Here is a 288358-nt window from a genome sequence, read left to right as displayed (position 1 = left end):
GATCGTGAGGTGGAATCATTATTTGATGGGTTGAGGTGGATGGCCTCTGGAAGCCCTGGATGAGTTTTGATTGATGTGTTCTATGAGATCCCACATTCATGCTTGGAATATGGCATGGGGGTGAATGGTTGAAGAGAGATTTGGCTCAGCCATTCTATGGTCAGGTGGAACGTGGTAGTCCCATCTCTGGTTGGTTCATTGCATTCATTAATGAGAAATCCATTCCCTTGATTTTCATGTGTAAAGGTACTGATGTATTTATGGATTTGATGGCTAATATGTTTATTGTATTTTTGTTCCTATTATGCTGGTTATATGCACATTTCATGATAGTAGCTATGTATGGCTCTTAGCATGTTTTTACTTGTATATGAATGGATAATGTGTTTATGAGTTAATGGAGGATAATGCAACAAATGGCATGAGGGAACAATGGTTCATAGCGATTCTCAGATAAGTATGAGATCCCTACACTTAATTATGTTATTTACACCTGTAGGTTACATGTTGATGATATGTTTGACGAAATGCCTGTCATGGCTAGTAGGGGTTTGGTGATGATCTTGTTCATATTATTGCTTTTGCATCATTGTTTCCTTGCATCCTTACTAATTCTAAGTGATCATTCCATTTTGGGTAGTGTCCTGGGCTCTGGGCCGAAAAAGGTGGCTCAAATCCCGGAATGCTAGCATTAGTGCTGAGACTAACTCGCCTGGGCAGTGTTTGGGAAGTGTTATAAAGCACCTGGGCAGTGTCTGGGGAGCGTTAGTCCTGAAACTAACTCGCCTGGGCAGTGTCTAGGGAGCGTTACCCTGCCCTTAAGTCTCTCAAACAACAGTGGGACCCAGGGATAGGCAGTCTGAGTGGCTGACTTGTCTCCTGAAGGTTATTTGGATGAAGTTGGATGACTGTATGTGATGTTTTGTCAATTCCATTTCCTTAAAGTCACCTAGGAGGTTCAATCTTTTCATAGTGGCCTCTTGTAGCATGTTTACCTCGGCTGGCTGGTTGCTTGGGTAGATGTGGGAGGAGGGTGTTACATGAAAATAGTTCAGGGCGACAATGTGGTGCTAAGGAAAGGTTGATCTTGCAAGGTGTTAGAGAATATTTTTAGTGGCCACTGATAAAACTAGGGTGTTGGAGCATCATTCCAGTTGGAGTTGGTAAATCAAGGTATAGAAGCATGCTTTTAGGAGTTGGATCTTCCTAATAAATTGAATTCTTTTCTAGAGTACAAGGAAGTTGGATTTTCCTCTTTAGTTGGAGTTGAAAATTTTTGTACTCATTAATTATTAAAACAGCATTTTGTGGTTTTTCTCCCAAAAGGGTTTCCATATAAAAATATGTTGTGTACTTCTCTTGTGATGTGTTGATGATTATTGTTCTATTGTTCATGCTCTAAATTTTATAATTAACTAATTGTAAGTGAAATATGATTCACCCCCCCCAGTATTTCCAACAACAAGGTATAAATTTACCTTCTCATTTAAATCATAATTATAATGCTTAATATCATCCTTTCTACCCTCTTAATCCTTCAACTTGGCCCATTCCCACTACTTGGTCATATCCTCCTCAACTTGTTGTTCCTCCCTTCCAGTCACATTCCAACCAACCTCCTCAATAGGGTAATCCATGACAAGGGTGGAGGCCTCAGGCGGCCCAAACAATTATTATGACGCCTCCTCAACAACAAAAAGTACCCCAAAATTTTCCTCCAAAACAACCCCAAATTCTTGCTCAACCAAGTTCCAATCCTAATAATAAGAAGACTCAACCTACTTTACAGTGGAGAGAATGCTTCTCAAACCTATTTTGTAAAGGTCCAAGAGATTAACCTTAGGTCAATGAAGGTTCTCCTTAATTTCCATACATCTTCTCTTAATGAATATCCCGAGAAATAGGAAGATCACGTACCTTAGATCATTCACCAAAAACCTCCCTAGTGTGAAAGGCTGGTAGCTCACAAAACACACACCCCAAAAGAGACTGAAATTTTGGGAGTACTAAAAAAGGATATGTGTAAAAATACCTCTCGTCCATGCCATCAAGCATGTTCCCATTTATAAAAAATTCATCAAATAACAATGTCTTATAAGGTATAAAAGGAAGAGAAAGGATTCTTTTATCATAAATGTTATAGGGAAGCTATCAGAGGTAATGCTTTGGTGATAATCATCCCTAATAATTTATATATTTGAACTCTAGAGGTAGATGTGAGCATAAATGATAACGTAGTTCCAAACAATTTCATTAATGTAAGAGCTATAATGAATGTCATGTCCAAGGAAACTATGTTTAAGTTGTTGAAAATGGCAATAAGAAATTCCTGATTTAATTTTCCCTTGAATTAAATTAGGAGAAAAGTGTAATTTCACATCACAAGACAACTTGTATGAGTTAAATAAGTTACTTTCACTTAGTTGGCTTAGTTAATTAAAGTTGAGGGCCTAACTTGAGTCATGTAGAGTGGTTCCTAAATTTTAGGAGCCTAGGTTGAGTTCAATTTGAGTTGTAATAGTTTAATTCAATTAAACTTAGTTAATGCCAGTTAAACAAGTTCCAACTTTTGGAGGAACTTGTTGAAAATGCAACAAGATGATGGAGCTTAGTGGAAAGGAGTCGCCTTCACTAAGTGGGCCTGTAGGCTATTTTTGTCCCAAAGTCTATTTTTAGACTATGTCTATTTTTAGACATATGGATCATGGTCTATGAGTTGCAGGATGATATTTGTGGATGATTGGTCATGTTGGTAAAAATATATGGACTTCTATTTTTAGACATATGAGCGGAGTCTATTTTTAGACTGCCAGTCTAAATATAGAACAGTCGAATATTATTAGCTCTTAATAATATTTGGACTATAAACATTATCTTATCCTCTTGGAGCACTTTAGTTCGAGCTACAGATGTGGCACATGTAGCTGTCAGAAGGAAATATGCTTTTCTTATGGGTCAGTTGAGCTATTGCATGATGGACTTCAGTTAGAACTCAGTTGATTGAGTTTGGTGGAGTTGATTGAGGAGTTGATGGAGTTGTGTTCAGTTTGACTTAGTTGAACTAGTTGTGTTTAGTCTAACTGCAGAATACACTAGTGATGAGTGATGTGAATTAATTATTAATTAATTTACTAATTATTAACTCATAAAGCAACTAAAGAATACATCAGTGAACTCAGTGCATGGACAGTTCAGTGGAGACAGGTGTTAGAGGTTGAGATTGCTATCAGTTGTGACTATAGTTGTGCATGAGATTTTGTACATGCATGGATTGAGTATTTCTAATGAGGATTGCATGGTTCAGCCAAGAAAAAGACGAGTTTTCTTTAGCCATTCATCATTATTCTCATGCAGGATTGCGCAGTGGAGGCAGGCAAGCAGCGGAGGAGATTTGAACCTGTGATTGATTCAGATCTGAGCTAGTTTTGTGTGTAACAGGTGGAGATAGTACTGAGTACTTGTGAGGAGTATTGTACTATGTATTGTTACATGTTCTCAATCATTATAATATACAGATAGTGTGGGGTTTTCAGCTGTATGCTTTCCCTGGGTTACATACTGTGTTAATGTGCGCATGCGATTGATGTTTCATTGTTTTTAATTCCGAAAAATTGATGATCAACGTAGAGGAGGTTATGTATTATGCATGCATTCCGCAATAGCGTATAATCAGGATAATATCTGTGAATAAGTGGTATATTATTCAAAATTTCTACATGGTATCGGAGCTGTTGATCATCAGATCTATTATTCAGAAATTGTTTACATTTTATTTCTTCAGGCAGAGTTTGTAATCAGGCCAGGTAGCCTCTGGATTCATCCTTCCTTTGGAAGGTGAGATATCTGGTAAAAGCCCATACAGTCCATCTCTATACGAGAAATACTTTATTCTCACGAATTTTAGATCAGAAGCGGTTGAGTTTTGAGCTGGTGGAATTCGAATTTGCAGTATTGTTTTCTTGGTGTCAAAGTTGAAATGTCTTTCAACGGATTGCGATTGGAGTATGCTCTTGAGGGTAGCTCAAATTATATTGCATGGAAAGACAAGATGGAGGCAGTGTTAGATGACAATGGGCTGAAGGAGTTCATAGAGGCTGAGGTCCCAAAGCCTACTGATACTGCTCAAGTTGAGGCTTGGAAAAAGAAGACAACAAAGTGTCGAAGGATTTTGTTGGAGGGCGTGAAGGATCACATTGTGTCCAGCCTGCATGGAAGGCTTCTCCATACTTGATGTGGAAAGCGTTGACATATATATTCCAAAGCAAGAGCGACCAGAGGAAGTTGGAACTCAAGGATAAACTCAGAAACATTAAGTGTGAGAAAGGAGATAGTATGCCCAAGTATCTCACAAAGTTCACTCAATGCCGGGATGAGCTGGGAAGTGTGGGGGTGACTGTCGATGATGAGGACTTGGTGAGCTTGGCTCTCCTTGGTCTTTCGAAGAGTTGGAATTCCTATCAAGACTCTGTCAATGGTCGGGAGAATTTGCTAGGATGGGAGAGACTTTGGTCAGATCTTGTGCAAGAGGAGATCAGGCAGAATACCAAGGACGGATCTTCATCAAAGGCATCTGATGAAGAAGATTGTGCTTTGGCTGCCAAAGCAAAGAAGGGGAAGGAGAAGGGTTCTCTTTCCAAATCCAGTTCTTCCAATGATGGGAAGAAGGTTGACAAATCGAAAGTGCGATGCTTTCCTTGTCATGAGGTGGGCCATTATGCTGCAAATTGTCCACAGAGGAAATCCAAGAAGGGACCCGGGGAAGGATCTGAAGGTGAGGCACTTGCTTCACAGTTTGAGTTTGATTTCACACTCTTCACATGCATGGTTTCATCCATGGTGGGAAGTGGTTGGTTTCTTGACAGTGGAGCTTCTTTCCACATGACCGGTGACAAAAGTTTGTTCAGTACTTTGGAGGAGAAAGATCTCTAGATACTCATAGCGATGGGTAATGATGAGAAGTATAGTGTCTCAGGTGTAGGCATGGTTATTTTTTAGAGGGAGCATGGAGCTCACATTACCTTGACCAATGTCAAGTATGTAGCAGGACTGAAGAGAAACTTGGTGTCGATTGCGATGCTGGAAGACAGAGGCTATGATGTAGTCTTCAGTAAGGGAAAGGTTTTCCTTTGACACATCATCACTAGACAGGTGAAGCAGATTGGTTCACGGGTCAAGAACCTGTATTCTCTTGAGGTTCAAGATGCATGCAAAGCCTTGAGCAGCGAGGCAACTGACGGAGACTTGGTGGTTGAGAGGGAGCGTATATTACCTCTCAACATGCAGAGCCAGAAGAAGTCTCAGACGATTGTGGAGGAGCCACGATTGGTGCAACAACTTCAGGAGGTTGTGGAGTAGCCACAACAAGGGAAGCTGAGAGGAGATCGAGTGGAGTCATCTACTCATGCAGAGACCTCCAGTAGGGGGAAACTTCGAGCCAGGTGCGCCGAGGGATCGCATGTAGCCATACCTCCAGGTAGGAGGTGGGGTGATGTGGATTGATCGTCCCAAGGAGGAGGGGTAGGATCCTTGAGGTACCCAACCTCTTGGATGAGACCTTGCTACAGGAGCCCCGCTGTGGAGTAGTAGGAATTGACTGATTGGGTAGAGATAGATGTGGATGGAGTGGCAGAGAGAGCGACAATGTAGGGAATCCCAGGACAGCGCATAGCTAGCAAGCTGCATCAATGTGAGAGGCACAAGTGTTTTGCACAGTGCTAGGTGGCACAGAGAAGTGTGCAATGGTGGGAGATGCATCAAGATGTTGCAGTAGCGCAGATGTCAGAGAGGGAGCACTTGTCAGCAGTAGGTAGAGCTTCAGCATTAGAGTATGTTCCTAGCCCAATGGAGTGGTCAGTTGGGAGTGTTTTTGTTCCAAGTGTTGTTGGAGCAAGTGGACCGAGCAAATGTGTTGCATGCAGAACATTCCAGAGTTGCAGGATAGGGGTTGCAGATAATCCATATCTTGTTGAGAGAGAGTGTTGAAAATGCAACAAGATGATGGAGCTTAGTGGAAAGGAGTTGCCTTCACTAAGTGGGCCCGCAGGCTATTTTTGGCGCAAAGTCTATTTTTAGACATATGGATCATGGTCTATGAGTTGCACGATGCTATTTGTGGATGATTGGTCATGTTGGTAAAAATATATGGACTTCTATTTTTAGAAATATGGGCGGAGTCTATTTTTAGACTGCCAGTCTAAATATAGAACAGTCGAATATTATTAGCTCTTAATAATATTTGGACTATAAACATTATCTTATCCTCTTGGAGCACTTCAGTTCGAGCTACGGATGTGGCACATGCAGCTGTCATAAGGAAATACACTTTTCTTATGGGTCAGTTGAGCTATTGCATGATGGACTTCAGTTAGAAATCAGTTGATTGAGTTTGGTGGAGTTGATTGAGGAGTTGATGGAGTTGTGTTCAGTTTGACTTAGTTGAACTAGTTGTATTTAGTCTAACTGCAGAATACACTAGTGATGAGTGATGTGAATTAATTATTAATTAATTCACTAATTATTAACTCATAAAGCAACTAAAGAATACATTAGTTAACTCAGTGCATGGACAGTTCAGTGGATACAGGTGTTAGAGATTTCTTTTAGTTGTGGCTATAGTTGTGCATGAGATTTTGCACATGCATGGATTGAGTATTGCCAATGAGGATTGCGTAGTTCAGCCAAGAAAAAGATGATTTTGCTTCAGCCATTCATCATTATTCTCATGCAGGATTGGCAGTGGAGGCAGACAAGCAACGAAGGAGATTTGAACCTGTGATTGATTCAGATCTGAGCTAGTTTTGTGTGTAACAGGTGGAGATAGTACTGAGTACTTGCGAGGAGTATTGTACTATGTATTGTTACATGTTCTCAATCATTATAATATACAGATAGTGTGGGGTTTTCAGCTGTATGCTTTCCCTGGGTTACATACTGTGTTAATGTGTGCATGCGATTGATGTTTCATTGTTTTTAATTCCGCAAAATTGATGATCAACGTAGAGGAGGTTATGTATTATGCATGCATTCCGCAATAGTGTATAATTAGGATAATCTTTGTGAATAAGTGTTATATTATTCAAAATTTATACAGAACTAGTAGGAGGTCTAGTAGTGGGGTGAAAATTCAGTGTTCAACCACTTAACTAATAAATCAGCCATAATTAACTCATGCATGCATGAAATTCGAGTTACCTAGTTGAGATTGGAGTTCAAGGGCAGTGTACTATTAGGTGTATAATTTTCCAAGTTTTACAGGTGGTGCATGAAGTCAGAGAAGGGCCTATAGGGATTGTGAAATTCTGGATGAGGAATTTCCTATTGAATAGGGGGGCTAATTCCTTGAGAAACACTGCAAGGAAATAGGAGCTTGGAAGGAAGTCGAATTGGCTAAGTATTGGCTAGAGTCAGCTTGTGAGGTAGTGAGATAGATTATACTTGTGAAAATATTGTTCAGGCTTGAACATACATTGCATTTCTTCTCTATTTTTATGATCTAATGCAATATACAAATAGGAAGGGGTTTTGAGAAATAATATTTCCCCTTAGATAAATCTCTAAGCATATGTGATTGAATCGTGTCTCATGTTTTGTGATTTCTCAATAGATTAATTGCTTATGCTGATAAGTAGAATACATTCAGTCCTTTTGTTTTAGCATATTATATAAGAAATTTGAATCTACAATGAATTTATGCATGGTATCATAGTAGGAATCATAATAGATAATATACTTCGAACTTGTTAGTTACATATTTTTATATTTTTAAAAAAGATATATATTTTTACTTTTTTGATTAGTTTTACTATAAGCATATTTAAAAGAATTTATAAACATACATATTTAAATAAATCCAAGAAACAACTTTATTAGTTAATTAATAATTATTTGTCCCTAAACTTTGGTCCTATCAATTGTAGTTGAAGCCCAGTCAAAGGTAGTCATTTCTCTTCGTCCAAAGTAGCAGTTTTTCTAGCCGTTTGAAGGGATTGGTCTCTCTATTTAACTTGCTTCCTTGATCTGATTCTTCATCTTGTCCTGACGATGAACCACACTTGATGGTTTGAAACGTGTCGAAAAATGAATTTTTATGTGATTATCGCCGAAAACTTGTCTCATAAACTTGATATGGATCACAGAAGCCTTAATTCAAGGATTGAACTTGCACGATCATTTCTTTAGAGCTAGCAAGATGGATTTTTATGGACTAAGAGTCGAGTATTCCCTTGAGGGTAGCTCAAATTATGTTGCTTGGAAGGACTACATGGAGGAAGTGCTAGAAGATAATGGGTTGAAGGAATTCATTGATAATGATATCTAGAAATCGACAACAACTGATGCTCAAAATCTAGTAGATTGGAAGAAGTGTGTAGCTAGAGATAAGAGGATCATCTTGGAGGGTGTGAGAGAGGACACAATATAGAAACTAAATGTAAAAGAGACTCCCTTTGCTATGTGAAAGACTCTCAATGAGCTATTCGAAAATAGAAGTGAATCCAAGAAACTTGAACTGATGAAGAAATTGAGGATTGAAGACAAAGGGTATGAGGTAGTCTTCAAAGATGGGAAGGCCTACCTCAAGCATCTTGCTTCATGTCAAATAAAGAAATTTGGTGTTAGGATCGAGAGCTTCTACACATTAGAGGAAGATGCATGCACAACCTTGAGGATCAAGGCAAGGATTAGAGATGTTGTGGTTGAGAGGGAGCATGATTTAACTCTCAAGAGGAAGCCTCAACCAGTTGGCAGTTGGGCTGACCAGATGGATGCTAATGAAGAGGACTAGCTAAATACCTCTAGTAAGAGGAGATTTTGAGAAAAGTGGGCAGAGGGAGCACATGCAACTATACCTCCAGGAGTGAGGTAGAGTCATGTAGATCATTAGTCCAAGAGTTGCAGAAATTTGAGCAGTGTCCATGGAGATGTGTTTGTCTCATGGATCATTACCCTTGCTATAGGGGCCCACAGTATTCAGTAGTAGGAGGATCAACTTTAGTTAGATACTGAGGAGTGTGGAGGACTGTTGACAGTAGAGTAGGAGGCTCAGTAGTAGATTCAATAGTAGCACAATTTTCCAAGTAGACAGTTGCATATTGATTCAATGATTATTTTTATTTATTTTTGGATGCTTTTTAGTTGCAGTAGAAATAGAAACACAGAGAAGTTTTGCATGAAATACATTCCAAAGGTGTTGGATTATGGTATATATGAATCCCTTTATTGCTGAGAGGGATCGTTGAAAATGGAACAAGAAAATCCTGATTTAATTTTCCCTTGAATTAAATTAGGAGAAAATTGTAATTCCACATCACAAGACAACTTGTACGAGTTAAATAAGTTAGTTTCACTTAGGTTGCTCAATTAATTCGAGTTGAGGGCCTATATTGAGTCATGTAGAGTGGTTCCTAAATTCTAGGAGCCTAGGTTGAGTTTAATTTGAGTTGTAAACGTTTAATTCAGTTAAACTGAGTTAATGTCAGTTAAACTAGTTCCAACTATTTGATGAACTAGTAGGAGGTCTAATAGTGGGATGCAGATTTAGTGTTCAATGAGTTCACTGATAAATCAGCCATAATCAACTCGTGAATGCATAAAACTCGAGTTACCCAGTTGAGATTGGAGTTACCTAGTTGAGATTGGAGTTCAAGGGTAATGTACTATTAGTTTTATAATTTTTCGAGTTGTACATGTTGTGCATATAGTCAGAGAAGGGCCTATAGGGATTGCACAATTCTAGATGGGGAATTTCTTATTTAATTGGGGGATAATTCCTTGAGAAACAACACAAGGAAATAAGACCTTGGAAGACAACCAAATTGGCTAAGAATTGGCTAGAGTCGGCTTGTGAGATAGACTATACTTGTGCAGAGATTGTTTAGGCTTGAACAAGCATTGTATTTATTCTCTATTTTTTCCTGATCTAATGCAATATAAAGATAGGAAGGAGTTTTGAGCAGCAAGATTTCCCCTTAGATAAATATATGAGCATATGTGATTGAATTTTGTCTCATGTTTTGTGATTTCTCGATCGATTAATTGTTTTCGTGAATGAGTAGAGTAGGTTCAAGTCTTTTGTTTTAGCATATTACATAAGAAGTTTGAATATACAAGGAGTTTCTACATAAGCTTAACCTCCAAACGTCCTTGAGAAATACTACTACTATCCTACAGTCTACCGACAAATCCACAATAGATTTGGAAGGCATAATAGAAGATGTAATGGTATCCATAGAATCCTAGGAATATCCCACAAAATTCATTGTCGTCCATCCTAAAACCAAGTTCAATGGTTATCCACTCATCCTAGGAATACCTTGGTTGGCTATCGTTGATGGATATATAAGTTCCAGGGCTAGAAACATGACAATTACTAATAGAAATTTGCAAAAATATCTTATACTATATCACCTAGCTCAACCTATCATTGAAGTTGATTTTCCTGCATGTGTAGAAGAAGAATAAGAGGATTCTAACCTTTCATCACCTTATCCTATGTGTACTATAGAAACCACCCTTAGCAGCAAGGAGGATGATGAATATGAGTTAATTAACAATTTTCTACAAAATCAATATCCTGTTACTATGAACATTGATGGGTTGAAAGATAAGTTATACCTAGGAAATCCCAACTATTCCGAGGACAATCCATGGAAAAAATTATTGGGTGATGATTATGATTGGAACAAGATAAAAATAGTAGAAATAAACCCCTCAAAACTATTAAAAATAAGATCCTTAGTTTCACTTGATCAAGAGGATCAATTGCACATTATCCTGAGGAAACACATTAGTGAATTTGCATGGGATTATAATGGTATGAAAATTATAATTTTTCCATATGCACCCATCAAATATACATAAAATAAGATCACAAGCTCGTTCACCAATCTCAAAGGTGAATTAATCTCACTTTAAAGGATATTGTGAAAGAATAATTACAAAAATTACTTGATGCAAGATTCATCTATCCAATTTTAGATAGTAAATGGGTGTCTCCTTTGGTTATTGTTCCCAAAAATAATTTCAAATGGAGAATTTTTTATTATTACAAGGAACTTAATAAAGCTATAAGGAAATACCATTTTCCCATTCCTTTTATCCAAGTCCTTGATGTGCTTGGTGAGATTTTGTTTTTCCTTCTTGGATGGGTTTAGTGGGTACAATAAAATCTAAATCAGTCTTCATGATCATGATAAGGCTACTTTCAGTTGTATTTGGAAGAATTTTGGTTATAAGGTCCTCCCATTTGGCTTATTTAATTCCCTGGCCACTTTCCAAAGGGTTGTGCTTAGCATATTTTCCGATCTTATACATGATTCAAAGGAAATTTATATGGATGCCTTCATACCTTATGGGAATGAATTTCAAGAAGATATCTCCAATATTAGAAAGGTCTTGTAAAGATGCGGGGAGATGAACCTCTCCTTAAGTTATGAAAAATTCTTGGTCCTAATGAATGAGGGATTTTTTCTAGGACATTTCCTCTCCTTTAAAGGGATTCAAGTAGATCCTAGTAAGGTGGTCATCATCAAATACCTTCTTGTACCTCAAATACAAAGAGATGTCAGAAGTTTCCTATGCCTTCTAGGATACTATTAGAGGTTTATAAAGGATTTTAGTAAAATTACACCTCCTTCATTTTCCTTGATAACCAAAGATGTTGAGTTTCATTGGAAAGATCCATTCCAAAATGCATTTGAGGGGATAAAGGAAAAATTAATGTTGGAACATGTACTTAGAGGTCCTAATTGGACCTTTCCCTTTCACATTCATACAGATGCATCAAATAGGGAAATTAGAGTAGCTTTAGGTTAATTCGAACGTAAACTTACTTATGCAATTTACTTCATTATTAAGAATATATGTAAGTTTGAATTGAATTACATTGTAACTAAAAAATAATTCCTCATTGTTGTGCACTCTATGAATAAGTTCAGACACTCTATTATTGGTTACTAAGTCTTTGTACATATTTAACTTACAACAATTAAGTATTTGATGAAAAAACCAGATGTAAATTCTAGGATAATCAAGTGGTTATTTCTTTTACAACAATTTGACTTAACCATTATTGACAAACCAAGGAAAGAAAATGTTGTTGCATATTTCTTTTCAATATTAATATTTTTTGCAAATGAAGGGTTGGTTGATGATCAACTTCGAGATAAGCATATTTTTTCCATCTCACTTCTCTCTTCATGGTTTGATGAAATTTCCAACTATCTATTCGCTGGCCAACTCCCTCCTCGCTTATCTTCAAGGGAGTAATGCAACATCATTAGACAAAGTGACTGCTATACTTGGATTAGGGGAAGCCTATTTAAGTTGGGATCGAATCAAGTTTTAAGAAGATGTGTGAGGGAGGATGAAATCTATAATATCCTCTCAACTTGTCATAATGGACCTTGTGGAGGTCATTTTTCTACAAGAAGGATATACTTGGAAAGATCCAGTAAGTGGGATACTTTTGGCCAACTCTTCATAAAGATGCCCAAAGGTACACTAGACAATGTGATGAGTGTTAAATAATAGGAAGCCTACAAGGAAGCATGAAATTATTGTTCATCCTAAAGTGTCTTTTGATCCATTTGGGAAATGGGGCATGGACTCCATTGGTCCCTTTGATACCCCATCTAGATAGAAAAAGCCCATCATTGTATGGATTTATTACCTAACTAAATGGGCCAAAGTGAAAGTAGTAAATGAAACCATAGAGAAAAAGGTAGTTGAGTTCTTAAGAGAGAATAGTTTCTAGAAGTTTGGCTTTGTAAGAGAGTTAGTGATGGATCAAGGCATAGATTTTACTTCCAACTTGATTGAGGGGATAATGAAGTAGCACCACATCCACCATTGGGATTCCACTCCATAATACCCCTAAACAAATGGGAAAGTAGAAGTCACTATTAGAGCATTAATAAAACTATTACTGAGGTAATTAGTGGTAGCAAGAAATATTGGGCATAGAGGCTTGTTGAAGTCACTTGGTACTACAACACTACTTGGAAAACCACCATTGGTTTCACCACCTATGAGTTAGTTTATGAAAAGAAGGCTTTGTTACTAGTTGAGTTTGAATACAACACTTTGAGGATGAAGTATCATCTAAGCATGGATTTGACCAATGCACAATTCGATAGGATACAACAACTAAATTCCTCGAATGAGTATATGATGCAAGCTTTGTTGCATACTAAGGTAGTCTAGCTACAAATGAAATTATGGCATGATAGATACATCAAAACCAAAGCCTTCCAAGAGGTTAATTTGGTTCTCTTATATGACTCCAGGTTCAAGTACTTCAAAGGAAAACTCATGACCATATGGTTGGGACCTTAGCTAGTGGAAAAATGCTATAATAATGGCTTTGTAAAAATCAAAACCAAATATGAGGAGTAGATACCACTGTTAGTAAATGGTTATAAGATGAAGGTTTATAGGAAGCCACTTTCTAGGGATAAGTTTACAATTTCAATAAAAAAAGGAATTTAATGTGATTGAGAGCAATAGATGTTCCAATCCATCCATCTCCTGATAAACAAAAAAAAATGAGAAAGCAAAAATAATAAAAGATATCAAGTGAAAAAATCCTTTGAGGTGCTTGAGACAGGCTCAATGGTTGAAAACCTCCATGAGGCAATCAATGAGTTTGAGAAAAAATAGAAAGAGAATAAATCGCCAGGTGAAAACCTCTTATGAGGTATCTAAAGTAGGTTTTCTAATTGAAAACCTTCATAAGGAAACCATTGAGCACCCCCCTCAAAAAAATAGGAACAAAAAAGAGAAAAAAGAAAAGAAAAGTGAAAGCTTATTAATCTCTCATATTGATTTTTGTGCAAGAACAATTTTCCATATAACAAAAGAAAAAAGAACAATTAGGTCAACCAAAAAGCAAATTCCAGCACCTATTTCAATTCATCATCATAAATTGCCTCAAGGTTGGACCAATTGCTTTCCTTGTACCATTTTCCATTCCCTTACACCATTCCCAACATCATCGATCCCATATATTCTACTTTCCATATGTTTTTTGTTACTTTCCTGAAACGCTGTAGGAAAGTCCAAAACTACTATAGGAAGGAATTGTCTCTAAAAAGGCTATAGATCCAAGTTATTTTTATTATGTGGTCCAAATAATAGCACCAACAGGGTCCTAATAATTTTCCTTTCTATGTTAAATCTTCACTAATGTGTTCCTCACACTTTCTTTTCCCTATTCCAACTTGTAGTAGCCAATTTCTTTCACTTTTTCATCACATTTAGAATCAAAACCTTCTCTATTCACATTTCCTCCATCCTTTTGAATTATCAAATCACATACATCACTTGAAGAGATTTTTTTACCATGTTTGAAAGGCATTTTTGCCAGTTACAAGAAACTACATAGTCCTGTAGCAACTACAAAGACCCTACAAACCCAAATTTTTCAGCACATAATGATCCCTATGAGGGGACCATATTCTCCAACAAAATCCATAGCTCTAGAAATACCCTCCAAGAATGATGAAGATGTCATAAGTATCTATAGGATCCCCTACATACTACTATAGGATGAACTGTATACATCAACCAACACCAACACAACCCTTAAAAAACACCTACAACCATGGAATTCATCAACACTAAGCATCCCAAAGGTAAACATGAGGTATGGAACCTCAAACTCTCTTTGAAGTCATTTAAATCATAGCAAAAATTGTCTTTTTATGCAAATATGGCTTTAAATAGATTAACAACTGAAATCTAATTGGCTAGCAACAAATATCTAACCGGTAGTTAGCACCCACTTTTCTAATGTTCTCTTCCCATGTGTGAGAGGAAATTAAGACAAATTGGTTTATCTCCTTGACTTATTTGAAAAATTGGTCATTGTATTTTATTATGTAATGGTCAAGATGTGAAGTAAGACCAAGGATTATGTCAGCAAGTGGAATGGTATATGGGACAACTAAGCATTGTGCATTAAGTCCCATCTCTACCACTCTGTCACTAAAGTATAATTCATGTTCAACATCATTAAGAGAGAAAAACAATGGTAATATCCCCATCGATAAAGTGCATGCAATAGATAGAAACATAGGTTGATACAAGAGTTATTTCACACAAAGTATAAGAACTATTGTAAACATCTATAGATCTGCAAGGGTTTGCTACAAGATCATAGAAACACTGCCATATTTCCATGATTGTGCTCTCTGCATGTGTTAGAAAGGTCAGTTCCCAAAAACAACCCATGGATTTCTTACCAAGTCCTCTTTCCAAAAAATTATTTAGTCCACATAACCCATTTTATGTTAAACTAGGCACACAACCTAAAGATAAATTATATTTTTGTGTTAAATTGAGTGGAAGGAGAGGAGGTCAACCATTTTCTCTTTTATATTTGATCCTTGATTTGTTGGAAGTATAAAATAGAGACTATGTTGTTATTTTAAATTTCTATCCATCCAAAAAGGAACATAGAGGTGTCACAATATGAAACCTCGTTTCCTATAGCAGCACAACACACTATCTCCTCTCAAAAATTTTAGAACCACAAAGAAAACTATTTATTTCGACTAAGCTTTTTGGAGTTATAAGAAGGAAATTTCTTAGTGTAGTTTGAAATTGATTTCCAAAAATTGATTGAGGGAACTATGAGGATATAATGTTTAATAAGAGAGAGCTCATTCACACCAACAAAATTTTCTGACACCATAGAGTTGTAACCATCTTTGAGAATTGCTTATGGTTAGGGTTCTTTGAGAGACTCAGGGGATTTGTTGATGAAGTGGAAATGGAAATTTCCATGAATATGTAGAACCCTGAGGGGCATGAGTTTATCACTACAGTAAAGGGATTACTAATTTACTTAAATGAGGAGTTAGTGAGTAGGAGGCCATTACTTCCAAGAAGGGGTTCTTCCTATAAGATGAAAAACTTGATGAGGATAAAAATGGAGCGACGAGAGAAATATTTCATTATCTTTGGGATGATGTAGCCTACCATATCCTCAAACACATCCCTTATGATGGAAGGTTGAACATAATCTACGCTTACTAATTCAAGCTGCTATATCAGCTAAGATTCCAATCCCACCTCCCAACCTATGAATTACTAAGCATCCCATTTTCTCTCCCATAATCTCTTAAGGAGATGAGAACTAAATTAAAGGAGGGAAAGCACATATACTTTTCCCATCATGGATTGATTAAATTTATTTTAAATAATGCACTAAAAGAATTGCATCATCTTATTTCTTGGTCCAACTTTATGGATATGGATAGACAAGAATTTTTAGAATCCTAAGCAGATCTCAACAAGCCTAAAATTATATAAATAAAAAGATAAAGGAGAAGGAAGTATCCAACCCCTTAAAACAAAATAATATATACACCTTGGAAGAGGAGGAAAAAGAGATAAGAAGCACTTTTGTAGGTTAGTACCCCCACCAAACCCAAAGTGATTAAGCACATCCAACAAAATGCCTATGTAAGGAGAAAGAGCACTAGAATTAGACTCAGTGGGAATCCTCAACCACCTTCTACTACTCCAATTGCAATAGAAGAGACACCTAGCCTTGAAGAGAAAGGGTGGCAAAGGGGAAAATTATGGGGCATGTTAAAGCTAGAGGAACTACAAATAAAGATGCAACAAGGAAAAATGATAGTATTTCCTGAAGAATTAGAGTAGCTACAGGAGTAGTATATCTGGATAAAAGAACAACATACAAAGCTACAGGAGGTAGAAAAATATACAAAATAGTTTTCACCAAGGAATCCACCTTCCTTCTTTTCCTTTCCATTAAGGGATAATCCTCTTGCTATAGGTACATTAGGCAAATTGATGTCTACACATATAGTGCCTCACCTGATGGTTTAGGTGGATAAGTGCAAAGTATAAACCCAAAGGTGGAAAGAAATTTCCCAAGATAAAGGGATGTCTGATCTTGATAGCATGGAGGAAAGAGTGAACAAAGTAAGGGATGAAATGACCTTCCTGAAAATATAAGATACCAACAGAAGAGGACACCTTGAGAAAGAAAATCAATACCTAAGGATTCAATTGTAGCAAGCACAAGAATTGTTAAAATAAAAATATGTTTAGATTGCAATAATGGTTACATCCTTAGGAAGCATGACACGTCTTTCCTTAGAGGCTTCCAACTATAGGTAGATCCATCCAAGGCTTATTCACTATTCCTAAAAGAAAAATGGTGTATATTCTATACTAATTAGATATTTCAAAGGGGAACCATATAATTGCAAAAGGAAAAACACTTCATAAACTTTTTCTTAGATTATAGCTATAACAACCTCCTCCCACATATACCCAAGTAACCGGTCAACTGGGGTAAACATGTGATGAAGAGTTACTATGATATGATTCAACTCCCTATGTAACAATTCAGGAAGTGGAACAGATGGAACACAGACAACCTAACCTTCTACAAATGCAACAAAACCCCCAAGAGACACCCAAATCATCCAAGCGACCAACAACTAAGACAAATTGACTCTTTGCTACATTAAATCCTTAGTCTCTCCCTTAACATGGGCATGCATGTGACTGGGGCCCTCTATCCGCTCCCGCAGCAAGGCATGCGTGTGACTGGGGAGTTTTTCAGGTAGTTTTGTGCCACTGACTCCATATTTTGTGCCACTTTTTTAGGGCCAAGAGTTAGGCCACTGCCCAGAACTCCATGAAACTTCCAAAAATGAAAGTTAACATCAAAACAATGATACAAATGCAAATACTTGAACAAGGAATTTATTGGACTGCTCTAGCCATGATAGTTATTTTGTCAAAAATGTCACAAATATACATTCTACATGTTTAAGCAACAAATATGAGCATAGGGGTCTCATACTTATCTGAGAATCACTAATAAACATTGATGCATCATCACAATAACTACATTACCATTTATTAAGCCATATATTCATTGTACATTCAATGATTAACCAAACCATGATGATAGACATACATTATTACTGCCATAAAAATCATTCATAACCAGCATATAACCAATAGAAATATCAAGGATATAACAACCATATAAGCCACATATAAAAAAGTATATTTACCCATAAAATACCAAGGAGAAAGAGAGCTCTTATTTATGAATGAAAAGGCTAACCAGGTTTGGGACTTCCACTTCCATCTGATCGTAGATTGGCTGAACCAAGTTCAAGACTTCCACTTCCATCCAACCATAGATTGGCTGAACCAAGTCTCTTCATCCAATCACCCTTGTGCCATATTCCAAGCATGAATGTGGGTTCTCATAGAACAAATCCATCAAAATAAAACCAGGGCTTCCAGAGGCCAAACCACCTCAACCCTCAACTAGTGATTCCACCTCACGGTCAAACATCACTAACCATCACCAGATTGGTCTCTACCCAAGTTTTCCAGGGCTTCAGAGCGTTTATTCCAACTAAGGCTCCAGGACTAGTAACTCAACCCACAATTTTTGTTGGGCTCCAGGGCATTTGTCCAACCAAGGCTCTAGGACTAGTAACTCAACCCACCAAGGGATCTCGATCCTTTTTCAACCAAGGCTACAGGACTAATAACTCAACCCAAGTTGTTACAAGGCTCCAGAACGTTTGTCCAACCAAGGCTTCAGGAACTAATAACTCAACCCACAACCAAAGGAACATGAGAACCAACTAGAAAGAAAAAGGGAAAGAATCCCACAACACCATGGCTATCCAGGAAATGGAAAGGCTAGGAAAAACCACTGTCAATCCAGGAAATCCTCCATGCCAATGACATATCATGACAAAGAAACCACATGCATGGGTCATGCATGCCAAAACTAGCAAGGAAATCATACATGCAACTCAATACCTCTAAGAAAAACCTGTTGTAGCTATTGATCTCGATGTCCTCTTATGATTTCATGCTCTTCCTTCACCTTCTTGCTCCAAATCCCAATTATGCCACACTCCTCCAAGGGTGATCCATGAAAACTCTAAGTATCCTAGAGTATGAGAGAGAGAGAGAGAGAGAGAGAGAGAGAGAGAGAATATAATGAGATCTCCAAAACTGAATTGATCAAAAAGCCATAAACTGATCCTCAGAAGCCTTTTTATTAAGGCCTCGATTTTCTTCATTTTCCATTATTTTCCTTCATTCTCCACCTCACATGCAACCTGTGACCTTTCACCTTCCTTTTCTCCTGATTTCCGTTATTCATAAACAAATGCCAATAAATGCCACTTTTCCTTTCCAAAGCCTTAGCCATTTCCTTTGCCAATTTCCATAGCCATAATAAACCAAATGAACACTCATACTAGGATGTTTTTCCCAACATTTAGCTTGGAATACATGTCCCATGACCATGGTTATTATTTTCCTTTATTAAATTTTATTACATGGATTTTTTACCAGGGCTATTACAAACCCCTCCCCCTTGGGGGAACACTGTCCTTGATGTTCAATGACACCTACAACCAACAAGATTAATGAAAGAAAAAAATATTGCCTATGGAGCTTTATAAATTAGCTCGTTTCAGTATTTACAATGATCAACCTACTCAGAAGAAAACCAACATGACATTATAAAAACATGACAACCATAATGAAATGACACCCATAATGCTTATTGGAGATTTATAACACAATTCATGGAGGTATTTACATCCATATACATATGTCAATTTACCAAAAAACATCATACCAAAACATATGCCAAAAAACATTTGCTCAATTAGAGAATAAGGAAGGATACATAACCTTCATCCGATCTACCATCTCCCATGTAGCTTCATCGGGCCCAAAGTGCTTCCATTGCACTTTAACCTACTCGATTTCTCAGTTCTAGAGAATGAGAATATTTCTCTTCAATATACACTGAGGTTCCAGTTGGAATTCTCCTTCTGGCTCCACCTGCAATATAGACCACTCAATCACATGATCAACATCTTTAACATACTTTTTAAGAGATGACACATGGAAAACATCATAGACTTTCACTGTCAGAGACAATGCAAGTCAATAGACTATTGCTCCAATCCTTTCAAGAATCTTGAAAGGTCAACAAAACTGAGGTGCCAACTTGGCACATGATCCAATCTACAAGGTGATCTTCTTGGGCTTGATGTGCAAGTACAATTATTCCCCAACTTGAAACTTTTTAAACAACTTGTTCCGATCTGCAGGGGTTTTATGCCTATCCTGTGTTGCTTTTTTATTCTTCTTGATTACCTACATTTCCTATTCCATTTATGCTAACATATATGGTCCTATCAATACCCCGTTAACTAGATCACTCCAACTACTATGAGTATTACAACTTTGCCCATAAAATGCCTCAAACAGACTCATCCTTAGTGACTCTTGATACCCATTGTTGTAAGAAAACTCTACTAGTGGAAGATATTCTTCCCACTTTCATTGTTGATGCATCACATACATCCTCAACATATCCTCTAATATATTGTTGACCCTCTTTGTCTATCCATCTATCTGTGGATCATAGGTTGTGCTGAAGGCCAACTCTGTACCTAAACATGCAAACAACTCCTTCCAAAACTTGGCAGTGAAATTTGCATCCTTGTCCTCCATAATCTTCTTCGGAAGACCATCCAATATCACCACATCTCTAATGAACGCCTGTACCACATCACTAGCCGAATAGGTAGATTTTACTCGAATGAAGTGTGCTACCTTATTCAGCTTGTCCACCACAACCATGATGGACTCATGCTATCTAGATGTTATTAGAAAACCTATGATGAAGTCCATGGAAATGACCTCTCATTTCCACTTTGGAATTGAGATCGATTGTATTAACCCACCTGGATTCTTACACTCTGTCTTTACTTGTTAATAATCTAAGCATCTCGTCACAAACTCTACCACGTATTTCTTTAAGTTCGGCCAATAATAGAACTTCTTCACCGCTATCAATGTCTTATGGTATCCCAGGTGACCTAAATACGATTTCATGAAACTCTCTCAAGATAAGATTATTGAGATCAATTTCATTTGACACATATATCCTGTCCCTAAATCTGATCAAGCCATCTATCATGAGACAATAGTCCACATGTTGTGCACCTATAACTGCACCTATACTTGTACCTGTACCTACACTTATACTTGTACTATGTTATAACTTGTGCCTAAGCTTCATGTACTTGTTATCCTGCTAGACTACCTATAAGATCCAAGCCTGTAAATCTATCCCATAAGAACTCATAGTTGCTATGTGGTTCACCTGTATCTGCCAACTAAGGGCATCTACAACCCTATTCTCTTTACCTTTAATATACCTGATCTCAAAGTCGAACTTGTTGATTGTGGCCAACCATCTAGATTTCTTGGAATTCAAATTCAACTGGGCAAACAAATATCTCAACCCACTGTGATCACTCATCAATACAAACCTTCTACCTAGAATATAGTGCCTCCACATATTCAACGCATAAATGATTGTTTCCAACTGAAGATCATGTGTTGGATAATTCTGCTCATGCTCATTCAATTTCTGTTACTCATAACATACCACCCGTCCCTCTTGCATAAGGAATCCAACAAGTCCTCTTTTGCAAGCATCTATGCATACCACAAATTCTTTGTCCGGATCTGCAATCTTTAGCAATGGAGCACATGTCAACAATTGTTTCAACCGGTCAAAACATGTTGCACATTCCTCTATCCATTCAAACTTCTTACCTTTTTGCTACAATGCTCTGATGAGATATAAAATCTGTGAGAAGTTCCCGATGAACTTCCCTTAATAACCTACTAGCCCCATCAATGATCTTACATCATCCACATTTATAGGAGCTTCCCACTCCATGATAGCCCTTATCTTCTCTAGTTCTGCTGCTATTCCTTCCTTGGAAACCACATGTCCCAAGCAATGTACCTCTGTCTGAAAGAAATTTCATTTTCTAAGATTAGCATACAATTGATGCTCTCTTAGCACTCTAAATACTGTTGCTAAATGTTAGCATGCTCTTCTTCATTATTAGAATATATCAATATATCATCAATGAATACAATAAAAAACTTGTCCGGATAAGGACACAACACACTTTTCATCAAGCACATAAAAGAAGTTGGAGCATTAGTCAAACAAAAAGGAACTACAACAAACTCATAATGTCTATACCTGGTCTGAAAAGTTGTCATGTAAATTTCATCTTCCTTAATGTGTACCTAATTATATCCATATTTCAAATCAATCTTCGAGAACATTGTTGCTCCCTTCAATTGTTTGAACAAATCATTAATCCTTGACAACGGATACCTGTTATTAATGGCCACTTTTTTCAACTTCCTGTAATCATTTCATAAACTAAGGGTACCATCCTTCTTCTTCACAAACAATACCGGTGCACTCCATGGTGATACACTTGGTCTAATGTATCCCTTGTCAAGCATTTCCTTCAACTACAAATTCAACTCCACCAACTCTGGAGTGCTCATCTTGTATGGTGCTTTTTATGTTGGTGTTTCCCTTGGTAACAACTCAATAGAAAAATTCACTTCCCTATGAGGTGGAAACCAGGTACCTACGCAAGGCATCCACTTCCTCAACTTCCTTACCTCTGTCACTAGAAATGTGTACTGCGAATAACACACACCCTTTTCTACGACTGCGCTTCACCTACATAGTTGTCACCATTCTAATTGATGTTTCTTTCTTCTAAACCTGTAAGATTCTCTATTCTCCATTATCATCCAAACACTCAATGTATTTATCATAATAGTCCACCTTGGTCCTATGAAGATACAACCAGTCCATACTGAAAATCATATTATATGATCCCAATGGCAAAAAATTCAAATGTGTTGATGTAGGTGATCTTCCTTCCTGTTATCCAATGCTACATAGATCCTAGGAACACTCTATCCAACATACCCAACTGTCTATGCCTCTTGGGCACTATAAATATGTGGTCTACTACCCTGATGTTGTGGAAAATCTCTTTGACAATGATCTTTGCCACAAATCCAACACCATACGGGCTTCCTATCATCATCCTTATTCTGCTCAAACCAAAATTCATGTCTCAGTCAGATGCGTTGAACTTCTTGTGTGGCGTTGCATCCTCTTTGTTACTTGTTTCCCGAGGCATTGCCTATTTCTTGTCCCATTTCCCTTTATTCTTATTATTATGTTTCCATTCTAGTTTAGTCTTAGATCTATGCTTTGATTTCTCGTAACAATGTTTTAGATTCAGGATGGCCTCCTCCAATGATATAGGCTAACCAAACTCAATCTTATCCTTAAATTCTATCAACAACCCATTGATGAATCTCTGAATCTTGGCCTTCTACTCCTTGAGGTAAGGTAGATACCTCAACAACTCCATAAATCTACTATTGTACTCCTCATCAGTCACATATACCATCTTTAGCTCATAAAGCTCTTTTTATTTGTCATTATAGTACCTACCCGATAGACGCTTCTTCTTGAATAGTCTCTCAAATTCACTCCAAGTCAACTCCTCCTCATAAATATCTCTGACGTTCTTTACATCTTCCCACCATATATATGCTTTACCTTTAAGACTGAATGTAGCTATTATGGCCTTCATGTTCTCTAAGTAATCATTTATCCTAAAGAACTTATTCATTCCAAGAAACCATGCTTCTGCATCTTGTGATTTCTTCATTTCCCCATCAAATGTAGGTGGATTTTCTTTCTTGAACTCATCCGGAAAATATCCCCTATCACTCCTCCTGTAAGGATGATAACGATGATGACCATGATACCTGTCAAAACCAGAACTATAATAATACCTATGTCCATTACCCCTCCTGTCCGTAGTATCTAAGAACCTACCATCCCTGATCATGTCATCACTATCTAACCTATGCCCACTGCGATATCTCCTACCATATGCCCCATTAGTACTATCCTCCTCTCTATAGATGATCTAAAGTGGTACTTGTCTCTACAATTCTGACAAACTCTAAATAATTATTGCATTGACTTTTACTTGTTTCTCCTACGTCTGCATGATCCTATCATTATCTGCTTTACAACTCCTTATTTATTCCTTCAATCTCCTCAATGTGTCTGCTAAGTCAGAAGAGTGCCCAACACCACGCTGCTCATCTAATTTGTAGGGACAATCTTTGTAATCTACCATCTTGCTAGTCATTTTTATCTCTTCTTATTGCAAGGTATATTATGTTAGCTAAACCAAATCATAAATAAAGCAACGTACCTTAGTATAGTTCAAGGAGGATATCTCTTCTGCAAGACCAACCAGATTAGTGCAATCTCTCTCTTTGTATATATATATATATATATATATATATATATATATATATATATATATATATATATATCTATCTATATATATATATATATATATATATATATATATATATATATATATATATATATATAGATATATATATAGATAAACATGTATTCATCATTTCAATCATTATCTAGTCATCAATGCATGACCATACCAACCACATGTTATGACCTCATTCATGACAACTACAACCACATGAATGTATGCATAACGATATACAAGCACTGACACACATAACCAATGCATGAGCGACCTACACTCACAACAAATATATTCAGCAACGACATCATCAAATTTTATAAGTCGACACCAATGCAATCATGACCAACAACATGCATACACAACAAGCACAAGGAATTATACGCAACCGACATGTATATATGACAAAAAATTCATCCAAGGGAATGGAAACCAGACATCACCCAAGAAGAACAGAACTATGCTCTGATACCACTCTGTAACACCCTCCTCCCACATCTACCCAAATAACCGGCCAACTCAGGTAAGTATGTGATGAAGAGTTACTATGATATGATTCAACTCCCTATGTAAAAATTATGAAAGTGGAACTGATGAAACACATACAACCTGACCTTCTACACATGCAACAAAACCACTAGGAACCATCCAACCCATCCATGTGGCAAATTCCTGAGACAAACTGACTTTTTTTCTGCATTAAAGCTTCAATCGCTCCCTTGACATGGACATGCATGTGACTGGGACCCTCCATTCACTCCCGCAGCAAGGCATGCATGTGACTACGGACTTTTCTAGGTAGTTCTGTGCCAATGACTCCAGATTTTGTGCCACATTTTTAGGGCTAGGACTCAGACCACTCCCCAAAACTCCATGAAACTTCCAGAAATGAAAGGTAACATCAAAAATATGATACAAATGAAAATTATTGAACAAGGACTTGACTTGAACCCTACTAGCCATGACAAGAATTTCATCAAACATGTCACAAATATGCATTCTATAGATTTAAACAACAAATATGAGCACATGGGTCTCATACTTATTTGATAATCACTAAGAAGCATTGATGCCTTATCACAATAACTACATTACCATCTATTAAGCCATATATTCATTGTACATTCAATGATTAACCAAAACATGATGAGAGCCATACATTATTATTGTCATAAAACTCATTCATAAGCAACATATAACCAACAGAAATATCAAGGATATAAAAACCATATAAACAAGTATATTTACCCATAAAATACCAAGGAGAAAGAGATCTCTTATTGATGAATGCAAAGGCCAACCAGGTTCAGGACTTCCATGTTCCACCTGACCATAGATTGGTTGAACCAAGTCTCTCTTCATCCAATCACCCCTGTGCCATATTCCAAGCATGAATGTGGGTTCTCATAGAACAAATCCATCAAAATCAAACCAAGTCTTCCAAAGCCAAAAACACCTCAACCCTCAAACAGTTATTACACCTCACGATCAGACATCACTAACCATCAACAAATTGGTCTCTACCCAATTTGTCCAAGGCTCCAGAGCATTTGTTCCAACCAAGGCTCCAGGACTAGTAACTCAACCCACAGTTGTTGTCGAGCTCCAGAGCGTTTGTCCAACCAAGGCTCCAATAATAGTAACTCAACCCACAAAGGGCTCTAGAGTGTTTATCCAGCCAAGGCTCTAGGATTAATAACTCAACCCAAGCTGTTACAGGGCTCCAGAGTGTTTGTCCAACCAAGGCTCTAGGAACTAATAACTCAACCCATAGCCAAACGAACATGAGAACCAACCAGAAAGAAAAAGGGAAATACTCCCACAAAACCATGGCTATCCACAAAATGGCAAGGATAGGTAAAACTGCTGTCAATCCAGGAAATCCTCCATGCCAATGATAGATCATGACCGAGAAACCACATTCCAAAACTAGTAAGGAAATCATACATCAAACTTGGTACCTGCAAGAAAAAACCATTGTAGTTGCTGATATCAATTTCCTCTTTCACCTCCATGCTCTTCCTTCACCTTCTTGCTCCAAATCCCAAGTATGCCACACTCCTCCAAGAGTGCTCCAATAAAACTCTAAGTATCCCAAAGTAAGAGAGAGAGAGAGAGAATAAAATGAGAGCTCCAAAACTGAATTGATAAAAAAGCCATGAACTGATCCTCAGAAGAATTTTTATTAATTAGGCCTCTATTTTCTTCATTTTCCATTATTTTCCTTCATTTTCCTCCTCACATGCAACCTGTGACCTTTCACCTTCCTTTTCTCCTAATTTCCATTATTTTCATAAATAAATGCCAATAAATGCCACTTTGCCTTTCCAAAGCCTTAGCCATTGCCTTTGCCAATTTCCATAGCCATAATAAACCAAATGAACACCCACACTAGGATGTTTTGTCCAACATTCAACTTGGAATACATGTCCCATGACCATGGTTATTATTTTTCCTTTATTAATTTTTATTACATGGATTTTTTACCAAGGCTATTAAAATAGCATGGAGGACAAAGAAAAAATAATTGAATTCTATATGCATCCTCTCTGATATGCCCATATGGGACCCAAATCCTTACTTGGGGGATGGAAAACTATTGGAATTAACATCTTGGTTAAGACATGAGGATTTTAGAGTAGAAGAGGTGAAAAGGAACTTGGAAGGGGAGTTGAAAGAGCCAATATGGATTGGACGAAAACACACATCTTTAGTTCTTGCTAAATCCTATGCCATTCTTACATAGGACCCTGAAGTAGAGACTATTTAAAAGAATAGGAAAGTAGAATTCATCATGGAATTTGAGGACACCTTCAAGTTGTTGGGAGAAGAAATTTCACATGCTTTCCAACGAGGATGGCAAGGCTTGTCTCACAACATGAAGATAAGGGAGTATCACTCTCCAAATATGCTCTAAGTAGCATTACCAAGAACTCTTATACATAAGAGGATCATATGGAGGCCTTGGATTCAATTGATATACCTAAAATTTAATCCATCTTTGTTGCAAGGCATACAAAAGCACCAAATCCAAGAATATGGAGCTTGAGATTGGAAGGACATAATGGAGAATGTAGGATTCTATCCAATAGGGGCAGCCATAACACTTTTGGCCTGGGACATTAAGTAAACAATCAGAGACCTAAATGAATATGAGTAGAGAATAAAGGAAGATTAAGTTGTTCAAGGATGAGGAACAATTCTAATACGGGGTATGATGGGCCTCCAAAATAGGTAAATTAAAAGGCTTGTCAGTCCACTCCTAGGAACATAGAACAATGTTTGACCCCATAATTTGCACTTAATGGGATATTTTCTAGATTAATGAATTCCTAGAGTATTTGATGTGGTTTTCATGCTTTATGTGCCTATTGATGGTGTTGGACCTGCCAACATATAGGGGATTTCCCCGATATGAGGTACCAATTAGACATCACATTGTTTGGTGTAGGAGTCCCATCCATAAATACGACCAGACTACGGTTAACTTATAGATTTTACTTGGATTAAGATATTAGCATGAGAGAGTAGTGTGCATGTGATTTTGAATGAGAAAGAGAGTGTGCCTTGTGAACTGTTCAATTGTAGATGTATCAAGGTTCTTTCACTGCAAGGGAGAGAAAGTGAGCCTCTAAAAGAAAAGTAATAGTACTAATCTAGTGGAGACACACGCACATATAAAAGAAAGAATCATTAGACATCAAGCGAAATAGTTCACATAGATGCTATGATCATTAAAATCATCACAACACATTTCCAACAAGTTCAACACCAAAGTCACCGAAATAGTTCAATTACTTTAGTACATAAGGAAGCCAACATAAACTGCAAACATTAAAAGAGTAGTCTCAAAACATCCACAATCTATGCATGAAAATGTGTTGGCCAAATGGCTTCAGGTATTAAGAAAAAGCTTCAAGATACATGAGTACAATGAAAATCACTAGCTCCAATAGTGGAGCATTAGAGCCACTAATTTCTCCCCAAAAGTATTATCTTTATCTCTCTAATGCCTTGTGGGAGAAGCCAAGGTTAAAATTCCTTTGCTTGAGTAATTAGGTTCATTTTATAACTTGAGACATGACTTTTCATATCCTCATGACTCTTGACTTTCCAACTTCTAATGAACTTTGAACTTCTATAACTCTTGAAATTCCAAAATACTTTTGGAATTACATATGAATCTTGGAATTACATGTATTTTGGACTTCTACACATGGCTCTTTTGTCCATACATGAATCTTGGAATTATACTTCTTAGTCTTTACAATAATTACATTATTACATCATAATTTCCACCTTATCATGTGGTGAGGGCATGAAAAGTCACTAACATTGAGGACTTGGACTCATAGTGACTGATGACATGGAATGTATTTGATGGATGACAAGGCTGCCATGTATGTCTTCGATCTTTCATGTAGCTTCCATTTTGTTGATTTATTCACCCTCCAAAGGGGCTTTGATCTCATGGAATCTTTTGGGTTGCTTCAATAATGAATATTCAATGTGTTCTTTGTTCTTGAATGCTTCCTTTGACTACCCTCTTTGCTCGATCTTCTTCATGAATCCTTGCCATGTTGTTCTTGAAATACCGACAACTGCAATTTCTCATGGAAATAAAACATTAGCCTAAAAAATATCATATTCTAACATGTTTCATGCATATTTTTTGTTCATGATGTAACGGTGTACTTGGAAATGACAAGGAAAATTCTGGGCGCAAGGGCACACTATGAAAGGATGAAGGGATGAAGCTTCAAGGCTTCACGATGTGCTCAATAGAAGAGTGAAAGCTCAAGGGAAGGCATAGGGTGTAGGTTTGAAGGAAGAAAATTCGAGCTTCCCAAGTGTTTTGTGCACTCAAGGGAGATAGGAAGGGTGCAGGGCACACTGTCGAAGGCTGAAGGGATGAAGCTTCAAGGCTTTAGGCTATGCTCATGCATTAAAGAAATCCAAGGAAGGAGAAAGGTACACTGTTGATGGATGAATGGATGAAGTTTTATGGCTTCAAGGTTCACTTATGCACTCGAGGAATGTGTAGTTATTTAAGTCGAAGGAGTGTTCTCAAAGGAAGACATGATTTTTTTGGGTGCAGTTTGGAAAAGGGAAGGGGAATGGTGCTTGGGAGCGAAATATTCACACTTGAAGGGTATAGGGAACACTCCAGAACAATGAATAATTTCCAATCAAGGCTTAAGAGTGCACTTTTTCGCTCCTAGCCTTAATAAGGTTAACTTTTGCAACCGAATAATTCGAAGTCTGGAAGATAGAACAAGGGGTGAACAATTAGAAATGAAATCAAGTGCGAAACATACCAAATCATTAGTAAAAAAGATTCATGTTTGAACAATGATAAATACACATCAAAACACGAGTTTAGAAACACTCCCCAAGTACAATGAACAAAGTGTGTGTGACTGCGACCAAAAGTGTCATTTTACGACAAAAAAGGGTGTTATGACCATGGAGTGCACTTAGATATGTTCTCAACACCGCGACGACACTTAGTAACAATCAAGAACACTTGAATCATGTAGAATGACTTGAACCGACACTTGACGACCAAAACAACATGATGTGGCATTTATGTAGGCTCTAATTTGAACGTGGTGAAAATTTGGGGAGTGTTGTAGCAGCAATAACACTTGGAGACACATTAGATGAACTTCAACTTATCTTCCTAGGAATAGTTTTCAGTTAAAGGGTTAGCCCTTCAGGAATTATTGATTTACTAATTAGATTGCCTTGACTTCGCCTTTCAACCTAGTTACATACATAGCTCCTTACTTTACTTTACTTGGTTCGAGCACACATTTCAATCTAGGAAAGGGTAATATGTGCTGTGATTTTAAGATATTTAGAGTATGAGTTTCACCTCTGGTGTTACTCTGGTTCTAGCAGGCCTATATAGTACACCAACAGAGTCACTACAGGAGCACAAGTGTTGCTTCATTTCCAGAGATCTTGAACAATACTCTGATGATGTCACTTGGTTCACCTCCTTGTGCAGGATCCTTTCTCTTATTTCACCCTTTATTTATTTATTTTGTAGGACTATGCTTTGGCACTTATTATTTTGAATAGGCAGAAGAGGGATCTCGACTTATTGAGAGTAGAGGATATTTCCCCTTCAAAGAAGTATTTATATAACCTCTGATATTGGTTTTCTCGATTTATGTTTTCCCCTTATCCCTTCTCTACCAGATTGGATAAGCGTGTGAAACACCAAGCAGATTTAACACTAAGTTTAGGAGTTTGGATACTATAATAGATGCATATCTAATAGGTTCCCTCAAGGTTTTCCTTTAAGATGTATCGTATTTTCTGTCCAAGCTTAGCTCAACCTATGGCATCTTCCCAAACAAAGAAGGAGAACTAACATAGAGCCAAGTGCTGTGGTTGTCACATTTTCTCTTTATTGCACCAAAAATCCCTTCTGAGCCTTGCACTCTTTCACACATGGTCTTATTTATGTACACTAAACAGGACACAAATCAAGATGGGACAAGACTTGGCACAACAATAATAAGACTAAAAAAATGACAAAGAAAAGAAAAAGAAGGAAATATTGTACAAGAAATGCAACTTAGAGATTCTATTGAAAATAGAGTTTCAAATCTCGACCATTGATGGGAAGAGGGCCAATCCTCCCATCTAAGGATTTCAGCTTGAAATCATTATGAACGAGTTTATCTTTCGTGGTGTACTAGCCTATCCACATGGATTTGAACTTCGTGTGGTTTCCTTTCTCTTCATGGGCATTATACCACCTTAATACTAAGTCACCCACATCAAAAATCTTAGTCCCTGCAAATTTTTTATCGAACCAAATTTTAATACAACTTTGGTGTACAACAAATCTTTCTTTAACTTTAAGCCTTTCTTTCTCAAGTTTAAGAAAAGTGGCAAACCTCCTTTGAAACAGAAAGCATGGTATGCCTTGGGATGCTTGGGAGAGTTGCAAGGCTGGGAGATACAGGTTTAGAGGAAAGATAACTTCTTTACCATAAACTAGAAAGTACGGTGAGGCTTTCAGGGAAGGCTTATGATAGTTGCATGATCAACCCATAATGCATTATCAAATAATTGTGCTAGTTCCTTTGCTCCGAGAAAATGGTTTTCTTGATTATGTGAATGGGATTTTCATTTCTCGATTTTGCTAAACCATTTCCTTATGGGTAATAGTTACATGCATGCTTTAATACAATACTATTTTCTAATTCAAGTTCATAAAGATTCAACGAAGAAAAATAAGTTGCATTATCAAAGACAAGAGATGTTGGAACCCCAAACTTGGCTATAATGTTCTACTTCTAGAATTGGATGACTTCCTAGTCGTTAACTTGTCTTAAAGGAACTTCTTTTGTGCACTAATTAAAATTATCTATTGTTGTCAAGATATATCATCATTGCTTTGATGAATGTGGGAATATTTCTCCAATAACATCTAGTCCCGAGTGTTGGAATTATTCCTCAACTGCTACTAGTAGTAGTGGGGTGGTTGCCTTCTATTCTTGACCATCACATCTCTGATAAGCTGGGAAATTACGGGCATAAGCATGAGAATCTTTGAATAATGTGGACCAATAATAACCAGCTCCTATTACTTTATGCATAGTTGTATCGCCTGCATAATATCCACCTGCCAGTCCGTCGTGCAAATATCTTAGTACCTTCTCCATGTCTTGAGGCTCAAGGCATCTTAGAAAGACACCATTGTGGTTCTTTCTAAAAAGCACTCCATGAACAAGTTGGTAGGATAGAGATTTAAGGCAAATTTCCCTCTTTTGTTTGTTCAATAAATGCATGGTCAAGGTACCATGCTTCAGTAATTGTTGTATATTAGAGTACCATGGTGTTGTTGAGCTTAACTGGGGAACTTGTTCAATGTTATACATCTCTATTTCCTGCTCCCATCCTGAAAGATATTCTCCAGAGCATCTCTTGCTTCTGTTGCAAGTTGACAGAGGCCATGACCCTTAATGGTATGAATTGGCTTAAACTTGAGATCATATTCTTGTAAGCATGCCATCCAATTTTCCCTATTCTCACCCAACTCCTGTTGCAAAAAGAGTGTTCTGACCACTAGATGAGGCGCATATACAATTGTATGATATTTAAGGAGGTAGAGCCTGAAATGTTTGACTGCCTTATATACAATGTAATTTTTTTTATTGATGGAAGGGTAGTTCAATTATGACCCTTGTAATCCCACACTCATGAAAGAAATAGGTCATTCATTTCCTTCAGTATCCTTTTGTGTCAGTACAGTCGTAATAGATGAATCTGAAGCAAAAGTAAAAAACATGAAATCCTTGCTAGAATCAGGATTAAACAATGCAGACGCATCAACAATAACTTGTTTAATATGAGAAAAAAAATCCTTCTCCCTTTTGTCCCATTTATATATTTCATCTTTCTTTATCTTCTCCTGTAATGGTTTAACTATCTGAGCATAGTCAAAGATGAAATTGTGCAGGAAATTAATCTTCCCCAAGAAAGACTTCATAACCTTATTATTTACTAAGAATGACATTTGAGTTATATCTTTAACCCTTTTAGGATCAACTTTGATTTTTTTCTTTGCAATGATGTGTTGTAAGAGTGTGCCTTCTAACACACCAAAGATGCTTTTCTTGGGATTGAGAGAGATCCCATATTTGCGACACCGGTCAAGTATTTATTTTAGATGACACACAAGGTTTGATCATCTTTTAGAGAACACAATAACATAATCTAGATAAACAACTACACTTTGGCCAATCACCATGGAAAGAAATTTCCATTTCTCTTTGAAATGTAGCACCAACATTGATAAGCCCGAATGGCATGCACTTAAAGGTGAATGTTCCCCACTTGGTCCTGAAAGTGGTTTTGAGGTGGTTTGGTTCTGCCACTAGCACTTGATTGTAGTCAAAAATACCATGTAGCAACTAGAGAATTTTAGAGCTAGACGTTGTTTGGAGGATCTATTCCATGGATGGCACCAGGTAATTGTGTTTTTTTGAGGCTCGGTTGAGATTAAGAAAGTTGACACATAACCTTATTTCACTAGAATTCTTTCTAACAAGGGAAAAATTCAAAACCCAAGTAGAATGTATGAATTTAAAAATGATCTAAGCATTAACTAGCTTCCTCAATTCCTTTTGGATTAGGGGTTCTAGCATTGGATGAACTTTCCTTAGTTTTTGCTAAAGAGGTTTGACCCCTGCTTTAATGGGAATGACATGCTAGATAATACAAGTTTTGTATGTCTTTAAATCACTGTAATTCCATGAAAATACATCTTGGTACTGTTTGAATAGGTGGATGAATGCTTATTGTTTTTGTGGAGAACATCACATACCAAGGTTTACATATTTTGGATCGTCATGAGTTCCCAAGTTGACTTCTTCAAATGACAACTTTGAGCTCTAAGTCTTAGTATTAATTGTACCTCTGAACTAGTTTTATAGGTCATAGAAATTTTCCAGGGATACTACACCTTTAGGCATAGTATTTCCTTTCATTACATCAGGTGCTTCCTGTAAAGCATTTTCGTGCTCATCCTCCTCAATGGCAACATCTTTAAACACTTCTTCATTGGCCATAAAATGAAGTATCTGTTGGTTTCCATTGAAAAAAGAAAAAATTAGTTACGTTATTAGGCACAAATGGTTTATATATAATCTCTATAGAAAAACCATTTTTCAAAGGTGACATTCTAGTGGTTTCCTTAGCTAATATGTCTGCTACAAAATTTCTAAGTCTAGGAAGAAAAATAATATTAAAAGATTTAAAATAAGTAATTAGTCGCCATACATCCTATTGGTAATTTTAAAGACTTGGTGAAACACAGTGGATAGTATACCGTATCTATCAGGTAACTACTTATGAGTCACCAATTACCTTGAGAAACTATACCTTCTATTAGGGTCCTATGTTATAGGAATCTTGGTCATGTTAGTCTTTCTATTTGTTTTAGGTCAACTTGTAAATATTAGTCATGATGACCTAACTATTATGGTTTAGAGAGGTCTAGATTTAGACTAAGTTTCATGTAAAGTTTCCCTATTTTGCTAAAAATCCAAATGTCTAAAGTCATGAGGTTTCATTATCAAAGGGGTAATTATAGGAATTTTTTGGTCACCATGGAAGAGTACAAAAGGGTCATGTCATCAAACTTTGGTTATCATAATTTAGTCATCTAAATATGGAGATTGAGTCTACATCAAAACAATCATGAAAAAAGATTGGGCATAGATTTGGAGGTTCTGTCAAGTCAGTCTAGATGTCATTTCAAGAGTGATTATGACCTCGGTAGGAGTACAATGATCATGAGGATAGTTAGTTGTCTTTCCTCAAGCATTGCGCTTTCTAGGAGATGTTGCGCATTCATCATTTTCACTTTCAAATTGCAATCATCACTATCATTTCTGCTCCATGCCATTTTGGAAGGTTATTTGAACTTCTGTCTTCATTCTATATCACTCAGTTATTATTCATTTCCATTGGAGTCCATGGTGTGATTGTGTTGGTTTGTTGCGCAAAGGAGAAAGGGGCATTGCATTTCCACACAACATTGCATTACTCACAAACCGTTGGTCAATTCTCCTTCACAGGTGCAAATCCAAGCTTATCCTTGTTCCTTAATGTTGGATGAATCTCCAAATTTCATGTATGAGCTAGGAAAAACCATAGAAAGCCTACAATATAGATGAATTTATCTTCGCTGCATTTTGAAATCATTGCGTTTCTGCTTATTTTTATATGCTTTCTCCTCGCTGTGTTTCCACACAATGTTATGTTTCTTCTCAATCTGAAGTCCAAACTCTTTTCTCAGGTGCAAAATCAACTCACTCTTTGTTCCTTGACTGTGAAATTATTTAATTTGCATGCATGAGCTGCTAAAGCCGTTTAAAACTAGTAAAGAGAGAAAATTCATAATCGTTGTGTTTTTCGTAATTTGCTACATTTTTTCCTAATTGATGCGATATCACCAGTCTTCATATTTTTAATTTCTTCCTTGCCAGGACCACATTCTTCTTCGCAAAGCTTCCATGTGCAGTTTCTCTAATGGTTTAAAATTGCATTGAAGCCCCTCACCCAATTGTTGTGCTTGTTTCAAACTCAATTGCCTTAAACACTAAATTTTTCATAAAGTTTTGCAATTGTACCTTTCAATTCTCTATTGGTTGTTGAAAATTTGCAAGTCTTTAGGGTTTTTCTGAGAAATTATGCATTCATTATTTTTTGTGTAAAGCTTGTTGTTTCTTAGTCATCATCAAATATTTAAATTATCATCACTCCTCCACTGTTACAAAAAACAAGTTGCTTCAAAACCATAGACTATTCATTGCTGCAAAAACAAAAACATGGAAAATCCAGAGGCAAAGAAGCACAAGGGACCTACTATTATTTGGTTTGAGCCACAAGATATCACAGTTATTAATGCAGACCCAACCATCATAGTGGATTTTGAGAAGGTGGGGTGTTTAAGTTTTTGTGAAAAAACTCAGGGGTACAATCTACAGTTAACTAAGGACTTTGCCAAGAGTTTTGATGGATTATAGGCAAAGGTTAGAGAACTTACTTTTCCAGTCACAATCCAATCAATAGTTGATGCCACTGAGATCCCTTTACATGGTGAGGAATGGTTTAAGGGTATGGAGTTATATTTGGTTCATTTCAAAGACTTTTTGAAACCACAATACCAGGAGGGGTATGGGTCTATTGTTCCAAGGAGCTATCTATAGGACCACCATAGTAAATTGTTGGAGGTGATTCAAAGGTATTTCACATGTGAAGGGAGGTTTAGTAAAGTTTATTAGTATCATATAAGACTCCTAATGCATTTTACAAGTAAAAAACCTTTGAATATTCCTTACTATTTATTTAGGAGTCTTAGCAAAATGGCTGATAGAGTTCAAGCCAAGGGGAGTCAGATTGAACCTAGTTTGTTTCATTTTTCATTGATTAAACTGTTGGTGATAAAGGAACTTGACAAGAAGGAGTAGTCATGGTAGGAATTTTTTATCTCTTCAGGGTGGATGACATAACCTTTTTACAGCCAAAGGAATAAGAGAGATACCCCATCAATTGCAATCGAAGAGGCCTCACCTGCAACAACTAGCTCGGTCAAAAAGCCTTTGACTAAGAAAAAATTAGTTGACAAAAGAAGTTCCAAAAAAATTCACTTCTCACTTGAGGTAGAAACAGTGGCTAGGGGACCGAGAACAAGAGCTTCAACCAAAATATTTCCTATAGACTCTTCACCTGTTCAAGCTGCTGAGATATCAGAAAGTGCACATGGAGAAGTGGAAGCTGATGAAAGGGATCAGAAAAATAGGGACCTGTAAGATTAGTTGGACAAAGTTCATCTAATAGTAGCCTATTTTCAACAAGAAAATAGAGAAATAAGGCATAAAGTATCACAATAAACTACCCATCCCAACGAAGGAGAATCATCAAGGAAATAATTGCACATGATGTTAAAGACAAAAGCAAGAAAATCATAGATGTTGAAAACGTGCAGGTGTCAATTTAGAAGTCAAGGAGACCTAGGACTAGGTCTACTACCAAAATGGAAATGCAAATGGAGGAGACTATTCAAAAAGAACAAAAAGTGGTATTTGATGAGCAGAAGGAGTTTGAAAAATTGTTGGAACAACTTGAAGGAGTTCAGCAGCAGGTAGATTAGATTTCATCAAAGGATTAGAGGGATAAGATGAATTTGTTTAAAAAATTACAATTTTTTGAACCTATCCTTGACAAGGCTAAATACAAGTTGAAGTGGACCTTGACTCTGTGTAGTAAAGTGAGAAGTTTTTATACCCAAAACTTGGTTCTGAGAGGAGATTGAGATTAGTGAAGTAGCAGCTTACAGAGGCCAATAAATATGGAAGAAAGAGGAAGAAGGGAAAGTTTGATATACTATCAGAGGCCAGCAAAAAGGTGGATCTTCATAAGGAGGCTGTGAATAAGGTTTAAATTTTGTCTTTTAGCTTAAGAAGTCAGAAATAGGTCAGTTTTGGTAGAGTTTGTAAAAATGCAACAAGGACTTGCTACATATTTTATATAGTCCTTTATGCTAATGAGATGGCCCAATTTTGAAGTTTTGATTGTCCTGTGGGGTGTTATAAGGATGTCATAATATTTACATGTTTCCTCCAACACTTTATATCAGAAACATCCATCATATTCTCAGAATTTTGAGTGTGTTATGAAAGTTGACTGTGTGTTGCGAAAGTTGATAGTTTGTTGCAAAAGTTTGCTACAAGTGATGAGGAGGTCTACAAGAAATGTGAAGCCTATCTCAGAAGTTAAGTACCATCACAAATATATTTCAAGAATATCCATTTGATCCATTTTATTAGAGGATGGATGCAACCATACATAACATGGAGTGCTACTTCGACTTGCTGCGAAATTGGATAGTCAACACCATTTCACTTGATATTTTGAATTGTCTTGGTTTCCAAGGTTGTTTAATCATGTTGTTAGGTGGAATAATGGCTTAGGGTGGTATGGTTAGTGGGTTTTTATAAGTATTTCTAAGTTTAATGATGTATTAAGTAAAAAATTGTGTTTGGTAATTAGTTCTGACTTTTATGTAGAGTAGGTGAACAATTCGATGTATCTAGTTGTTTGACTAGTTTCATTTTTGAAAATTCGACCTGGCTGGCTGAGAATGGAATATTTTTGATATATTTAATATGTAAAAATCTAAGAGAGGGTTCTATTGGTCAGATTGGAGAGAGAGACACCTTAAGTGCATTGTATTTTATGAATATTTTTGCCAGTGAATGAAAGACAAAAGGTGATTTGCAGGGATTCATGTGTCATATTTTGATGGTGTTGTGCTTCTTGTATATTGTAAGTTTTTCTTATGTTTCTACATCTCTTGAATGTATGCCTTAATGCTTGGAAGAAACATATGTTTAATTTAGAATTCATCTTAATGGTGCTCTTAAGTAGTTTTCCCAAGTAATATGCATTTTAGTCTTAAAGCAATAGTTAGAATTCTACAGTTTTGATGCTCTAAGTGTTTCTTTCACCTTTCTTACACTCACCCTCCTACACTGATTTAACTTGATTTCATCACCAAGATCACCTACCTTTCCCCTATGAAAAAACCATTTCTCTCTTCATCATATCACTAGACAAATAATAACTTGGACATGACTCCATGCCCAATGGATGTGTCTCCTTTCTTACCAGCAACCTTTTGAAAAAGTAGACCTTATTGAGCTCTATACCTAGCCTAATATCATATTATTTGAACACCTTAAGTGAGAGATCCCTCTCCAAGACTAGAAGGGCTAGATTCTATCCTAAAAGTGGTTTGTGGTTACCTATGGAATTTCTCTCCTCAGCCTAGGGAAATTTATGGAGTGCTAACACCTTCAGGTTGACTGCATTCTTTAAACCAAGAATGAGTGCTTCATATTCGACAATATTATTTTTACACTCAATCTCCAAATGACATGATAGGATGAATTTCTTATTATGTTGATCTATTAGAACGGAACCAGCCTGAGAGCCATCCTGTGTTTTTGATCCATCAAAGTATAAAGTCCAAATATTATCAACTGCTAAACTAGTTCCTATACTAATGTTACTATTATGTACATTTATGTTACAAGATTCATTAGCACCAGTTGGAGTATAAGGAAGGAACTCCAACTGTGTATATGGTGGGATGGGTGATGGTTGTTCTTGATAACACTCGTGATCAATTTCCAAGAAACAATTTCCAAAGATTAAGTCTACACAAGAAAAAGGCTTGTTATGACCCTTAAATTTCATGTATGGTTCACCCTTGACTCGAATATGGTTGTTTTTTCCCTGGTAGGAATCCATAAGTGTGACCAATCTATAACAATTACCCTTGTAATTTACTAGACTAGTCTTAACTCAAGAGTAAGCCATAGGCTTCAGGGATGTCCACAATTACAATGTTTATACTTTTGTCTACCTGATGATCAGATGAAAAATGGATTATAACATTCTTAAGTTCACCAATGGATTGGACAAGGGATCTCTCCAGCTGAATGATTTGTGAATCAGTTTTATCTCATTTAGCATTAATTTTCTTAGCAATAGATAATGGAAGTACATTCACATATGCACCTGAATTGGCCAAAACAATTATATACATTGTAATTAAATATTTCAAAAGTTAACAAAAATGGGGGTAGAGAGTATTAGCATCTAAAGTTACATCATTAACCAAAAATTTGAGAGTTCTAGAAGACTTACTAGACACCTTTTGAGAAGTAGAAGCTTTGTAACCTGATGAAGGCTGTCAGAAGACTTGGATAAGGCGTTCTTGTTGACCTGCTATCTTTACAAGCCCAAAGATAAAGGTGTTGGAAAGAGCTATATTCAAATGTTCACCTATATTATAATCAATAGCTTCAATCTTAGAAGGCAGTGTTGAAGTGTCTAGAGGTGTAGCTTTATTTGAAAATTTTGAGGTGATATACTTGTTTTTATTGCTGGTGGAAGTATTCTTAGAGGTAACAACATTTCTAGACTTTTTTTGTGTATTAAGAGCATAATTATTTAGTGGTACGAGCTTTCTTAATAATTTCTTCTTTAACTCTTGTCTCATCACTTCATATTCAGAAATGGGCCCTTTGCTCCTCAAATTATAATGACCAGTTTGTTTCTAAGGAGGGGCTTCACTTTGAGGTGGTGCTTCAACACTCTTCTTGTCAATATTGAGAATAAAATCAAAAGTGTTAATTGCATGTTCAATACATGTGCCTTCCTCTGCCACTGCAGGTTCATTCATTTCTTTTGTCTACTCATACTTCTCATATGCTAGTAAAGTATCAACAATATGTGCTACCAGAGCATTCATGTTATGGTTCCAATGTGGGATTTTTTTATTTTTATTTTTTATTTTTTTATGAATGCCATTCCTGATGGAAGGAACAATAGTTATCCATGCCTATACTTTCAATATTCAACACAACATTTGAACTCTAGGAAAATTTTGTTGGATGGTTGTTGTTGTTATTATTCCTTCTAAATAGGAAAGACTTGGGGGGCTTTCTATTGGTATATGCCTCGCTTGTATTTCTCTTTAACTCTCAGACTTTATTAGTGAGTGCCTTTAAATATCTCTTCAAGTTTTCAATATCAACATAATCCTTTTTAGCCTTACTTTAAGAAGGTTGAGACTTCTTACCAGTCTCCTTGGAGTCTTCAAAATCATCATCATCAGTAATAACTCCAATGGCATGCAAGTCTTTCTCTATGGTGATTTCTTCTACAAAGTTTAAATATAGTGTTTCCTTTGTATCTCTTTTAACAAAAGCATAAATTTTTATTGGAAAGGTAGCTGTATAATAATATATAGTGATATAATTATGAGGATGTGTTTTTTGGGAAAACTTTTTCAATATATGATTGAACTTTTGATTGAAATCTTTTAATATATCCTTTTCCCCCATCTTAATATTTCTGAGCTCTTTCAAAACCATGGTGGGAGTCTTATCATTGGTGAATTTATCCAAAAACAATTTCTTAAACTCCCTCCAATCATGGATTTAATTAACAAGAAGACTATGGTACCATGTTGTTGCTATACCTTGTAATGTGAAAGGAAAAATCCTACAAGCAACATCATCATACCATACTTCTAAAATTTGTAGATACATGTAGAAATAATTGATATGATCTTATGCCTTTGTTTTATTATCAAGATCAAACTTAAATAAAAACTTTGTTGGGTGTCTAGGCATCCTATGAAGGTTATCGAAAGAGAAAGTGGCCCTTGGGACATCTAATCCAGGACTTGATCAACAATGTCTTTGTCTCTTGCTCCTCCTCCTTTTCCAAGTCCGATGAGCCTTCTCCTTCACTGTTTAAACTATCATTAAAATCCAAATCGAATGTCGGATGTTCTCCATCAAAAATACCAATATATTCCTCGTAATCTTCATGAATGGGTGGAAGAGAATCTTGTTGAAATGTGTCTGCTAAAGACTCTGCTAATTCCTCATGAGTGGAAAAGACCAAATATTCCACTAATGCAACTAATACACTAGTACAATTTGTTTCTTTCTTCTTAGGATGATGAGGAATATTATGAGCAACAATGAGTAAACTTATAATTTTCACAAATTGATGGCTAATAGGTTGAATCACCCAAATTTTTTCATAGGTAACTTCCTAGGCCAACTCAGACCAAGTTGAGAAGACACTCCTACCCGAGGAATAGGAGTAGGGATGTTACTCAGGATATTACTACCTTGTGCAAAAGATGAATGATTGGGATGTGAAGAGTTATCAACCATAAAAAAATGGTTTCCCTCCTTCTAGCACTAGAATATTGATGGTTTTGGACCCACCAACATACAGGGGATCTCCCCGATATGAGGTCCTAATTAGACCTTACAATGTTTGGTGTAGGAGTCCCATCTGGAAATATGACCCAGCTAATGTTAACTTATATATTTTCCATGTCTTAAGCTATTAGCATGAGATAGTAGTGTGAATGTTCAGTTGAATGAGAAAGAGAGTGTGCCTTGTGAACTGTTTAATTGTAGATGTATCAAGGTTCTTTCATTGCAAGGAAGAGAAATTTTGCCTCTAAAAGAAAAGTAATAGTAGTAATCTAGTGGAGACATGCGCACATAGATAAGAAATAATAGTTAGACATCAAGAGAAATAGTTCACGTAGATTCTACGATCATTAAAATCATCACAACACATTTCCAACAAGTTGGGACTAAAGTCACCGAAATAATTCAATTAGTTTAGTACATAAGGAAGCCAGCATAAACCACAAATATTAAAAGAGTAGTATCAAAACATCCATGATCTATGTGTGAAAATGTGTTGGGAAAATGGTTTTAGGTATTAATAAAAATTTCCAAGATACATGAGTACAATGAACATCACTTTCTCCAATAGTGCAGCGTTAGAGCCACTACTTGCTCCCCAAAAGTACTATCTCTATATATCTAATTCCTTGTTGGAGAAGCCAAGGTTAAAAGTCCTTTGCTTGAGTAATGAGGCTCCTTTTATAACTTGAGACTTGAATTTTCATATCCTCATGATCCTTGACCTTCCAAATGACTTTTGGAATTACATATGACTCTTGGAATTACATGTCTTTTGGAATTCTACACATGGCTCTTTTTTCCATACATGACTCTTGGACTTATACTTCTTTGTATTTACAATAATTACATCATTACATCATAATTTCCACATCATCATGTGATGAGGACATGACAAGTCACTAACATTGATGACTTGGACTCATAGTGACTGATGACATGGACTTTCTTTGATAGGTGACAAGGTTGCCATGTATGTCTTTGATCTTGCATGAAAATTCCATGTTTTTGATGTCTTCACCCTCCAAAGGGTCTTTGATCTCATGGAGTCTTTTGGGTTGCTTTGATCATCAATATTTCAATGTGTTCTTTGTTCTTGAATGCTTCCTTTGACTTCCCTCTTTTCCTGATCTTCATGCATCCTTGCCATGTTGTTCTTGAAATACCTAAAACTACAATCACTCATGGAAAGCAAACATCAACCTAAAAAATATTCTATTCTAACATGTTTCATCCAAATTTTATGTTCATGATGTAACAGTGTGCTTGGAAATGACAAGGAAACTTTTGGGCACAAGGGTGCATTGTGAAAGTGTTGGAGGGAAAAGTTCCCTAAGGTAAGGGTTGACAACCTCAACATAGCAGAACAGGAAAATCAATAAGGAGCAGCCAAGAAATCATGCCAAACATGTGAATTATTAAATGTGGACTTGGAAAATCACCTAGAGGTCCTACATTTCATGATGTTCTTGTAGGGTCCAAACCCTCTACTTCCTCTCAAATCAAGCATGCCTGCAAATCAATTCATAGAAGCATATAAATGGTATATAATTCAATGTGAATACATATAAGATATGTTAGATCATCATATATAAACACACAAATTGACATTCATGAGACAATAAAATATCAAGAACAATACATGAGCTTCTTTATTGATAATCAACAATAGGTACAAGAAATGTACAACATGATCCAAGCCAAAGCACTAATGAAGCCTTCCTCCGGATCTGTGTAGCCCAAGCCATGAAGACAACCTCTCTAACAAATGCAAGGAGATGCCATAAATATGATGAAGATATCTGCAAAGGAAACAAGGGTTTCCATTGAGACTGGGAGTGCATAAGGCATGGATAATCAAACTTGATCTAGGAGAAAAACGGGTATAATGTCGATAACCCTTCTCTTATGTCTTTTAGGCTTACCCAAGGTATGTATATATACCACCTAAAATTAGTTAATTCAGTCATGCTACAGACTCCTGTAGGCAGGCTCTCGGTAAAACCCATGAACCTTGCCTGAAAAATAACATATTATTTTGTTTTTTCATATTTAAAAAGGTATACATAGGTATGCAGTTATAGAACCCATGTATGTATGCGCTTTTGAATGGGCAGAGTCATGTATGGAATTTGAAATATTGTTTTTTAATATAAGATCAAGTCTGCATGGGAAAAAGCTTCCCAAGGCCATACAAGAGCATCAAGTCTACAGGAGTGCTAAATGATGCTATAACAAAAAGGATGAACAAGTGGAGCTTCAAGGCTTTTGGATACGCTCAACAGGAGAGAGAAAATAAGGTGTAGGATTCAGGGTGAACTTTCAAAGGCTAAAGGTAGGAAGCTTCGAAGTTTCGAGGTGCACTCATGCACTCAAGAGAGCCAAGGAGGGCGCATGGCGCACTGTTGAAGGATGAAGGGATGAATCTTTAGGGCGTTGAGGTGCACTTATGACTCAAGGAGGGAATATTTATTTGATTCAAAGGAGTGCGCTCAAAGGAAGACTTGATTTTTCTCGGTGTCATTTAGAATAGGGAAGGGGAATGATGCTTGGTGTTAGAAAGTGTAGCGAGGGTCAATTTGACATTAGCCTTAGTCAAATTGAGTAAATCAAATTTTCACATCAGCAGGACAACTTGGAGGCAGTTAACTAGTGTGGCATGGCTATTTTCACTCAGTTAGCTCAGTAAATTCGAGTTAGTGGGCTTGGAGTTCAGTCATGCATGTGTTAATTGCTAAAATTTAGCAATATTGTTCAATTAGTTGTAGTTGTACTCAGTTAAATGCCCTCTAATAATTAATAGAGTCAGTTGATGGTTATTTGAGCAGTGAGACAACAATATAACTTAGAGATATATTAGTTCACTAATAAATCAACCCAAAATAGCCCAGACATGCATAGAATTCAAATTTCCTAGTTGGAGTGGAGGAAAAGGCACATTATCAATTGTATACTAGTTAAGTGTACAAGCTTGGTGTTGGCATTATGTTTCAGGAATGACTATATATGTTACAGATGTTGTACTTGATGGCAACTCCCATGACAAGGCTCTCTTTTTATTGAAAAAATAAGAAGGACGCAGGAAATCAGTTCAGAAGGTGCGTACCCGTAGGTACACCTTGCAGGGACCGCGTCCAGAGACGCAGGCCAGCCATTCAGGAGGTGCGTCCACCCAGTGCACACATTTCAAGGCAGAGAAAAGCTCACGTGGGGGTTTCTTGTGTTTTACTCTTGGTATCTAGCCGACGGTATTGTGTTATTATGGTGTCGGCTCGTGGTATTGTTCCATGTTTTGAGGAGGAGCTTGCCTATATAAAGCAAAGGAGATCATTTGGATTTGGTGTGTCTTTGGTTGAATATCTTATGAGGTGAGATCTGGTCTAGATCAAAAAGGCGAATCTACTGAAGGACTGAGATCTCTTTGGCGCAAGATCAGATCTGTAGATCTGACTGTTTGGGTTACACTTAAAGTCTTGAAATCATTCATACCCGAAAGGATGCAGGTACAGTGAAAGGAAAGTGCGCCGGGACACAGTGCAGTAGGAGGATACCTGCGTGGGGACGCAGGGTAGACAAAGTTCAGGTGCGTCCGGGACGCAGTTCAGTATCTGGAGATCTGCGTGGGGATGCAGGGCGACCAAGGTTCAGGTGCGTCCCTGCAGCAACAGGACGCGGCGTGATAGTGTCTTTGGGTGCATCCCTGCAGCAACAGGACGCGGCGCGATAGTGTTTTTGGGTGCGTCCCTGAAGCAACAGGTCGCAGAGCAGTTGAAGGAACAGTGCGTAGGCACGCAGCGCAGCAGAAGGATCTCTGCGGGTGGTCACAGGAAAGCAGAAGGTGAACTGCGTCTATACGCAGGTCACAGAAGGGAAAGTTGCGTCTCTATATTAAGATGTTCTGTTGATTGAATTTCTCTGTTGATAAGGTGTTCTGGGTTAGTTCAGTTATTGCTGATCTGATAACTGCAGTGGACTGTAACTGATATGTACTTGGTGACCATTTGATGCTTTATGAAAAGAAGTAGGGGGTTGTAGCTCCCTTCTAGGAGAGACTGGAAAACGAGAGAGAGTTGTAGCTCTCTGCAGGTTGCAGCCTGCGTATTGGTAAAGGACTGCTCCAGTACAAAATCATTGTAAAAGGAGTATCTAATTTGAAAGAAGATAGAGACATATTGCAGCAGGTGGTTTTCACCCACATTGGGTTTCCACCTTACATCTTGTGTTCTTTGGTGTGACTATCTGTTTTCTTTGTTCATGCTCATTATTTTATGGTACTGACATGCAAAAATAATTCAAAGATCAAATAAGGAAGATTTATTAATTGCTAAATAATACTGATTCACCCCCCCTCTCAGTATTATTTCCAACAATTGGTATCAGAGCAGGTCCTTCAGAGAAGCTTGATCGCTTGAAGGTAGATCGTTCATCATGAGCAACTACGAGAGAGAAGCATCAATCAGGCCACCGGTTTTTGATGGGACAAACTTCAATTATTGGAAGGTAAGAGTTACTGCATATCTTCAATCTCTTGGTACTAAAGTTTGGGACATTGTAGAAACAGGCTACGCTTTTCCTTCAGCTACTCCTACAGATGCAGCTGAGAAGAAGAAGTATGAAACAAATGCGAAAGCTGTCAGTACCCTATTAGGATGTATATCCCAAACGGAATTCATGAAGGTAATGCACTACAAATCCGCAAAAGAGATATGGGACAAAATTGTCACGAGCTATGAAGGAGATGAACAGGTAAAGCGTGCTAAACTTCAAACTCTCAGGATTCAGTATGAGACTCTCAAGATGTATAATGATGAAAGTGTGGCTAATTATTTTCTTCGGGTAGATGAGATTGTTAATTGTATGAAAAATTTGGGTGAAGAAATAAGAGAGGCTATAGTGGTTGAAAAGGTTCTAAGGTCATTATCCCCCAAGTTTGAATCTAAAGTATCTGCAATAGAAGAAAAGGAAAATTTATGAATTCTCACTATGTCTCAGCTACATGGAATTCTAACAGCTTATGAAATGAGAAAGGGAGGTCCATCAGACAGAAGAGAAGCTGCTTTCAAGGCATCAGGTAAAGAAGATTATTATGAAGCAAGCCACGTCCCAGAAGAAGAAGAATCAAATTTTGTCAGAAATCTTCAAAGGGGTTCTGGAAGATTCAGAGGTAAGTTACCTTTTAAATGCTTTGCTTGTGGAAGAGTAGGTCATTATGCTGCAAAATGCCCTTATAAGGATAAAGGAAAGGAACCTGCTAGATGGAACAAGAAACAGAACGCAAATAAGAAAAGCTACTACACTCATGAAGATAGTGATGGTCTATCAAACAGTGATGAAGATGAACAAGGTAATGAATATAAGTTGTTAATGGCATTTGAAGATGATGATTATATGGATGCTGTAGATGTGGATAACCTTTATGATGAAATTACTAGACTCAAGAGATGTATAGAAGAAAAGAACATGATCATTGATACTCTACAATTTCAAATTGATGAAAAGGAAAAACATCTTGAAAAATTAGAAGGTGAAATTGTTGGTCTTAGAAAAGAGATTGAGAAAACAAAAGCTATTAATCTCAAGTTTGTCAAAGGATCTGAAACTTTGGATGAGATTATCAATGTGCAGCGGTCTCCTCTAAACAAGACAGGTCTGGGCTATAATGGAGAAACCTCTCAAGCATCCACCTCAAAGAGTTATCTTGATGCGGCAAGAAGAAATGGGCAAAAGAACAATGAAGATCATCAGGTAAAGCAGGGACGAATTACAAACAGAAACTATCAGGGGCAATCCATCTTAAGGGTAAACAAAAGCTACAACCAGCCACAGGTAAAATCTTCTCAATTTGGTTCAAGAATAGATGAAAATAGAAATTACAATCAGTTGGCTGGTAGATTCAATAACCGCAGAAGTTTCTTCAATGGACAATGCTTTTCTTGCCATAACTTTGGTCACAAAGCAGCTCAATGTGTTGCATATAAAACGATCATGACTAGGGAAGCTCAAAAACAAATAAGTATGACAGGGATTACAAAAAGGACCTATAACAACTTTTCGGTTCTTGAAAATGAAGTTGAATGTTCTATTTGCAATAATTTTGGTCATGAAGACTCTGAATGCAGGAGCAGGTTTCAGCAGAAAAAGGAACAAGCCTCAAGCACCAAAACATGGAGAATAAAGGAACCTCAAATAGAAAGATGCGGGATAGCTTTTTATGCAGAGGGACAGGAAAATCTATGGTACATTGACAGTGGATGTTCGAAGCATATGACAGGTGATAAAGAAAAACTTAAATCTTATTCTGCTCTAGAAAAGGGAAAGAAAGTCTCTTTTGGAAATGATACTCCTGCAACTATAAAAGGAAAAGGCATTGCTCAGTTAAAAGAAAAGGTCAAGGCTGGAAATGTTTTGTATGTTGATGGATTCAAGCATAATCTTCTAAGTGTCAGCCAGATGTGTGATCAAAGAACCGAGGTTATATTCAGATCGAATGGATGTGTTGTTCATGATCTTGATACAGGTAAAACAGTGCTCAAAGGCAAAAGAACTCCAAATAATCTGTACATATTTGAATAAGGACAACAACAATGCTATCTGAGCAAGGATGAAGAGCACTGGTTATGACATCGAAGGTTGGGACATCTGAGCTTCTCACAAATAAGGAAAGCATGCAAATATTAGGCAGTTCGCGATCTTCCAGATATCAAAATTCCTGACAACACCATATGCAAATCATGTCAGTTTGGAAAACAAACCAGAACTAACTTTCCAGAAAAAGAAGGATCAGCTAGCATGCCTCTTGAGCTAGTAGATACAGATACATGCGGTCCCTTCAGAAAAAGAACACCTCGAGGAGAAGAATACTTGATATTATTCATTGACGATTTCTCCAGGTTTGTCTGGTTAGGACTTATGAAGCACAAAGATGAAGCATTCGAAAAATTCAAATCCTTCAAAGCCTTGGTGGAAAATGAATCAGGTCACAAAATTAAGTGCCTCAGATCCGACAGAGGTGGGGAATTTACTTCAAATGAATTTTTCGATTTCTGTGAAGAACATGGGATAAGAAGGGAATTCTCTACAGCAAGAACTCCCCAGCAAAATGGAGTTGTGGAAAGAATGAACAGAACAATCCAACAAATGGCTCGTGCTATGCTTGATGAATCAGGAACTCCCGCTACTTTCTGGGGTGAAGCTGCACATGCTGCAGTTGTTATTCTCAACAAAACGAATGTCCGAGTGAACAGCACTCAAACTCCTCATGAGCTTTGGAATGGTAGGACTCCTTCGGTAAAGCACTTCAAAATCTTTGGGAGCAAATGCTATATCAAGAATACTGATGAGAAGCTTGGAAAACTTGAACCTAGAGCAGATGAAGGCATTCTTCTTGGTTATTCTCCATATAGCAAAGCATACAAATGCTACAATAAAAGACTTGGCAGAATTGTTGACAACATTGATGTAGTGGTTGATGAGAAGGGATACATTCCTAGGCAAGTACATCGTGAAGACATAGAAGAAGATGAAGGCTACCCTCAAAGACAGAATGATGAAGAAGAAGAATCTCAAGAAGAACCTCAAGAAGAACCAGAGGAGCAAACAAGAATAGAAGAAAAGACTCCATCCAGATATGTTCAGAAGAACCATCCAGAATCTCAGATTATGGGACAGAAAGAAGCAGGTGTACAAACTCGAAGAACAATTGCAGAAGCTTCAAGCTATTTAGCATTACTCTCCTCAACTGAACCACAAAATCTGAAAGAGGCATGCAAAGATGAATGTTGGGTGAAAGCAATGGATGAAGAACTTGAGTAGATCGAAAAGAACAACACTTGGGAGCTGGTTCCTAGACCAAAAGATAAGAATGTTATCGGGGCAAAATGGGTCTTCAAAAACAAATTGAATGAAAATGGAGAAGTAATTAGAAATAAAGCCAGACTTGTTTGTAAAGGGTATGCGCAGCAAGAAGGAATAGACTTTGAAGAAACCTTTGCTCCTATTGCAAGACTTGAGGCCATCCGAATGTTTCTTGCTCTCTCAAGTTTTCAAAACTTCAAAGTATTTCAAATGGACGTGAAATCAGCCTTTCTAAATGGAGACTTGGAAGAAGAAGTATACATTGAACAGCCAGATGGGTTCATTCTTGGAAATGATCCAAACCTTGTATGCATATTGAAAAAGGCCCTCTATGGTCTCAAACAAGCTCCAAGGGCTTGGTACTACCGCTTGGACAAATATCTTCATCAACAAGGTTTTTCAAAAGGTTCAGCAGATAGCAATCTTTATATAAAAGTTGAAAATGACAAATTGCTAATACTTGTTGTGTATGTAGATGACATTATTTTTGGCAGCAATGAAGAAGCTATGAGTCAAAGCTTTGCCTCTGTCATGCAGAAAGAATTTGAAATGTCCTTGCTAGGAGAACTGACATATTTCCTTGGTTTGCAAATCCAACAAAAGGAAGGAGGAATCTTTTTATCTCAAACCAAGTATCTCAAACAGATTTTGAAGAAATATGGCATGGAAGATGCAAAACTAGTATGTACACCCATGGTCACAGGATGTAGTCTCAGTGCAAATGATGAATCTGCAGCAGTACATCAACCAACCTACAGATCTATGATTGGAAGTTTACTTTATTTGACAGGTACCCGACCGGACATCATGCATGCAGTTGGAATAGTTGGAAGATTTCAGGCAAATCCGAAGGAGACTTATCTTCAGGCAGTAAAGAGAATTTTCAAATATCTTCAAGGGACTCAAAATTATGGCTTATGGTATCCTAGAGATACAGATCTTACTCTTCATGCTTATACAGATGCAGATTGGGCCGGAAGCGTGGACGACAAGAAAATCACGAGTGGTGGTGCGTTCTTTATGGGTTCCAGACTGGTATCTTGGTTCAGCAAGAAACAGAGTTCGATTGCCTTGTCTACAGCTGAAGCGGAATATGTTGCTGCTGCATCTTGTTGCACCCAACTTCTTTGGATGATGCAGACTTTGCAGGATTTTCAAATCACTTGTACACCACCTATCCCCATCTTATGTGATAACACAAGTGCAATCATCATCTCAAAGAATCCGGTTATGCATTCAAAAACCAAGCACATACCAATCAAGTATCATTTTCTCCGGGAACAAGTGCTTGAACAGAAGGTCAAGTTGGAGTATGTTCCTTCTAAGGAACAAGTTGCTGATATTCTCACAAAACCATTGCCCAGGGACACCTTTGAATACCTCAGGCAAAAGCTGGGGGTTGTTGATGCATCATCTTATTGTTGAATCTTTTCTGATTGATGGTACAGGCTCAGGGGGAGCATATAATGCATTGTTGGCATTATGGAGGATGGTCAGAAGGAGATCTTGGAAATAGCTGCAATATGTCTCTATCTCTTTCATGGAGGATTATGGTTCTTTGTTGCAGATCTGGTTCAGGGGGAGCATGATCTTAGGGGGAGCATACCCTTTGCCCTTGATGTCAAAGGGGGAGAATGAAGCAAAGTTTGTGAGGTTGCCATCAAGTCCAAAGGGGGAGATTGTTGGCATTATGTTTCAGGAATGACTATATATGTTAAAGATGTTGTACTTGATGGCAACTCCCATGACAAGGCTCTCTTTTTATTGAAAAAATAAGAAGGACACAGGAAATCAGTTCAGAAGGTGCGTACCCGTAGGTACACCTTGCAGGGACCGCGTCCAGAGACGCAGGCCAGCCATTCAGGAGGTGCGTCCACCCAGTGCACACATTTCAAGGCAGAGAAAAGCTCACGTGGGGGTTTCTTGTGTTTTACTCTTGGTATCTAGCCGACGGTATTGTGTTATTATGGTGTCGGCTCGTGGTATTGTTCCATGTTTTGAGGAGGAGCTTGCCTATATAAAGCAAAGGAGATCATTTGGATTTGGTGTGTCTTTGGTTGAATATCTTATGAGGTGAGATCTGGTCTAGATCAAAAAGGCGAATCTACTGAAGGACTGAGATCTCTTTGGCGCAAGATCAGATCTGTAGATCTGACTGTTTGGGTTACACTTAAAGTCTTGAAATCATTCATACCCGAAAGGACGTAGGTACAGTGAAAGGAAAGTGCGCAGGGACGCAGTGCAGTAGGAGGATACCTGCGTGGGGACGCAGGGTAGACGAAGTTCAGGTGCGTCCGGGACGCAGTTCAGTATCTGGAGATCTGCGTGGGGATGCAGGGCGACCAAGGTTCAGGTGCGTCCCTGCAGCAACAGGACGCGGCGCGATAGTGTCTTTGGGTGCGTCCCTGCAGCAACAGGACGCGGCGCGATAGTGTTTTTGGGTGCGTCCTTGAAGCAACAGGTCGCAGAGCAGTTGAAGGAACAGTGCGTAGGCACGCAACGCAGCAGAAGGATCTCTGCGGGTGGTCACAGGAAAGCAGAAGGTGAACTGCGTCTATACGCAGGTCACAGAAGGGAAAGTTGCGTCTCTGTATTAAGATGTTCTGTTGATTGAATTTCTCTGTTGATAAGGTGTTCTGGGTTAGTTCAGTTATTGCTGATCTGAAAACTGCAGTGGACTGTAATTGATATGTACTTGGTGACCATTTGATGCTTTATGAAAAGAAGTAGGGGGTTGTAGCTCCCTTCCAGGAGAGACTAGAAAATGAGAGAGAGTTGTAGCTCTCTGTAGGTTGCAGCCTGCGTACTGGTAAAGGACTGCTCCAGTACAAAATCATTGTAAAAGGAGTATCTAATTTGAAAGAAGATAGAGACATATTGCAGCAGGTGGTTTTCACCCACATTGGGTTTCCACCTTACATCTTGTGTTCTTTGGTGTGACTATCTGTTTTCTTTGTTCATGCTCATTATTTTATGGTACTGACATGCAAAAATAATTCAAAGATCAAATAAGGAAGATTTATTAATTGCTAAATAATACTGATTCACCCCCCCTCTCAGTATTATTTCCAACACTTGGATATTAAGTAGGTGAATCATTCCTTGGGAATTGTACAAGTAAATAGGAGTAAATTCCTATCTTTTAAGAGCTAATTTCCTTAAGGATTGAGCAAGGAAACAAGAGGCTAGACGAGGCAGAAATTGGCTAAGTGTTGGCCAGAGTTTCTCATTTAGCAGAGGGAATTGTTTTTCTTTTGAAGGTGGTGCTTAGAGTTGGAGCATGCAATTGTAATAGTTTTTTAACTCAATTGATTAATGCAATTGAGGGGTTTTTCCTAGTTGGGTTCCCCTAGAAATCACTATGTATTTTTGGTTTTGCTTGTTGCATGTTTATGCATGTTGTTTTAAATTGTGATTACCATTCCGTAGATTAGTAGTGTAGAATTTGTGTCTCTTGATTTCAGTTCAATTTCTTGAGCAGTTTCAATTTCTATCAATTTATACATGGTATTAAAGCATCGAAAAACTACATAGAAACCAAGTTCCTGATCTTCTCTAAAAGAAATTTCGAATAGCAAATTTGTGGTGTAGGATTTTCTCTAATGTAGGAGAATGGTGTGAGTTTCTAGGAGGGAGTAGAGAGATTTCCCACATAGAGATCGAGACTCAAAGGGAGTCAAGTTTCATAGGGATCAAACCTATGGAAGCTAGTACTTCATGATCTAGGGAGATCAGACTCATTATTGTAGTAGTTGCAACATCAGTGTGAAAGCAACAATAAAGCAGTAGCAACAATAGTATGAGTAGATCAAAGTTCACTGTGTATGCAACTATACCTATAGGAGTGAGGCAAGGCGATGTCGAGATTTAAACCCAGAGTTGCAAAGAATTGGGCATGATCCATAGGAGAGAAATTATAGGTGTAGTATACTTTCCTCATGGATCATTACCTTGCTATAGGGGCACACATTGTTCAACAGTAGAAGGATCCGTGTTAGTTGGTGCAGTCATATGCTGAGGAGCATATAGGAGTGTTGATAGCAGTGCATGAGGCACAATGCAGAATCAACAACAATTTAGTTTTTCCAATAGAAAGTTGGAGAGACACAGGTGATTCAATATTTTGGATGCTTCTCAGTTGTTGTTGTTGCAGTATGCAAAACCTTCCTCCCACACTTACCCAAGCTAACCAGTCCATCAGGGTAAACATGTGATGAAGAGTTACTATGATATGAATAAACTCCCTATGAATAGTTAAGGAAGTGGAACTAACATGACAAGACCAAAATGACCCTCCTCAGAAGCTACATTACCTTGAAGAGCCAACCAACCCCTTCAGGTGTCCAACCCTTGAGAGAACTTGCTTTTTCACTACCCTAGAGCTTCATCCACTCCCAACACAAAGAATGCATCCCAATGGGACCCCCCAATTTCTCCCACAACAAGGCATCCATGCGATTGTGGCCTTTTTTAGGTAGTTCTGTGTCAGCGACCCCAGATTTTGTGTCACTTTTTCAGGCCAAGACTCAAGCCACTACCCAGAACTTCATGAAACTTCCAAAAATGATAAATAACATCGAAACAAGGGTACTAATGCAAACACTTGAACAAGGACTTGATATGACCCCTACTAGCCATCAAAAACATTTCGTTAAACATATCACAAACATGTAATCTACAAGTCACAACAACAAATCTGGGCGTAGGGGTCTCATACTCATCAGAGAATCTACAAAGAGGATTGATATCTCCTCACATTAGCTACATTACTATCTATTAGTTAATTCATTAACTAACATTTCACATACTAATCAAAACATGATACGAGCGATACATTATAAATGTCATAAAACATACTTATAACCAATAAATAACCATAGATATATCAATGAGGAAACAACTATTAAAGCCACATAATATCAAAAACATTTACTCATGAAAATACCAAGGAAAAGGAGCTATTATTAACATATGAAAATCCAACCAATTCAGTGACTTCCATGTACCACCCGACCATAGATTGCGTTAAACCAAATCTCTCTTTCAACCAATCACCCCCTTGCCATATTCTAAGCATGAATGTGGGATCTCATGAAACAAATCAAACAAAACTAAACTAGGGCTTCTAGAGGAAAAACCACCTCAAAACTCAACCAATGATTCCACCTCATGGTCAGACATGACTAACCATCACCAGATCAGTCTCTACCCAAGTTGTCCAAGGCTCCATAGCATTTATTACAACCAAGTATTCAAGGACTAGTAATATAACCCACACCTGTTGTCGGGTTCCAAAGTGTTTGTTTAACTAAAGCTTCCAAGACTAGTAACTCAACCCACCAAGGGCTCTAGGGAATTTTTCCAACCAAGCCTTCCAGGACTAGTAACTCAACCCAAGGTGTTACAAGGCTTCCAAAGCGTTTGTCCAACCAAGGATACAAGAACTAGTAACTCAACCCACAACCATGAGGAACATGAGAACCAACCAGAAAGCAAAAGGAAAGACACCCACAACACCACGCCTATCCAGAAAATGGTAAGGATAGGCAAAAGACACTATCAATTCAAGAAAATCTCTATGCCAATGAAAAATCATAACCATGCAACCACATGCATGTGACATGCATGCCAAAACTAGCAAGGAAAGCATACATGCAACTCAGTACCTGTAAGAAAAACCCATTGTAGTTGTTGATCCTCATGTCCTTTTGGGATTTCCTTCTCTTCTTTTTCCTACTTTATCCAAATCCCAAGTATGCCACACCCCTCTAAGATTGCTCCAAGAAAAATCTAAGTGTCCAAGAGTATGAGAGAGAGATTAGAAAACGAGAGCTACAAAACTGAACTGACAAAAAGCTACAAACTGATCCTCAGAAGGCTTTTTATCATTGAGGCCTCTATTCTATTCATTTTCCATTATTTTTCCTTCATTTTCCTCCTCACATGCAACATGTGACCTTTCACTTTCCTTTTCTCCTAATCCCCTTTATTTTCATAAATAAAATACCAATTAATGCCACTTCTCCTTTCCAAATCCTTTGCCATTTCCTTTTCCAATTTCCATAGTCATTAATTAATCACAAGTGATCCCCATCACTTATGTTTTTTCCCAACATTCAGCTTGGAATACGTGTCCCATGACCTTGGTTATTATTTGCATTTATTAAATTTATTACATGGACTTTTGACCAGGTTTGTTGCATAACCCTCCCCCTTGGGGGAACACCGTCCTCAGTGTTCAATGACACCTACAACTAGCAAGACTATTGAAAAACAAAACTTATTTCCCGTGGAGCTTTATAACTTATCTCATTGTAGTATTTACAATGATTATCCTGTTGAGAAGAAAACCAACATGTGAAACATAATAACATAAAAACCATAATGACATGACACCCATACCGCTTATTGGAGCTTTACAACACAACTCATGGTAGTATTTACATCCATATACATAAATACATATACCAAAACACCAGACCAAAACATATGCCAAAAACATTCACTCAACCAACAAATAGAGAAGGATACATAGCCCGCATATGATTCGCCATCTCCCATGTAGCTTCATCGGGCCCAAAGTGCTTCCATTGCACTTTAAATTTCACGATTTCTCGACTCCGGAGCTTGAGCATCTTTCATTGCAAAATGCACTGAGGTTCTGGCTGGAATTATCCTTCTAGATCAACCTGCAATACAGATTAGTCAATCACATGATCAACATCATTAACATACTTATTAAGCAATGACACATGGAAAACATCAGGGACTTTCACTGTTAGAGGAACTGCAAGTCAATAGGCTACTCGTAAAATCCTTTCAAGAATCCTGAAAGGTCCACAAAATCGAGGTGCCAACACTAGTAGAAAATGATGAAATTAGTGACTAGGTGACTAAAAACGTTAGTCACTATAATTATTTTAAGTGAATTGCTATTAAATTTAAGCAATTTTAAGTGACCAAACTAAAAATGACTAACTTAAATGACTAATTTAGTCTAGGGATAAAATATATGACCAGATAATGTGACTAAACTACAAGTGGCTAACTTAAATGACTAATGTAGTCTAAAATTAAAATATATGACTAGATAATAAGTGACAAAATTAATAATGATTAACGTAAATGACTATTATAGTACAAGAATAAAAATATGACTAAATAACAAGTACAACAAGGATATGAATTAGTCATTTATGTTAGTAATTTTTAGTTTTGTCACTCTAGAAATGGAAAGCTGTAATTTTGATACTGAATTGTTACATTTTACTATAGGGGTCTCTGAATCCATATACAATTTTAAAATTATGAATACCCTTTGGTCTCTAAATTTTAACGTTGCAGATGGATTCATAGACCCCCTTCTTTGAATCCATCTACAATGTTAAATTTAGAGACAAAGGGTCTCTGAGCCTATTTGCAGTGTTAAAATTTAGAGACCCTTGTCTGAAATGTTAAAATTTAGGTAGATGGATTCAACGACCCCCTTAAAGGGGTCCATGAATCCATTTATAATGCTAAAATTATAACACTTTTATACAATCACTACTAAACCAACATAGAAGTTGCTATTAAAATGATTAACCACAACACATATTAACATACTCAATATCCTTGTGATAAATAGAAAAAATAATATATAGTTTCACTCTAATTTAGTTTTTAACAATTCAATATATAAATATACATAGAATGAGAAAATGTGTGTATCAATGTGGAATAAACATTTGAACCTAGGAAATTGGTTCTTTTTTACTATTAACATATGGTGTTAATGAAACTATAACAAAACCCTCTTTGTTTCCTTCCCTCCATATTGTTTAGTGATCACAAGTTTATTTTCTTTTTCATTTTAAATTTCCCTCCACACATCTAAGGTCTAGGCTGATCACTGCCATTAAGTGTTTGGTGGGTTGTTCGGAAACTAAGGGATAGAAAAATATCTATACATACGCTCTGTGGTGCTTCAGTAACGTGGCATTGAGAAGGGGCACAAATACTAGCTGGGCTAGATAGGGAAAGAAAGTAAGCATAATAACTGGAGGATGACATAAATAATAGTAGACATCAAGGTAAGGAAGGATGCAATCTCTGGCCCAAGAATTTAAGGCAAGATCATATTTAAAAGTAGAACCAATTACATAGTGAACCAATTAGAGAGAAAAACAACAATGGAACTAACATACGGGTTGTGCACCAAAAAAAGAAGAAAAATGACACTATAATAGTCTTGATTTGGGAATGAACTGCTACGGGATCAAATGAATAAAACTTACATATCCAAAAGAGGTATTCCTTCCCAGGCCCTGATCTTCATGGATCCTACATTGATTCTATATATTCATTCATGGACTCGAAGTCATGCAAGGCTCCTCCTAGATCGAGCTAAGGGGATGGGGTTCTATCGGTATGATGGAAGTTGGGAGTTTGCGGAAGTGAAGGAATTCTCTGTACTCGATGGCATCGTGTGGGGCCAACCTTTTCCTAGGAATTAGGTGCAAAGACATTATTATGAAAAGTCTAACTAGAGCCTTCTTCAAGCTATTCCCTTGCGGCAGAAGTGCCCCTCCTCTTGTTGTGTCTCTTCCCTCTAGAGAGCTTCTGCTGGGAAGGTACTCCCCCTTCAAATTCACTTTTTTTCTACTCTCTATTTTTTTTTTCCATTTTACAATATCAAAATGGATTCTCAATGTGATTGGATGTATATTATTGCCTAAGAAATTAGGCGTACATATTCATCATAACTAAAAATTCCATAGCCACTTCCATGGCCCTATACCCACATCGAAAATTCATTGCCTCATGCATGTAGGCGTTTAGTATGAAAAGGAACTTCTCTACTCATGTCCAGAGCTCCCACCACTACCTTACACACTAGGACTTTTACTATTGTAGCTTCTTTGATAGAGGAAAATAATGGATTTAGACAACTATTTGCAGAGTTGTACATAATGATTTCCTTCCATAATTGGGGTTAACGGCTCTATCTACTAACCTAATACTAATTACAACTTTTAAGTTTTGATCCTTGAACACCATTGTATGCTAGTGCTTGTATTTAGTTGAATATAGAATGGGAGAACATATAAGGAACCCTGGCATGTACACTACATAAAATCAAGCCATCTTATATCATACATTTTCCAAAAGATCCTTTTTATTCACACTATGTTCCTAAGATGGTGTTGCAATGATCATTGGCCTATTAAATTCATTCAATGTTAGTCTGTTGTTGTTATGACCAAAGGGTGGAAGGAGACTATCCCGTAAACAACATGGCTCAACATTATAGACAAGTCTTTGTTGGCAAGTACTGTCACAAAAAAGAAACAAAAAAACACATTGTACTCCCTTTTTTCTCCCAGGAAATGGCCTTTCGTTCTATGCAGCGTTTGGCACAAGAATTTTCATTTTTTTTTATTCATCCTAAAATTGTGAATGCACTGGGAAAATGTACAGAGTGGTCATTTCCAATCTAGAACACATGTTTTCAAGGTTATATATATATATATATATATATATATATATATATATATATATATATATAATTAATTAATTAATTAATTCAATATCAAGCAAGTGGTTCTATGATTCTAGCTTGAAGGACTATTTTTATGTTAATCCTCTATATTTATGCTTGGTATTTGGTAGAGACATCAAGATTTTTGATGTCCCTTTTACTATGAGGTTAGAGGTAGGTTCATTTGCCTTTATTGGGAATTGAGGGGTTCCCTAACCTCTTAGTTCCTCCATCTAGACTAAAGATGCCTAGCTCTTGGAGGTGTTAGGGCATGAAATTAAGATATTATGAGGACTTCCTCTAACAAATTCCATCATGTATATCACTTCCTTCTTTCCTTCTGTCCCTTCTGCAGTTCTGTTGGTGGCAGTAGGTGACAGGCAGAGACCTGGTATACTTATGGCATTAGATCTGTGAAACCATGGACCTCCTCTCCCTCTTCAATTAGCAGACCGACCCCCATGACTCTTGAGGAATTTGAGTTCATGATCTCAATAGTGAGTAAAGGATAGTTTATCCTACCCCCCACCCCCCGGGTTTGTCATCATTAGGTTCTTTTTGGTGGCCTAGATTGTTAGGAGATTATCAACAGATCGTTCTATATTTCCTTGCAGGGTTTTATTGTTTGAACCTCTCAGACCTGGACTCCCTCTTGAGGAAATTCTCAGATAATGTATTGGCTCATTTTCCACTATCAATGATCCTACATGGACATTTCCATTCTCTTCCTCCTTGATGTCCACGTCTATCTCTGTTATGGGTGGAGGGCTTCCCCCTTCCCCCTCTCATTCCTCTCCTACTTTTGGTGATGTGTAACATTTTATCTTGTTATTTTTAGGGCCATTTTCAGTATTTTAGTTTATGTTATTTTATGTTTGACCTCTTAGAGATTAGCTTATAGGAGTTTCTTTGACACTCCTACAGTCTGTCACCACTAATTGTACCTTTGCATCCCATTGACCTACCCTTTTGGTCATTCATGGACATTAATAAAATTATCTTATATCATCTTTAATGCCAACAAATGATTTTCTATTTTTGTATTCCAACAGAATCCCAAAATACCCTGACAACTTCCTAAACTAAATTCCCAGGTATAACCTAATAACTTCTGAATGGAATTCCCAAGTATAACCTAACAACTTCCTAAAACCAAATTCTGAAGAATAACCTAACAAATTCTTGGAAATGCAAACTAACAACTGTTAGAATTAATAGATTATACTTTTAGCTGGTGAGTTGATATTGTGGGGACTATGTTTCCCTATAATCCGGGTGCCATGTGTCAACCTGACTGTTGTTTGGGAATTCCACCCTAGAATTGGCATGCTGTAGAATTAAGAAGAATTCTGCAGCTGCCCTAAGGAAGTGATTCTAGAGATTCTGCAACCATCTTTAATCATTCTCTGTAAGGAATTCTATGGTAGGTGTTAATTCTACACAAAATGTTGATGAACACTGGTAACCTTCAACATATCATAATTGGTGAGAACTAAGACATTTCATTCAAAATCTTCATAGAGACTGTCAAACACATTAATTTGCAATGAATTACTTATTTAAAGCCAAATTTCTATAATAAGGTGGTTAAGCAATCTAGAAAATTGGATGTGTTAGGTTTTTTATACTCATGAAAATGTCAGTGGAAGATGAGAAAACCAAGACATTTATGAGGTTCAACATCACCCCCAAACTGAAGGAATTGTACACCCTTGTGCAATAAAGTCGTCCATGTCATTCTTATCTAATTTCCCTAAAATCATAAATTTCAAATGGGTTTGTGCATTTTTTTTTTTTATGATAGCCCATGATTGATTCAATTTACTCCAATTGTTCACGTTCACTTTCTGCATTTATTGGACCAGTTCTCTTCTAGTTCAAAATTGGATAGCATAGAAAGGGAAATCTAAATCCAAGTCCTATCCAATGTATTTCAAGATGCATTACAAAGCTAGTGTAAAGGTGAGCCCTGAATATAGTTGGTTTGAGATTTGGAATTGAGTTGGGTTCCCTTCTCTTCAATTCTTATGTAAGTTCATTCCTTCTCATTTGGGAATTCATAGCATGGTCACTTCAAGTATCAAAAATGAAATTCTCTAATAATTGCTTCTATTCCATTACCCATTGGATCTGAGAATGTGAAGTGTTTCAATAATTCTCATAGATAGCCTCTGATGGGGCATGATCTCTGCTCAGACAAGCAACTCAACCTTGGATTTGTAATCGTTATAGGCCCACAATTCTTCAAACCTTTGAATTTCATTCTACATAGTAGAGATAAATTCCTTAAAATACCATCCTCCATACACCACCAAAAACATGTAAGAGCTAGTTGGTTTCTCAAATACAACTAAAATATTATATAAGTGAAAATAAAATATTTGTATCCATTATTTTTTACAAAGGAAAATTTAAGCATTTTTGAAAAATTTAAGCTTTAATTTTTCTTTACAAACCCCTCCCAACCAAAGATATCATAAACTTGCGAATTAGAGTTTTATCTGTAGCAAAATCGATATGGAATGCCACCATTGGATCTTCTGTTTTCTTCCACACACAGAGGAGTACACACACCTTAGGTCTCTGGTTCAAAATCCATTTTCTTTAAAGCCACCCTTGTATGTTTAGGCTTTAATCTTTGTGCTACATTCCATTACTATTTGTAGGGATGGCGTTGGCATTTGATGAGCTCAGGAGGCCATTTATCATAATAAAGGAGTAGGGGCAGAAGACCCGAATAAGAATCTTAGATGCTTAGAAGGCCAACATTGTGGTTGCCAGGGCGATTGCGAGAATCCTCCACACCTCACTCAGCCCCAAGGGAATGGACAAGATGCTCTAAAGCCCCGACCATAGCAAAAAAAATGTAAAAAAATCGAGAGGCAAGATGGATGTATGTTAAACATTTGAACTTTGGAGGGTTATCAATTGGAGGCAAAGCTAAGGCACAAGCCCAATGAAACTTAGACATGAAAAATTACAGAGCCTATAGTTCCTGGATATTTGAGGGTTTTAGCTATTAAGCATTTCTGCTAAAACATGCTCTGACATATTCTGTACAGTGATAGTTTCAACAACCTTTTAAATGAGGAAGAATTGAGGGAGTCTAGGTCATCAAAAGTGCAAATTTAGGCATTCTTCCACGCTTCCTCATATTCGAGAAGTTAATTATTAAATATTTTCTTTAATGGCTGCTACCTTCACCACCATTAACACTGCCACAAGTCCTCACAATCCCAACAAATCCTTCGAGGTATGCATTTCTTTTCCCCGTTATTTCCTCCTATAAATATGAAGTATGTCACAACCTCCAGAAATATGCCTAATGTACAATTCCATGGTTTTGAGCCTATTATAAATTGTCCCTATTACATTCAAAGTCTGCACCATGTTTTAGTGTAGTTGACTTAGGTTGGCTTTGCTTTCTCAAGGTCAATTGGTCCCTACCTCAAGGTGCCCTAAGGCCACTCTAAGGTGCTAGGTAAAGCCTTTGGGAATGGAACCTAGGTCAATGGTGTCAACCTCCCACTCCACAGGCCTTAAGGGGAACATTGAGGTGGGCTTGGGTATGTAATATGAAATCTGCGCCATAATTTTAACTCCTACCTCCATGTACCCTCATGATTGTCTGGTAAAGCATTCACGAATGGAACTTTGGCCAATGGTGTTGAGCTCTTTGCTTCACAAGCTTCAAGGAGAAGTTAAAATTAAGGAGTGGGATTGGGATTGTAATATATGCACTTGGTATTCATCTCCATGTGTCATAAGTTCAACATCTACCTCCAGGTGCCCCCATAGATGCCTGGTAAAGCCCTTGGGAATGGAACCTTGGCCAATGATTTAAAATCACTACTTCCTAGGCCTTAAGGAGAACATGAGTTGGGTTTGGTTTGTAAGATGAGCACTAAATATTCATCTATGGGAGCCACAAGTCCAACCCCTACCTCCATGTGCCCCATGGATATTTTGGGATAACAAGCAAGGGCCATCAACCCCAAGCCCATTGGGCTTCTTGGCATTCATATTTTATATAGCAGCCAATTTCATTATGTCCATGTAGATTTATTATAGGTAAGCATGAGTAAATGTCTTTGACCTCCTAAAGTCTATACATTGTATTTATTTTTGTTATTATATGTGGGTATTTTATGCATGGGTCATGTTATACCATTTTATTGGTAATCTATTGTAGAATAGTGTTACATCATCTTCATGAATCAGGTAACACAATAAGATGATTATCTTCGAAAATTATTTGTTTTTCAGATTGCGCAACCCCCAAATGATAGTATCTCAAGCCTCTCTTTCAGTCCAAAATCTAGTTATTTGGTGGCCACTTCTTGGGATAATCAAGTTTGTTCTCAACTATATCCATTTACCATTTACTGAAATGAGGCTAAGTTATTACAAATGTAATGATAAATTGTGGGACCAATAACAATATTGGATTTATATTTACCTCATGGTAAACATTTTAGACTATGTCACTATGGGGTCTTGGTTAGATGGTAAATAAGGGGTGTTTCATAGTCATCACTATGGTTCAAATCCCCTAGGGACACATTTTTCCCCTTTAGGGCCATCTTTCCTGTGCAAGTGGGTTTTCTTAAGTGGTTGGTGCTCAGTTCAAGTCTTAGTTGACTTTGGCACAACAAATAATCCTCAGCCATGACTTCTCAGCTGAAGGGATATTTCTAGAGTGTTCTAATCTGATTACATTTCATTGTGATATTCTCATATTGGGAAAGGGAATGCTTGCTGCATAGTGATAATGGGAAGTATCTTGACAAAATAATTTATTTGAGAAACATTATAGCTTGATTTGGTGTTGTGGCTATCATAAGTTCACCTACAAACTTAAAATAAGGTTTTATATGAAATGACTTAGGCCCTTTATATTGGAGATTAGTGGCCCTTGGGAAATATTTTTGGTGAATGGACTAATAAGTGGATAATATTGGATAATCCACCCTGCTTCACAAACCCAAATGATATTATATTTGTCAAGACGTTTTGAAATTTTCCCCTTTTCAATGTTACAAGCCCCCTTGCTATTGAAATTGAACATAACTCACACTAATTTAGGACAATATCTTACTGACATGAAAATAATCATTTTGAAATGCACTGCTGGGAGTATGGCTACACCTTTTCTTCATTGATCTCAAAGAAAGTTAATGATTCTAGCTCATGTGACTCCAAGTGTTGTTGTCATGCTAAAATTGAGTTTAAATTCTCATAAGCTTAGGATATGTAAAGAGTGATTGTTTGTTGAGTCATTTTTACCATTAGTGAAGATTGTGGTAAGTTGTTAACCTTGTACATATATGATTTGTTCACACTTTATGCCTTTCTTCCCATTATGGTAGACAAAGACGTTGAGTGGGTTATTAACTTATTTTTGATGTTTAAAAAATAGTGTACAACAATAACTCAGCAAGGATTTGAAAAATAAGTCAGGAAAAGAATGGGAAAAAATGACAAAATTCTGCAAAAACTAAGAAATGTTGTTTTTCTGAATCACCAATTCTGATAACACTAGTTATTATCAGGGCTTACTTTTTGTTGTATAGGGTAAAAATCCTTTGACTTGTCAGAATTTCATGTCTATGCAAAAAAATTTCTTTGTGAGAGAAAAATAGATTTTCTCCTCTCATTAAGAGTGGAGGATGAGGTCTTCACCATCACACCATGGATCCTTTTATTTCTTTGATGTGTCTAATGAAACATTGTTTGGAGCAAGCAAGTTGTTTGGGCTCCAAGAAAGTTGTTTGGAAAACTTCCTTGACTTGAGGCTACTTGGAGTTCTAGTTGTAATAGCCTTGAATAGTCATTAAGAAGTTGAAGGCCATTGTTAGGCCCCTATACTACTAGTGTAACCCCTTATTGTTATTAGTACAACCCACTTATTATATTGATGTACCCATGTAGTGCCCATATTATTACTATTGTGCCCCATAGAAGCCCACTATTGTTATTATTGTGCCCTTACATTATTATTGTTATGTCGGCTCTCATTATGTTATGACCCCTTCGACTCCTATATATAGAAAGGAAGTCTTTTCATTTGTATCATCCAAGAATTGTTCATTTATGTAATGTAAAGGAGGTTGCCCCCTCGAAGAGGCTGAATTCTAAGGCGTTGATCTTTCTTTTCTATCTTTTCTTGAGCTGGTTGCATAACATTTGGTATCAGAGCTTTGGATTCTAGGGTTTCCCTGCTCCAAACAGGTCATCGTGGCATTTTCGCTATAATTTTTTTTTCTGTGACGTTTCAGAAGTTGCCAAAAAAACCCATTTGAGAAAACATTGCGCTGAACCTTGGATCCGAATTTCAGAGAATTTCGCGCGATATTTTCGGAGATATGATCTGAGGAATTTGGTCTTTTTGGAGACTCCTGAATTACATTCAAAATAGGTGACCTGGGGAAATTAACTTTCTTTCTGAGCATCGAATTGAAATTTCGTAAGAAGGTACAGAAAGAGGACGGACTGTAGTTTTCTTGTATATATTTTTCAGAGTCAAAGGTTGGAACAGTGACACGTGGCACTTCATACAAGTTCGCTCTACTGAACTAGTCTACAATCAGGTCACTGCGGGAGATTGTGCATAACTCTTTCTTTGAGAATCCAATTTGGATCAGAATAGTGGCATTGGAAAGAGGACATAGAAGGCTACAACAAGTTTCAATTTTAGAACTTAAATATCGAAAAGTACAGAGTTACAATCATTTCAAGGTCGAGCTCCTAAAATCAAGAAAAAGCAAGATGAGGAAGTTTGATGGCAAGGATCCGGTAAATTGGATACTTCAGATGGAGAAATATTTTGATCTACATGGTGTACAACTGTTACAAAAGGTATGTATTGCATCTTCATATTTAGAACCAGATCCATTTTTATGGTACAAAGGGCTTTGTTCTCGTAAACAACTTGTTACGTGGTCAATTTTCAGAGAGGAAATGATAGCACATTATGAGGATACAAAGAGAAACACCTTCTTTAGAGCAACACCACAACAATTGGAAAGAGTAAAAGGGCTTTGTGACATAGTGGAAAGTAAAATTATGGAAACCAGGAAGCATACCCCTCACAACTATAAAGATGGAAGTGTTGTTTCTCCTAGCCTTCCACAACCTACAAGGGTTACACCACAACAACTGGAAGAAAAAAGAGAAAAAGGGCTTTGTTACAATTGTGATAGCAAATGCACTAAAGGTCATAAGTGTGTTGAGAAGAAATTATTTTACATAGAATATGAAGAGGAGGAAGAAAAGGATCAAGAAACATCAAGAGAAGAAGATATATGCCAGGACCCCACCCCAGAGAAAGAAGAAACGAATCAGACCATATCTTGTAAAGCATTGGCAAGAATTACCACTCCTCAAACTCTCAAGATAGAAGGACATATCAAGAAGAAAAAGGTGCAAGAAGCGAAAGATCACATCGAGAAAGAAGAAATGAATCCAACCATATCTTGTAATTCATTGTTCGAAATTACCACTCCTCAAACTATCAAGATAGAAGGACATATCAAGAAGAAAAATGTTCAAGAAGTGAAAGATCACATCGAGCATCAAGAAATGAATCTGACCATATCTTGTAAAGGATTGGAAGAAATTACCACTCCTCAACCTCTAGAGATAGAAGGACATATCAAGAAGAAAAAGGTTCAAGCAGTGAAAGATCACATTGAGCATCAACAACAAGTTCTCCAACTTTTAAAGGATAACGCCACTTCAGTGCAAAATCAAACGAAACAACGGGTAGATCAACATCGTAGTGAAAAATGTTTTGATGTAGGTGATTGGTTATCTTTACCGCTACATCTCAAGCAAGCTATTTATGAGAAGGAAATTTTGGCAATACTACATGCACTTAAAAAATGGCAACCTTACCGAATGGGAAGACTCTTCAGGGATGAGGAAGTGGAAGCATTGTTTTGTGCTATTTCTATTATCCAACCAGATTGGATAAACAAAGCAAGGGATGAATGGAAGAAAGACGAAGAAGTATGGCCACTTATTCAAAAGTTGCAAAAGATCCCAATTCAAACAATATTGCTGGAAATTGAAGAGGAAGGAAAAATCATATTGGAGCCTGGAGCAGTCATAGAAACAAGAACCCGACAGCTATGAAATCGATCAATTTCAGAGTATCTCATTAAGTGGAAGAACTTACCCGCTGAAGATTCCACATGGGAGGACAAGAATTTTATACAGAAGCATCAAGAACTACTCAAGCGTTGAGGACAACGCTTTTTGAAGGAGAGGGGCATGTTAGGCCCCTATACTACTAGTGTAACCCCTTATTGTTATTAGTACAACCCACTTATTATATTGATGTACCCATGTAGTGCCCATATTATTACTATTGTGCCCCATAGAAGCCCACTATTGTTATTATTGTGCCCTTACATTATTATTGTTATGTCGGCTCTCATTATGTTATGACCCCTTCGACTCCTATATATAGAAAGGAGGTCTTTTCATTTGTATCATCCAAGAATTGTTCATTTATGTAATGTAAAGGAGGTTGCCCCCTCGAAGAGGCTGAATTCTAAGGCGTTGATCTTTCTTTTCTATCTTTTCTTGAGCTGGTTTCATAACAGCCATGACCTTACTCTAGTACATTTTCTTAATATAGAGTCTAAAAGTCAATCTTAGGGAGAAGTGTTAATAGATATAGTTGTCTCCTTTCACTTTGTTGCATTAAAAAACAATTTTGTGATGTTGTGTTTGGTGTCCTGGTATCTAAGTCATGAACCCCAAGTTTTGGCATGAAACAACAAATTTCTGATAATATTTGGTCAATAATATTCTATGCCTTCACAAGATTATATATTCACAAGTCACTTTATTGAACATTGATGCCAAATAGCATTACAAATAGGGAGGTAACTTGTTGACAATTACAAATAGGGAGGCATCTTTTGTATATTATTGTCAATTTAGATGATCTTTTTTCCCTATGGTAGGCACAATGTTAACTACATAGTAAACATTCTGGGTTGGTATATGCAGATGCATCAATATTCTGAGGGTGATCTTGATGGGAACCCTCCTATGCTTGTTTGGGGGACTAACATTAATGTTCAAGATGTTAATCAAGTAGTTCAACATTTTCTTAAGAATTACATAGTATGATCCTTTAGATCCTGAGGGAAAATACATGCGGATTTTAGAGTATGTCATATTTGTTTGTTCTCTTATTTTTAATCATTCTCCACTTATTAACATGTTTTACATGTAGTATATTATTTGGTTGGATACCTTATATTTTGTGTTGATGACCCCTGCAGACAATGGAAGTAGAAGGCGATTCTTTGAACGTTGATGCAATGAACATCTTGGATTATGATGACGACCTTTATGGGAAGATGGTTAGATACCCCCTTGAAGTTCTTGCTATTTTTTATATAGTTTTGATGCATGTTGTTATTCTCCTTAAACCTTTGTGGGAGAAGCACATATAGGTAGGCAAACTACAATCCTCTCAAGTTTCATGTGTCAAGTCTATATCTCATTTTCAACTTATGGTTTCATTTGCATGGTGCTTTCAAATTGACCACCCCATAAAATTGTATAAAACATTTATTTTTATTTACATAACTTCTTTTGTATTCAGGAAAGAATATTCAATCTCAAAGATACAATTAACATGCAAGATTTGAATCCCTCAGGTAGGATTTGGTGACCAGTGCATTTTTTTTCTATGCTATCTAATCTCTTTAGACATTTTGTTCAATGCCCCTTTTTGGTAGAAACTAATCCTAACTTGTGTTTCCCTTGAAATATAGATATTGAGAAAATGGTTTCAGTGAGAGGGATGATTATATGATGCAACTCAATAATTCCAAAAATCAAAGAGGCATTTTTCAGATGCCTTGTTTGTGGCTATGCTCCACCACTAGTGCCCATTGATAGAGGTATCCGTCTGCTTGAAAACAACTATAATTTTGTTTTGTAGTTATATATTTTGACTGTAGCCTGCATTTCTTCATTATTATACAGTTTCTTACATAGAATAGAGTTTATACTGAAATAGTGATGCATCAATGTTCATGATTTATTCGTGCCATTGGAAACAATTCTCAACCTATCTTAGTGAATACTGCTCGTTGTCTATGAAAATGGTTGTCTCAAAAGAGGTTCAAAACTGTATTTGGAAACCCATGTCTTTACTATGGAAGACCATAATGTGCTGCTATGAACTCCATGACTTTGGTTCATAATAGATGCAGGTAATTGTCAATATAGTTGAGTTAAATAGTAATCTAGTTATTGAATACAACATTCTCCTTTTCATTTATTTTGGGGTCATGTTTGCTGATAAGTAGATCATAAGGCTACAAGAAACCCCCAATGCCATTCCAGAGGGGGAAACCCCACATACAATCAACTTGTTAATGCATGAAAATATAGTGGATGCTGCCAAACTTGGTGATAGAGTTGAGGTAGAGAGTGATTTCCAAAAATTGTTTTTCATAGAAAAAATATTGTTGTGAAAGGTGTTTTGATCATGACTTGTGAATCTTTTGCAAGTAACTGGAATCTTTGGGGCCATGAGTGTTAGAGTAGGACAAAACTAGAGGACAATAAAATCCCCTTTTAAGGTATAATCATGTCCCAAAGTTTCTTTGCATGTGCTTGGAGATTTGTTCTTCTTACTATGCATTATAAATGAAAGCTTTAAATGTTGTTTGTTTGTAGACTTACATTGACTTCCTTCACTTAAAGAAGGAAGACAAGACACAACTGCAAGCTAAAGATCCAATGGAGCATGATGCCACTAGTGATAGCTTTGCTTCTTTTCAACAGAGAGACATTGCAGTTGCTCAGCATGAAGCGAAGGTATACACACTACAAGAAAAAAGGGCACTGGTGAGGGTCATACTTGTGACGGACCTTTAAGGTCCGTCACCAATGTTGCATATGGTGACAGTCTTTAAAAAAGCATTGTTGTAAGTGTATATAGTGATGGTCCTTTAAGGTTTGTCACCAAAGTCATTTGCAATGACACTTTTGGTGAGGGTCGTTAAAGGCCCGTCACTAATTCTCTTTTTGGTGATACTTTTGGCGAGGGTCGTTAAAGGCCCATCACTAATTATCTCTTTGGTGACACTTCTAGTGATGATATTTTATTGACCCGCACCAATGCTCTTTTTGGTTACTTTTGGTGATGGTCAAAATTTTTTCGTCATCATTGATCATTCCAATGAGTTTTTTATGATGCTATGTACCTGTTACTATATTTTTTGTCAAAAGATAACGATTTAAGACCATCATTGTGGAGTCTTTTTCATTATGTGTCCAAGGTCATAGTGGTTATAGTCAGTCAATTTGTTAAGAAGTAATTAGTGTGTATCATTTCCCTCAAGTCATAAGAATATAGTTTTCCTATGAGTCAACACATGATTCATCTCTATTAGGTTTATTATCTAGCAAATTTTTCTTTAAATAACGTTCCACTAGTGTGTGTAGGAACTATATTATTTAATACATAATCAAGCTCTACCAATTCTATTAATGAGAGAGACCTAGCACTCCAAAACACTCATGGCACACCTTAACATTCTTTGGAACAATAAACTAACATTCCTTGGCACCTCACATGTCTTGGAACATATTTGTACTTGGAACATCTTTGTACCTAGAACATCGTGCCATGAGTAGGATGCCCAAGCACATGTTGGCATGCCCTAGCATAGTATAGCACTCCCCTAGCATGTGTTGGCATGCTCTGTAGTCCCTAGCATGCCTTGGAACACCTTGGCATAATATTGCATTGACAAACATTAGCACTTGGCACAATACATTGGCACTTGGCAAGTATCGGAACATATTATTAGTGTGCCTATCATGCCCCTTTTGAAAAAGATAAAGTCTCGAATTATTAACCCTCTTATCTGTTCATTTCCTTGCATTTTAGCTTGGTTATTATTTTGTTGCCTTGAAACTCCTTGACACATATTGGCATACTCTGGCACCTTGCACATCCTAGAATGTCTTAGCACTTGGCATGCCTTGGCACTATTTGGCACATGTTAGCACACCCTGAAACTACCTAGAACACTCTAGTACTTCTTGATATGCCTTGATATTCCCTGACATGACTGACCCGTGCTTAGCAATATACCTTTTCACTCGCTCCTTGGCATGATAACTAGCACTCATTGAGACTCCCTTACAGACCCTCATATTCATTCACTTCCAGGCATTTTGACCTAGTTCTCCCTTATGTTTCCCTAGTACTCCATAACACTCCTCAACATGCATTAGCACTCTCTAGCACACCTTAGCACTCTTCGACATGCTTTGCCACTTCATATCATGCATCACACTCCCTGACACACATTGACATTTGGCACGTGTTGGTACTTGGCAAGTATTAGCATGTTTGGCATATGTTGAGATGACTTGGTATGCTTTGGCATGGTTTAATATTAAAGTTGTTTGAGATCAATTATTGGAAAGTAGATGAGAAGAAACGGAGGAAGATTTGGCACTTAGAATTCATTGACACTTGGCACTTGGCACCTATTGGCACCTAGTGTTGGTGTGCCTAGCACGCCCCTCATGGAAAAGGTAGATTGATGACTTATTAACCCTATTATGTGTTCATTTCCTTGTAGTTTAACTTGTTCCTCCCTTTTTTTGGCTTGACAGTCTGTTGTGCTATTCAACAACCCCCCATTTATTAATAGTAGTAGTTAATATTACATTAATAAATAGGGACCCTTTAAAAAATGCTTCCAAAAATAAACTTAGCATTTAGGCATTTTTCTTATTTAATTTTGAAATAAAGCAATATATCAATCAAACCCCTTTTTCAAAAGAACTACTAAATGCTTGCCTTCCCGCGTATCGCATGATTAAGCATCATCAAAAACCTTGCTAACCCACCAAATCTAGTGAAAAATGATTAAAAGAGGACTCTACGCTTTATACCTCGAAACTATCATATTTTTTATATAAACTAGGTCCTAAAGCTTTTCCCATCAAAACCAAGTCTCGCATCGCATATTGCAATTTATGAAGAGCCCGCCTTAAAAGGTTATCCCAAAATAAGTGAAATGCAAAACTGTGATGGCATCATAACCTTTATCACATCGCATTTCAAGCATTTAAAAGAACATCACAAACTTACATCAGTTGATATTGCGAAATGCGATCAAGACCAGGAACCACACCTTCAATACATTACAAACAAATTTTTAGGTATGTCGCTTGTTAAAAAAAGGTTTTTAAAAAGAAAAAATTTGACAAGTAGCTATGTTTTGAGGCAATAAATGAGCGGCTCATTTCACATCTCGCATCTCGTGGAAACACAAGGGAGGGTAAGAAAAGCGAAAAGGCGTAATGTGATATTGCGATCTGCGATATTGCTTCACAAATCGCAAAATCGCCATTATCGCAATTCAAAGGCTCGCCACCCTAGAATCTTTCTTCCCGACTTACGATGCAGACATTTATGAGCATTAAAGCTAAGAGATAACAAAGCATTAGTGGGAATTTAGTAAGAGTTAACTGCATTTATGTGTGAAAATACATTTAATGTGATATGATATCTTCTTACGTGTGTTCAAATAAAACTCCTTTTATCACCTTTACAAGTTATCCACATTATTCCATTTCACGTTCATTTTCATCTTTGTGTATCCGATAGTTGTTGTTCTTCACTTTCAGGGAAAATCCACAGAGCAAATCATTGGGAGCAATGGTGAAGAAAGGCAAGGCAATTATCTCTAAGAAATCAGAAATGACTCCTCTATTTACAGATACTACATGTAGCAGAGAGGGAGGAACCTCCATGTGGGAAGCCATGTATAATATATTGGAAGAAGAGAAACCAAGGATTCTGGAAATGAAGGTTATAGTTGATGGACAGAATTCCTCAGACGCCTCCATGTTTGAGACAACATGCTCATTTTTGCATCTCATAGCTACACATCGAAAGATAATCCCTTATACACACATGGTTAAATGGGTTATTGATGAATCCAACATCTCAAACAGAGAATTCAAGACAAGAATCCAAGAGTTTATGGGATCTTTTACCCTACACAACCTGCGGCTTATGTACCACCTACCAGAGCCACAAGTCATCTACAACAAGAAATTCGTCAAGAATTTTTCCAAAGAGAACGAGGACCCAACAGATTGCATCCAGACCTGGTCAAATAATGAGGGAAAAATAAAAAAATACAAGAATGGTATGTACTCTACTGTGTCTATTTGTCCCCCTCATAGTTTTGCAGTGGCCATGCTATGTAGACTATTTGGCAAACCCGATAGCACTAAATTTTCCCCAGAATGGCTGCCATTAATAGATGCAACTATAAACGCAACTATAATGAATTGGGCACAAATTTTGTCTGATAATTTAGCAAGAACAATAATGGAGTATAGAAGGAAAAGAAGCATTGCTTCGAGGGTTTACCCTCCATTTTTTTATGAGTGCTTATGTAATGGATGCAATTTGTTTTGGTTCGAAATTTTCTATGATGGGATGGAAGTGGACTATCCAAAATCCACTTCCCATTCACATATACCATAAAGACATGTGGGAATATCAATTTCAACCACACTTTTACAAAATTTGTCATGGAGTCATGCTCCCTATCCACAAATAGCTTTATAACCGAGATTCCCCTAGGTTTTCCAAAGAATCCAAGGTAGATATCCTCCCAGTGGCCAGATGGTTTGTGGAGGAAACATTTACATATGTCAGGGTATTTGGAAGCATTAAGTCCCCTCATGTCCTCCCATACTATGTTCTAGAAAAATTGATGGCGAGGGAGATAGCCTATCAAACAACTAGTGAGGGAGGGATGAGCAAAACATTAAAGGAAGCAAAAAAGGCCATTTGGCCTACATTCCCTTTACAGTGTGGAGAATTTTCATTACACGACCTGGGGCATGCATTCAAAGAAGTAGAGATTATGTTATCTCTGTAGTTACCTAAATTCCCAGGAAGGCAATATGACCCATTTGACATTGTCAAAGACTTTACCACCATGGTAAAAATAAAAGTATTCAGTAATGAGGAAGATGCATTTGATGACATCTTTTTACAGAAGAACACCTTCATAGAGGTGAAGCATATGGCACAATTACTTTTTGACCATGAAGATCTTGAAACCTTTTACGAGTACAAAGAAAGGAGGCTAACGAAGGTCCCATTGGACCAATTATTGATTAAACCAATAAGGGAGCCTACTCCCAGTATAAGTCTAGAAGGAGATTCCAAAGAAAATCCTAAAACTAATTCTAGAGTAGAATCCCAAGAGAAGTCTACCAAGGAGTCAGAGAAGACATCAAAAAATGGGAAAAGTAGAAGCAGGGAGTCAGAGAAAGATATAACCCAATCTACAGAAAAGACAGTTGAGCAAACTTCAGCTAGAAAACAGGCTGAAATCCATTCCACCTCCACCCAACCAATAAAACCCTTGGTGATTGATTTAGAGGAAGAATGGGACAACTTTAATAAAAGGCTCCATACAGAGGAACAAAAGCTAGAGTTGTAAATTTCAAAATAGAAAGAAACTCAAGAAATTACAGCAAAGGAGACTGTAAATACTCAAGAGGTAGAGCACATCCCTATTACTCCCACCTCTGAAATTGTTTTGAGAATTGAGGAGATTCCCCCTCTAGATGTGTTTTATAGCCCACAACACAAAGCAGTTGTTAAAAGGTAAAGGAAGAAAAGGAAGTTGGATTCTACTACTGTTACTACCCCTGATAATGAACTGATGGATGTTGTCTGGAAAGACTCACCCATCGACCCATGCGCCAACCTTACTAGATTGTGATAGTTTGCAGGTGCCTATGCTATAGCAACCATCAAAAAATAAATAGAGGTGCAAATGTTGCTTAAGGAAAAAGAAGATAAAATTATGTCGCTTGAACAACAATTACAGCAAGCAAAATCTAACCAGCAAGCAGAGACACAGTTAGCTAAGCTCCAACAAGAGTTCGAGTAGATGCAAATAAAACATCAAGCCAGCTTAGCACAGAAGGAAGCACAAATACAAGGGATAACTGATTTACATAAAGATGATCCAAAAATGGATTAGTTTATTACTGAAGCTCTTGGCCTTAACTCCCAACTGATGCACCAAAAGGAACTTTTATTCCAGAAGATTTCACAATGGAATTCTTATTGCGAAACAAGCGACAAATTGATGAGTCAAGTCATAGAAATGAGACTTGAATATGATGAAATCTTGAAAAAAGTCTCCGACTTCATCACCTGGAAGAATTCAGAAGATGGGAGAAAGGCCGACCTACCTAAACTGGAAGAGTCACACAAAGAAATCTTATTTGCAAACTGGGATTCTCGGCTTAGAGAGGCAGAAAAGGCAACAATAGATGCAACAACAGCAACAAATAGTGTTATCGAAAATATTAATGAAAATTTACATAGCACCAACCTTGTGGCAGAGTCCATTCCAGGTTTTCTTCCTAATGTAAAACAACTTGAACTATAGTGGAGACAAGCAATAAAAGAAAAAGCAGAAGAAATTAGGCAAACGACCAGGTTAAATTGGGAAGCATATTGGTGACATTTAGTGAAACCTCACAGCCAGTGGATGACCCTGTGATGCCTAACCACTTCTATGGAGAAAATGGTGCCAGCATTGACTGACGCCGTGTTCACTAGGTAGTTGAAAGCTGAAATCGACCAACTGACACAGCTTAAGCCCATGACGGACATTTGCGATCTAAAAGATCAAATGCAGAACAGTTAGTCACCATGCTCATTTCTATTTTTGTTTTATTTTGCATAATTTGAGGAAGGTCGTTTAAACCTCCTCAACTATTTTTGTAATAATCTATTTTTAGTTTTATAGTTTAGTATTTAAACCCCTCTCATGCATTTAGAGAGGGGTCCAGAAATTTTATCAGAAACAATCTTCAAAACATGCACTTCTATCCCTTTGAGGAAGTTCTGGTGAAATTAATGGAACATGATTTATTTTTATCTTATCTGGCATCTTCTACTGAAATTGCACTTTTGTACTCTTAGATGGTGTTGGATGGATTGAAAGTAGATCAATATTGTTGAAGCACATGAGTAGGACGTATTATAAATGGTACTTTTATCTCGTAATTCTCTTTTACTTATGTATTAAGCAATAATTTCTCTTCAAATTGTTTATGTATGAAAGTTTGAATCTTGGTTAGCATTATTGCACTTCTGTATGATGATGGCCTATATTTTATGCTGAATACATGAATAATTTCTTATGCGATATATCTTTCACAATTGTTTCGGTTAAAGTTTTATATGAAACAATTATTGTTAAATGATTTCACTTCTTATTGCAATTGAATGATCTTTATTACCAATTTCTTTTGGACATTATTGTAGATCACATACTTCAATTTATTCCCGGGTATAGTTATAATTAGATAGTGTTTAAATTAGGATAAATGCATGTGATTATTAGTTTAGATTAGATTACTTTTAGCTTAAACATTACTCAAAAATATCACATATCACCCCATCAGCACTTCTATAAATTAGATTGGGAAATTGGTCCCATTATCCCCAGTCGGATCCACTACACCGAACGGAAAAGGAGCTACCAAACAAAGTCCAGACCGGGAGGTTTTCCCCCATGTTGAAGCAATGATTTTCGAGGCTTCAACAATTTGGCTATATAAGGAGGGCCTGACTGTGAATGGAAAGTAAATCCAAATCAACAAGCCATTCTACGAGCAAAACTCCCTCACCATCACCTCCAACTTCTCTATTCCATTCCAAGTCCTCTAATCCTAAGCGAGAAGTTGCAAAGAAAATTACAGATCCCACTACTAAAATCCCAAAGAAACCAAATCATTCTTCTTCTAGAGAAGCCCCTGAAGTCCAATCTTTGATTCATAATTTACAGTGGATTTCGTTATCCTAAGAAGAATCTAAGTTATCCCAAGATAGTGTTACCTCTCAATTTACCCCATCTCAACTATTAACTAGAGAACAAAGTGAAAAACTTGGAATCCCCTTATTCGAATTCCCTCTACCAAGCCATAAGAAAGCTAAGAAAACACCATCCGTTCTTTCATCAGATCAATCCTCATCTTCATTCATTCTATCTATACCATCACAAGATCAATCATCCGCCTTGCCACTCTAGATCGTGATTCACACAGGTACATGAAATACATCCTCCTCTAACCAATCACCTTCAACCACTGCTACACCTTCTCCTACTCACATACCAACAATGGCACATAATCCTCCAAGGCCATCGAAAAACCCAGGAGCTCTTAGGATGGCTAGAGCTTTACATCAATTGCCAGCTCATCTAGAGAAATGGTTACCCAAATTCAATCGTGATAATGGCCTACTTGTTGAGGAACATATAAACAATTTCATGTTTTCCATTAACTTGAATGAAGTATTGGAAGAAGATGAAGTTGTACGATTATTTCCCTATACTTTACAGGGAGCAGCAGGATCATGGTACTTCTCATTACCATCAGGTTCTATTAATAGTTGGGATGCTTTCCAAGAGCAGTTTTTAACTAAATTTGGAGATGATAGATCCACAACTACCCTAATCAATGATCTCTCCAATTTGAAAGCTGAACCGAAAGAACCCATTAAAGACTTCAACTCTTGCTTCAATAAATTATTGAATAAGATACCAACGACATCTATGCCTAGTTATGAGGTCCAAAATGAGTGGTATATTTCTTCTCTACCTTCAAACACAACTATTTTTGTTGATAGAGCTGCCAAACCGACTTTGGTAGAAAATATGAAAGAGGCAATAGCTGTAGAAAAACGCATTCTAGCTGTAGAAAAGAAAAATGCATTAGAAGAATGAAAATCTAAGAAAGTGACTTTTAGGGATGACTCCAAGAAGAAACCACCTAAAGATCCTTTTGATCTTGAAGGGTTACAGAAAGTCCTCAACACCATGTCTAATGAAATGTTTGATATCAAAAAACAAGTAGAAGAGAGTTCCTCTAAGAAATATTTTAGACCATTTAAAAGGAATTCCCCTGTTGATCCTAAACCTCCAAATGCTATATCAAATTCCGAATCATATGGAGAGGAGGATGAAGTTTTAACAAACAAATAACAAACAAACGATGAAGAAGTGGCTGGGTTACAAGGAATGTGGGATTTTATCCTTCCCAATGAGGAAACTCAAGAAGCATTGCCTGTCGCTACCCAGAGTAAAAACCCTGTTGATTTGTCACAAAAAAATCCAAAGCAGAAGGATTCAATTCCTCTTCCCAGGGACAAAACAACAGGTAAGAAGTCTTCACCAAAATCCACTCAAACTACTCCTTCTCAATTGGATTCTTCACCTTCACCTAAAGCTCTGATAGTTTCTGATGAAATGGAATATAATATTGTTGACGATATGAAGAAAACTAGGGCTAACATCACCTTTCATGAGCTTATCAAATTGAAGCATTAGTAGAAGCTACTCCTTAAGTAACTCAAAGAAGTACCTATTGCATCACTTCCCACTGTTGTGATCTCACAAGCCGCCCAAGAAATGGGAAGGCCCCCTAGCACCTCTTTAAACAAGATTGATCCAACCGACATCGCTCTAATTGGAGGAAGATCTAAATCTCATACTCCTCCATTTCTCCTTACTTTTGAAGTCTTTAATAAGAATTTACACAATTGTTTAGTTGATTCAGGAGCTTCATCTAACATCTTACCTAGAATAGTTTGTGCAAAGTTGAATGTTTAGCCTCAAAAATCTGTTGTACGTATAGTACAGTTAGATCGATCTCAAGTCGAAGTTGTTGGGGAACTTAACCAAGTAACCATCAGACTTTCATCAAATCCTAAAGTTTGTCAAGTCATTGACATACTTGTAGCTGATATTCCTGAGTTCTATGGCTTAATCCTTAGTAGAGACTGGTTAGAAAAACTTCATGGTTATTTTGCAACTGACTAGTCTCACATGTGGCTTCCCTATAATGGCAAGCCAAATCAAATAAGGGTTGATCGCGAGAAACATCAAAAGTACATAGTCACAGAGCTAGAAGGAGAAAATGAACCAGTCGCGTATAGTAACAATATCATTGGAAACTACTCAGTAGAATCATTTCTAGGAAATTTCAATGCTTACACTTCACCTTTCCTAGAAAACTCTGTTGTATCTTAGGTCGAAAATATTTCCAAAACATACACTTCTAAATGCATAAATTTTGTATATAAACCTATAGTTAGCTCTTTACTTTGGAAATTATATTTTGATGGATCTAAATCCAATGATGGAGCAGGAGCATGATGCATATTAGTTAGCCCAGAGGGGGAAAAGACTATGTTAGCATGCAGACTTGAATTTGATTGTACAAACAACACTGCTGAATATGAAGCACTATTTGAAGGTTTGTATAAGGCAATTGGCCTTAATATCAAACACCTCCAAGTATTTGGAGATTCAAAAATTGTAATAAAGCAGGTGAGAAATACTATACACTGTTTGTCGGAACATTTGAAACACTATCAGTCGTTAGTCCAAGACCTGACCTTTCACTTTACAACGTTTAATATTTCCCCTATTCCAAGACTCCAAAGCACTAGTGCCGATCTTCTAGCTAATTTTGCTTCCAAGCTTATTCCACCAGAGGATTATAGCCCTGATTGATTTTCCATTGAATTGATTCTTAGGCCTTCTATTCCCGATAATATCACCAATTGGAGAGTCTTTAATAATGATCCAGATATCGTAAGCTTCCTGACTTCAGAAGGCTCTTATGATGACCAGATAGTTTATGAAGACCATCATGATAACCAACTTAAACAAGAAACAGTTAATAACGCTATACCAAAATATATAGTTAAGTTGGAAGATTTATATGACCTCAAAGATAGTTTTAAATGACCCACCAATTCAAAACTTCAGATTCCAACGCTGAGGTTTGAATTGATTAACCTGGGAACTGACCTAAAGCCTCAAAATATTAATCTAGGTCTCGGACTTTCGTCAGACGAAAAATCAGCCTTTATAGGTTTGTTGAAGAGGTACAAAAATGTCTTCACATGGAACTATGAATATCTTAAGACATATGACACCTCTATTATTCAACATACTATTCCCATGACATCTGATGAAAGACCTATTCAGTAGAAATTAAGGAAGATCCATCCTAATTTAGAAAGTCAGATTAAATCTGAATTGAATAAACTGTTGAAAGCCAAGATTATTTTTCCTGTCAGACATTCCCGGTGGGTCTCCAATCTTGTCCCAGTCAGAAAAAAGAACGGTGATATTCGGATATGTATAGACTTCCACAACCTCAATAAATCTTTCCAAAAGGACAATTTCCCATTTCCTCCTATGGAACAAATATTGCAATCAGTTGCAAGCTCATAACTAATGTCTTTCCTGGATGGATTCTCAGGTTATAATAAGATCTTAGTACATCCAGATGACCAGCTGAAAACTACATTCAAGACAAAATGGGGCACTTATGCTTATCAAAATATGCCATTTGGACTGATTAATGCCGGTGCCACTTTCCAGAGAGCCATGGACATAGCCTTCAAAGGTTTACTAAACAAATTAGTAGTAATATACCTAGATGATATAACTGTATATTCTAGAAAGCGTAGTAATCATCTAAGGGATTTAAAGCAAATATTTGAACGTTGCCAAAGGTATGGGATTTCTCTTAATCCCAAGAAGTATTTTTTCACATTAAGTGAAGGAAATATCCTTGGATTCATTGTGTCCAAAGCAGTGATTCATATTGACCCTGACAGAATTAGAGAAATCTCTGAAATACCTTTATCGCATAACAAAAAATCAATGCAATCTTTCCCAGGTCAGATAAATTTTGTTAAAAGATTTGTCCCTGACTTCTCAAGAATTGTTTTACCTCTTCAATCCATGATAAAGAGAAATTCTCTGTTTAAATGGCGACACTTAGAACATGAAGCCTTTAACTTGATCAAACAAGTAATCATAAATGCCCCATCTTTAGCAATGCCAAATTTTTCAAATCATTTCATTTTATATACTTTCACTTCTGATAAATAATATGAAGCCATATTGACACAAGTAAATGAAGAAAAAGCTGAAGCCCCAATCTCTTTCTTTAGCTTCAATTTGCAGGGAGTTGAATTGAATTACTCAGACGCTGAAAAACAAGCTTTTGCTGTTTTCAAATTGATAAAACATTTTAGACATTTTCTCCTCAAAACCCACACCAAAGTAATAGTACCATTATCAGCAGTGAGAAATATATTAATGCAAAGGGATGTAGGTGAGAAAAGAGCAAATTGGGTTACAGCTCTATAAGAATATGACATCAAAATCAGACCAGCAAAAATTGTAAAAGGTTAAGGTTTTTGCAGGATGTTGGCAAGAGCATCAAATCTATCAGCATTACAGCATTCAGGTGACGATGTACAAGTCTATGAGGTAAGCCTTAACGACACTGAGTCAAGATATGCTGATATCATATTTTACTTGAGAAATGGATATGCCCCAACGCAATTAAATTACACAAAGAAAAGGGCCTTGAGATTAAAATCTAGACAATATCAAATTGTCAATGATGTGTTGTTTAGAATAAATTATGATTCTGTTTTACTTAGATGTCTTGAAAAATATGAGGCAGAGAAGGTGTTTCAGGAACTTGCTAGTAGTTTCTTTGGAGGAGATACCACCGCACATAAAATCCTGCATGCCGACTATTACTAGCCAACATTATTCAAAGATGCACACAATTATGTAAGGAGATGTAAAATTTGTCAGACAGTTGCTGGAAGACAGAGGAAACCCGCATTACCATTACAGCCAGTCAACATTGACCAACCATTCGAGCAATGGGGATTGGACATAATAGGTGAGATCGTTCCTCATTCTTCTAAGCAACATAGATATATCCTTACAACAACTAATTATTTCACCAAATGGGTGGAAGCAATTCCACTCAAGGTAGCCAATTCTGAAAACATTATTGAATTCATAGATCAATTTATCATTACCATATTTGGCCTACCATCTGCCTTGATGTTTGATAATGCATCTTATTTTTCAGGCAATGCTATGATAAAATTTGCTCTTAAAAGAGGTTTTAAGCTTAAATACTCTGCTAATTATTATCCGCAAAGAAATGGGTTAGCTGAATCCACCAACAAGAATATCATTAGGATTATTTAATGAACTATTGACCAAAGCCAAAAGAACTGGCATAAGTCTCTGATGTTTTCTCTATGGGAAAATCGAATAACTCAGAAAGCCTCCATTGGCACTTCTCCTTTTAATTTTGTTTATGGGAAAGAAGCCATCTTACCTACAAATGTAGCTATTCTCTCTTTAGCCTTAATTCAGTTCATTGAAGAAACTCCTTCCTCATCTATGCAAGTTAGACAATTACAAATCCTTAAGATTGAAGAGGAAAGAGAGAAGGCTAGAATCACACATGCACATCATCAGCAGTTAGTCAAAGCTTCCTTTGATTCAAATTCTGTAAGTTCAAAATCTTTTCAACTTGGAGACCTAGTATTGAAATGGGATAAATCCCACGAAGAGAAAGGTAAGCATACCAAGTTCCAACGAATGTGGCTTGGCCCATTTCAGATTGTGGAAAAAATAGGCCCATCAAATTTTCTATTACAATATTTATCAGGTAAGAGAGAATCTCTACCTGTTAATGGGCAAATTTTAAAGAAATACTTTCCATAGAAGATGATCTCTTCTGTTCACTATATATTATTGCCTTTATTTTATTTTTTAGAAAGAATAATACAAGTTGAAAAACATTTACTTTTGGCTTTACAAATGATAGTCTCTTTTTAATTTTGACTTTTCGCTTGTGTAAGTAAAGATCGTTATGAAAGTAATATTCACATATGAAATATATAGTTAAGTTTTATTGCTTCAAAATTGCCCGTTCTCTGCCAAAATTATCTGCTCTTTGATGAAACCTAGCTTAAGAAAGAAATTTTTCCTTTACATCAGTCAAGAAAAGTATCAATAACAAAGCAAATTCTCTCTACAGAAAAGCATCTTTAAAATCTACCATTGTCATACAGAAGCTCTTAAGGAGCCAATGATTCTCCCCACCTAATCAGCTTTCATTTTTAGAGTGTAATTCTAGAATATACTTAAAATTAAAGGACAAGATTATAACTAACTGACATTGCCAATACTGCATATCAAAACAGGGTAATGGCTTGAGATTATATTAATCAAAAGACAAGGGGTCTCATCAAGAGCCAGCTTGTTCAGTTAAGTTATAAATCAAGTGAATGGCATTGTCAATTTTGGTCACCAAACCAAGACATTGTCCTTTAAGAGATAAAAGATGAAAATTTGAAGGAAGAAAGAATTACTTCAGAAAATAAAGAAAGAAATAAGTATACAAATGAGCTTATCTTTAAAATTGCATTCTGACCTAGGTGGGATACTGAATCATTGTTGGTTAAAAGGTAACCCTATCAAGGCTATGAACGCCTGCTAGCAATAGAGGCTCTACCTATGACAACTGAGTATACCAAAACTGATCTGAAAAGAGCCTCCCTGTTTTTATCCTTAAAACCAAGTAATGACTGATGTAGACAAAGTGACTTTCTTATGAGAAAAGAATAATCAAAAGAATGATAGTTAAGTAGATGTTGTTTTATTATTAATGAGTAGTATTACTTACCTTATATTCCATGTAATTTTTATTTTCAAAACTATCTTTATTTTGGAAGTTTTTAGAAATTTCAAAAAACTCTCAGAGATAACTGGTTCTTCCAAGTGAATCACCAATTGTTGTGCTATTCAACAACCCCCCATTTATTAATAGTAGTAGTTAATATTACATTAATAAATAGGGACCCTTTAAAAAATCCTTCCAAAAATAAACTTAGCATTTAGGCATTTTTCTTATTTAATTTTGGAATAAAGCAAGATATCAATCAAACCCATTTTTCAAAAGAACTACTAAATGCTTGCCTTCCCGCGTATCGCATGATTAAGCATCATCAAAAACCTTGCTAACCCACCAAATCTAGTGAAAAATGATTAAAAGAGGACTCTACGCTTTATACCTCGAAACTATCATATTTTCTTTATATAAACTAGGTCCTAAACTTTTCTTGTCAAAACGAAGTCTCGCATCGCACATCGCAATTTATGAAGAGCCCACCTTAAAAGGTTATCCCAAAATAAGTGAAATGTGAAACTGCAATGGCATCGTAACCTTTATCGCATCACATTTCGAGCATTTAAAAGAACACCACAAACTTACCATCAGTTGATATTGCGAAATGTGATCAAGACCCAGACCCACACCTTCAATACATTACGAACAAATGTTTAGGTCCACCGCTTATTAAAAAAAGGTTTTTGCATAGAAAAAATATGACAAGTAGCTATGTTTTGAGGCAATAAATGAGCGGCTCACATATCGCATCTTGCGTCTCACATCTCACAGAAACACAAGGGAGGGTAAGAAAAGAGAAAAGGCATAATGTGATATTGCGATTTGCAATATTGCTTTGCAAATCGCAAAATTTCCATTATAGTATTTCAAAGGCTCGCCACCCTAGAAGCTTTCTTCCCGACTTATGATGCAGAAATTTATGAGCATTAAAGCTAAGAGATAACGAAACATTAGTGGGCATTTAGTAAGAGTTAACTTCATTTATGTGTGAAAAGGCATTTAACGTGATATGATATCTTCTTACATGTGTTCAAATAAAAATCCTTTTATCACCTTTACAGTTATCTGCATTATTCCATTTCACATTCATTGTCATCTTTGTGTATCTGATAGATGTTGTTCTTCAAATCCACAGAGAAAATTGTTGGGAGCAATAGTGAAGAAAGGCAAGGCAGTTGTCTCTGAGAAATAAAAAATGACTCCTCTATTTACAGATACTACATGCAGTAGAGAGGGAGGAACCTCTAGGTGGGAAGCCATGTATAATATACTAGGAGAAGAGCAACCAAGGATTCTGGAAATGAAGGTTACAGTTGATGGATGTGATTTCTCAGACGCCTCCATATTTGAGACAACATGCTCATTTTTCATCGCATAATTGTGTGTCCAAATATAATCCCTTATACAGACATGGTTAAATGTGTTATTGATGAAACCGGCATCTCGGACAGAGAATTCAAGACAAGAATCCAAGAGGTTATGGGATCTTTTACCACAGACAACCTACGAATTATGTACCACCTACCAGAGCCACAAGTCATCTACAACAAGCAGTTTGTCGAGAAGTTTTCCAAAGAGAATGAGGTCTTAATAGATTGTACCCAGACCTGGTCAAATAATGAGGGAAAAATCAAAAAAGACAAGAACGGTATGTACTCTACTGCATCTATTTGTCCCCCTCATAGTTTTGCAGTGGCCATGCTATGTAGACTATTTAGCAAACTCGATGGCACTAAATTTTCCCCAGAATGGCTACCATTAATAGATGCAGCCGTAAACACAACTATAATGAATTGGGCACAAATTTTGTCTGATAATTTAGTAAGAACAATAATGGAGTATAGAAGGAAAAGAAGTGTTTCTTCAATGGTTTACCCTCCATCTTTTATGAGTGACTATGTAATGGATGCAATTTGTTTTGGTTCAAAATTTCCTGTGATGGGATGGAAGTGGACTGTCCAAAATCCACTTCCCATTCACACATACCATAAAGACATGTGGGAATCTTAGTTTCAACCACATTTTTACAAAATTTGTCATGGATTCATGTTCCTTATCCACAAATGGTTTTATAACTGAGATGCCCCCAAGTTTTCCAAAGAAGCCAAGGTAGATATCCTCCTAGTGGCCAAATGGTTTGGGGAGGAAACATTTACGTATATCAGGGTATTTGGCAGCATTACCTCCCCCCATGTCCTCCCATACTATGTTCCGGAAAAATTGATGGCTAGAGAGATAGCCTATCAAATAGCTAGTGAGGGAGGGATGAGAAAAACATTAAAGGAAGCAAAAAAGGCCATTTGGCCTACATTCCCTTTATAGTGTGGATCATTTGCATTACACGACCTGGGGCATGAATTCAAAGAAGCAAAGATTATGTTATCTCTACAGTTACCTAAATTCTCAGGAAGGCAATATGACCCATTTGACACTGTCAAATACTTTACCACCATGGTAAAAATAAAAGTATTCAGTAATGAGGAAGATGCATTTGATGACATATTTTTACAAAAGAACACCTTCACAAAGGTGAATCATATGGCACAATTACTTTTTGATCGTGAAGATATTGGAACCTTTTACGAGTACAGAGAAAGGAGGCTAACGAAGGTCCCATTGGACCAATTATTGATTGAACCAATAAGGTAGCCTACACCCAATATAATTCTAGAAGGAAATTCCAAAGAAAATTCTAAAACTGATTCTGGAGCAGAATCCCAAGAGAAGTCTACCAAGGAGTCAGAGAAGTCATCACAAAATGGAAAAAACAGAAGCAGGGAGTCGCAAAAAGATACAGTTCAATCTACAAAAAAGACAAATGAGCAAACTTTAGCTAGAAAACAGGTTGAAATCTATTTCACCTCCACCCAGCCAATAAAACCCCTAGTGATTGATTTAGAGGAAGAATGGGACAACTTGAAAAGGTTCCATACAGAGGAACAAATGCTAGAGTTGCAAACTCCACAACAGAAAGCAACTCAAGAAATTATAGCAAAGGAGACTGTAAATACTCAAGAGGTAGAGCACATCCCTGTTACTCCCACCTCTGAAATTGTTTTGAGAATTGAGGAGATTCCCCCTCTAGATGTGTTTTATAGCCCACAACACAAAGCAGTTGTTAAAAGACAAAGGAAGAAAAGGAAGTTGGATTCTACTGTTGTTACTACCCTTGATAATGAACCGATGGATGTTGTTTGGAAAGACTCACCCATCGACCCATCCACCAACCTTACTAGACTGTCACAATTTGCAGGTGCCTATGCTACAACGACCATCAACAAAGCAACAGAGGTGAAAATGTTGCTTAAGGAAAAAGAAGATAAAATTCTATCGCTTGAACAATAATTACAGCAAGCAAAATCTAACCAAAAAGCAGAGACATAGTTAGCTAAGCTCCAACAAGAGTTTGAGCAGATGCAAATAAAACATCAAGCCAGCTTAGTAGAGAAGGAAGTGCAAATACAAGGAATAACTGATCTACATAAAGATGATCGAAAAATTGATCAGTTAGGCCCCTATAATACTAGTGATTCCCCCTTTAGTATTGTCATTATATCCCTTATTGTTATTATTGTGCCCCTATTGTCCCCATATTGTTATTAGTATGCCTCATAGAAACCCACTATTGTAATTTTTGTGCCCTTATGTTATTATTGTTATGTCAGCTTATAGTGTGACCCCTTAGGCTCTTATATATAGAAGGGAGGTTTAGTCATTTGTATCATCCAAGAATTGTTCATTTGTGTAATGTAAAGGAGGTTTCCCCCTCGAAGAGGCTGAATTATAAGGTGTTGATCTATCTTTTTTATCTTTTTGTGAGCTGGTTTCCTAACATTTGGTATAAAAGCTTTGGATTCTAGGGTTTCGCTATTCCAAACAGGTCACTGTGGAATTTTTGTTATAACTATTTTTCTGCAACGTTTTAGAAGCTACAAAAAAAACCCATTTGAGCAGAAATCGTTATAAACTTCGAGTACGAATTTCAGAGCTTGTATTGCTATATTTACGGAGATATGATCTGAGGAAGTTATGGTTTTTGAAGACTCCCGAATTACATTCCAAATAGGTGACCTGGGGAAAATCGTCATAACTTTTTTTTTGAGCATAAAATTGAAATTTCGTAAGAAGTTTCAGAAAGAGGACAGCCTGTAGTTTTCTGTGTATCAGTTTCAGGTACTAAGGTCAAAATAGTGACACGTGGCACGTCATACAAGTTCGCTCTACTGAACTAGTCTATAATCAGGTCACTATGGAAGATTTGGCATAACTCTTCCTTGGAGAATCCAATATTGATCAAAATTGTGGGGTTAGAAATAGGACTCAAAGGGCTACCGCAAGGTGAGATTTTAGATATTCAAGATCCGTAGTTACAGAGATACAAACAGATTCAATATTGAGCTCTTACAAAGTGAAAAAAATTTGTGTAGTTTTTTAAATTTTGCATAAGATTGGTTTGAAAAATTAGTTTGAAGGAATTCAAAGGGAATAGTGAAGAATTATTAGCATTAATTAATGCCTCGAAGAAAGAAAATGGAAACACCTAGTAAGAAACTTGAAAGCTCTAGCATGACTCGTGAAGAAGAGGAAGAAATGCAACATGATATATCAAAATTACAAGACCAAGTACAACAAATTTCACTCTCACTAAAGGTAAATGAAGCCAAGATGAATGGTGTGGGAGAAAATATGAATGGAATGCAAGTTAAGATGGATGGCGTGGAAGTTAATATGAATGGCATGCAAGTTAGGATGGATGGCATGGAAGCTAAGATGGATGGCATGGATGATAAGATGGAAGAATTGAAGATAAATTTGAATACATTGCTACAAGAAATGGTCACTAATGGTGAAAGGGTAGTAAAGGAAACTCATGATGAGAACAAAATAAATGTTAATCATGATTTCATAGACTCTAATGTTAGATTGAATACCCACCATGTTCCAAAAATCGATATGAGGAAGATTGATGGCAAGGATCCCAGAACATGGATACTACATATGGAGCAATTTTTCGATCTCCATAATGTGAAAAACACACAAATGGTATGTATTGCACCTTTATATTTGGAACCAAATCAGTTTGTATGGTATTGATGGCTTTTCTCTTGTAAAAAAATTGTCACTTGGGCAATTTTTACGGAAGAAATGATAGCACATTATGAGGATACAAAAAGAAACACTTTTTTTAGCCAATTGATAAATCTTAAACAAAAGGGTTCAATGATGGAGCACATTGAGGACTTCCAAAAAATGAACATAAGGGTAAAAGATATTCCAGAGGAGTATAGGATTGATGTGTTCGTAGGGACTTTAAAGGATAATATCCAGCATGAGGTTTGCCTTTGGGAACCTGATTCATTGGAGAAAGCATTCAAGTTAGCAAGAAAAATGGAAAGCAAAATTATGGCAACCAGGAAGCCTACCACTCACAACTATAAAGATGGAAGTGTTGTTTCCCCTAGCCTTCCACAACCTACAAGGTTGACACCACAACAATTGGAAGAAAAAAGAGAAAAAGGGCTTTGTTACAGTTGTGATAGAAAATACACTAAAGGTCATAAGTGTGATGAGAAGAAATTATTCTACATAGATTGTGAAGAGGAGGAAGAAAAGGAACAAGAAATGTCAAAAGAAGAGGATATACTCCAAGAACAAACCCTAGATAAAGAAGAAATGAATTTGACCATATCTTGTAATGCATTGGCTGGAATTACCACTCTTCAAACTATCAAGATAGAATGACATATCAAGAAGAAAAAGGTAATAGTTTTGATTGATTCGGTAAGTACCCATAATTTTATTCATTGTAAGATAGCAAAGGAATTGAATTGCTTCCTATATCCAGCACCACAGTGTCAAGTGATGGTTGCAAGTGGAGGAACCATAAATTTCTCTAGAAAGTGCCATAATATCAAGATATCCATGGGAGAATATGTATTGAATAGTTCAATGCTTTCCATTCCAATGGGTGGTGCTGATGTTGTACTAGGAGTCCAATGGCTACAATCCTTGGGTACAATAGCTTTTAATTTTCAAGAACTTTTCATGAAATTTTGTGCAGAAGGAAAGAAAGTTGAATTAAGGGGTATTGCAGGGAAACTGGGAAAGATAATCAGATCTAATGGTATGACAAAGCTTCTAAAAAAGGAACAACGAGGTGTAATTGCATAATTATGTTCACTACAGGTTCCCACATAGAAATAATCTATTTCTCCAGATCTCCAAAAAGTCTTGGATAATCATTCCAAGGTATTTGAGACTCCCAAAGGTATCCCACCTATTCGTGATCATGATCATGCTATTGATTTGATTCCAAGAAGTGTTCCTCCAAACATCAAACCGTATAGATATCCCTATGCCCAAAAGAGTGAAATTGAACGTATGGTTGTAGAAATGCTAGAGGTTGGTATAATTCAACCTAGTCAAAGTTCTTTCTCTGCTCCAGTAGTATTGGTGCACAAGAAGGATGGATCATGGCGCATGTGTCCGGATTATAGGGAGCTCAACAACCTCACTATTAAAGATAAATTTCCCATTCCTGTCATTGATGAATTATTGGATGAATTGCATGGATCAATTTACTTCACCAAGTTGGATCTTCGTTCAGGATATCATCAAATCAGAATGAAGACTGAAGACATTCTGAAAACAACATTTAGAACTCAAGAGGTTCATTAAGAATTTTCGGTCATGCCTTTTGGCCTTACCAATGCACCTTCTACATTTCAAGGTCTGATGAATTCCATTTTCAAACCCTTCCTTAGAAAATTTGTGTTAGTATTTTTTGATGATATACTAATATACAACGTCTTGGAAGGATCATGTTGAAAATGTTGACAACGTGCTCAAACTATTCGAGGAGAAACAATTATATGCAAAAAGCTCTAAATGTTTCTTTGGAGTACAAGAGGTTGAATATCTGGGTCATATTATATCTCATGAAGGTGTTAAGGTAGACCTTAGTAAAATTAAAGCCATTAAGGAATGGAAAATCCCCACATCCATAAAGCATCTGCGAGGATTTCTTTGGTTGACAGGGTATTATCGCAAGTTTGTTAAGAATTATGGGAGAATAGCAACACCTCTAACAACATTATTGAAGAAAGATGCATTTTCATGTACTCCAGAAGCAACAAAGGCCTTCAAACATCTTAAAGGGGCAATGTGCCAAGCACCGATCTTAGCTACACCGGACTTCACAAAAACTTTTATTGTGGAATGTGATGCTTTAGGAAATGGAATTGGTGTTGTTTTAATGCAAGATGAAAGACCCATTGCTTTCAAAAGTCATCCAATCAAGGGAAAGTATTTACACAAAGCTATTTATGAGAAGGAAATGTTGGAAATACTACATGCACTTAAGAAATGGTGACCCTACCTAATGGGAAGACACTTCAAGGTAAAAACAGATCATGACAGTCTCTGTTGGGCATGGAATCCCCCCAATGCATGTTTTGGGGCTCAAAGCCCAAGTTTTGACCTGATATTGTTGTAAAGACTCTGCGAATTGCGGGTGCGGAGTGTGAAATGTATGATAGAGTCACAGGGTTGTCCACCCTAGTCTTGTAATGTAATGTTGGCCTACCCATGGTCCGCGGACCATGGGATTGTATAAATAGAGTGAGGCTCTAAGTGTAAGAGATAGCAAGGAAGTAGTAGAGAAAAAGAGAAAGAGTCTGAGTGACTAAGTGTGTATTTGGGTCGTAGAGTAGGAGAAGGCTCTGTAGCTAAGTGCGCAGAGGCCTAGTAGTCCGCAACTAAGTGCGCGGACCCCTGCAGCTGAGTGTGCAAGGCAGAGTCAAGTTTGTAACTGAAGAAGGGATTAAAAAGATAAGTTTGATATCAATTTGTGTATTTGTTCTTGGGTTAATACATGTTTGATATAAATTGCAAATATACTGTTTATTTACTCCACACACCTGTATGAATGGTTTATATTTTTAAGTATAACTTAAAGCATGGAAGTAGGATAAGTTAATCAACTAATAGTGGAATACTAGTGAAGTCTTGGGTAATAATGCAGAAGCGCAGCGTTCAGCCCTTGAGTAGGGCTGCACGAAGGCAACATCTCAGGCTGCGAGGTATGGGAAAGTGCGCGTAGCGACATGCGTTCAGGGTCGAACTGTGGACCACTTAAACTCATCAGACATCTCCAGGGTGTGGACACCTGGTTCTAGCACCCTCCCATACTACTTTAGGTGAGACCTTATTTTGTGCTTCACAAACTGTTTCCGAAAGGGCCAGTAGTACCGAGATTTGTTTGGTTAACTTAACTTTGAACCTGGGTCAGGCCCCAGTAAGCCGACAAATGGTTTCATTGCCAAGACCAAGATTTGCATAAGAGATGTCTGATGTCGCGTCACTGGAATCTGGTAAAGAAAGAAATTGAAGAGTGGTTGGATAGAAAGATTCACGAGTTCGCGGCACAAGAAAATAGGAATCTGTGAGTATCGAAGGAAGAGTGGTTAGAGCGCTACTTATATACAGAAATCCACAAAATTTTCTTTGCATCCTTCCCCTCTGAGTTGTACGAGTGGATCGCGAAGCTAGTAGACAGTCAAGGAAGGTGTAGGCTCGACAAACCTTTTGTGTGGACTCCACAGTTGGTGCGCAAACTAGAAGCATTAGAAGATAAGATCACGTGCGTTGTGGACCATCGGCTTGATTGAATTATAGGAGGGTTTATCACCAATTTCGTGGTAGATACTTCAGTCAGCTATAGCGAGGTGGAACAATGCTTGCTCAAAGGACTGCGAGGTAAGTACGTTAAATATTTGAACACTTGGATTAAAATGCTACTGCGTGAAAAGCAGGTTATGCAAATAAATTGATTGTTGAGGCTACGCAAAGTGGGAGGATCTATAGAAACGAAGGTAGCGAAGACTTAGAGACTAGTCCCTTGATTTCACCTCCGTGGGAGAGAGAGGAGCTTGGGAGAGTTTCACCAAGAAGTGTGATTAGTCTGACAAGACAACGAATTTCGCACATAACACCCCCACCTACACCACCACCAGTTTCACCATCTTCACCCCCATCTTCGCCTAGACCACCTCCACCACCGCCACAGTTCAATATGGTGAGCGCAATAAAATTGCCGGTGTTGAAAGGAGTAGGGAATGAAGATCCAACCCAATTTTGGTTCATGGTAAAGGCTGTATGGGAAGAAAAAGGAGTCACGTATGACAATATAAAGAAGGAAACGCTGGTCAGCGCCTTGCAGGATGACGTAATGACATGGTACATTAAGCATTCCATTGACAATCCAAACACAGGGATCACGGATATCCAAGCTGCGCTAAACAGAGAATTTAGCAGGCCAAAATTAGAGATAGTCGATTATTAGATTTAAGGAGATTGTGATGCTTCTAGGCGAGACCCCCTAGGAGCTAGATCAGATACTGAAGTGTATGATTCATGAAGCCAATATGACCTTGATGGATGGGCAACACTGTGCATGGTTTGTAGCGTTGTTAACATCGCATCTAAGGAACACGCTATCACAGCAAAAGCTATCCACTCAGGATGAGGCCTTGGAGATCGCAATTTGACTGAATGAGACCCCGATACAAGATCCTAGCTTGGGAGTCCAACAGATCAACGTGTAGTTGAAAAACTTGTGTCTTGAGATGCAGAGCTTGAAACAAGACAGGACAACTCACCCAGAAGCATGCGAGGAGGTTTAGTGCATAAAATACAAAGGCCAGGGACATGGCAAGGACCATTGTCTAGTCTTCGGGAACTACCTGGCAGGAGGAGGGCCAATGCCATTGAGATTAGAGGCACAAGAAGGACTAAGCGCGACACCGACACTATGGTGCGCGATTTGTTAGATAGGAGGGAAGCATCCTATAGATAATTGCCACCTATTACAGAAGTATACGCAAACATCCCAATAGTTGTTCTATAATTTCTGCAGGTCAGTAGGTCATGATGAACATACGTGTAGAAGTTATGAACTGATGATGGATTAGACTCCTACCTATAGAGTTTAGATTGAAATGCGAACCCTTGATCAAAATGCAGGGATGGTGCGCACTGGATTTCAAGGGTGTGAACGAGGTCGAGGTAGAATGGGGCCAGGAAGGGGTCGCAGACAGCTAATATGTTACAATTATGGAGGGCCAGGGCATTATGCCCGCAATTGTACAAATCCGACGAGAGCATCATGCTTATATTGTACCCAGTTTGATCGTGAGATGGAGGACTGCCCCACACTGATAGTGAGGTTGAGCAATAAAGGAACACTCTAACTTCCCTTGACTTAGAACCTGCAAATGATGAGGTCTGAGCCATGTTAGGAGGAACCAAATGTAAACATCATGTTCCAAAGTGGTATCACGACAAGATATGACAAGGGAAAGCAGCCCGAAGAGAGTGCCTGGGTTTGCAAGGCTCCAACAAAGGAACCAAAATTTGATTTGGAGCGCGCTAAGGAGACATTCATGGAAGCTAAGAAGAGCTTCATGGAGGCCTCCACTTCAGGTAGTAAAGACAAACTAGAACTGGAGATGGACCCATCAATGCTCACTACCTTTCTGGAGACATGCATGAAGCTGCTGTGTGATAGCAAAGTGGTGAAAGGGCTGCAAGAACTCATCACTAGATGTGCTAGACCAGGAGAACCACGCGTAGTCCGAAAGCTCGGAAAGCACACAACGCGAATAGGAAGGGAGATGAGATTGACTGTGCAAATCAGAGAATATGAGATGGATCAAGTGATTTTGGATCTAGGATCGGACGCGAACGTCCTGCCAAAGCAGACATGGGAGCGCATGGGCAAGCCCGCGTTGCAATGGTCTCCTATTCAATTGCGAATGGTGAACCAACAAAAGATCCTACCGATGGGAATATTGTACGGAATACCGATAGCTATCGAAGGTGCGAGTGCACTTGCAGATTTCGAAATGATAAACATTGTTGATGACAGCAATCCCTATCCCGTGCTACTGGGAATAGATTGGGTCATTGACATGAATGGAGTAATAAATATAAAGAAGCGTAAGATTATTTTTGAGAAAAGGTCACTGCGCATAGTGGTACGTTTAGACCCTACAGAAGGATCATGCTACACAGAGTCGGTGCGCGACTGTGACAGTGACGATGATGTAGACTGTATCTATAAGATAACCACGCAGGAGCAGGATTGGGTGAATCCTACAGTGGATGGCAGGATTTCGTGGGAGCGCGAAAGCTCTTGCACCTTAGAATCAGATAAAGCGATAGAACGATGGTAGAACCAGTTACACGAGGTAGCCACGCTCAACTGCAACATGATGATAAGGTCACTAGGCTGTGTAGCAACGGAAATAAGAGATCTACCTATGTATGATGGGTTGAGTGAGATGGATGATTTCCTGAACAAATTTGAAAGAGAAGTGCCAGAACAGTAGCATTTCGACGCTCTGAATGGGCACTACATGCAACACCTGCAAGATGGTGGGTACGCATCAAAGAAGTTTTGGGGACCGGCACAAATGTAGAAGGATGATGCTCATGTGGTTTGGAAAGCCTCAGATGTGAATGAAAGATGGGTATGATAGACAAAACAGCCTGTGCACCCACCTCTCCAGATGGGTATAGGTTTATGGTACGCAACCTGCACGAACACACACCATCCTCAAGATAGGAAACAAGACCAACAAGCAGGATCAGGCAAGACGATGGTGTGAACGACGAAGTATGATAAGACCAAGTGCGCCAACGATTATCCGCGTGGAAGCCTTCGACAAAGTGTGCAAAGTACTAAACGCGATCCAATATGTGAGACGCACTAACTGGGACCTGCACGTACCAGTGGTTCTATGGGCTTATAGGACCATGTGAAAAACCCTAACCACGTGGGCATTTCCGAAGCTGAAGTATGAAGCAGAGGCTGTAGTCCCTATGGAGCATGCAAAGCCTAGACTGCGCATAGTAGTACCCATAGATACGATGGTTCACGAAGCTCAGAAAGGAGGGATCACACAACTGCAAGAAATAGAACGCATGGGACTTGAGGAAGAAATCCAACAGGGAAACCTTAGACTTTGCAAAATTGAAAAGGAAAGGGTACGGTTAAGGAATAAAAGCACTTTGATGGACGTAGAGGTCAAGAAGTTGGAGGACGAGATAAGGGAAGAGGTTCTCGCCGAAAAAATTAGGATGATGAGGGAAGGTGTGCACGATCATACTGACAAGTTTGAGAATTATCACCATGAATTGGTTAGTCTAATTCCTTGGCTTGGACCACATATTGCTAAGCATAGTGACCAGGGTAGCATGTTGCAAATGGGGAAGTGCACGATGTCGACCACAAAAACAGAAGGTGGGGATTCTACAAGAACCGTGATGGAGGATAGGATGGAGCCCCCCACAGGTGGTGTGACCACCTGACTAGCCAGGGGAATGACAGTCTTAGCGCTCCAGGCAGCTGGAAGGGAGCACAGGACTATAAACTATTCTGCCCCGGAGCTGCACGATATGGGAGATGCACGCAGAAGCAAAGAGTCACAAGGTCCGTGACCGCGCACGAGGTGTTGCGTTGTTGTGCGGGTTTGCCGGAAAGTGACCATTGAAGTTGCTATTCATGATGGGATGCTCAACTTGAGGCCAAATGGAGCAGGTGGTAGGCATTTAAGATGCGATTTATGGGCAAGATTTGGGAAAATCTATCGGCAAGAAAGCATTAATGAACCGGAATTGGGGGGAATAGTCAAATTCGAATTTAAAAAGTGCTATAAAACACAAAGGGCTACCTAGCAAACAACACTTGGTCTTTTGAGAATTGAGCGATTGAGCAAAGCCCTGAGCATTGTGGGCCGAGCATTGATTGAGCCCCTGAATTCGCGAGTGACAGATTCCAGCCCAGATACGATGACAACAACTAAGGATGGTCTGTGGAGTATGTTCCATAAGGTGTTGGGATTGTGGTAGAGATTCCCAAATCACCACGTATGCCAAGGCCCAAGAAGGATAAATAAGTAATGGCCCCTGTACGCGTCTCCCTGAGGAACCCACTGCACAACAAACTATCGATGGAAGAGAAAGGGAAATTTGTCATGATAGAAAAAGATGAAGAAGAAGATTTGCAGGCCCTTATCATCACAGAGGAAGAAGACGAAGGCATGGAGGTGGATATTCAACCTACACACTCTGCGACAAAACTGCCCGCATATGTCCCCTCGCGAAAAGGGAAGGCCAAAGTGCCCAAGGACTTGGACAAAACCAAGAGTTCACTCCAGACCCCACTCCTCCCAGATGGCATTATGTTTGAAGGCACACACTTGGGCCACGTGCCAACCATGAAATTTGAAGATTAGGACCTGGTTGACCATGAGAAGTTCCCTCACCTGGAGATTGGGAACCCCACGAAGCAGAACACCGCGAGGGTGGTGACAACGTTAGAGCCGTGGAAGTGGCTGCCCGAAGTGGAAAAGGCCAGGCTACTGATCCTACTATGCGTGTCGCATTTCCACCATGCCCTAATAGCCATTTTCGTTAGCAGGAAACTGCTCTGCCTAGTGCATGATCGGTATCTATGGCTGGAGGAGCCCATCCCCATCATGGCAGACCTAATTCATCGCATTTCCCAGCTACCATACAAAGGAAAGGACCTCGCAACCATATCGAAAGGGAAGGGTAGTGATTTGGCCCTCGCGGAGGCCATGAAGATGAAGTACAAGCTGGAGAAGAAGAAGAGGGGCTACGCCATCTCCAAAATCAAGGACAAAGCGGTACACATAGAAATCCAAATCCTAGCAGGCAAAGTTATGCGAAAGTGTCATGAAGATGAGGTACTTGCACCGGTGATCATACTTGTTGAGCAGTGCGTGGAGGGGGTCCAGTTTAACTGGGCTGAATTCCTCTACATAGAATTCTTGAAGAATTGTCGCGAAGCCCAGGAGCAGGGTAAAACCTTCCACTATGCATGGATGTTACTGTCCATAGTGCTCGTAGCAGGGGAATTTCCAAAGGATAGTCAATTCCCCATAATTGACAGAGATTTACCAGAGGTCGCAAAGTATGATTCACTCTGGGTCACGAAGGATGCGAAAAGGATACGCAACAACAAGATCTTCTGGGTGCTCATGGAGATGAACATCCAAATGTGGATCAACCGTAAGCCGTGGTTGTTGCCCATGGTGTACAATAGTCTGTAGAGTTTTGCAGAATTTAAGGCAGACATGCACAACATCTTTATCAAGGTGCACAAGGATCCAACGAAGCAGTGGACGAAGGTACCTTTTGTAGCCACTGACAATGCCATTTTCACTATATTAGAGGCGTGGCCTCTGAAATGGCACGCCCCAGATCTTGCAAAACTCGAGAGGGAGGCAACGCAGAAGAAGAAGGATGATGCCAAGCTACACATCGCACAGTTGGCCAAGAAAAGGCGGAAGGAAACAGTAGCAATTGAGGTATGGGTAGCGCGGGAAGCGACACAGAAAGCTGCGAAGAAGAAAAAGGCCACAGAAGCAGCAGTAGTAGCACAGGAAGCAACCGCAAAGGTAGGCAAGGGCCAAGCAACACCCTCGCAGGGGCACGAGGTAGAGGAAGCAGAAACAACAGAAGGAAGTGCGGACCTAGGGACCATGTCCACACAATTGAAGTGCCCACACACGACAGAATGAGCAAGGTCAAGGAAGAAGGTAAAGGCCTCGAAATTGGCCATTTACCCGATCACCCTAACTGAGGGTGATTTGCATGACATCGGCGAGATGTCACAAATGAGGCCCTTCAGGATTTCATGCAGGAGCACCAGACTATGTTGGTGACCTCAGAGCATAGTTTCAGGAGTTACAGGTGTGCCCCCCCTCAGGTTGGTACCCTTTCAACCCACCTCACAGCAGGATCCTTGACAGCAGAGCAGATGTTGCGCGCATGGACGGTAAACACAATAGCGTTTCCAGAAGGGGCTCTACTGACATCGAATGAGGCCGATAGATTTTTGATTAGCATGATGAAAGGCCTTGGCATTAATCTAGCTGCCCTTCTACGTGAGACACTATATTCGTTACAGGATGGGATAACGAAAGAGCTACGCACTAGGGAGAGCTACACGATCCAAGTCCTCAACGACCAAAAGATAAACATGGAACAACTCAGCTTGCAAAGTGACAAATTGGTGTCGCAAAATTAATAGTTGGTGTAGGTGGTAGACGATGCTTGCCACAGTGTCCTGGAGCTGGCCATCCCAGCATATATACTAGTGCAGGTACGGATCCATAGGTTAGCAATAGGAGTCTGTGAGGCCAGGGAAGAAATGACCAAGGTTTAGTTGTAGCTGACTCTTTAGATCACCGAGCTGCGGTTAAAGGCATAGCCATCCACTCCCTCAGAGTTTAGAGAACAGCGCGCTAGCGCTATCACACCAGGATTGGAGGAAATCGAAGGTGCAGTGCGAGACTGCACCAGTATGTTGGAAGAATCACTTGAGGTCCTCACAACTTTGCAGGAGGAGCCCAACATCTAGCACTTAAAGACAGAGGCACACGAACTCCAACAATAGTATGATAGTGTCTGAGGAACCACGCAGAAAGTGATCATCACCCAGAGGCTTGCGAGGATGCAACAGGCTAAGGCACTAAAGGAACAGGTGGATGCAGCATGGCATAAGGAAGTAGTTCTAAAAGCATGCATCCAGCCTTGGATTGACAAGGCCTTCACCATCACAACAAGCATCGAAGGCAAGCTCGCGAACATACAGGGGATGCACACATTGATGCAGAGAAGCACCCTAGACACAGAGGTCTCAGAACAACGGATGCAGCAGATCCAACAAGTAGCATCTCAGTGCGCTGTGGACCTTAGCATAGTTCGAGAATAGTTGGAGGGACTCCATGCCAAGATTGTTGCGCCAATTGAGTGATTCGAGGGTGAGTCATGATGTTTGTGTTGGGGGCCTGTTGGGCATGGAATCCCCCCAAGGCATGTTTTGGGGCTCAAAGCCCAAGTTTTGACTCAATATTGTTGTAAATATTCCACGAATTGCAGGCACAGAATGTGAAATGTATGATAGAGTCACAGGGTTGTCCGCCCTAGTCTTGTAATGTAATGTCATCCTACCCATGGTCTGCGGACCATGGGATTGTATAAATAGAGCGAGGCTCTAAGTGTAAAAGATAGCAAGGAAGTAGTAGAGAAAAAGGGAAAGAGTCTGAGTGACTAAGTGTGTCTTTGGGTCGTAGAGTAGGAGAAGGCTCTGCAGTTGAGTGCGCAGAGGCCTAGTAGTCCACAGCTGAGTGCGAGGATCCCTGCAACTGAGTGTGCAGGGAGGATTCAAGTCTGTAATTGAACAAGGGATTAATAAAGAGAAGTTTGATATAAATTTGTGTATTTGTTCTTGGGTTAATACATATTTGATATAAATTGAAAATATACTGTTTATTTACTCCGCGCACCTGTATGAATGGTTTATACTGTTAAGTATAACTTAAAGCATGGAAGTAGGCTAAGTTAATCAACTAAAAATGGAATATCAGTGAAGTCTTGGGTAATATCGCAGAAGCGCAGTGTTTAGACTTGAGTAGGGCTACGCGAAGGCAGCATCTTAGGTTGCGAGGTACGAGAAAGTGCGTGTAGCGACATGCACACAGGGTCAAACTGCAAACCAATTCAACTCATCAGATATCTCCAGGGTGCGGAAACGTAGTTCTAGCACCCTCCCATACTACTTCGGGTGAGACCTCAGTCTACGCTCCGCGAACTGTTGCCAAAAGGGCCAGTAGTACCGGGATTTGTTTGGCTAACTTAACTCTGAACCTGGGTCAGGCCCCAATAAGCCAACAATCTTAAATACTTTTTAGAACAAAGATTATCCTCTGAAGAGCAACAAAAATGGTTCACAAAGATGTTGGGTTATGACTTTGAAATCATCTACAAGAAAGGGAAGTAAAATATTCTTACAGATGCACTCTCAAGAAAGGATGAGGACGTGGAAGCATTGTTGTGTGCCATTTCTATTATCCAACCAGATTGGATAAATGAAGCAAGGGAGGAATGGAATAATGACGAAGAAGTGTGGGAACTCATTCGAAAGTTACAACAAGATCCCAGTACATCTAATACATTTAGCTGGAAAAATGATTCGTTATGGTACAAAGATCGCTTATACCTATGTAAGAATTCTCAACTCAAACAAAATATTCTTATGGAATTGCACACTTCTCCCTTAGGAGGGCGCTTAGGATTTTTAAAAGCTTACCATAGGGTTAAGAAGGAATTTTATTGGGATGGGGTTAAATTGGATATTCAAAAGTTTGTGGTGGAATGTTTGGTTTGCCAAAAAAATAAAGTTGAAAGACTTACCAAGTATGCACACTTTTGTGCATTATCACATCCATTTAAATCCAGTATAGTTTCTACTGCATTTATGGAAAAAATTCAAAAGCTACATGGAAACGCAAAGATTATTGTAAGCGACAGAGATCCCATTTTCACTGGAAATTTTTGGATAGAATTATTTTCTTGTCTCGGTACTCAGTTAGCTCATAGCTCATCTTATCATCCTCAATTTGATGGGAAAACTGAGATAGTAAGCAAATGTTTGGAAGGATATATTCGTTGCTTTGTATCTGATAAACAGACACAATGGGTCAAATGGTTGCATATGGCTGAATGGTGGTATAACACTTCCTTCCGTACTGTAGCAAAAATGAACCCATTTATGGCACTCTATGGATATCATCCACCAACCATCACATCATATTTAAGAGAAAATTCTAAGGTTCAAGCAATGGAACATCACATCGAGCATCAACAACAAGTTCTCCAATTATTAAAGGATAACCTCACATTGGCGCAGAATAGAATGAAACAATAGGCATATCAACATCGCAGTGAAAGAAGTTTTGATGTAGGTGACTGGGTATTCCTATGGCTACAACCATATAAACAAATGTCCCTCAAGCAAGCTAAGAAGGATAATAAATTATCACTAAAGTATTATGGTCCGTACAAGGTGTTGCAAAAGATTGGTACTATGGCATACAAATTGGAGCTTCCTGCAGCTTCCCGAGTGCACCTAGTTTTCCATGTTTCATGTTTAAAGAAGCTTATAGGTGACAAGCTCCCAGTTCAAAAAATATTTCCAGAAATTGACGAGGAAGGAAAAATCATATTGGAACTGGAAGCAGTCACAGAAATAAGAACTCGACAGCTATGAAATCAATCAATTTCGGAGTATCTCATCAAGTGGAAGAACTTATCTGCTGAAGATTCCACACGGGAGGATGAGAATTTTATACAAAAGCATCTAGAACTACTCAAGCATTGAGGACAATGATTTTCAGTAGGAGAGGGGCATGTTAGGCCCCTATAATACTAGTGATTCCCCCATTACCATTGTCATTGTATCCCTTATTGTTATTATTGTGCCCCTATTGTCCCCATATTGTTATTAGTATGCCCCATAGAAACCCACTATTGTTATTTTTGTGCCCTTATGTTATTACTATTATGTTGGCTTGGTTATATTGTGACCCCTTAGACTCCAATATATAGAAGGGAGGTTTAGTCATTTGTATCATCCAAGAATTGTTAATTTGTGTAATGTAAAGGAGGTTTCCCCCTCAAAGAGGCTGAATTCTAAGGTGTTGATCTATATTTTCTATCTTTTTGTGAGCTGGTTTCCTAACATTTTATTACTGAAGCGCTTGGCCATAACTCCCAACTGATGCACCAAAAGGAACTATTATGCCAGAAGATTTTGCAATGGAATTCTTATTGCGAAACAAGTGACAAATTGACGAGTCAAGTCATGGAAATGAGACTTGAATATGATGAAATCTTGAAAAAAGTCTCTGACTTCATCACCTGGAAGAATTCAGAAGATGGGAGAAAGGTTAACCTACCTAAACTGGAAGAGTCACACAAATAAATCTTATTTGCAAACTGGGATTCTCGTCTTAGAGAGGCAGAAAAGGCAACAACAGACGCGACAACAACAACAAACAGTGTTATCAAAAATATTAATGAAAATTTACATAGCGCCAACCTTGTGGCAGAGTCCATTCCAAGTTTTCTTCCTAATGTAAAACAGCTTGAACTACAGTGGAGATAGGCAACAGAAGAAAAAGCAGAAGCAATTAGGCAAATGACTAGGTTAAACTGGGAAGCATATTGGCAACATTTAGTGAAACCTCACAGCCAGTGGATGACCCTACAATGCCTAACCACTTCTATGGAGAAAATGGTGCCAGCACTAACCAACGCCATGTTCACTAGGTAGTTGAAAGCTGAAATCGGCCAACTGACACAGCTCAAGCCCATGATGGACATTTTTGATCTAAAAGATCAAATGCAGAATAGTTGGTTACCATGCTCATTTCTATTTTTGTTTTATTTTGCATAATTTGAGGAAGTTCGTTTAAACCTCCTCAACTATTTTTGTAATAATCTATTTTTAGTTTCATAGTTTAGTATTTAAACCCCTCTCATGCATTTAGAGAGGGGTGCAGAAATTTTATTAGAAACAATCTTCAAAACATGCACTTTTGTCCCTTTGAGGAAGTTCTAGTGAAATTAATGGAACATGATTTATTTTTATCTTATCTGGCATCTTCTACTGAAATTGCACTTTTGTACTCTTAGATGGTGTTGGATGGATTGAAAGTAGGTCAATATTGTTGAAGCACATGAGTAGGACATATTATAAATGGTACTTTTATCTTGTAATTCTCTTTTACTTATGTATTAAGCAACAATTTCCCTTCAAATTGTTTATGTATGCAAGTTTGAATCTTGGTTAGCATTATTGCACTACTGTATGATGATGGCCTATATTTTATGCTGAAAACATGAATAATTTCTTATGCGATATATCTTTCACAATCATTTCAGCTAACTTTTTATACGAAACGATTATTGTTAAACGATTTCACTTCTTATTGCAATTGAATTATCTTTAATACCAATTGCTTTTGGACATTATTGTAGATCACATACTTCAATTTATTCCCGAGTATAGTTATAATTAGATATTGTTTAAATTAGGATAAATGCATGTGATTATTAGTTTAGATTAGATTACTTTTAGCTTAAACATTACTCCAAAATATCACATATCACCCCATCAACACTACTATAAACTAGATTGGGAAACTGGTCCCATTATCCCCAGTCGGAGCCACTACACCAAATGGAAAAGGAGCTGCCAACCAAGGTCCGGACCGGGTGGTTTTCCCCCATGTTGAAACAATGTTTTTCGAAGCTTCAACACAGTCCCTGACATGCATTGTCACACCCTTGCACAACTTGGCATGCCTTAGCACTTGGCACATATTAGCTTGTTTGACATGTCTTCGTACTATCTGGCACATGTTAGCATGCCCTAGCATTCCTTAACAAACATTGGTAGTCATGACCTCACAACTAGCATTACAGTTTTCCACGACTTGGGAACCTAACCAATTTATTAGCAAAACAATATTGTGCCCAAGACAAAGTCTACCTTTCTCTGAAATTGTTTTGTCCACACCTTATCGCAACCATAGGATTACCTCCTGCAAGTCTTATTCTTAACTTCACCTAAAACACTTCATCCTTGGGACAACTGGAATTCACTATCACTCCTTGGCACACACTCTTATTTTTTCATTTCAAAGCACTTTGACCTCATTCTCCCTTGTGTTCCCCTAACACTCCTTAACACTCAATATCCATTGACACTGTTTGCCATGTGTTAGCACACCTTTTCATTCCTTGGCATGCCTTGGAACTCCTTACCTATCATGCCCTCACAACTACCCTTACTTTTTTTTAGTCTTGGCCGAAACCCAACCAAATCCTGCCCTAACTATAACAACTTAACCAAGTTATAGTTACTACAACTAGACTATACCTTATTCACTTAAGAATTTCCTATAACACATCTTAGGCTACCCATGTCCAATCTCAACTCATCTCACTTAACAAGTTACCAAGTCAAGGCTCACGTCCAGCCATGGCCATAAAACAATTAAGCAACATAGTTTACATCTTGACATGCCATAGCACCTGGCATGTCTAACAATCCCTTAGCCCTATGTGGCATGTGTTAGCATCCCCTGCATTTATTAGCATGCTTTCCACTCCTTAGCACACCCTAGCACTCCCTGAAATGCCTTGGCACTCTAGCATGCCTTGGCACTACCTAGCATATAACCTTGTCACTCCCTCCTTAGAACACTTGGAACTTGTTGACACTCCCTATCACACACTCTTATCTCTTCATTTCCATGCATTTTGAACCAGTTTTCCTTGTGTTTCTGTGGCACTCCCTAGCATTCGCTGGCACGCATTGACACACCCTGGCGCATGGCACATCTTGGTATGTTTCCCTACCACTCTAGCATTCCTTAGCACTACCTAACATATCTTGTCGCTCCCTCCTTACAAAACCTAGAACTCTCTAACACTCCCTGTCACACACTCTTATTCATTCATTTCCATGTATTTGAAACTACTGATCCCTTTTGTTTACTTGGAACTCCATAACACTTCATGGCATGAACTAGCACACCCTAGCACCTGACACATATTGGCATGTTGCCCTAGCCTCTAGCATGCCTTAGCACTACCTGCCATACCTTGTTACTCCCTCAGCACACTTGTATCTCACTGACACTTCTTGTCACAAACTCCTTATTTTTCATTTGCATGCATTAATTTGACTTAGTGCTCCCTTGTGTTTCCCTGGCACTTCCTAACACTTCCTAGCACATGTTGACACACTCTAGCACCTGGCACATCCTGGATGCATGTCGCCCTAGCAATCTAGCATAACTTAGCGCAGCCTAGCATTCCATGTCACTCTCTCCTTAGCACACTTGGAACTTGATGACACTCCTTATCACACACTCTTATTCATTCATTTCCATGCATTTTGACCTAGTTCTCCCTTATGTTTCTCTGGCACTCCCTAACACTCCTTAGCACACATTGGCACACCTTGGTGCTTGGCACATCTTGGTATTCTTCCCTATCACTCTAGCATGCCTTGGCAGTACTGCATAGCATATCTTGTCACTCCCTCCATAGCACATCTGGAACTCGCTAACTGTAATGTTCCAAACTAGGAAAAATAGTGCTATGCAAAGCAAACAATAAAAATAACACCATAAAATTAAATCAAACCATCAGACCACAAAATTGGCAACGAAACTATGTTGTCTACACATTTTATTAAATGGGAAGAGGTGTACAACAAGGTGCTAGAATGCCTGCACCTGGGCTTGGTCTAGGCAATCTAGCAAAATCCCAAAATGAACAGCGAAACACCCTCCTCAAATCTGTTGGTAATCTGACCTAATTTCTGCGTTGTTACTGCCTAAAAAGTTGTTGTTGCCTAAAATGATCTGTCATTAGATCCTTTCCTATTGCTCAGAAAATTTTGGGAAATTAATCCCAACCTCTATGCAAGAAACCCAGAATAACCCACAAAGAAATTGGCCAAATGTTGACCTTGGAATTTTGACCCAAATTCCCCTCAGCTCCTCTAGCTGTTGGTTGAGTTGGGACCCATTTTTCACCCCTCAAATCTTCCCAAAAAATTCTATAATATTAGGAGTGTGATCCTTGCCCAAAACCCATAAAAACCCAGAAAGGGTTTCCCTTGGTTCCAACCTTCAAAACTTGACCCTTCACAGTTTGACCCTCCTCCAATTTCGAATTATGTTGTTGTGAGTGATCCTGTCAATCTTTTCTCTTCCAACTCTAGCGATCCTCCTCAAATGGCCCTCCAAATGATCTCCTACTTCTCCTGGCCAATTCCATCTCTACAATTCCTTCCTCCAACTCCCACGTGAGCCCAATGATGGCTCTTTGCGCAGACCCAGGTGACTATAAATTGAACTATTCCAATGTTGCAACCTCTTGATCCAAAACTCTCCCGAAAGGTTGATCCTCCACTGTAGCACCAATGCCGAAACTCCCCCAGAAGTTTCTTCCCATATGAACCCACAAGCAACCCCTGCATTTTCCCCTTCTGCGTCTTCCAGAAACACGCACTGGATGAGACAAATGTTGAATGATGTGACTGTGAAACTCCATCGGCTCTCCTCCAAGGTAGTACGAATTACCTTCCTAGGCTGGCACTTGAAGTCCACCGAAGAAAGGGTGGAGATCTCAACTTGGAGACACTTGTGTGCTAAACAACACAGTAACCCGACTAAGTAGCTCGAGCAACTAAGGTTGAGTTCAATATGTCAAAAAGATACCAAATGAGGCTGAGCCCCCTCTATTTATAATTTGTGGGCCTCTTTTCCCATGTGGCCCCCCTCCAACTAGCAATTTGACTTTCCCTCCTTATTCATTTTAACTTCCCTCTAAAGTGGTGTTTATTTCCTCATGTGGGTGGCCCCCACACTATGCCAACAAAACATTTTGGCCTCTTTTTCCTTCCTAAGTCTTTCCAAAAATCACATGGGTCCTATGGCCTCCAAAATTGTCAAAATTGTAGAATAAATAAACCTATAACAATTTAATTTTGGAAGGGACATTACACTGACACTTCATTTCCATGCATTTGAAACTAGTGTTCCCTTGTGTTTCCTTGGCACTTGGCCCTAACACTCCCTAGCATGCATTTGCGCCACACCCTGGCACCTAGCACATCTTGGCATGCCTTAGTAGTTGGCTTGTCTTAGCATGCCTAACATGCCTTGGAATTGTCTAGCATGTGTTAGTACTTCTTGGCATTCCCTAGCACACCTTGGCACTACCTAATTGTCATGCCCTCATAGATATCTTTACTATTTTTGCGACTTGGGAACCCAACCAAGTCATTGGAAAAACAATGTTGTGTGCAACCCAAAGTCTCCCTTTGTCTGAAACTGCTTTGACCAACCCCTTATAATTGTAACCATAGGCTTGCCTCCTACAATTCCTATTCTGACCTTCTCCTAACACACTTTGTCCTTGAGACACTTGGAATTCATTGACACTCCTTGGCACACACACTTATTTGTTCATTTCCATGTATTTTGACCTAGTTCTCCCTTGTGATGCCCTAACACTTCCTAACATTCCTCAACATGCATTGGAAATGTTCGACATGTGTTAGCATGCCTTTTCATTCCTTGGCACACCCTAGCACTCCTTAGCTATAATGCCCTCACAACTACCCTTACTTTTTTTGGGACTTGGGAACCCAACCAAGTCTTGCCTCGACTACAACAACTTGACCAAGTTATAGTTACTACAACTAGACTATGCCTTGTTCACCTAAAAATTGACTATAACTCATCTTAGGCTACTCATGTAAAATTTTAATTTATTCAACTTAAAAAGTTACAAGTTACCATGTAGAGGATCACATCCAACCGCGGCCAGAAAACAACTGAGAAAATAGTTTACATCTTGGCATGCCATAGCACCTGGGTCATCTAACAATCCCTTGGCACTATGTGGCATGTGTTAGCACCCCCTACATTCCTTGGCATGCTTTGGCACTCCCTAGCACTCCTAGCACTCCTTGACATGCCCTAGAAATCTAGCATGCCTTGGCATTGCCTAGCATATAACCTTGTCACTCCCTCCTTAACACACCTGAAACTCACTGACACTCCCTATCACACACTCTTATTCGTTCATTTGCATGCATTTTGAGCTAGTTCTCCCTTGTTTTTCCATGGCACTCCCTGACACCTAGCACATCTTGGCATGTCGCCCTGGCACTATAGCATTCCTTGGCACTACCTAGCATACCTTGTCACTCACTCCTTAACACACCTAGAACTCATTGACACTCCCTGTCACATACTCTTATTCATTCATTTCCATGCATTTGAAACTAGTGCTCCCTTGTGTTTCTGTGGCACTCCCTAACACTCCCTGGCATGCATTGGCACACCCTGGCACTTGGCACATCTTGGCATATCATTGCCCTAGCCTCTAGCATGCCTTAACACTACAAAGAATATCTTGTCACTCCCTCAACACACTTGGAACTCACTGACACTTCCTGTCACAAAATCTTATTCATTCATTTCCATGCATTATTTTGACCTAGTGGTCCCTTTTGTTTCCATGGCACTCTGTAACACTTCCTAACATGCATTGGCACACCCTAGCACTTGGCACATCTTGGTCAGATGTTTCCCTCGCACTCTAGCATGCCTTAGCATTGCCTAGCATACCATGTCACTCCCTCCTTAACACACCTGGAACTCGTTGCACTCCCTGTCACACACTCTTATTCATTCATTTCCATGCATTTTGACCTAGTGCTCCCTTGTGTTTCCCTAGCACTCACTAACACTCCTTAGCATGCATTGGCACACCTTGGAACTTGGTACATCTTGGCATGCTTCCCTAGCACTATAGCATGCCTTGGCACTACCTAGCATACCTTGTCACTCCCTCCTTAGCACACTTGGAACTCACTAACACTCCCTATCACACACTCTTATTCATTCATTTCCATGCAATTGAAACTAGTGCTCCCTTGTGTTTCCTGGCACTCCCTAACACTCACTAGCATGTGTTGGCACCACACCCTAACACCTAGCACATCTTGGCATGCCTTAGCACTTGGCATGACTTGGCATGTGTTGGCACGAAAATGGGAACAGGGAAGAGACCTTGGGTTTAGGCACAAGGGGCCAACAAGGCTCCGTTGTAGTCTAGAACAATGTCGAAATTTTCACCTTACCCGGAGAGGGTAAGGAGTCTCACCTGAGGCATGATATGACTGAAGTGTGAGGCGGTATAATGAAGCATCAAGGTAACTGCAACTGATCTTAACTCATAACAATTAAGCACCTATTGTAATCAAACCATACTATTCTACTCACATTACCTTAGGAAATCATACAACATATAGACAAATATTTAAAATTTTTAAAGAACCAGTATAGAACTGAACAATACATCATAGGTGAAAATGGTCTCTTTTATTACGCTTCATTGAAAGAAATACATAAATAAGTATAGAAGGATCGAAGCCTGATCATCAACAACAAGAATGACCCAACCCATAGATCAGAGACCAATAGTGCAACGGTGTACTCGCATTACACAACTCAGGAAGGCTGCATTGATTTTTGGCTCGCTTGGTTCATCAACAACTAGTAATCACCAACCCTTTCCCATCCTTTCTTATGCCTTTTATCATTTGCTCCACACCTAGACTTCCAGTTCCACTTATTTCCTGCTCATCTGACTCTACCTTTGGTTGCCTTTTCTCTCTACTTTCTCGACTGCTCTTGTTCTCCCCTGCCACCTTTTCGCAACTTCTAGACCACTCCTGGATCTTGTCCCCCCCTCAGTTGTTAGCTCCGCACCTCAATCGGTCGTCCCCACCACCTGTTCCTATCTTGTCTTCCCACAAAAACTCAAAACAAAGGCCCCAACAACATGCCTAACATGCCTTGGAACTGTCTAGCATGTGTTAGCACTTCTTGGCATTTCTTGGCACATGTTGGCACTCCCTAGTTGTCATGCCCTTATAGATAGCCTTATCTTTTTTATGACTTGGAAATCAACCAAGTCATTGAAAAAATAATGTTGTGCCTAGCCTTGACACTCCCCAACACTCCTTGGAATGCATTCACACTGTCTGACATGTGTTAGCATGCCTTTTCATTCCTTAGCACGCCTTGACACTCCTTAGCTATCATGCCCTCACAACTACCCTTACATTTTTTGCAACATGGGAACCCAACAAAATCCTTCCTCAACTATAACAACAACTTGACTATAACAACAACTTGACCAAGTTACAATTACTACAACTAGACTATGCCTTGTTCACCTAAGAACTTCCTATAACTCATCTTAGGCTACTCATGTATAATTTCAACTTATCCAACTTAACAAGTTACGAAGACAAGGCTCACATCCAACCGTGGTCGTAAAATTAAACAACTAAGCAACAAAGTTTACATCTTGACATGCCATAACACCTAGCATGCCTAATAATCCCTTGGCACTATGTAGCATGTGTTAGCATCCCCTGCATTTCTTGGCATGCTTTGGCACTCCCTAGCACATCCTAGCACTCCCTGACACTTAGCACACCTTGTACTTGCTAGCTAACACTCTCTGTCACACTCTTATTCATTCATTTCCATGCATTTGAAACTATTGCTCCCTTGTGTTTCCCTGGAACTTGGCCCTAACACTCCCTAGCATGTGTTGGCGCCACACCCTGGCGCCTGGAACTTCTTGGCATGCCTTAGCACTTGGCATGTCTTGGCATGCCTAAAATTCCTTGGAACTATCTATCATGTGTTAGTACTTCTTGGCATTCCCTAGAACACCTTGGCACTCCCTAGCTGTCATGCCCTCATAGATAGCCTTACTTTTTTTGTGACTTGGGAACCCAACCAAGTCATTGATAAAACAATGTTGTGCCCAACCCAAATTTTCCCTTTTTCTGAAACTACTTACACACCTTATCACAACCATAGGATTGCCTCCTGCAAATCCTATTTTGAACTTATCCTAACACACTTCGTCCTTGGGACACCAAGAATTCACTGACACTCCTTGGCACATTGCACTCTTATTTGTTCATTTCCAAGAATTTTGACATAGTTCTCCCTTGTGATGCCTTGGCACTGGCTAGTATACCTTTTTACTCCCTCCTTATGACACCTGGAACTCACTGACAATTCATTTCCATGCATTTGAAATGAATGCTCCCTTGTGTTTTCCTGGCACTTGGCCCTCACACTCCCTAGCATGCATTCATGCCACACCTTGGCACTGACACATCATGGCATGCCTATCATGCCTTAGAATTTTCTAGCATGTGTTAGTAATTCAGTTGTAAATAAAGAAAAACATCATTTCATTAATAGACACAATTGATTAATTAAGTTCTGCAAGATGTGTCAATTAAGAAATGAACAAGTTTTCTTGTTTTGGTCCTTGGAATTGATAGTTCTGTTATGCTGGATAGTTACATCATACATGGCTTTGAACATATCAGATTGAAGATATGTCGCAGACTATGCTGCATAACATGAATTTGTATGGGTAGGAGTTAGGGAATTTTGCTCCAATTTACACTACTCCACAAACCCATCTAATCATATCATAATTTCAGTCATTTGTTTCTCCAGAATATGGTTATGAATTAGCTCAAGCATCCAAGGTTTCTAATTTTCCAATACTTGATTTTTCCATTCTTAAGAGTTAATCCAAACAAATGCAGATATATTATCTCAATTGATATCTTTCTAAGAGGTACTCCTACAACATGTAGCCAAATCACATCTAAAAAAATCATCAATACAGAGTTACCAAGTCATAAAAACCTTTAGTCATGATATCAGATACTACTACTTGCTTCCTCTAAGATCAACATCCCTTTACTTGGTTTATTTTCACATAATACTCAGAGTTCCCTTTTCCATGCTCTTTAGCTTGAAAACATCAATCAATATGTTCCTGAAATGTATCAATCAACAAGCTTCAACATCGTATCCATCAAGGTCTTTGCATCTCCCTCTGAAGTTATCATGGCTCATTTTCATTTTTCAAGAGACTGTTAACTCTCCTTAGTTTCCCAAGGCTGAGAAGAGAAACCAAAGAGGTAACCACAGACCAAAATTTTGACTTGGTAGCTAGCCCTACCAAATCAGAGAGGGCTCTCTCTAAATAAACCTAACATCCAATGGAAGTGACTAGAGAATACTAGGGTTTTAGGCTAGTTATCAGCTCAGTAGGGTTTTGGTTTAGGGTTTGTTGGATAAAGAGCACTAGGTTTAGGAACTAGGCTAGGTATTCCAAAAGATCAGTTGCAGTCATAGAATGGGGAAAGATAGGTGTAACCAGTGACACAAGTGATTTTTCATTGTAGTGTGGTGAAGAGGAAATCATATAGAAGGAGTTAAGTGAGCAGATGCATGAATTCACTTATCTAGAAGGAAAACATTTAAATGCTAATCTCAAACAAAATAGAACATTTAGGCAATGATTTCTATTTAAAATACTTAAGAGATAAAGCATAAGAATAAGTGTATATGGCTGCTAGAAAGATCTAATAATAAATTATATAAGAAAACATGAGAAAAACAGTGCCACTGACCACAACACATGAATCCCATAAAAATAGCTACAATTGTATGTTATTTCTCTGCAAAAAGTCAAGTACACTAGTTTAGAACTGTATGAGCTTCAAGTATCCAGCTAATCCCTCTGTTCGAATCATCAAATATATACAAAATACATCATCTAAGCCTAAGGATGTCGAAATCCTTCCTTTTCCAAAGATAGGAAGAAGTTACAATACTTTAGGGATAAAATATTTTCAAAATTTGCCCATATCCTACTATCTAGGGTTTGGTTTTTGACTAACTAAAAATGTGATAACTGAAGAGATAATCATGGGATATGATATAAAATTCCTCAAACTTCATTATCCAAATAGATTTGAGGTCAACCATGCCAAGTTGGAGGTCCACCAAGTCGAATTTCGAAAAGTTCTAGAACCCTGTTAGTAATTCTGGCCTGGTGAAATTGTGAAAAATGGGTCTCAAAGTGCCACCTGTAACTCCAAGAAATTAAATTTTGTCTAAAAAATGAGAGAGGTTTTTGTTTTTGGGTATGTTATTAACACAAGCCTCCTCCTGTTTTCAACAATACTTTCCCATTTCTTCAAAATCCAAGCTTGACGTTGGTCACACAGAAACATAACAAACCTTGTAGAAATGCAGCAAATCCTGGCAGAAACGCAACAAATAGTTGACCTGAAATTTTGATGTCTTGAATGAATTTTTGAGTGTTTCTTATGACCTTTGAAGAAACTTGGAGATGTCCACTACACCTTGGAGCCTTTAAACCATGCAAAAACATCATTTTAGCCTCTTCAAACTTGATTCCAAAACTGATTGTCTAGAAGCGCAGCGAAAAGAGTAGCAAGGAAGACAAAATAATATCTCTTTAACCATAAAAAATATGAAAAAAAATAGGGAGGTTATTGTGATGGGTTCTATGCTTAAAAAAACCCTCCTTTGGTTTTCCAAAATTCATCTCCATTTGGTCATAAATCTCTTTTGAAAATGATGATAAAAACATAGTCAAAAGCGCAACAACTCTCCTGTAGCAACTGTATTTTGGGCATATCTCCAAAATGGTAAATACAAATGGACTGAAATTATTAATAAAGTCAATATCATCATAATTAACCTCCACCAAAAAATTCAGCCCAATTAGAGTCACAAATCTCGAGAAAATCCCAAAATGGTTGTAGATGATGATGGCTCATTTCTCGAAAACCGTGCATCATTTTGAGCTAAAATTAAGTGGGTGTTTGCATTTCATCCCCACGCATATCCTATAAAAATTTCATGGAAAACAGGTGTGAAGTTTAAGAGATATGATGAGAACATGGTGACTAGGTAAAAGCAGAATGCAAAAGAGCAACAACTTAGGGGAAGGGAATGAGAGGGAAGGGAGGTAGGATTTTTTTTGGGAAAAATATGGGGGATAGGTATAGGTGTTATGAAAATACTAGAAGTGTAATTTCTCAAAAATAATGAGAAAAATGGGGTGGGGGAGGTCAAAACACAGACCTAGGGTAAAAGCACAGTAGATTTCTAGGGTTTTTGGGAAAATAAGGAAATGAAAGGATTTTGATGAGGGGAATGATGGAGAATGGTCAATGAAGGATGATTAAGGAGGCATAAGCTTAAAACCAAGGCCTTTGACTCCTAAATGAAGCTATGAACCATAGAAAAGGGAAACCTCACCAAAAACCCCAGCAACAGAATTTTGACATAATCTCTGAGGAAAGAAGGTGCAAGTATGATTGATAGGGTTTGATTGGCCATGATTAATCAAAAGACTAATGAAATATGGAGATGACCTACCATGATGAAATGATATTCATTTTTGGATTGGGAGTAGCAATGACACCTATATAGTGACTCATACTCTTTTCTTTATAACTTGGCAAATTTTGCTAGTATAGACCAAAATTTGACTTTTGACCTTGATTGACTTGAAAGATTAACAAATCCTGATTACTATGGAACATAGGACCCTAACAGAGACCATATTGGATGTTGATCAATATCACCAGGTTTTATGCACAACCATCATGCTTCTATACATCGAGTACCCATATGGAAGAGTCCTTATTTCATCTAGTATTTAACCAAGACATACCATGCACATGATTCCAAATATATTTCTACATCTAACTCTTCCTACCATATCTTTGAATACATGAATTCTACTTTCTAAAGAAGAGCTCTTATCTAAATATGTGCATACCTCTTTCCTTCATTTTTTCATCTAGTCAACTTCTTTCACGAACTACCTCTTTCTTTGAAGAAAATGTCTATGATGAGGCTCCTTTCTCAAGATGATAAAATACTTCAATTATGCCTTCTTGCTCCAACTAAATGTAGAAATTCCCATTGTAGATTAATAGATTATGCAATATACTAAAACACAATACAAGATCTACTTCTACAACACTTTGTGAAAGCTCAATCGAATTGAGAAAGATCAAGAGAACACATATAACTGAGAATGAGAAATCAATCACACATAACATAGAAGAAATAACCCGGGAAAAGCCTCAGCCTAAAACCTCAATCTCTATATTATCATACAAGTGGAAATATTGTTCAAGTTACAAAAAGAATCAGCTCTCAAGCTATCCTGCTGTCTCTACAATCAAACAATACTGCTCATAGATAGTCAAAGGCTCTCACAACCTTCTCCTCTGCCCTTCAAGTCTCCTATTTCCTTGTACAGTTTTCCTTGGGGTCCAGTGCTGCCACTTGTGTGAATTGGCCTCTTCACACACTCACTAACCTCTGATCTCACTGCACAATCCAGAAGGAGATAATTCCTTCCATGTGGATGAGTTTCCTTTATAGGAAAAATTCATCCAACTGATAGTACACTGTCCCTCCTCTGATCTCAACTGGGTCTCTGACTGAACTGACATGCATGAGTTATTTATGAGAGAATATTCAGTTATCTGGAGAGCAGTAGTTATCTGGAGAGCAGTAGTTACATGCATGCAAGCATTAACTAACTAAACTCAAAATTAATTCCACAAACTATTGGAACTAATCTAACTAGACTTAACTCAGTTAACTGAGATAACTAATTACAACTCAAATTACAATTCATCCTTCTCTCTTTAACTAAGGGATAAATTCTCAATTAATGGAGAAACTGTTGCATGTCCCCACATAGACTTTATGTTTGATTTTCCTTAACTAATTAACTCAAGATGACTTAATTAATTATTTTACAAACAATTGCTAAGATCAAATTCGAATTTTACTTCACTATTTTAGTTCAGGGACTAACTAAAATAGGAATCTATCCCGAACTGATATTTTTAGCAATGCTATTTATATCACTTCCATTTTTCATTCCTTACTTCTATGTCCAACACTGGTACCTGAACTGCTATTTATAGCAGTGCTATTTTTAGCACTTCTATTTTTAACATTTCTTGTTGCCATTTTCAACACTTCCTCTCAATAAGAAAGGAATTCAACTTGAACCCGATCCTAAACCTTTGGAATGTTCTGCATGCAACACTTCTCCCAAGTGTTATTGCTCCAGCAACACTAGAAACAAAAAAAACTCCCCACTGACCTCTCTGTTCGGCTAGAAACATCATTTGATGCTGAAGCTCCCTCTGTCGCTGACAAGTGCTCCCTCTGTGACCTCTGAGCTACTACAACACTCCATACATCTCGCACCATTGCACACCTCTCTATGCCATCCTGCACTGGTGCAACACTCCTGTGCCTCTCGCATTGTTGCAACCTGCTAACTATGCACTATCTTGGGATTCTTGCACTGTAGCTCTCTCTGCCGCTCCATTTGCATTTTCCTCTACGCACTCAGCCAGTCCTGCTACTCCTCGTCGGGGCTCTTGTAGCAAGGTCTAATCAAAGAGGTTGGGTACCTCAATGATCCTACCCCTATTCTAGCCTTCTTGGGATTGTCACTCCACATCGCCCCACCTCCTACCTGGAGGTATGGATGCATGTGATCCCTTGACCCACCTGGCTCGAAATTTCCCTCTACTGGAGGTCTCTACATGAATAGATGTCTTTACTCGATCTCCTCTTGGCTTCTCTAGTTGTGGCTACTCCACAACCTCCTGAAGCTACTTCACAAATTGTGGCTCCTCCACAATTGTCTGATATTTCTTCTGGCACTACATGTTGAGAGGTATGTACTCTCCCTCTCAACCACCAAGTCTCCATCAGTTGCCTTGCTCCTCAAGGCTTTGCATGCATCTTGAACCTCAAGAGCATATAGGTTCTTGACTCATGAACCAATCTGCTTCACCTGTCTTGTGGTGATGTGTCAAAGGAAAACCTTTTCCTTGCTAAAGACTACATCATAGCCCTTGTCTTCCAACATGGCAATCGACACCAAATTTTTCTTCAGTCCTAGTACATACTTGACATCGGTCAAGGTAATGCGAGCTCCATGCTCCCTCTGAAAAACAACCATGCCTACACCTGAGACACTATACTTTTCATCATTACCCATCGCTATGAGTATTGTTAACGGGAAAAGTGTCTATTCAGAACGACCCTATCCCACTAAGGTGTGACAGTGACATTAGAAACAAACAGAGAAAACTACTTTTGTATTCTTCTTTATGAACTATAAACAAAGAGGAATAGGATGAACCAACCTGTGTCTTGCGCTAGTCCTTTGATCCAATCTCTCTCTTCTTTGACAGCTTCCAGCTACCTGCTTCCTTACTTGCCCAGCTTCACCAAGTTCCTGCAAGATCACAGAAGAAGGAAACTATACAAAGACATGGGTTTATAATCATAAAAAGCTTAGGATCAGATTTAAGCTAAACATACAAATGTAACAAGCATCAATGATACACAAGCATGTAGGAGAAACTCAAATAGTTTTATTGATATAACAAGAAGATCTAGGAGGAGTTACAACCGATGATTCCTGATATAGCATCAACCTCCCAGCAAAGAAGCCCCTCTTCACCTCCAACAAAGCATAAATCACCCAATACTCTGATATCTATCTCAAAACCAACAACAATTCTTTGCAATGTACAAAATTCCAGCCTCTGGATCTCTGGGATGAGGGATCCATATATAGATGTATGCAAGGAGGATGAGTTAGCTCATGAATTGATTAGTGGCTTCTCTCTGTCAGTTCTTGCTTCCACTTGGAGACTGAGAGCCTCTTACTCATCCTTGGTCGAATTCAGTGAGGCAAGTGTCATTGGAGAAGATTTTGGAAGCTTCCATTGTCTTTCCACCTCGCGGAATGGCACTGCCATTTGTCATTTCCCGCTCAATGCACCCTGATAGTGCATTTAGGTGCATTGCAACGCACCTAGCTAGTGTACTTGGGTGCTATGCAACGCAGCTAGCCAGTGGAGCAGCTGAAATGATCCTGATTTGACTGATTCTGAGCATTTTCTGGTGAAGAACTTCTTGGAGAAGCTGTAATTTGTTGACCTTGTTCCTTTAGGGGTCGGAACAACACTTTTAAGGACTTAGGATCCCTTGGTTTATGGACATTTCATGCTTGGAGCTGCAAGGCACAAAAATGTCTATAACAGTTTCCCCCTAAAGTATGAGGCCGTTTATCGGGTGAAATGCTTTATTAGGAGGATCCGAAGTTCTTTCAATGCTGGGAGGAGACCTGTAATAAGATACAATACAATACATTAGCTTCATAGTGTTTTCATGATCTAGCTGAGGCGGGCATTCCCATGCTTAGCTTTATAAATTCATTTTCATGTACATAGGACAGACAATCGTCTGATGGTAGACTGATGATTCTGATAGAGCCATCATCCTTTTGGTAGGATGATTATCTGTACTGCAATGTTGTACATTTCAATGTCTTTATTTTCCTGAATATATATCGCAACCCGGATGGATGAAACTAGATCCAGGGTCTTCAATCTCGTCCGATCTTCACTCGAAGTACAAGTTGATCCATGTGAGAAATGTTTTGAAGTCGAACATGGAAAGACATCGCTTGATTACCAGTCAATGATGTAAACTGTTAACAAGCGCGAGAGGAATCACTGATAGTGATGATGACCCTCAAGGTACTGCAGTACAATTCACGTGGTGTGAATAAAGGACTTGGCGTCGAACACCATGTAAAATCTTTCGGTCGAAGGTCATTGATGTATACCTGTCGCTGGAAGTGAGAAACTTGCCATTGAGGCATGCAAGCTTCAAAGTACTGAATGGGGTGTTCCTAGATCAACTTCTTGGATAATGAGCTGATGTTGAAAAGAAGTGATCCGTCAAAGGAGGGCCTTAATGAATCCCACATCAATGACACGGAACGGAGCAAATGATTTTGATGGAGGTGAAAACAATCTGATGATATATGGTTCAGGATGGCGGTCATGAAAGAATGAAGTATAATGTATGGTAGTGGATGGGACACAGGTGACTTCTCTGGATGACTTCTCTTGAACATTTCGGTGACACTTATGTGATGGATTGGTAGCTTTTACCCCAAATGTGGATGGTATGGCGTGACCATGGTGATGTGACCGGTGAATGAAACAACCCAACCCGACTCGGACACAGAGTGGAAGTGTCATGTTCAAGAGCGACTTGCTACCAATAAAGATTCTTTGAGTTTTCTTCCCAAATTTTCCCCGGTCATTGCTGACCAGTACCTCTTTATTTTTGTCAAGCTTGAGGAGGATAACATATGCTTGTTCTATAATTTGCCCTTCGGGCAAACCCATCGCTATGTTTTAACGAGCCTAGTGATAGTGAAACTCGTTCTCGTCTAAAGACAAGTTTGTCGCTATTAATCTTTTTAACGAGTTTAACGACAAAGATAACTCGGTCCTTTTCATTTTTAGAGAGTCTGAAAAGGTACGTAAAGGTAACTCCAAAATTCCTTTTTCGTCATCTAATCCCTTAAGTCCGAAAAAGTATAAAACAATACAGAAGGGATGAATTTTCGATAGTTTTAACGAGCCGAACAAAACAAGCGCTCGATATTTTTGTGCAATAATCCCTCGGGTCCAAAAAGATTAAAATCTAGAGGAGGGATAGCACTTCCCATTGCTTTAACGAGCTGGAAGGCCAAAACTCGGCAATCTTTTCATATTTTACGAGTCAGTTGAAAAGAGCTTAAAGAAGACTCGTCTTTCGAGGAACGAGTGATAAAATGGGTAGCAGCTGATTCCAGGTAAGGTTTGGAATTTTCCAATCACGGCAGTGTCACAAGGATGGCTAGTAAAATCACTCTTCGCAGCTGTTCCTCAAAATGGGTAAACAATCAAATGGAGGTGAATGATCGGCCAATGGAAAAGTGGAGGTGACGGTGCAAACACGACCAAGGCTTTAATGGCTGAAGTACTACATTCACGGTGGTTATTTACTGGGGAATAGTTCATTTTTTAAGAGCTTAAACACGGGTGGAAACATCATGTCTTATGTTTATTTTTTAACGAGCTTGAACTATGTGCTAAAACCGCTCGATTAATCCAGTCATATGATAAGAATGTCTCATATAAAAACGGCAACTTTTAGATTTTTGCCCCACGTCCTTTCTTTATGCAAGTTGGGTGACAACTAATCCTACGAGTTTAAAGGGTTAGAGGTCCTAAAAATTTAAAAAATAAATAGCCGCCCCTTGCTTGCACTCCAAAAGGTTTGCATGCCCCCAGGTATAAAACAGAGCTTCGAGGTCTCCCTCTATTCGAGCTGACAAAACATTCATTTTATCAGGAAGGGTCACCCTTTATTCGAGCTGACAAAACATTCGTTTTATCAGGAAGGGTACTACCTCTTACAGGTTACCCAAAGATTGTTCTATTTACGGCGTAAACAAAACACTTCTTTGGCGATGTCTACCGAGATAAACAAAGGTGAACGGATGATATAGTGAGACCATCCCTGACATAACTTTGACAAGAGAATCCTATTCTAGAATAACCCCTCTTCCAATCACGGACGGGGTACAGACTAGTCATATTCTCCCACGGAAACCTATTCTATACCCGAAGTTTTCCTGCTGAAGCAGACCAAGATGCATGCCCCCTGGGTTTCAGTCATATCCCTCCGAATTACTCGCGCTCATCGGGAGGACGGACAGGAGATTGAGACATTTCTTGCGTGAAAAGACAATTTAGGGACGATATATGACTATTTGCTATGCATGATCAGGGAAATGAAAGCTGGTCCACGAGCTTGACCACTCTTCCTTCGTGCGGGAAACACATTACTCTAAAGAGTGAGGAGACAATGGCTCCCATGCAATAAATATAGTCTTGTCCAAGGAGTAGGTTATAATCCAAGGGTCCTTGAACTACCATTACGTTCATGCGAACTGTCTTCCTTCTCAATGTTATGGGCACATCGGGAAGGATCCCTAAAGGTCGACTGGTTCCTTTATCAAAGCCTATCAGATTTCTCATTTCAGGCAAAAGCGATGGCGAACCAAGCGCTTTCCAAGCAGTCGAGGAAAGGATACTCACAGAAGCCCCCTCATCTATGATGGTACCAGCCATAACCATTCTATATATTTGAATGATAATTCGGAATGGTACACTTGCTGGTAAACGGGGTCTGCCTAGTTGATTCCAGTCGAAGGAAACAACTAGGTTGCTTGGAGGTGGGACTGAATAGACGGCCGGGTATGGCTCTGACGAACTTCCTTCCTGCGGTAAAGGAACGGGTAAATTGCCCCCATGTTCGTCGGAGTCTGTGTTTATGAAGAGAATTTGGACGGTGTCACCCTTGTTCTCTTCAGTGACTGTATCATCTGAAGATAAAACCTCTGAAGGCAAGACCGGGTCAACTGCCACCTCGACCTTTTGACTTTCGTCTGGTATGGATCCAGATGGTTTATCTTCAATGATAGGCGCTTCAACCGACCACTTGAGCAGGCCAGCTGGATTCTCAACTAGTGACGGACTCGGCAAGAGTTTTTTATATCCAGGAGGAAGTCGTAACAGTGAAACCGGACGATCATCCAAAACTCTTTTAGCTTTGTCTAAGAAGGGACAACGGTGGACGGCATGATTTCCTTCGCACAATTTACAGGGAAATCTAGCTTTCCCTTTTTGTCCTAGAGCTTCACTTTCACTAGTTGATGGTGTGCTTTCAACATGATCATCAGAGGTTGATGACAATGGATTGTGCAAACGAGGAGACCAGTCCCTTAGTATCCGGGGGATGCAAGGACAATCTCTGTGAAAGTGGTCTCCTTTGCAAATGACAATGGCAATTTAGGCCTGGTCGGTGCAGTGTGTGGATTTTCGTTAGACGACACTCGTTTTCCCCCATTCGCCTTTGGCTCCTTCTTCTTCTTCTCTTTCTTCTTTTTTTCCTTCTTCTCTTTAGGAACTTGACTTTTGACTTTACCAGTCCCATCAAGCGAAGAGGAAGGAGGAGAGGAAGAATTAGAGGAAGTAGAAGGTTGGTGGGCAACTCTGGACTCGTCTAATTGCTGATTCGATTGTTCAGGAATAGTGGTGTTTTGAATGACATTGGTTGAGAAGAGCCATACCGGCAAGCCAATTTTCAGTCCTGGAAGCGACAATGTGGCCATATGGGGCGCACCAACAACTCCCCAAGAGGAGAAGGGACTAGGATTTCCACCAAGGGGAATTCCTTGGTTGGTAGGCTCCATTTTCTCAACCCAAGATCAACGTAGGAAAGGGGTAATGAATATTCCGTTTAAAATAAATTTTTAGACGCTTTGACACAACTTGTTTTTTCAATTTTTAAGAGTCGAGAAAAAACAAAAGATGACTCTAGTCTCCTTCGATTTTTAATGAGCCTGAAGTGACAAGTGCTCAGATGGACCTTTTCCGTTAAGGAGTCTGAAAAGGAACGAAAGGGACTGCTCTGGAGATCTAGGTAGAGGGAGTACCAAACCAATCGCAAAACTGCAAAATACTTTTTACGGTACGGCAGTCAATCTTCGTGAATGCTGTGTTCGGTGCATTGCGATTAGTAGGGAGGCCGACACGGCTTCCTATGGATAAAAGGATTTAAGCCTATAGGGGTCTCCCAATATATACTCGATGGTACATGGGAGCACAAGTCCGTACTGGCACTTATCGTCTCAAAGTGGAGGAATCACCCAACCATCAGTGAGGACAACAGTTACCAGGCTTTACGACGCTAGAATACGTCTCTAGCCTAGACCTCCAAATGTTGTGCGTTAAGTTCCAAAGCGTTGTTAAGTTCATTGAATTCATTTTAAGTTGATCTTTCTTATGAAGTTTGCCTTTTGGGATCACCACGAGATGTAGATGTAATTCCTAAAATGCAATCTAAAGATGATAAGCAAACTTTTATCTCTTTTCAACAATGAAAATCCTAGCTACAAGGGGAAAAGAAAGATACAATCTTTTCACAAAGAGCAAAGAGCACACTGTAAATGCACTTTCCTAAATCAAGCCAAACAGACTGTCAATATGAAAATGCACATGTGCATGTATTTGTTTTTCACTTTCTTAATATTGATGCCTAAAAAGAAAGTTGATGTACAAATCTGAATTTGCTTTCAAGTGACAAACACAAACAAGCTTCTTTTTGAAATCAAAAGGTAGAGATGGTTACGACACTTTATGATTTTGAAATAAATACTCATTTCGACACTAGAAAGTCACAAATTCAAACCAACGGCAAAAGTAAAAGCATAATCGACTGTCAACAGCAAATAAACTTTCTCCTATGATCAAAATCGACACTTGCGATAGATCTAAATCAAAGGACGACAGTATGACTATTCTACTTTTGCAATGGAAAACTGTAAATGACGTAACAAAAACACAAAAACATCTACAGTCTTTTTGTACAAAGGAGGTGGAATTACAGCAAGGAAAAGGGGTTTTTAAACAGACACATACACTGATCACAGGCTGCAAAAATAAGAGATAAAACTGAAAAAATGAAGCAAAGAACCTCAGCTGCACAAGGCTAGGCTAATCAGCGCACCTGTTACACAGAGAAACTGCATTGCAACGCAGGTAGCCCTCTCAGGAAGTGCGTTGAAATGCAGAACCTCTTCACAGAGCCTGCGCTGGGGCAGAAACGAGAATTCTATCCGGGTTCTAGGTCACGGTTTGCAGTTTAATCTATGGTTTTTGGTCGAGTAAAAGCAATCAGTAATGCACAATCAGAGGGTAGACTTAAAGAAGGTGTAAGAGCTATCACAAAGGGAAATCAGATCATTTGTGAATCAGCTGTTCAAATCATAAACAGATCCAGTGAATGGATTGAAGTAGCAGATGTCTACTTTGCATTTGTTAATGGCAAATGCAGTTTGATTTCTACTTCTAAGTTTATGAAACAAACAACAAGAGAAACACAAACAAACTAACTAGACACGATCCCTAGCGGAGTCGCCATTTTGTTAACGGGAAAAGTGTTTATTCAGAACGACCCTATCCGACTAAGGTGTGACAGTGACCTTAGAAACAAACAGAGAAAACTACTTTTGTATTCTTCTTTATGAACTATAAACAAAGAGGAATAGGATGAACCAACCTGTGTCTTGCGCTAGTCCTTTGATCCAATCTCTCTCTTCTTTGACAGCTTCCAGCTACCTGCTTCCTTACTTGCCCAGCTTCACCAAGTTCCTGCAAGATCACAGAAGAAGGAAACTATACAAAGACATGGGTTTATATTCATAAAAAGCTTAGGATCAGATTTAAGCTAAACATACAAATGTAACAAGCATCAATGATACACAAGCATGTAGGAGAAACTCAAATAGTTTTATTGATATAACAAGAAGATCCAGGAGGAGTTACAACCGATTATTCCTGATCCAGCATCAACCTCCCAGAAAAGAAGCCCCTCTTCACCTCCAACAAAGCATAAATCACCCAATACTCTGATATCTATCTCAAAACCAACAACAATTCTTTGCAATGTACAAAATTCCAGCCTCTGGATCTCTGGGATGAGGGATCCATATATAGATGTATGCAAGGAGGATGAGTCAGCTCATGAATTGATTAGTGTTTTCTCTCTGTTAGTTCTTGCTTCCACTTGGAGACTGAGAGCCTCTTACTCATCCTTGGTCGAATTCAGTGAGGCAAGTGTCATTGGAGAAGATTCTGGAAGCTTCCATTGTCTTTCCACCTCACGGAATGGCACTGCCATTTGTCATTTCCCGCTCAACGCACCTTGATAGTGCATTTAGGTGCGTTGCAACGCACCTAGCTAGTGTACTTGGGTGCTATGCAACGCAGCTAGCTAGTGGAGCAACTGAAATGATCCTGATTTGACTAATTCTGAGCATTTTCTGGTGGAGAACTTCTAGGAGAAGCTGTAATTTGTTGACCTTGTTCCTTTAGGGGTCGGAACAACACTTTTAAGGACTTAGGATCCCTTGGTTTATGGACATTTCATGCTTGGAGCTGCAAGGCACAAAAATGTCTATAACAAGTATCTGGAGATCTTTCTCCTCCAAGGTACTGAACAAACTCTTGTCGCCAGTCATGTGGAAAGAAGCTCCACTGTCAAGAAATCAATCAATTCCTACCATGGATAAAACCATGCATACAAAAAGTGTGAAATCCAACTCGAACTGTGAGGGTAGTGCCTCACCTTCTGATCCTTCCATGGATCCCTTCTTGGATTTCCTTAGTGGACAATTTGTAGCAAAATGGCCCACTTCATGACAACGAAAGCATCACACTTTCTATTTGTCAAAATTCTTCCCTCCATAGGAAGAACTCGATTTGGGATGAGAATCCTTCTCCTTCCCTTTCTTTTCCTTACTCACTAAGGCACAATTTTCTTCATCCTCCTTGGATGAAGAAGATCCATCTCTGGTGATTCTCTGTATCTCCTCCTGCATCAGATCTGACCAAAGTCATTCCCAATCTAGCAGTTTATCTCTTGCGTTTACCAAGTCTTGGTAGCTATGCTAGCTCTTAGGAAGACCGAGGAGTGCAAGACTCACCATGTCATCATCAACGGTTGTGATTCCTACACTTCCAAGCTCATCCCTGTAGGTGGTGAGCTTGTTCAGATATGTAGAGATCGTGTCGCCCTTTTCACACTTGATCTTACGAATTTTTTCTTTCAGCACCAGCTTCCTCTGATTGTTGCTATTCTAATATAGATATTTCAATGTTTTCCACATTTAAAATGGTGTCTCCTTCCCATGGAGACTCGAGACTATGTGGTCTTGAACTCCCTCCAGAAGGATTCTCCTTGCTCTAGCCACACATTTCTTCCATTCCACCAGTTGAGTAGCATCAGTTGGCTTGGGGACCTCTTGATCAATGAAGTCTTTTAGACCGTTATCCTCTAATATTACCTCCATGTGATCCTTCTAGGCTATATAATTCGAGCTGCCATCAAGGGCATACTCGAGTCTTAAACCACTAAACACCATCGATGAAATTGAGATGTGATAAGAACTCAATTTCTATATTCAAGAACCACAAAATTCGAACTTCTCCTTCTGTATACTGTTCTTCACCTTGATCACCTTTGCTCTGATACCATGTAGAGTTTTTCCACAAATCAGCTAGCTCTGATACCATGTAGAAATTCCCACTGTAGATCAACAAATTATGCAATATACTAAAATACAATACAATATCTACTTCTACAACACTTTTCGGAAGCTTAATCGAATTGAGTAAGATCAAGAGAACACATATAACTGAGAATGAGAAATCAATCACACATAACACATAAGAAATAACCGCGAGGAAAGCCTCATCCTAAAACCCCAATCTCCATATTATCATACAAGTGGAAATCTTGTTCAAGTTACAAAAAGAATAAGCTCTTAAGCTATCCTGCTCTCTCCGCAATCAAACAATACTGCTCATAGACAGTCAAAGGCTCTCACAACCTTCTCCTCTGCCCTCCAAGCCTCCTATTTCCTTGTGCAGTTTTCCTTGGGATCCAGTGATACCACTTGTGTGAATTGGCCTCTTCACACACTCACTAACCTCTGATCTAACTGCACAATCCTGAAGGAGATAATTCCTTCTACATGGATGAGTTTCCTTTATAGGAAAAAATCATCCAACTAATAGTACATTGTCTCTCCTTTGATCTCAACTGGGTCTCTGATTGAACTGACATGCATGAGTTATTTATGAGAGAATATTCAGTTATCTGGAGAGCAACATTTACATGCATGCAAGAATTAACTAACTGAACTCACAATTAATTCCACAAACTGTTGGAACTAATCTAACTGGACTTAACTCAGTTAACTCAGTTAACTGAGCTAACTAATTACAACTCAAATTACAACTCATCCTTATCTCTTTAGCTAAGGGATAAATTCCTCAATTAATGGAGAAACTGTTGCATGTCCCCACATAGACTTTATGTTTGATTTTCCTTAACTAATTACCTTAAGATGAATTAATTAATTATTTTACAAACAGTTGCTAAGATCAAATTCGAATTTTACTTCAATATTTTAGTTCAGGGACTAACTAAAATAGGAATCTATCCTGAACTGCTATTTTTAGCAATGCTATTTATAACACTTCCATTTTTCATTCGTTGCTGCTATGTCCAACACTGGTACCCGAACTGCTATTTATAGCAGTGCTATTTCTAGCACTTCTATTTTTAGCATTTCTTGTTTCCATTTTCAACACTAAACTAGTAAACTTCTTTGATGCTTGCTTCCATAATATTCCAAACTACATCCATAAACTTCTAGTGGAATATACTCTTTCCAAGATTCTTCCATATATTGAAGAACCTTCTCATCAAGGATCCTTGTGATCCTTTCTTGCTAGAAGACTATTTCTATAACCCGCCATGCTTGTAAGAGGGCATCTCTGAGGTAGAAAAACCTTTGTCAGTGTATCATAAGTGAGCAATTCGGCTTGTTTCAAACAAGGCAACGTCCTTCTCATTGCTACAGTGATATGAAACATAAATAAGGATCCTTTAAAAGGGAAAAATGGTGGTTGTTACCATCTCACATGGATATGCACAAATTTTCTTGTCAAGAAACTTGGATCATTACTTTATAACTTGACATCAATGGGATTGTTTACTCCTAGCTCCTTAAGCTTTAAAAAGAATAAACATGCCTGGTTGGAACTTAAGAGTCAGGACCTTAGAATGTTGACCATTCATCACATGTTCTGGGCATATCTCTTTTCTAGTTGCTGGTGTAAAAGGTAGTAGCATGGCAACACCATACCAACATGTCTTCAGTGAACAAATTTGCAATACCTTCTAGACTAGCCACATCCCAAGTATGAATTAATTTGCACCAAGCCTTTAGGCTAAAATAGAGGCTGTTAAAGTAGCTAAAAAACCTCTTTCCAAATATGTAATTTTATTACCATTCTGGAAAATCCTTTACTCAAAAATAAGGGAATGAGTCCTTGCATCTTTCCTTGTCATAATACTAACGACCTTCAATTGGGTTGGAATGACTTGGAGGTCAATGATCCATGTGTGGGATGCCTTCTAAGACTAATATGGTCTCTTTTCCATTATCAAAACTTTCATTAATTATTTTAAACACCATGTTAGCTACTTATGCATCAAAAATTAATTTTCTTTTATTTACCTTAGTGTGGGTTGTAACATACAACTACAATATAGCTACTGCTTCTGTAAATCATTTTCTTGATTTTGATTTTGGATATAATTTATGTTAATTTAGTTGTAGGATGAATCCCATGATTCAAATTCTGATAAACATGCAACACTAGCTGCCTTAGAATACATAAAAGTTAAGCCATTGTACTAGTCTATAATCAGCTATAAGAGAATATAAGATAATAGCCATTGAGAGATTATCCATAATGTGAAACATGCTTATTGTAGATAATTTTATAAGAAGGTTTGTTTACTAGCTTCATTAAGATTTTTTATTCCTACATATTGTATTGGCATAGAGAATATTTATTTTGTTTTCCATGTAAAAGCTACAAGGTATAATGAACAATTCTGGAGGGCAAGCACATGTCTTCATATCTGTTTCATGATAGCACAAAGTATTGCATGCACATGGATCTACGTGTTACATTGATCCATAACTTTGTTTTCATAAAGACAAAGATGTTGACAACTAAATTTTAGACAATTCTACTACAAGGATTTTTTAGATTTGATAGTTGTCACATGTTTGAACCAATAGACAGAATATGATACACAAGTTGAAATGATCAAATAAATTCTCTGAGAAGTTATATGCTTGATGACAAATTTCATGTAGTAAAGGTTACTCTACAATAACAAATTGAATTACAGTAGTTTCCTACATGTACTTGAAAGTACCTCTTGGGTAGCCTATGATGGTCAAACAAGGTAAGAGCCTAATATAACTTGCCCTTAAAGTGAAAAATCATAATGGGAACTAGTCTCGGGCAGCTCAGCTAAGTAAAATGTGCACACTGAATCTCACTTATATTCTGCTAGGATGATGCTAAGAGTGACTAACATAGTCACAATGTGGACTTAAAACATATGTATGTGGACTTCAAAGTACACCAAGAAATACAGTGTCTAAAGAGGCACATAAAGTGTGAAATGTATCTTAAGATATGTAATTGATTAGTAATTTTACCTGCTTAGGTTGTTGAAGAATTGGAAACTGAGTAAGTTCAGTTTTTGATTTTTTATCTGCTTGTTGGACACTAACAAGTGAAGATTCTCCAGCTTGCTTGCTCAAACACATTAATATGGGAGGTCTCTTGAAAATATGTTGACTTGGTTGAGATCTCCTTCTCCATATTTGAGATGTAGATTCTGAGATGGAGAGTCTTTTAAGTGACATGGATTTTCCTATTCCCTCAGTATGTGGAGGTTGCTTCTGAAGTGATGAAAATGCCATTGAAATGTTTTGCTTCTTTCTATTACAAGTACAGAAAATTAGTCCATTGCAAAAACCCAAAATTTGAATAATATGGTGACAATGAATTGTGTCTTCCAATGATTCTCCATTCTTCTTGGACTTTGTTGATATTGGATAGATCACATCATTACAGCTTTCCTTGTTAATTTTTGGTTTACAATTAAAGATTACATTCTCATAAATGCTCGAGAAAAAGGACTGTTGGTCATCAAGATAAAACATACAACAAATGTAGATGGAACTTACATAAAATTTTCAATATCAGATTTAAAAAAAAAATTGATGCTTTATATATGTGCTATAACAATTGCTAAAATCTTTAACAAGTTATATTTTAACGCTTAAAGGAACTAGTCTTGAGGTCATTTCTCTATCGTCATAAAAGGGTTACATCCAATATATGTTCTCTCAAAATTTCCAACAATTAGAGGAGCCTTGCAGACACTACAATGTGGGGATTGCAAGGGTAGTCTAAAAGAAATGAATATACCAGCTCCTCAATCATGTTCTTCATTTACTACAAAAGTTAAATAGTGGTATGTTACACAAAATACTAAGAGGAAATTTTGAAATATGAGAAAACAATTGAACTAAATCATTTCCAATGAAATTAGTAACTTACCCCTATTCTCAAATGAAAATATCTATCATTAGTAAAGTGTAGAATGGATAATTTACATGGTTTCATAGTTGTTTAAGCCATAATTGAAAAGGTTTTTGGCTATCAACAAAAATCACATAAAGCTTGCAACCCTTACACAACATTTACAAAACATGATAAGACAATATATATGTAGCATGATAAGACTATATATCCAACATACAAACAATAGCCAAATAGTAGCAAGAACAATGTAGTACATCTAATGTAAAGGAACATATATCTTATAGAAGGATAAGAGTAATCATGTATCCAACATCTTAGCCATGATATTAATCAAAATTAAGCTATCACATTATGCATTCAACATCCTCAAATAGTCGAGATAGTAATTTCCCAAGTCATTGCTCTCAATCATATATCAATTCAATGTCATTGCTCTTCCAACATATAAAAGTGTTAAGTGCATCTGCTAAATACTCGAATCGATTACTTCTATTCTTAAGCTTGATTTCATAATTAGAATCAACCAAGATTGATTGTGGGCACACAAAATAATATCCCTCTCCTAATTTTTCTCCATTGGGCATGACAAAATTTGGTTCAGTGTTTTTTATGTAACCATTTGAAATGTTAACTTGACCATTAAAATATGTAAGTAAACATTTTTTTTCTTTTCAATCCTGTATTTGAAGGTAGTAATTGTGGTTGACACTGCAAATAAACAAATTATTGTGAGATTCCATAGAATAAGAAGATATTATTAAACAAGAATATAAAAAAGTATAGAACTTACCTGTGTTATTGAGTCACCAATTGGGTCATGAATATGTTGTCCTGAAGGCAATGGAGTTTTTTTTAGAAATGCCTGGCTAGGACTTACAGAACTCTTCTAAAAAATAAATAGTTTGCATGAGATACCATGAAATTATAAAATTAAGGGTTAAGCTACAAAAACAATGTTTCATTAATTATGCATCCTACAACAATACAATCATGTTCATATTGGCATTGTGCTTTTAAAATCACAATCTTCAAAGATGGCATACATCAAAAATTAAATAGTCTACACATGTAATTCTTACATTGTTGGTTGGTTCTGAATCAACTTGGCCATTTTATTTTCCCACCTCCGTGGAAGCTTTCCTTTCCATTAATTCTTCAACAACTTCCTTCAATCTTCCAAGTTCATTGTCTTTTTCTCTCAATTTTTCTTCTGTATTATGTAACTTCTTCTTGTAAACACACTCTTTTCCAAAAAATTCAGTTGGAGTAACCCCAAATCCAACCCCACGTACACGACTCCTTCTCTCATGCCCCAAACCTATTGCAATGGCATCTTCCTTTGTTGCATATGCAGGATACGCTGAAACATTTTGTTTCATTCAATTTGTTTCTAGCAATGACAACATTTGAACAAATACATATAAGAAACATCATTAATATTTAAAAATAAAAAAAGTAAATAGATACAAGAATAGTTGGGAACTTTCTATTCTCTCTGCACTTAATGATGACATTGGAGTATCATCCTTCTTTGTATGACATTTCATCCACACATCAGCCCTAGTTATAGGCGTATCATTTTGATTGAAAGTTTGATTATAGTCACAAAAAATACAATAGCCTAGATAAGTATATTTGAAGTTGGAAATTGTAAACAAAAAATAGATTTGGTTACAACTTACAAGATCATGTTCAACTCTATAGTAACCTCTACGGCCAGAAGTGTGGGTCTCTTGCTCTAATTCCCTATTTTCCTTATTTACTTTTGCCTTCTCCTGCAACTCAATAAAAAATGGATGCTTAGATTGAAGTTGATTGTGTGCAAGGATTCAAAGTCAAATCTCATTTGATGATAACAAGTAGATTTGTCTTTCATTTTTACCTTGAATTTAGGGTCAGATTGTATTCTAACGAATTCAATCCAATCAGTTTCATTTACTCCAATAGGAACATTTTCCATCCTCTCCTCATCCATTTTGTATTTCAAATAATAACTTTCATTCAAATTATATTTGTAAGTTCTCAAGCATTGAGATATTGCTTTATAACACCATTGTTCCACTGAAAAATCTATTTAGTAGGTACACTACAATAGATAATCAACACATTATGAGATACAAAGTCTTATTTGAAGTTAAACTTATCATACACATGTTCAACATACACCAATGAAATTTATAAAAAAATCCAATAACAATTTAGCTGATACTCACATTGATTGCACTCCATATGTCTTTCTTAAGTGCTTTAGGCACTTGTTTCCATTCCATGTGATTGATGCCGATAATCTCTCTTGCAAGAACACCTAAAAAAATGGATAATTTCTTTGACTATGGACCAATAGGTTCCTCTCATTAAATTAAATTTCAGCCAATGCAGAGGCCTCTCTAGTGTTTCCAAAGAGGCATTTTGTTGGTTCTCTACCCTTCCTTTGCACATTTATTGTAATATGGGCTTGGGTAGTTGCATCTACCCCTTCCAAACCATACTCTTGTTGTGGTTGTTCTTGCTCCACGCCATGATCTAGTTGTGATGGTTCTTGCTCCAAACCATGATGTTGTGATGGTTCACGTTGAGAATTTACTGGAAAACAAGTCACACCTCTTGAGACAATAACAATATGAATCTCTTAACAAAAAATCTCAAAGTATTTATACATGAAATACAAAGTTGAGAAATGATCATACCTTCCAATGGTTCATGCACATTTTTCTCAAGAATATGTGCATTAGAATTGTTTCCGACACTAAAGCAACTAGATTCATGCTATAATGGGGCAATGGATCCTGGTTCTCTCTTTTGTGGGTGTTTTTTGATGATGCCACTTAGAATGTTGTCATTTTTTTCGTAATGTGTCTTGACTTTGTGGTTTTACTCACTGTTAAAAGTGATACCTTATGATGTCTTTCAATCTTGTTGGATACCTACAAATATAGATTGTGACACTTGATCAAAGTTAGTAAGACACATTTTAAAGTAGAAAAGAAAGCACAATAATTGTTAAAAAATTATTGACGTCCAAAACAAAAAATAATGCCTTACCTCAGTATGGATATTCACAGATAGACTACATAACAAAAAAAATCATTTTTATTATCCCATCCTTGCCATTTCATAAGAGTTCAATTCAGATCCTAGTATTTTCAAGGGTCCATTTTTGTTGTCTTAAAACAATACCCATCTCCACATGTGCCAAAATAGAGTGCAAGTTATAGAAGTATGTTTTGACTGAAATCATTAACCAAAACAATTAGATACATTTCCACAACATGTTACCTCCAAATGCCAAAAACCATGCAGCATCACACCAATGAATCAAACTACGAAAGGTTTGGAACATGTAGCTTTACCTTTCATTTATGTTCTCAAATATTGAGAAGTATGAGTTCTAAAATTTTATTGTGTAAATCCACAACGACATTACCATTTCCAAGGAAGAAATTGTAGGGTGGTGTGAATGGGTTCACATATAACAATAGTTGAGGAGTTATTTTGCCTAAAGATAAACAATACATTATTGTTATGTGAATAGCTAGGCTAAAAAAAGTTAAAAACCATTGCTATGTAAACAACTAGGCTGAAAGAACCATTACAAAAGTCCAATGGAAAAACAGATATTTAGAAATAAACATCTAACAGTAATCATGCTGAACGAAACACTTGAATGATATATTGAAGAAATGGATGGCACATGCATAAAGCATCATTAAATAAGGATTATAATTAGTAAAGGTTACTCTGTAATAGCAAATTGAATTATAGTGGTTTCTTACATTTACTTGAAAGTACCTCTTGGGTAGCCTATGATGGTCAAACAAGGTAAGAGCCTAATATAACTTTCCCTTAAAGTGAAAAATCATAATGGGAACTAGTCTCAGGCAACTCAGTGAAGTAAAATGTGCACACTGAATCTCACTTATATTCTGCTAGGATGATACTAAGAGTGACTAACATAGTCACAATGTGGACTTAAAACATATGTATGTGGACTTCAAAGTACACCAAGAAAGACAGTGTCTAAAGAGGCACAGAAAGTGTGAAATGTAGCTTAAGATATATAATTGATTATTGATTTTACCTAAGGATATGTGGAAGACATCCTTCAAAATGTGACAAGGACTGCTTGCATGGCCACTAATGTCATTAAGTGTTACCAATTATGGCCTTGCAACATTCATGAGATGATGAAAAAAGTTCTACAACCACATCTTGACTCAACGCTAATTGTGTACTTAGAAATATTAATTTTCACCCAGACCTAGGATGAATAAACCAAGTGTTTGTAGTCCGTGACAAGTTATTTGTGAACATGAAGAAGTGCGCATTTGGGTAGAAGAAACTTGATTATCTTGGATTTTTGTGTGAACCACGATGGACTAAGAATTGATCCAATGAAGTTTTCAATCATTGTTATTTGGACACCACCAAAGATCAACCTTGACCTACAAGATTCCAAGCAAATGGTGAACTATCTTAGGAGTTATATCGCATATTTTCCCCATGGCATGCATCCTCTCAATGATTACAAACACCTAGGATATGAAATTAGAAGATTACTATTTTTTTTCTACAGCTTGGTTTGGGGCACCCTAACATAGATCACATTATTTATGGTTACATGTGAATGATGTTTTTCTCTTAATTGTGATTCATGTGGATGATTTGATTATCACTAGAAATAATGGTGATTCAATTTAAGTCTAAAGTCACAATTGAAAGATACATTTGAAATGACTAACTTAGATCTGTAGCATTTATTTCTTGGCATCAAAGTTATGCAATTGGGTGATAGTATCTTCATTTCTCAGCCAAAGTATGCTTTGGATATCCTAAAGATATTTAAAATGGATTATTTGTAAGCCTCATTCTACTCCATTTCAATTAGAAGCTAAGACAACTAAGGATTGTGATTCTTTGAAAGTCAATTTGTTGGTAGTCTCATTTATTTGAATCATAGTCAACTTTATATTGCCTTCACCATTAGTCGAGTCTCTAGGTTCATGTAGGATTTGATGGAAAGCCATATGAAGACTGCAAAGAGGGTTTATCAATATATCAAAGCTACATATCAAGCCATTAAGTATTCAACAGAAATTCAAATCAATTGGTCAGATATACAAACACTAATATGTAAACAAGGGAATTATACTATATAATCCTCATTGGAAATAAACATTGCAGTCTAGCCACCACTCATTTTACCAACACAAATCCTCTATGGAAATAAACAATGTAATCTTCTCTGTCTTTAGACTTTCTCACTACTTGGTTTACTTTGCATGTGGTGGCCAGACCGCTGCCAACTAAATTCCCAAACTGTGTTTATGGTAAAGGTTCAGCCCAACACTCTAATACTACCAACCAAACAAAACTTTGTTTACTGCACAACACTCTAATAATCCCAACCACACCAAACTCTATTTTCTGCACACAAATAGCTATAACTATGCCCAATCACAAAACCAACAATTAAAATAGATGCAGATATATCCCAAGCAATTTGTTAAGGATTCAAGCCCAACATTGCAACCATTTATGAATCTACTCATTTACCTATGTAAATGCATATCTGAATTTGACAATGTGGTTGCTATAATAGATGAGAGTGAGCATATACTGAGACCTATAACTATAGGTGGAATGCCAACCAATGCAAAGGGTTCCTATGCTCAGACAGAGTATCAAATTTTATATGATGTTGTAAGATCTGGGATACAAAACATTCAATAAATTAATTTAACCCAGCAATCAGTGCAATAGATAATTTGTGGAGTACCACCAACTAGTGATCCAACACGTTAAGAATATCACTGTAATTACTCATTGAAACCAACACAATGCACATGCATATCTTCCTTGGAAACAACCCAATAAATAAGCCAACAAATGAATTTTAGTGTTGTGATGAAACAAAAGCAGATTGGGAATGTGGCATTGGCATTTAAATATCATTTGGGTGATTTGCAAAATAATATGAGTCTATGTTTGTTACCCACAAATTTCATTCTAATATACAATTTACACATAGAAATTCACCAACCAAAGCAACCACACAACATTTGGATGGCCACGTAATAGCCATAAGGATGTTACTGTGAAATTCCAAATGGGAAAACCATCATTTGATGGGAATTTTATTATGTTCAAGAAATTTCTAGAAAGGCTAAGATATGCAATCTAATCAAATTTTTTGGTGCATTCTTACTCACTGACTCCCTATCACACACACATTGTCTAAAGAGGCACAAAAAATGTGAAATGAAACTTAAGATTTGTAATTGATTAGTAATTTTAACTAAGAATGTGTGGAAGACATCCTTCAAGATGTGACAAGAACTGCTTGCATGGCCATTGATGTCATTAAGTGTTACCAATTATGGCCTTGCAACATTCATGAGATGATGAAAAAATCTCTACAACCACATCTTAACTCAACTCTAATTGTGTACTTAGACATATTACTTTTCAACCAGACCTAGGATGAATAAACCAAGTGTTTGCAGCATGTGAAAAGTTATTTCTGAACATCAAGAAGTGCGCATTTGGGTAGAAGAAAATTGATTATCTTGGATTTTTGTGTGAACCACGATGGGATAAGCATTGATCCAATGATGTTTTCAACCATTGTTATTTGGCCACCACTAAAGATCAACATTGACCTATAATATTTAAAGAAAATGGTGAACTACCTTAGGAATTATATTGCATAGTTTCCCCATGACATGCATCCTCTCAATGATTACAAGCACCTAGGATATGAAATTATAAGATTACTATTTTTTTTCTACAGCGTGGTTTGAGGAATCCTAACATAGATCACAGTATTTATGGTTACATGTGAACGATGTAGTTCTCTTAATTGTGATTCATGTGGATGATTTGATTATCACTAGAGATAATGGTGATTCAATTTAAGTCTAAAGTCACAATTGAAAGAAACATTTGAAATGGCTAACTTAGATCTGTAGCATTTATTTTTTGGCATCAAAGTTATGAAATTGGGTGATAGTATCTTCATTTCTGAGCCAAAGTATGCTTTGAATATATTGAGGATATTTAAAATGGATTATCTGTAAGCCTCATTGTACTCCATTTCAATCAAAAGCTAAGACGACTAAGGATTGTGATTATTTGAAAGTCAATTTGTTGGAAGTCTCATTTATTTGAATCATAGTCAAATTTATATTGCCTTCACCATTAGTCGAGTCTATAGGTTCATGTAGGATTTGATGGAAAGTGATATGAAGATTGCAAAGAGGGAGTATCAATATATCAAAGCTACTTAGTATTCAACAAAAATTCAAATCAAATCGTCAGATATACACACACTAATCCCTAAACAAGGGAATTATACTATATAATCCTCATTGGAAATAAACATTACAGTCTAGCCACCACTCATTTTACCAACACAAATCCTCTATGGAAATAAAAAATGTAATCTTCTCTGTCTTTAGACTTGCTCACTACTTGGTTTACTCTGCATGTGGTGGCCAGATCGCTGCCAACTAAATTCCCAAACTGTGTTTATGGTAAAGGCTCAGGCAAACACTCTAATACTGCCAACCAAACAAATATCTGTTTACTGCACAACACTCTAATAATCCCAACCACACAAAACTCTATTTTCTGCACACAAATACCTATAACTATGCCCAATCAAAAAACCAACAATTAAAATAGATGTAGATATATCCAAAGCATTTTGTTCAGGATTCAAGCCTAGCATTGAAACCATTTATGAATCTACTCATTTACCTATGTAGACGCGTATCTAAATTTTCCAATGTGGTTGTTATAATAGATGACAACGAGCATATACTAAGACCTATAACTATAGGTGGAATGCCAACAAATGCACAGGGTTTCTATGCTCAGATAGAGTATCAACTTTTATATGATGTTGTAAGATGTAGGATACAAAACATTCAAGAAATTAATTTAACCAAACAATCAGTCCAATAGCTAATTTGTGGAGTACCATCAACTAGCACTACAATTAGGTCTATTTTAATTGTCAAATAACCACTAGGGGGTGTGTTCTTGTCACCAACTACCCTCCTGTTCAGATCACAAGAGAGAGAAGGATTGAATGGAACCATCAGCAAACCATAAATCAACATGAGCCATAAGTATATCGCAAGGAGAAGAGGAGATGAACCCATGATTAAGAGAAACATAAGATATGGTAGCATTCAATTCTTTTATGGTATTGTGGTACATGAAATTTTTATGACACTATGAAAAACAAGTCTGGAAATCTATGTGGCTCTATGAAACTTCTCTATGGTTCATAACACATCTAAATTATTATATCACTGTGGAATGAAAACTCTTTTCCATATATATTTTTGAGAATTACAAATGTTTCCAAGGAGATCTTCATAAACATGGCATCCTGACAGATTCAAGGAATCCTAGGCATCCAAGGCAACCAAATTTTCTAAAGATGACGAATTGCAAAATAATAAAATGGTATAAACTAATCAAAGAACAATGTATATGATAGATCCAAACTAATAACAAACCCAAACATGCTATGGAAGACATCCAAACCAACTATCTTTAATCCCTGTATCTTTGAGGCAAATATCAATTCGATCATTTTCTCTAAGGCATATGAAGGTTACATCTCCCTATAATGTACAAATTCACTATGAAAACATACTTCTAAAAGTCAAGGCATCTATGATGACATTACAGAAGACGTCAAAATCCAATAAATATTCTCTGTTGAAAAATGTGAGTACTTATGGACATCTCCTTGTGGAGCGATAAAAAGGTGTCTTTTGAACTCCTAATTACCTTCACATTAATTATCAACCTAGGGACGACTTTTTATTTCAAGAGTGTACTCAGTCTGAGGCAGATATTTACTCAAGAGTAATGTTTTGCAGTATAGTGCTCAAAATCCAAAAGTAAATGAAAGCTGGAAATAAAATCTACTTACAACAAAGCACTTTAAGACTTAAATCATGCATTCGGAAAAATAAGCAATGTATCAATCAAGGGTCCAGTAGCAATAACTCATCCCTTTGGAAACTGATGTAACCAAAAGTAATCAAGGAAAAAATCATCAATCTGGGGACTAGACATCAAATGCCAATGCCCACTACAGTTTTAGATCGTTTTTCACACCAAAGCAAAGATAATGCGAATAACAGGAAATGGAACGACAGATAAGAAATGGAACAACAATTAAGAAATGGAATAGCAAGAAACTGAAATGTTCTTAAACTAAATCATTCACTCAAACAACCATCAATTGAGGATACAGTAGCAATAACTCATTCCTCTGGATATTGATGCAATTGAAATCAAACTGGAACAAGACAATCAATCTGGGAACGAGGAAGTAATAACCAATGTTCTCTATAGTTGACAGCCGTGCTTTAAAGCAATCAAAAGGAAATCGAAATTGAACTAAACTGCCATTGAAAGTAAACTAGGAAAACTCTTTAAAAGCAAACGCTTGCAATTAATCAACCAAACTGAACAGCGAAGTAAATGGACAACAAACTTATAATTAAAGGAATTAAACAACGAATCATATTTAATAAATCTGAACAACAAACTCTAATTAGTGGAATCGAATAACCAACAATCTGAAATGAACAGCGAAGCTTTACATTTGAAATGAACAACATAAAAATATAAGTTGAAAAGGATAATAATCTCTGTTATGATGGAAAAGAACAGCCACGCGATTCAATCTCAACTTGTGCAATAAAACAATTCCATAAAATATTCTAACAGCACACTATAAAAACATGAAACTGTAAAATAATGCAATTCAAAAGAATAGGAAATAAATCAAACCATCACACAGCAGCAATTGTAAAGATATGATACACAGCAGCAGTGTACTCCACCAGAGGCTGGGCCCTTAGCCGCCAGTGGATGCTGTTGGGCTACTTCAGATGAAAAGAATGAACAACAACTCCCAAATCAGGTATTAATCATTAAATGGTAAAATCATTACAACAGCAGCAGCTTTGAGACTTACAGCCTGAAACAATCCTTTCTTCCTCCTATCCTATCATGAATTCTTAATTCTAAATCTCTAATTCTAAATCCTCAATTCCATCATTTTTCCATCATTCGAATCCCCCAAATCATCCCCATCTCTGATCTCTGTTCTGATTTAAATAAAGAGAGATCAGAGAGCAGTTACAATAAAGATAAGTACAACATGATTTCTATTACAAAATTGGTTTGCTTCTAACCAATTGATCAACAAGAAGATATATTTCCATCCAGCTTTCAACAAGAGCAAGACGAATTTGGCTTTGCAGCTGAGATTTGGAGGACGGCCGCAACAACAAATCTGAGAAAATCGTGCTCAAAGAACCCTGCATTTCTCTTAGTACAAGCCGAATTTTGGCAAACCGTTCTATAATAAAGTTAATTGGGTCCGTTTTGGACAAAACCCATTTTCCAGATCTTCTAGATTCTACTTCATTTGCTCAGAATGTCAACCGCAAAACCGTCACTTCTTATTCCAGCGAATTTCTGAGTTGGCACTTTTAATGATCAAATCTTCAATCTGGAAATTATCTTGGAGGCTAAAAATGGTGAATAATGTTACAACTGATTTATTAAAACTATCATTGATAAAATCATGCATAATCATCAATTTATTAGAAATAAAGGAGAATAAATAATATTCATTCATAGAAGCATAAATCATCATAAAATGGATTTATATAATAAATTATAATAAATGACACGATGAAGAATAGTAGAAATGGGTGGAATAAGTGTTCAAAAGTGATAATAATAATGGCATATTAACGGCCCAACATACCCCCACACTCAATATGTTGCATGTCCTCATGAAACGAAAACTGAATATATTGCATGTCCTCATGAAACCCAAAGACAAAAACCCATGTGTTAACCAAGCAATAAAAAATATGTTCATCTCAGCTCATGAAATGGATAGAACAAATGAATTCTTCCTTAATTAATGAATATTCACTTTTAGTAATCTTGATGAAGGCATAACAATTTTTACATTGACATTCAACTATATGTATATATGAAGTTGCAACAAAATATGATATAAGTAACAACAAACTTCATTAACCATTTTCTCAAAAACTACAAACCAGCTTTTGTTGAAATTTGGCAAGTAAATTTATAATATATGAATTCCTTTATGATCCAAAAAATCAGACTGTTTTGATGCACGGATCATGAGATATAAACAAAATGGCTGTAGGTGAGAGTGCATGATTTCCGAAATTTTATGAACCAATTTATCTTGAAATTATCTAGGTATGTGTATTTTAATAGTATGTCTGTGTTTCCTAGAGATCACAAGAATTGAGTTCATAGTTTTAAAAATATTATGGAAATCAATTTCTACACTGAAATTGTATGCCTTAAATGAGAAAGAAAATAGAAAACATCCATCATGCGTAGCAATTCCTCCCCCTCTCTGAAAAATTAGCATGCCCTCATGCGATGCTAGAAAACAAATAGAGGTGGTTGCTACCAGCTGTTGAATTCTATGCTTGGTGTAAAACAACATGGAAGAAGGGAGGTGTTGAGAATGAATAAGAATAGCAATGGATGATAAAGAATATGAATGACATGGTCATAAGAAAGAAATTAATGAAAGCAACACTCCTCCAAACTGAAAGATAATATGCCGCTGAAAAAGGGGAAGTGGTAAAGATGTGGAATGAAGGATGATAAATTATGCTCAAAATGGATTTCATTGAATTCTCCTAAATTCGTAATAAATCAGAAAATTATGCTATTTTACCTCAAGTTTTACCTCCAAAAAGAAAAATGCGGAATGACATATATGTACTGGCAGTTGTTGAAGCGGATGTAGGCAGAGTTGGTGCTGAAATTGATGCAAAAGGTGGAATCCAAGTAAGCACATCATGTCTGAAGAATTGTTCACGTTCGTGAGCCTCTTCTGTTAAGTGCAATAGTGTGGTCATGCTATGAATAGAATTCTACCCATACTTGTTGTTTTCCTGTAAACAAAGCACTATTTGGCATACAATGTTCTTGAATCCATAGTGTTAGTTTTGAATAGCAACAGATTAAGATGTATGCAAAAATTTCAATCAGAAAAACTTGTGTATACAGGCAATAGTAATATTTTGTCAAATCAACAAGTTATGGTAGAGTGCAGTAATCATATCACATGCTAGCCCATAATGCATACATTCCCCCCTCCAATTAGAAAAGGGATTCCATGACCATGAAGCCTATGAAAGGTGTTATGCTGACGGCAAGGCAAGGGAATGAACAATACAACAGTAATGAAGCAGAGTACACATATCAATGATAGTACAGCGAGAGTTATGGTTATAATGAGAGCAAAGTGTATAAAGATAGTTATGAATAAGAGATAGGACGCTTTGAATTGATGATAGGTGATGAAAAAGAGAAAAAGAACAACAATATGCCAAAAAAATGCTTTATTGATAGTATGCTAGCTGAAAATGATGCGATTGATCATAAAGCAATTTCTCATGCATAAAGGTTCAAAACAGGGAAAAAGTTAAGGAAATAACTTCTCTGATAAAAAGGAAAAAATAAGAAAAGGGTATTATAATAATAATTGACGATAAGATATAACTTCAATACCATAAGCAGAGCCGCTGCTGCCAGCAGGCGTCCATAGCCTCGGCAGGGTTGCTTTTTAACCCATATGAGCCAGAATCCTCAATTTATAACTAGAGAGTTTCAGTGCTGTTCTTACAGAAGAGACCAGTGCGCTGGCGTGGTAACCAGATAACCACACTGCCATTCACTGGGATGTAGCAGAAGTGATCAGGCCGGCTCGTGATGAGACCTCTTGTTCCAAGGATAATCTGGTTATCCAGTGGATCATAACCCTGGTGTGGTGGCCATAATGGGAATGTCACTTTGTTACAGCCTTATGAACATGGTAGGCTGGTTCGTAATGAGACCCCCTATCCTCCATCTGCGAACAAAATTTTGTTGTTATTACACATTTTTATGATAAAAAGAGGGAGGCTCAGTACTCCTTAAGAGCAGGGATGGCGGAAGAAGTTGAACATGTCAATATAAAAAAATATACCCATAATCTCATTTATTATAGATAGAGAAGATTATAACCAGGAAGGGTGGAACCAACATGGTATTAAGATGATCAATCAACATCATGTTCAATAGAAAACAATGCAGTAAAGTAGTATATAAATAATTGTGTCCCTTTGAAAATAATCTATCATCAAGAAGCTGTCATGTTAAAGATCATAACGTGAATGATATTAACTTGCTTCAAAAGAATCCATAATTCTTGTCTTTATAAAAATAGTGTACTTCATGCCATGAAAGGGAATCAATAAAATGTGGTTGAGATGAACTAAGAATAATTCCACAAGAGGAAGGAAGGGTTGCTCTCGAAAATACTCCCAAAGTGTTGCTCTTTTGAAGGAACAACAAGAACACTCAAAAAGTGGTGTTCCGTGTAGGGAACAGCAAACGAAATGCACACAAAAAAAGCAAAAATACATAAAAAAAAGTGTGAAAATGCGAATGCCCTTCCTTTGGAAAAAGGAACAGCAAAAACTAAAAGTTTCGTTCCTTTAGAAAAGGAACAGCAAAAACGCAAGTGCCGTTCTTTTGGAAAAGAAACGGCAAAAATCAAAAGTGTCGTTCTTTTGGAAAAGGAACAGCAAAAACGCAAGTGCCGTTCCTTTGGAAAAGGAACAACAAAAATGAAAAGTGCCGTTCCTTTGGAAAATGAACAGCAAAAACGAAAAGTGTCGTTCCTTTGGAAAAGGAACAACAAAAACACAAGTGTCGTTCCTTTGGAAAAGGAACAGCAAAAATGAAAAGTGTTGTTCCTTTGGAAAAAGAACAGCAAAAACGCAAGTGCCGTTCCTTTGGAGAAGGAACAACAAAAATGAAAACTGTCGTTCCTTTGGAAAAGGAACAGCAAAAACGCAAGTGTCGTTCCTTTGGAAAAGGAACAACAAAAATGAAAAGTGTCGTTCCTTTGGAAAAGGAACAACAAAAACGCAAGTGTCGTTCCTTTAGAAAAGGAACAACAAAAATGAAAAGTATCAAAAGTGTTGTTCCATTTGGAAAGGAACAGCAAAACATGAAAGTGCAGAAGTGCTGTTCCATTAAGAAAGAAACAACAAAACATGAAAGTGCAGAAGTGCTGTTCCATTAAGAAGGGAACAACAAAATGGACAATCATAAAATACAAACATGCAAAAAAAAAACAAATTAGTTGTTCACGGCATTGATGCTGAGGATGAGTTACACTTTGAATGAAGTAATACCTGAAACACAAAATATAAGAGAAATTAGAAAAGAAACAACATTTTATTTAAAAACAATATGTAAATTAAGTTACAACAGCTATGATATTATGTAAAAAAAATGATCTTTTTGAAAAATGTTTTGGCAGCAGTGACAAGACATGAATCTTCAAATCGAAATCAATTCTTCATTTCTTCTATTATGAATCCGTTGGATAATGACTTGGATGAAATTCCTTTGTTTCATTAAAACTTCTTTTAAAAATCACTCGTCCATAAATTGACCTTCTTTATTTTCCCAAGACCTGCAAAAAACAAGTGTCAACCTGCAATAAAACATTAAATCATGGAGAAAGAGAGGTGATCGTGCTCCCCTAATCCAAGAATTATGTAAAAACTAACAAGTAGTTACTCTATATAACAAATCCACAGAGAAAATAACAAAGTAAAATTTATTTGTCACCTGCGGGAGAGCAGTGGTCAACCATACTAACCAGCGGTGTTTTAATCACAACTTCTTTGTTTTTCGTCCAAATTGAGTGATTCCAAAGCGAAATGAGAGCTAATTCAAAGGCATATCTTCAATAGAAATAGGTTTTAAAAATTCAATGATATGATATGTCAATTTTAGTTAGAACAACCTGCATAACAAAGTCATTTTCGATTACCCAGCTCAGACCAACAGTTCATGTTTTAAGCATAGGTTTTTCGTTTGATGTCAGATTCGAATGATTTAAATTGGAAATGAAAGTAGATTCATTTATTTATCTCCAATAGAAACATGTTTTGAAGACAAGAAGAATTGATAGATCAAATACTGTAAAGAACAGCCGGAAAAACAGAGTTTTAAGAGTGTTGATTTACGATAGACAGTCAGTATTTTGATCATAACTTCCCCATACGAAATCAAAAATGAGTGATTCCAATTGAATTGTAAACTAGATTCATAGGGGAATCTACCATAGAAACAGATTTTAAAAATATGGTCATTTAGGCCTCCAAAAACTGACTGTCCCAACTCTGTTCCTGAGCTGCCCACTAGACACCCTGTCAATGTTTTGTTTCTAACTTTTTCGTTTCAAATCCAAATTGAGTGGTTCAAATTGGGTTAGAAAGTAGACATCAAGGGCTACCTAGGGTAGAAACAAGTTTTAAAAATATTCACTTTTGGTCCCTCAAAACATGACTGTCCCGACTGTTTTTCCAGAAATCTCATCAAGCCCGCAAGCCAAAAAAATGATATTCAACCATTTTTTCATATTGATGATAAAAATGAATATAAGTGTTTGTAGAATTGTTATTTCTATTATAAATCATCTACATACACAAATGAATTGAAACATTTATCATCGATGTTGATTTCGATAGCGTGTTGCAACAAAAGAAACAACTAGTTTTACATAAAAAAAACAAAATGCATTTATTTATTCCCTTATTTATTTTATTTTCTACACTAACCTATTTTGATTTGAAAAATGAATATGACTACGTATAGGAGTACTTCCAATGGAACCATTTTCGAAATAGGGCTTCATGTATGCACATACCCAAATTTGAAAAATGCATGTTAATGGATATTAGGGTATGAGAAACCAACTTCCATTCAAAAAATGGTATCAAAAATTGTTGAAGCATAGAGTGATGTTGCAAACAAATGATGGAGTGAAACCAATGTTCAATGTATCCGTTACTTTATTGATTTCTCATATCCATCAGATCATGAAGTTCTTGAGCTTTTAAAATAGCTTGTTGATACATACTATAAGAAACCTCATTTTCTTCCATAGCTTCTACAATTTTTGACTTTGAAACATTTTGAATCTCATTATAAGTTTTCTCTAATGGCGCATGTGAGATAGAATGGGTGGGAAGGGTGGGTAAATTTGGCAGTTCAACATTGTAAGCATGTTGTACTGGTTTATTATGGTGAGGGTGTGGAATTAGTTGAGCAGGAAAATGTGTAAGGAATGGAGCATTGTGATGATGTGGTTGATTGGGTTGAATGGATGAATTTGGTATGCAAGCAGGATGTTGTGGAAGAGCTGGTGAAAAATATGGAGAATATGTTTGTGCTACAAGATGAGGGAGAGTAGTCATGCCATCATAAGATGAACCATGCCCAATTTGTAAACAAGATTGGTGGTTATATTGAAATTGACATGGCTGCCCTAACACATTACTATTCCATAATGGATTGTGCAAGTATGACAATGGAGAAAAAGTGTTTTGAGCCATACCTGTAGGCCTTGTTGCAGCTTTCCCATCTCTTTGATATGCCACTTCCATCCTAGATAAGGAAGAGTGAGTATCTATGAGATGCTCCTTTCGGTCATGAGGGAAAAACACTTCATTAAATTCTTCATTTTTATGAACCTGCGAAACGTCCAATTTTGAACTTAGAGAGCTAATAAAATCAACTTTAAAATTTTGAAATAAAGTATTGATTTCAGCTCTTATGTCTCCTATTCTTGTAGCAGATTTGGAAAAGAAAGAACAAACATCTCTAGAATTCTTACCAGCCTTGGAGATTCCTCTTGAATACCTTATGCACAATTCACAAACATCATCATATGATAACTGAAAAACATCACCTTTTCCTATCAGATTTAAGAGTTCTAAAAATTCATCTTTGATTCCTTTAAGAAGGAGTGTTTTTAAGATCTCTTTTTCCAAATGATTATGCTTTGATTTTTGAAGGTTATAATGAAATCGATCTACATAATCCTCCAAACTTTCATCTTCCCCTTGTATCATACCGAAAATATCTTCATTGGATTTGCAATAGTCTTGGTACTTCTTCAAGAATATGTTCTTCATGTCCTCCCATGTTTGGATGCAACTCCCACCTAGGCTCATGAACCATCGGAGAGCTGCTCCTTTTAGAGTAAGAGGAAACACTTTCAATCTTTGATCATTAGTACAATAATCATATCCTCTACAAAGTATTTCGAACTCAAATAAGAATGTATCTGGATCTTCATTTGTCAAGCCATGAAAATTTGGTAGAGACAATGGGCGAATTATGTGCATTTGTGTCACTCCTCCTAGATCTTTGATAGGAAATTCAAAAGTAAAAATGTGATCCATTTCTTACCATAATAGAAGATGTTCTTCATGTGTTTCTTCGAGGCCCCTTCTTCAAATATTCCTGTCAATCGGTTAGTGAAATGGGTGGTGCTTACATCACCACTTGAGAGAAATCATGAGATTTGTTTTTCAAAATTTCTATTTTTTTCTTTTAATTCATTCACACAAAAATTCAAACATCTATTTCTACCCGACAAAGCAACAACAAATCTGTTAGGAAAGCGGACAGTGGAGTGGGGCTTTTACATGCTCCGCACGCAGGTTCTTACCTTCCATTTTTAAGATCCAACTCTTCCCTAGCAGGCACTCATTAGATTCACACTACTCTTTAGAAATGGCTACACTCTCCCCGACAACGGCGCCAAAATGTGGAGCGATAAAAAGGTGTCTTTTGAACTCCTAATTACCTTCACATTAATTATCAACCCAGGGATGACTTTTTATTTCAAGAGTGTACTCAGTCTGAGGCGGCTATTTACTCAAGAGTAATGTTTTGTAGTATAGTGCTCAAAATCCAAAAGTAAATGAAAGCTGGAAATAAAATCTACTTACAACAAATCACATTAAGACTTAAATCATGCATTCGAAAAAATAAGCAATGTATCAGTCAAGGGTCCAGTAGCAATAACTCATCCCTTTGGAAACTGATGTAACCAAAAGTAATCAAGGAACAGATCATCAATCTGGGGACTAAACAGCAAATGCCAATGCCCACTACAGTTTCAGATTGTTCTTCACACCAAAGCAAAGATAATGCGAATAACAGGAAATGGAACGACAGATAAGAAGCGGAACAACAATTAAGAAATGGAATAGCAAGAAACTGAAATGTTCTTAAACTAAATCATTTACTCAAACAACCATCAATTGAGGATACAGTAGCAATAACTCATTCCTCTGGATATTGATGCAATTGAAATCAAACCAGAACAAGACAATCAATCTGGGAACGAGGAAGCAATAACCAATGTTCTCTACAGTTGACAGTCCTGCTTTAAAGCAATCAAAAGGAAATCGAAATTGAACTAAACTTCCATTGAAAGTAAACTAGGAAAACTCTTTAAAAGCAAACTCTTGCAATTAATCAACCAAACTGAACAGCGAAGTAAATGGACAGCAAACTTATAATTAAAGGAATTAAACAACGAATCATATTTAATAAATCTGAACAACAAACTCTAATTAGTGGAATTGAATAACCAACAATCTGAAATGAACAGCGAAGCTTTACATTTGAAATGAACAGCATAACAATATAAGTTGAAAAGGATAATAATCTCTGTTATGATGGAAAAGAACAGCCACGCGATTCAATCTCAACTTGTGCAATAAAACAATTCCATAAAATATTCTAACAACACACTATAAAAACATGAAACTGTAAAATAATGCAATTCAAAAGAATAGGAAATAAATCAAACCATCACACAGCAGCAATTGTAAAGATATGATACACAGCAGCAGCGTACTCCACCAGAGGCTGGGCCCTTAGCCGCCAGCGGATGCTGCTGGGCTACTTCAGATGAAAAGAATGAACAACAACTCCCAAATCAGGTATTAATCATTAAATGGTAAAATCATTACAACAGCAGCAGCTTTGAGACTTACAGCCTGAAACAATCCTTTCTTCCTCCTATCCTATCATGAATTCTTAATTCTGAATCTCTAATTCTAAATCCTCAATTCCATCATTTTTCCATCATTCGAATCCCCCAAATCATCCCCATCTCTGATCTCTGTTCTGATTTAAATAAAGAGAGATCAGAGAGAAGTTACAATAAAGATAAGTACAACATGATTTCTATTACAAAATTGGTTTTCTTCTAACCAATTGGTCAACAAGAAGATATATTTCCATCCATCTTTCAACAAGAGCAGGACGAATTTGGCTTTGTAGTTGAGATTTGGAGGACGGCTGCAACAACAAATCTGAGAAAATCGTGCTCAAAGAACCTTGTGTTTCTCTCAGTACAAGCCGAATTTGGGAAATCGTTTCATTCTTAAAGTTAATTGGGTCCATTTTGGACAAAACCCATGTTCCGGATTTTCTAGATTCTGCTTCATTTGCTCAGAATCTCAACCGCAAAACCGTCACTTCTTATTCCAGCGAATTTCTGAGTTGGCACTTTTAATGATCAAATCTTCAATCTGGAAATTATCTTGGAGGCTAAAAATGGTGAATAATGTTACAACTGATTTATTTAAACTATCATTGATAAAATCATGCATAATCATCAATTTATTAGAAATAAAGGAGAATAAATAATATTCATTCATAGAAGCATAAATCATCATAAAATGGATTTATATAATAAATTATAATAAATGACATGATGAAGAATAGTAGAAATGGGTGGAATAAGTGTTCAAAAGTGATAATAATAATGGCATATTAACGGCCCAACACTCCTATGGACAAAAAAATCATATGAATAATTGAAGACTTGAGTTGGCATATTATCTGTCGTATTGGGAAATTAAACCACTTTTTTCCTATTAATTCATAGTAGATAAATGAACACCTTTTTCGGAGCAGATAAATGAACTTGCATTGCTAATGACACCTATTTCAGAGAAGATATATGAAATGAAATCGCATTGCTAAAGACCGAGCTCTTCAATTTCTGAATTTTTTAAATCCATTTTTTCTCCAAAATAATTAAATATGAAAATTTTGACCAATTTAATAGCATAAAGTTGAGATCTATTTAAAATCATATAAATTAACTACAAACAATTCACTATTATAAAATGTAGATTTACTTTTTTAATAAACTTAATGTTAAAATTGATCTAAAATCACAAAAAAAACTTCAAATAATTCATCATTATAAAATATAAATTTACCTCTTTTCATTTCCTCTCCGCGTAAGCATGGATTTCTAATTGATGGTAAACTTACTTCTTCTGTGGAAAAGAAACTCCATCACGTCTTCAAACAACTTCAACAAAAAGACTCCAATGCATTTTCAAAGAAAATTTCATTGAATAGGAAGGAGTTATATTCTCAATTTAAATAAAATAGTGCTTAAAAAAATGTAAGAAACCCTAAAAATATTGGTGGGAAATTTACATCCTAATAAAAATGGTGGGAAATCTAAATCTTAATTTTGACATTGAATAAGAAGGAGTTATATTCTCAATGTAAACAAAATAGTCCTAAAAAAAAATTGGCAAGAAACCCTAAAAATATTGGTTGGAAATCTAAACCCTAATAAAAATGGTGGGAAATCTAAATCCTGATTTCATTGAATAGGAATGAGTTCTATTTTTAATTAAAAAAAAAATAGTCCTAACAAAATGGCAAGAAACCCATAAAAATATTGGTGGGAAATCTAAATCCTAATTTCCGTGAATAGGAATGAGTTTTATTCTCAATTTAAATAAGATGATGATAACAAAATGGTAGGAAACTCCTAAAAATATTAGTGGGAAATCTAAATCCTAATAAAAATTGTCTAGATAATGAGGAGAAACCAAAGTCCATGTGATCCAATAGATGGTCCTCTTTTGTCGAAAATTTGGGCCCTTTGTCTCAAGATATCTTATCTTCTTTGGAAATAGGACATAAACAAGTTGTTCTAGATATTTCAAAATGGAGCACTCTTCACCTATGTTCCTCTCCTTTGTGTCACATGTGATGTGAATGTCAATTGTCATTTTCTTGACTTAAACGTTATTTTTTTGTAAATGTGACCCTTGACTATGCCATGAAAACCCTCCAAAACATTCTTAACTAATGGGAGTTGTTATTCATGCATGAAGCTAGTGGAATGTGACAAGTCATCCAAGATATCTCCAAATATTTGATTTTTGTCTTGGGGAATGTGAAAGATGCCCTCAATAACACAGGTAGGTTCTATACTTGTTTATTTTCTTGTTTAATATTATCTTATTATTCTATGGAATCTCACAAGAATTTTTTTATTTGCAGGGTCAACTACAGTTACTACCTTCAATTACAAGACTGAACAGAAAAAAAATGTTTACTTAAATATTTTAATGGTCAAGTGAAGGTTGCAAAGGGTTACATAAAAAACAATGAACCAAATTTTGTCATGCCCAACGGAGAAGAATTAGGAGAGGGATATTATTTTGTGAGTCCACAATCAATCTTGGTTGATTTTGATTATGAAATCAAGCTTAAGCGTAGAAGTAATCAATGCAATTATTTAGCAGATACACTTAACACTTTTATATGTTGTAAGAGCAGTGACATTGAATTGATCTATGATTGAGAGAAATGACTTGGTAAATTACTATCTCAACTATTTGAGGATGTTGAATGTAGAATGTGATAGCTTAATTGTGATTAATATCATGGCTAAGATGTTGGATACATGATTACTCGTATCCTTATATAAGTATATGTTCCTTTACATCAGACGTAAGGTCTAGGGGACCTAGAGGGAAGGTAGCAAGAGCAATTGATAGGGTAACCCCCAAAAGTGGTGATAAGGGGATTATTAGTCCAATTATCACAAACCATAAGCCCTTAACCCATAACTACTAAATTACATATCCCCTTAACCCCCAATCCACAATCCCTTAACCCCTACACTCACAAATCATAACCCATAAACCCCTTGACTCATTAAATCATAAGACACTAGTAACCCCTAACCTATAATCCATGAACTAGCTCCTAAGCCATAACTCCTTATCCTCTTAATCTGTGACCCTTAACCCCTAACCCTTAACCACCTAAAAAACTTAGCTACTGACCCCTTAATGACTGACACCGAAATCCCCTAAATATTAAGTCCTTAACTGTTAAACTCAATTGTGTCAATGTAGAATAATATACATAAGAGAAAATAAAATGATATTATCCACATCAATGCTTGAAATAGCCTTAAATTAGCCATGAGTGGTGAGCCAGGGGGTGAATGTGGGGCACTATTAAAGTTACATCATCTTTAAATTCATTTCACATTTTGAGGTTGTTCTCCAATAGGGTTGAAGCATCATTAACAAGGAAGCATGACACATTTTTGTGGGGGAGCGATTAAAGTTGTAACACAATTCAAGTGATTTACACCAGCTCCAATGTAAATGACATCATTATATGTTTGTGTTAGGTTGTTAAAGAGGTTATTTATAGACAATACATTCAATGTACTTAGACTTTATCTTTTCAGGGTCTCGACTCTAACATGGATTTGTACCGGGAACACTTCATGCAAATGAAAGGGGGGCTTTTTGTTTAACCACATATGCACAAGAGCATCGGATGTTGTCCCTTAGACCCCCCTTGATGTGTTCAAAGTGGGTTTACATTTGCATCAAGTTCAATCTAATCATGATGACCTTCCTCTTCTTAATAACATTTGATAGATTTTCCATATACACGAGATAAAATTAAAGGATCACCTCATCTGTAGATGCCCCCATTTATTATGAGATTCAAGGGATGTTCTATTTCCTTTATCAACATTTGCATGAGTTGTTATCATGGTTGACTGCAATTTGATCGTAGAAAATTATAACAGTTTTTCTCTCTCCTTTCACCAAGTTTGACCGAACTATTTTAGGTTGACTTTGACCTCCTAACTAGGGCAAGTTTTAATGGGGAAGACTGAGTTATTTTGAGGATGATTTATTGCTGATTTAACCAACATTGACTTTCTGGTCAGGGCTGAAATTTGACTGCATAAATTGACAGGATTATTTTGACTTTGAATTGGGCAAGTCAATTTGACTTTTGTACTCTCTCTCTCTACTGAACTTTTGATATAATAATAAGAAGAATTGATCAAAGGGTTTTCCCAACATTGGAGTTTTTCCCTGGCATCTGCCAAATATGGTGTCCTCTTGTCTTGGCTTGTCTTCTGCATATTTTTTTATGTTCTATCTATTTTTACTGTTAATGTGATTAATGGTTAATGTGATTGCTATTGGAAATCTAAATTGAAATTTTTATTAGGTTTCTTAAGGAACATTGAAGTAATTGTGCTAAGCATAGAACATTGGTAACTAAAATTAACAGACCGCCATCTCAACCCCTACAATTCTTGTCACATTGATCATTTTCCATCTAAGGTATACGAATCTATATGTAATTCATGTATGTATCATTGGTTTGATCACACCTTTCCTTAACCATCTAGGACACTAGGTGTAGGAAGAGGTTCCTTTAGCTACCACATTTAGCTGGATATGTATGATCCATGTGTATATGATATTATGTCCAATGTGTACTATTTTTATTGTGTTCACTTAAACACTTTGTTCTAACTCTTGATGCTTTGGTTGTAAGTTTTAATATGAGTTGTTCCATGGTGTTTCATAATTTTTCTCATAGAAGTGTGTCATCTTGATGGTTTGGGTATATTCTTGGTGATTTGAGTAGGTGCTATACATTGATCTTATTGTACCCCTTATTTCCTTTAGTCAAAATTTATCCTATGTATCTCTTAACAACACATGTGAAGGCCTTCTAAGCTATAGCTAGCTTCTAATAGGGTATTTTTAAGCTCTAAGTAAACTTCCTAAAAAATAATGAGCTACCTATAGCTATTTAATTTTATTGATAACATTATTTACAAATTTAAACATATTTTTCACCTCTTTAAAGATTGATAGATATTTCCCTTATGTGTAAAGCTCAGGTCCATTTTCCCTCCTTATATATGAACATACTTACTTATATTAGAAAAGCCTCATATAGTTTTTATTGATGCCTTAATTAGACTAACATTATCACTTATCTTCAACATCATTAGATATAACTTCTACGTGAGATGACCTCCTTTTGCTCAAATAAAAATAAAACTTAATGAAAAACTAAGGGACCATAGCAATTGCTTTATAAGATTTTACTACCAATTAAAATTTAATTTGGTGGCTACTCTAAAATCTAAATGGACCTCTTAAAATTCATTTTCTCACTGCTATTCTCTTTTTCTAGGTTTGGGACACATGATTATTCTACTTTGCTAGGTTTGGGACTGAGTTCGTTCTTTCTCTACTCATAATCTTTATGATTTTGCAGCAGATTCCATACCCTGCTATGATATTCAATTATTCACTTCCCTATCGATTAGACTATATTTTTAACGTGTATTTCTTATATCATACTTAGGTTCGCTCTTTTTCGATCCTAATTGAGATATTCTTCTGCTGATTTGGATTTGGAGGTTTCTGCTGCAATTTGGAGAAGAAAACATGTCATCTGCATATGAAGATAAAATTTCAACCTTTGAGAACTCCGAGGTGTATGGATACGTTTGAAAGGTATTTTTCTGATCTAATATCTATGATTTTTATTGTTAAAATTTCAAAGGATTTAAACTTGTATATCGAATAATGGAAAAGAAGGCAGGGTTAGGGTCGACAAGAGTTTATAAATTCAATCATATTTTGTTCATGATTAGCAAGACCTGAAACTCCTGTGGAATTATGATCTTAAAGATTTTTGGGAAATTCAACGGTGATGTGGATTGATCACGAGGCTACGGTTGCTTCAGAAGTTCTCCTATGATTGTGTTTCTTCTTGTGATATATGGATCTACTTATGTTGGTCTTTACTATGTTCCTTGCTCTAATACCATGTAAAAAATCTTTGAAATTTTGCACTACTGTAGTGAACAATTCTGAAACTAAATTGTAACACCAAGACACATAATTTCGAATTGTAGCAAAATAGAACATAATTAAATAACAATCACATAATCACAAAACAAAATTTTTCTAGAGAACTCAACTAGGAAAACCCTTTCCTTGATTGAGAATTTTATTGATAGAAAATGAGCAATGGATTTCTTATTATACAACTTTGTTTCACTGGAAACTAATCTAGTTTTCTTTGCTTGTCCTAAGATTGAAACACCTACAAGACCCTTCATCTACTTCCCTCAATCCATGCGCATAGGCTGCTCCTATTTAACTAGGAATACTATTGAATTTCCATGATCTTGGGTCTAGGATAGAATCTTAGAATCTCTAAGAAGGTTGACGCCTATCACTGCTGCAAGTCGCTTCTACTTCAATGAACACGTGTTGATCCAATCTGATCTTCTAGGTTGGCCAATCCCTGAGCTTCAATATTCCTTCTAGTAGCCTCTTTCATCCATCAAAGAGCTACACATAGGCTCCCCAAACTTTAGTGGTCAAACTCTTTTTATGACTGCTAGTCACAGACTACTTTGGGTAGCCAACAAACTTCCCTCCATTAGTCCAATGGAAACCAATCCAATCACTGCAAGATCTGCTCCTGGGAGGGACTTTCAACCATCAAGAAAAGTCCTCCAAATGGCTCCCATAGGATTCTAGTCAAACTGATCCAAAACCGATCCAATAACAAGGATCCAACGCCTATAATAACGTACCAAAGTACATACCTTTGCTTACTGTTTAAGTGTCTATTTCTCTGCTGTCAACTTCAGCCTAGTTAGGGTTGTTGAAGAATCTACGGAAATTGTAGTTTATGTGATTTTTTTTTAGCATGATAACTATTTGTGAGGTATTTTATCTTTAGATTATTATAACAATATTTTCTTGATATCATTAGTGTGTGTATTTATTACTTCATCAAATAGATACCAAAAAAAAGAGACAAGAACACACGATGTTGGTTTTCTGTTAGGGCCAAAACCTCTCCTCTTGAGAGGAAAACCCTTTAATATATTCTTATAGATTCTTTTATTGATGAATAACAAGACCCTTCACAAAATACTTGACTCAATTCTTCTTCAAGACACTTGTAACTATCTCTTGCACTCTTCAACCTTCACGGTCTTCCTCCTTCGCATTGTATCACTTCAGTCCTTCTTCATACTGTTATTACACTATCACTAGGAGAGTCTCAGTCTCCTTTTTTTTCTTTTGCAACCCTAGACACAGTCCTTGACCTTCATTGATCTCTTATTTCAGTCCAAGATAGCCTCCCTGTCTTCTGTCTTCTTCTATCACCATTCAATGCTTGATATAGCCCTTAATTGTAGCTGCCACTGTCTTAGAACAGACTTTGATCCTTTACTTAGATGATAGACTTAGCCCGTGTTAAATTTAGGTATGTTTTATGCTTAGATAAATTTACTTCAATTTTTCATATTAGCTCAATGACAATATTCAGATTAGCAATCACATCATCATGAAAATAAAGTGATGATAGAACATATACATAAACAATAGAAGGCAAGCCAAGACAAGAGGACACAAGATGTGGCACTAGCAGGGACAAACCCCAATGTGGGGAAACCCTTGATCAATTCTTCTTATATTCTTCAATAGTTTAGCAGAGAGAGAGATAGAGTACAATGATTTGAAGTCAATACTTGACTTGCTAAATAGGAGATCAAAGATCTTCTCCATAATGATGACATGATGAGGTTTCAGATCTAATACCAATGACTGAAGATATGCAAAAGATGATAGGCTTAGAACAACTCAACCAATTACCCAAAAATATTAAGGCTTTCCTTCAATAAGATTCTCCTTCCTTCACTGCTTCATTGATCATGACAAGGCTACTAATCTGGCACCTTTCATATGCAGCAAGGACTGATGTATTTCATGGCAGACCTAGTCACTGGTTAGGGCACAAACTCAGTGTGCTACAACACCTTAAACACACCCCACAATACACCTATTGACTGTGGCTAGCTTTCATACAATCCATCCAACCACACGCTGCCTTATAAGGCTTCTATCTTTTTGAACGCAACACTTAAAGACCTCAAACTGCTAGCTATGGCCTACGGCCTAGCCCAGTAAAGGACTGAAGCTTAGGTCCCTTCAAACAATGATCCAAACAATTCTTACACAATAGCCCCTAGCTCCTCCTTTATGCGGATTTTCCTACCTAGCATACCGAGTTCAAGAACAACTTGATCATGCCCATAGCAGTCCACGATGTTACCTACAACAATGTTACCCTTCACGCTGATGAGATACTTCCCTTTTGCTGTGGCTAGGTTCACTTTTCTTGCTGCGTCTAAGGGTCCCTTACATGATCTGATAAGGGCTCCTCTAACTACATATTTATGCCTTCACATGCTTCTGGTTAGGGCCTCTTCAACTGTGGCTAAGATCACCTCCTTTAGGACTTCGGTTAGGGAAACATTAGTCCTTCCTTGAGAGCGGATTAGGGCACAACTGAACAATAGCTTGAACTTCTTGTTTGAACTGCGGCTAGGGAATCTTATTACAATGGCTAGACTTCCTCCTTTACCTGCCAATATAACTCCCTCTTTACAGTGTATTGATCTCTTCTTACCTACAAAAAGATCTCCTCATAAGACTGTGGCTAGGGCCCTTTAGTTCTGCGTCTAGGGATCTCTTAGAAGACCCTTTCTTCACTGCATCTAGGGCTTCTCCCTCTTGATCTCTCTAGCCACCAAAGCCAAACGAGTGGAGAGAGATCTTAGGAGAAGTGTGTGTACAAAATAAATTGAAGACCTCTTCTATTTATAATAAAACGTTGAGGATAAGTTGGGGTAATTTGGTTGCTAGCTGACCTTGACAAATTGTCAAATAACATAAATAAATTCATATCTCCATGAATATATGTCAGAATTGGATGATATTTAGATCAATCCTACACCTCTCAATGAGAGGAATCCAAGAAAAATATCAGTTACCATAGATAAGAACACCCACATAGAGTTTGGATCTAGTTTCAAATTTTAACACTCCCTCTCAACTAGGGAGAACTCCTTCTGCTAATCCATCTGCCAGTTTGTACTCTCTTCCATCACTGCAATGCCCTACACTGCTATGCTCTGCTTTGCTATGCTGAACTATGAAGAAGAAGAAGTGATCGAGAATATATCATACCATTCTCTACTGACCCGAAGTCAGTCCCATATAAAGGAAGTGTCTCATACCATTCTTACTGATCCAAAATTAGTTCCAATTGATCCCAGATCAATATCATCCTAGTATAGGGAGTATGGTAGTACACAATGTGTCCATCGGTAGTACTATGGTCCCTATCCTCATTTCCCTGCTCATTGGCTAGATGAGAGTTACTTCCCATGAGTTCTAGGATGCATGGGTAGGATGTCTCAGGAGGAGAATAATGAACCACTCATCTTGCCTACATGTCACCAGGGGTATCCTAGGGGAAGACTAAAACACTCACCCTGTACACACGAAATCACTTGGGGAAGGCTGAACCACTCACCCTATTATTGTGTCTCAGTAGTGTTGTGGGGAAAAGTATCTGACGCGGATGACCCTATCCCTACTCTAAAGGTGACAGTCTTTAGCAACAACTGAAAGTAAAGCTTTGATGTTTTCCTTTATGAAAGTACAAAGAGAAGGAAGAAAAGATTAACCAACCTGGTGTCTTTCGCTTAGTCGATCTTTATCCTCTCTCTTTGTCTCTTGTCCCAGCTCCTTGCTCTCTTTGCCAGTCCAGCTACACACAGATCCTGCACAAAACAAGAGAGGAAACTACAAGATACAAGTACTCATAACTGATGCATGGATTAGAGTGAATCAAATATACATGTAAATACAATACATCAATGCAATACAAGTATATAGGAGAACATGCAAAACTTTATTGATAGAAGTAACAGGGTTCTGAGAAGGTTACAACCATTGATGGCTCCAATCCAGCAGCACCTCCCCAGCAGCAAGAACTCTCCTCTTCACCTCTAGTAAAACAATCACCCAATAGCTCTAACTGTAAACCAACAGCACCTCCTTGCTTTACACAAAATTCCAGCCTCCTTAGACCTCATAGAAGAGCTCTATATATAGGAGAGAAGAAGAAAGGATGAGTCAGCTTGAGACTGACATGAAGCTGCCTTGTGTCCTCTCCCTCTTCAGTTAATCTTCAGTTCTTGAGTCCACTTGGAGATCCTTGCTTACACATGGTGGTCAAGTACCTCTTACTCATCACAGGGCGAATCTCACGAACCAAGTGTCAGTTTGGAAGCTTCCTGGGCAGTTGACACCTTGCAGAATGACTGTGCCACTTGGCCAATCTCGCCCAGCGCAGGTAGCCTTCATTAGATTTGACTTCCAGCGTAGGTACAAGGAGGGACAGTTGCATTCCAGCGCAGAAGCTCAGTGGAGCAGCTGACATGATCCAAAATAAGCCTGTTTTGAAGTGTTTTCAGGTGGAGAACTGATTGGAAGTGCTGTTGTTTGATGACCTTGTTCTTTTAGGGGTAAGAACAACATGTTTAGGGACTGAGGATCCCTGTGATTATTGACATTTCATGCTCCATGATGCGAGGCACAAAAATGTCTATAACAGTTGCCCCCTAAAGTATGAGGCCGTTTATCGGGTGAAATGCTTTATCTAGAGGGTCCGAAGTTCATTCCAGTGCTGAGGAGGCACCCTGTAATACAATACAATACAATACATTATTTTTCATTCTGTTTTCATGATCTAGCTGAGGCGGGCATTCCCATGCTCAGCTTTATAAATACATTTTGGTACATAGAACAGACGATCGTCTGATGGTAGACTGATAATTTTCTGCTGAAATTATCATCCTTTGAGTAGGATGATCATCTGCTGCAATGATGTACATGGCAAATGCTTTTATATTCCCTGAATATATATCGCAGCCCGGATGGATGAAACTAGATCCGGGGTCTTCAAACTCGTTCGATCTTCACTCTAAGTACAAGTCGATCCATGTGAGAATTTTGTTGAAGTCGAACATGGAAAGACATCGCTTGATTACCGGCCAATAATGAAAACCGTTAACAAGCGCGAGAGGAATCACCAATAATGACGATGACCCTCAAGGTACTGCAGTACAATTCACGTGGCGTGAATAAAGGACTTGGTGTCGAACGCCACGCAAAATCTTCTGGTCAAAGGTCATTGATGTATACCTGTCGCCGGAAGTGAGAAACTTGCCATTGAGGCATGCAAGCTTCAAAGTACTGATGGGGGGTGTTCCTAGATCAACTTCTTGGATAATGAGCTGAAGTCGACAAGAAGCGATCCGTCAAAGGAGGGCCTTAATGAATCCCACATCAATGACACGGAACGGAGCTAATGATTTTAGTGGAGGTGAAAACAAACTGTGACATATGATTCAGGGTGGCGATCACGAATGGATGAAGGATAATGTATGGCAGTGGATGGGACACGGTTGACACTTTCAGAATGACCCCTCTTGAACATATAACGACACTGATGCGATGGATCGGTAGCATTACCCCAAATGTGGATGGTTTGGCGAGGACCATGGCAATGAGACCGGTGAACGAAACAACCCAACCCGATGTGGTACGGAGGAAAAGTGTCATGTTCAAGAGTGACTTGCTACCATTAAACTTTGATGTTCTCCCAATTTTTCCCCAGTCATTTCTGACCAGTACCTCTTTATTTTTGTCAAGCTTGAGGAGGATAACATATGCTTGTTCTATAACCTGCCCTTCGGGCAAGCCCATCGCTATGATTTAACGACCCTAGCGATAGGGAAACTCGTTCTCGTCTAAAGACAAGTTTGTCGCTATTTAATCATTTTAACGAGTCTAACGACAAAGAAAACTCGGTCCTTTTCATTTTTAGAGAGTCTGAAAAAGTACGGAAAGTCAACTCCATAATTCCTTTTTCGTCAGCAAATCCCTTAAGTCCGAAAAAGTATAAAACAATACAGAAGGGATGGCTGTTCGGTACTTTTAACGAGCCGAACAAGACAAGCGCTCGATCCTTTTGTACAATAATCCCTCAGGTCCAAAAAGATTAAAATTTAGAGGAGGGATAGCGTTCCGGTCATTTAACGAGCTGGAAGGCCAAAACTCGGCAAACTTTTCATATTTTACGAGTCAGTGAAAAGAGCTGAAAGAAGACTCGTCTTTTGAGGAACGAGTGATAAACAGGGATAGCAATTGATTCCAGGTACAAATTGGAATTTTCCAATCACGGCAATGTCACAAGGATGGCTAGGTGAAATCACTCTTCGCAGCTGTTTCTCAAAAAGAGGTAAACACACAAATGGAAGTGAATGATCGGCCAAATGAACAGTGGAGGTGATGGATGAAAACACGATCAAGGTTCTTATGGCTAATGAATTTACGATCTCAAAAGGTTATTTACCGGTTCATTTTTTCCATGAGCTTGAACTCTGGGGGAAACTTTTGCTCACACTTTTCTATTTTTTAACGAGCATAAATTCAGTCATAAAACTGCTCGAATTTGCGTTTATTTTTTAACGAGCATGAACTATATGCTAAAACTGCTCGATATACCAGTCATAAAAAGAACGCCTCCCGTAAGGACCAATTTTTATAGAGCTTATGCCTTACCACAGCTATGCTCACTTTTGGCAAATTTTACTTTTGCCCCACAGGCTTCTTTCATGCAAGTTTGGAAACGGCTAATCTTAAAACCAGATAAATAACCGCCCCTAGCTTGCACTCCAGAAGGTTTGCATGCCCCCAGGTATAGGATAGAATTTCGAGGCTGCCCCTCCTCTCCCCTACCTCTGCTTTTCTTTGGGTGTTCACAGTTACTTGTCATCTTGCCAATCTAATGTTAACGATACTTGTCTTCTCGTTATTCTAAGGGGTCTTACGCAGTACTCAGGCTTCCCGTCGGCCCACTTTTAACAAACAGCTATTTGTGACAATGGAAGAACACTACTCAAAGATAAAACATTGGTATTATTGAGGGAGGCTTGCCTCTTTCTTATTATTCCAAAGACGGTTCGATTTGCTGCCGCAAATCAATCTCTTTCTTTGGCGATGTCTAACGTTGGGTTACTAAAGATGGTGACCACCCGTTGTAGCAATAGAATCTCTTTGAAGGCTTCCCCTGCTTATCCTTCAAAACATTTGTTTTAATGGGCGAGGCTTGAATTCAAAGACGGTTACTACTTGTTACCGCAAACGGTCTTCATCTTCGGTGTCCCTATTACCTAGACAAGGGGAGCGAAAAGCCAATTATCTCACTCACATAACTTTGACAAAAGAATATTATTCCAGAACAACCCCACTTCCTTCCACGGACGGGGTACGGACTAGTCATATTCTTTTGCGGAAATTCTTCCTTATACCCGGGGTTTCTTCTGCCCGAAGCAGACCAGGGTGCATGCCCCCTGGGTTCCAGTCTTTCTTTCCGAATCACTCGCACTCATTGGGAAGAAGGACTGGGGGTGGAGGCGAATCTTGAGTGAACAGACCATTTAGGAATGGTATTTGACTATTTGCGATGCGAGATCCCGTAAACGAAAGTTGGTCTACGAGCTTGACCACCCTTCCTTCGTGTGGAAAACACATTACTCTAAAGAGTGAGGAGACTATCGCTCCCATGCAATAAATATAGTCCCGCCCAAGGAGTAGGTTATAATCCAAAGGTCCTTGGACGACCATCACGTTCATCTCGACGGTCTTCCCTTTCAATGTAACAGGCACATTGGGGAGGATCCCTAATGGTCGACTGGTTCCTTTATCAAAACCTGAGAGATTTCTCAACTCAGGTAAAAGCGCTGGGGAACCCAGTGCTTTCCAAGCAACAGAGGAAAGGATACTCACAGACGCCCCTTCATCAATGATAGTACCAGCCATGATCATTCTATAGATCTGGACAATGATTCTGAATGGTACACTGGCTGGTAACCGGGGTCTGCCTAGTTGATTCCAATCAAAGGATACAACCAGGTTGCTTGGTGGTGGGACCGAATATACGGCCGGATATGACTCTGATGATGTTCCTTCCCGCGATAAAGGAATGGGCGCATTGCCCTGACGCTCATCGGAGTTGGTGCTGATGAAAAGAACCTGGATGGTGTCATCCTTATTCTCTTCAGTGAGGGTGTCGCATGAAGATGACTCTTTGGCGACGGTGTCATTTGAAGATGGGTCTTCAATGACGGAGTCATTGGACGATAGAACCTCTGAAGGAAGAACCGGGTCAACTGCCGTTTCGACCTTTAGACTTTCGTCTGGTCTGGATTCAGTAGGTTCATTCTCAATGACCGACACTTCAGCTGACCACTTGAGCGGGCCAGCTGGATTTTCAACTATCGAGGGATTAGGCACGAGTTTTTGGTATCCAGGAGGAAGTCGCAACGGTGAAACCGGGCGATCTTCCAAAACTCTCTTTGCCTCATCTAAGAATGGACATTTGTGGATGGCATGATTACCTTCACACAATAGACAGGGTGATCTTGGTCCCCTTCTTCGTCCTTCACTCTCATTAGTCGACGGATTGCAATCAACATGACAACCAGAGGTTGATGCTACCGGATTGTGCAACCTTGGGGACCAGTCCCTTAGTATCCGGGGAATACAAGGACAATCACGATGGAAGTGGATCCCTTTGCAAATGACACATGGCGATTTAGGCCCGGTCGGTGCAGTGTGTGGGTTTTTGTCAGCTTTCTTCTGCTTGCCCCCAGTCGCCTTCGCCAGAGGCTCCTTCTGCTTCTTTTCTCTCTTCTTCTTTTCCTTCTTCTCCTTGGGAGGCTGACTTTTGCCAGCTCTACCTTGGGAAGATGAAGGATCAGAGGAAGTATCATAAGAAGTGGAAGGCTGGTGGGTAGTTTTAGATTGTTCTGACTGTTGATTCGACTGCTCAGGATTAGTGGCGATCTGGACTACATTAGTTGAAAAGAGCCATACAGGGAGGCCGATTGTCAATCCTGGAAGTGACAATGTAGCCATATGAGGTGCACCAACATCTCCCCAAGAGGAGAAGGGGTTTGGACTTCCGCCAAGGTTATTTCCTTGGTTGGTGGGCTCCATACTTTTCAACTGAAAGATCAACGTGGGAATAATAGGTGATTATGTTCCGCTTAAAATAAATTTTATTAACGACGCTTTTAGACACAAACTTGCTTTTTCATGTTTTAAGAGTCGAGAAAAAGCTAAAGATGACTCTAGTCGCCTTCGATGTATTAACGAGCCCGAAGTGACAAATGCTCGGTTGGACTTTTTCAGTTATAGAGTTTGAAAAAGGCCAAAAGAAACTGCTCTGGAGATCTAGGCAGAGGGTGTGCCAAACCTTTCGCGAAACCACAAAATACGTTTTACGGTACGGGTGGTCGATCTTCGTGAATGCTGTGTTCACTGCATCGCGATCAGTAGGGCGGCCGACACGGTTTCCTAAGGATAAAGGATAAAAGCCTATAGGGGTCTCCCAATATACGCGACGGTACGCGGGAGCTCAAGTCCGTGTTAGTGCCACCGACTCTCAGGAGGAATCACCCACCTTCGTAGAGATCGACAGTCACTATGTTTAATGACGCCGGAACACGTCTCTACCTAGACCTCTAGATGTTTGCGTTAAATTCCAAAGCGTTGTTATGTAAATTGAGTTTGTTTTAATGTTGATCTTTCTTAACAGTTTGCCTTTCAGGTTCGCCACGAGATGTATATATACAACTTCCTATATGCAATCTAAGAATGAGAAGCAAAACTTTTCAATCTTTCAACTTTGAAAACCTTAATCTACTTGAGGGAAAAGAAAGACACAACTTTTTCCACAGATCAAAGAACACACACTAAAAAGCACATCTTCCTAAATCGTCAAGCATACAGTCAAATGCAAAATGCACAATGCATGTATTTCTTTTCGTTATCCTTAATGTTGATGCTAGACAGAAAGGAAACTGTTGTATAATTTTGAATCTAATTTCAAGTAGAAATAAACAAGCTTGTCCACAATCAAAAAGACACCTTATGATAGACTTGTTTAAAACACAGGAAATGTATAGATTCAAACCATGAAATGAAAAGCAAACAAACTCAAACAGCCATGAACAATAATAAAACTAGCTCTTAAGATCACAAAGACACTTTTACAGTTCAGGATCTAAGAGGCCAAAGCTATACTGGTTCGCTTTTCACAATGGGAAACTGTAACTGAAGCAAGAAATACTGAAAGAACATTCACAGTTTCATCACACAACTGAGGCGGAATAATGTCAAGGAGAAGTGGTTTACAGCAAGTACAATGACCAGCAAGCAATCAGCAAAAAATCAGTGAAAACAGGGCCAAGACACAAAGGGAAAGCTGAGTTAGACAATGGCTAACTGGACCAGCGCAGGCTCTGGTCTGTCAGTTTGACTCTCAGCGCAGTTCCCGAAGGGAGTACCTGCGCTGTAATGCAGACTGCCTGTGGACAGCCTGCTCTGGGACACGAAAGTTACGTCTACAAAGTTTTCCGGGTCATAAAAAGCTCAAAAATGCACTGTTTTTGCTGAAATAAAAAGCTATAGGTCAAGTACAGGCTAAGGGATGATCAAGAGGATGAAGATCTATCACAAAGAGTAAAGAGTCTTTTGTAGATTAGCTCTTTAAATCTTGAATTTGCTCAGCAAATGAGCAAGAGTAGCAGTCCCTCTACTTCGCTTTTGATATAGTCAAAAGCTTTTCGATTTGGTACTCTTTTTCTTCAAGAAATGAATAGCAAAATACTACAAACACCAACAAGATACTAGGCTCCCCAGCGGAGTCGCCAGTTTGTTGTGGGGAAAAGTATCCAACGCGGATGACCCTATCCCTACTCTAAAGGTGACAGTCTTTAGCAACAACTGAAAGTAAAGCTTTGATGTTTTCCTTTATGAAAGTACAGAGAGAAGGAAGAAAAGATTAACCAACCTGGTGTCTTTCGCTTAGTCGATATTTATCCTCTCTCTTTGTCTCTTGTCCCAGCTCCTTGCTCTCTTTTCCAGTCCAGCTACACACAGATCCTGCACAAAACAAGAGAGGAAACTACAAGATACAAGTACTCATAACTGATGCATGGATTAGAGTGAATCAAATATACATGTAAATACAATACATCAATGCAATACAAGTATATAGGAGAACATGCAAAACTTTATTGATAGAAGTAACAGGGTTCTGAGAAGGTTACAACCATTGATGGCTCCAATCCAGCAGCACCTCCCCAGCAGCAAGAACTCTCCTCTTCACCTCTAGTGAAACAATCACCCAATAGCTCTAACTGTAAACCAACAGCACCTCCTTGCTTTACACAAAATTCCAGCCTCCTTAGACCTCATAGAAGAGCTCTATATATAGGAGAGAAGAAGAAAGGATGAGTCAGCTTGAGACTGACATGAAGCTGCCTTGTGTCCTCTCCCTCTTCAGTTAATCTTCAGTTCTTGAGTCCACTTGGAGATCCTTGCTTACACATGGTGGTCAAGTACCTCTTACTCATCACAGGGCGAATCTCACGAACCAAGTGTCAGTTTGGAAGCTTCCTGGGCAGTTGACACCTTGCAGAATGACTGTGCCACTTGGCCAATCTCGCCCAGCGCAGGTAGCCTTCATTAGATTTGACTTCCAGCGCAGGTACAAGGAGGGACAGTTGCATTCCAGTGCAGAAGCTCAGTGGAGCAGCTGACATGATCCAAAATAAGCCTGTTTTGAAGTGTTTTCAGGTGGAGAACTGATTGGAAGTGCTGTTGTTTGATGACCTTGTTCTTTTAGGGGTAAGAACAACATGTTTAGGGACTGAGGATCCCTGTGATTATTGACATTTCATGCTCCATGATGTGAGGCACAAAAATTTCTATAACAGTTGCCCCCTAAAGTATGAGGCCGTTTATCGGGTGAAATGCTTTATCTAGAGGGTCCGAAGTTCATTCCAGTGCTGAGGAGGCGCCCTGTAATACAATACAATACAATACATTATTTTTCATTCTGTTTTCATGATCTAGCTGAGGCGGGCATTCCCATGCTCAGCTTTATAAATACATTTTGGTACATAGAACAGACGATCGTCTGATGGTAGACTGATAATTTTCTGCTGAAATTATCATCCTTTGAGTAGGATGATCATCTGCTGCAATGATGTACATGGCAAATGCTTTTATATTCCTGAATATATATCGTAGCCCGGATGGATGAAACTAGATCCGGGGTCTTCAAACTCGTTCGATCTTCACTCTAAGTACAAGTCGATCCATGTGAGAATTTTGTTGAAGTCGAACATGGAAAGACATCGCTTGATTACCGGTCAATAATGAAAACCGTTAACAAGCGCGAGAGGAATCACCAATAATGACGATGACCCTCAAGGTACTGCAGTACAATTCACGTGGCGTGAATAAAGGACTTGGCGTCGAACGCCACGCAAAATCTTCTGGTCGAAGGTCATTGATGTATACCTGTCGCCGGAAGTGAGAAACTTGCCATTGAGGCATGCAAGCTTCAAAGTACTGATGGGGGGTGTTCCTAGATCAACTTCTTGGATAATGAGCTGAAGTCGACAAGAAGCGATCCGTCAAAGGAGGGCCTTAATGAATCCCACATCAATGACACGGAACGGAGCTAATGATTTTAGTGGAGGTGAAAACAAACTGTGACATATGATTCAGGGTGGCGATCACGAATGGATGAAGGATAATGTATGGCAGTGGATGGGACACGGTTGACACTTTCAGAATGACCCCTCTTGAACATATAATGACACTGATGCGATGGATCGGTAGCATTACCCCAAATGTGGATGGTTTGGCGAGGACCATGGCAATGAGACCGGTGAACGAAACAACCCAACCCGATGTGGTACGGAGGAAAAGTGTCATGTTCAAGAGTGACTTGCTACCATTAAACTTTGATGTTCTCCCAGTTTTTCCCCAGTCATTTCTGACCAGTACCTCTTTATTTTTGTCAAGCTTGAGGAGGATAACATATGCTTGTTCTATAACCTGCCCTTCGGGCAAGCCCATCGCTATGATTTAACGAGCCTAGCGATAGGGAAACTCGTTCTCATCTAAAGACAAGTTTGTCGCTATTTAATCATTTTAACGAGTCTAACGACAAAGAAAACTCGGTCCTTTTCATTTTTAGAGAGTCTGAAAAAGTACGGAAAGTCAACTCCATAATTCCTTTTTCGTCAGCAAATCCCTTAAGTCCGAAAAGGTATAAAACAATACAGAAGGGATGGCTGTTCGGTACTTTTAACGAGCCGAACAAGACAAGCGCTCGATCCTTTTGTACAATAATCCCTCAGGTCCAAAAAGATTAAAATTTAGAGGAGGGATAGCGTTCCGGTCATTTAACGAGCTGGAAGGCCAAAACTCGGCAAACTTTTCATATTTTACGAGTCAGTGAAAAGAGCTGAAAGAAGACTCGTCTTTTGAGGAACGAGTGATAAACAGGGATAGCAATTGATTCCAGGTACAAATTGGAATTTTCCAATCACGGCAGTGTCACAAGGATGGCTAGGTGAAATCACTCTTCGCAGCTGTTTCTCAAAAAGAGGTAAACACACAAATGGAAGTGAATGATCGGCCAAATGAACAGTGGAGGTGATGGATGAAAACACGATCAAGGTTCTTATGGCTAATGAATTTACGATCTCAAAAGGTTATTTACCGGTTCATTTTTTCCATGAGCTTGAACTCTGGGGGAAACTTTTGCTCACACTTTTCTATTTTTTAACGAGCATAAATTCAGTCATAAAACTGCTCGAATTTGCGTTTATTTTTTAACGAGCATGAACTATATGCTAAAACTGCTCGATATACCAGTCATAAAAAGAACGCCTCCCGTAAGGACCAATTTTTATAGAGCTTATGCCTTACCACAGCTATGCTCACTTTTGGCAAATTTTACTTTTGCCCCACAGGCTTCTTTCATGCAAGTTTGGAAACGGCTAATCTTAAAACCAGATAAATAACCGCCCCTAGCTTGCACTCCAGAAGGTTTGCATGCCCCCAGGTATAGGATAGAATTTCGAGGCTGCCCCTCCTCTCCCCTACCTCTGCTTTTCTTTGGGTGTTCACAGTTACTTGTCATCTTGCCAATCTAATGTTAACGATACTTGTCTTCTCGTTATTCTAAGGGGTCTTACGCAGTACTCAGGCTTCCCGTCGGCCCACTTTTAACAAACAACTATTTGTGACAATGGAAGAACACTACTCAAAGATAAAACATTGGTATTATTGAGGGAGGCTTGCCTCTTTCTTTATTCCAAAGACGGTTCGATTTGCTGCCGCAAATCAATCTCTTTCTTTGGCGATGTCTAACGTTGGGTTACTAAAGATGGTGACCACCCGTTGTAGCAATAGAATCTCTTTGAAGGCTGCCCCTGCTTATCCTTCAAAACATTTGTTTTAATGGGCGAGGCTTGAATTCAAAGACGGTTACTACTTGTTACCGCAAACGGTCTTCATCTTCGGTGTCCCTATTACCTAGACAAGGGGAGCGAAAAGCCAATTATCTCACTCACATAACTTTGACAAAAGAATATTATTCCAGAACAACCCCACTTCCTTCCACGGACGGGGTACGGACTAGTCATATTCTTTTGCGGATATTCTTCCTTATACCGGGGTTTCTTCTGCCCGAAGCAGACCAGGGTGCATGCCCCCTGGGTTCCAGTCTTTCTTTCTGAATCACTCGCACTCATCGGGAAGAAGGACTGGGGGTGGAGGCGAATCTTGAGTGAACAGACCATTTAGGAATGGTATTTGACTATTTGCGATGCGAGATCCCGGAAACGAAAGTTGGTCTACGAGCTTGACCACCCTTCCTTCGTGTGGAAAACACATTACTCTAAAGAGTGAGGAGACTATCGCTCCCATGCAATAAATATAGTCCCGCCCAAGGAGTAGGTTATAATCCAAAGATCCTTGGACGACCATCACGTTCATCTCGACGGTCTTCCCTTTCAATGTAACAGGCACATTGGGGAGGATCCCTAATGGTCGACTGGTTCCTTTATCAAAACCTGAGAGATTTCTCAACTCAGGTAAAAGCGCTGGGGAACCCAGTGCTTTCCAAGCAACAGAGGAAAGGATACTCACAGACGCCCCTTCATCAATGATAGTACCAGCCATGATCATTCTATAGATCTGGACAATGATTCTGAATGGTACACTGGCTGGTAACCGGGGTCTGCCTAGTTGATTCCAATCAAAGGATACAACCAGGTTGCTTGGTGGTGGGACCGAATATATGGCCGGATATGACTCTGATGATGTTCCTTCCTGCGATAAAGGAATGGGCGCATTGCCCTGACACTCATCGGAGTCGGTGTTGATGAAAAGAACCTGGATGGTGTCATCCTTATTCTCTTCAGTGAGGGTGTCGCATGAAGATGACTCTTTGGCGACGGTGTCATTTGAAGACGGGTCTTCAATGACGGAGTCATTGGACGATAGAACCTCTGAAGGAAGAACCGGGTCAACTGCCGTTTCGACCTTTAGACTTTCGTCTGGTCTGGATTCAGTAGGTTCATTCTCAATGACCGACACTTCAGCTGACCACTTGAGCGGGCCAGCTGGATTTTCAACTATCGAGGGATTAGGCACGAGTTTTTGGTATCCAGGAGGAAGTCGCAACGGTGAAACCGGGCGATCTTCCAAAACTCTCTTTGCCTCATCTAAGAATGGACATTTGTGGATGGCATGATTACCTTCACACAATAGACAGGGTGATCTTGGTCCCCTTCTTCGTCCTTCACTCTCATTAGTCGACGGATTGCAATCAACATGACAACCAGAGGTTGATGCTACCGGATTGTGCAACCTTGGGGACTAGTCCCTTAGTATCCGGGGAATACAAGGACAATCACGATGGAAGTGGATCCCTTTGCAAATGACACATGGCGATTTAGGCCCGGTCGGTGCAGTGTGTGGGTTTTTGTCAGCTTTCTTCTGCTTGCCCCCAGTCGCCTTCGCCAGAGGCTCCTTCTGCTTCTTTTCTCTCTTCTTCTTTTCCTTCTTCTCCTTGGGAGGCTGACTTTTGCCAGCTCTACCTTGGGAAGATGAAGGATCAGAGGAAGTATCATAAGAAGTGGAAGGCTGGTGGGTAGTTCTAGATTGTTCTGACTGTTGATTCGACTGCTCAGGATTAGTGGCGATCTGGACTACATTAGTTGAAAAGAGCCATACAGGGAGGCCGATTGTCAATCCTGGAAGTGACAATGTAGCCATATGAGGCGCACCAACATCTCCCCAAGAGGAGAAGGGGTTTGGACTTCCGCCAAGGTTATTTCCTTGGTTGGTGGGCTCCATACTTTTCAACTGAAAGATCAACGTGGGAATAATAGGTGATTATGTTCCGCTTAAAATAAATTTTATTAACGACGCTTTTAGACACAAACTTGCTTTTTCATGTTTTAAGAGTCGAGAAAAAGCTAAAGATGACTCTAGTCGCCTTCGATGTATTAACGAGCCCGAAGTGACAAATGCTCGGTTGGACTTTTTCAGTTATAGAGTTTGAAAAAGGCCAAAAGAAACTGCTCTGGAGATCTAGGCAGAGGGTGTGCCAAACCTTTCGCGAAACCACAGAATACGTTTTACGGTACGGGTGGTCGATCTTCGTGAATGCTGTGTTCACTGCATCGCGATCAGTAGGGCGGCCGACACGGTTTCCTAAGGATAAAGGATAAAAGCCTATAGGGGTCTCCCAATATACGCGACGGTACGCGGGAGCTCAAGTCCGTGTTAGTGCCACCGACTCTCAGGAGGAATCACCCACCTTCGTAGAGATCGACAGTCACTATGTTTAATGACGCCGGAACACGTCTCTACCTAGACCTCTAGATGTTTGCGTTAAATTCCAAAGCGTTGTTATGTAAATTGAGTTTATTTTAATGTTGATCTTTCTTAACAGTTTGCCTTTCAGGTTCGCCACGAGATGTATATATACAACTTCCTATATGCAATCTAAGAATGAGAAGCAAAACTTTTCAATCTTTCAACTTTGAAAACCTTAATCTACTTGAGGGAAAAGAAAGACACAACTTTTTCCACAGATCAAAGAACACACACTAAAAAGCACATCTTCCTAAATCGTCAAGCATACAGTCAAATGCAAAATGCACAATGCATGTATTTCTTTTCGTTATCCTTAATGTTGATGCTAGACAGAAAGGAAACTGTTGTATAATTTTGAATCTAATTTCAAGTAGAAATAAACAAGCTTGTCCACAATCAAAAAGACACCTTATGATAGACTTGTTTAAAACACAGGAAATGTATAGATTCAAACCATGAAATGAAAAGCAAACAAACTCAAACAGCCATGAACAGTAATAAAACTAGCTCTTAAGATCACAGAGACACTTTTACAGTTCAGGATCTAAGAGGCCAAAGCTATACTGGTTCGCTTTTCACAATGGGAAACTGTAACTGAAGCAAGAAATACTGAAAGAACATTCACAGTTTCATCACACAACTGAGGCGGAATAATGTCAAGGAGAAGTGGTTTACAGCAAGTACAATGACCAGCAAGCAATCAGCAAAAAATCAGTGAAAACAGGGCCAAGACACAAAGGGAAAGCTGAGTTAGACAATGGCTAACTGGACCAGCGCAGGCTCTGGTCTGTTAGTTTGACTCTCAGCGTAGTTCCCGAAGGGAGTACCTGCGCTGTAATGCAGACTGCCTGTGGACAGCCTACTCTGGGACACGAGAGTTACGTCTACAAAGTTTTCCGGGTCATAAAAAGCTCAAAAATGCACTGTTTTTGCTGAAATAAAAAGCTATAGGTCAAGTACAGGCTAAGGGATGATCAAGAGGATGAAGATCTATCACAAAGAGTAAAGAGTCTTTTGTAGATTAGCTCTTTAAATCTTGAATTTGCTCAGCAAATGAGCAAGAGTAGCAGTCCCTCTACTTCGCTTTTGATATAGTCAAAAGCTTTTCGATTTGGTACTCTTTTTCTTCAAGAAATGAATAGCAAAATACTACAAACACCAACAAGATACTAGGCTCCCCAGCGGAGTCGCCAGTTTGTTGTGGGGAAAAGTATCCGACGCGGATGACCCTATCCCTACTCTAAAGGTGACAGTCTTTAGCAACAACTGAAAGTAAAGCTTTGATGTTTTCCTTTATGAAAGTACAGAGAGAAGGAAGAAAAGATTAACCAACCTGGTGTCTTTCGCTTAGTCGATCTTTATCCTCTCTCTTTGTCTCTTGTCCCAGCTCCTTGCTCTCTTTGCCAGTCCAGCTACACACAGATCCTGCACAAAACAAGAGAGGAAACTACAAGATACAAGTACTCATAACTGATGCATGGATTAGAGTGAATCAAATATACATGTAAATACAATACATCAATGCAATACAAGTATATAGGAGAACATGCAAAACTTTATTGATAGAAGTAACAGGGTTCTGAGAAGGTTACAACCATTGATGGCTCCAATCCAGCAGCACCTCCCCAGCAGCAAGAACTCTCCTCTTCACCTCTAGTGAAACAATCACCCAATAGCTCTAACTGTAAACCAACAACACCTCCTTGCTTTACACAAAATTCCAGCCTCCTTAGACCTCATAGAAGAGCTCTATATATAGGAGAGAAGAAGAAAGGATGAGTCAGCTTGAGACTGACATGAAGCTGCCTTGTGTCCTCTCCCTCTTCAGTTAATCTTCAGTTCTTGAGTCCACTTGGAGATCCTTGCTTACACATGGTGGTCAAGTACCTCTTACTCATCACAGGGCGAATCTCACGAACCAAGTGTCAGTTTGGAAGCTTCCTGGGCAGTTGACACCTTGCAGAATGACTGTGCCACTTGGCCAATCTTGCCCAGCGCAGGTAGCCTTCATTAGATTTGACTTCCAGCGCCGGTACAAGGAGGGACAGTTGCATTCCAGCGCAGAAGCTCAGTGGAGCAGCTGACATGATCCAAAATAAGCCTGTTTTGAAGTGTTTTCAGGTGGAGAACTGATTGGAAGTGCTGTTGTTTGATGACCTTGTTCTTTTAGGGGTAAGAACAACATGTTTAGGGACTGAGGATCCCTGTGATTATTGACATTTCATGCTCCATGATGCGAGGCACAAAAATGTCTATAACAAGTAGGAGAAGGATGAACCACTCATCCTGCCTACATAGCAAACCACTAGGGGAAGGTTGAAGCACTCACCCTATGGTTTCTCATCGCTCCAAGAAGTACCCCAAGCCCCCCAGATCTCCTAGAGTTAAGTATCCATATCATATAGGACCCTTAGGAGAGGGTATCTCCATGACTCCTAGTTGTTCTTGAAAATTCAAGAATTTGACCTATCCCAGGGGCTTCGTCTGAATATTGACGACCTTCACATCAGTCCCAATGTGATGGATCCTTATTGCTCCTCATTGTACCATATCCCAGATAAAGTGGTACATGATGTCTGTGTGCTGGGACCGATTATGAAACACGAGATTCTCTGATAATCAAATCCCACTCTGGTTGTCACAGAGGATCATAGTGATATCCAACACGTGTCCAAATGGCTTACTGAAGAGCTTCCCTAGCCAGAAAACTTCACATGATACCATACTCGCAGCTATGAATTTGGCCTCAATGGTGCTCAAAACAACCAATTTTTTCTTCTTTCTCATCCAGTATATCGAAGTAGAACCCAAAGTGAAACAACACTCAGAAGTGCTTTTGCGACCCTCCACATAGCTTGCCCAATCAACATCAGAATAAAAATGTAGCGTCACAGCTCTAGCAGTGTATCTTAGTCCATGAGTGATTGTGCCCTGAAGATATCTCAAAAGATTCTTGGCACAAATCCAATGTAAGTGATGAGGCTTAGCCATATGTTGGCTCAACATTCTAACTGCAAAACATATATCTAGACGGGAGTTGACCAAGAACATTAATGCTATTATGAGTTGATGAAACTCAGAGGAATTTCCCAAATCAGGTTCTACAGCACTACCGCATAACTTCTTAAAGTTAGGCTCCATGGGGGTAGTCACAGGCTTGCATTACACCATTCCAAATTTGAAGTCCAACTCTCTCTTACTTTTGTAAATGAGAGGGTCTATACCTGTCAGAAAGAGGTAGTCCACATAAATTACAAGAATGAGAGATCTATCATCCATAACCTTACAACAATGGTTTGGATCGACTTCACTCCAAGTGAATCTCAGCTTCATCAGATAGCTTTTATCAATTCTCTCATTCCAAGATGGGGGTGCTTGCTTCAAACTATAGAGAGCTTTCTTCAACCTACATACATGAGATTCCCTATCATGAATCTCAAACCCCTCAGGTTGTTCCACATCCGTGGTCTTGCTATTACATGAGGGGAATGGTCCCCTTGTAAGATTTCTTTGGTACATCTTGGAAATGTACCTTGATGCTCTACTTTGAATTCAGAAATCCCTGTCACCATTTGTCTCATATTGGGTAGGGCCTTACAATGAATATGGGCAAACCTCTGGTGCCATTGAAGAGATGTGGCACATGAGATGGTCCCTAATGGACTTCCTGCAACTTGATACAAAGTTCTAGCCCTAAACCCAAGAGTAAAATCATTTTTAAAATTCCTTTTCCAAACACGTACCTTTCTATTGATGAATTCCACCTTGTAACCTTTGTCTTCCATTGCTGAAATGGACACCAGGTTATTTTTGAGATCAAGTACACATAGAACTTCTTGTAAATTAATTGTGTTACCTTGATCCAATTGAAGGGAAACATTCCCTACACCGTTTATGGGATAGGTGACATCGTATCCAAGAATAATATCCAAGTTTGTCTCATTCTCTATCAAATTAGAGAGATATTCCTTGTATCTTGTGAAGTGCCTTGAGACACCACTATTAATAAGCCAATTTCCCAAAGGAGGAGAGGTAGTGGTGAGGGTCGATATATGATAATACTCCTTTTGCTTATTAGAAACAACATTTGATTCTTCATACCTGGAGTTCCTTGCTTTCTTACAGGGTCGACCATTTCCTTGACTTCTCACATTCCTTTTTCCTTTGCCATTGTACCTATCATTCCTTTGATCATGGTTGTTGAAGTTGCCCCTAGAATGGTTGTGATCATCATCATGTGATGTGTCCCTTCTATTTGGACACTCCCTTGCATAGTGGCCAAACTTATTGCAAGCAAAGCATATGCCTTTCCTTCCACCCTTAGATCCGTGCTTTACATTGAAATGACATTTAGACCTTGCATTATTTCTCCTTTTGGCACGAGTGGAGAAAGTAGTACAATTGCCTTTATTAGAAGGCATTTCTTGCTCCACCATCCTAGTTTCTTCTTGAATGCATCTCAACATCAATTCTTCAAACCCTGGAATTTGATCATTATTGAGAATAGTGGTTCTAAATATATACCACTCGGGTGGGAGTCCTCTAAGAGTAGTGATAGTAAGTTCCCTGTCAGATATGATTTCTCCAATCGATAGAAGATCATTCTTGATCTCGATGATCCTTAACAAGTAGGATTGAATATCCTCATCTTTTACCTTCTTAATATCCTTCAGCTTGTTTTTGTAGAAAATCCCACTGTAGATCAACAAATTATGCAATATACTAAAGCAAAATACAAGATCTACTTCTACAACAAACTTGCAGGAAGCTTAATTGAATTTGAGCAAGATCAAATAGAACACATATAACAGATGAAGAAGAAAAAATCACACATGAATACAGACAAATACTCTGGGGAAAGCCTCAGCTAAAAACCCCGATCTCTGTATTATCATACAAGTGGAAATATGTTCAGATTACACAAAGAATCAACTAACAAGCTATCCTGCTCTCAGTACAATCGAACAATACAACTCATAGACTGAATAGAAACAAGATATGCCTTCCCTCAGCCCTGTAAGCCTCCTATTTCCTTGTGCGGTTTCTCTTGGGGTCCAATGCTGCCACCTGTGTGAATTGGCCTCATCACACACTCACCAAACCCAAAAATAACTGCGCAATCTCCAAGGAATGAATTCCTTTTGCATGCAAGAGATATCCTCCATGGAATATTCCTGCAACTGATAGTACACTGTCCCATCATCTGATCTCAACTAGGTCTCTATCTGAACTGACATGCATGAGTTATTTATGAGAGAATATTCAGTTATCTGAAGTGCAGCAGTTACATGCATGCATGCATTAACTAACTGAACTCACAATTAGTTCAACAAACTATTTGAACTAATCTAACTGGACTTAACTCAGTTAACTGAGCTAACTAATTACAACTCAAATTACAACTCATCCTTATCTCTTTAACTAAGGGATAAATTCCTCAATCAATGGGATAATTGTTGCATGTCCTCACATAGACTTCATGTTTGATTTTCTCCAACTAATTAACTCAAGATGAATTAATTAATTATTAATCAAACAACTGCTAAGAACAAATTCGAATTTTACTTCTCAATTTTAGTTCAGGGACTAACTAAAATAGGAAGGTATCTCGAAATGCTATTTATAACAGTGCTAATTTTAGCACTTCTATTTTTAGAATTTCTTGTTGCTATTTTCAACACTCCCTCTCAACAAGAAAGGGATTATCAGTAACCCCAATCCTGTCTCTGTGGAACTTGAACTTGCATTTTGACAATGCCTTAGTCAAAATATCTGCATCCTGTTCCTAAGTTGAAACATACAGCAAGAACATGATCCTTTTTGACCACACAGTCTGGAAGATGGTGATACTGGATATCCATGTGCTTGGACCTGTCATGAAAAAATGGATTTTCAAAGAGTTTGATACAACTCTGATTATTGCAGTCGATCAAAATTGGATCCATCCTCTAACCAAACAATCCCACTAGAATCTTCCGCATCCAAATGGACTCACATGTAGCTTGACTAGTAGACATGTATTCAGCCTCTGCTGAGCTAAGTGCAACTGATCTCTATTTCCTGCTGTACTAGGAAACTACAGCTGAACCAAGGTTGAAGATTCCTCCAGGAGTGCTCTTCCGGTCTGATGGACTCCCTGCCCAATCCACATCTGTGAAGCCCTGAAGCTTCACACCCTTTGTCCGTTTGTACCACAATCCATACTGAGATGTGCCTCTGAGGTATCTTAGCACATGCTTCGCTGCCTTCCAAACAACTTGGTAGGTTGAACCATAGCTTGACTCAGCTGGTTCACAGCAAAGCATAAGTCTGGTTGTGCGTTCACTAGATACATAAGTGAACCCACAAGCTACCGATAAATAGTAGTAGCTACTACCTCACCTGAAGTAGCATCCTCCTTCCCCTAGTTCCAAGCTAGAGGAGTCCGCATGGGCTTGCACTTCTCCATGTGGAACCACCTAAGTATCTCATTGGAATACTTGCCTTGAGACAAAAAACTTCCCCATCTTTCTGCCACACCTCCATGCCTAGAAAGTAGTGCATAAGACCCATGTCTTTCATTTCGAACTCTCTTGCAAGGTCCTCCTTGTAAGACTGGATCAGTTGATCATCACCTGTAAAAATCAGATCATCGACATAAAGAACAATGATCAATGGCTTATCTTCTACCATGATGTGGTAAAGGTTTGCATCTTCTTCACTCTTGGTGAAGCCCAACCCAGTGAAATAGCTGTCGATCCCGGTGTACCAAGCATAGGGTGCTTGCTTCAGCCCATACAAAGCCCTCTTGAGTCGACACACATGCAAGTCACGATTGAAGGTCTCGAAACCTTCTGGCTGCTCAATGTAAACCTCCTCCTCAATCTTCCCATTGAGGAATGATGCCTTCACATCCATCTAATGGATCTTCCAACCCATCTGAGTTGATAGTGCCAACATCGATCTGATAGATGAGTACCTTGCTACAGGAACAAGGGTCTCATCGTAGTCGATCCCCTCGACCTGTGAGAAACCATGGGCAACAAACCTTGCCTTATGTTTCTCAACACTGCCATCAGCTACCTACTTTACCTTGTAAATCCATCTGGAACTCACCATTGACTTGTCCTGAGGTCTTGGGACAGCATCCCAAACATAGTTCCGAACAATGGAGTTGCACTCCTCCACCATTGCATCAACCCAGACTGGTTTCTGCACTGTCTCCTTGAATAAAGAAGGCTTGGACTCTACACACTCCCCAACCATGGCCATGTAACCAGTGTACCGCTCAGGCGACCTCCTCTGTCTGCGCTGAGAAGATGGTTGTCCCACATTCTCCCGCACATCCAGCATCAACTTGCCAGCTTCCCTTGAGCGTTTCCGCCCATCTCTGGAAGACTCAACATGAGTGGATGTCTCCACTCCTGAATCCTCTACATGCGGTTGCTCTGCATCAATCTGAGGCTCCTCCTCCTTAGGAACTGAAAGTTCCTCCTCTGCATGCAACTTGAGCTCCCTATCAAGTGATACTAGCATGGCTTTCTACTCGTCGAACTTCAGATCTCTGCATACCATTATCCTCTAATTAGTAGGTAGGAACACCCGATAGTTGTGGGGTGTATCCGTGTACCCCACAAGTATTCCCAACTCAGGTGTTGGATCTAGCTTCTTCTGGGCATCTTTGGTCACATGGCAATAAACCGATGATCCTGTTAGACACACATGGGAGCAAGAACAATATGAATGATAAATCATGAGAGTACCATTTTTATTGACAAATGATATACATTTATAGTACATTGTTTGACCGTTGGGTTTCACATCCCAAGGTCTCTTGGACTACTTTGTCTATTCAGCTTCCACACTAACCCATTGAGGATTAGGTGTCCAACATTCCCCCCCTTAATCCGAAGGGTTATGTATGAGTCCAAGAAGAGAGCTGTAATACAAAATGTGCAAAAAAATGCATGGCAGCACTAGGCTGAATGTGCTCTCTGAAATGTTGGTATAAAGGGCGGTGGTTTAAGGATGACCACCAACACTGGAACACTTAGTGCAGTTCCCGGAACTCTTCCAAAACTGGCAAGAAACTGAATTCTTCTGCTAGAGGAAGTGATCCTATTGTTTTAAAGAGGGAAACCTTCAACCATGAAAGGGAGGCCTCACTTCGCATAAAAGGGAGAACTTCAACTTGAAAAGGGAAGTCTCAACCTGTGATGGTTTAAGGATGACCAACAACTCTGGAATGCTTGATGCAATTCCTGGAACTCTTCCAAATCTGGCAAGAAGTTGGTGTCTTCTGCTAGAGGAAGTGTTCTCAAATTTGTTCCTGGAATTCTTCCAAAACTGGCAAGAAGCTAAAGTCTTCTGCTAGAGGAGGTGTCCCAGATTGCCAACTGAAGGCATGCTCAGGGGCATCTTTGTCTCTGGCTACAACTCTGAAATTGGTGTGGCAGGTTGTAGCTCAGGCTCGCTTGATGTGACTTTGAAGCTTGTAGATGACCATCATTTCCCCCCTGTCAGATACAAGGTGAGATGATGGAGAAAACTCAACTGCAAGACTGTTCAATACTCTGGAACAAGTTCTGACATGTGTTTAGAATATCTTCTTGGCTGTTGATGCCCATTGGCAAGAAGCGATCCATCCAAGATGAATCTTTGTTCTTGCAGGACGTTTGTTTCTGAAGCATCTGTGTGAAGAATGGCTGGTTTTATGACAGTGCTTACATGGATGAAGATCAAAATAGTGATCTTTCAGATGGCCAACTCGGTCACAGTGTTGGCATTTCACAATCTTTTGTTGTTGTTGTTGTTGTTGCTGTGGAAGAGAGGCAGAATCTGGAACAGCTGACAGTGAACTGTCATGAGGAGCAGGTGAATTATCATGAATGAATCCAGCATTATGAAAATGAATGGGCTTTGAGTAGTCTGGAATATGAAAGGGCAAGTCCTTGTCATATCCAAGACCAGTTCTGTGCTTGTTGTGGACAAGCTGTTCCCAAGGTCTTATGATGGGCTTCGGAAGTGCAGACTGAGTTTCTGCATCTGCATGTACAACTGCTGCTTTATCTGAATGAACTGTAACATTATTGTCTTGCTGTTTATGGGAGTCTGTTTCAATCTTCTGAATAGAAACAGGTTCAGAATGATGACTCCACTGCTGTAATTCTTCTTGTTGTAGCTGAGATTCAAGCTACAAAAAATCAATCTTTTCCTGTGCATTTTGTAGACATGTTTGAATTTCTGAGAGAGATCCTATGCTGATTTGTAATGTGTCATCAATAGTAGATTGTATAAGAGTTTTCATGAACTCTAATACTTCACTGATTCTGGCCATTTTTCTTCAATGTTAGATTTACACCTTAAAAACTGATCACAATTATTACTTAATGCAGAAAAGTAATATCCACTCACAGTACATAGCAATATCTTGTATAAATGTGCAATATGAAAATGCCTCCATAGGTGTCTGCATTCCTAGTATACGGTGCGGGCTTCTATTTTGCAAGTATACTGCTGTATTGCATGCCTCAGCCCACAAATGCAGTGGTAGGATTTGGTCATGCAACATCGCTCAAGCTGCTCCCACAATCGATCTATTCTTCCTTTCGGCCACCCCATTCTACAGTGGGTTATGGGGTGTCGTCAACTCCCGTTTAATTCCTTCTACAACACAGAAGTCCTTAAACTGTTGGAGACATAATCTCCACCATTTTCGCTACACAAGGCTTTTATTTTCTTTCCAAATTCTTTCTCTACCAAGGCTTTAAACTCACAAAACCTCAAGAAGGTATGATCCTTTTTTTTCATAAAGTAGATCCAACATCTATGAGAAAAATCATCAATAAAAATAACATAGTACCTTTGTTTAGCGGTGGAGGCTATAGAGAATGGTCCACAAACATCTGTGTGAACTCCCTCCAGGATTTCTCTAGCTCTACTGTCTCGATCCGGAAAGGAATATTTCGCATACTTACCCAAGTTACAACCTTTGCATGTATTCGTCTGCTCCAGTTTTCCCTTGGGAAGTCCGGTAGAAATCTTTAGGGCTCTATGGTGAAAGTGGCCCAATCTTCTATGCCATATCTCGCCAACATCTTGGCTCTGCACCATCTCAGCTTTGGAACTTAATGCAACACAGTCGTCTACCTCCAGATTGTAGGGATTCTTTACTCAAATCCTGATTTGCTTGGTCTTTCCAGTGCTGATATGCCTCAGGAATACCTTTCCTTTACTAAAGACTACATCATAGCCTTTATCTTCTAGCATAGCAATGGACACAAGATTCTTCTTCAGACTTGGTACATACTTTACATTAGTCAGGGTGAGAGGATCTCCATGCTCCCTCTGAAACACAACCATATCTTCACCTGAAACATAGTACTTTCCATCATCACCCATCTTGATCCACATCTGGAGATCCTTCTCCTCCAAGGTACTGAAAAGATTCTTGTCACCTGACATGTGGAATGAAGCTCCACTGTCCAGGTACCAAACACATCCCACCATGGATGAAACCATGCATGCAATGAGAGAGAAATCCAACTCAAACTATGAGGCTAGTGCCTCACCATCAGATCCCTTCGAGGATCCCTTCTTGGATTTCTTCTGTGGACAATTCATAGCATAATGGCCCACTTCATGACAATGAAAGCATCACACTTTTGATTTGTCAAACTTCTTCCCACCATGGGAAGAACTGGATTTGGAATGGGATGCCTTCCCTTTCCCCTTCTCCACCTTACTCGCTAAGGCTATATTTTTCTCATCATCTTGCTTTGATGAGGATCCATCTCTGGTGCTTCTCCTTATCTCCTCTTGCATCAGATCCAACCAAAGTCATTCCCAATTTGGCAGTTTTTCTCTTCCATTTACCGATTCTTGGTAGCTATGCCAGCTCTTAGGAAGACCGAGGAGCGCAAGACTCACTATGTCATCATCGGCTGTCGTGATCCCTACACTTCCAAGCTCATCCCTACAGGTGGTGAGCTTGTTTAGATATGTGGAGATCATGTCGCCCTTTTCACACTTGATTTTCCGAAGCTTGTCTTTCAGCGCCTGTTTCCTCTGATCGTTGTTGTTTTGATATAGATCTTTCAATGTTTTCCACATCGAAAGTGGTGTCTCCTTCCCATGGAGACTCGAGACTATGTGGTCTCGAACTCCCTCCAGAAGGATTCTCCTTTCTCTAGCCACACATTTCTTCCATTCTACCAATTCTGTAGCATTAGCCACTGCCAGCGCTGGGACTTCTTGATCAATGAAGTCCTTTTGACCATTATCCTCTAATACTACTTCCATGCGATCCTTCCAGGCTATATAACTCGAGCTGCCAGCAAGGGCATACTCGAGTCTTAAACCGTTGAACACCATTGGTGAAATTGAGATGTGATAAGAACTCAATTTCTATATTTAGGAACCTCAAACTTCAAACTTCTCCCTTCTTGTATATTGTTCTTCGCTTTGATCACCTTTGCTCTGATACCATGTAGAAAATCCCACTGTAGATCAATAGATTATGCAATATACTAAAGCAAAATACAAGATCTACTTCTACAACAAACTTGCGGAAGCTTAATTGAATTTGAGCAAGATCAAATGGAACACATATAACAGATGAAGAAAAAACAATCACACATAAAAACAGAAGAATAATTTGGGGAAAGCCTTAGCTAAAAACCCTGATCTTTGTATTATCATACAAGTGGAAATTTGTTCAGATTACACAAAGAATCAACTCACAAGCTATCCTACTCTCAGTACAATTGAACAATACAACTCACAGATTGAATAGACACAAGATATGCCTTCCCTCAGCCCTCCAAGCCTCCTATTTCCTTGCACAGTTTCTCTTGGGGTCTAATGCTGCCACCTTTGTGAATTGGCCTCATCACACACTCACCAAACCCAAAAGTAACTGCACAATCTCCAAGGAATGAATTCCTTCTACATGCAAGAGATATCCTCCATGAAATATCCCTGCAACAGATAGTACATTGTCCCATCATCTAATCTCAACTGGGTCTCTATCTGAACTGACATGCATGAGTTATTTATGAGAGAATATTCAATTATTAGAAGTGCATCAGTTACATGCATGCATGCATTAACTAAATGAACTCACAATTAGTTCAACAAACTATTTGAACTAATCTAACTGGACTTAACTCAGTTAACTGAGCTAACTAATTACAACTCAAATTACAACTCATCTCTATCTCTTTAACTAAGGGATAAATTCCTCAATCAATGGGATAACTGTTGCATGTCCTCACATAGACTTCGTGTTTGATTTTCTCCAACTAATTAACTCAAGATGAATTAATTAATTATTAATCAAACAGCTGCTAAGAACAAATTCGAATTTTACTTCTCAATTTTAGTTCAGGGACTAACTAAAACAGGAAGGTATCTCGAAATGCTATTTATAGCAGTTCTAATTTTAGCACTTCTATTTTTTGCATTCTTGTTGCTATTTTCAACAGTTTTTTAGGAACAAAATTTGATTTTCATCACTAACCTTGAACATGCTTACCAATCTATCATATATCTCCTTAGAGGTGTTCAAATCAGAGATGTAGGCCACTAGACACTTTTCAATGGAATTTCTGATAATCTTCTTCGCTTTGACTTCACCCTTGGTGTATGTTTCTTTGTAGCATCTGGTGCATTTGATGGAGGCTTAGGTATTTTACCCTTCACATAATCCAACACTTCTTGACCTTCCATTGTCAGATAAAGAGACATCTTCCATTCGTGATAGTCATACATTGCACAAAACTTGTCTTCAAGCAGGAAGTGGGATGAGGAACCCATTGATCCTTTTGTCCTTTCCAATTGTCTTCAATGATTGATCTTTCACTCTTGCTCGGGCTTTGTCTTCACCTCAACTCCGATACCATGTTAAATTTAGGTATGTTCTATGCTTAGAGAAATTTACTTCAATTTTTCATATTAGGTCAATGAAAATATTCAGATTAGAAATCACATCAGCATGACAATAAAGTGTAGATAGAACATATACAAAAATAGTAGTATACAAGCCAAGATAAGAGGACATGAGATCCTGGAGATAGGTTGACATTACCTTAAGGAGAATACTATGCTTCTTTTAGTCGACTGCAAGAGAGATAGCGACAATGTTTTGGAGTGTAACTTTGACATGTGTAACATGACTTCATGACTTCTTAATTATATTCACAACAAGAAAAAAACCCTAAAGACATCAAGAAGAAGTCTTTGACCTATGAAAAACACTTCTTTCTCCTGAAACCCATGATGCAAGGAACACAATAAATATATTTGTTTCTTCTTTTCATGAAATCATAATTATAAGTCATTATGAAAACCGAACCTAGTTACACCTTTCTTCAACAAGGGCAAGACCATAGACACTTCCATCCCTTGTTTTCTGCCCAAACTTTCTCTCTACACCTGCGATAGCCCTTTCTTGAGAGGTTGTGCTAGTATGCTACAATTCTGGGTTGTTCTAGCCCTCATACAGACCTCAAACCGCCTTCTAATGATTGTGTCATGCTTTAGAATGGATCCACAATCCTGTGAAAACCTTGTTTGAGGATAGTCCACCCATAAACAAGCCCCAAATCACTCTAGACCTTGACACCTTCTCCTCAACACTCCTGCACTGCAATTCAGTCACCAAAACAACCCTAACAGGCCCTCAAATCCTTGTTGGTTTCCCTCCTTTTCCTGTGCCCAATACAAAATAGGTCTCCTTCCTTCAATGAGCTCTTCTTGTGTTGTGTTGCTCACTTTGGATGAGAGAAATGACACTTTAATCACCTAATATTTATATCCAATATGAGGGCTCCAACAAAACATCATCATAGGGCTTAACAAGATGTCATAAGGCTTATTAACATCAAGTCGACCTTGACCTTGTGCCACCATTCCCACACGTAACTTTCAAAAATTCATAACTCCATTTCTACAACTCAAAATCAGATGACTTTTTATGTGTCAAATTCGTCTATAGCTTTGGCCCAAACAATGATGGGTGCAATGTGAAAATTCCTAAACTCGGAATCCCTACTGCAACAACTGATTAAACTTATCCTATTTGTTAATTACTGAAAAAATTATTCACTGCTTCCTACAACAGATATCCAAACTAATACACTGCAACCTTCCCTTAATTAAATTATAAGCGGAAACAAGAAACTGAGAAAGAAAGAAAATACAAAAAAATGACATCGCTATTTTTGGACAAATGTCCCCAGAAAAACCCAATGTGGGAAAACTGGTGCAACAACTCTGAAGGTTTTTATTATCAAGCAGTAGTAATTTTTTAATACAATCTCTAGATGCCTTCCCGACAATCCAGTTACAGAGAATATCACTAACAGAGAGAATTGTGAGATTACCTCACACTATACTGGAAATCCTGACTGATTCATCCCTTGAATGAACAAACCCTGGCTGCCTCTGCATTAGCCCAGCGTCACACTATCTAGGGATTGCATCACTCTTCCCGACTAATCGATTTGCCTCTGAGATTCAGACTTTTTCTCTCCTAGACTCACACCTCAGCTTCCATCTTCTAAAATCGAATTCTCCAACACATTTATGGATTCCCTCTAGTCTTCCGCGTTGCCTTTGTGTGGTCCTACTTAGCCCTACGTTAGCCTCGCTGGCTCTACATTGCTTCTACTGTATCTCTCTCTTCCTTCTCTTCTGAGTATTCTCCGACTAGGAAATATTTTCATTCGGATAATATCCTTGCCCCTCATTGCAAAAATCTCACTTTGAATTTCTCTTCGGAAAGTGCTCCACTTCAGAAATTCAATATTTTGAAATCTACTCGATGTGTTCTCCAAGTGCCCATCAGGCCTCCTCTTATAATCCTCTTGTTGATCAATCAATGACCTAGATTAGATTCTAATCAATGGCTAGGATCATATTGACTTGATCTCTACCTTCTTCTAGAAGCTTCACCCATAGTTTAGATTAATACCCATTAATTATTTTAATTTCCTAAGTTTAGACTTAGGGACCCATTAAAAATAATTAATTATTTTAATAAAACTATCTCCGGGTGGAATTTCCCAAAACAATTTTTGGGTATTGGAGAATGCATGTGTCTAAGCCCCTCATTGCAAATTTTGAGACTTAGAGCACATCTGATGCTACCAGAAATCAACACTCCCTCTTAGCGAGGAATGTGCTCTAGCAATGCACCCTACTGGAGCATCACCCTGTTTTGTAACATCTCCTTCTGTGCTGCTGATGTCTGACATCCTGTCCACCAACTACTATGCAAATGTTGCATCTGTACTATTGTTGACCCTGTCACTACCAACACTGCGTCCATACTGCAACTCCCTCTGAAATTCTGCATCTGTGCTGTTGTTGGCCCTGCCACTGCCAACACTGTATCTGCACTGCATCCTTCTACAATTGCTACTGCTACTGCATCAACAATGGAAAAACATCCCAAATACTGAAAAAACTATGTTCAGTATGATGCATCTCCTTGCTGGTGTCTGATTTCTACTAGTCTTTGCGCTAACCCTCTACGTTGTTGTTGCACTGCTACCAACTCTTCTCTGTGCTACTTAGTCTCCGGTGCTCCTAGCCATGCAACTCTCACTCCGGCACTCCAATACACCAACTGACACTATTCCATCCTGCTACTACTAATTTGGCCTCCCGTAGTATGGTATTGATCCAAGAGGTGGACTCCTCAAGGATCCTACCCATCTGAAGCAACTCTGAGGGTATTTATTATTAAGCAGTAGTAATTTCTGAATACAATATCTGGATGCCTTCCCAACAATCTAGTTACAGAGAATATCACTGACTCTTATAACTTATGGGCAATCCAAGCCCATAAGTGACTCTTGTGGTGCTCCCCCCTCTAAGCCCTAAACCCCAGGGCTTGGAGTACCTCCCAAGCTACTCAAAAACCAACACCCCCTCTTAGCGAGGGAGGTACTTCCAAGAATAGGAAGTAACTCATCATCATCATCACAACTCGCAACACTCACCCAACTCTTGGCGCTCAACACTACAACAACCGCTGTAACATGAATTATGCCTCTCTCAAAAGTGTCAACGTCATTGGAAGCATACTGCTTCTTCTTCTTCTCCTGTATCATTTTCCAATCCCTCCATAATTGCTCTTGGTAGATGTGGAAGCATCCTTGCTCCCCAATGACCGCACACTCTTCTTGGGCTACAAAGTCTCCCTCTGAATCTGCAAGCTTCTGCTAGAACTTGACTCCCTCTAAGCCTCTGGAACCTAGACCTTCTTCTCTAGAACTTGTACCTATACCTCTGAAGCCTGCACCTGCACCTGCTCCACCTGCTTCTTCTTCCCATAATCCATAGGCTTTCCCATTAGCTTGTATAGACCATGCTCTCTAACTCTAAGCACAATACCTATGGAGCAAGAGCCTCTATATGTGAGTCTTGGTACAGATAATACATCCCAAACCCGCATCACCCATCTTGTCTCCATCCTACATGGCACAACTCTCGATCCTTAGATCTCGTTCTGACTCTTATCGCCCAACACCATGTGAAAATTTGAGTCCCATTCAGCTAGAGTCTTGAAAACCTCTTGTGACCCTATCATATGTTTTGAAGCACCACTATCCATGTACCATCCATCCTCATCGATAGTACCCTGCAAGAAGATATCACATCCTTCTCACAACCACTCGTAGGGAAAGGAGAAACCACATCCTACAAACACATGTCATAGTCATATATAGGGAAAGGATGAGCCACCTCCTATACATATGCAAAACACCGAGAATAGGGAAAGGATGAACTACATCCTACACGCATGAAAATCAACAATAGTAGGAAGGATCCTACTCATGGGGAAAGGATGAACCACATCCCACTGACATGTCAACCATATATCGTAGGGAATAAGCATCCTACATGTGGGGAAAGGATGAACCACGTCCCACCGACATGTCAACAAATGCCTATAATCATCTATGAATGGGGTATCCACAAGAGAAGGTGAAGCACTCATCCTGCTCATATGCCATAGGAGAAGGTGAACCACTCATCCTATCCATATGTCATTAACAATAGAGGAAGGTGAACCACTCACCCTATCGTCACTTATAACTCAATAAGTACCGCAAGCCTCCAGAAGTTCACAGAGCTTAATTATTCAATATTGACCAAAGATCCCTTCATATAGGGAATAGTGCCAAGCTGCTTTCTGAAAGTCAAGACTAGATCACTGGGAGACTCATAGCTCCATCTAGGAGCATATAGATGTATATATAGCAGGAAACAATTAGCAATCCTCTGCTTCTTGTATATCAGGTCAACCAAACTTTTTTTATAGGCCTCTAGATAAGGGGTTTGGCATGTTGTATTAATTTAGGAATACACCACAAATTTGTACACAATACATAGACTAGACCGAACTGTTTCTTGCATTTGATGCCACAGAGCTAAGATTGTGTCTAGATCCTCAAGGTCTATTTTCAACATAACACTTTTCAACACTTTTTCAAGTATGCGCATTCCAAAAAAATTCCTCAGATAGTGTTGGCCTTAGAAATTTAGATCAGAAGTAAAGCATCAAAACACTTTAGTGAAACATTGTCTTGACAGAGGACTTCACAAGAATGGAACTAATGTGCCCGAGATTGTTCATAAGTATATGAGTTATGGAACAGAGATTGAATACGGATGTTAGCACTCAAGTCTGCAAATTAGTGTGTATGCCAAACAATTGTCAGAGGTAGCAGTATTAGCATACAGGTCAGTAAATTAGTGCGACATTATATACATGCCAACTTCCAGAAATTAAGTTGTCTTTGCACAGTAGACTTCCCTGGATAAGGGGTTGAGCCATACCATAGAGACCATAGAAGTGTGTGTCCAGAATTTTGAAATAGCCCATCGAGTAAACCAAATCAAACCAAAGAAGAAAAAAACCAAAATCGGTCATTAACACTTCGGCCTATCCACTTCAAAATTAGATTGAAATTTTAGAACAAGTGAATATCTATGTCAACAAGGCCACAGAGACTGAATACTTGATAGATCTGCTTCATGTGTAGTGTAGTATTTCAAGGGGGGGCAACAACTTGATCTCTAGGATGATTACTTGGCCGCAGAGTTGTCATAATTATGTTCACTCCTCATTGGGCTCATCCTCAACTTGGCTCTGATACCATGTTAAATTTAGGGTCACATGTTCTTTGCTGAAGACAGAAGCTTCAATATCTCACTAGCCCAATTATTAACTCATTCACTGAGAGATACATGTAACTTATTTATAGAAGATAACCTTTGAAAGGACGACAATCAAGTTTTCTAGAGTTCATATATGTCTTGTTCACAACTTCGATTGTGAACAAGATTGTAACATTGTCATAAATTTATAGGTACTGTAACGTATCACCATTGCTACTAAGAAGTACCGATGTCATACATAATGTTGGACCATAAATAGTGGTGAGCTTGAGGTGACATACATAGAACAATACCATGTACATATATCTGTGAGGGAACCAAGAAATATCATTGCTCGGGATTCTAATTTTTTTTTTTACTTTTATGATAGCTTCAGATCTTGAAAACTTCCAGGAGGACCACTACTTCTTGAGAGATGACTTCAGCACAATTCCTATTCTGCTACTTGATGTTGGGTATAGAAGATTTCAGGCAGACAAATTCTCCTCAAGCTAAGAGAGGATTGTCTTTGCAAAAATAAAATGCTTCCACTGCTTGTGACCAAAAATTTATCGAGGTCTTTTTCTGGGATCACAATGAACCTACTGTAAATCAACATCTCCACAGGTTGAATCACCTGATATAAGTAGTTTGAATTGTGAATATGTGTGTGTGTGTGTGTGTGTGTGTGTGTGTGTGTGTTTATCAAGTCACTATAGGAAGTACAAGATTCATACTATCATCACATATTCTTATCACTGCATTAGTCTCCATATATCTTACTACCCTCATCTAGGAAAGTCACTGACATTAGAATTTATGAGGTTAAAATATATTATTGTCCAGAATTTAAGTCACCGTTATGAGTTTTTCTGAGTGTTACTGTCCATATGATATATACATCGCTAATACCTTATTCACTATGTCATGGCTAATATAGGACGACCAAGAATTGCCATTAATAGAGTCTAGAGTGCAGGTCTAGAGGATACATACAAGACTTAGATAAGCCATACCTTAGAAAAATACGAGCCTTAAAGAATCACATCTGGGTTTGAACAGACTTCTTGAGAAGGTTGTTATAGAGGCGATATGTAGTCATAGTGAGTTATTGCCACACCATTATAGATCCATTTTGATGATCCATAGACCATAGAAGAATGAATATGTTGAAGATATCATGGACAGAAGTATAACAAGGCATTTCTAATACAATGATTCCAAATATAGTGATGCTTGTAGCTTGCTTTTGAGGAAATAAAATACTGCCTGAAGTGAACCCATAATTTCCAAGGTTAAGTGTGAATGCCAATTCCCCTCTCAGCTCCATTACCGCAATTCAACAATGCCTTTTTAATGTTTACCTTCAATCAAATTCTTATATACTTTTCCCTCAAGGCCACACATTTGGGGAGCTATCCATTCACTTGTGTGGCAACAAAAACAATTTAACTTTAGGCTTTTCTAGATTGTCTCTAGATTTTCAAGTTCGTCTAATAAGTGGTTAGCATCGTACCAAAGGACTAATCACAAATACACTATAATATTGAGTAGGTCTAGAATAAATGTGGCCCTTGCAGTCATATACCAACAAAACAATGGATTGCACCAACATAAATACACCATCAGAAGGTTCTATTACATCTGATGTGTCATTATATAGGGCTGCTAATTTTTTGTTACAAATCTAGGCTTATTTTCGGCAACATCTATCTTTAGTTTACTTTTGATATATATTTAGTATCAACTAACTTATATAGTTCTTTGTAGATGCAATTTCAAAGGAGCTTGGAACATATTATCAAATGGACAAAAGAAATTGGATGAAATTGAAAAATAGGTATAGTTTGTGTATTTGATTATTCATTGTGATATGCAAAAAATGTATTAGTGGTAACTTGTGCTCAATAAAATTTATATGACTTGAAACTGGTTATGTGTAGAACACTAAAAGAATATAGAGATGGGGTTGAGGAATTCTTAAAGTTTTCTGAGGAGCATTCAAGGAATAAGATGTCCACAAAATGTCCATGTAATAAATGTGGCATAGTGAAAGTACAAACATTTGATAAAGTACGAGAGAACTTGATTTGTGATGGTATAATAGAACAATATAACATTTGGTATTTGCGTGGAGAGAGCATTCCTGGTCAAGTATCTTGAAAAAAAAATTGAATTGATATAGTTTCAACCTTATATGTTTTACAGTAAAGATATCACTTATTTCTATATGTGCAAACTCCAAATTTTTCTCTTTGTCTCCTTTAGATTCCATATATTATTGATAAGGATAGGAAACATTATGAAAATGAGCCACATGAAATTCTCGAGCATATTTCATCTCAACTGGTAAGCCATTTCATATTAGTCAAGGGCCCTATTTGACTAGGTTGACCAAATGCTATTGATTTTAATTTTCATAAAAACCATAAAATTATTAACATAAATTTTGATTTTCTTATTAATAGGGTTATGAACATGTTGTGGAACATGATTATGATAATCAGGTTGATGAGCATGAAACATTGTTTAAGAATGATAGTGAACCTCTAAATGATGATGATGATGCAACCATTGTTGGTGATCAAATGCTTGAAATGGTGAATGATGTCAATCGATGTCTTAATCAAAACATCAATGAGAGTTGTGATAATGAGGGGTTGGCATCAAAAAATGTACTAAATGAACTTAATGAATATAAGAAGCTTATTGAAGATGCCAAGAGGCCATTGTACCCAGGTTGTGTTGACTTCACAAAACTATCAGCGACTGTAGAATTCTACAATTTGAAAGTGAAGAGTGGATGGTATGATACAAGTTTTGACCAAATGTTAAAATTGCAAAAAGACGTGCTTCCTAAAGATAACACACTTCCAAATTCTCCATATGTTGCAAAAAAGTTGATAAAATCATTGGGATTAAACAATGATATCATACACGCATGTCCAAATGATTGCATTTTATATCAAGGAAGTTATGAAAGTAAATATCAATGCCCAACATGTGGAAAATATTGATGGAACGTGGATGCTCAATCTCAAAAGGTGGGGAAAGGTGTTCCAACCAAAGTGTTAAGATATTTTCTCATAGCACCAAGTCTAAAAAGAATATATAGGTATCATATTGAACACTATAACTTTATTCAAATTTTCCCCTTCTTGTATTATCTTTACCATTTGTCGTAGTGTTATTATATGATAATATATTATATAAATGAAAAAAATATTTTTCATTATAGCTCTGCAGACATGTCACAAAAAATGAGGTGTCATCATGAGAATGCAAGAAATGATGATTAAATACATCACCCTGTTGATAGCCCAGCATGGAAAACTATTGATGACAAATGGCCTAATTTTTCTAACGAACCTCACAATGTATGACTTGCAATGGCAGTAAATGGATTTAATCCTTTTGGAGACTTGAGCAGCACATACAATGTTTGGCTTGTAGTGTTATTTACATACAACCTTCCACCATGGTTGTGCACAAAAATGAATTTTTCTATGCTAACATTGTTAATACCTGGTCCCAAGCAACCCAGAAATGACATTCATGTGTATTTGGAACCCTTGGTAGATGAACTAAATGAATTATGGGACCAAGAGGTATGGAAATATGATGCTTATAGTAAGACATGCTTTAACATGAAGGCAATTCTTATGTGCGTGTTCCATGATTTACCTGCTTATGGGAATATGGTTGGTTGCACAACAAAAGGCTATAATGCATGTCCCATATGTGGGAGGAACACAGAATCAGAGTACCTTAGTTGTAGCAAGAAATGTGTGTACATGGGACATATGAGATTTCTCCCTCAACATCGTAAGTTTTTCTCACAAAAGGCATTGTTTAATGGGAAGGAGGAGCATCGTTATGCCCCTCCAGTTGTAAAAGTATCGTATATTTTGAAGGAAACAAAAGGAAAGGAAGAAATTTGGGGGAAGATTGAATCAAATAAAAGGAAAATAAATAATAAAACAGGTGAAAAAACTAATGTTGTGGTGTGGAAGAAACAATCAATTCTATTCAATCTACCATATTGGGAGGTATGTAGACCCATCAACCATGCCTAATTATTGGATGCAACTTGCTTAGTTGACCTCATTGTGATTAGATGTCTTGGTTGAATTTATTGTTTATCTATTTGTCCATATTAAATATTGTTATGATATTCTTGATGTGTTGGAATGTAGAAACTCCTAATATGCCACAATTTAGATGTAATGCATGTGGAGAAGAATGTGTGTGAAAGCATTTTTGGAACTCTTTTGGATATAAAAGGGAAGTCCAAAGATGGAAAAAAATCACGTGATGACTTGCAAAAACTAGGTTTGAGGAAATCACTATGGCCAAAAGTTGAACGGAAAAAAATATTCCTTCCACCTGCACCACATACTCTTTCAAAGAAAGAGAAACAAATCCTACGTCATGTTCTTTTCATCTTAAAGGTGCCAGATGGTTACATCTCTAATCCAAAAAATCATATATCTATGGAAGATCTTATGTTCCATGGTATGAAAGAACATGATTACCATGTTCTAATGCAACGAATCCTCCTAATGGCTTTGTGTCATGTGTTGCCAATTGTTGTCCGAAAGACGGTTTGTAAGATTTGTTACTTTTATAGGAAAATCTGTACAAAATCAGTTTCAGTAGAGAGTCTTGAGAAGTTGGAAAATGATATTGTGTAGACATTGTGCTTTCTTGAAAAGTACTTTACTCCTTCATTCTTCAATAATATGTTGCATTTGAATGTACATTTGATATGTGAGCTTTTATATTGTGGCCCGGTTGCATATAGATGGATGTACCCCTTTGAGAGGTACGTGAAACTTTACTTTTTATCAAGCACAACAACAAGATGATTTTTTTTGAAAGATTTTGACATTAATTAATTCTCTTTTGTTCATTTTGTAGGAACATGAAAGTATATAAGATTTATGTTAAGAACAAGAATAGGCCTGAAGGATGTATTGCTAAAAGCTATACTGTGGAGGAATCAATAAAGTTTTGTGGAGGATACTTGACAGGTAGGGAAGCTATTGGATCCACACATGGTCAAAATGAAGTGTGGGATGAGGAAGTTGAAGAAGTTATCCTTGATGGAAAGCCATTATCTTCTCCAATTCCTTCAAAACTAGATGACATTAGTTGGGAACAATCCCATAGGTGGGTTCTATTTGACACAAACGAAGTTGATCCATGGATAGAGTAAGTAACATATTTGGCCTGTAATTTTTTGTTTGTTTTTTTATGGTTTAACAAAACATAGATCCATGGATAGATTAACATATTTGACCTTTAAAAATATTTTATTCATATTTTATCAAAACAAATTAACCACCATACCTATTGTCCATCATTGTTGAATTAGGATGCACAAAATGGATATTTCCAACTCAATTACCCAAACGAAAAAAGATGAAGCTCTATTGCAGAAACTCCACACCCATAATTTTACTAGTTGGTTAAAACAACATGTAACGATATTATTTATATTATATGTGTACTTAAAATTCAGTATATGGGAATATTTTCATGTAGGAAATTAAATATTTTTTCAGACTCGGTTGAATGTACGAATTCTAACCACATTTAAAAATATAAAACTATACAGGTGGAAGGAGATGGAAAGGTGTCTGATACACTTAAATGGCTAACATGTGGCCCCAAGAAATTCGTGAATAAGTACAAGGGATTCCTAATCAATGGTTATCGAATCCATACAAAAAGCATAGAGAATGAGAGAACCACCCAAAATAGTGGCGTGTGTAAGGAAGCTCAAACAATGATGTGGTCAAGTTCCAAAGATGAAAATCATGTATTTCAAAACACAACATTTTATGCAGTGGTAGAAGAAATAATTACATTGGACTATTTTTGTATGGAGTACACATTGTTCAAATGTAATTGGATTGATGTATACAATAAGAGAGGGATCAAAACTGATGATTTGGGTTTTAAAATGGTGAATATGAAGAAATTCTTAAGTCAAAATCATTGGAAAGATGATCCATTTATTCTAGCATCGCAAGATAAAAAACTATTCTATGTACAAGATCCAGTTGAGACTGACTCATATGTAGTGTTAACATGTCCTCCAAAAGGATTGAGAAATAATACATGATATGAACCCAAGTATGCAGATTTGTCACAGGTTGTAGACTTTCAAGAAACAAAATGTGTAAGTGAAGAACATGTCAATGATGTCGATGTCAATGTTGACATGAATGTGGATTATGTTTGTTCAGATTGTAAAGGAATATGGTTTAAAAATAAGAAATAAAAGATATTGATTTTGCTATTTTGTTTCGAGAACTCCAAAATTGATATTTGGTTATGAAGAGAGATTCCTTTGTTTCTTATCTATAAAATGTTTTAGACCCATTTAGTAGATCTTTTTCTAGTCCCTACCTACAACAAAGACTATTTTTTTTGGCTTGCACCATTAATCTTGTCAAATTGAACACATAAAAAAGTTGATATGTGCGAAGTTTCTATAACTTTTATATTTATATATTTTTTGAGATTGAAATGATAAAATTATATATTACTATTGGACCAAAGCCCTAAAATTTACTCATTTAAAAGAACCCAAAAAATGCAAATTTCTTGGGCACATGCCATTTGTTTAGCCTTCTTTTGTGACTGTTGATTGCAAAACAAACTATGTAGTTGTGGGTTGAAAAACAAACTATGGAGATAGAGGAGCGCAATTACTGGGAGGGAAAAAGGATCATAAATAATCCGAGCATATTACTATTAGATGAGGCTGCAACAAGTGCATTGGATGGACAATTGGAGGATTCCTTAGCTTAAGCACAGTTAAGCTAATCATTCTGCATTTTCCTCCATGTAGGTCGGAAAAAACGAGGATGAACATTTACAAAAAAGTAATTGTCATTCTCATTTCTCAATTTCTCTGCCAACAGTGTTGTAGGATAATATCTGCTTTCAATCTTAATATTTATTGTTTTATTTCCTAAAGGTTCCATCTTTATGAGACTACATAATCTAATAATTCTATGTTTTTCTGCTAGTCCTTGAGATAATATTGACCGGTATTTCACCTCCATTCTTGGTGTTTACTGGTGCTTTAAAATATTACATTGCCATTCTGATATACTGGGGATTTACATTTGTAATTTCTATCTTCTTATGCTTCTTTATGTATTGTCCATCCATGCAATGTTTTTTTTGCTCCAACTAATAAATTGGTTCTTCCAACAGTTAAAAAAAGAAAAATATCACTGTAAACTTGCCAGTCAAGTATAATTGTTTATTACCTTGGAAACTATGTAGGTGCTTGATAAGGATGGTGGATTTATTTCAAAAGGTAACCTGGAAAGTGGTGCAAGTTGGACAATGGAATTGGGTCTTCAAACTATAGGGTGCCCTATCATAGTGGAGAATATGAGTCAGCCCCGAGAATTGCTTACAGAGGTCGGTTAATTTCGGTTTTTATATTGCACTCAATAACTCATTTTTGTTATTTTGAGACATGGTTTAACGTTGTCATGTTATCTTCTATTGGTTTTCACCAATATTGTAGATGATTTGTGAGGAGCGGGGGCTCTTCCTTGAAATAGCTGACATCATTTGAGGCTTGGGGCTTATGATTTTAAAGGGAGTCATGGAAGCTCACAGTGACAAGATCTGGGCTCGCTTTGTTGTTGAGGTAATGCCATGATTGCAAACAAGATAATTAACTCTCAGACCTCTGATTCCATGTAAAGCTTCCTCTTTTATTTGTGTTTGGTTGCTTGAGTAGACCATAGACTTCAAGGATTGGAATTTGGATTTATAATGAGAATAGGGTATGCAATTTATTTTAAGCTTGTCTGTGTTTCTAGAGTTGGAGAAAAGTGCTAAACCAAACAAATTTCTATGGTTGATGCTTAATAACTAACGATTAGAGATTGTTCTTGGGAATTTGATTGTGTAGGGTTGTAGACCATAAGATACTCTAGCTATCCACCTCTATATTTCACCTTATGTTCTCTAATTTCTGGCACATAAAATTCTGAAGGCACCCTAGCTTGATTTGTCATGTTGTGGAATTTGGCAGTTTCACAATATTTTTGCACAACAGTGGCTTCTTGGATTGGAAGTGAAAATCTAACGATGTAAAAATATTAATAATTTTCTAAGAACTGCACATAAATTTGAAAATCACAATTTTGATCTTTAGTAAGCCCTGGGCATGCATGTTACTAAAGACTACTTGCACTTAGCAAGAGATGAGGTAAATCAGTGAAATTTTTTTGGTAGGCATGGTACTTTCACTTGAAGGTGTACATAGAATTATGTAAGTGTAGGAAGATGCACAAGGAGAAATAATGTAGTAATATATTTTATGACTTCTCCATAGGTACATCTGCAGGAGGTTGTGTGCAATCAGGTATGGCTGTAATGCATTTTTTAACCTGAGAAAATCAATTTTGCCACTTGGAATGCAATTTTGACACCTTGGGGTGCATTCTAAGTATGGAAAATGATGTTTCATGGCATATAAGATAGCCCCTTTTCCTTATCATCCATCAGGTTTGCAATTTATGTACATGGCATGTAGTTTTTATGCAAGTGGACATTTTAGTACTATGAAAATAATAGGTAGAAAGAAAAGTTGGTCTTACAAAAAGCATATTTTGGCCCATGGGAGTATAAATCAGGGTAGGAGATGGTTTTGGTGAATAATATGAGTAGGTTCCCCCTTAGACATGGTATGGAAAAAAATCATCATAGAGGCTAACTTGGAAAATTTCCCTTTCCAAAGACCTCCAAGCATGGGATTGCTGATCAGCTTTGACTTTCCCAAACCCAAAGATGACATATTGCATGGTAGGATACTTAACAGTTTGGGAACTTGTCTTTTAATGATTAAGGCCTAGGAGGAGGATTGTCATCTTTGACATTGTAAAAAAGAATCGTGTTGAGGGCTGCAAATTACTTCCTTGATTACTAATGGATGAGAGGAATGATGATCATCTTTGATTTGATCAAAGTGATAATATATATTTATTGGAAAGTAAACTTTGGCTTTGCCAAATGGTAAAGTTTAGAAATTATATAATCATTTTATACTTTTTCAAAACAATCTACATTGAGGATATTGTAAAATCTGTAAATAGGGGGAGGAAATGATTGCGTGAGATAGATCTTAAGGTGCAAGAATGATCACATCTTGATTACACTTATATTGTTGATAAAACTATATACAAGTATGATATAGAATTTATGAATGCATATATGAGTGTTGTTGTGTTGATGTGTATGTTGGTGACAATATATCTTTGAGTTGTTCTTTGCTTTGTCTTGCTTATAGGGATGCCTTGAAAGATAAACAAATTGGTGAACATAAGTAAATAATCTAAACTGTAACGAAAAATATGATATGAATCTTCTATTAATTGGGATTCTAATACCAATTATTTGAGCCAACCCAGAATTCTACTATTATAACTGAAATTTGAAATCCAAAATTTCTAGAACTAGATCTGAAATCTGAAAAATAAAGAAGACGAAAAGTCATAAACTAAGAAGACCCTAACTGTAGAAAAAACTTGAATAATTACAAAATAATAGCAAATATATGAAGACAAGAAACAAAAAAAAATACTAGTGATTTCAACCAGAACTGGATATTGACTTTGAAGAACAAATGTAAATGCTCGTAGGAATTAGTTTGTAGCTGAGTAACTTAGAACATAAATATGATACAAAGGAATTATTCTGAGTATGGATGCTACCTACCCCAAATAGTCTCTTCCAAAATCCATGCAATAACACACTTCACAAACAACTTCGTCAAGGTATGGATGCCAACTGAGGACCAAGGCAGTATGGATACTACCCTTACCCCAAATGGTCTCTTTCAGGCAACCTTCATAAAAGGCCTCCACTCCAATTTCTAATGGTAATTTTATAGTTAGTCTTCCCACTTTTTGTAGAAAAGAGGAGCTACAAACTTTGATTAGTGACACTTATGAGTGAAAGTTGTAACCGAATATGCATGGAGTTACAAAGGATTTTATGATGAGAGGGACATAATTTTTAGCTTTTCGGGTTACTTTGAAAATGTTTACACCATGTTTGGGCCTTGCGGGTGCTTCGTGAGATGTGGGGTGCATGGTGTATGGTTGGACCATGCTCTTCCATGATGGACTTGGACATTGGAGGTGGTTTACTATTTGCTGCTAGACCTTGTTTGGATGTTTGAAAGACATTCTTCCTTGAAGTGTTGGATAAGTATGGAGCTTGGTGACTTCATGTTGTTGATGCATGAAGGCAGTTTATGTGCTTGGAGTAGAGTTGGGTATTTCAGAGGAGGTTATTGAGCCCTAGATAGCACGGGGTTGCTTGGTTGCTTCCATGGAGGTTTAAACTTGAGATGTGGATTCTTGGGTTGAGGGAGTGGATATGTAGGTGTGGGATTCCTTAAGGTAACAAATGAACTTGGATATGCATTGTCCTTAAGGAGACACATGACCATGGAGATGCATTGGAGCTTTGGACCTGTTGATGGTGCTAGACCCACCAACATGTCAAGGGGATCTCCCTGATAAGAAGTCCCAATTACACCTCAGACCGTTTGGTGTAGGAGTCCCAACAGTGGGTCATAAGGTAATGTCTTTACCGTGATGTTGCACAAAGGCAAGTAAGATAACTCTGTCAGTAGCAAGGGTGTGACTGATGCAGTGAGTCAAGGAAGATGTATGAGAGGTTCTAACACATAAAGGGAAGATGAGAGTGAAGGTGAGTTCCAAGTTGAAAAGGATAAGTCCCAACTCGGCTAGGGACACACAACACAAAAGGACATACACAGCTTCTGGTGGAGCAGTCCACTCGGATGTGGTAGTCACAACATAAAAGGTAAGATAACATGTACATCACTCGTAGATCAGTCTAAATGAGTGAAACGATTGTTACAACAAGGTTCATGTGAAAGGTCTGTCTGGTGTCCGACAAAGTAGCTGACATGGACAGTGACAACATTAACAACATATACAACACATAACAACAAGATTCATATAATTGCATGTGAATCAGGTCATATACAAATACGTAAGTTAAAAAACATATATCATTAAGGAAACTGTAGAAGTTCAACTACAATAATAACATATGCATGAAAATGTGCTAGCTCTTATTATATAAAAGTGTAAGTTCCAATCATACAATACATCCATATAAACCTACTAGCCTCATCATTGAAATGTTACAACCACATCCACTTGCTCCTCTAAAGGGATGTACTAGCTCCGTGCAGTGGAGAAGCCAAGGCACATTACAAATACGTAAGTTAAAAAACATATATCATTAAGGAAACTGGAGAAGTCCAACTACAATAATAACATATGCATGAAAATGTGCTAGCTCTTATTATATAAAAGTGTAAGTTCCAATCATACAATACATCCATATAAACCTTCTAGCCCCATCAGTGAAATGTTACAACCACATCCGCTTGCTCCTCTAAAGAGATGCACTAGCTCTGTGCAGTGGAGAAGCCAAGGCGCGTTACAATACTGTCCAAGCCTTCTTCAAGATAGTCTTAGTGGAAGCTTGGCTGACCAAAAGCCTATACAATGAGTTATGAGGGACTATTTATAGCAAAGGTTGGGGTGACCCTTAACATTCCCCTTTGTGACCATTCAACTACCCTCATGACTCTTCACCTACTCTATGACTATTACATCCACTATTGAGACTTGACTTACGCTTGACATGACTCAACATTACAATGCACATGTACTCATGTAAGACAACATGGCTTGAGCAAGCCTTGCAAGACATCACTGGCACTCGGTCCATTGTGATGAGACCAACTCTTTGACATGATTGTGATGGTGAAGGTGGTGAGCTGATGCAAACATTGGTACCACGATGGTGTGCATGCACCTCATGGTGACATCTTACTGAAGCAAACTCTTGCCTCCGTTGTAACCAATGTATTGGTTCAACCCCTTCATCCAACTTGTCTGCTAACATGTGCATGGTCTTCTTGGGTACGGTTGAACTGGCAACACACTAATGCATAGTGTCCATTCTGATCTTCAAGTGTGTGTTGGTGGTCATGCACATCAACTTGCCGAAGTACATGTTCAACCCCAATTGGACTTACTTCTTGTCTTCACCTTGGTGAGTGTGTTGAATGGGTTGGACTACATGCGTGTGCTCAATAACATAAATGCTGCTAAATCCCTTGCATGTGATCAACAACACTGCTCACCATGTCTGCTCTATGCCAGTTGTTAGGATGGATCCTTAACTTGTACGGGTGCAGTTTCATCTGTGAGTGCATGTTGCACCCACTGTTGTTCCTGTTCTTATTGTAACTCATTCATCTCTCTGTGCAGCTTCATGTTCTTCCTGAGTTGCTGCTTCCGCACATGCAACTCCATATTTGTTCCATCTTCTAACTTTGTGTGATATCCATGTCACATTGTCACTTCATAGCCGGAGTCTCCAACGTTGCTTTCATCATCAAAGGACCTGCTTGAGATTGAAACCTTGTTCCGCCTCCATGTTGTCGACAACCCTCCTCTTGCATTCATTGCCTTTGGTATGCTATCTTCAACTGCTATTCATGATGTTTCTCACTGTGATGTTGCTATTGTCATATCTTGATGTCCTTGTCTATGAACAACTTGATGTCTTCGTGGGTAGGAAAGTCCATGGACACTTGATCGACTGCATCCCCAAGTGTGCTCTAAATGGTGTCTTCATCTCTGCTCTCCTGGAAACCATTGTACCTGTACTGCTGAGAGGCAGATGAACACTTGGGATACCTGGAGACATGGCAACACTCATGGCAAGAAATCTGTCAGTCGAAAACCAAAATGAACATGAGAACTGACTTGCAACATACTTGGGTGCATGATCATGAAGGTTGCGCAATTTCGGCTGGGAGGTTGGGAGACCAATTGCAAAGACTAAACAAGGCACAGTTTGGGCTATTGAGAGAGTAGCTGACTATTGGAACTATGCAATTCACAGTCCATTCTAGCTGTTGATTGTTGGGATTGTGCAATGCACAATTCCAGCTGGGAAGGATTGCTGGCCTAGGGACAAATTTACGCAATTTCTTGGACCAAGTAGCCACTATCCTCCAGAAATGTGCAAAACAGTCCTGAAGGCTAGTGCTGGGCAAGAATACACAAATCTGGAGAGGAAGGTGAGCCTTCCTTCCCCAGATTGCGCAATGCAGCCTTGGTGAAGGTAGAGTTCGGGCCAAGGCTGGCCCGACTTGCTGACGGGCAACTGAAAGCAAGTAAATCAGTGAATGCATGGCAACACTAAGTGATAGCAGAAGTGATTAAAAATGCATGCAAAACATGAATGAAAGATTCAACAAACAGATTAACATGCATGTGGGTGAGGTAGTCTGTTGGTTGGGCGAACATCTGTGCAAAACAGTTTCATGCATGCAACAACCGTGAGATAGCAATGGAAACTGAAACAGAGCTAAGAAAAGCTAGTATACATGTAAACAACAACAAGCATTCAAAGAAATAAAGGAAATAGTACTCACACAAGCAAAAACACAAAAAGCGATAGAAATGCAGCACAAGTCATGGGAGGCGAGCTTACCCCAAAACATCTAAGTTGAATGTGCCCACTACTCCTTGATTTGATGTGGGATGTCAAAGCTGCATGTTTGATGTGAGTAATGAGCTCTACAGCATCCAGCTGATGAGTTTTGATAACATCAAGGTTGTGACGTGCATGCCACAAATCTAGGGGAAGTGACACTTGGTGGGAGGTTTCTGAATTTCTCCTTGCATGCAACCTCCAACTGCTAAACATAGATCCCTGAGACAAGGGATGCCTTTGCATGCTACCTTGGGAGAAGCAGCCTATGCATGCAAATTTGTTTTGCTCGGTCCCTACACATGCAAGAGACTGCTCAACTGCTGGAGAAAAATGCCCATTTTTTGTTGGGAGTTAGGCTGGTTGCCTAGGAGATTTGTGCAATTTCTGGGCAGAGCAGCTAACCGCTGCCTAGATTTGCACAAATTCTGGGCTGAGCAGCCTTGCTGGGGAAATTTGCTCAAATCCTGCTAGGAGTGTTGGTAGGCAGGATTGCGCAATCCTGGAGCCCAGCAAGTTGCCAAAGAGGATTGCGCAATTTCTAGAGGGAAGGTTGGTTTCCATCTAGAAATGCGCAATTTTCAAAGGGAAGTTGCTCAGCCTACAGCTGGACCAAGTCCAAGTGAACAGCTTGTGAGGGGAATGGATCAAGCTATGACTGACAAGATGCCTTTGTGCAAGAAAGACACTAAAGCTTGTGAACTTTAAAAAGTAAGGAAAGTTGTTGTGAAGGCTGGAAGGGGGGCTCCAAAATGAGGCTAAGGAAAAATTTTGGAGGGTGGTTGTAGCCGCTATAATAGGACCTTTGAAGGATTGTTGGACCTTGGGGAGTAGTACACATGCCATGGAGGCCTTTCTTTGCTAATCATTGTCACCTTTGAGCCTCACACATGTCGTTTAGAGTAGACTGGTTCACATGGGTGGACCTACTTGTGTCTTGCAAGTTTTCTTGTAGTGGACTAGGTCCATTTGTTATTGTAAAGCCCCTTTACCTCTCATATAAATAGAGGAAGAAGTGAGTTGCTATTATAGTCGATCATGCATTTGTGCATATTCCTTTTCATACTTGGGTTAGAGATGTAAGAGAAGTTCTACTTTATCTCTCTCTCTTCTTCAATCTTCTTTGTTATTTATGTGTTTTTGTCTTAAGGTACTAGTGTTTCTTGGAGCATTCACCCGAAAACTTCATATATATAAAGCATAAATGATATATGTGGGGTGCATGGTGTATGGTTGGACCAAGCTCTTCCATGATGGACTTGGGCATTGGAGGTGGTTTACTATTTGCTGCTAGACCTTGTTTGGATGTTTTAAAGACATTTTTCCTCGAAGTGTTGGATAAGTATGGAGCTTGGTGACTTTATGTTGTTGATGCATGAAGGGAGTTTATGTGCTTGGAGTAGAGTTGGGTATTTCAAAGGAGGTTATTGAGCGTTAGATAGCATAGGGTTGCTTGGTTTCTTGCATGGAGGTTTACACTTTACACGTGGACTCTTGGGTTGAGGGAGTGAATATGTAGTTGTGGGAGTCCTTAAGGCAACACATGACGCTAGATATGCATTGTTCTTAAGGAGACACATGACCATGGATATGCATTGGAGATTTGGACCTTTGGAGGATTGTTGGACCTTGGGGAGTAGTGCTCATACCATGGAGGCCTTGTTTGTTAATCATTGTCAGCTTTGAGCCTCACACATGTCTGTTAGAGTAGAGTGGTTCACATGGGTGGACCTACTTGTGTCTTGCAAGTTTGCTTGTAGTGGACTAGGTCCACTTGTTATTTTAAAGCCCCTTTACCTCTCATATAAATAGAAGAAGAAGTGAGTTGTTATTATAGTCGATGATGCACTTGTGCATATTCCTTTTCATACTTGGGTTACTCTCTCTCTCTCTCTCTCTCTCTTTCAATTTTATTTGTACTTTATGTGTTTTTGTCTTAAGGTGCTAGTGTTTCTTGGAGCATTCACCCGAAAACTTCATATATATAAAGAAGAAATGAAACCCATGAACAAAATCAAAACCTATCATATAATTCTCCATGCTTTCAAAAACCCTAGGTAGGGAAAACCAAGAGAAACCATAGCTCCACAAAAGATACTCCAACAATCAATCTTTTTGAAATATCTTTAGTGGAGATAAGGTTTCTATTGGTTTTCTCTATCTAGGGCTTTGGAGAAATTAGAGCATTATATGATGAGTTGTGACTGTGTTCATGGATTTCAGTTCTTACACACACATATGAAGTTCTCAACTGCCTAAAATTCTGTTATTTCAAATTTTAACCACTGCCATAAATTGTGTTATTTCAAATATATGACTTCCACATTTTCATAAATACAATGTCCTCAAAAAGATAGCTGAACACTTCCATATTCATAGTTAGATCATATTCCAATAATATATACATTTGTTATACGGATCAACAATTGTCTCACAAACAACAATCACATCACAAGTGGAAATTGAACTTGGTTGGGGAGGATATTAATTTATCAAGTTCCTAAGTTCTTTCTACTGTCAAATTGAATTAGAACTAGATAAAAACCAGATAAAAAAATTGTTTGACCAAAAAATACATAAATTATTCAAACTTAGGAAAAAAACATATATATCAATGTGCATCCATATGAATCACAACCATTGTACAAAAAAATTTCCATTTAACTTGATTTTTCCTGGAAACATATTTGGAGGTTTCCCAACATGAATTTCCTAAAGAATATGATGCCTTGAAGCCAAGCATGCACCATATTATAGTTAAAATCTAAAGTCTTTGGCACCCTTAAACCTAGCAGTAGTCTGAGAATCCTATACCATACTAAGAGAATATTTATGCTAAGGGAGTTCAGCATGCATTTACACCTACATTTTTTCTTAAGAGTGAAGGTGGTTCTGTGCCACATAACTATGTTTGAAGGACAAATATCCATATCATAAAACAGAGGCAAGCTTGAAATGCTAGTTGTATAGCTAGAAGTATTATTATTACATTGTTCAAAACTTTTAAATACTTTGTTGAAGGACTTCAAAAGGATGTAAAAGTGATTTAGTGGGTCAGAATGTTCAATGATGGGTATTATTGTGAGATTATTTGCCCAACATGCTCCTACTAAATAGAAAATGGGTTTTTTCTATTTAATGTTTGGGTCAAATATTGTAACAACAACACTAGTGCATTAAGTATGCTAAAAGGTCACCAAAAAATACATAAATTATTCAAATTTCAGAAAACAAACATATATATTAATGTGCATCCATATGAATCACAGCCATTATACAAAAAAAATTACATTTAACTTGAGTTTTCCTAGAAACAGATTTGAAGGTTTCCCAACATGAAATTCCTAAAGAATATGTTGTCTTGAAGCCAAACGTGCACCATATCATAGTTAAAATCTGAAGCCTTTGGCACCCTTAAACCTACCACTAGTATGAGAATCCTATACCATACTAAGAGCATCTTTTTGCTAATAGAGTTCAACATGCATTTACAGCCACATTTTTTTTTAAAGGTGAAAGTGGTTCTGTGCCACATAACTCTATTTGAAGGACAAATATCCATATCATAAAACAGAGGCAAGCTTGAAATGCTTGTCCTATAGCTCGAAGTATTGTTATGACATTGTTCAAAACTTTTAAGTAATTTGTTGAAGGACTTCAAAAGGATGTAAAAGTGATTTAGTGGGTCAAAATGTTCAATGATGGGTATTATTGTGAGATTATCTTCCCAACATGCTTCTACTAAATTGAAAATGGGTTTTTTGTGTTTATTCTTTGGGCCAAATCTTGTAACAATAGCACTAGTGCATTATCTATGCTAAAAGGTCACCAAAAAATACACAAATTATTCAAAATTACGAAAAAAAAACATATATATTAATGTGCATCCATATGAATCACAACCATTATACAAAAAAGATTACATTTAACTTGAGTTTTCCTAGAAACCGATTTGGAGGCTTCCCAACATGAAATTCCTAAATAATATGTTGTCATGAAGCCAATCATGCACCATATCATAGTTAAAATCTAAAGTCTTTGGCACCCTTAAACCTGGCACTAGTCTGAGAATCCTATACCATACTAAGAGCATATTTGTGCTAAGAGAGTTCAACATGCATTTACAGCCACATTTTCTCTTAAGTGTGAAAGTGGTTCTATGCCACATAACTCTGTTTGAAGGACAAATATCCATATCATAAAATAGAGGCAAGCTTGAAATGCTTGTTCTATAGCTAGAAGTATCTTTATGACATTGTTCACAACTTTTAAGTACTTTTTTGAAGGACTTCAAAAGGATGTAAAAGTGATTTAGTGGGTCAGAATGTTCAATGATGGGTATTATTATGAGATTAGTTTCCGAGCATGCTCCTACTAAATTGAAAATGGGTTTTTTCTGTTTATTGTTTGGGCCAAATATTGTAATAGCAGCACTAGTGCATTAACTATGCTAAAAGGTCACCAAAAAATACATAAATTATTCAAATTTAGGAAAAAAAAGATATATATTAATGTGCATCCATATGAATCATAACCATTATAGAAAAAAAATTCCATTTAGCTTGAGTTTTCCTAGAAACAGATTTAGAGGTTTCCCAACATGAAATTCCTAAAGAATATGTTTTCTTGAAGCCAAGCGTTCACCATATCATAGTTAAAATCTAAAGTATTTGGCACCCATAAACCTGGCACTAGTTTGAGAATCCTATACCATACTAAGAGCATATTTGTGCTAAGAGAGTTCAACATGCATTTACAACCACATTTTTTCTTAAGGGTGAAAGTGGTTCTATGCCACATAACTCTGTTTGAAGGAAAAATATCCATATAATAACACAGAGGCAAGCTTGAAATGCTTGTTCTATAGCTAGAAGTATTGTTATGACATAATTCAAAACTTTTAAGTACTTTGTTGAAGGACTTCAAAAGCATGTAAACGTGATATAGTGGGTCAGAATGTTCAATGATGGGTATTATTGTGAGATTATTTGTCGAGCATGCTCGTACTAAATTGAAAACGGGTTTTTTCTATTTATTGTTTGGGCCAAATATTGTAACAGCAGCACTAGTGCATTAACTATGCTAAAAGGTCACCAAAAAATACATAAATTATTCAAATTTAGGAAAAAAACATATATATTAATGTGCATCCATATGAATTATAACCATTATACAAAAATATTTCCATTTAGCTTGAGTTTTCTTAGAAACAGATTTGGAAGTTTCCCAACATGAAATTCCTAAAGAATATGTTGTCTTGAAGCCAAGAGTGCACCATATCATAGTTAAAATCTAAAGTCTTTGGCACCCTTAAACCTGGCACTAGTATGAGAATCCTATACCATACTAAGAGCATATTTGTGCTAAGAGAGTTCAACATCCATTTACAACCACATTTTTTCTTAAGGGTGAAAGTGGTTCTATGCCATAGAGGCAAGCTTGAAATGCTTGTTCTATAGCTAGAAGTATTGTTATGACATAATTCAAAAATTTTAAGTACTTTTTTGAAGGACTTCAAAAGGATGTAATAGTGATTTAGTGGGTTGGAATGTTCAATGATGGGTATTATTATGAGATTATTTGCCCAACATGCTCCTACTAAATTGAAATGGGTTTTTTCTACTTATTCTTTGGGCCAAATATTGTAACAACAACACTAGTGCATTAACTATCCTAAAATGTCACCAAAAAATACATAAACTATTCAAATTTAGGAAAAAAACATATATATTAATGTGCATCCATATGAATCACAACCATTATACAAAACAAATTCCATTAACTTGAGTTTTCCTGGAAACAGATTTGGAGGTTTCCCAACATGAAATTCCTAAATAATATGTTGTCTTGAACCCAAGCGTGCAACATATCATAGTTAAAATCTGAAGTCTTTGGCGCCCTTAAACCTGGCACTAGTCTAAGAATCCTATACCACACTAAGAGCATATTTGTGCTAAGAGAGTTCAACATGCATTTACAGCCACATTTTTTCTGAAGGGTGAAAGTGGTTCTATGCCACATACTCTGTTTGAAGGACAAATATCCATATCATAAAATAGAGGCAAGCTTGAAATTCTTGTTCTATAGCTAGAAGTATCGTTATGACATTGTTCACAACTTTTAAGTACTTTTTTGAAGGACTTCAAAAGGATGTAAAAGTGATTTAGGGGGTCAGAATGTTCAATGATGAGTATTATTATGAGATTATTTGTCGAGCATGCTCTTACTAAATTGAAAATGGGTTTTTTCTGTTTATTGTTTGGGCCAAATATTGTAACAGTAGCACTAGTGCATTAACTATGCTAAGAGGTCACCAAAAAATACATAAATTATTCAAATTTAGGAAAAAAACATATATATTGATGTGCATCCATATGAATCATAACCATTAAAAAAAAAAAAAATCCATTTAGCTTTAGTTTTCCTGAAATTTTTTTTGGAGGTTTCCAAACATGAAATTCCTAAAGAATATGTTGTCTTGAAGTCAAGCGTGCACCATATCATAGCTAAAATCTAAAGTCTTTGGCACCTTTAAACCTGGCACTAGTCTCAGAATCCTATACCATACTAAGAGGATATTTGTGCTAAGAGAGTTCAGCATGCATTTACAACCACATTTTTTCTTAAGGGTGAAAGTGGTTCTATGCCACCTAACTATGTTTGAAGGACAAATATCCATATCATAAAACAGAGGCAATCTTGAAATGCTTGTTCTATAGCTAGAAGTATTGTAATGACATTGTTCAAAAATTTTAAGTAGTTTGTTGAAGGACTTCAAAAGGATGTAAAAGTGATTTAGTTGGTCAAAATGTTCAATGATGGGTATTATTGTGAGATTATTTTCCCAGCATGCTCCTACTAAATTGAAAATGGTTTTTTTGTGTTTATTGTTTGGGCCAAATCTTGTAACAACGGCACTAGTGCATTAACTATGCTAAAAGGTCACCAAAAAATACATAAATTATTCAAAATTAGGAAAGAAACATATATATTAATGTGCATCCATATGAATCACAACCATTATACAAAAAAAATTACATTTAACTTGAGTTTTCCTAGAAACCAATTTGGAGGCTTCCCAACATGAAATTCCTAAATAATATGTTGTCTTGAAGCCAAGCATTCACCTATGATAGTTAAAATCTAAAGTCTTTGGTACCCTTAAACCCGGCACTAGTCTGAGAATCATATACCATACTAAGAGCATATTTGTGCTAAGAGAGTTCAACATGCATTTACAACCACATTTTCTCTTAAGGGTGAAAGTGGTTCTATGCGACATAACTCTGTTTGAAGGACAAATATCCATATCATAAAACAGAAGCAAGCTTGAAATGCTTGTTCTATAGCTAGAAGTATCATTATGCCATTGTTCACAACTTTTAAGTACTTTGTTGAAGGACTTCAAAAGGATGTAAAAGTGATTTAGTGGGTCAGAATGTTCAATGATGGGTATTATTGTGAGATTAGTTGCCGAGCATGCTCCTACTAAATTGAAAATGGGTTTTTTGTGTTTATTGTTTGGGACAAATATTGTAACAACAGCACTAGTGCATTAACTATGCTAAAAGGTCACCAAAAAATACATAAATTATTCAAATTTAGGAAAAAAACATATAAATTAATGTGCACCTAGATGAATCATAACCATTATACAAAAAAATTTCCATTTAGCTTGATTTTTCCTGGAAACAGATTTCGAGGTTCCCAACATGAAATTCCTAAAGAATATGTTGTCTTGAAGCCAAGCGTTCACCATATCATAGTTAAAATCTAAAGTCTTTGGCACCCTTAAACCTGGCACTAGTATGAGAATCCTATACCATACTAAGAGCATATTTGTGCTAAGAGAGTTCAACATGCATTTACAACCACATTTTTTCTTAAGGGTGAAAGTGGTTCTATGCCACATAACTTTGTTTGAAGGACAAATATCCATATGATAACACAGAGGCAAGCTTGAAATGCTTGTTCTATAGCTAGAAGTATTGTTATGACATAATTAAAAACTTTTAAGTACTTTGTTGAAGGACTTCAAAAGCATGTAAAATTGATTTAGTGGGTCAGAATGTTCAATGATGGGTATTATTGTGAGATTATTTGTCAAGCATGCTCCTACTAAATTGAAAATGGGTTTTTTCTGTTTATTGTTCGGGCCAAATATTGTAATAGCAGCACTAGTGCATTAACTATGCTAAAAGGTCACAAAAAATACATAAATTATTCAAATTTAGGAAAAAACATATATATTAATGTGCATCCATATGAATCATAACCATTACACAAAAAAATTTCCATTTAGCTTGAGTTTTCCTGGAAACAGATTTGGAGGTTTCCCAACATGAAATTCCTAAAGAATATGTTGCCTTGAAGCCAAACGTGCACCATATCATAGTTAAAATCTAAAGTGTTTGGCACCCTTAAACTTGGCACTAGTCCGAGAGTCCTATACCATACTAAGAGCATATTTGTGCTAAGAGAGTTCAGCATGAATTTACAACCACATTTTTTCTTAAGGGTGAAACTGGTTCTATGCCACATAACTCTGTTTGAAGGATGAATATCCATATCATAAAACAGAGGCAAGCTTGAAATGCTTGTTCTATAGCTAGAAGTATTTTTATGAAATAATTCAAAACTTTTAAGAACTTTGTTGAAAGACATCGAAAGGATGTGAAAGTGATTTAGTGGGTTAGAATGTTCAATGATGGGTATTGTTATGAGATTATTTGCCCAGCATGTTGCTACTAAATTGAAAATGGTTTTTTTTTGTTTATTGTTTGGGCTAAATATTCTAACAGCAGCACTAGTGCATTAAATATCCTAAAAGGTCACCAAAAAATACACAAATTATTAAAATTTAGGAAAATAATATATATATATATATAGATATATATATATATATATATATTAATGTGCATTTGTATGAATCACAACCATTATAAAAAACAAATTCCATTGAACTTGAGTTTTCCTCGAAACAGATTTGGAGGTTTCCCAACATGAAATTCCTAAATAATATGTTGTCTTGAGGCCAAGCGTGCAACATGTCATAGTTAAAATCTAAAGTCTTTGGCGCCCTTAAACCTGGCACTAGTCTAAAAATCCTATACCATAATAAGAGCATATTTGTGCTAAGAGAGTTCAACATGCATTTACAACGACATTTTTTCTTACGTGTGAAAGTGGTTCTATGCCACATAACTCTGTTTGAAGGACAAATATCCATATCATAAAACAGAGGCAAGCTTGAAATTATTGTCCTATAGCTAGAAGTATCGTGATGACATTGTTCACAACTTTTAAGTACTTTTTTGAAGGAATTCAAAAGGATGTAAAAGTGATTTAGTGGGTTAGAATGTTCAATGATGGGTATTATTGTGAGATTATTTGCCAAGCATGCTCCTACTAAATTGAAAATGGGTTTTTTGTGTTTATTGTTTGGGCCAAATATTGTAACAGCAGCACTAGTGCATTAACTATGCTAAAAGGTCACCAAAAAATACATAAATTATTCAAATTTAGGAAAAAAAAGATATATATTAATGTGCATCCATATGAATCATAACCATTATACAAAAAAAATTCCACTTAGCTTGAGCTTTCCTGGAAACAGATTTAGAGGTTTCCCAACATGAAATTCCTAAAGAATATGTTATCTTGAAGCCAAGCATGCACCATATCATAGTTAAAATATAAAGTCTTTGGCACCCTTAAACCTGGCACTAGTGTGAGAATCCTATACCATACTAAGAGCATATTTGTGCTAAGAGAGTTCAACATGCATTTACAACCACATTTTTTCTTAAGGGTGAAATTGGTTCTATGACACATAACTCTGTTTGAAGGATGAATATCCATATCATAAAATAGAGGCAAACTTGAAATGCTTGTTCTATAGCTAGAATTATTGTTATGACATAATTCAAAACTTTTAAGTACTTTGTTGAAGGACTTCAAAAGGATGTAAAAGTGATTTAGTGGGTCGGAATGTTCAATGATGGGTATTATTATGAGATTATTTGCCCAGCATGCTCCTACTAAATTGAAATGAGTTTTTTCTATTTATTGTTTGGGCCAAATATTGTAACAACAACACTAGTGCATTAACTATCCTAAAAGGTCACCAAAAAATACATAAATTATTCAAATTTAGGAAAAAAACATATATATTAATGTGCATCCATATGAATCACTACCATTATACAAAACAAATTCCATTAACTTGAGTTTTCCTAGAAACATATTTGGAGGTTTCCCAACATGAAATCCCTAAAGAATATGTTGCCTTGAAGCCAAGCGTGCACCATATCATAGCTAAAATCTAAAGTATTTGGCACACTTAAACCTGGCACTAGTCTCAGAATCCTATACCATACTAAGAGCATAATTGTGCTAAGAGAGTTCAACATGCATTTACAACCACATTTTTTCTTAAGCGTGAAAGTGGTTTTGTGCCACATAACTCTGTTTGAAGGACAAATATCCATATCATAAAATAGAGGCAAGCTTGAAATGCTTGTTCTATAGCTAGAAGTATTGTTATGACATTGTTCACAACTTTTAAGTACTTTGTTGAAGGACTTCAAAAGGATGTAAAAGTGATTTAGTGGGTTAGAATGTTCAATGATGGGTATTATTGTGAGATTATTTGCCCAGCATGCTCCTACTAAATTGAAAATTGGTTTTTTCTTTTTATTGTTTGGGCCAAATATTATAACAACGACACTAGTGCATTAAATATGCTAAAAGGTCACCAAAAAATACATAAATTATTAAAATTTACAAAAAAACATATATATTAATGTGCATCAATATGAATCACAACCATTATACAAAACAAATTCCATTTAACTTGAGTTTTCCTGGAAACAGATTTGGAGGTTTCCCAACATGAAATTCCTATATAATATGTTGTCTTGAAGCCAAGCGTGCACCATATCATAGTTAAAATCGAAAGTGTTTGGCACCCTTAAACCTGGCACTAGTATGAGAATCCTCTACCATCTAAGTATTTGTGTTAAGAGAGTTCAACATGCATTTACAGCCACATTTTTTCTTAAGGGTGAAAGTGGTTCTATGCCACATAACTCTGTTTGAAGGACAAATATCCATATCATAAAATAGAGGCAAGCTTGAAATGCTTTTTCTATAGCTAGAAGTATTGTTATGACATTGTTCACAACTTTTAAGTACTTTGTTGAAGGACTTCAAAAGGATGTAAAAGTGATTTAGTGGGTCAGAATGTTCAATGATGGGTATTATTGTGAGATTATTTGCCCAGCATGCTCCTACTAAATTGAAAATGGGTTTTTTCTGTTTATTGTTTGGGCCAAATATTGTAACAGCAGCACTAGTGCATTAACTATGCTAAAAGGTCACTTTCTTGTTAATTTGACCATGAATATCTCTTTTACAAAGCAATATTTCTTAGCTCTATTTACGTTAGTGGTTTGATAAGAACATTTCTACAGTCTCTTCACTGAATTTCTTAAAGTTTTTACATTTATGCTTTTTGACAAAAAAGGGCTAACATTTTACCCTGGCTAAGTAAGGATTCTTTAAATAACCTTCTAGCTTGGTTCCTTTTTGTTGCATCTAATATTGCCAGATTGTGATGAATTTACATTAAACAATGTAAGAATCTAGTCTTCTCCAGAAACAATCAAGCCAACTCTTTCATTTTTCAAATTACTTACCAGTTCTCGACATATTCTTTGAAATTTCTATGCTGAAGGTGTTGAATTTAAGTAAGTGATGTAGAATGCACACCTACAGTTCTATTGTTCACCTATTAGACCAATGCAAATTATAGGAAAACTTGGAAGGGTTGGACATGACTGTTCCAACCATACTCTTATTGGCCTGCAATACATATATTCATAACACATACCTACAATACTATTGTTCACCTATTCGGCTAGTGCATATTGTAGGCAAACTGTTAAATGTTGGACTTCGTTGTCTCAAGTTCACACACCAGCACTAAAGATGCAACATATTGTGTGCATCCTTAGATATGTTTGAGATTGCAAGCTAACTGTTTAAATAAATGCATGTATAAAACTTCTATATTAGCAAAATAACCATCAATATTTTTTTCTAGCATTTTGGGCTGAATTCACAATAGTATGCTAAAAAGTGTCATTTCAATGTTTGGAAATTAGGATATATAAATGTGAGATATATACTCTACATCTTTGGGTTATCTCATTTTCAAATCTGAGCATTTTTAGGCTACATGTTAATTGTTTGAACTTTGAACTTTGAAGAAATTCCTAAATGGACTTTGTAAATACTCAAATGAATTTACTTCGTAAGGTAGTGGTACCATAAATTGTGTTATTTCAAAGATTTGACTTCCATATTTTCACAAAATACAATGTCCTCAATAAATACTTATATGTATAGATACTTATGTTTAGGATTATATATGCATTGGAGCAGTTCCTTTATGTTTTACTATAATCCCAATGTTGACAAGCTTTAGCTAACTTTTTTCATCAATTGTTTATAGAATATGCAAAATATTTCATTATCAAAATGTGGCAAAAATTACATTTCTCCTTATTTATTTTTTTATTTTTCATGACAAGATAATCATGTTGCATGAATGAGGTATCCTACAGTCTGTTTCAATTTGTGGATATTTTTTTCCTCCCATTTTTTTACAAGGATGTAGATTTCATTTTCATGTTGATGGTTTTTTCATGTATCTTATCTAGCCCCAAACGGTAGTAATGGAGTGGATCTTGAGAAGTAGTCATGGACACAAACTATCAGAGGTTAATGTTACGATACCACTTCCACATGGTATCAATTTTTTTTTAATGGTAAGTGACATAAAGAAGAGTTATTTAACAATAGGGTTGAAAGGGAAACCTCGTGTCTTAGTTCTAAGTCATTTATTTACATTTCTTAGCTGTAATTCATCTGGTTTTTAGCTTTATCAGAGCAATTATCTCACTAATCCAATATGCATGGCTTGTATTTCTCACTCGATGTTAGTTACTTGACATGGTTGATATAACATTCAATTCTAGGCCACTTTTATTTTAAGTCAGAGATTTTATTGATTAAAAGGATGTTCATATTTTGATTGGTTTACTTAGAGCTTGATTTAAAAAAAATTGTAAATTCCACGTGGATGTTATTTTTTTAGGGGGAGCTCTTTGCACCAGTAAGGTTAGATGAGTCCTAAAACATGGGTATACAACAAGCACATCTTTGGCCTTTGTTGTGTTTCTGTTATTCTTTATATCATTGATGGATGGTTATTGTGTTGGAAATAATACTGAGAGGGGGGGGGGGGGGGTGAATCAGTATTATCAAATCAGATACTTTTTCATTTTCATACTCAAATTCATATACGCGCCTTCAGTTAAATATATCCGCGTATATCCGCGACTGTGTTAAAAGCAACTAGCGTACATCTAGTAAACTTTATGATTTAGTTAGTTCATCTTCAGTGAATGCATCAGAACATTATCAACCATATGAATAGTAAACAGCACAGATCATCACACATAAAGAGCACACATGAACACCATGATATAAGGTGGAAACCTAATGTGGGTGAAAACCACCTACTGCAATTTGTTTCTATCTTCCTTTAATAAGAAACTTCTTTTACAATGTACTGGTGCAGTCCTTTACTAGCACACAGGCTGCAACTTGCAGAGGGATACAACCCTCTCTCGTTTTCCAGCTCCTTCTGGAAGGGAGCTACAACGCCCTCAGCTCTTGTACTAGCTGATATACTAGTACGTAGGTGCTGACCTACAGAAGGCTACAACCTTCTTTTCTTCCAGGGACCACGTTTCATAAATTTTCAGACTATATCCATAAGTACAAAACAATCATTGCTGCAATACAATCATCAACTTATACTTGCATCATAAATCACCCAATACTGAATCACTGAAACCCTTCGCTGTCATTTCCCACTTGAGCCAAACATCACAAACCCATAACCAGCATACTATATCCTCACACTTCATCAGACATCAATTCCTTGCTCCTCCGCCTTTGCCTAATGATCTTCTCCTTATATAGGTTTAGGCTTCTCTCAATACCATGGTCCAAAACCATGTAGAAACAATACCATGGACCCAATACTTGGGATCAATACTTTAGACGAGATACCACGGTCCACAACCATAGGTTCAAATACCAAGGACTAAATACCACGGACCAAAACATAAGTTCTCCCACATGTACGTGCTTTTCCTTGCGTTAAAGTGCGTGTATACGCATACGCGTCTTCGGAACGTCTAACCCGCGTGTATACGCATATTTGTCACAATGAACCTGCGTATATCTCTCTCTTGACCTGCTATACTAAGATCTGTCCTCTGATTGAGTTACCATCACTTGTATCAACCTTTGAGTGAGTTGCCATCAAGGACAACACTTATATCATAATGCCAACAATCTCCCCCTTTGGACTTGATGGCAACCACCACACCAAGTCACTCTCCCCTTTGACATCAAGGGCAAAGGGCAGACCAAGAAGTTCTTTCCCTTTGTTGTCCATACTCCCCCTGAGTACCTGTTGAAATCTCTGATTGGGCTCCCCCTTTGTATATGCCAATTTGTATCAATCCATCCATGCTCCCCCTAAGCAGATGCAATTTCAAAGAGGAGAAATCCATTCAAGACCATGATAGTCATTAGCCACTATCATACATCATATATGATCTGCACCATAAGCATTAGCATCCAAACCTGCAACACCATTCCTTTGATCAAACAACAAGATGTATCTTTTAGCTTCATAAACTTCATCAACGACTTCTAACCATAATGCCAACAATGCATTATTTGAAGTATATACTCCCCCTGAGCCTGTGCCAACCATTACATATCATGACCGAACCATTTCCTGAGTCTGTTCTGCTACCTTTTCTTCTGAACTCCATATACGCGACTCTGCAGCCACTAACTCGTGTATATATGCAACTTATCTTTATTATATCATCGTATGCAAGATGGAATATTGAAGGTCTTCACTTTCAGTTTCCCCTGTGTCTGTTATGTCAGCTAACTGAGTTATGTCACACCTTTCTGTCTCTAATTATGTGTTCAATTCCTGGAACTGTGATGATCTATGGTCCTCTTGTTTTGAATTTTGAAATTTTCTCTTGCATTCCCTTGCTTTATGTCCAAGTTTGTTGCATGTATAACATCTTACATATTTCATGTTCCTTCTATTGTAGTCAATTTCTTTGTGTCCAAACGCATTGCAGGCAAAACAATATCCTCTGAAATACATGGAATGTGATGATCTTTTGTGATCGTCTTGAACCATTCTACTTCTACATCTAGCTGCAACATGTCCAAGATTATGACATACATAACATTCAACATTATTCAGTGGAGGAAATAGTCGTCTATTACTTCCATAGTTAGGAGCAAAGGATTTTCTTTGAGGAATTTCTTTCCTTGGCTATTCCTTGTTGAGAATTTCAGATTTCTCATTAGAGTTTCTTGCCTCACCTTGTGAGCTAGATTCACCTTCAACAGATTCATAAAAGCCAAGACCAATTTTGATAATAGGAGATCTTTGACTACCAAGAATGTCATCCAAAATCTTAGTACTATCTTGAAATCGTAACAATTTATCCTTTCCTTCTAATTTACCTTTTAAGATATTTACCTCAACCTGATGTTGTTCTTCCTTTTCCAGATATTCTTCCACTTGTTGCTTTAATTTGATCAATTCATGTTCTTGTTTTTCAAGAGCTTCTCTGTTCTGCTTCTTTGATTTTTCAAGATCTTATTTTAGAGAGAGGATCTTTGATTCAAGTCTCTGAATTGTTATGCTCTGATCTTTTACTATATCCTGCAATTTCTCCCTTACCCTGGTTACTGACTCCAATTGTTCGTTTAATTTGGTAACTTCTTCAGTTTCTGCATCCTTCTTTTCATATGCCATGAGACTTCTAATGTCTTCACTACCATTGAATGAGTCATTACTTTTAACATGGGTATAATAGCTTCTATTACCTTCTTCAGACATCTTTCCTTTGTTATGGGGGCATCTAGCAATGTAGTGACCAACTCTACCACATGAAAAGCATTTGAAACGTAGCTTACCTTCGAACTGTCCAGTTCCCTGTTCAAGATTCTTGACAAAATTTACCTCATCTTCTTCTTCTGACATGTATCCTGATGCTTTGAATGCGGCTTCTGATGGTCCCTTTTTTCTCATCTTAAAAGCAGTTAAGATTCCGTGAAGCTGTGACATGGTGATTTTTTGCAGATTCTCCTTTTCTTCTATGGCAGACACTTTGGAATCAAATTTAGCAGAAAGGGATCTCAAAACCTTTTCAACTAAGACAACTTCCTTAAATTCTTCACCCAAATTCCTCATACAATTTACAATCTCATCTATATGCAGGAAGTAATTAGCTATGCTTTCATTACTATGCATCTTAAGATTTTCATACTGGATTTGGAGAGTTTGAAGCTTTGCTCTTTTTACCTGTTCATCTCCTTCGTAGCTTAGAATGATTTTGTCCCATATTTCCTTAGCTGATTTGAAATGCATGACCTTCATAAATTCTTATTGTGTCAAACTTCCCAATAAGACAGTAACAGCTTTGGCATTGAGCTCATATTGCTTTCTCTCTACTGTATCTGTAGGAATTGCTTATGGGAATTTGTATCCTCCTTCCACGATTCCCCAAACTTTTGCTCCAAGCGATTGTAGATATGCTGTGGTTCTTATCTTCCAGTGGGTAAAGTTGTTCCCGTCAAATATTGGTGGGCTGATGTGTGCCTCTCTTTCTAGATTAGCCATTCTGATGGATCTTTCCTTCAAGTGATCAAGCTTCTTCCAAAGGACTTGCTCTGATACCAGTTGTTGGAAATAATACTGAGAGGGGGGGGGGGGTGAATCAGTATTATCATATCAGATACTTTTTCATTTTCATACTCAGATTCATATATGCGGCTTCAGTTAAATATATCTGCGTATATACGCGACTATGTTAAAAGAAACTAGCGTACATCCAGTAAACTTTATGATTTAGTTAGTTCATCTTCAGTGAATGCATCAGAACATTATCAACCATATGAACAATAAACAACACAGATCATCACACATAAAGAGCACACATGAACACCATGATATAAGGTGGAAACCCAATGTGGGTGAAAACCACTTGCTGCAATTTGTTTCTATCTTCCTTTAATAAGAAACTTCTTTTACAATGTATTGGTGCAGTCCTTTACCAGCACGCAGGCTGCAACTTGCAGAGGGCTACAACCCTCTCTCGTTTTCCAGCTCCTTCTGGAAGGGAGCTACAACCCCCTCAGCTCTTGTACTAGCTGATATACTAGTACATAGGTGCTGACCTACAGAAGGCTACAACCTTCTTTTCTTCCAGGGACCACGTTTCATAAATTTTCAGACTGGATCCATAAGTACAAAACAATCATTGTTGCAATACAATCATCAACTTATACTTGCATCATAAATCACCCAATACTGACTCACTGAAACCCTTCGTTGTCATTTCCCACTTGAGCCAAGCATCACAAACCCGTAACCAGCATACTAGATCTTCACACTTCATCAGACATCCATTCCTTGCTCCTCCGCCTTTGCCTAATGATCTTATCCTTATATAGGTTTAGGCTTCTCTCAATACCATGGTCTAAAACCATGTAGAAACAATACCATGGACCGAATACTTGGGATCAATACTTTAGACGAGATACCATGGTCCACAACCATATGTTCAAATACCAAGGACTAAATACCACGGAGCAAAACATAAGTTCTCCCACATGTACGTGCTTTTCCTTGCGTGAAAGTGCGTGTATACGCATACGCGTCTTCGGCACGTCTAACCCGTGTGTATACACGGATTTTTCACAATGAACCTGCGTATATCTCTCTCTTGACCTGCTGTACTAAGATCTGTCCTTTGATTGAGTTACCATCACCTGTATCAGCCTCTGAGTGAGTTGCCATCAAGGACAACACTTATATCATAATGCCAACATATTGATGATGTAAAACAGCGGATGGGAAGGTCCTGCCAATTCTCTTGAAAAAACAAAATAAAATGGAGTGGTAGAATTTTGTTTTAAATGGTAAGCCAGAAATGAGTACTTGAAAGGTGGAACTTGAGAATGGAAAGCTATCTGATCTAGATCTAGAGACGCAACATACCGTGGAAAAAAAATGATGGTATTGACAAGTCTTCCCGATGAATAAGCTCTAACTGTTAGACCACTGCCCAAATTTTAGTTATCTGCAGTGGCAATAGTGACTGTAGCTTTATTTGTATGAATAGCGACTTTGGCAATTTTCCTATTTGTTTCCTATGAAAGATTTTGATTTTCAAACTCCAACTAGTTTGTTGTTAAATTAATTAAATCTTTGATGACAAACTTATAGTTTGAAAGCTCTTTTCTAAATCTATTTTCTTGAGAAAAATTTTCTTTTTACTTTAGGTACTGTAGATTGCTATTGTGTGACATATGCTATGATATAATTGTCTAGATAAATAGACAGAAGTGTTGTACAACATAGTATTTTTTAAATCTAAAGAAACAATATGTCAAAATACAAAGCTTATTAATTAAGAACATCTTTTAGACTTCTTTTCTAAGTTATGATTATATTTCTGTAGGGGATTTTGTGTACGCTGATATTGTGTTGTCTCTTTTGTTTCTGTCAGGTAACAATGGTTAATAAGGAATGTGCTCTTGAGTAGTAGGCACACATCTTATTCTACTATCGATAGGAAACTCCATGGTTTCTAGGCATGGCAACAAAAACGCAAATGTCAGTGGGATGTCTAAAGTCCGTGTTGGATGAATTTAATACTAGTGATGATTTTGATTCCTTTTCAGATAAAGAATGTCACGAGTCAAATTCAAATAAACAGAAGTAGCTCAAGAATGAAGGTGAAGCTATCGCTTTCTGCCCAAGTCAATTTTTTTTATTTGTTGGTTGCTGTCATGTTTTGAGTGTGGACTTGTGAAATTCCAAATTGCATGTTGGTTTATGTAAAGGGGAAATATATATATATACATATATATATATACATATATATATATATATATATATATATATATATATATATATATATATATATATATATATATATATATATATATTATCATATGTCGTTCATGGTTTCCGAAGATCCATGTTACATTTGCACAAAATTTTAGATATCATTCATATATCTAAACACCAAACAACAACAACATCAAGATTTTTATTTCACTCAACCTATAACATATTGCATCTGTCTTCATCAATGTTATTCTTCCATATGCTATCCACTTATGACATTTCCTTTGCAATATTTGGTGCATTTGCTAGTTATAGGTCATTTATAGATTATAAATGTCTTCAGAGTTTCACTTCTAATTGAGTATTCAACTAAACATATTGATTCTCTTATACATAATTATTTTTCCCTCCACCCACTTTTCATAACTTCCATAACCATTAGGTAGGGACCTGCAACTTCGATGTTGCTTTGCTTGTTTAGTAAAATATTTCTGAGACTTTAATTTATTAAAAGTTTTAGGATTTACAATTTATGAAGTTTCAAGGTCTAATTTTTAAAAGTCTAATTCTTTACAGGGTGCTCGCTCAATGGAAGAGCACCTGCTTTCCAAGCAGGAGGTTGGTGGTTCAATTCCATCATGCCCTGACATCCATATGGAATGGCGATGATAAATTTTTGGTGACAAAGGCTCTTTTGACCATCACCAATGAGATTTGGTGACATTTTTCGACCCTCACCAAATTATGAAATGGTGACGGTCAATGAATGCCACCATATATACGCATCAATAGTGACAACGCTCAAAGGTCCGTAACCATAAATCATTGTTGTTAATATGAAATGGTGGTGATCGATGTCCATCATTATAGTCATTATTCGTGATGGACCTTGAATGTCACCACAACACCTATACTTCTGGAAATGCGTATTTTGGTGATTGTCAACAAACGTCACCATATATATGCACCAATAGTGATGGCCATGAAAGATCCATCACAACAAATAGTTGTTGTTCATATTAAATGGTGAAGGTCACTATCTATCATTATAATCAATATTTGTGACAGACCTTGAATTTCATCATAACACCTATACTTTTGGCGATGCCACCTTTGGTGACGTTCAATTTTTGGAGACCGAGGCTATGGTCTGTCACCATTGCTCATATGAAATGGTGTCGGTCGCTATCTGTCATTATAAATCATTATTGGTGACGGAATTTTAATGTCACTACAACACCTATACTTTTGGCGACACAACCTTTGGTGACGTTCAGTTTTTGGTGACAGAGGCTATGGTCCATCACCATTGATCATATGAAATGGTGACGGTCACTATTTGTCATTATAAATTATTATTGGTGATGCCACCTTTGGTGATGTTCAATTTTTGGTGATGAAGTCTCTTTTAACCGTCACTAATGAGCTTATGGTTACATTTTTCACCCCTCACCAATGTCCTTTTTTCTTGTAGTAAGATTTACTCTTATCTTCACCTTTTCGCTGAACTAATGGATTTACTAAATTCACTAACATGTATTTCCGATTTTTAGGTTGAGAAGTTGAAAGAGATATCATGGCAGCTTGTATATCCGATTTGTAGGTTGAGAAGTTCAAAGAGCTATCATGGTAGCCTAATATCTACGAGAAGTTAACCAGCTCATTGGCTCCAAGTATATGGGAGCTGAAAGATGTGAAAAAAGTTTATGTTAGGTAATACTACCTGGAACCTTTGTCTCTTTCATTTCTAGTAATTTATTATACCTGTACTGTGATCCAACCCTTGAAGTGGCTATTGTTGCTAGAAACAACTTTTTGGGGGAAAGCCACTAAAGTTAGTCATAGGTGTCACTTTCCATGGTGGAATCAACATTTTTCTTGTTGGGGACCCAGGTACGAGTAAGTCTCAACTACTTCAGTATGTACATAAGTTGGCTCCTCGAGGTATTTATACAAGTGGTTGAGGAAGCTCTGCAATTGGTTTGACTGTTTATGTGTCAAAGGATTGTGAAACTAGTGAAATTGTATGTTTAACAACTCTGATGTTGCATCATTGAATATTTTAATAAGAAGCAATGGAATTGTCACATCCATTGAAATTCTAGATTATTGATTAGTTTTCAAATTTAATAGGCATTGGAAAGTGGAGCACTAGTACTGAGTGACAGAGGAATTTGTTGCATATATGAGTTTGAAAAGGTGTTAGATAATGCTTGAAGCATGCTACATGAGGTGGGATTTCCCTCTTCAAATCAGTTGACTAAATATTGTGCATTCGGTGGTTTTCTCTTGATCAAGCTTACCCACATTCTATTGTATTTTCTACACATTTTTATCACTTCTTAATGTGTTATGTTATTTGAGGCAGGTGATGGAACAACATATCGTGTCAATTGCCAAGGCTGGGATCATAGCATCCCTTAATGCCAGAAAATATGTGTTAGCTTATGCCAACCCTAGTGGTTCACGCTACAATTCAAGACTTTCAGTCATTGACAATATCCAACTTCCTCCAACATTTCTCTCCATGTAAAGTTTAGTCAGTGTTGTGGACATGGTATGAGTCCTTACAAGGTTTGCTCACTTTTCAAATCCAAAAAATTAAGGGTTTACACCTAAAAGTTTGATTTGATTTACTTGGTTCTTGACAAAGTCGATGAGAAAACTCATTGGTGCCTTGCAAGGAATTTTGTTGCATTGCATTATGAAGAGCCTGAGGTATGGAATTATGTCTATTGCTTGGGATGGCTTCATATGGTACTTGGAAATTATTCCAGTTTACATGACTGCAATTATATCATTTATCATTACAGGACCTAAGAGTGGACACATTGGATGTATCAACCCTAAATTTATATATCAGTTATGCAAGACCACACATACATCCCAAGATATTTGATGAGGCTACAAAGGATCTTACACATGGTTATGTTGAAATGCTCTGGAGGGGAAACTTTCTTAGCAATAGTAAAAAGGTTAGTTGCACATGTGTCCAAAATATTTACTGAAAATAGAGTCAAACATAATGGTTGATCTCTCTCTCTCTCTCTCTTCCACATCATATTTAGACACAAATAAAATTCTACATGTTGTGCTAATTCAATTTTGGTCCCTTGATAAAATTTGCAGGTTATCACAGCAACACCTAGACAAATTGCAAGCCTAATACGAATTAGTGAAGCACATGCTCATATTTGATTCTCTGAGTGGGTAAGAAGCCAACCTCAGCTACAATAGAAGTTGTGCATATAACTATCTTCCCAAGTAAATCAAACTGCATATGGTACTGTGTGTGTATACATATATATATATCTGGCCATGAAAATTGGAATTATACAAATCATGCTTAATAGTGGTGTTCTATATAGGTTGAAAGGTGTGACGTGGCTGAAGCATTCAGAATTCTTGAAGTTTCCCTTCAACAATCTGTCGTTGATCATGCTACTGGTAAATTCTACAACTTTCTTGATAAAAGGTGGTCAGTTTGCCTGGGTTTACAAGTCTCTTATTATATAGTTTTGAAACATGTCAGTGTCACTCGTATGGATGGAACTATGCCTTAGTTTTCTTTATATCCATTTATTCCAGGTCTAAGGTATATATTATACAACAGTAATTTCAATGAATGCATTGTGTCATGGTGATAGGGACTATTGACATGGATCTCATTACAACAGGAGTTTCTGCCAATGAAAGAATAAGGCAGGCTAATCTAGTTACAACAATCAAAAATATTATCATGGAAAAGGTGTAGGCTAGAGGACCATCTACTCGAACATCAGAGGTGACGTATTCTCGACTTCTCTAGATAAGCTAGCAGTGTACTAATTTTTGTTTGCATTAAAATCCTGACCTATGATATATGGATGAACTACTAGCTTTTGGAGGAGATGCACAAGCAGGGATCAATCGAAGTTCATCTTCATGATCTAAGGATGCCCTTTGTGTATTTTCAATTCAATCATGACTACATATACTAATTGACATAATTGATTGTTTGTATGTTGTGGTTGAAATGATTGTCTTTATTGGTTGGTTGCATTGGTATGCTCACATGGTTAATTGGTTTTTCTTTGGGTTTCTTTCAGATTCACAATGCTCTTGGAATCCTCATGACCAAGGGATTTGTAGTTGTTCATGGAGACAATGTCAAGAGAATCTAAGACACAAAGTAGTCTCCCTAGAAAGTAGCAAGGTTGTATTTCACAGACCCATTTCATCTCTTATGTTGATGCCTTCTGTGTGATCCTCTTTTGAAGTCGATTGGTAATATTTCTAGGTAGTGTATTTGACATAATTGTCAGCCACCCTAAAACTCTTGTACTCCTTCATGGAAGCTTCCCTTACCAACTCAAACGGGTACCAGAAGGGATGAAAAATGAAAGTTAAGAAAAGAAGTCCTGAGAATGGTTGTGCCAAACAAATGTAACATAGAAATATTTATACCTTGTGAAGCCTTGATTTATGAGCTTTGACTAGAATATGAAAATGGGTATATCATGAGTCAAAGGTGTGAACTCTTATATTATTCCTTCTTATGTAACCAATTATACAACATTTTTCTCTTTCAATTGATTTTGTAGTCCTTAGTTCCTTGCATTATTCAATTGTCAAGTTAAAATTTTACGAAGTAATTGTTTGATTTTGGGGGCCATAACCGTTAAAGTTGTAAAATGTGTCATTATAATCTAGTATGATATTTCCAATTGCATCCATTTATGCCACCAATTGTATATTGATCATTAAGTTACTGAGATATCCATTCAATTGCTTTCCCCTATTAGTTTGATTTATGAGGATGGTCTGTATTGCTTAAGATAAATGATATTCCAATTAATTACAAGTGAGGTTGTTAGAGCATCTTGTATAATTTATTCATCTCCAACATTAAATTCACTTTAGAAATCAATCAATAATAGTAAGGAGAAAAAAAAGATAACAAATCATAATAAGAGATATAGATGTTTAGGTTAGAGACTAAGGAAAAACCCCACAAGGGGGAAAAACCCAAAACAAGGATTCCTTTCTTAGAGAGATCTTCAACAATACATCAAGACAATAGCTATAATGACCTAAGAGTGCGTCCACAAGTGCATAGGTTTCCTTTTTCAGTGTCTCGATAATGTTTAGTAAGAGATGACCGTTTGCATCATCTCTATGATGGAAGCATATACCTCGATCATGTGACAGAACCTTAGATCTCAGCCACCTTCCCATCGTGCAATGCAACATCTTTTCCAGACATGGGGAGGAGCGTTTCATTCTGCACCTCTCTGTATCATCGAGGAAGACCTCCAGATTCCTCCTGATAGTCCATCCTCTGGGACTACATCTCCAAGACAACCTGAGTCTCAGACCTAGTGGTCAGGCCACAACATCCATGTAAATCCAAAGTACTTGGAGGCTAGGAAATAGTTTGAACAATCAAGCATGGTAAGAGGATTTCCCCTTAAGATGCATTGGAGAACATCATTGATAAGCATTCAAAATTGAGTTTATGGTTGGAACACCTAGGCTATTGATGTTGTCTATGCTCTCTAGTACATTTCTATGCAACATAGTCCCATATTTGATTTCTTTAAGGTGTAGCAAATTAACTTGGCTGTTAAATGTGTACATGGTCCACATGGCAGGTAGAGGGGTCAAATTCATAAATAAATGAGGATTCATCAAGTCCGGAACTAGAGAGATTTGGTAGATCTATACATGAAAGTCCAAAAAGGTGGCCTAAAGATTCCTAAAGACTACATGCATGTTATTCTTCTATCCTTTTCTGAGATAAACAACACAGTCAAAATATGACTTTGTAGGTGACTTCTAGTTAACATATACTTTTAGTTTAAGCATGTACTTTATAATTTTCTTCGACAATTGTTAAATTTTATTTCAAGTACATACAATATTCTTCTATGATATGTAGCCCAATTGTTGAGATAGTGTGCAGATTGAAGTTTACACCTAATGGTAACCAATGATGTAGATGTCTGTAAGATTATTTTTGCTAGGTTAATATGATCATGAACATTTACGTCTTATAGAAAATTACCTCTCTATATGTGGCACATCAAAGTGTATTTACTTATTTTCACAATTCTAACCTTGTTCAATCTGACCTAGCTTTTGTAACTAATGCTTACAGTAATTTGGAATAATGTAGTTTGAGTTGGCTAAGATTTGTGAGTCTTGCCTAAGACTTGCTCTTGAAACTCGCCAGTTGGCTAAGATTCATGAGTCTTGCCTAAGACTCGCTCTTGATACTTACCACTGGAAAAAGTCTTTGTTGAGTCTTTCCCAAGTTATCGAGTCTTGTTGAGTCCCAGGCCAGACGAGTCTTTGTTGAGTATGAGTTTGTGAGAAAATTGATTTGGAAACCATTGATGCTTGTGCATTTTTTTAGAAAACTCATTGGGAATTTTTTCTAGCTAGCTTCTTTCATTACAATGGACTTCATCATTTTTTTTAAATAACAGTTTTGATTATTTTTATTTGGATTGTTGAACATCTTTATCTTTCTGTGTGATTCTCATTCACATTTACTTGGTTTTTTCATTGATGCTTGGTGTTGTATATTATTTTTTAAATGATAGCTTCTTATAATTGACTTGCTCCCCTAAATGTGTCTAGTTCCTTGAATGGAAAATCACAAAGTTCCATGTAGCCAACCTACAAAAATAAATGGCCTATTCTCGTACTGTTTTTTGGGTGTGGAGCCTGATTATCTTCTATATTCAAAGGTATCACCACATAGGACCCCAGTTCCAAAGCCGTAAAATATTCGCTGCAGGGGGGGTCCAGGGGGGGGCGGCTGCGACCTTTGGGAGCCCCCCTCTGGCAGGGGGTTTCGGGGGCAGCACCCCCCGAAGCTAAAAACAGCTGTAAAATTGCCTGGTAAAAGTATAGTAATTTCTATTCAATCTGGGCCATTCATTAGGCAGATGATCTGACAGTAAAACTTATGTTTAGTTTAGGGTTTTTTTCCCTAGAAGGTAACCCCTCTCTTTGTATGAGGGTATTGTATTTGAGGCTGTGTGATAGATGTGTATTCTGTGAGCGAGAAACAGAGAGGTGAGACTGTGAGAGAAAATAGAGGATATTACAGCGGATTTGCTGTAGGTTGTGTCTCTTCATTTTGCTGGATAATAGAAAGGAAGGACTGGCTGTTCGGGGTGGACGTACCCCAAACTGGGTGAACCACGTATATCTGTGTCTCTCTTGTTTTGTGCGTTTTCTGTGTTTATATTTCTGCAATATTTTATGTGTTCCATTGCTCCGTAATATATAATTTTCTAACACTGTTTTGAACTACGTGTGTGGCTAGGCTTCTGCAACAGAGGGGTTCATATTTGTCAAAGTATTCAGGTAATATTTCCTTTGTGTGTGGTCCCAAACTCTATAATCATGCTCTTGGATAGTCAAATCTTGTTTGGTGGACCCACATGCCCTATCCTCACCATCAGATCGTGACCTCATGTGGGATGTTGTATGTTATGCATGTAGGACTGATTTTGGCTTGTAGGTTTCATATCTTTCTACATTACCACTGACTATTATTTCTTATTACTAGAAGGCCCATCAACTAGAAAGTGCAGATGCTTTTCTTGAACTTGGATATGGACAGAAGCCTGCTACAAGCTATAATTATTACAATTTCAATGTTTCTCCATCAAGGATTAGACTTGGAAGGCCTCTCTCTCCCTTGTCAAGGATGGGAGTTGGAAAACCTTCCCCTTTGCTCTCTAGGTTAAGAGGTGGAAGGGTTTCCTCTCCACCAAGAGTTGGAATTGGAAGGGATCCTTCTCTATCAAGTGTTGGAGGCAAGAGTTCTCCTTTGGCACCATCGAGAATTAGAGTTGGAAGGACTCCTTCTCTAACAAGGATTGTTGGAAGGCTGAATGACAGGAAAGAAGAGCAAGATAATGGGTGGGAAAGGCCTTGGGGTGGGAAAGGTGATGGGGATTGCCTTAGGGAACTTGACATTGCTAATACAAGTGTAGCATATGGTTCAAGGAATGGTTATGATTGGAGGCATCATCCAATACATGGTACTCTAATTGATGCCTATGGAAATTAAAGGGGATAGAGATCTTCACATGGACTACTTTCACATGTACAACTACCTCAGGAATTTGATATAATAAGTAGTATAATGGTGTCTAGAAACTGGTCAAATTCATATGAAGAAGAATAATTTGACAGGATATGAGCCCAAGATTGGAGAATCATGGTAGAGGAAGTGATAACTCAAGGAAATATGATTATTTTCCTGGTGACCTAAAGAAGTGGTCAGGCTTAGAGAGAGAGAAAAGAATGGGTTTGGAACCTGCTCTTCCTGACAGTGATTGGCAGATGCATGGACCCTTGTCTCATATGGATAGACCTATGATGAGTGAGGAGAGATGACCTCCTAGAAGGGTAGGCTTCCTTTCTCCCTGTTGTCTTTTTTGATCTAATTAGTTTGATGAAAAAATATTCCCCGTTTCCTTTTTTCCTTCTTGGTTTTTTAGTGATTTCCTTAGCATGTAAAGATAAAGGATGTCTGACAGAATTATATTTTTCTTAATGTAGGAGTCTAAAGAGCACCAACCATCTTCTCTTTTGCAATCAGGTATTGTGTCTCAAAATATCAGAGATACTTCTACTAAGACATCGTCTTTGCTGCAAAGTAGTCAAGGTGCATTAGGACATTGACCTGTAATGGGTTGGCCTCCTCACCTAACACATCAAAATGATAGCCCAACTTCACAATCAAGGATGAGAACACTTCAAATTTTTGTTCCTGGCCACAACAATTCAAGTTCTAGCTTGTCATCTTCATTCAATTTAACTCATTCTACTAGTCACCCTGTGACTTAAGTGAATTTTCATCAGCTACAAAAATGCCATTAGGATTGGTACCAAAATATCAGGCCAATGTGGGTTCTTCCCTTGGCTCTAATCCCCCGAGATTTGAATTCCTGTCACCTGTGACACCATCATTGAGCAACATTCCTTTATCACAAAGGAAACAATCACAAAGACTTGCTTCTGTGTCTCCTATCACACAATCTGTACAACCTTCTATGCAAACTATGCCACCTCCTAATCCATCTGCACCACCCCTTCAACATCAACAATTTCAACAACTAAACCATCAACATCAAACTAATTTCATGAAGCTTGGAAAAATAGAAGTTCAACTTCCTTCTCTCCATTCCCAAGGTCATTATTCATAGTCCTTTCAACAGTCTCCACTTCAATCACAACCTGTTCAATAAATTCCTCAACAACTACCACAGTTACAACAATTAGAATATATGGGAGCTTCATTTGCATATTCTAAAGAGAATGAATAGGTAAGTAGTTTTAAAGGACATCTAATTTTTCTTTTCATTTTTTTTTTCTATTTACTATTTTTGATGTTTATTATAACATGTATTCAAAGTATATAAACAATAGCATGCAATGTTGTTATAAATATATTCTAGGGAACATGATCACATTAATTCTTCCCTTGAAAGTATAATTATGTGCTTGAACTCTTTCTCTCCTTTGTCTTCTTTGTCCAAAATTCTTTGGGTTGTTTTTTTATGTCTTCCTATGTATTATCTTGGATCAACAAGGCTTGGTTTTCGTTTTGTGGTCTGAGATGATATTTTACCTCTTCTAGCCCTATACATTTTAGTCACTTGTTGTATTTGCAAATAGTGCATTAATGTTTATTTTATCATTTATTGATCTTTTGGATTGGATCATGAAGTCTTGACACTAACAGGTGTTCTATGATATTTTTCGTGTAAATTTTTCCAATGTCTAGAAACAATCACATCTAGTAGGATGCTCATACATGACTTCATAATTTCAAGAATGGCATCCATACCAAGTCCATACAACATAGCATCTGTGTTGTTATGATTTATCCATTCTACAAGACATCATCTTATATTGAAAACCTTTAATGTAAGATCGTACAACAAGGCATTCATGCTATGAGAATTTGTCAAGGAATGCACAACAAGATGTCCATATGGCAAAATATTTTCTCACTATAGCATGTCATCAAGGACATCATCCAAGATCATAGCGCATACAATAGAGTATCCATATTGAAAGCCTCTGTACTATTGACATTTGTACTCTCCCGATGTTGATGTCATTTTTTCCATGCATTTCATTCCTTTTTTGCTAATTCCATTTTGTCTCATCAAGGACATCCATTTCAAGATGGTAGCATTATCCTTTGCCACATAGGTCATATTTATTCTTTTTTAACTACTTTTCTACACATGGGCTATCCATTATGTCCATGAACCTATCGAGCCATGGAGAAGTGGTATAATAAGCATGGATTTGTATTTAAGTTTTGAACCTAGCATAAAATTAAAAATTAAAAAATCATGTGCCAATGTAATCCCTTGTTGTTTTTCTTCATGTTTCTTCCATGACAACATCAACACTATAGCCTATGCAAGCTATTCCTTGGAAAACTATTTTATGTAACTTTAGTCTTTCCTAACGAAATTTATTGTGCCATTAAAAAAGATACTTAGTGCAGTTTCACCTCCATGTGATTAGGTAGTGAGTGAAGCCTCAACTCAAAACTGCAACTTGTAAGAACTTATTCGTTGATTAGAAAGCCTCTTGTCCACATCTTCTGCTGGCATTTGACCTGCCATTTATCTGGAAATTCCGAAGAAGATGGGGAGGTTCTCCCCAAAGCTATTTTTCAGGAAAAAATGAGTCATATCTACGAATAAGCATAAATATGGTATTGTTGTACTTGACATTACATAAGATACCATTGTACTTGACATTACATAAGATGTTTAACAACATATAATGTTATTGGTAAGAGTCATCATTAACATGGAGGATTCAAGGTGGGAGTTTTTTTATTTTTTTTTTGGAATTATTCAACAGTAGATCCTTGTGCACAGTCTCATGTCTTTAAGCTCCATTCTTCTTGAATCTTACATGGAATTACATGGAATTTTTGATGTGTGGATTTGATGATGAATACTCTAGCCATTTTTTAAAATTGTCCATTAACTATCAAAGCTTGGAGAACAGTTCTTGAGGATCCAAACATGCATGAGGTAAGGGAAACCATGGACTGGAGTACTCTCTTATGGGCCTGGAATTACGGTTGACTAGTTTTACTCAAAGGAAAACCTAACAAGCTAGAAATAAACTGATTTTGATGACATGGAACCAGCTCACAGAATCATAGCCCAAGCAGTTGCCCTTCTAAGAGAGTTGTTAAAATATAATTTTAAAAGGAATAGATAGGGTTGTATTCTCTAAATACTTCAAATGCATGATTGACTCCAAGGTCCCAGGGCTTGGGGTATTCAATGTCCTTCCAGAGAAAGTTGTTAAAATCCAATTTTTAATGGGGAAAGACAGGTCTATGGAATCTCAAACCTGCAAATGTGAGATTGGCTCCAAATCCCCACAACTTTGTACATCTCGTGTCCCTCCTAGAATTCATTTTATCCATACCCTTTAGGAACGAATTTTTGATGGAATGTCCAAGGGGAACATAGGACTTGCAGATGACAGGGGCACCAATTGCAACCTATCTGGAAATGCCATCCATAATTTATCTTGAGGATGATAGAGGAAAACAAGCAAAATTATTGAACCTGCTGCTATCTTCTAGGGGCTTTTCCTTTTCCAAAAGATCAACAAAAAGAAGATTAATTATTTGTGGGATTCTCTACCAATTTTCTCCACCATTTAAAGTGTCTCGGTAAGAAAAATATGTGTGTGGGTGATGAGGATTATGTTTCTTTTAAGATACTTTGAGGGTTTAGCATGATGCAAGTTACAAAAAAGAAAAATTGGGAGGCTTATTTACCAGCAAATGAAGGAATTTTATCTGGGTAAAGGATTTATAAGGAATGACTGGTGGTAGAGGAAGAAATTTATCCTTCCACTTCCATGACTTCATTAGGAAACCTTAGTAGATGGAAGAGACAGAATGGGTGTTTACACCCCTTACTAAGAACATTAGAGGGAGCATACAACCCTATGAGGATAAAAAGGAAATTTTCCCATGATTACATCATGCCATCACCATCATAAGACATGGTAAAACTAAATAAGGGACATCCATAACCAATTCTAGTCTCCATATTGTTCCATCCGTTAAGGTGCGTTAGATGACTTGCCCAAATTTTGATCAACATTTACCTCAAATCCATTTAGCAGTACCTAAGTCTACTTAGATAGAGGTCCAAAACCATTTTGATGGCAGAAGGTTTCTTAGAGAACTTTTCCCCATGGATTTATATTTTGAGAGTAACTATCCATTAAGGAGTGCACACTAACGGGTTGATGGAAAAATTTATATATAAATCACCACCTTATCCCTCCTTGAGAATTATTCTTGCTGAATATTCCTTTGCTCAGGGCTTATATATATTATTCTATTGGAGGAACCAATGGTTATGAATAGTTAACTAACATGCTTAGTTGGACAATGTGAAAAGGGAAGATAGAGGCCCTTTGGTATAGACTCTTTAGTATATTATTTCATTAAGTGGGAAAAATATAGTAGACTATGTCCATCACGCAAAATCCTTTCAGTTGTGTTACAATTATCAACTGACAACAACCATTAAGCAGTGGCATTTAGACAAATAAACTCAAAAATATGGATGGGGCAGAGGATCATGTGTGGTGGTTGGATCAAAATTTCCATCCTATTCCTTCCCCATGCGTTATTATCAATGAAGGTTACTCTCTCTGAGGTCATATTTATTATTCAATTGTAAGAACCAGTCCCTGAAATAAGTAACCTACTTGCCCATCCAGATCCACTGATAAAAACAACATAGTGGAAATTCAACATAGACTCTTTATAGTGAAAGGTGAACATTGTCTTCTTAAGGGAAAAGTAGAGCAGACTGCAACCATCACCCAAGTTTCTTCCAATGGTATTAAGATTTTCACATTAGGTGGAAGTATCTTGCCAGATAAACTTGGGGCTAGGTGGGTTGGGGGATGATGTGCAGCAATAGCTAGAACAATGTCAATGTGAATTCACCCGCCATATCCTATGCTTTGAGCATTGCCTAGATAGGAGGATAAGTGAATAATAATATCATGTCTTCTAGATTTCAAACACATTTTTTGCAAGGGATGAGTCTATTGTAATTGAAACCCTTAAGAGCATCAATTTTGATTAAGAATCTACCCATGGAAGTAGCGTTGTGAGACCAAACTAGGAGATGAATAAGGTAATGGACCTAGAAGACCTAATCAAGAGATGAAAAAATAAGTAGACTTATGAATGTATAGGCCTAATGGGAATGATTGATTGCTCTCTGTTACCAGATGTGTTTTGTTCTGACGCATTTGGAGTTCTTCAAGTACATAGGAATGTTGGTGGTCTAAATTTCTAAGTAAGATGGTGTTCAGTCATCTATTTTTGCATTGTATATCACAGTTTCCTGAAAAATAACAGAAGTCCTTGTTTAAACTCTGTGTGTGTGTGTGTGATCATAGGTTTAAACAAGATGTTATAGGAAGGATGGAGGAGAAAGATGCAAAATCCCTTGTAACAAATAGCATATTGAGGATGATCAAACTATAAGGGCTTGAGCAATAAGTAATGTATACCAAATACATCATTTCTCTTTCGATATGAGATTGGATAAAATTTCCAATCAAACCTACATAATGCTTCTATCATTTGGAGAGCACTAGTCTTGGCATTCCCCATTGTACAGAATTGGTTATGTTGGAAAGTTGGAAATGGGAGAAGTATTTTATTTGAGTATAGAGCCTTGGGTGGGATGTAATGGCCAACAAAAATTGCTAGAATATTTGATTTAGTATGAGGCAAGTTGCAACAAGATATTATAATCTTAACAGATGTAGATACTAACACTTCTAGGTCACAATTAATTATGGCAATAATGTGGGAATAATGAGGGATTTCTAGATCTGTATCGACATAAAGCTGAGCAATGGAATATATTCATTCAATAATTTTAGAGTAGTTTTAAGAGGTTGAGTTTGAAAAAGGATACACTGATATGGTCCAAATTTCCTTCTAATGGAGACTACACAACCAACACTAGATATTCAACAAGTTTTTTAGAATAGAAAGGAGAGGTCTCCTGGTGGTGGAAGGCACCGTTGAATCTGCATGGCACATTTTGATGGTTTTCTACTTCATTAAAGATGGGAAAACAATTGTTAGCTTATTTGGAAGTAAGTGGAAATGGGAAGAATCATCCATGCTTACTTCTGTGTGTATGAATCATTGAAAATGTCAATCTCCTTGAAGGGAAGTCTTTCTCGCTGCTAGAAATTTGTCATAAAATTAAATATGTTGATGATGTTAAGTCATCTCCAAATCCCAAACCTATGAGAAAAATTAGGTCATTAGAGATAATCAGGTTTCTTTGATGGTGTTAGCTAATGGATATATTTGGAGGTGTAGTGCTAGAGTTGCCATGTTTCTTTTAGGTTCATATAATCTTTCTTTTAAACTGGGCCTTGGGAGAGGTTATAATAATTGGGAAAAGTTGAAATCTATGGTATCTTTGACTAGGATTGCAGTGGAAAAGGGTATATTACTGTCTCCAAGTAGTCTCCCTCAGATAATTTTCAACATGGCTGCTATGAGAGATCAAACATTTTCCTTCTTTTAATAAAGAGGCTATATAATTTTGGCCATAGGGGGAGAAATTTATTGACCCGTAATTTTTGGAAGTTGATATTCTTCTTGAGAGCTCAAGAACTCCATAGCTTGGCAATTGTGCTATAAATTTCCTTATCATGTTTTTCTTTGTAAAGAGAGAGGCCTTTTGCATTAGGGTTGCCTTAGGGATGGATTGAAGATTTTAACTTCTGAGACTTCTAAAATTTTCCTCACAAAGCAATCATTATTATGTCTAGGATGAGCTCCATGTGATGAGACCTCATTATGAGGGCTAGGATCACCAATGCTTTCATGTTCAAAGCTTGAATCTGTTGGAGATGCCATGGTGGTGACCAAAAAATCTTGGTTTGGCACTTGATTATTGGTGTGGAAATCATAGCCACATGTGGGACCTTGCCCTCTTTCCATCTAAATATTTTTAGTTTATTGATTCACATTTCTTTTTTCCAAGTAAGATCTCACAGGAAAACCACTGGGTACTTCCTTGCATTTCATAAATGGTATCCAACATAAACCTATTGGTGCTAATTAGGGTGCTTGATCTAGTAGGAATATTAAGGCACACAACAAAGGTAACCAGCCTAAGGAATTGATCCCAAGATTTCTTACATGAAGCTCAAAGCATTCAACCATTAGAGTAGTGCACTGGGTTATTAATTCTTCTTTTTTATTCAAAAACAAAATTAAAAAATTCTTGAATATTTATCAAGAGTGTAAGAAGGAACTATGGAAAGTGTAGGTGAAGATTAAAGTCCTTTTTTGAAATGAATTATTTTGTGTTACAATTCCAAGTGGGCCTCATATTGCCAAGGGTAGATGCATTCTTATGATTGAAAATTGCACCTTGAATAACTTAGTAATGGACACATTTCCTTGTTTTCATATCTTCTAAAATGTCTCCTACATTCTGAGATTCATCATAGTGTTTATTCATCCCTAGGCAATGGCATGACTCAAAATTTTCTAGTCTATACTTCCAATGATAACCTCCTTAAATAACTTTATGCTCTTAAGCACAAAGTTTGATGGAGTTATGGTAAACTGGATTTTTACGGGAAAGGAGGGGACAAGGGTGGAATCTATGATTTTTGATTAGTTCCATATCTAATGGCATCACTCAAAATTTTCTAGTCTACGCTTTTGATGATAGCCTCCTCAAAGAAATTTAAGCTCTTAATCTCAAACTTTAATGAAGTTATGGGGAACTAGATTTTCCTAGAAAGGAGGGGCCAAGGTGGAATATATGATTTATGAATAGTTGTAATCATGTTTTCTACATTAGGAAAGATTGATAAACAACAAAGAGCTTCTATATAATTTATTTGAATAAAATATCTTGAAATTTTATTGAAGCACTTGTGTCTCATAGGGTCATTATTTACTTGTGTGAATATTAATTGTTCTTTTTCAGGATAGTACTAGCTATCAAATGTCACTGGTTCTTGATATTGAAGCACAGTTGAAAACTAAATGTGACAAGCTTTCTAATGTCTTTCATGTGGATGAAATTGGTAAGAAAACTATTTTTAAAAAATTGGATATAGAAGGAATGATGTTTTCAGTTTATTGATGAACCGTGATATCATCAATTTTATTTTTTGTCTTATTAATTACAATCACATTCCATACCTCAAATGTGATATGATCCAATTCTCCTCAGAGCTTGCACCTTCTAGAAAGGTCAATTTCATTGGAAGTGTGCTATCATTTTATAAGATACTTGTTTTGAGCTCAACATGTCACTTATGGAAATTGACACTGGGTGGGAAGGATAAAAATCATTCCTCACAACCACCAAAGATAAACCCAATTGAAAACTTTCTTTGTGGAGCTTATAATTAATATCATGATGACCACACTTTTTTTTTGTAGCAAATTCACTCTACTCTTTGAATAATTTAAAGCACATTATTTTAACAAGGTTAGGAGATAGGTATGGATAACCAGGAAAGGAAGGTTTGGGATTGTTTGGGCCATTTCGATTCTCATATTTCTATTTCACTTCTTTAGATAAAATTATATATTCAAATACGAAATCAATTCAAATCAAACTAAAATAGAGAAGCCTAATTATGAATATGTTTCTCTCTCCACTACCTTGCAATGATGTTATTATTTTTTGAATTATACTTGAATTTCACTAATAATAACCGAGATTTATATATTGCTTTTAACACAAAATTGACATCACGGTAAACATACAAATTGTAGGTTTTAACCCCATATGGAAATTACTTACATACGAATTCTAATAACAAAAAATAAACAAAGGCGAGAGCAAAACACATAAAACAAATATACACACAAATTTTCCCCTGGATCCCAAAACTGGGACTACTAGATTGATTTTTCATTATTTTCCTTTCAATGTTACAATACATATATATACATGCCGAAGCATCCAATACCATGGACCGAAAACCATCACGCCCAAAACCATGTGCGAAAACCATGCACAAAACCATGGGTCCAACCCAACATTCTCCCACTTGTTGTTTTCTTTCCACAGGAGACCACAGGAGAGCTTAGTCATTTATCCAGCCTTACAACGCCCATAGTTTCTCTACACCAAGAGAACTTCTCAGAGCCCACAGATTTTTCAATGCATCTGCAGTATTCTTCAAAGTGTCCACCTTTACCAGCAACACCTTTTTGTCTTCTATCATATCCCTCACAAAGTGATACTGAACATCAATGTGATTTGTCTTTGAATGATAACTAGGGTTTTTTGCCAATAAAATTGCACTTTGGCTGTCACAGTCTATCCTTATAGCTCCCTATTCTAACCCCATACTTAAACACAATCTCTGCAACCACACTGCTTCCTTGCTTTCATGAGTGGCTGCAATGTATTCTGCCTCTGTAGTTGATAGTGCCACTACAGATTGTTTCTTACTCATCCAACTGACTGCACCTCCAAATAGGTTAAACACATACCCACTTGTAGATCTTCTCTGATCTATATCTCCAGCCTAGTCTGCATAAACAAAGCCATGAATATCCAAAAATCCATCCAATCCTAGTTTTCCTTGGTAGCACAAACCATAATCACTAGTGCCATGTAAATACCTAAAAACCCGCTTCACTTCTCTCCAATGCTCCTTCCCTGGTTTTGACATAAACCTGCTCAATACTCCCACTGCATGTGTAATGTCTGGTCTAGTACAGACCATCGCATACATTAGGCTACTGACTACACTTGCATATGGAACACAGGACATGTCTTCTTCCTCTTCTTGTGTCTTGGGACATCGTTCAGCAGATAATTTTACACCTACAGGAATAGGAACCTTCACTAGTTTACTATCCTACATATTAAACCTCTGCAGTATTGTCTTGACATACTTCCTCTAGTTTAACCAAAGCTTCCTCTTTGCCTTCAGGTTGCTTCATGTAGATCTATTCTTCCACATCCCCATGAAGAAATGTTGTCTTTGCATCCATCTATTCTACCTCAAAATCAAAAGCAGCAACAACAGATAAAAGTATTCTAATAGAAGCTACCTTGGCAACAGGAGAAAAAATATCACCAAAATCAATTCCCGGCACCTGGGAATAACCTTTTGCTACCAACCAAGCTTTTTATTTCTCCACCTTTCCTTCTGTATTTGTCTTCTTCTTGAACACCCATTTGCTTCCAATGGGTTTCCTTCCATCCAACAACTCCATCAAATCCCAAGCCTCATTTTTGTGCAAAGATACCATTTCATCAACCATGGCCTCTTTCCAGAGTTTTCCGTCCTCTGAATCTACTGCTTCCTTCAAAGTTTTGGGATCATCATCAGTAATAGATAAATCAATATTTGAACAGAAATCAGATGGATTATACCTTTCTGGTTGCCTTCTTTCTCAAACTGATCTTCTAACAACTGGAGTTTGTGGCTCTTCATCTTTTGATTCCTCTTCTACTATAGAGTCTAATTCTTCCTCCTTAAGATCAAACTCTATCTTCTCAGGTTCCTTTGATGGGACTTCATGTTAAATAACATCTTTCACCTCTTTGAACACCACATCTCGGTTGTACACAACCTTCCTTGTTATTGGGTTCCAAAGCTTATAACCCTTTAAACCATCCTTATACCTAATAAAGATTCACTTTTCAGATTTACTATCCAACTTTGTTCTTTTCTCCTTTGGAACATGTACATATTGTAGGAATTTACAGGGTAAGTTCCTCAGATAGAACACCAAAGGACACCGCTCACAAACAGATCACAGATCAATACACCAGTATGGTTGATGTGGTTAAAACCTTGAAAGAGGGAAATAGTCCACGGCCTGAGCCAACGTGGCCACTTCAGGCAATTTATTAATAAAAGAATGAAAATTTACATAAGCTTCTCTCATGAACGATTACCCTACAAATGACCATCCATGCTCTTTAAATAGAGATCATGGACCAATCAGGTGTTAAGCCACGAATCATGTGTCGGTAATATTCGAGGAGAGAATGAACCATCGGATCACTACATATCGTGACTATTGGATTGTAAGTTACAAAAGTACATAGTAAAGAAACAAACTTTACCTAACTCTACACTAGACCAAGTTATACTTAACTATTTCCTATGTGTCGGAATATCCTAACATCCCCCCTTAAGAACAACTTGGGATAGGATTGAAGGATGTACAAATATGACACAATAGGAGAAGGAAGGAGTCATTAGAGACTATCCCCCCTTAATGAAAACTTCCTAAACTCCAACCATAAATCGAAGTTTAGTAAACTTCGCCTCTATGAGAGCCTTTGTAAAGATGTCTGCAACTTGATCATCTGTTGAACAATATTGCACTTCAATAACATGGTCATGAATCAGCTTTCTGATGAAGTGCATGTGCAGTTCAATGTGTTTGTTGCGCTGATGTTGGACTGGATCTTTGCATAGTTGAATGGCACTTTGATTATCACACCAAAGTGTAATCAGATGCTGCTGCTGAAAGCCAAACTCTAATACGATCTGGCGAAGCTACAGGGCTTCCTTAGTAGCTTCTATGGCACCACGATACTCTGCTTCTGCTGAAGAAAGAGAAATGGCACTTTGTTTCTTGCAAGACCATGTAATAGGTCCTGAACCAAGAGTGAACACATAACCTGCAGTAGACTTTCGATCATCAGGGTCACCAGCCCAGTTGGAATCAGTGAAACCAACCAATAGATGATATACTTTAGCATAGTAATGAATCCCAAACTGAATTGTACCTCGAACATAACGAAGTATTCTTTTAGCTACTTTCCAATGACTTTCGTGTGGGTTTTGCATAAACCAAGCAATAAGGCCAACAACAAAGGAAAGGTCAGGACGAGTATGGGTCAGATACAAAAGTTTTCCTACAAGTTAACAGTATAAGGTAGCATCAACTTCAGGTGAAGTACAAGTGACTAAAAGTTTGGCTCCAGACTAAAAGGGAGAAGGGGTTGGCTTACAGTCTTCCATGTGAAAATGGCGTAGCAGATCAAAGGCATACTTGGAATGGGAAAGGGAAATACGTTCCTTGGATTGCAAGACTTGAAGAACAAGAAAATAATGCAAGTTTCCTAAGTCTGTCATTTCAAACTTATTTTTAAGGCTGGACTTCACATGGTTTATAAGGTTGGGATCACTACCAGTAAGGATAAGATCATCAACATAAAGAAAAAGAATGATAAGGGACTTGCCCACTTTCTTGGTGTAGACAGTATTATCAGAATGACACCTAGAAAATCCAATTTCTAAAAGAAAGCTATCCATTTTGGCATACCAAGCTCGAGGGGCTTGCTTGAGACCATAAAGGGATTTCTTAAGCTGACATACAAGGCTAGAGTCTGTTTGTATAAAGCTAGTAGGTTGTTCCATACAGATTTCTTCATGCAAGTCTCCATGTAAGAAGGCAGATTTAACATCCATATGATGGACTTCCCATTTGAAAGAGGCAGCAAGGGAAAGGACAAGGCAGATAGAGTTCATTTTGGCAACAGGGGAGAAGGTTTCATTATAATCAATTCCTTCTACTTGTGAAAAACCCTTAGCAACAAGACAATCTTTATGTTTATCAACCTTTCCATCTTGTCCATACTTAGTTCTGTAAACCCATTTGCATCTAACAAGTTTTCATCCCTTTGGTAGAGGAACAAGATCCCATGTATCATTTGCCAATAATGAATGATATTCTTCATTCATAGTTGCATCCCAATCTGGATGGCTTGAAGCTTCTGCAAAGGTGTCAAGATCATAATTAGTTGAATCTTGAGCCAGTAAATAAGAGGCTCTATCGAACTAAAAACGTGTACGTCGTTGATCTGTAGGATCACCAACAAGAGCACCTGCTCCATCCCGAGTAGCATGGAGTCATTTTGGAAGCTGAGGAGCTGAAGGAGGATCTTGAGAAGGTGGGGGAGGATTATCATCCTCGTTGTCATCATCTGAAGAAGAAATATTTTTAGAAGTAGAAGGGATAGAGAGAGGTGGCACATCTGCCAAACTAGGCTCATAGGCCGATATATTTTCAGAAAAATTTAAATCTCTTCTAATGATAACATTTTTGGACTTAAGTGGAATAAGTTTGTATCCTTTGACATCTTCAGAATATCCAACAAAAATACATTTTTCACTCTTAGGTTCTAAAGCTTTATGTTTATCATCTGGAATATGGGCCCACTTCCAAAAACACAAAAGTGACTTACATCTAGTTTAATTGAGCTCCATGCTTCTTCGGGAGTGATATTCTTTAAAACTTTTGTAGGAGTGCGATTTATTATGTAATTTGCACAGTTAAATGCTTCTGCCAAAAATTAAGACTAAGTCCTTTAGAATGAAGCATACAATTAGCCATTTCCTTTAAGGTACGATTCTTCCTTTCAGCTACACCATTTTGTTGTGGAGTGTATGGAATAGTATGTTACATTTGAATTCCATTCTTAGTGCAAAAGTTGATGAATTTGTTGTTAACATATTCTCCACCATTATCAGATCTTAGCTTAAGAATTTGATGTCCAGATTTTTTTTCAACAAAGGCCTTAAATGCCAAGAACATGTTAAATACTTCACTCTTGAGTTTTAAGAAGTATACCCAAGTGCATCTATAGAAATCATCAATGAAAGTTAAGAAATAATTGTAGCCAGAGAATGAAACAACTGGAAGTGGACCACATAAATCACTATGCACAAGCTGTAAAGGGGCTGAGGCGTGCCAAGAGGCACATTTTTCAAAACCATCCCAATGATGTTTTCCGAGTACACATCCGGAACAAACACCATCTCTGCAAGTTACCATGGGAAGACTTGTCACCATATTTTCTTTACATAGACTTTGAAGGGAGCAATAGTTTAAGTGACCAAATCGATCATGCCAAATTTTGCTCACTTCATCATTATGAGCAACAAATACCGAGGGAATATTTGATGACCCAAAGTTGTTAAACTTATACAACCTTGTAGAATCATCAGCAATGCTAATAGCTAAAAACTGTCTAGGATCTCTTAGGTCCTTAATTACAACATTATGAGGTGAAAATTCAATGATTTTACCTTCACCTGAATGAGTTATCTGATATACAGATAGAAGGTTGCAGCATAAGGTTGGAACACATAATACATCATTAAATTGACCATTGTCTATATGAGCAGTTCCAGTCCCTACAACACTAAGAGATCTATCATCACCAACATATATATCTTTGGTGTTACAATCATTTAAACAAGAAAACATGGCTTTATTTTTGGCCATGTGATAAGAAGCTCCAGAATCAATAAGCCACTCATGATAATTAAAAGAATAAGATACATTTAGTGCATATCGAGACCAAGATGTTTGACAACCACATGCAGAAAGTGTTATTCTTGAAGATGAAGTTGAAGTTGAAGAGTGCTCCAAATGGATGTTTTGCTTCTTCATTGCTGCTTCAAAGGCTTCCATATCCTTAAAGCATTTGGATTCTTAGTGGCAATGTATATCAGTTTTCTTCCCTTTGTTTTTATTTGCGTTATCATATCGTTGAAATGATTTTTCATTTTGAGGCTGAAATTGCTTAGGACCCTTTTTTGGTTTAGGACCATTCTTTTTAGGATACAACTTCTTAGGATTCTTTGAATTTGGTTGAGGGTGGGCAGCTAAGGCTTTCTTGGAAGAGTTTCTAAGATTAAGAAGACCAAGGTGTAAGAGTTTTCTTGTTCTCTTATTAAGGAATCACGAAAGGAATCAAAGGAAGGGGACTTGTAGTCTTGTCCTTGAGAAATGAAGGCTTCTCTTGTAGAATGGAAGGTGGAAACAAACACAGAGTAGGTTGGTCCCAACTTAGTAAGAATGGAATAGATAAGGTTACCATGTTCTTTCGTAACCTTAACACCTTCTAAGAGAAGTCTAAGGGTCTTGAACTCGGACAAAAAATCTTCAATGGAAGAAAAATTATTGGGGTCCAATGTAAGCAACTCATTTTCAAGATGATGGGCTCTAAGTTCATTTTTAATTCCAAAAACTTTAGTGATCTATTTCATTGCTTCATCAAGAGTATCAAGTTTTGCGATATGGAATCTAAGGTCTAGAGAAATAGACATCCCTATCAACCCACGTGCTTGATCTTGCCTATTTTCCCATTTGGTTGCCTTATCTTCATCTTTTAGTTTGGTTTCTTGGCCTGAGGCTATTCTGTAAAGACCTTTACTTCTAAATAAATCCACAATGTAGGATCACCATTGGAAGTAGTTGGTGCTATCAAGAATAACTTGGCTTGGAATTTGCATTTTAATAGAAACTGAACTATAGATGTTGAAACTAAGTGTTCCAATGGAAAGATCTCGAAAAATTAGGCTGATTAAAAAAAAAAGACTCTGAAAACGGCTTCCGGGTGAAGAAGTTATGGCTTTTTGAAAAAAAGTTGTTAAAGATGCCGACGAAGTGCGGGAATGTGCGGAAATGAATGATAATGTTATATTTTAAAAGAAATCCACCCCCTTTCCAAAATTAATCTAATTAGCTCAACAAAGAGAAAGACTTGAACTCAAGACCTCTATTCTCATAAAGTAACTTTGGACCAAGTGAGCTAGTTTAAAAGGTTAGTAATTTTTGGAAAAGAGGAAGGGGGATATTTATTTTATTTTTTTAGTCACTGAAGCTTTGGGGTGTGTCCTTACTTGAGAAAGCTATTTCTTTTTCCTGCAAAACAAAAATCACAAAACCCAAAACGGACATACAAAAGAAAACAAACCTTATGGTTTGAAGTTAGCTTTACCCGGAAACTAACAATTTTCCTCATTGTTTCTGATTTTCCGAGATCACACTAAGGCGCGGTGGAAAAGAGCATACACATGAGAAAAAAATCTTCCTCTCTATTTTTTATTTGCCCAAATCACACAGAGTCATGGGGCAAAGAGCATACGCAAAAATGAAAGGTGTAAATCCTGTAATAAAAAACAAAGAGATAAATAAACTGAAATAAACAGAGAGAAAAAAAACTAGAAACTACAAATAAACATTGTATACCTCCAGATCTTAAAAATGAAATAGCTAGGGTTACCGGAAACCTTTTCACGTGAAACAAAAGGGGTTCCTCACTGGAACAGATGCTCCTAACACAATAGAGTAGTTCTCTAGGCCCGAAAGCAGTCAAAAATAGTAGATCTAGGAAAAGGCAGTCGGATGCAGTTCTACTGGCTTCAAATTTGGATCACCAATGGATGCGGCCCTCAAATAGCTCTAATACGATGTAGGAATTTATAGGGTAAGTTCCTCAAATAGAACACCAGAGGACATTGCTCACACATAGATCACAGATCAATACACCAGTATTGTTGACGTGGTTAAAACCCTAAAAGAGGGAAACAGTCCACGGCCTGAGCCAACGTGGCCACTTCAGGCAATTTATTAATAAAAGAATGAAAATTTACATAAGCTTCTCTCATGAATGGTTACCCTACAAACGACTCTCCATGCTCTTAAAATATAGATCATGGACCAATCTGGCGTTAAGCCACGGATCAAGTGTCGATAATACCGAGGAGAGAATGAACTGTCGGATCACTACATATCATGACCGTCAGATTGTAAGTTACAAAAGTGCATAGTAAAGAAACACACTTTACCTAACTCTACACTAGACCGAGTTATACTTAACTATTTCCTATGTGTCATAATATCCTAACACATATCCATCACATCCAAATACCCTTAGATGTGAATGAGAGGGTTTCTTACCAGTCCATACTTCTTGTGGATTCTTATCATCCAATGCTGGTGAAGGTGATCTGTTGATCAGGTAACATGAAGTCTCCACCACCTCTGCCCAGAATTCCTGTCCTAACCTAGCACCACTAAGCATGCTTCTTGCCCTTTCCATCAACATCTTGTTCAATCTTTCTGCAACTCCATTTTTCTGAGGTGTGTATGGAGTAGTCTTCTATCGTGTTATACCACACTTCTTGTAGAACTCTTCAAATTCCTTCTTGCAAAATTCTCCACCATTATCTATCCTCAGTGCCTTTATCTTCTTCTCTGTTTGGTTTTCCACCAGAGCCTTAAATTCTTTAAACTTTTCAAAGACTTTAGATTTCTTCTTGAGGAAATATATCCATGTATTCCTTGAGAAGTCATCTATAAATTATACATAGTTTACAGAGACTTACCTAGTGATGGAACCTTCACATCTCCAAACACATCACTGTGCACAAGCGCTAATATTTGTTTCGCCCTTTTACCACTAGAGGGGAAAATCACACGATTCTGCTTCCCATATACACAATTTTCACAGAAATCAAAATCCAAAGAGCTATTAGTCATACCTTCTATGACACCTTTACCATGAAGTATTCGAAGGCCCTTCTCTCCAATATGTCCAAGCCTTTGATGCCATAGCATGGTCTTTTCTCCAAAGACAACTAAATTTTCTACTCCACTTTCAGGAACCAAAGAACTGTTGCACCCATCAATAACAGTGCTACCTTGCAGCTTGTACAAAGTTCCAATTTGAATTCCCCGCATTAATACTAGTGCTTCCCGAACCATCTTGTAGTTATCTTTCTCGAACACTGTTTTTACACCTGCATCATCCATCTTGCTTACAAAAATTATATTTCTGGCTAATGCAGGAATATGTAGAACAACCAGATTTGTTCTAATCCTTCCACCTTGTAACTTCAACTTGACTTTTCCGCGACCAACGATTCTAGCCTTCCTGTCATCCCCCAATAAGACATCACCACCATCATATTTCTCATACTCGCAAAACCACTCTCTATGGGGAGTGAAGTGAAAGGATGCACCTGATTTAATCAACCAATGCCTCATGATCTACATGTGTACTTGAAGAAGAAGCCAAGTACACATCCCCACCTTCATCTAAGGTGGTTTTTGCCTCTGCGGAAGGAGCATCATCATATCCCTTTCCTTTCTCAAGAGCTTTATATTTACAGTCCCTTTTGTAGTGCCCTTCTTTTCTGCATTTCCGACACACCTTTACAAATTTTCTTGGAGATTTAGATCTCCCTCTAGATTTAGATCTCCCACTCAATGACTTGTTTTTGTTTCTATTTTGGGACTGTCCTCGTGCAGACAACGAATCATCATTCTGGCTCTCCATATTTTTTCATCTCATCTCCTCCTTCAGCAAGGATGAGACTATTTCATCAAACTTTAAGGCAGTTGCATTGGTACCTATAGAAATAACCAAACTATCCCACAAATTTAGTAGATAACACAATAAACTAATGCATGTATCTTCATCTGAAATTTTAATATCAATAGACAATAACTGGCTTACCACAGTATTAAATGCATTCATATGTTCTGTCACCGAGTCTCCATATTTCATCCTCAAGTTATACAACCTTTTCCAAAAGAAAAATTTATTCACAAGAGACTTAGATTGGTACAAAGTCCCTAACTTGTTCCACAAAGCCTTCATCGTAGCTTCCCTTGATACATTTAGCAATACTGAATCTGAAACACACAATTGTATTGTGCTCTTTGCCTTCCGATCCAACTTCTTCCATTCTTCATTGGACAGTATCATTAGTTTAGTACCTGGATCTATCACGATCCACTGATCTTTATCCATAAACAGATCCTCCCTCTTGAGTTTCCACAACTCAAAAATCTGACCATTAAATTTCTTGATCTCTATCTTTCCATCACTTGCCATATTCTTTCACCACTAGAATCGATCCCGCAGATCTCCCACTAAACAAGATCTACCACAGGCCTAAGCAAAACCCCTCAACAAGGATGAGACTATTTCATCAAACTGTAAGGCAGTTGTATTGGTACCTATTGCAATAACCAGACTATCCCACAAATCTGGTAGAGAACACAACAAACTAATGCACTTATCTTCACCTGAAATTTTAATATCAACAGACAATAACTGGCTTACCAAAGTATTAAATGAATTCATATATTCTGTCACCGAGTCTCCATATTTCATCCTCAAGTTATATAGCCTTTTCCGCAAGAACAGTTTATTCACTAGAGACTTAGATTGGTACAAAGTCCCTAACTTGTCCCACAAAGCCTTCATTGTATCTTCCCTTGATACATTCAGCAATACTGAATCTGAAACACACAATTGTATTGTGCTCTTTTCCTTACGATCCAACTTCTTCCATTCTTCATCAGACACTCCCATTGGTTTAGTACCTGGATCTACTGCAATCCACTGATCTTTATCGATAAACAAATCCTCCATCTTGAGTTTCCACAACTCAAAATTATGACCATTAAATTTCTCGATTTCTTTCTTTCCACTACTTGCCATCTTCTTTCACCACTAGAATCGATCCCACAGATCTCCCACTGAACAAGGTCTACCACAGGCCCAAGCAAAACCCCTCAGCAACAAAGGCATCCCCTTGAAGCTAAAACAACTCTGATACCAAATGTAGGTTTTAACCTCGTACAAAAATTACCTGCATACGAATTGTAATAACAAAAAATAAACAAAGGCAAGAGCATAACACATAAAAAAATATACACAGGATTTTCCCCTAGATCCCAAAATCGGGACTACCAGATTGACTTTTCATTATTTTCCTTTCAATGTTACAATACATATATATACATGTTGAAGCATCCAATACCATGGACTGAAAACCATCGCACCAAAAACCATGTGCGAAAACCATGCACAAAACCATGGGCCCAAAAAATATAACACAACCCAACACAAAATACCCCATTATATATGACCTAAAGATGGTTCAAAGAATCTCAAATTTAGCCCATGCACGTGGCAGAGTAATTTTTGAGGTGTGAATTTTTATTAGAGGCACTATGTGTTTGCTTGTTTTGGTTAGAAAAAGGGTTTTCTCTTGGTTTTGTTGAATTTCAATTTATCATTTGTAGCATGTTGCGAAATGTAAAAGAATAATGTGTGACATTTATCTTGCAGAAATTGATGTTGAATGAAAGGATATAGCATTTAACCAAGCTACACTTTGCTTTGGTAAACACAGAAGAACATCTTAAAAAGCTGCCTACGAATACACCATATACAAAGTTTTAAAACAAGTAATATATGGATTTTTCTTTTGCAGATATATTATTTTTTCTACCCAAGATATCACAACAAGAAAAATATTGATATTGTAGTCCAACCAATATTAAGTTGGAAACTCATATTGTAATACTTTTTATATAATAATTTTTTGTGGTTGAAATTATTTTTATTTACACTTTATATTATTTAGTCTGGTAATTAACATATGTAACTTTGCATTATCATATTAGATGAACATGCACATTGAATGACATTTTTTTTAATTTAGTCACAAAATCATACTAATTAATTTATGTTGATTAATAATGAACACATAAAATCACTCTAAAACTACTAAATTAATAGTTTATATTGATTAATGGTGAACACAAATAAAATGAATATATGACTAAATTAGACATTTATAATGATTATGAATGAAATTAAATGAAATGAATAGAAACTACTAAATCAGATGTTTATACAATGAATATGAAACTACCAAAAAAAGATAAATAACTACTGCAAATGATAAAATTGTGATTACAAATGATGAATAAATTCTTCACATATACAATTATTAGTAGTTAATTTATAGTATCTTATAACACGACTAAAATTTAGTCATATTTATTTGGTAATTAATTGGTTTCAAAGGATGATAAAATTTGCATATATATGACTATTAGTAGCTAATTTATAGTATCTTATAAGACAACCAACATTTTGGTTATAATTCTTTGGTCATTAATTGGTTTTCTCGAGTAATCATATAGTAGTATATTTTGTGGTATATTTGGTCATTAATTGTGGCAATTAATGACTAAATTAATGATCAAAGTTATGACTAAATATACTACAAGATGATAAAATTGAGAGAACCAATTAATGACTAAGCTAAAAATAACTAAAAGTTTGTCGTGTTATAAGATACTGTAAATTAGCTACTATTGGTCACCGACTAAAAAATGGTCATTTATATGAAAATTTTAGTCGTTCTTTTAATAATTAATTAGCCATTTTGTACTAGTGTAGCTTGGCACATGATTCAATCCTCAAGGAACTCTTCTTTGGCTTGATGTGCAAGTACACCTATTCCCCAACTTGAAACTCCTTAAACATCATGTTCTGATCTGCATAATTTTTTTTGTTGTCCCGTGTTTCCTTCAAATTTTTCTTGATTACTTGCATTTCCTATTCCATCTCTACCAACATGTCTGATCCAATCAAAACCCTATTCACTATATCACTCCAACTAATGGGAGTGTTACAACTCTGCCCACACAATTCCTCAAACGAACTCATCCTCAAATATTCTTGGTACCAATTTTTGTAAGCAAACTCAACCAATGGAATATACTCATCCCACCTGTGTTGTTGATGCATCACATACATCTGCAACATGTCCTCCAATATCCTATTGACCATCTCTATCTTTCCATCTATCTTCGGATGATAAGTTTTACTAAAGGCAACTCTGTACCCAAACCTGCAAATAAATCTTTCCAGAACCTAGAAGTGAACTTAGCATCCCTGTCTGATATTATTTTATTCAGAACACCATGAAACCTCACTATCTTTCTGATGAAGACCTATGCTACATCATTAGATGAATAATTAGACTCCACTGGAATGAAGTGTGCTACCTGTGTCAACCTACGCACCACAACCATAATAAAATCATGTTGTCTTTATGTCCTCGTTAAACTTGTAATGAAATCCATGGAAATGACCTCCCATTTCCACTCTGGAATCCAAATCGACTTTAGTAATCCACCTGGCTGCTTACACTCTGCTTTTACCTATTGATAATCCAAGCACCTAGCCACAAACTCTGCCACTTCCTTATTCAAATTCGGCCAATAGTAGAACTTCTTCACCATTGTCAATGTCTTATGATATCCTGGGTGACCTGAATATGGCTTAGCATAAAATTTTCTTAAGATAAGCTTCTTGAGCTCACTTTTGTCTGACACATATATCTTGTCCCTAAATCTGACCAAACCATCTATTATGATACAATAATACACATCTTGATCACTTGTACCTTGTTGTAACCTGAGCATAAGCTACATATACTTGTCATCCTACTATCCTTCCTACAAGATCCAATCTCGTAGATCTATCCCATAGGAGCTCATAGTTTCTATATGACTTACCCATATCCTCCTACTAAGAGCATCTGCAACCTTATTCTCTTTCCCCTTGATTTACTTGATCTTAAAGTTGAACATTTATTGTGGAAAACAATATAGCTTTCTTAGCATTCAAATTTGGTTGGTCAAATAGATATCTCGATTCACTATGATCACTCATCAATACGAATTGTCTGCCAAGATGACAGTGCCTCCACATCTTCAAAGCATGGATGATCGTTGCCAACTCGAGATCATGTGTTGGATAATTCCACTTGTGCTCACTAAGTTTCCTTGATTCATAGCATACTACCTATCCTTCCTGCATAAGGAATCCACCAAGCCCTCTCTTGCAAGCATTTATACAAACCAAAAACTCTTTATATGGATCTGCAATCTTTAGAACTAGAGCATTTGTCAACAACTTCTTTAACTGCTCAAAATTGGTTGCACATTCCTTTATCCATTAAAATTTCTTACCTTTCCTTTGCAACGATGTAATAGGATAAGCAATCTATGAGAAGTTCCTAATGAACCTCTTGTAGTAACCTTCTAACCCCATGAATGATCTTATCTCATCCACATTTCTAGGAGCTTCCCACTCCATGATAGCTCTTATCTTTGCTAGATCCACTGTTATTCCTTCCTTGGAAACCAAATTTCCCAAGTAATGTAACTTTGTTTGGAAGAAGCTACATTTACTGAGCTTAGCATACAACTTGTTTTCTCTCAAAAATCTCAATACTGCTGCAAAATTGTTCAGCATGTTCTTCCTCATTCTTAGAATATATCAATATATCAACAATGAATATAATAAAAAACTTGTCCAGATAAGGACACAATACACTTTCTTTAAGCACATAAAAGTAGCTGGAGCATTAGTTAAACCAAATGGAACCACACAAAATTCATAATGCTTATACATGTTCTGGAAAGAAGTCTTGTAAATGTCTTCTTCTTTAATGTGTACCTGATGGTATCTTGATCTCAGATCAATCTTCGAGAACATTGTTTCTCCCTTCATCTGGGCAAATAAGTCATCAATCCTCGGCAACATATGTCTATTATTGATGTTTACTTTGTTCAACTACCTATAATCAATGCACAACCTGGGAGCACCATCCTTCTTCTTTAAGAAAACATAGGTTCACCCCAAGGTGATACACTTTGCCTAATGTATCCCTTCTCAAGCATTTCCTTCAACTGCTACTTCCATTACATGAACTCCAGAATGCTCATCCTATATAGTTCCTTTGATGTTGGTGCTTCTCTTGGTACCAACTCAATAGAAAATTCCACTTCCCCATTAGGTGAAAAATTTGAAATATTTGTCGGGAACACATCCTGAAACTGCTATAAAATAGGGTACTTTCTCAATACATTTGCATCCTCAAATTCCTTACCTTTGTCATTGGAAATATGCACTACGAATAACACACACCCTTTCCTATGGTTGCGCTTCACTTGCATAGTTGTCACCATTCTAGCTGATGTTGCCTTCTCCTTACCCTGCTATTGGAAATAATACTTGGGGGGGGGGGGGTGAATTAGTATTCACAAATCACTAACTTTTTGATTTCCATAATCAGATCCATATACTCTACTTCAGTTAAGGGAACCTGCGTGTACACGCAACTGTGTTTAATGCAACTAGTGTATATCTAGTAAACTTATGATTCAATTAATCCATTATATGTTGATCTTTAATCCGTGCATCAGAACTTCATTAACCATATAAACAGTAAACAGGTGTAATAAAATAGAACAGATCATCACACATAAGAAACACACATGAACACCATGATATAAGGTGGAAACCTAATGCGGGACAAAAACCACCTGCTGTCGTCTTCCTTTAATATAAGAAAAACCTGTTTACAATCTTGTACTAGCACAGACTCATACCAATACACAGGCACCCACCTACAGAAGGCTACAACCTTCTCTCATTCTTCAACTACTACTGGAAGGGAGCTACGACCCCCTGGCTCTTGTACAAGCCGATATGTTTACTAGTACATAGGCGCCGGCCTACTGAAGGCTCCAACCTTCACTCATTTTCCAGCTACTACTGGAAGGGAGCTCTGACCCCCTGGCTCTTGTATTGGCCAATATGTTTACCAGTGCATAGGCACTGGCCTATAGAAGGCTACGACCTTCTCTCTTCCTCTAGGGACCACATTTCATAAATTTTTAGACTAGATACTCCTAAAGCACAACACCATAATCTAAAGGCCACGTTTCATCCAATTTTCATACTGGACCCATCAACAACATTGAAGAAAAAAATTAATCACCACTGAAATACACCCATCAACTACATCTGCATCATCAATCTCTGAATCACCCAACACTAAAACACTGAAACCCTGTCAATAAAACACAGTCACCAGAACACAGAGCAGACCACAAAATTCTGCAACAACAACCAAATCCAACTGCAACTTCAAATATCATACTTCATACTGTATACGCTACTCTGATGAGCTGAACCAGCATGTATACGCACTTTTACCAAAGTGAACCCACGTACAGATCTACAAATATTTACTCATAACTTTGCAACTATTCCAGACATCAGTCATACCTAGATCATAACATTTATACAATAAAACATGCGTCAATAATTCAGATCTAGTCTATCCATGATCAAACCACATAATGATAATACATTCCAAGCCTTATGATCCCAATCCATCATCCATCATCAACCGCATAGGTGCATCCTTGGTTCAGATCAAGCAAAGCATCACAAACCCATAACTAGCATACTAGATCTCACACTTCATCAGATATTCATCACTTGCACACTTGCACTTTGGCCTAATGATCTTCTTCTCCTTATATAGGTTTAGGCCTCTCTCAATACCATGGTCCAAAACCACGTAGGACCAATACCTTGGACCCAATACTTGGGGTCAATACCTCGGACCAAATACCATGGACCAAATACCACAGACCAAAACTTAGTTTTCCAACATGTACGCGCCTTTCCTTTTGTGAAAGTGCGTGTGTATGTTATACGCGCCTTTGTATATAGTGAACCTGCATGTATACGTGACTTGGTCAATGGTGAAACTACATATACATTTTTGTATACGCGACTTTGTATATAGTGAACCTGCGTGTATACATGGCTTGGTAAATGGTGAACCTGCGTATACCTTTCTTTCTTCATTTTTTGTTGTTTACCTGCTATACTGTGATCTTTCATCTGAGAGAGTTGCCATCAAGGACAACACCTGTGTCATACCTGTATCATAATGCCAACACCTGCAAGACTCTTTGTTCCCCATTATCATACAAGCACTCAACGGCTTTGTCACAACAATCCACTTTAGTCCTATGAAGATACAACCAGTCCATACCCAAAAGAATACTATATGATCCCAACAGTAGTACATTCAAATGTGTTGAGGTATGCATACCATTCAACTCAAATGCACAATCTCTTACCCAATGATGAACTCTCTTCTTTGTACATGTAGCCAACTGCACTAACCAAGATTCTGCATGCACTTATTTATTCAAACCACACTTATCCACTAAGTCAGGATTAAGATAACTATAATTAGATCTAGGGTCAATAAAAATAGAAACAACTTGACCACAAATCTTACCATCCATCTCGATAAGAGACATTGGGTGACCTTCTTTCATGTTATCTAGCATTGCATAAATTCGAGGAACACTCTGTCCAACATCCCCCACTTTTTGTGTCTCCTGAGCAATGTAGATCTGCGGTCTACCACCCTGATGCTGTGGAAAATCTCTCCTACAATGCTCTCCACCACAAGTCCAACACTGTAAAGGTTTCCTATCATCACCCTTGTTCTACTCCTCATACTGAAATCCATTCCCTCTGTCAAATGCATTGAACTTATTAGGTGATGTTGCATTCTCTTTGTTACCTGTGTCCTGAGCTCTTTCTCACTTCTTATCCCATTTTCCTTTATTCTTATCATTACCTTTCCAGTCCTTCTTGGTCTCCGATCTGTGCTTTGATTTCTCATAACAATGCTTTAGCTTCCGGATGGCCTCCTACAATGATCTAGGCTCATCAAACTCAATCCTATCTTTGAATTCTACTCGAAACCCACTGATGAATCTATGAATCTTGGCCTTCTCCTTTTTGAGGTAAGGCACATATCTCAATAAATCCAAAAATATGCTAGTTTACTCATCAATCATAGATCCCATCTTTAGCTCATATAATTCTTCTGCCCCATCGTCATAGTATCTCTATGATAGATACTTCTTCCTGAATAATCTCTCAAACTCACTCTAGGTCAACTCCTCTTCATGAATACCTATGAAATGCTTTACATCTTTCAACCAAATGTTTTCTTTACCTTTAAGTCTGAATGTAGCTATTTTGGCCTTCATGTTCACTGAATAAGCATGCAACCAAAAGAATTTATTCATCCCAAGAAACCATTCTTTTCCATCGTACGACTTCTTCATTTATCCATCAAATGTAGGTGACTTTGCTTTCTTGAACTCATCTGAAAAATATACCCTGTCACTCCTCCTGTAAGGATGATGCTTACCATGATACCTGTCTGAACCAGAACTAGAATAAACCCCATGTCTATTGCCTCATTTATAAATTGTATCCAAGAATATTCCATCTATGAATGTGTCATCTCTATCCAACCCATTCCCACCAAGTGAACTTCTACCATATGCTCCATTAGTCCTATCCTCTTGTCTATGACTGATCCTAAGTGGTCCTTGTCTCTGCAAGTCTGACAAGCTATGAAGGATAACTGCATTAACCTCTTTTATTTCTCCTGTGCCCTAGAAAGTATATATTGTGATTGAATGATTCGGTCATTATATTCTTTGCAACTCCTTATTTTGGCCTTAAAGTTCTAAGAGTGTCTGCAATGTCAGGAGAATATCCCTCACCGTGTTTCTCTTCTAATCTATAGGGATAATATTGTGAGTTTTATTCTGCCATCTTGCTAGTCATATTTGATATTCTCTTCCTGCAAGGTATATCATGTCATCTAAACCAAAATATAAACAAACCAACGTATCACAATTTAGTTCAGGGAGGATATATCGTCTGCAAGATCAACTAGATTAGCATAATACATGTATAATCATAATCATCCGAGTATATAGACATCATCTCAATCATCATCCAGTTACCATGCATGATGCCACAACTACAACATCAACTAGACACAATGCATGCATAAAAACATGTTTATGACATGCATGATACACAATACATGTAAACACTAACACGCATTCATGATGAACACATTCTGCCAACAACACCATCAACTACTACATGAAATCACAATGGAAAACATGAGAACCACCATGCATAAAATAAGAAAATAGACCACAAGAATAAGGACACATACGAAATTGACATGTACATATGACAACACATTCATCCAAGGAGAATGGAAACTAGACATTACCCAAGGAGGATGGAACCATGCTCTGGCACCACTTTGTAACACCCTCCTCCCACATTTACCCAAGCTAACCAGTACACCAGGGTAAACATGCGATGAAGATTTACTATGATATGATTCAACTCCCCAAGTACAGTTAAGGAAGTGGAACCAACTTGACAATACCAAACTGACCCTCCTCAGAAGCTATAGGATCTTCAGGAGCCAACCAACTCCTTCAGGAGTCCAACCCTGAGAGAACTTTCATTTTCACTACCCTAGAGCTTTAGTCGCTCCCATGACAAAGCATGCATGTGACTAGGACCCTCTAGTTGCTCCCACAACAAGGCATCCATGCAACTATGGCCTTTCTTAGGTAGTTCAGTGCCAACAACCCCAGATTTTGTGCCACTTTTTCAGGGCCATGACTCAAGAAACTACCCAAAACTTCATGAAACTTCCAGAAATGATAAATAACATCAAAACAAGGGTACTAATGTAAGAACTTGAACACAGACTTGATCTGACCCCTACTAGTCATGACAAGAAATTCGTCAAACATATCACAAACATGTAATCTACAAGTCACAACAACAGATCTGAGCATAGGGGTCTCATACTTATCTAAGAATCATCAAAGAGGTCTGCTATCTCCTCATAAAATTTGCATTATTATCTATTAGGTCATTCATTCACTAATATTTCATATACTAACCAAAACATGATAAGAGGCATACATCATAATTGTCATTAAACATATTTATAACCAATAAATAACTAGATATACATCAATGAAGGAACAACCATTAAATCCACATAATATCAAGCACATTTACTCATGAAAATACCAAGGAAAAGGAGCTCTTATTAACATATGAAAATACAACCAAGTCGTGTACTTCCAGTACCACTCGACCATAGATTGGGCTGAACGAAATCTCTTTTTTAGCTAATCACCCTCGCACCATATTCCAAGCATGAATGTGTGATCTCATGAAAGAAAACAAACAAAATGAAACCAAGGCTTCTAGAGGCCAAACCACCTCAACCCTCAACCAGTGATTCCATCTCATGGTCGAAAATCACTAACCATCACCAGATCGGTCTCTACCCAAGCCATCTAGGGCTCCATATCGTTTGTTCCAACCAAGGCTTCCATGAATAGTAACTCAACCCACAGTTGTTTTCAATCTCCAACGTGTTTTCCTAACTAGGGATTCCAGGATTAGTAACTCAACCCACAAAGGGCTCCAGAGCATGTTTCCAACCAAGGCTTCAAGGACTAGTAACTCAACCCAAGTTGTTACATGGCTTCCGAAGCGTTTGTCCAACCAAGGCTCTAGGAACTAGTAACTCAACCCACAATCATAAGGAACATGAGAACCAAATAGAAAAAGAAAAGAAAGGCACCCACAACACCATTTCTATCTAGGAAATGGAAAGGCTAGGCAAAAGCCACCATCAATCTAGGAAATCCTCCATGTCAATGACATATCACAACCAAGAAACCACATGCATCTTCAATGCATGTCAAAACTAGCAAGGAAATCATACATGCAACTTAGTACATGAAATCAGAACCCATTGTAGTTGTTGATCTGGGTGTCCTCTTGCACTTTCTTGCTCTTATTTTTCCTTCATGCACCAAATCCCAAGTATGCCACACTCCTCAAAGAGTGCTCCAAGAAAACTCTAAGTGTCCAAGAGTATGTGAGAGAGAGTAGAAAATGAGAGCTCCAAAACTAAACTAACAAAAAACTACAAATTGATCCTCATAAGCCTTTTTATCATTAAGGCCTCTATTTTCTTCCTTTTCCATTATTTTTCCTTCATTTTCCTCCTCACATGAAACCTTTGACCTTTGACCTTCCTTTTCTCCTAGTTTCCATTATTTTCATAAATAAAATGCCAATTGATGGCACTTTTCCTTTCCAAAGCCTTTGCCATTTCCTTTGTCAATTTCCATAGCCATTAATTAATCACAAGTGATCCCCATCACCTATGTTTTTTTCCTAACATTCATCTTGGAATACATGTCCCGTGACCTTGGTTATTATTTTCCTTTATTAACTTTATTACATGGATTTTTTACTAGGGTTGATACACAGTAGCAACCACAACAATGAGAGGTAGTGCTACAATACATTCCATAGGTGCAGGATAGGGTTGGTGAAAAATCCCATTCTTGATAAGAGGGAGTGTTAGAAAGTGTAGAATGAAAGGATCAATTTGACCTTAGCCTTAGTCAAATTGAGTAAATCTAATTTTCACATCAACAAGACAACTTGGAGGTAGTTAGCTAGTGTGACATGGCTCTTGTCACTCAGTTAGCTCAGTAAATTCGAGGTAGTGGACTTGGATTTCAGTCATGCATGTGTTGATTGCTAAATTTTGGAAATCTAGTTTAGTTATTTTCAGTTGTAGTCAGTTAATTGACCTCTAACAATTAATAGAATTATTTGAAGGTCATTTTAGAAGTGAGACAATAGTCTAACTCAGAGATTTGTCAGTTAACTAATCAATTAGCCTAAAATAGCCAAGAAATGCATGGAATTCGAATTGCCTAGTTGGAGTGGAGGAAAAGGCACATTGTAATTATCAATTGTATACTAGTTGTTGGGCCTCCAACTTGTCATAATTTTGTTGATGAAACCATCCATTTTCACATCCTTCCATTCACCCATTGTCAAAATTTTTAACCATATTTCTACATAAATGGACCAAATTATCACATACATGTTTACATGGTTTATTATTATTATTTATATTATTTTTTATAGATTAAGAAGAACTTTGCTTTGTTTTACTAATGACGGTTTGGCTAGTTCAAGTTTCTGCAGTTTAGTCAAGTTTCCATAGCTATCTCCATGGTTGAGGTAGTAGCACCACTATAAAAAGAAATCCAACACTTGGACTTGGTTTCTAGAAGCTCTAGTATGGATTTATATTTGTCAAAGTCCACCCAGCTCACATGTGTGGACCTCCAACAAAAGATCAAAGTAAAAGTGCAGTAGTCTTGACCAGTCAAATTCAAATGCATTTTCTGAGCAAATGAGAACGAATTTTGAAAAAATAAAACATGGCATTTTTTTCAATACAAACCCAATTAGGTTCTCTATGAGCAATTTCCTCAAATTCGTTACCATTTGAGAGATTTTCGAGGTTCTTTGGAGACCTATTTTTCAAATTACATGAGCAAACAATTTGGTAATTTCACAGCCAACGCCCAGTCACCAAAAATATTGGAACTAGTTGTTACTTAGAAAATTTTTGGCAAGGAGATAAGGGTGACCAGATAAGGACTCATCTTTGATCCTAGAATCCTTCAAAATATATTTTGTTTTATTTTCAAGCTAATTTACTGGAATCTTATGGCAAAAATTCATGCAATGAAATTCTGAGTTTCTTGTTGCTTCAAAACTCTATAAATTGCACTCTCTTTGATGAGGGGGGAGATCAAACGTAAATGACGAATATTAAATTGTATAGTTGTCTTTAAAATATTTTTTTCAATTTCTTATGCTTTGCAATTAGATCAAAACTTTCCTCATTCATTTGTTCAATTTATTTAGATGTTCAGTTTCATGTCAATGCTTTGTTTTGTTTTATAATTAAAGTTTCACTCATTTTTCCCTGTTTCATTATAGGTCAAATATTGTTTGATAATAAATCAAAAACACCAAAAGATTTACCTGAATTGTCTTTTAAGCCCAAGTCTCAGATTTATGCGTGATAGGATATGATTGACTTTGGTTTAGAGTGCACACATCAATAATCTTTTTGAGGCTTCCATAATTATTATTTCATTACTCTTTGTTTGTTATACTCTAGAATAGTTTTTTATTTCAAAGTCTTGTAGTCTTTAGATCAACTTTACTTTCATGAATTGATAGACTTAATTTTCTTTCCAAGTTGATTAGATTAAATTTATCTTCAAAACAAAATAGAATAATCTTGTTTTTCAAGTTCATAGAATAATCTTGTCTTTCGAGTTCACTAGAATACAGATTTCCATTGTTAGAATAGATCTCAAATTCCTTTCTTTAGAATAAATTTTCTTTGAATTCATTTCCAAGTCTTGAGTTGGAATTAAAAAAAAAAAATGTACAATTAGTCATAGATATAATTTTATTACATTTTTGCATCTTTCTTATTTTCCTTTTTTTCTTTGAATTGAAAGAAAATTGCCTAGCACATACAGTGCATGAATACTTTGCAAGCTCACGTACCTGGATTGGCATATACAGGAAAGTAATTTAACAGTCAATCAAATTACCCAATGCTATTTAAGTGTACATGATTGGCTTTTAAGCAAGTGAATCATTCCTTGGGATTTGCACAAGCAAATAGGAGGAAATTCAAATCTTTTAGGAGCTAATTTCCTCAAGGATTATGCAAGGAAATAGGAGGCTGGAGGAGGTAAAAATTGGCTGAGTGTTATTCAATTGATTAATGCAAAGATGATTATGGGCTTTTCCTAGTTAGGTTACCATATAAATATTTGTGTACTTGTGATTTTTCTTGTTGCATGTCTATGCATGTTATGTTGAATTGTGATTTCCATTGTACATATTAGTAGAGTAGAATTTGTCTATTGATTTCAATTTGATTTCTTGAGCAGTTACAATTTTTATCAAATCTCTACACTTGGGAGTGCTTTATGTGCTCTTGAAGGGTGCAAGGAACACTGTGGAACAATGAAGGATTCTCGATCAAGGCTTCACAATGTGATTTTATGCTCCTAGTCTTAATAGGGTTAACTTGTGCCACCAAATTTGTTTAAGTCTAGAAGATAGAACAAGGGGTGAACACAATAATTTTAGACATGAAATCAAGTGCGACACATAAAAACTCATCAATAAAACTTAGACAGTTTTGAACAATGATAAACACACATCAAAAAGCTAGTTTACAAACACTCCCCAAGTATAATGAACAAAGTGTGTGTGACTATGACAAAAAGAGTCATTTTATGAAAAACAAAGGTGTGATGACCATGGAGTGCACTTAGAGATGTTCTAAATAATGTGGAAACACTTAGGAATGATCAATAACACTTGAATCATGTAGAATGAATTGAAATGACACTTGATGAACAAAATGACACTTGATGCAATAGTTAGGTAGCTTCCAAAATTTGAATGTAGTGAAATTTTGGAGGGTTTTGTAGTAGCAACAACAATGCTTTAATATGTTTATTGTGCAAGATTTATAAATATATTGAGAAAATTTTGAGGAATCCAACACTTGAGATATTCTAGGGACTTGATCCGTATAGTGGGAATACTCAAACTTAGTTGGCTTAAGGCATTTGATGCCTCCTCCTATTGTTGTAAGTTAGATATGGGACCATATCCCTTCACTTTAGGATTTTTGGAGTGAGATACAACCCTTATCCAAGGAGGTTGCTCCCCCACTTGATGTATAACTAAGATATTTGAATTGGCCCCAAAAGTAGTAGCAATAAATAAGGAATAGATTAGTATTTTGAGTATCTTTGAGAAAATTTTGTAGCATTGTGATTTCTTATGTAAGACATATTTTTAGTTAATGGAAGAAATTCCTCATTCAGTTCTTAGTTTGGCTCTTCTTCAAGGACTTTGCATCCTTGGAATAGGCCCACCCCAAGAGTTTCAGATCCCTCTTGCACTTCTATTGATATTATTTTAATGCTTTGCATTTTCCTTTTTTTCTTTTGAATTAGCATTTATGGAAATTACAGTTTGACTTCTTTGTGCATGGTTAAGTAAATAATATTGTGAGCTAATATTATTTTCAAGTTATTTATGCAATTTTCAGCCTTTTAGGTCATTCATATTACTTATCATTGCATATTTAAGCCTTTCTCTATTTCATTTCAGTTGTTTCTACAATTTTTGTAATTTGTTGTTTTACTATGCAACTTAAGTTATGGTTAGAAAGGGTAGATAGAGCTTGGTTTCATAATAATGAAGGTTGGATTTAATTGGCTCATGAATTTATTAGCTGAATAAAATCATTCCCAGTTGTTCCTACCTCTTTCCTTGCCTAATGATCATATTTCAACTATTATGTTGGCTTCTTGTTCTCTTCTTGTAGCAAAACAGGGAATCCTACAACAATCTGCAAACAATCTATTTTCTTCACCTATCCTAGCAATAAACTCTTGGGTTGGTTTCCTTAATGTATTGGAATATGTCTGGGATGTTTATGGTGGAGTTCAGAAGCATATAAATCTCATGAAGTTACCCTTAGATGTTTATATTGGATGCTTTCTTTAGTGTTGTCTTTATCTCTTGCAACATAGGCTTCATGTTTACCTTCCAAGTCTTTTATTCCTAAGAAAAGTGTGTTTTCCATTTCTTGCAATCAACACAAGTGTGTCCCATTTCATTTATGCAAGTTACCTTTAAAATTTCACTTTCCTATATCATAGTTATTTCAACAAACTAAATGGGTTTTTGTTCACCTAGCCTGCTCTCCAACACCTCTCACTTGTATAGGAATTAGAAAGAGGAAGAAGATAGTTCTAGTTGCACATACAGTGGTAACCCCTATTAAGTTTGTATGAACCTTGAGTTGATAATTAAAATTGAGACTCTTGGAATTAAAAAATTATTGTTGCAATTCCAGGGGCCATCAAAGTTCTTAGGGATATCATTGATGTTAGGTTATTTAGACACTTTGGAGTTAATTAAGATCAATTTGGTCTAAGGTATCTTTAAGTAAAATAGTGTTTCTTTAGTATTCAATAGTATGCATTCGTAGTTATATAATCCAATGATCATAATATCTTCTAGAAATAAAGTGATCTAATGGATCATGTTCTCCTCAATACTAATGGTTATAGTGGTTCATGGATTAACATGTGATTCCTTCATGATCTTTATTTAAATAGAATTAGGGTCATTTGTTGAAGATTGGCAATGGAAAAATCTTATGTACAAATTCTTATTTTGCATTAATACACTACCATAAACTATTTCCCTCTTTGAGGGTTTTAAGGATGTATAAACATTGACATATTGATATTTAATTTATTTGTGTGAAAATTTACTTAATATGTTTCTCCTATGTGAAAATAACCTATTTTTTCATCATATCAGAGATAATTTAAATGGGCCCACTCTCATTGTTGATTAAAATATGTATCACCACATGCATCAATTTTTTTTGGGTTCTAGTATTTCTTATCAATTTTGTGTCAAGTGAGGTATTTCATTGCATCTATAACACCATTTTAAATTAAAAAAACACACTTTCTTTCACCAAAAAAGGTTTATATTTGTCCAAGATACAACCATTTTTTCAAGTTTGTAGGTATAAAGTTTGATTATGCCCTTCTAATTTTTTCTTTCTAAATTAGTTTTGGTTTTATTTTTTTTGTCCTTAGTTTTGTACTAGTTGACGATGCTGGACCTGCTAACATGTCAAGGGATCTCCCTGGTAATAAGTCCCAATTAGACCTTAGACCGTTTGGTGTAGGAGTCCCAGCAGTGGGTGTTGGAAATACTAAGAGGGGGGTGAATCAGTATTTATTTTTCCCACTATTGTTTTACTAGTTAAAACTTATATATTCAGAACAAAGAAAATGAACAACAAGAATAAATGCTTTTATTAATATAACTGTGCAGTAAAAATAAATACAATAAATAGATGGTCACAATTGGTTTCCAAGCTCCAACTTGGGCTTTGGTGAGGCTCCAACCTCCAGAGCACCAACTCTACTTCGCCAAGACACCAATCTTGGACTTGGGAGCACCAACTCCCAATGACTACAATCCTATTCAATTCTGAGGCTCCAACCTCTTTGGTATACACTGGTGTGCTGCTGCACTCTTTTCAGCTTCCACTGCTTCTACTGCCCCCTTTGCTTCTGCTGCTTCCACTATCTCATACTCAGATTATCCCATCTTCCAACAACAACATCAATTCTCTATTTTCTGCTGCATTTTTTTTTTTTATATGCTCCATGCCTCTGTCCCTTCATTTCTTCTTTCTCACTAGCTCTTTGACTTCCTTTCTTCACAGGCTCTTCAGCTTCCTTACTCCGTAGACTTTTCGGCTTCCTTAGCGCTTGTTTGCCCTGTCAGTTACCTCTGTTTATCCAACCGTTCCAATAATCACAGGATACATACATCAAAATTATAACAACACTCCTATTTTGCTCATGATCACAGGCATACACTGGAGCCGCTTGACACTTCGGCTTCCATTTCTTTGCTTTCTTCTTCTTCCTTTTTTTTTCCTTACAGAATTTATCAATGCTTTTAATCACCCATCAGAACCCACCACCTGAGCATTTTAATCAACCATCGGAAGCCACCACCCGAGCGTTTTATCACCCATCGGAAGCCACCACCCGAGCCATTAATCAACCATCACACAGGCTTTATCAACCATCGCACAGGTTTTAATATATACCTTAACCCCGCGGCCATGTATCATATAATACACGTAAAACATTATAAACCCCCACTCTAATTCAAATGCTGGACTTCAATTATTATGCACCCGCCTTTACAATTATCGGCGGGTCCGGATTTCGGCGGTCGCAATAACTCTTAAGCCCAGACCTCCGACGAGGTGCGGACCCGATATGGCTTTAGACTCCCTTTAATATTGTTTCGGGTCCGATGAGCATCGGCATTCGCTGTAAACAATAGACCCATTCCTCTGATGTAACGCGGACCCGATGCCTCCTTACATTTCTTCCTAAACTGAATTCGGATCCGTCATATCGGCGGATTCCTTATTGGCAAGTCTTGATGGGTTGCGGACCCGATCTCCTTTAGGCTGCTCCAAATATAATTTCGGCTCCGGATGATTTCGGTGATCGCTACCTCCGCTGCTCTGATGCGATACAAGAGTTCTGCGGACCCGATATTGTTTTAGACTTCACTTGATAAGGGACTCGGCTCCGGAAGTCGGAACTTTGCACTGCTGAAGGCCCTTTCCGGACCCGATCTACTTTATACTAGCTTCATAATATTTCGGCTCCGTTAATTTGGAGCTTTCACTTCGGCTGTTCTAAGGCCTCTCCTCCGATGCGATATTTGGTTTCCGGACCCGATATGGGTCTGGACCAAAATTAATATTCTTTCAACTCCGCCACTGTCCCACCTAAGGGGAAATATTTTGAATTCTCTGTGTAAACAGAGATATTCGATATAGCACTTGTAAAATGATTTAAGGAGTCTGTATACGCCGGGATAAAAAGGAAATGACTCCCAAGGCTTCAATCACATATCATGCAGAAAATAAGCGCTCCAACACTTTCAATACACAGTGGATTAAGCTATACAAGTTACATTCGAGAGACTTGATACCAAATTGTTCAGCTACTTGCTCTCCGATGACTCCGATGGCCCTATTTGTTTGTAATATATATATGGCTCCTCTTGGCTCCTCTTGCTCCATCTGCTCCTCTCGGTCCATTTTCTCCATTTGCTCCATATATATTGCTCCTCTCTTGCTCCATCTGCTCCTCTCGGCTCTGTTTGCTCCGATAGCTCCTCCGATGGCTCCTCTGATCCTCTCGGCTCCGACATGCTCTGTCTCCTCTTCTTGAATATTGCCATATTGACATCAATGACAATCTGTGTCCAACAATCTCCCCCTTTGTTATTGATGGCAATATTCTTCTGCCTTCTCCCCCTTTGACATCAATGGCAAAGGAATGCATACGAACTCCCCCTGTCAAGTTGCTCCCCCTGTCCTGCTGCATCTTTATGAATAGACTTGAGTGATGATAAAGGAATAACCCCCATCTTTTGTCGCAGGTGTTCGAATGCTTCCTGAGGAAGAGGTTTAGTGAAAATATCAGCTATCTGCTCCTTAGTACTTATATATTCCAGAGCGATGTTTTGTTCAGCTACTTGCTCACGGAGGAAATGATACTTGATTGGTATATGTTTGGTTCTTCAGTGCATCACTGGGTTTTTGCTGAGACTGATAGCACTAGTGTTGTCACAATAAACGGTAATTGGTTGATCTGTACATATGTTGACATCTTTTAGCACTTCCTTCATCCATAGTATCTGAGTACAACAGTCTACTGCAGCAATATACTCGGCTTCGGTTGTGGATAATGATATGGATGACTGTTTTTTGCTGAGCCAGGATACCAAACAATCTCCTAGGAAGAATGCATTTCTACTAGTACTTTTCCGATCATCTATATTTCCAGCCCAATTAGCATCGGTGTATGCAGTTACAGTCAGTGTTGAGCTCCTTGGGTACCAAAGACCGAAATCTGAAGTTCCCTTCAGATATCTGAGGATTCTTTTTACGGCTAATAAATGGGATTGTTTGGGAGCCGATTGAAATCTTCCCACCATTCCTACTGCTTGCATTATATCCGGTCATGTAGCTATTAAGTATAGGAGGGCTCCAATCATTGACCTGTAATGAGTTGCATTTACTAGAGGGGAGTCATCATCTTTGCTCAATTTGTAGTTTGTGGCCATGGGAGTGGTCATGGGTGCACAGTCCTCCATTCCATATTTTTTGAGCATGTCTTTTAGATATTTGGCTTGAGATATACACAATCCTGCTCTGGTTTGAGATACTTGAAGTCCAAGGAAGTGGGACAGTTCTCCTATCATTAACATCTCAAATTCTTTTGCCATGCTTTGAGAAAACTCATGGCTCATTTCATTAGATCATCGACATAAACAAGAGCAACTGGGAACTTACCTTGATCTGTCTTTATGTATAGATTGCTTCCAGCCACTCCCTTTTTGAAGCCTTGTTGTTGGAGATAGTTATCCAGTCTTGCATACCAAGCTCTAGGAGCTTGTTTCAACCCATACAAAGCCTTTTTCAAATTACAGATTAGGTCCTTTCCTGTTGTCAGATCAAAACCTTCTGGCTACTCCATGTAGAGTTCCTCCTTGAGTTCCCCATTTAGAAATGCTGATTTCACATCCATTTGATAGATTTTAAATCCTTTCGAGCAAGCAAACGCTAAAAACATCCTGATAGCTTCCATACGGGCCACTGGTGCAAACGTCTCTTCAAAGTCAACTCCTTCAATTTGCGAATGGCCTTTGCAAACAAGTCTTGCCTTGTTTCTGATAACCTTTCCTTCCTCATTCATTTTATTTTTGAACACCCATTTGGTTCTTATTATGTTTTTGTCCTTCGGACGAGGTACCAGCTCCCATGTCTTGTTCTTCTCAATTTGGGACATTTCTTCTTCCATTGCTTTTACCCAATGAGGATCCTTACTTGCTTCTGTGAATGTTTCTGGTTCTATCATAGATAGGAGGGCAATGGCTTTTCTCTTGGGTGAGGTGGTTATCCTTCTTCTGGTCTGCACACCTTCATCTTTATCGCCAATGATTTTTTCTTCTGGATGGTATCTTTCTACATACTTCATCTTTGATGGGGTATGGGATGGTTCTCTTTCCTCTTCTTCTTCTTCATCATCTATCTCTTCTTCTTTAGATTCTTCTTCTTCAATGAGGAAGTCATCTTCTTGTTCTTCAGTTTCCTTTTCTGGAAGATCTTCATCAACCTTTACATCGATGCTTTCCACTATTTTCTTCAGTCGATAATTGTAGCACTTGTAAGCTTTGCTCCATGGAGAGTATCCAAGAAATATCCCCTCATCAACCCGAGAATCAAATTTTCCAGGTGAGCCATCATTTATTTTTATAAAGAACTTGCTTCCAAATATCCGGAAGTACTTCACCGAAGCAAGTGTTCCTTTCCATAGCTCATAAGGAGTTTTGTCACAATTTGGTCTTAATTGAGTCCGATTCAATGTATAGACAGTTGTCCCTACTGCTTCCCTCCAGAATTTAGGTTGTAGGTCAGCTGCTAACAGCATGGTTCTTGCCATTTCTTGGACAGTTCGGTTTCGTCTTTCAACTACCCCATTTTGCTGAGGTGTTCTGGCAGCCGAGAATTCCCTTTTAATTCCATGAATATTGCAGAACTCACTGAACTCGTTTGATGTGAATTCTCCTCCTCTGTCTGTTCTGAGACACTTAATTTTTGAATCTTTTTCATTTTCTATAAGGGCTTTTAAATTCTTAAAACACTCAAAGGTTTCAGATTTATACTTTATGAAATATATCCACATCATTCTAGTATAATCATCAACAAATAACACAAAGTACCTTTCTCCTTGGAGTGCTTGATTTCTAGTTGGCCCACACACATCAGCATGGATGATCTCCAAGGGCTTTGATGTACAATGTTCCTTTGTCTTGTGGCTGGTTCTAGTCTGTTTTCCATGTTGACATGGACCACACACTGCTTGCTTTGGTTTGGACAACCTTGGGATGTCTTGTACAGCTTTGATCTTGCTGATATTGACCAGATTTTCGAAGCTGGTATATCCAAGTCTCTTGTGCCACAACCAACTCTCATCTGCCTGACTCAAGTAGCATTTGCTTTCCTGAATTTTGTTCAGAACGTAAATATTGTCTGGTGTTCTCACTCCTTTTGCCACAATTTTCCCTGAGGCAGAGTTCCTTATTTCACAGTCTTTGGTGCTGAAAACAACCTTATGTCCTTGATCACAAATTTGGCTGACACTCAGAAGGTTGTGTTTGAGTCCGTCAACCAGCAGAGCATCTTGAGCTTTTACTTTTCCATTGATCAGAGTAACTGTTCCTCTTCCTGCAATTTTGCCAGTTTCGCTTCCAAAGGACACATTCCCTTCCTTTTTTCTCAGTGAGATAAATTTCCTTCTGTCTCCTGTCATGTGTCTGGAGCATCCACTATCCACAAACCATTGGTTTCCATTATTTTGCGCAAATAGAGCCAGGCCGCATTTGTCCATTGCAGAGATCTTGCTACTCGTCTTTCTTCCTTTGAGTGGGCAGTTTTGTTCATAGAGTCCATTATTGTAGCAAAAAGAACAAGTCATATCAAATTTAGTCAAGGGATTGAATGAATTGAAGGTTTTGATTTGTCCTTGTCTTTTGGGAGCATATGAGTTGATTACTCGGTCCTTTTGCATTGTCTTTTCACTTCTGCGAGCCATACAGTGTCTAGCTTGGTGACCAAAGTTTTTACAGTGAAAACAGTGTCCAAGAAATATGGTTTTGAAGCAACCACGGTTTAATTCGCTTTCCTTTCTGAGACTTACTCCTCCCTCGTCCTTTGGATTTTTGATGGGTCCTTGGTGGAGTACAGGTTTGTATTTGCTGTAGTGTCCATGATTCGACTCCACATTCTTCTTTGGAGTAACTCTTTCTTCATTCTTGGAATCTGAGATGCACTTTTGATAAGATACTTTTTCATCTTTTGGGTTGCAGGAAAGTGCATCGACATAGCTTTTCGCACTATTCTTAGTGCTTGAGGATTCTCCCTTGAAACCTATTCTAGACTTATCATGTTGAGGTTTTTGATTTTTCAGAATAGTATCAAGTATTTGATAGCTTTTACAACCCTTTTTAATTTGCTCCAACTCCTTTCTCAGAGATACTACTTCGGCCTCACGTTCTTCACAAGTCTCTTCTTTTTCCTTAAGCTTTGTTTCCAAGAGATCTTCTCTCCTTCTTATTTCCTCATTTTCCACTTTGAGAGAGATAATTTTGTTCCGTAGTTTCTCGTTCTCTTCAATAGCACTTATTAATAGTTCATCCACATTTCCTTCTTGCCCCAAGTCATCATCATCTGTGAGTGCCATGAATAATGCTTCTTGGCTTTCATCATGATCGCTTTCCTCATCTGATTTCTTTTTGATGACCACAAACTCATCCTCATCAGACTCATCTTGCTTGGAGAGAAGGTTTTTCTTATTGAACCCTTTCTTTTTGTATGTCATTCTTTTAGAATTTCTTTCATCATCACTGTCATGTTTATTAGGACATTTTGCTGCATAATGACCTATTTTACCACATTTAAAAAAGATAAGAGGATACTTGCCTTTAAGCTTATATCCTCTCTTAAGCTTTCGTACATATTGAGCCAATTCGGATTCCACATCTGACTCATCACTACGGTCATTCCTTTCTTTCCCTTTCTTTGACTTTGAGGCCTTGAATGCTGCATCTTTGGAGCTAGGGCCACATTTCCTCATTTCATAGGCAGTGAGAATTCCATGGAGTTCATCCATTTTGAGGGTGCCAAGATCCTTTGATTCTTCTATAGCACTTATTTTGGAGTCAAATTTGTCTAGAAGAGACCTTAATACCTTTTGTACAATAGTACTTTCTTCAACTTTTTCATCCAATCCTTTCAGGGAATTTACCACTTCAGCTACTCGGAGGAGATATGCAGCAATGTCTTCTTCCTCTTCCATTTTCAAACTTTCAAATTGTCTTCTGTGAGTTTGAAGCTTTGCCTTTTTGACTTTTGAGTCTCCATCGTACAAGCTGACTAGCTTCTCCCACATTTCTCTGGCAGAGTTACAGTGCATGATTTTTGTAAACTCGGAATCAGTGATTCCACTAGTGATAGAGTTCATGGCTTTTGCATTTGCAATGTAGGCTTTCCTCTCGTCTTGGTCTGTTGGAAGAGTGGAAGTCGCTCGGTATTCAGTTTGACAAAAATGCCAGACTTCAGGTCCAAGGGACATTAAATAGTAAGTCATTCTTTTCTTCCAAAACCCAAAGTTAGTGCCATCGAACAGAGGAGGTTTTCCTGATGCTTCATGATTTCTCATCATGGTTGCTGATCCTTCTTCAAGCTGTTAGGCTAGAATGAAGAAGCCTACTCTGATACCAATTGTTGGAAATACTGAGAGGGGGTGAATCAGTATTCCTTTTTCCCATTATTGTTTTACTAGTTAAAACTTATATATTCAGAACAAAGAAATGAACAACAAGAATAAATGCTTTTATTAATATAACTGTGCAGTAAAAATAAATACAATAAATAGATGGTCACAATTGGTTGCCAAGCTCCAACTTGGGCTTTGGTGAGGCTCTAACCTCCAGAGCACCAACTCTACTTCGCCAAGACACCAATCTTGGACTTGGGAGCACCAACTCCCAATGACTACAATCCTGTTCAATTCTGAGGCTCCAACCTCTTTGGTATACACTGGTGTGCTGTTGCACTCCTTTCAGCTTCCACTGCTTCTGCTGCCCCCTTTGCTTCTGCTGCTTCCACTATCTCATACTCAGGTTATCCCATCTGCCAACAACAACATCAATTCTCTGTTTTCTGCTACTTTTTATATGCTCCATGCCTCTGTCCCTTCATTTCTTCTTTCTCACTAGCTCTTTGACTTCCTTTCTTCACAGGCTCTTCAGCTTCCTTACTCCGTAGACTTTTTGGCTTCCTTAGCACTTGTTTGCCCTGTCAGTTACCTCTGTTTATCCAACCGTTCCAATAATCACAGGATACATACATCAAAATTATAACAACACTCCTGTTTTGCTCATGATCGCAGTCATACACTAGAGCCACTTGACACTTCGGCTTCCATTTCTTTGCTTTCTTCTTCCTTTTTTTTTTTCTTACAGACTTTATCGATGCTTTTAATCACCCATCAGAACCCACCACTTGAGCATTTTAATCAACCATCGGAAGCCACCACCCGAGCGTTTTATCACCCATCGGAAGCCACCACCCGAGCCATTAATCAACCATCACACAGGCTTTATCAACCATCGCACAGGTTTTAATATATACCTTAACCCCACGGCCATGTATCATATAATACACGGAAAACATTATAAACCCCCTCTCTAATTCAAATGCCGGACTTCAATTATTATGCACCCGCCTTTACAATTATCGGCGGGTCCGGATTTCGGCGGTCGCAATAACTCTTAAGCCCAGACCTCTGACGAGGTGCGGACCCGATATGGCTTTAGACTCCCTTTAATATTGTTTCGGGTCCGATGAACATCGGCGTTCGTTGTAAACAATAGACCCATTCCTCCGATGTAACGCAGACCCGATGCCTCCTTACATTTCTTCCTAAACTGAATTCGGATCCGTCATATCAGCGGATTCCTTATCGGCGAGTCTTGATGGGTTGCGGACCCGATCTCCTTTAGGCTGCTCCAAATATAATTTCGGCTCCGGATGATTTCGGCGATCGCTACCTCCGCTGCTCCGATGCGATACAAGAGTTCTGCGGACCCGATATGATTTTACACTTCACTTGATAAGGGACTCGGCTCTGGAAGTCGGAACTTTGCACTGCTGAAGGCCCTTTCCGGACCCGATCTACTTTATACTGGCTTCATAATATTTCGGCTCCGTTAATTCGGAGCTTTCACTTCGGCTGTTCTAAGGCCTCTCCTCCGATGCGATATTTGGTTTCCAGACCCGATATGGGTCTGGACCAAAATTAATATTCTTTCAACTCCGCCATTGTCCCACCTAAGGGGAAATATTTTGAATTCTCTATGTAAACAGAGATATTCAATATAGCACTTGTAAAATGATTTAAGGAGTCTGTATATGCCGGGATAAAAAGGAAATGACTCCCAAGGCTTCAATCACATATCATGCAGAAAATAAGCGCTCCAACACTTTCAATTCACAGTGGATTAAGCTATACAAGTTACATTCGAGAGACTTGATACCAAATTGTTCAGCTACTTGCTCTCCGATGACTCCGATGGCCCTATTTGTTTGTAATATATATATGGCTCCTCTTGCTCCATTTGCTCCTCTCAGTCCATTTTCTCCATTTGCTCCATATATATTGCTCCTCTCTTGCTCCATCTGCTCCTCTCGGCTCTGTTTGCTCCGATAGCTCCTCCGATGGCTCCTCTTGCTCCGATATATGTGGCTCCTTTGATCCTCTCGGCTCCAACATGCTCTGTCTCCTCTTCTTGAATATTGCCATATTGACATCAATGACAATCTGTGTCCAACAGTGGGTCATAAGGTAATGCCTTGACCGTGATGTCGAACAGAGGCAAGTAAGATAACTCTATCAATAGCAAGGGTGTGACTGATGCAGTGGGTCAAGGAATGAGTATGAGATGTTCCAACACTTCAAAGGGGGGAGGAAGGTGAAGGTGAGTTCCAAGTTTAAAGGGATCAATCCCAACTTTGCTAGGAACACACCACACAAAGGACATGCACAGCTGCCGGCAGAGGAGTCGAAATGGATGCGACAGTCCCAACATACAAGGTAAGATAACCTGAACATCACTCACAGATCATTCCGAGATGAGTGTGATAGTTGATATAACAAGGTTTAGAGAAAGGTATGTCTGGTGTCCAACAGAGCAGTCAACACGGATGGTGAGAGAATTAACAACACATGTAACACATTAACAACAAGATTCATATAATTGCATGTGAATCAGTTCATACACAAGTACCTAAGTTAAACAACATCCATCATAAGGAAACTGGAGTAGTCCAACTACAATAACAACATATGCATGAAAATGTGTTGGCTTTTATTATATAAAGAAGTGTAAGCCACAATCATACAATACACCATGTAAACTTGCTAGCCCTATCAGTATAACATTACAGTCACATCCGCCTGCTCCTCCAGAGAGATGTACTAGCCTCGTGTAGTGGATAAGCCAAGGCGCGTTACAATACTGTCCAAGCCTTCTTCAAGATAATCTTAGTAGAAGCTTGGCTGACCAAAAGCCCATACAATGAGTTATGAGGGACTATTTATGGCAAAGGGTGGGGTGACCCTTGACATTCCATTTTGTGATAGTTCAACTACCCCCATGATTCTTCACCTACTCTATGACTGTCACATTCAACTGTTGACACTCAACTTACACTTGACATGACTCAACATTACAATGCACATGTGCTCAAGTGAGATGACGTGGCTTGAGCAAGCCTTGCCAGACATCACTGACACTTGGTCTACTATGGTGAGACCAACTCTTTGACATGCTTATGATGGTGAAGCTAGTGAGCTGATGCCAAGATTGGTAATCCATGATGGTGTGCATGTACCTCATGGTGACATCTTGCTGAAGCGAACTCTTGCCTCCATTGCAACCGGTGCATTGATTCGGCCCCTTCATCCAACTCTTCTGCTAACAGGCACATGGTCTTCTTGGTTAAGGCTAAACCAACAACACACTGATGCATAGTGTCCATGCTAATCTCCAAGTGTGTGCTGGTGATCATGCGCATCAACTTCCCGAAGTACATGTTCAGCCCCAGTTGGACTTGCTTCTTGTCTTCGCTTTGGTGAGTATATTAAATGGGTTTGATTGCATGCATGTGCTCAATGACATGCATGCTATTGGATCCTTTGAATGCGATCAACTACACTGCTCACCATGTTTGCTTTGTGTCAGCTGCTGGAATGGATCCTTAACTTGTACTAGCACAGTTTCATCCGTGGGTGCAACATGTTCATGTTCCTACTGCAATTCATTGGACTATCTATGCAACCTAATGTTCTTCCTGAGTTGCTACTTTAGCACATGCAACTCCTTTGTTCCATCTTCTCCCTTCATGCGATCTTCATGTTGCGTCGTCACTTCATATCCTGAGTTTCCAAAGTTACTTTCATTATTAGTGGATCTGCTTGATCTTGCAACTTTGCTCCACCTCTATCTTCTCAACAACCTTCCTCTTGCATTCGGTATGCTTCCTTCAGTTCATGATGCTGCTTGATGTGATGTTGTCGCTTGATGTCCTGGTCCATGAATAACTTGATGTTTTCGTGAGTAGGTAAGCCCATGGACACTTGATTGACTACATCCCCAAGCGTGCTCTGAATAGTGTCTTCATCTCTGCTCGCTTGGAAACCATTGTACCTATACCGCTGAGAGGTAGATGAACACCTATGATACCTAGAGACATGGAAACACTCATAACAGGCAATCTGTAAGTCAAAAACAAAAATGAACATGAGAATTGACTTGCAACATACCTTGGTTGAATGATCATGAAGGTTGTGCAAGTTTGGCCAGGAGGTCAAGAGACCAACTGCAAGACTTCACAAGGCACAATCCAAGCTACTAGGAGACTAGCTAACTGTTGGAACTACAAAATGTGTAATCCAATTGGGTAGTTGGTTGCAGGGATTGTGGAATGCGTGATTCCAGCTGGGAAAGACTGCTGGCCCAGGCATAGATTTGCATAAATTTTTGGGCCAAGCAACCAATGACCTTCATAAATGTGCAATTTGGTCCAAGAGGCCAGTGTTGGGCTACAATATGCAAATATGGATGGGAAGGTGAGCCTTCCTTATCTAAATTACGTAATGCAACCTTGGTGAAGGCAATGACCGAGCCAAGGTTGGCCCGACTCACCGACAGGCAACTGAAAGCAAGTAAGTCGATGAATGCATGGCGACACTAAGTGATAATAGAAGTGATAAATAGTTCATGCAAAACATCAATGGATGATTGAGCAAACAAATCAACATGCATGTGGGTGAGGTCGTTCGTTAGTTGGGCGAACATCCATACAAAACAGTTTCATGCATGCGACAGCAGTGAGATACAAACAAAAATTGAAACAGAGTTACGGCAAGCTAGAATATATGTAAATGATAGTAGACATTCAAAGAAATCAAGCAAACATCACTCACACAAGAGAATACACAAAAAGCGACAAAAATGTTGAAAAAGACAAGTTGAGGCCACTTACACGTGAATAGCTGAGCCGGATGTGTCAAAGAGTCCTAGATGTGTTGTGGAATGTTAGATATCTAAGATTGATGTGATTGAATAAGCTCTAATGTGTCGAATAAATAAGTTTGGTCTCAAGACGCACATGCCACAAATCTAGGAAAAGGAGACACTTGGAGGGAAACTTATAAAACGACTTTGCATGTAACCCCTAGCTGCTAAAAATAGATCCCTGAATCATGGGATGCATTTTTCATGTTTCCTCTTGCTATTCTGGGAAGATCAAGTAATGCATGCATGCAAGTCAAGTTTCCTCGGTCCCGAGTGGAACTAGTCAACCGGACTGTCCATGCATTCCAATGCTCAACTGCTTGGGAAAAGTGCACATTCCTGACTATAAGATGGACTGACTACCCAAGTGGATTGCACAATTTTGGGCCCAACAACTAACTGCTGCCTAGATTTTCACAAATCCTGGGTTGAACTGCCTATTGATGGGAAAAATTGTGCAATTCTTGCTGGAGGGTTGGTTGGCAGGATTGCGCAATCTTGGAGCCCAGAAGGCTATCAAAAGGAATTGCACAATTCCTATAGGGAAAGGTTGGTTTCCCTCCATAAATGCACAAATTTCACTAGGAATTTGCTTAGCCTGCAGCTAGACCAAGTCCAGGTGAGCAGCCTGTGAAGGGAAAAGATGAAACTATGATCGTCAAGCTGCTTGTGAGCAAGAAAGACATTGAAGCTTGAGGACTTGATGAAGCAAGGAAAGCTGCTGTGTAAGGTTGGTAGGGAGGCTCCAAAATATCCTAAGGCAAAATTTTGGAGGGTGGTTATAGCTGCTACAACACTTGGCAACACAATGGTCGAACTTCAGCTCTCTATATAGACCTTGTTCATGAAAAGCAAGTCTAACAACTCCAGAAGTATTTTTCAGTTCTTAGCTCATCTTGGTTTCACACTAACTTGATTGTAAGATGTAGCATGTTCCAAGCCCTTGTTCGATTGACACACATTCCAAGCCAAGCCAAGGCACAAGCAGTCTATTCGTCAGAGTCTTAATTCCATCTTTGGTGTTGCTCCACTGCCAGCAAACCTGGACAATACCCCGGTGGAATCACATAGGAACATAAGAATGGCTCTGCTGCCAGCAAGCTTGGTCAGTACCCCGACGGAGTTACTTTCATCACCTCCCTGTGTAGGAATCCTTTCTCTTCTTTCGCCTTATTCATTTTTCATTTTGAAATTTTTGACTTCTCATTTTTTTCATTTTTCAGTTTCACTGTGCATAGCACTTATTCATTTCAGAGGCAGAAGAGGGATCCCAACTTATTGAGAGAAGAGGAGGTTGTTCCAGTAGAGAATTAGTTTATTGTATCTCTGACATGCGTGTTAAGGTTTTCTCCCTCACCTTACTCTACTTGAGTGAGATAACAAGGGTTAACCCAAAAACAATCAACTAGAGAAGGTACACTAGTTAGCGCACAAGCATTGTGTTTTCACCAAGGTTCACTTTGAACAGTACATATTTTCCTTCAACAGATCATGGACTTAAGAGTAACAAGCTCATCATACAGAGTCAAGATGACAGATAACCAAGTCATAGTTGTACAAACCCTCTTGTACTTTACCCAGCTCGTTTCATGAGTCACACATGGTTTCATACAAACTAACCTACAAACGAATGGAAAAAACAACAAAGCAAAGCAAGAGCAGAAGAAAAAATGAAAGCGAAACAAGTAAACAAATAAGCAAGCAAACAAATAAGAAAACAAAGCATGTAAGTAAACAAGCATGCAAGCAAACAAGCATGCAAGCAAACAAATGAAAGCAAACACTACTCCTCCTCCTACACTAATGGTGCATGGGCCTGATCACGTGAAGTGATACTTCCAATGCAGCCACCGGCGTATTGGTAGACCCATGTGAGTGAAGGCTTGGTCCGCAAGTAACCTAGTTGTGCAGACCAACATACAAGAAAGATATGATAGTGAATACAGCCACACTTCGTGTTTCAAACTGCCCACATGACATAAGTGAGTGCATGTGCATGACAGACAGTCTATGGACTTATCATGGTGTTGTGTGACACTACATGAAACTTTGAAGCAAAAGCATAATCTTGACTGAGACATGCAAGAAAACAAAAGAAACAAAGATAATTTGCATCACACATGAGTGCTTGCAATGTAAGATTCCTTCAATGCATGAGCAATGGGATCATGCAGTTTGAATGGAGGAAGTGTGATCTCTGTGTGAGATGGGTCTTCGTTGCATACAAATGAGTGATGAGGAGCCTTGGGTGATTGAATAGTTTAATGATCGGAAGTGAGACTAACCGCAAGAGAGCGAGGACCTGACATAACCATCAGCTCGGGATGAAGTGCCTCGATAGTCTTGGGTGTCTCAACTTCATCATCAGGTAGATCATCATAAATCGGTGGCTTTGAAAGATCAATTGTGATAGATTCATGATCATGATAAAATATGGAAGCAAATGGATCATGACTGCTACAATCAGAAAAATCAATGAATTCTTCAGCATCCTCATGATCAGATGAATCAAACAGAAGGGTAGATGAAAAGCGAATGAACTCATCCTCTGTGTTCCCAGAAAATATAGATGAAGGATCAAGTGGATCTTCAATGAATAACTTATCCCCTCCATTGTCAAATGATGGACTAGCATCTAGTGAGTCCTGTAAGTGATCAACAATGGGTGCATCCATAGATGAAGACACACATACAAAATCATGGATGGCAGGTTCACCAAAGAAGCTAGGAAGGAACGGAGGAGGCTCGGACAAAAGGGCATCATCCTTCGTCGAGTGTTGATTTTCAAGCTCCCACTCATACCCTTCATGAATGACAGCACATGTTGGTTGTGCAACACCAAATCCGTTAGTGGGTTGTTCCTTGTTCATAATAAGTGAAGAGTCTGGAATGGATGAACACAAGATAGCATCATCTGGAGGAACACCTGGGTGTGAAGACGGAGGTCAACGAAAAGAATGAATATGGGAACTCGAAGGACTAACAACCAACTCTACGCTAAAATTAAGTGGAGTAATGTTGGCAGGGTATGAAGAATGAATAGATGTGCGAACATGACCCTCAGCATCACTGGGCAATGGTGGAACTGTTGAATGAAAGGGAGGTAGATAGTCCATTGAGATAGTTCCTACTACCGCATGGGATTGTGTAGTTCCATCAACAAAGAAGGTTGAACGAGGTTTGACATGAAGCTTTCTCTTGGGACAGGTAGATTTCTTAAGGAAATAATCGAACCGGTCCCAGAGATAAGCGAACTTCATCTGGCTCTTCAGAGCTTGAAACTGTAAGTCATGGAAGCGCTGCCAAAAATAAATAACAGATTCATGCGGGGCCTTCTATTGTTGTAACAGTTTTCGGTCAAGATGGTTTGGATCAAAATGATGGAATGTGTCTTCAATAAGATCACATAAGTGTTTACATCAGTGCATGGTGTCAGCGAGTAGGCTGAGCACCAACCGAAATGGAGATTCATGAAGTGTGAATGCAAACAGTAGACCGACCTGTTCGTCAGTGAACTCATCTTCCTCATAGATCATGGAAAGGAAGTTATTAAGTGCTCAGGTTAGGCCACTTCGCCTTCACCATCATACGTGTGAGTGGACAAGAGATTGAAAAGTTTCCCTGAGATGGAGACATCTTCACGATTCGAAAACCACCTCAGGGGAAGAAGAATGAAAGACTCCATGAAAGGTATGTAAAGGTTCAAACCTAGATGAGAGGACATTGCTTGTCATCAGGCCCTCCTTCTAGTGCCAGAAGTGTTGACAGTGTTGGACCTCCCAACATGTCAAGGGGCTCTCCTCGGTAAGAAGTCCCAATTAGGCCTCCGACCTTTTGGTGTAGGAGTCCCAACAGTGGGTCGTAAGGTAATGCCTTGACCAAGATGTCGCATAGAGGAAAGTAAGATAACTCTGTCAGTAGCAAGGGTGTGACTGATGCAGTGAGTCAAGAAATGACTATGAGAGGTTTAAACACTTCAAAGGGGGGAGGAAGGTGAAGGTGAGTTCAAGGTTGAAAGGGATCAGTCCCAACTCTGCTAGGAACACACCACATAAAGGACATGCATAGCTTCCAGCATAGCAGTTGACATGGATGTGGTAGTTCCAACATACAAGGTAAGATAACCTGAACAACACTCATAGATTAGTACGAGACAAGTGTGATGGTTGATATAACAAGGTTCAGAGAAAGGTATGTCCGGTGTCCAATAGAGCAGTCGACATGGACGATGACAACATTAACAACATTTGCAACACATTAACAACAAGATTCATATAATTGCATGTAAATCAGTTCATACACAAGTACGTAAGTTAAACAACATATATCATTAACGCAACCAGAGCAGTCCAACTACAATAACAACATATGCATGAAAATGTGTTGGCTTTTATTATATAAAGAAGTGTAAGCCACAATCATACAATACACCATGTAAACCTGTTAGCCCTATTAGTAGAACGTTGTAGCCACATTTGCTTGCTCCTCCAAAGAGATGTACTAGCTCCGTGCAGTGGAGAAGCCAAGGCACATTACAATACTATCCAAGCCTTCTTAAAGATAATCTTAGTAGAAGATTGGCTGACCAAAAGCCCATACAATGAGTTATGAGGGACTATTTATAGCAAAGGGTGGGGTGACCCTTGACATTCCCCTTCATGACAGTTCAACTACCCCCATGACTCTTCACCTGCTCTATGACTGTTACATTCAACTGTTGACACTCGACTTACACTTGACATGACTCAACATTACAATGCACATGTGCTCATGTGAGACGACATGGCTTGAGCAAGCCTTGCAAGACATCACTGACACTTGGTCTGTTGTGGTGAGACCAACTCTTTGACATGCTTGTGATGGTGAAGTTGGTGAGCTGATGCCAAGCTTGGTCGTCCATGATGGTGTGCATGTACCTCATGGTGACATCTTGCTGAAGTGAACTCTTGCCTCCGTTGTAACCGGTGCATTGATTTGGCCCCTTCATCCAACTCGTCTGCTAATATGCGCATGGTCTTCTTGGGTACGGCTAAACCGACAACACACTAATGCATAGTGTCCATGTTGATCTCCAAGTGTGTGCTGGTGATCATGCACATCAACTTGCCAAAGTACATGTTCAACCCCAGTTGGAATTGCTTCTTGTCTTCGCCTTGGTTAGTGTGTTGAATGGGTTGGATTGCATGCATGTGCTCAATGACATGCATGTTTTTGGATCCTTTGCATGTGATCAAAAAAACTGCTCACCATGTTTGCTCTGTGTCATCTGCTGGGATGGATCCTTAACTTGTATTGGGATAGTTTCATCCGTGAGTGTATGTTGCACCCACTTTTGTTCCTATTCCTACTACAATTCATTGGACTATCTATGCAGCTTCATGTTCTTCCTGAGTTGCTGCTTCAGCACATGAAACTCCTTCTTTGTTCCATCTTCTCCCTTCGCGTGATCTTCATGTCGCGCCATCACTTCATAGCCTGAGTTTCCATAGTTTCTTTCATTATCATTGGATGTGCTTGGTCTTGCAAATTTGCTCCGCCTCTATGTTGTCGACAACCTTCTTCTTTCATTCACTGCATTTAGTATGCTCATTTTTTGTTCATGATGTTGCTCACTGTGATGCTGTCGCTTGATGTCCTGGTCCACGAGTAACCTGATGTTTTCATGAGTAGGTAAGCCCATGGACACTTGATTGACTGCATCCCCAAGTGTGCTCTGAATGGTGTCTTCATCAATGTTCTCTTGGAAACCATTGTACCTATACTGCTGAGAGGCAAATGAACACCTGTGATACCTGGAGACATGGAAACACTCATAGCAAGAAAGCTGTCAGTCGAAAACCAAAATGAACATGAGAATTGACTTGCAACATACCTTGAGTGAATGATCACGAAGGTTGTGCAATTTTGGCTGAGAGGTCGGGAGACTGACTGCGAAGACTTTACAAGGCATAGTACAGGCTGATGGGAGACTAACTAACTACTAGAACTACAAAATGCACAATCCGGTTGGGTAGTTGGCTACTGGGATTGCAGAATGCGCGATTCTAGCTGGGAAATACCTCTGGCCCAGGGACAGATTTGCGCAAATTTTTGGGCCAAGCAACCACTGACCTCCAAGAATGCGTAATTCAGTCTAGGAGGCTAGTGTTGGGCCAGAATGCACAAATCTGGCGGGCAAGGTGAGCCTTCCTTATCTAGATTGCGCAATGCAACCTTGGTAAAGGCAGAGACCGAGCCAAGGGTGGTTTGACTCGCCGATGGGCAACTGAAAGAAAGTAAGCCAATGAAATGCATGCCAACACTAAGTGATAGCAGAAGTGATAAACAGTGCATGAAAAACATGAATGGAGGATTGAGAAAAAAAATCAACATGCACATGGGTGAGGCCATTCGCCGGTTGGGCGAACATCCGTGCAAAATAGTTTCATGCATGCGACAACAGTGAGATAGCAACGAAAATTGAAACAAAGCTAGGACAAGCTAGAAGACTGAAGGCATTCAAAGAAATCAAGAAAACATCACCCACACAAGCAAATACACAAAAAGCGACAAAAATGCTGAAAAAGACAAGTTGAGGCCACTTACCCGTGAATAGCTGAGTCGGATGTGTCGAAGAGTCCTGGATGTGCTGTGAGATGTCAAAGCTCCAAGCTCAATGTGAATGAATGAGCTTTGATGCATCGAATAACTAAGTTTGGTCTCAAGACGCGCATGCCACATATCTAGGAAAAAGCGACACTTGGAGGGAAACTTCTAAAACAACTTTGCATGTAACCCCCAACTACTAAAAATAGGTCCTTGAATCATGGGATGCCTTTTGCATGGTTCCTCTTGCTCTTCCAGGAAGATCGAGTCATGCATGCATGGAAGTCAAGTTTTCTCGGTCCCGAGTCGAACTAGTCAACCGGGTTGTCCATGCATCCCAATGCTCAATTGCTTGGGAAGAATGTGCATTCTTGATTGTAAGCTGGGTTGACTACCCAAAGGGATTGCGCAATTTCTTGGCCGAACAACTGACTGTTTCCCAGATTTGTGCAAATCCTAGGTTGAACTGCCTGTTGATAGGAAAAATTGTGCAATTCCTACTGGGAGGGTTGGCTGGCAAGATTGCGCAATCCTAGAGCCCAGTAGGCTGTCAGGGGGAATTACAGAATTCCTGGAGGGAAAGGCTGGTTTTCCTCCAGAAATGCACAAATTTCACAGGGAAGTTGCTTAGCCTACAACTGGACTAAGTCTGGGTGAGCAGCCTGTGAATGGAAAAGATCAAACTGTGATCAAGAGGTTGCCTTTGAGCAAGAAAGACACTGAAGCTTGAGGGCTTGACAAAGCAAGGCAAGCTGGTGTATAAGGTTGGTAGGGAGGCTCCAAAACAGGCTAAGGAAAAAATTTTGAGGGTGGTTGTAGCTGCTACAACACTACCGTTTCTAATCTATGTATTCTTTATGTTGATAGATCAAAAATCAAATGAAGTGTTTTCTTAGATATGTATGTTGTTCTCTATGTGCTTTACGTGAACTCAACAAACAAGCAAGCAAAAAAACAAGAAAACAAAGCATGTAAGTAACCAAGCATGCAAGCAAACAAACATGCAAGCAAACAAATAAAAGCAAACACTACTCCTCCTCCTACACTAATGGTGCATGGGCCTGATCACGTGAAGTGATACTTCCAATGCAGCCACCGGTGTATTGGTAGACCCATGTGAGTAAAGGCTTGGTACACAAGTAACCCAGTTGTGCAGACCAACATACAAGAAAGATATGATAGTGAATACAGCCACACTTCGTGTTTCAAACTGCCCACATGACATAAGTGAGTGCATGTGCATGACAGACAGTCTATGGACTTATCATGGTGTTGTGTGACACTACATGAAACTTTGAAGCAAAAGCATAATCTTGACTGAGACATGCAAGAAAACAAAAGAAACAAAGATAATTTGCATCACACATGAGTGCTTGCAATGTAAGACTCCTTCAATGCATGAGCAATGGGATCATGCAGTTTGAATGGAGAAAGTGTGATCTCTGTGTGAGATGGGTCTTCATTACATACAAATGAGTGATGAGGAGCCTTGGGTGATTGAATAGTTTCCTTATCGGAAGTGAGACTAACCCCAAGAGAGTGAGGACCTGACATAACCATCAGCTCGGAATGAAGTGCCTCGATAGTCTTGGGTGTCTCACTTCATCATCAGGTAGATCATCATAAATCGGTGGCTTCGAAAGATCAATTGTGATAGATTCATGATTGTGATAAAATATGGAAGCAAATGGATCATGACTGCTACAATCAGAAAAATCAATGAATTCTTCAGCATCCTCATGATCAGATGAATCAAACAGAGTGGTAGATGAAAAGCGAATGAACTCATCCTCTGTGTTCCCAGAAAATATAGATGAAGGATCAAGTGGATCTTCAATGAATAAGTTATCCCCTCCATTGTCAAATGATGGACTAGCATCCAGTGAGTCTTGTAAGTGATCAACAATGGGTGCATCCGTAGATGAAGACACACATACAAAATCATGGATGGCAGGTTCACCAAAGAAGCTAGGAAGGAACGAAGGAGGCTTGGAAGAAAGGGCATCATCCTTCGTCGAGTGTTGATTTTCAAGCTCCCACTCATACCCTTCATGAATGACAACACATGTTGGTTGTGCAACACCAAATCCGTTAATGGGTTGTTCCTCGTTCATAATAAGTGAAGAGTCTGGAATGGATGAACACAAGATAGCATCATCTAGAGGAACACCTGGGTGTGAAGACAGAGGTCAAAGAAAAGAATGCATATGGGAACTTGAAGGACTAACAACCAACTCTACGCGAAAATTAAGTGGATTAATGTTGGGAGGGTGTGAAGAATGAATATATGGGTGAACATGACCCTCAGCATCACTGGGCAATGGTGGAATTGTTGAATGAAAGGGAGGTAGATAGTCCATTGAGATAGTTCCTAGTACCGCATGGGATTGTGTAGTTCCATCAAAGAAGAAGGTTGAGCGAGTTTTGACATCAAGCTTTCTCTTGGGATAGGTATATTTCTTAAGGAAATACTCGAACCAGTCCCAGAGATAAGCGAACTTCATCTGGCTCTTCGGAGCTTGAAACTGTAAGTCATGGAAGCGCTGCCAAAAATCAATAACAGATTCATGTGGGGCCTTCTATTGTTGTAACAGTTTTCGGTCAAGATGGTTTGGATCAAAATGATGGAATGTGTCTTCAATAAGATCACAGAAGTGCTTACATGAGTGCATGGTGTCAGCCGGTAGGCTGAGCACCCAACGAAATGGAGATTCATGAAGTATGAATGCAAACAATAGACCGACCTGTTCGTCAGTGAACTCATCTTCCTCATAGATCATGGAAAGGAAGTTATTAAGTACTCAGGCCAGGCCACTTCGCCTTCACCATCATACGTGTGAGTGGACAAGAGATTGAAAAGCTTCCCTGAGATGGAGACATCTTCACGATTCGAAAAACACCTCAGGGGAAGAAGAATGAAAGACTCCATGAAAGGTATGTAATGGTTCAAAACTAGATGAGAGGACATTGCTTGTCATCAGGCCCTACTTCTAGTGCCAGAGTGTTGACAGTGTTGGACCTGCCAACATGTCAAGGGGATCTCCTCGGTAAGAAGTCCCAATTAGGCCTCCGACCTTTTGGTGTAGGAGTCCCAAAAGTGGGTCATAAGGTAATGCCTTGACCAGGATGTCGCACAGAGGCAAGTAAGATAACTCTATCAGTAGCAAGGGTGTGACTGATGCAGTGAGTCAAGAAATGACTATGAGAGGTTCCAACACTTCAAAGGGGGGAGGAAGGTGAAGGTGAGTTCAAGGTTGAAAGGGATCAGTCCCAACTCTGCGAGGAACACACCACACAAAGGACATGCATAGCTTCCAGCATAACAGTTGACATGGATGTGGCATTTCCAACATACAAGGTAAGATAACCTGAACAACACTCATAGATTAGTACGAGACGAGTGTGATGGTTGATATAACAAGGTTTAGAGAAAGGTATGTCTGGTGTCCAATAGAGCAGTCGACATGGACGATGACAACATTAACAACATTTGCAACACATTAACAACAAGATTCATATAATTGCATGTGAATCAGTTCATACACAAGTACGTAAGTTAAACAACATATATCATTAACGCAACCAAATCAGTCCAACTACAATAACAACATATGCATGAAAATGTGTTGGCTTTTATTATATAAAGAAGTGTAAGCCACAATCATACAATACACCATGTAAACCTGTTAGCCCTATCAGTAGAACATTATAGCCACATTTGCCTGCTCCTCCAAAGAGATGTACTAGCTCCGTGCAGTGGAGAAGCCAAGGCACATTACAATACTATCCAAGCCTTCTTAAAGATAATATTAGTAGATGATTGGCTGACCAAAAGCCCATACAATGGTTTATGAGGGACTATTTATAGAAAAGGGTGGGGTGACCCTTAACATTCCCCTTCATGACAGTTCAACTACCCCCATGACTCTTCACCTACTCTATGACTGTTACATTCAACTGTTGACACTCGACTTACACTTGACATGACTCAACATTACAATGCATATGTGCTCATGTGAGACGACATGGCTTGAGCAAGGCTTGCAATACATCACTGACACTTGGTCTGTTGTGGTGATACCAACTCTTTG

The 288358-nt window shown here is 37.9% G+C and overlaps 1 pseudogene; it reads left to right on the top strand.

Moving 5' to 3' along the window:
- Positions 1-68027: 68027 nt before the first annotated feature.
- Positions 68028-226676, top strand: LOC149158424 (DNA replication licensing factor MCM4-like; annotated as a pseudogene).
- The last annotated feature ends 61682 nt before the right edge of the window (positions 226677-288358 follow it).

The sequence above is a fragment of the Pinus tabuliformis genome, chromosome 5_2, assembly GCF_031772625.1.
Source record: "Pinus tabuliformis cultivar Carrire ecotype Pingquan chromosome 5_2, CPIR1, whole genome shotgun sequence".
NCBI lineage: Eukaryota > Viridiplantae > Streptophyta > Pinopsida > Pinales > Pinaceae > Pinus > Pinus tabuliformis.
This window is presented reverse-complemented; position numbering and strand designations above follow the sequence as displayed.